The sequence below is a fragment of the Aquarana catesbeiana genome, linkage group LG09 (assembly GCF_042186555.1).
Source record: "Aquarana catesbeiana isolate 2022-GZ linkage group LG09, ASM4218655v1, whole genome shotgun sequence".
NCBI lineage: Eukaryota > Metazoa > Chordata > Amphibia > Anura > Ranidae > Aquarana > Aquarana catesbeiana.
In genome coordinates, this window is record NC_133332.1 from 59,992,717 (window position 1) to 60,216,192 (window position 223,476).

General features: G+C 43.6%; 3 protein-coding genes across 4 annotated transcripts; all 3 read right to left on the reverse strand.

Moving 5' to 3' along the window:
• Positions 1–12,706: 12,706 nt before the first annotated feature.
• Positions 12,707–56,949, reverse strand: LOC141107706 (cytochrome P450 2H2-like). Of its 2 annotated transcripts, XM_073598624.1 has the most exons (10): positions 56,697–56,762; positions 52,520–52,567; positions 52,271–52,433; positions 50,437–50,586; positions 33,432–33,592; positions 24,047–24,223; positions 22,214–22,355; positions 19,488–19,675; positions 16,417–16,558; positions 12,707–13,205 (listed from the first exon to the last, which is right to left on the reverse strand). In XM_073598624.1, the coding sequence occupies exons 3-10, from the start codon at positions 52,374–52,376 to the stop codon at positions 13,024–13,026; spliced, it is 1,248 nt and encodes a 415-aa protein (XP_073454725.1). In that variant the 5' UTR covers positions 52,377–52,433; positions 52,520–52,567; positions 56,697–56,762; the 3' UTR covers positions 12,707–13,023. The 2 variants fall into 2 exon arrangements, with proteins under 2 accessions (XP_073454725.1, XP_073454724.1); XM_073598623.1 differs by lacking the exon at positions 52,520–52,567 and having other exon boundaries at positions 56,697–56,949.
• A 44,025-nt stretch (positions 56,950–100,974) lies between these two features.
• Positions 100,975–190,247, reverse strand: LOC141107707 (cytochrome P450 2H2-like). Its single transcript, XM_073598626.1, has 9 exons — positions 190,003–190,247; positions 184,590–184,752; positions 168,799–168,948; positions 158,217–158,377; positions 135,448–135,624; positions 134,828–134,969; positions 118,943–119,130; positions 116,834–116,975; positions 100,975–101,712 (listed from the first exon to the last, which is right to left on the reverse strand). The coding sequence occupies exons 1-9, from the start codon at positions 190,180–190,182 to the stop codon at positions 101,531–101,533; spliced, it is 1,485 nt and encodes a 494-aa protein (XP_073454727.1). The 5' UTR covers positions 190,183–190,247; the 3' UTR covers positions 100,975–101,530.
• A 30,384-nt stretch (positions 190,248–220,631) lies between these two features.
• On the reverse strand, positions 220,632–222,093 carry LOC141107709 (cytochrome P450 2H2-like). Its single transcript, XM_073598628.1, has 3 exons — positions 221,754–222,093; positions 221,412–221,553; positions 220,632–221,234 (listed from the first exon to the last, which is right to left on the reverse strand). Exons 1-3 carry the CDS (start codon positions 221,877–221,879, stop codon positions 221,050–221,052), a joined length of 453 nt encoding a protein of 150 aa, XP_073454729.1. The 5' UTR covers positions 221,880–222,093; the 3' UTR covers positions 220,632–221,049.
• Between the last annotated feature and the right edge of the window lie 1,383 nt (positions 222,094–223,476).

A 223,476-nucleotide genomic window follows, 5' to 3' on the forward strand; every position in this document is an offset into this window, starting at 1 on the left:
ACCAGGCAAATTTCCCTGCCCCAGCTGCTGCACCGCCGAAAGAAGTTTGCTCCCAGCCATCCACATGCCCAGCGGTTGAATGCTAGCTTGGCAAAATTGCTAGCACTTCAACTGCTGCCTTTTCAGTTGGTAGACTCTGCCCCTTCCGTGAGTTTGTGGAATGTGCGGTTCCTCAGTGGCAGGTACCCAAACGCCATTTTTTCTCACGGAAGGCGATTCCGGCTCTCTACCGGCATGTGGAAGGCAATGTCCATGCCTCGCTGGACAGGGCGGTCAGCGGTAAGGTGCATATTACCGCTGACTCATGGTCCAGCAGGCATGGACAGGGACGTTACCTAAGTTTCACGGCGCATTGGGTGACTCTGCTGGCAGCTGGGAAGGATGCAGGACAAGGTGCAGTAGTGTTGGAGGTTGTTCCGCCACCACGCCTCCAAAATGCTGATTGTGACACACCTCTCTCCTCCACCCCCCTCCTCTTCTTCTTCCTCCATGGCCTCTTCCTCGGAACCAGCGGTGCTCCGTAGGCGTTCAAGGGGCTACGCAAGTACGCAGGCCAAAAGATGCCATGCGGTGCTTGAGCTGGTGTGCTTGGGGGACAGGAGCCACACTGGGGCAGAGGTTCTGTCAGCTCTGCAGGGGCAGGTTCAGAGGTGGTTGACGCCACGCCAACTTAGGCAGGAATGGTGGTTTGCGACAATGGCACCAACCTCCTCTCTGCCCTCCGACAGGGACAAATGACCCATGTGCCCTGTTTAGGCTCACGTCCTTAACTTGGTGGTGCAGCGGTTCTTGGGCAGGTACCCGGGCTTACAGGATGTCCTGAGGCAGGCCAGGAAAGTCTGTGTGCATTTCCGCCGGTCATATAATGCCAGTGCTCGGCTGACGGACCTCCAAAAGGAGTTTAACCTGCCCAAGAACCGCCTAATCTGTGACATGCCCACCAGGTGGAACTCAACGTTGGCCATGCTGCAGCGGCTGCACACGCAGCAGAGGGCCATCAATGAGTACCTGTGCGACTATGGCACCAGGACAGGGTCAGGGGAGCTTGGTTTTTTTTCCCCACGCCAGTGGGCCATGATCAGGGATGCATGCACTGTCCTGTCACCATTCGAGGAGGCCACGAGGATGGTGAGCAGTGACAGTGCATGCATCAGTGACACTGTCCCCCTTGTCCACCTGTTGGAGCACATGCTGCGTGGAATAATGGACAGGGCACTTGAGGCAGAACAGAGGCAGGAAGAGGAGGACTTCCTTAGCTCTCAAGGCCCCCTTTATCCAGACAGTGTTCCTGCGTGCCCGCCGATCACACAGGAAGGAGGACGAGGAGGAAGAGGAGGAGGAGGAAGATTGTGTCAGTATGGAGGTGGAGCCTGGCACTCAGCATCAGCAGCAGTCTTTAAGGGATCAGTCCCAAGAAACACATGGACTTGTACGTGGCTGGGAGGAGGTGGCTGCGGACCATGTCGTTCTTAGTGACCCAGAGGACTCCGGACCGAATGCCTCAGCAAACCTACACTGCATGGCCTCCCTGATCCTGCAAAGCCTGCGGTAAGGATCCTCGTATTCGTGGTATCAAGGAGAAGGACCAATACTGGCTGGCAACCCTCCTTGATCCACGTTACAAGGGTAAGGTTGCGGACCTTATCTTGCCATCGCAGAGGGAGCAGAGGATGAAACATCTTCGGGAGGCCTTGCAGAAAGGTCTGTGCAACGCGTTCCCAGAGACTGGGAGGTTACAAACTCCTGTTTCTGGACAACGTGTTGCTGAGGCTTCGGTCAGTCAAAGAAGGAGCGGTGGAGAAGGTGGCCATCTGACTGATGCGTTCAGACAATTTTTTGGTCCGCAGCCCCAAGGTATGATCGGTTCCAGCAACCATCGCCAGCGTCTGTTTTACATGGTGCAGGAATACCTAGGGGCAAGATCAGACTTGGACACCTTTCCCACCGAAAATCCTCTGGGTTACTGGGTCTTGAGGATGGATCACTGGCCAGAGCTTGCACAGTATGCAATTGAGCTACTGGCCTGTCCTGCATCCAGCGTTCTTTCGGAACGCACATTCAGTGCTGCTGGAGGCGTGGTAACCGATCACAGGGTGCGTCTGTCCACCGACTCGGTCGATCGGCTGACCTTCATAAAAATGAATGAGTCTTGGATCACCACCAGCTACCAAGCACCTGATGCTGATGTAACCGAATAATTTTTTTTGAAATCTCAGATCCCTTCAAAGACTGCCTATGCTGATGCTGAGTGACTATCCCTGAGTAATTATCCTCTTCCTCCTCAATCATCACGCTGATAGCTTGTAAGAACATTTTTGGTTCTGGGCGCCACCACCAGTGCCTAAGGCACAATTTTTCAGCCCCTGTTTAACAGGGGCGTGTAATTACAATTTTTTGATGTAATACTTTGCAGCAGGGCTCGTTCCTGCATTCCAACTAGAGTGTCTGTGAGGGGTTGCAGTGTTGTGGCACCAGGCACCAGTGCCTAGGGCCCAATTTTTCTGCCCCTGTCTAACAGGGGCGTGTAATTACAATTTTTGATGCAATACTTTGCAGCAGGGCTCGTTCCTGCGTTCCAACTAGAGTGTCTGTGAGGGGTTGCAGTGTTGTGGCACCAGCACCAGTGCCTAAGGCCCAATTTTTCTGCCCCTGTCTAACAGGGGCGTGTAATTACAATTTTTGATGCAATACTTTGCAGCAGGGCTCGTTCCTGCGTTCCAACTAGAGTGTCTGTGAGGGGTTGCAGTGTTGTGGCACCAGCACCAGTGCCTAAGGCCCAATTTTTCTGCCCCTGTCTAACAGGGGCGTGTAATTACAATTTTTGAAGCAATAATTTGCAGCAGGGCTCGTTCCTGCGTTCCAACTAGAGTGTCCTGTGAGGGGTTGCAGTGTTGTGGCACCAGCACCAGTGCCTAAGGCCTAATTTTCAGCTCCTGTTCAACAGGGGCATGTAATTACAATTCTTGATCTAATATTTCACAGCAGGGCCCTGTGAGGGCTTACAGTGTTGTGGCCACAGCAACACCTAAGGCCCAAATTTCTGCTGAGTATATAGGGCAGGACCCTACTTTCAAACATCTAACTTACAAACGACTCTACTTGCAAACGGAAGGAGACAACAGGAAGTGAGATGAAATCTACCCCTAGGAAGGGAAATTCTCTCCTGTAAGAGTTAATATGGGAAAACAAGTTCTCCTTTCCATTGATGCTTTCCAATCCTTGTTCCACAAAAAAACCCAAATTTTCAAAAAACATTTTTCATTGGGACAAAAAAGTGAGGTGAAATCTTCTGAAGAGGAGGAAAGACAGCAAAACAAATGTCACAGGGGTGATAACCCTTCCCTATGTTTTCCAAAAAGCTTAGAAAAGATTTTTTGGCTGGAACTAAACACGTTAAAAATGTTCAAAATTACAAACAGATTCTACTTAAACAACAAACCTACAGTCCCTGTCTTGTTTGCACCGCCTGTATACTGCTGTTCAGAGTATATAGGGCCCTGGTGGCCCAACACCCTTTCCTTATTTTAATTTGGGTGCGGGGTTCCCCTTAATATCCATACAAGACCCAAAGGACTGGTAATGGACTGGGGGGTACCCATGCCGTTTGTCTCACTGATTTTCATCCATATTGCCATGACCCGACATGACATTAAACCCGCAAGCAGTTTTAAATGAGATTTTTTCCTTTAAAAATGACATTTGGTGCAGGGACTGTTCTAAACATGGGAAACACGCGTCACTTTACAGGCATACTATAGACACCCCCCAGGTACGATATTTAAAGAATATTTCACTTTTTTTTTTTTTACTTTAAGCATCATTAAAATCACTGCTCCGAAAAAACGGCCGTTTTTAAAAGTTTTTTTTGCATTGATACATGTCCCCTGGGGTAGGACCCGGGTCCCCAAACCCTTTTTAGGACAATACCATGCAAATTAGCCTTTAAAATGAGCACTTTTGATTTCGAACGTTCGAGTCCCATAGACGTCAATGGGGTTCTAACGTTCGTGCGAACTTTCGGTCCCGTTCGCGGGTTCTGGTGCGAACCGAACCGGGGGGTGTTCGCTCATCCCTACTTCCCATCATAGTCGTCTTTGTGAAGAATGGCCACCATCTCCACCATCTCTTTAAAACTCATATTAGAGGCCTTAAATCTAGGCCTCACAGATTTGGTTGACGTTCCAGCCTCCGGGCTGTCTCCACTACCTGAGGTCGTCAACATGTCAGGTGTCTCCCGCCATTATTTACCCCACTACGCGCCGTAACAAAAAATGGGCGGAGAACATGAGTTAAAATCGAACGTCAGGGGCGGGCGACGCAGGCGGAGTTTCACACATGCGTAGTGTATAAAGAGGGCCCTTGCGCACGTGTCGTACGTACGTTCTGTGCGTCGAATTAGGGGGCGGAGAACATGAGTTAAAATCGAACGTCAGGGGCGGGCGACGCAGGCGGAGTTTCACACATGCGTAGTGTATAAAGAGGGCCCTTGCGCACGTGTCGTACGTACGTTCTGTGCGTCGAATAGGGGGCGGAGAACATGAGTTAATTTCGAACGTCAGGGGGCGGGCGACGCAGGCGGAGTTTCACACATGCGTAGTGTATAAAGAGGGCCCTTGCGCACGTGTCGTACGTACGTTCTGTGCGTCGAATTAGGGGGCGGAGAACATGAGTTAATTTCGAACGTCAGGGGCGGGCGACGCAGGCGGAGTTTCACACATGCGTAGTGTATAAAGAGGGCCCTTGCGCACGTGTCGTACGTACGTTCTGTGCGTCGAATTAGGGTGCGGAGAACATGAGTTAATTTCGAACGTCAGGGGCGGGTGACGCAGGCGGAGTTTCACACATGCGTAGTGTATAAAGAGGGCCCTTGCGCACGTGTCGTACGTACGTTCTGTGCGTAGGTGATAGTGGACCAGGACGTTACAAAACGAAGGTAATTTTAAATATTTTTTTTGGGTTTTATGGTCATGACTTTGTAGCAAGCGGCCTATATGGCTTGATAGATTGATGAGGCCTACATAGGGAGAAGATGATGAGGGGTTAGCAGAAACCTATAATAAGTGTTTTTTGTCTTGTGACTTTATCTTTTCCAGATATAATGAATCCCCTATTTAAGGATCCAGAGTTCCTTACAGCTTTTATTTCTAAATATCGAGAGATGAGGAATTTGTGGGAGGTGAAACACCCTCAGTATTATGCAAAGCATGTGAGGAAGTCAACGCTGGAGAGACTTCTGTCCTTTGTCCAGGCGACCATCCCGGAAGCAACAATGGAGACATTGATCAAGAAAATTGGGGTCTTGAGGAACATGTATAAGAGGGAGCATAAGAAATCCAGGAATCAAGGAGATCAGGAGCATCAGCAGATGATGTTTATGTACCCAGGCTGTGGTACTACAATCAACTCCGTTTTCTTGATGACCAGAATGAAGCCAGGGCATCACTTTCAACCCTTCCCTCCACCCTTCCCTCCACCCTTCCCTCCACCCCAGCAGAGGCTGATGAGGAGCAAGCTGGGTCTTCCATCCTGGATGAACCGGATATGACCATCTGGAGTCAGGTAAATTATTTTAACAAATATTTACTGTACTAATATTAATGATGTTAACTGGATGTTATAATTGTCTAAAATAATTTTGCACTCAAAATTGTGTATACATATCAATTGACAGTAGTGGCTAAATATGTTTGGCACCTGCTTGAAATAATTAGGGTGTCTGATTAGACTCTTTTATTAAAGAGATGTATTCACATTGAATTTGCTATTCATGAGAAGCAAACTGTGTGTCATTGATGAACCCAAAAAAATATACTAAAACTATTGTCCTTTTTTTATACACAGGATGAGTCCATCCAGGAGGAATGTGGGGAAAGTGGCAGGCAGGAGGAGACCGGGCCCATGGACAGCCTGGAGGAGGCCGGATTCACCATCATCCTGGAGGAGGCTGGGCCCAGTGTCAGGCAGGAGGTGGCTGCTCCCAGTGAGGTGGCTGCTCCCAGTGAGGTGGCTGGGCCAAGTGAGGTGGCTGGGCCCAGTAGGAGCCTGACCGAATCCCAAGTGCCTCCCCTCCACCTTCCCAAAAAAAGGGCCAGGAAGGGGATGGTCACACAGGACGCATCCCTGCGCCTCATGCAAGAGGCCACCCGTTTTTTAAGGAGCCCCCCCGAAGTGGAAGAATCCTATGGCTGCTACTTAGCCAGCAGGCTTCTTCAGATGGATTGGGAGCAGCGCCTCATTTGTGAGCGCCTATTTGGGGAAACAATCCATAAGGGGCTGCAGGGCACGCTAACACGAAACACCCAACTACATGAGGCAGCCCCCCCTCCTCCTCCTCCTCCTCCTCCTGCCACAACTGAAACACCAGAGCCACAGCCTCAAAAGAAGGCTACAGGGAAGGCTGCAGGGCAGCGTGGAGGAAAGGCTGCAGGGAAGAGAAGAAAGTGATGACCTGGGTTCAGTCTGGTCTGACAGAAGACGCAGGCTGTTGTAGGACCACAGTCTGGGGACATCTAGATCATCTGCTGGTGCTGTTGATCTCTGGGATTCTTGGACCAGATTGTGCTCCCTCTTATATGGACTCCGCAAGATCCCAATTTTCTTGTACACCGACTTTTGCCAGCGTTGACTTCCTCTTTATTTTATTTTGACCATGAATAAATGGATCTTTTTTGAGTTTAGCAAAAGACTTTATGTGTTTTCTTTTAAATCATTGATTTTACACACAATGTTAAATTAACAAGGGACAACAATCTCATTGAGTTTGAAAAAAACACACCAAAAATACATTACTAATGTTAATAATGTTCAAGTGGTAAGTCTTGAAAATAAAAAAATCTACATAACCAAAAACGGTGCTTTGGGTTAACTTTATCTAAAAACTAAAAAATAATCACTAGAAAAAAAAAATAGAATAATGGGTTCTTTGTGGTAACTTTACAAACCTAAAAAAAAAAAAAAAAAAAAGGGAAAAAGTATTATTAGTATGGAAACATTGTTTTTAAAAAGCATACTATATCATTCATGAGATCAAAGAGAAAAAGAATCCAGAAATCAGTTTGGGAGAACTCTGATTATGAACAGCAAAACACCTTCGTTCTTTAGAGCATTCGTAAAGAAGAAATAAAATGCGCTGCATTCAACGATCACAGATTTTGCAGCGTGATGAATGTGCTACCTACAATACGAACACTAGTTTTACTAGACCGAGTGCTTCCGTTTAGTTTTTGCTTATGAGCATGCGTCGTTTTTTTGTCCGTCGGACTAGCATACAGACGAGCGGACTTCGGGGTCCGTTGTAGTTACGACGTAAAGATTTGAAGCATGTTTCAAATCTAAAGTACGTCGGATTTGAGGCTAAAAAAGTACGTTGAAAGTCCGGAGAAGCCCACACACGATCGGATTACCAGCCAGCTTTAGTCCGTCAGCGTCCGTTGGACTTTTGTAGACGAAAAGTCCGACCGTGTGTATGCGGCATTAGTCTACGAAAGGTTCCTGTGCCAAAGATACCACATTCTTGTGGCTCCAAGGATTACTGATCAGTGGCTTTGACTTCCCATATTATGAAGACCTTGGAGAGACTTGTTTTACATATGTTACATGGTTAGGAATTATTTAGACCCTTTGCAGTTTACCTACAAGCCGAGACTTGGAGTTGAGGATGCTATAATCATCATGTTAAATTACATGTATGGACACCTGGATAAGCCAGGAAGCACTGTGAGGGTCATGGTTTTTTTTACTTTTCCAGTGCTTTTGATACTATCAGGCTGGATCTCTTGAGTGAGAAGCTAGCAGCAATACAGGTTGATGTTTCCCTTGTGTCATGAATTGTAGACTACCTGACAGGAAGACTGCAGTATGTGCGTTTGCAAGACTGTGTGTCAAATAGGGTGATCAGCAATATTGGGGTTCCACAGGGGACAGTTCTCTCTCCCTTTCTTTTTACTGTCTATACCACTGATTTCAGTTACCCGACAACCAGACTTGCCATCTTCACAAGTTTCCTGATGACTCTTCAGTAGTGGGATGTATCAGGGATGGGGAAGAGACTGAGTATAGGACTGTGGGGGAGAACACTTCCACATGGTGTGAGGATAATCATCTGTATCTAAATGTGACAAAAACAAAGGCACTGGTTGTGGATTTGAGTAGCAGGAAGGCACCGGTGACCCCTGTCTCCATCCAAGGAGTGGATGTGGTAGGGAGGTACAAGTATTTGGGGGTGCACATAAAAAGCTGCACTGAAGCAAGAACACTGCCTCTATCTGCCTCTAATCTGCCTCTATTTTTTGAAGAGGCTGAGGACTTTTAACATCTGCTGGATGATGCTGAAGATTAGTGATGGGCCGAATAAGCCCCAGTTCGTTTTGCACCAGAACTTTCGAACATCGCGAAAATACTGAATAATGAACCCCATTGAAGTTTATGGGACCCGAACGTGAAAAATCAAAAGTGTCCAATTTGAAGGGTTATATGCGAGTAATTTGACATACAATGGTTATAGGGGTCCAGGTACTACTCTGGAGGACATCTATCAATGAAAAAAAAGTTTGTAAAAATGTAATTTTCGAAATGAGCAGTGATTTATGGATGCCTAACGTGAAAGCATAAAAATGAAAAATTCCTTTCAATATAGTGCCTGGAGGGGGGGGGGGGTGTCTCCTTAGCCTACCTGTAAAGTGGCACATCCTTACTATATATAGAAGCTGCTGCAGAAATAATTGCTTTTATAAGGCCAAAACAATGACATTTTCCCTGCAAGCTTTTTTTTTTTTGTCAGCATTGGCTTTTGTGTGGCTTTCAGGTGCTCTTGCCAACGGGCTGATTGGTGGGAGGTTAAATGCCTTATCAAGCATGTGGCACCCAAATGGCTGGTGTTTTTGCCATGCTTAATGTGCTTGAGACAAAGTTTACAAATTGCAACAGTGCGATCAGCTGCACATGTGCTAAAAAAAGGCCCAGGCAGCTGAGCTGTGGGAAGTGGGCCGGGAGATAACAGCTCTACAATGTGATGGAATAGGGTGGCTGCTCTCTACTCTTCCATGATGGCTGCCTTATTGGGGTTGTGCCTCACCCTCACTTTCATCCTCTTCTCTATCTGGCACCCAAGTCGAGTCAGTGACCTCATCATTATCATTTCCTCCAACCCCATTACCACTGGAGACAACTTGGCAATATGCTGTGGCTGGGGAAACATGAATACCAATTTGTGTACCAGCATTCTCCCCTCTCTGTAGGCTCATGTTCCTGCCTTCCTCAACCTCAGAACCAACATCTGAATCTAGTAATCGCTGTGTATTATCAAGGCGCAAGTGGCTGATGCTTTGTTCAAAGAACTCTGCTGACTCCTCCATGCCTGATGCTGGGGCTATGGCAGGAAAAGCTGTGGACAAGGAGGCAGATTGCAGGGGACTGTGCACTAGTCTCTGCTTGGGTGACGGAGGATGAGGAGGATGAGGACGGTTTAGTAAGCCAGTCCACCACCTCCTCTGCATGCTGTGGCTGGATAGCATGGGCAACATCCTGATACCCTGCCTGAGGACTGAACACATCCACCTTTGCCTGTGGACACATACGCTGCTGGCCCCCTTACAGTACCATGGGAACGTCTGCCTCTCCTTGTTGTCCTCCCAGACATGATGGGGGGGTGCTTATTAACAAAATATAATAAAGATGTGTAAATGTGTACGTGGATGCACTTTAATCAATGGAAAGTGGTGTTTGGTGCACTTTAATTAGAGTATTCACTACACAGATACACTGCACAGATACACTATAATATACTGCAATATACTGCATCAAACGTGCAGTAACACGCAGAAATATATGGCATTAAACTTGCAGTAACGCACAGTAGGCATGTGCACTCCGTTTCGTTCTGAATCGAAATTCGGACAAATTTTTCATTATTCGGAAATTCGGATGCATCCAAATTTCCAAATTACAAAAGTAAAGAATTTAAACGAATCCGAAAAAAAACAAACGAATTCGAAAACATATTCGAATAGAATTCGAAGACAAATTTGAATCGAATTAGAAAACAAATTCGAATAGAATTCGAAAAAAATAGAAAACGTTTTTTTTTTAAAAAAAACAATCAGATAGAATATAAAATAATAAAGCAATAGAATATATATATATATATATATATATATATATATATATATATATATATATATATATATATATATATATATATATATATATAATTTTTTTTATTATTCTCTTCTATTGTTTTTTATGCTTTTCTTTTCTATTATTTTATATTCTATAATAGTCTTTTCAATTCAAATTCATTCTATACGAAATTCGAATTTCGAAACGTGGCTTCTGAAGTTTGAATTTCATATAGAATGAATTCGAATTTGAATAGAAAAGATTAGAACAGAAAAGAATAGACTAGAAAAACAATAGAAGAAAATATAATATATATATATTATATTTTCTTCTATTCTGTTCTATTGTTTTTCTAGTCTATTCTTTTCTATTATTTTCTATTCTATTCTAATCTTTTATATTCAAATTTGATTTCGGTCTATATGAAATTCGAATTTTTGAAGATGTTTTATATATATATATATATATATATATATATATATATATATATATATATATATATATATATAATTTTCTATTCTGTTTCATTGTTTTTCTATACTATTCTTTTCTATTCTATTCTAAACTTTTCTATTCGAATTTGAATTCATTCTATACGAAATTTGAATTTCGGAAGATGGCTTCTGAAAGTGGAATTTCGTATAGAATGAATTCAAATTTGAATAGAAAAGATTAGAATAGAAAATACTAGACTAGACAAACAATAGAACAGAACAGAATAAAATATAATATATATATTTTATTCTATTCTGTTCTATTGTTTTTCTAGTCTTTTCTTTTATACTCTGTTCTAATCTTTTCTATTCAAATTCAAATTCATTCTATACGAAATTCTAATTTTAGAAGCCATCTTCCGAAATTCGAATTTCGCATAGAATTAATTGAAATTTGAGTAGAAAAGTTTAGAATAGAATAGAAAAGAATAGCATAGAAAAACAATGGAACAGAATAGAAAAAAAATATATAATATATATATATATATATATATATATATATATATATATATATATATATATATATATATATATATAAATATATATATATATATATATATAAATATATATATATATATATATATAAAACCATCTTCCAAAATTGGAATTTGGTACAGAATGAATTTGAATTTGAATAGAAAAGATTAGAATACAATATATTATATTTTTTTCTATTCTGTTCTATTGTTTTTCTATGCTATTCCTTTATACTTTCTATTCTATCCTAATCTTTTCTATTGGAATTCGATTTCATTCTATACGAATTTCAAATTTCGCAAAATGGTTATATATAGTTTACTTTTTCAAATTCAGTTATTGTTTTTTTCGAATGCGATAGAATTCTTTTGAATTTTATAGTTTTTTTCGAATGTGGTAGAAATTTTTCGAATTTGACAGTTTTTTTCGAATGTGGTAGAATTTTTTCGAATTTGATAGTTTTTTTCAAATGTGGTAGAATATTTTCGAATTTGATAGTTTTTTTGGAATGTGGTAAATTTTTTTCGAATTTGACAGTTTTTTTGGAATGTGGTAGAATTTTTTGGAATTTGACAGTTTTTTTCGAACGTGGTAGAATTTTTTTTGGAATGTGGTAGAATTTTTTCGAATTTGACAGTTTTTTTTCTAATGTTTTAGAATTTTTTCGAATTTGACAGTTTTTTTCGAATGTGGTAGAATTTTTTCGAATTTGATAGTTTTTTTCGAATGTGGTAGAATTTTTTCGAATTTGACAGTTTTTTTTCGAATACGGTCAAATTTTTTCAAATGCGGTCGAATTTTTTCGAATTCGAATACGAAACGAATTCCAAAAATGAATGTAACGAATGCAACCAATTTAACTAAATGAATTTAGTTAAATAACGAATCGAAACTAAACTAAAGTAAACACATTTTTTCATCCTGCACACGTCTACTCGGGAGCCAGGTGAAGGAAAGAGGTGGAAGGTGCGTGATCTGGCGCTTTGATCAAATTGATACAGTCTCTTTTATGTTGGTCTACCAAATAGTACAGATTTCTTCTGTTGTTCTACAAGGCTCTGATGAAGAGGGAACCCCTCGAAATGCGTCAGCCACCTTTTAGCACTTGCCCTTGCATGGGCATGTCTAATTTCTAAAATTTTAATGTGTATATTTTGTAACCCTGTTTTTATGAATAAGTAGCTACTTTTTGTATGCATTTATTTGTTTCTGTATATAAATAAACTGTATCAATTTGATCAAAGCGCCAGATCACACTCCTTCCACCTCTTTCCTTCACCTGGCTCTCTTCGGACCACCCCTGGTCAGCTTAGGCAGCGGGACATGCATGATCATCTTTTAATTCCCTCCCTTTGAAAGTACTACCACTCTATACTAGCAACGCCTTCACAAGCGCAGGAGAAATTCTTTCTTCGTTTATATTTTTGTAGCCACTGGGGAGCCATAGTCCGGGTTTTTGGGGCGGGTGGGGCCCCCCGCAGTGGCGTAACTCCAGGGCCCGGTCGCAAGTGCAACCTTTGCAACCCTGGTAGTTCCACCACTGCACGTGTTTATGTCCTAGTTGAGAAATCCTACATCAGTTCCACTGCATCTCTGACATTTTAAAACAAAAAAATTGGTCCATTTTAACAGGTATTTTATTACATATTTTGAAGTGTTTTAAATATAGCAAACCATTCCTTGGCCTAACAGTTCCTACAATAATGTTACCTGAGAGCTATCCCACACAATCATGGTGTGCAGAGACAGATTCCAGCCAAATAATGTTCCTGGTTAGAAATAAATTTAGAAACCGAGCAGGTGGTGTGACGCAGGCAATTTGTGTTTATAGAACTTTATAGAGGGAACCCTGAAAGTCCATATTACATTATTTTTAAAAATTGTAAAGTGATAGATGCCTTTGAACATAAACACCATATCCAATAACAATGGTCCCTCAGCGAGGCACAGCCAACATCTCATAGTCGTGAGGTCTGGAAGCATTGCTGTTGGGCTCGGGTGTAATTTCTATGTGCTTTCTGTCCATGGTGGGTTTCAGAGTAAACCTTTGAAGAATGGTTGTAAAAAAAAGGAAGAGTTCCATGCGAGCCAGACCCTCCCCCAAACACACACGTTTTCCTAGAAAAGGGGAGAGAAAATACATCAAAAACTACTACTAACAGCGTGCAATTGTTAAAGTCTTAGGTATTTGGATTAAGGGCATTGGATACCCTATACGCAGCCCAACAATGGTGCCCCCATTGACCCTTCTATTAATTTACTGACCTGATATTAAGGGGTTATTTACTCAAACCAGAGGGTGCAAAATTTCGTGCAGCTCTGCAAAAAAGCCAATTAGCTTCTAGGTTTTATTGTCAACGCTTAATTGAACAAGCTTAGGTTAAAAGCTGATTGGCTGCCACGCACAGCTTCACCAGATTTTGCACTCTCCCGTTTTAGTAAATCAACCCCTAAGTCTCAATGAGTGTTGAAAGTGAAATGAAAAGTGTTCAAATGTATAAGCCTTCTTAGAAACCTCCAACCAATAGACAAAGGTAGACAAGCCCTATAGAAGTCTACAGGACTGTAATGTGCTCATGTGGAATAAATTTGAGCGGCACCCACACTTGAGACGTGAAGAGATGCTTTATTCAGTACAAAATAAAGGTTATTTTTCGACCTCCATGCTCACGCATTTCAGCCCTGTGTGGTGCTTAATCATAGCAATCAGAGCATACTACACAGATCCTTTTTAAAAGCTTCCCTGTCAATCAGTGACTGAATAAACAGGTGTAAGCTATTCCAGACACAGAGAGGCAGGTAAAATACAAACATTATACAAAGTTGCAGTAATATCATTACAAACATATCAAATAAAGATACATAACAGAAATAATTCAAGAGCCCCAGGCATGGTGTTCAAACTCACAAGACAACAAGTTTAGGGAGTTTATATGAGTTTATGGATCCGTCATGCCTCACACTCTTCTTGAGGAAGACATGAGACTTGTGACGAAACGTGTTGGGGGAAGAGTCTGTGACGTCATCACCCCAGACAAGAAGTGAACTGATAACTTGGTATAGTGTGATGCTGATGTTTGAATGATCTTAAGGGGGCAACGCACCTTTATCTCTGTGAAACTGCATATCTATGTGCACAGATTGCAGTGCATTTGTGCAATGTGAGTGCATTTTAATATATTTTAATACATTTTAAGATTTTAATACAGTAAAGCACTATGATGGCTTGCTTTTAATCCTCTCTGAGCACACATCTGAAAGTTGAAGACCACTTACCTGATAGTGAGGTTTTTCATATGAGGAGGAGTGTTGGTGAATTTGGAAATTTTATAAGCCACTGGATATTATCCCCAGAGGGGGAAGGCGTATATTGACCTGTGGACAGGTCTGAAGGTGAACATATATGTGGACTGGTGGTGATTCACAAGGTGTTTGAGGTGAAGTACACAGGAGGATACAAGTGTTTGGATTTCTACTGGCCACACGGACATTTGTGGATCTCCCAATAATATTGATGCACAAAATACTGTAATATTGTTTTTCACTATCATTTTGTATGTTATATGTAAATGTATTTGTGTGCATATTTTGTGTTATTGTGAACTTGTCTTTATTTAGGGATCCTCGCCATTATTCATAAGGGTTTTACCTTTATTTCACTACAAGTTTACACATTCTTTTTATTTAATTCATTTTGTAATTTTAGTAGTAACTTTACACCATTCCACAGAGTTTATTGATCATTGGATATGTTAATACTGGAGATCCCATGGGGGGGGTTACACCATTGTTGTTATAGTGTAAGAAAGGTAGCGCTTCACAACTTTGCATATGCCTCACACTCTATCAACTTCCTGTAGCAATAGCGGTCTCTCACACGTTTTTTGTCATCTCTAAATTTTGAAACCACTTGCTTCCCAAGCACTTCTCTCCTACATGTAAAAATCATATTTTTTTGCTAGAAAATTACTTAGAACCCCAAAACTTTATATATTTTTTTAGAGCTAAAAAACGAAAAAACTGAGTTACAAAAGGAGGTCTAGCACTAAAATTACTGCTCTTGCTATAATGTTTGTGGTGATAACTCACATGTGTGGTGCAATCACCATTTACATATGCGTGCGGGACAGACATGTGTGTTTCCCTTTGTGTGCAAGCACGAGGGTGGGGGCGCTAAAAAAAAAGTTTATTATTACTTACAGTATTTTATTTTATTTATTTTATTCTACACTGTCTCTTTCATTTTTTATTTTTTTTTATCGCTTTTATTGCTGTCACAAGGAATGTAAACATCCCTTGTGACAACAATCAGCAGTGACCCCAAATGTCTCCTCTGATCTTAAAGTGGTTGTCAGGGCAGAAGGTTTTTTATACCTTAAAAGAGAAGTATGGGTTTCTTTTTTTTTTCCCTATTCATACTTACCTAGGTGGATGCAGGATCTGTCCCCCGACGCCTCTGCACTGAAAACCGAGCAATCGAACATCGCTGATCACTCGCTTTTCAGAGCTTCATGAGCAGAGAGCCGTAGACTGTTAGTCACAGCTCTCTGCTTATTTCCCCCCACGCTCAATGGAGCGCTGAGCTGTGGAGGGGGCGGAGCGGGCCATCTCAGCCTCTCAGCAGCTCGCTGAGAGGCTGACATGGGTGTCAGTCCAGGCACCTGGCAGATCTAGACTTCCATTGTCAGGATGACGCAGTGCCTGGACTGATATCTGTGATGTCAGCTCTGCTGAAAATGGGTCACAGGAGTGCAAAACGAATTGCACTTGTGTGATCCATGGGAGAGGTACAGCCAAACATGCTTTGCTGGACTTCTCCTTTAATACATTCTATGACTTAAGATAAAAAGCCTTCTGTGTGCAGCAGCCCGTCTAATACTTACCTGAGGTCCATCTAGATCTGTGATGTTGCAGGAATGTCTCGGCTGCCCTGGACTCTCCTCATTATTGGCTGAGACAGCAGAGCCACTGATGTCAATCAAAGTCAGTCAGCCAATGAGGAGAGAAATGGGGCAGGGCCAGGTTACAGCTCCATGTCTGAATGGGCACAAGGAGCTGTGGCTCGGCTCGGGTGCCCCCATAAGAAGCTGCTTGCATGTTGGGGCATGCAACAGGAGGGAGGGGCCAGGAGCACCATAGAGGGACATGAGAAGAGGAGGATATGGGCTTCTCTGTGCAAAACCACTGCACAGAACAGGTAAGTTTAACATGTTTGTTATTTTTAGCTTAAAAAACCCAAGACTTTAGTATCACTTTAACAACACCAAGTGGAATCGACTGGATATTGGAAAATTATTAGCTAAACTTGTAAGTAACTAAAACATAGTACCTGCAGAAAACGCCATGAAGGCGTCACTCTTCTTAAAAGTGCCATTCTCATTAAGAAAATGTCCAGGGTCAAATGTATCAGGGTTTTTGAACTGTTTGGGATCCTTCAAGACAGAAGTTAAGACTGGAAAAACCAAAGTTCCCTAAAATTGTTAAAAAAAATTAAATTTGTTAACTGGAAACAAACATTAAGGAAGCCTTAAAATGAAGGGAGTATTATAAGGCCTGGAAGGAATGAAGACTATAGTTTAGGATATTACATTTTTTTAGTTATTCCAACTCTAGGTTCAACATGAAAATAATTTGTAGAGGGGCCCCAAGGGTTAAAAGCTTGTTAAGTCTGGGGGGTTACAGAATAGGCAATGTTACTTACATGATGGCCAGTTCCAGTGCTTTCTTCCTCTCGCCAAAAGCTCTGATATGTGTACAGAACCTCTGCAATATTATATACAATGCAAAGCTTTTAACTCTGTGTTGTACGTGGTGGGGGGCGAGCATGGAGGTAGCAGCTTACAGAAGAGGATGTGGTGGACTAGTTGAAAGGAATGAAGGAATTTGCTAAAACAGGAAGTGGGTAAGTAATATAGCCTCTTCTGCAACCCCAAGACTTAATGAGCATTTTACCCTTGCAGTGTGGGGGAACCCACTGCAAGATGACAGAATACAAAGCTCCCTATGAATGGCTGGTGTTCTGGGTGTGAGACAGGAAGTCTCTGCCTCACAGCCAGAATCCAGCACTGTGTACTGTATGTAGCTAAAGCTATATACAGTACATAGAGTGCTTAGAGCCAGTGCAGCACTTAGTGAAGGAAATAGTTTGTTTGGACCAGCTTGGTCCAAACTAACTATTTAAAGTCACAGGAAACCCGGAGGTCAGCTTTAAAGGCTAAGATCACCCTTTCCAGAAAATAGCATATGAAGTCAGGGGGCCCCAGCAGAAAAACTGTGCAGCTTTGTAGAACATTCATTACGTTTATTGTCATACCTGTAGGCCCATTAGGCTCCCCTGGAATCCTGGTCAAAATCACCCAGTTAACAATCCCCAACCAAGGGTTTTTGTGTCCTAACAACAAGGCAGGACATGGGGATTGCTTACTGGGAGTTTTTGGCCAGGCCTCCAGGGGACACAAATGGGCTACAGGTATGACAATACAATTAATGAACATATTACAAAGCTGCACAGTTTTATATTACCTACTGGGGCCCCTTTACTGTATAGACTATATTCTGGAAAAGGGGAACTTTGCCTTTAACCTACAAAACAAATTTTCTTCTGTTTAGATATGCCAGTGAGCTACATTGTGAATGTTTGGTATTCCCAATTAGGTTCCGGTTAACTGGTGAGATCCAGCGAGGATCCTACATTTAAAGTTTATCTGAAACCAAAACCTTTTTTGGAGCAAGGAATGGTTAATAACCCTGTCAAATGTTTGTCTGGATCCCATTGGCAGATTTCCCCCTAAAATTCTGCCTTGAGACACAACAAAAAGTAAGACAAGATCTTTCCAAATTAAGAGAAGTCCTCTCTTAGACAGTTTTCGTGAGAACAAGTGTTCTCATTGGAAGACTTCCCTCTATTCCTAACCAGTGACAACCAAACTCTGGAAGATAGAAGTTCTAGCCTCGCATGATGTAAAGGTTCCTAATGAAGATGAAGTACATTCCCTTTACTTATAAGGTGCTAGCTTCATAAGAAATATTACTACAACCAATTTACCTTTAAATACTATTGTCCCCCCCCCCCCCAGATAAACAATGTCAGTAGAGTTTGGCACCTTTGCTTATCTCCTCCATGTCCCATCTTCGTTCATGATCTACTTGGTTGCAGGAGCTCACATTGCAGGACTATGGTGCCTGTGCATCATTCATTAAGATTTCTTGCCCCTGAAGGCAGTTGAACCCTGCTTGTCCTACTGCCCTATAATGACTATGCTTACAGTGGTCGATTGGTGGTGCTGAAACCTTGAGGTAATGTTCTGTGACAATTTATTACTCAGATTCTTTTGTAAATATTATAGGTATGCTGTCCCTCTAGGACATGTGGATTTTGGTACGCAGCTTCCAGGCACTCAAGGAATTAACATGATCTGCTTGGATAGTAGAAGGATAGAAGGCTATATTTGAATCTGGGAATTAAAATGCCACACCAAAATGTATGAGTACCCAAAAAAGTTTTATTCCAAACATAAATAGGATTCTATTCATGTTTGGAATAAAACTTTATGACTTTAATGATGATGGACATCCTTAGGGTGACTAAAGGCAGCTCAATATTTTCAAGTGAACATAAGAATTTTAAAAAAAACTTGCAAAAACTGGCTAGCTTCTTAATAGCAACGAGGCGATAACAAGTGCCTCTTGTGTGCAGACGCACATACTATTGCAAATACAGCTGATCCTTCACTTTAGTGTGCAACAAAGAAAAGGATAACAGTTTTATATGCACTATTGTTAGTGCTGGCTAAGTGGCACAGTAGGTCCTGGCATTGGAATGACTTGTGTGAAGGTAGTAAGATATTTTACCTCCAAACCTATAATCCTAATACCATGTACACATGACCGGACTTTTCGACCGAACTGACCTGACGGAACAAATCCGTCGGACAATCCGACCGTGTGTGGGCTTCATCGGACCTTTTCGTTCGAAAATCAGACGGACTTTAGATTTAAAACATGTTTCAAATCTTTCCGACGGATTCGAGTCCGGTCGAAAAATCAGTTCGTCTGTATGCTAGTCCGACGGATGAAAACCAACGCTAGGGCAGCTATTGGCTACTGGCTCTGAACTTCCTTATTTTAGTCCGGTCGTACGTCATCATGGTCGAATCTGTCGGACTTTGGTGTGATTGTGTGTGGACAAGTCCGATTCGACGAAAGTCCGTCGGAAGTCCGTCGAAAGTCCGTCGAAAAGTCAGATAGGATTCAGTCCGTCGAAAGTCCAGTCGTGTGTACACAGCATAAGAGAGATACTTTACATTCACTATCAGACTTAGGTCTGATGGAATCACATACTAGATAGACAGACAAAACACAGAGACATCTCAAACCATCTTAAAACTCTGAGAAGAGCACCTTTGGAATGTGATATCCTCTAAAGGTGGTGTCCCTGCTGGCTGCATGGGGTACTCCTGCTGGTACAATATCGGCAAATCTCTGGATCTCATGAATGACGGCATCTGTATATGGCATCTTACTCTTGTCCTCCACTGATGGACAGCGATCACTGCCTATTACATTGTCAATCTCTTTATGGATCCTCTCTGAAGAACACAAAAAGAGAACAGAGTGAAAAATGTAAGTTGTTGTCACATCTGTATTTATTCCTTTATATGATATTAGTGATATTCATACATTGGAAATCATTTGTGTGTAATTTGACACATGCAGCAAAGCCTACCAACATGAATGAGCCCCCAAAGGTGATGTCGCACAATACATTTTCATATTTTAAATTTGTAGAGTTTTCCCCAAGTTAAGCTATTCTGCTACATTTCAGAGCAGGCTCAATAGGAGTCACTCTCCCCTGTCACACAATCATAGGCATTGTTTTTAAACAACTCTATAAGCACAATTTTCTACAAAAATATTAATTGCAGCCATGCATTTGTTGAAAGATAAAGGATGAATTTCTAAGCAGTTCCAGGTAAAAAGTGAAAATGTTCAGTGGACTCAGTAAACAGAGCAACAATGCTAAAGCTAGAAAATTCACTAATTTTCACCCTGATCTGACTATTATGTAATCTTCTGCAGCATATACATACACAGATCCTTAGAGGGTCAGTTTAGAGCATTTTACTAGGGGCCAGTGCTGTGTAACTTCCTCTCTCCAATTCAGTCATCACCAATCATTGTTGGCATAATTATCATTCATGGGACCCCATCTAAAAATTTGATGACCCCCTAGTGACATCCGGCTATGAAAATTAGTACAGTGGTGTAATCGATCCATAAATAATGTAAAAATCAAGGACAGGTAGCAGGAAATCTGTTAATATAGTCAGTAAACTACTAAAGACTAGTACTATGAATAGAAGTTGCCAAAGAAGAGCAGCAGTGTAGGTAGTTCACTTTTAACCTAGTATACCCCTGTATACTGCTGCTCTGGTACACCACACTGCTCTCACAGGCAGCAGGGGCTGGGCTACTAACGCTGCTGCTGGGCTGTTTGTGTGTAGCCCAAGTACACTTACCCACCACCCAGGATCACAGACAGGTGGAGGAAACTGGGCTGCTATAGAACAGATTTAACATCCAAATTGTTTTATTAATTCCATTAGCCTCACCAAGGATCGAACCGTGTCACCCAGAAATAATAGGGCATTGTCAGCATATAATGCTATCTTTTCCTCCCTTTGCCCCCCCCTGGAACCCCACTATATCAGGTGATTGGGCTCAATTTCCAAAGCAAAAAGGAGGGGGCAGCCCTATATGGTCCCCCTATATAAGTTAAATGAGTCTGAAAGGACGTTGTTGATTCTAAGTCTAGCTGTAGGCTAATGATATAGAACGCAAATCCAGGAACAAAACCTAGGACCCATGCCAAAGGCTAAAAGTGTCTCTCACAGGTTATCCCATTTAACACTATCAAACACCTTATGGGCATCTAGTGAAAGTATTGCTCTATGTCCTGAGTTGTCTACAGGGAGCTGCAAATTCAAAAATAAGTTGAATTTGCAGTCTGATATTAGTGGCCATAGCCCATAAGGGTATAAAGCCTGACTGTTCCGTGTGGACCAAGTCCAGTACACATTTGGACAATCAATTTGCCAGAACTCTTGCAAGTACTTTAACATCAGACTTTAAAAGAAATATCGGCCAATACGACTCAGCAGTGGATCTCCCCCAGGTTTTGGTAGGACCACTATGGTGGCATCACACATTGAGGTTGGGAGTTGGTTTTGGCGGTATACGCCTACTCAAATACTCTGAAAAGCTCAGGCAAAAGAACCCTACCATAGCATTTATAGACTTCACATGGTAAGTCATCTGGCTCCGGGGCTTTGTTGATTTGCATTTGGGATATCACAAGTTCCAATTCCTCCAGGGTCAGCGGTGCATCCAGCCAAAGCTTATGTTTGGGGAGCTGTAGGCTAGACAAGAATTCTCCAATTCTCCAGGCTGAGTGTCAGTGTCTCCATGTGAGCCGGTGGTGACTGGGGGTGTGCTCCACTATCTAAATGTTGTGCAGGCATATCTCTCCAGCTTGCTTGCAATGTCGCATGAGCAGTCTCTGGATGGGCTGATCCCACCTGCTGATCTGGGATGTTCATCCTTCTTTCCCAACCTCGTAATAGCAGAGCCATTATAGTCAGAGCTAGCAGGTGTCTTGCTGTACCTGCTGCATGTTTCTCAGCCTGATAGTGTGTGTGTGGGAGTCCCGACGCCCCAGGATACCCGCTGTATAGGAGGTAAGTGGCGAGAGTTCTCAAAAGACATGTCTGGCTACATCTGAGTCTTAGCCACACCCCCCCCTTCATGTTTTAATCAGAGAGAGAAATATGTAAGAGATTTTCCTGGACCCATACGACCAAAGAAAATTGATAAACTCTGCTTTGACTAAACCGAAGAAGGTCTTAAGAATATAAACCAGGAAAATCTGTAATAGCTACAAAAGTCTTTTTGAGAATATTCATTTTTAATGTTAGGTAGGCACACTTGACCTCCTTCCAACCTGCTTCCTGTGAGTTTTGCACACCCAAAAGGATGAAAAAAAACATTTGAAGTAAAAAGAAGCCCATCAACACAGGCCCTCCTTCATCAGGCATCCTTACGGTTGTGTTAGGAACAGATGGTGTTACCTTGAATCTCAGGGTATTTGAGTAGAATCAGGAAGCCATATCTCAGGGTCATACTTGTTGTCTCAGTCCCAGCAAAGAACAGGTCATTTACTGTTCCTCGTAAGTTTTCATTATGGAATTCTGTTTTTGGGTTGTTCTTTTCCTAAAAAAAATATTTTCATAAAAAAAAATGTTAGCAGCCAAACACAACATATGGCTACCGCAATCAACACAAATTTAGTAAATATCTTTTTACTATCCAGTGCCCACTAATAATAAATGGTTCTCCCACTCTGAAACATACTATTTTTTGATTTTCGTCTGCATATTGGTGGAGAATCAGAGTTGAAAGAAGCTTCTCCTCCTCTTTCCCTTTTCACAGGAGTTTGGACAGCTGCCATTTGGCAGAGGCACTGGACTAATCAGGCAGCTTTTACTATAATGCTCACATATTAATAAGCAGGAGTATCATTTACAGCTTCAAATGTTCTTAAAATGTGCAACAGAGCCACTGTATGTATAAATTATATATAAAGCTGATGGTCAGCAAGTTATGTACGTCCACACATGAAGTCCCACCACTGGGCCCCTAGAATAAATACACCTTAGCAGTAAAGCTGCCACTTTAAGTAATATAAACAATGTGAGCAGTACTTTAACCCCTATCGGAACTAGATAGTGGAAAATAGTGGCGCTTAAATCACAATATGACAGTGACAAAAAGTAACTTCATATACATTAATTACTATTCAAAAGTTAATGTACTGCAATATAAACACCCTGTGACAAGTAAAAAAATTACTATTAAAAAAAGTCTGTACAATAAATCCAGTGTTTTGAATTTCTGCAGTGTCTTCTTATTCATCCACCACACCAATATGTGCAAGTAATTCCACTCTCTTTAGAAAACGCACTCACCAACTTTAAATGCCTTACACTCTCGTGCTTGGCTTAAACACTTTCAACCACACAAGAAGGGTTAAATGAGCTCCAATATCCGATTGCAAATGATTGCAGTACAGCCACGCCCTGACATGTTTTGTCATTCCGACTTTAATCATGGGATTGGCTGTATAGCACGACAATCACTCCTCTTATACCCTCCACATAAATGAGGGACGGGTGAGAGCGAGATTTTGTCTGCACACCTCGGGTCCGCCGTGACCACTAAACACCGCTGCTATTTTAGAAGATTTGCTGTGTTTTTATCTGCTTACGTTGAAATATATTTGATGTGAGTGTAATCATTGAAGATTGCACATTATTTTAATTAAACTGGTTTTACGTTATCACACTATTTGGAGCACTTTATTATCATTTACATGTGGCGAGATCCTGATTGATGTTCACGGCTGGATATTGGAGCTCATTTAACCCTTCTTGTGTGGTTGAAAGCGTTTAAGCCAAGCACGAGACTGTAAGGCATTTTAAAGTTGGTGGGTGCGTTTTCTAAAGGGAGCGGAATCACTTGCACATATTGGTGTGGTGGATGAATAAGAAGACACTGCAGAAATTAAAAATACTGGATTTATTATATGGACTTTTTTTAATAGTAATTTTTTCACTTGTCACAGGGTGTTTATATTGCAGTACATTAACTTTTGTATAGTAATTAATGTATATGAAGTTATTTTTTGTCACTGTCATATTGTGATTTAAGCGCCACTATTTTTCACTATCTAGTTCCGATAGGGGTTAAAATACTGCTCACAATGTATACGTTATAGTTTATAGAATTTGGCACTTTTGTATTTTTCTTACAAACCATGCAGTAACAGATGAATTATCCTGTAAAACATAAATTGCATTAGAAAAGAGGTCAGACTCTAGACCAAGAAATGAAAACAAACTCACCTCTTCCATTTTAATGAGAAAGCAATCTATTAAGTCACGAGGGCAGTTCACATCCAATGTCTCCTTGTGAGGTTCCACCCTATCCTGTAGAAACTTCTCAATCTTTTCAAAATAATAGAAAATTTTCTGGTGGGGGCCAGGGAGACGGCTCATTAAGGTTGGGAACATATTAAGAAGCTGAAACAAATGTTTAATTTAGGCATTAAATAATGATTAATACATGTCATACAATTTTTCGTAATACAGTACATTTTATAATAAAATACTGAACTTTATCACAACAGGTCTCCAATATTCTGAGTTTTCCTATCATTTACTAACCTACAATTATTCTTTGAAAAAGTTCTCAGGCTGGAACTCAAACTCATTTGTATACACAGACATATTTTTCTTTAAAAGTCCTTTTTTAACAGAGCAAGAAAATGCTTTCCCCAGGGCATCATAGTGCTTTTTGCACTCTGTGTCTAAAGTTGACACTTAATTTATAGAATGCAGATTATGTGTGAATCCTGCAGTTTAATATGGAGTGTTCTCTCCATAATGATATAGAGAACACTGAGGTTAGGAGGAGAGACCTTTCACATGACCTATCAAAGTCATAGGACAGGATTCCTCCTTGCACTTTTTAGACTCAGTAGAGCTATGATTGCTTCTCAGTCCTGAAGCAACCTTTTCTGTTGATCATGGTGGCCCAGGAGCATATCTATCACAAGGCAAATAAGGCGCTTGTCTTGAGCGGCATTTTTCAGGAGGGGAGGGTAGCCCCCAGGCAGAAGGGACACCACGAGCATGGGCGTAGCATCAGGGGTTGCAATAGCGACCCCACACATGCTCAAGGGGTCCGTGCAGCCTCCCTGTCACTTGGGTTTCCATCTACTCAGCAGGAGTTGCCAACCCCAGAAAGCGTGCAGGACATTAACAAAACAATCTGGAAGTGTGGCTGGCTACACAGGAGTGTCCCGCCTGCCTCCATTCCTGCCCTCCTCCCTCTGCAAGCAGTGTTGAGGATGCCTGGATCTAGGGGGCGGTGCATCGCTCCCCCCTCCCTTGAAGGCTGTTCCCGGGTCAGTAAGCTCCTCAGCCATCCTCGGACTGCACTCAGTCTAACACAGGACATGCAGCAGGGCTACTCCTACCTACGCTGGACACAGCTGAGATTTTTGTACAGACATTCTGCAGAGTGTGTAGCTGGGTGTTTGTAGTTCTGACCCATGAAATCCTCAGATCAGAAAGGCAACAGAGCTGCAGTAGCCAGTTACACACTGTGCAGATTGAGGCTGTGTCTGTAAAATAATCCAAACTTGGCTGTGTGCAGTTAGGGAGGAGCGGCCTTGCTGAGAGCCCTGCCAGCAATGACCCCATTCTCTGCCCTGCTGATCCCATTTTCTGCCCTACTGACCCTTGACTCTGCTACCCTATCCTCTGCCCAACTGACCATGTCCTCAGCCCTGCTCACCCCTGTCCTCAGCCCCGCTCACCCCTGCCCTCTGCCCTGCATAGCCACCAGAGACCCCACACAATCACCAGAGACCGTACACAACCACCAGAGACCCTGCATAGCCACCAGAGACCCCGAATAGTAACCAGAGACTCCACATAGCCACCAGAGACCCCAAATAGCCACTTGAGAAGAAAGGGGTGGAAACAATTTATATGGGGGTGCCTGATTTTAGTCTTGCCTAGGGCAGCACAAAACCAAAATACACCACTGTGGTGGCTATTGTCTCCAGTACAGAAGATGATGGCAAAGCCAAAATATTTCACTTGTCACAGAGGTGAGGTGAATTCTTTTAAAGGGGAAATCTGTTTTGGTGACAACTAACGAGAAGGTATATTCCTTCTCTTAAAGTAAAAAAATTACTTCCTTAATTCCTTGCCATATTTCTGGAACAGGAAGTGGATGGGAATCTCCCTAAGACACCTTTCACACTGAGGCATGGGCTGCCTTAGCGGTAAAGATTTAGCGGTGCTTTACCGCTGTTAGCGGCACTTTGTGGCCGATAGCAGGGCGCGTTTATACCCCGATATCGGCTGAGGAAAGGGTTAAAAGCGCCCAAAATGTGTCGCTGCCGAAGCACTTTGCAGGCGCTTTGGCAGCGCTGCCCATTGATTTCAATGGCAGGGGCAGTGTAGGAGTGGTGTATACACCGCTCCCGCACCGCCCCAAAGACGCTGCTTGCAGGACTTTTTTTCCCGTCCTGCAAGCGCACTACCCTGGTATGAAAGTACTTGCACACTGGGGTGGCTTGAGAGACACTTTTCAGGCACTTTACAGGCGCTATTTTTAGAGCTAAAACACCTGAAAAGCGCCTCAGTGTGAAAGTAGCCTTAAGCCAAACAAAAAGCAAAAAAAAAATTACTGTCAGGGATGCTAACTATTCCCTACTCTATCCAAAACTAAAAAAGGGTTTTCTACTGTATCCATAGAAGTAGTTGTAGCTGAGGGCAGAATTATTTTTTCTGTTGTTTCTTTGGAATCCAGTGTGTAAAGGAGTCAGTTTGTCTACTTAAAGCGGTAGTAAACTCCCCTCCTCAAATGCTCCTTCTTGAAACCGCCAGTATGAGAAAGCTTCCCTTAACATTCTACATAATTATTTCCCCCTTTGGATGTTTCCTACTTTTATTCCATGTTGTTTCTAAATTCTTCCTTCCCAGCCGAAGCTGGTGCCACGTTAACTATCGTCTTCCGCGTTTGCCGTGCGGTGTGCTTCTGTTCTTTATATTTGTCAGAGTCCTAACTTCACGCATGTGCAGTAAATGGACCTGTAGTCTCGTGGGAGTGCGATTCCGCAGAGAGGAGATCATGGAGTTACGATATATTAATGAATAGACTGATGGCACCAACAGCGTGCCGGGAACAGAGGACGATGGGCGCATGACGTCATGAAATGGAACAGCAACCGATTACTACAAAACAGAGAAGATTAGAATCCATCCACATCAGCAATTTCATACCTCCCAACTTTTTGAGATGGAAACAAGGAAACACCTATTAGCAAAAGTATGTAGGCATAGGACACACCCCCTGTCACACCTTCTTAAAGGAGAATTATACCAAAAAAAGATTAGTAAAACCTGCAAGTCTTTTTTTTAACCACTACTATTCCTTTATGTTGGCTTTCCAAATTAACAAATGCAGCAATTTAGAAATTGGATGAAAGGTTTGGCACTGTGAAACACTTTTTGAAGAATATTGCATTTTATATACAGCAATATACAGTAGATCTGACCAAAATGAGGGACAAATGAGGAGGACAGAGGGACATTGTTTCAGATCAGGGACAGTCCCTCGAAATCAGGGACAGTTGGGAGCTATGCAATTTGTATAGCTTTTAGTAGTTATTTAAATGGGGAAAACGTATTAGAGAGAGTTTACTTCCACTTTAATTAATGTATGAGTTCCTGCGCCCCACAGGGGGTGGGAGATAAGGTTGATCTTGGCTGGAAGTGCAGACAGCACGGTGTCTTGTGGCTGGACAGGGCCAGATGTGCCAGCCCCGGGCGTTGTGCGATAGTCTTGGCAGAGTTCAAAGCACAATACAATTTCCCTATGCTGTGAAAAAGTGGCAGTCTTTTTCTGAGCTTTCCCCAGTGATGGACACAGGGGAACTGTTGTCTAGGTGTCCCACTGGAAGGAGACTGGAGGGTGCTTAGAGCTCCTGAGTCTGATGGTTTGATATGGATGGTGAAATGATATAACAAGATAACAGCGCCACGGGTAGGTGTGTATGTACAATAATCGAAATGGACTGCAGCTGTCTTAATTATTGAAGGTATCAATAAGCAATTAGGTAGGTAATAAAGAGATTAGCGCAAGTCCTCTCACCATACAAAATATTCAGTGCTGTGCTTTGAATATGTCTATAAAGTAAATCTAAACACTTCAAAATCTATATTACTACATATATAGAATGCGGAAAACTACGGTACCTAAAATTCTCCATAGGCGGGGGGGGGGGAGGCATGGCTGGCTGCTGTTCTACATGGCCGCTCACTGAAACACTGAAACAGCTCTGGCTCTCAGCGGCACCACAGTGCTCACAGCAAGGGTAGAGATCGCTCTAACTTAGTGATTCTACCCCCCACACATCCAGCAACACCAGGAGAATGTCCAAGAGGAGGAAGGAGAAGGGGGCTCTTCGCAAAATGACCGAATTCTTCCCCCCACCGGCCCGTGCTTCCAGACAAGATGGCGCCGGCCGCAATTTCACTGCATACCACAGCGTGACAGGGGAGGAAGGAGAACGCTATATTATTTTTTCATTATTTGCTATTTTTTTCCCTATGAAAGTGGAGTTACCCTTTGAGAATTCCCTTCATGGGAACTAAGGGGCCCAAGCCCAACCCCTGAAAAACAACCCCACACCATAATCCCCCATCCACCAAATGGTTTGGACCAGTGCACAAAGCAAGGTACATAAAGACATGGAGGTCTTGATAAAATCACGTGGAGTGTGGCAAAACTAGTCGGGGCAAGGCCTGGTGATGTCAGTGCACTCTCAGAGGAAGATTGCACCCATTTAGTGGTTTCAAGTACTACATCCAAGCGATCCTTAAGGGGGCTGCACCTGCATATGCTTATTGTGCTATGCATGCTATCTGAGTGCACTGAAAAAAATGTGAGTTGTCACCTCTTATGGTTTTTATTGAAATGATTTTAAATGGTTCAGGACTATGTCAGTTTTCTGATTTCTTTATGAGTACTACCGATAAGGATTGTCACAGGAGGTAGAGGATTTACTTATCACTAAGGATCCAACCACCCACCAGAAGTTTCTTTAGCCCCTTAAAGGGGAAAGCGCATATTGAGCTGTGGAAGGTCAGTAATGGAGGAGAATGCATAGTTTGGAAGGTGGCGGGCACTGGAAATTGCTGTGAACCTTTTATGGGACCCATGGACTAACCACTTCACTACATTGGACTTTTTGTGTTTCAAGCTTACTTTATTTCACTGGAAATGCCTATCACTGATTATCACTGGTTATCACTGGTTTAGGTAACACAGTGGTGGTTTATTTAAAGTGCCTTTTGTTGCTTATTTTTTATATTTTCCATACAATGTATTTGGTAATAATGATGTATAGGACCTCACATTTAGTGTGCTCTAAATGTGTTGTATTATACAGTATCAGTGTGTTTTACTATGCAGTACTTGTGGGGAGTGCTGTACCACAAATCTAATTTTTATAATAATAATGAATTTTATTTTATATAGCGCCTTTAAAGGTGGCTTCTCAAATCGCTTTACAAGGAAAACACAAGAAATACACAGGATAACATAACATAAAGGGAAAAAAGGGACAATTAAATGAAAGCTTGTCTAAAGAAAAACATTTTTAGATTTGATTTGAATGAGTTTAGAGAAGATGACTGTGACGGGAGTCACTTTGGGTGGGGGGGGCTTGTGGAACCCAGCTTACCTTAGAGAGCTCTGGAAACTCTTTGTCTAACTTCCCGGCCATCTTATGTGTCTTGTCTTGAAAGAATGAAGGGGCTCTTTCACTTGGGACGGTAATATTTCTAAAACACTATCCCTCAAGAAATAAATGAAGATAAATTCCACCTTTCGTCTAAGACCTTTGCTAGATAGTTTAAGGTGGGGTGGGGGTTGTTATGTGTTAAGTGACTGTATCCCATTGTTCTATTGTTTCTGTCTGCCTTGGGAGAAAAGTATTATGGGATGTATATGTGGATGTGGATTAGAGGCTAGAGGGGAGGTGGGTTTTCTCCAGCAACCCCTCCCAATGTCGGTCTACTGTTGGAGAGTTGAATACACCTGTGTGGTATGTTACTAGAGGAGGTAAAGTTTACCCCACCCTGTGTCATTATGCAAAGAGGGGGGGTCGTCCCTGAGTGTATATCTCTTTGTGCCTGTGTTTGAATCAACAGTCTTATGCTACTTCACCCTACACCAATGTCTCGACAAGTGACTGGGTGAGCTGAGGGATCTTGGATCATGCTGATACTGGGCAAGGAAGCTTATATGGCGGACGTACTCCTCTTGAATATGGGGATTTATCACAAAGACTCTCTGATGTTCTTAAGAAGTGAATTCTGGAGTTTTGGAGCATAGCAGGAGAAGGCTCTGTCCCCATTGATTGAAGGTGAATAGGAGGGACACACGGTAAACCAGAATTTGAGGAGTGGAGGTCGCGAAGGGGGGAGTAAGTTGAAAAAGTTCAGAGAGATAATCGGGTGCCAAGCCATGAAGAGCCTTATAGATGAGCAAGAGGATCATAAAGTCTACGTAAAACCTGATGGGTAGCCAAGTGCAAGGACTCCAGGATAAGGGTAATATGATCACTTGTACCAGACCTAGTCAGAATTCTGGCTGCAGAATTTTGAACATATTGAAGTTGATTTATAGTGGATTTAGGTACACCAGCGAGTAGAGCATTGCAGTAGTGAAGCCAGGAGGAACACAAATGTATGGATCAGCTTTTCAGCTACAGTGTATGATAGCATAGGACGCAGCCGAGCAATTTTTCTCAAGTGGAAAAAAAGATGTTCTGACAACATTTTGTACATGTGGCTTAAAGGTTAAACTAGCATCAAATATCACCCCTAGATTTTTGAATTTAGACTGAACTTCATTTACAGTGCCATCTACAGATAAGCTATTATGACTGGCCTTACATAATTGATTGGCCAATAAGCATGCCTTCAGTCTTATCACAATTTAATTGAGGGAAATTATGGACCATCCAAGTTTTTAAATCACAAATACAGTTAGATAGGAGAGAAGCAGCCAAAATAGAATCCGGTTTAGTGTGGGTGTATATCTGAGCTTCATCAGCATAGAAGTGATAATTGAGCCCGTGTGATCTAAGCAGTTGACCAAGTGGAAATATGTAAATGCTAAAAAGTAAGGGGCCCACGATTGAGCCCTGAGGAATACCGTACTTGACTGGACCAACTTCAGACTGGAATCCACCAAGAGAAACAAAGTGACAGTGATTAGTGAGATAGGACTACTGTAATGCTGCATACACACAACCGTTTTTCTCGTCGGAAAAAGATATGGCAGCTTTTCCGACGGGATTCCGCTCAAGTTTGCCTTGCATACACACGGTCACAAAAAAGTTCGCTGAAATTATGATCGTCAAGAACGCGGTGAGGTACAACACTACGACGAGCCGAGAAAATGAAGTTCAATGCTTCTGAGCATGCGACAAATTGTTTCCCAGCATGCGCAGGAATTTTGGAATTGCCACAGACGATCGCATTTTCGGATAGGAACTTTTTCCGACCGAAAAATTAAGAATATGCTCTCAATGTTTTGCTGGCTGGAATTCGGCCAGCAAAAGTCCGATGGAGCATACACATTTTCCGACAAAAAAATCTCATCGGTCTTTTGCGGGCCGAAAATCCACTCCTGTGTACGCGGCATAAGAGTGGTAAGTATGTGGAATTCCCTTCTCCAGGCAGTGGTTTCAGCAGGGAGCATCGATAATTTCAAAAAAACTATTAGATAAGCACCTGAATGGCCACAACATATAGGGATATATAATGTAATACTGACATAAAATCACACACATAGGTTGGACTAGATGGACTTGTGACTTTTTTCAACCTTGCCTACTATGTAACCACTAGGGATGAGCAGAACACCCCCCCCTTCGAACACGCGAACACCATTAAAGTCTATGGGACACGAAAGTGAAAAATCAAAAGTGATATGCAGTTGTTGACATAAAAAGTGTTTGGGGACCTGAATCCTGCCCCAGGGGACATGTATCAATGCAAAAAAAGTTTTAAAAACAGTTGTTTTTTTGGGAGCAGTGATTTTAATAATGGTTAAAGTGAAACAATAAAAGTAAAATATTCCTTTAAATTTCGTACCTGGGGGGTGTCTATAGTATGCCTGTAAAGTGGCACATTTTTCCCGTGTTTACAACAGTCCCTGCACAAAATGACATTTCTAAAGGAAAAAAAGTCATTTAAAACTACTCGCGGCTATAATGAATTGTCAGGTCCCGGCAATACAGATAAAAGTCATTGAAAAAAATAGCATGGGTTCCCCCCCAGTCCATTTGGTATGAATATTAAGGGGAACCCCGAACCAAAATGTAAAAAAAAATTGCGTGGGGGTCCCCCCAAATTTCATACCAAGCCCTTCAGGTCTGGTATGGATATTAAGGGGAACCCCGTGCCAAATTAAAAAAAAAAAAAATGGCGTAGTGGTTCCCCTCAAAATCCATACCAGACCCCTCAGGTCTGGTATGGATTTTAAGTGGAACCCTGCGCCAAAATTAAAAAAAATGGCATGGGGTCCCCCCAAAAATCCATGCCAGACCCTTATCCGAGCACGCAACCCGGCAGGCCGCAGGAAAAAAGAGGGGGGGATGAGAGAGCGCCCCCCTGAACTGTACCAGGCCACATGCCCTCAACATGGGGAGGATGATCCCAAGTTGATGGGGACAAGGGCCTCATCCCTACAACCCTTGCCCGGTGGTTGTGGGGGTATGCTGGAGGGGGGCTTATCGGAATCTGGAACAAAGGGGACCTCCAGATCCCACCCCCCATGTGAATTGGTAACGGGGTACATTGTACCCCTACCATTTCACAAAATAAAGTGACAAAAATGGTAAAAAACACAGGAGACAGCTTAGGACAAGCTTGGGACAAGTCCTTAAAAAAAAAAATTTAAGAAAATTCAGCGATATACATCCATTCTCGAGCGGAGGATACGGAGAAAAAAACGCTGACACGATCCGCCTCCATGGGTGGTTCCCGTCGAATAACACTACACCTGCCATGACAGCTCTTAAATAGCTGAGGGCGGGGCCACCCGTCATGTGCGCGGGTGACCCCGCCGACTCTGACGCAATGGGGAAACGCCAGGGGGTTACCCAGTGACATGTACGGGTGACCCCGTCCCACTCTGACGCCACGGGAAATCTCCTTTACAATTAGCACTTTTGATTTCTCCCGTAGTCTTTTAAAGGGTGTTCCGTGGCCTTAGAATTTGCCGCGAACACCCCAAATTGTTCAAACTTATGTTTTGACTCGAACATCGGGCTCATCCCTAGTAACTATGACTTAATCCATTTCAGAGCCAATTCTGAGACTTCAAGTATGGTTTCAAGGTGAGAGAGTAAAATATTGTGGTCTACAGTATCAAAGGCAGAACTAAGATCAAGTAGAATAAGAATAGTTAGTGACCCGGAATCAGAAGCTAACACAAGGTCGTATTTTATCACTGTTTACAATCAATTAGAACACTAGCAGGTATTCAGCAGCAGACACATATATATTTACTTTAGTTTTCTCTTTATCTTATATCTCTTTTTGGTTCAATTTACACATTTTTTTTTACACAATCCATTTGTGTGCACATAGTAACGCAGGGGATCAGGCACTTCTTCAATAGATATAAATTTACCTGTCCTAATCGGGAGGTCCTCAGGATCCCAATTTCTTGAATGTTTGTCAGAAGGGCCATGAACCTTTTGTCTTCGTAGTCAAATCTCTCACCGAATACAATGGAGCAGATGACATTTGAGACAGCCAGTTTTAGCAGATGAGTCGGGTTTATTGGTTTATCTGTTATTACACAAACAGAACCAATTAGCATTTTCATCCCAGACATCAGTATCCAAAATTTAACAAACTATTTCAGATGCATTAGGACCTTGAGTAAACAATAAATGATAACATATTAGCTGGCATGAACAAGGTGGGGTTGATTTACTAAGAGTACAATATATTTACATTGCAAAGCACATTTTAATAGCTTAATAAATTAGGTGAAGCTAGATGTAAATTAATTTTGCTAAGTGAACAACCTTTACTAACTTAGGAAATTAACCTTATTGTTTTTCTTTGTCATTTTGTTTTTAAATGCCAAACTGTAACCATTTAGCACTTCAAAAAGTGGAATATCTCCCATGGGACTTTAATGCAGCCAGATATCCACAGTATATATGTAGAAATAGAAATGTATTATACAAATATGATAAAACCAATCAAATAAAAACAAAATTCCATAGCATTCTAATTGTTCACAAAACAGTTTCATATACAATGTACCCCTAAAAAGGAAGCATTTACAATACATATACATCATTCTAAAAATATGCTGTGTCACAGTCTTCTAACGCATTTCGATTGCTATACAATCTTCATCAGGAGAAGATAGAGGTACTTGCATGAAGGAATAATGAAAAGCATACTAACAAAGTTGTGTGTGATCCTCATAAATGATAAATTCCTGAATCATATATTTCTTACATAACCAAGAAGAAATAGACCATATGGGTCATTCAATATTTGCCTTGGTAAAATCCTGCGTACCAAATAGACCCAAACATCAAACAGGGTGCTGGGAAGGCTTCCCACAGAAACTGGGGTGGAGACTGCCAAAAAATTGCGTGTATATGAGAGAGTGTAAAAGATTTTTCATTAAGTGAGTATCAGGGGTTTCTCGGCTTAAATAACAACTATCTTTGATCATAGAAAAAATACTTGTTAGTCTACCCTTAATGCAATGTTCTTGATGATGGGGATGGGTGAGGTGGACATCTATGAGCTTCCGACTTAGAGATGAAAAAAGTCCTACAAAGTGTACAAATATCTATGGGTCAGTTTTTAAAAAATGCCCACTTGTATGGTTAACATTGACCTCCAAGTAGAAGACTTCCAGCAATGTCTTTCTTAAAAGAAGTCAATGAGTCAACGAATATTCCAAACAGAAAACAAAAGGCCTTCTAAAAGTATACAATGAACAGTCTCCGGACCAATTGCTCTTCAAAAAGAAGAGCACTATTCTCACAAATGAAGCTCCCATGAGTGCCATTACGTGATATACGAGTCGACATGTTGAAATTTTAAAAAATCCTGAAACAATATTGGCCTATTCTAATGGAGGATTCCACTATAAAAGAAGTCATCTGTGCCACACCAGGGATCACATTTACATAGTTGCCAACATTTAAATAAAATGATTAGGGGCACTTTTTTGCAGAAAGCCAGTGTAGGCAAAGGAGTATGTTAATTAGGGGCAGGGCATCAATTATTGTGGGCGTGTATGGCATTTAAAGAAATTGCTTCATGCAAAATGAAACCAGACTAGGTTTAAATTACGCTAAATATTGGGTGTGGCTTAACCACTTGATGACCAGCCGCTGCAGTTATACAGCGGCAAGAATAAAATATAGGAACTAGTGCGCAAAACCACAACTTACATAAATCAAGATTAAAATTTAAGTGGTAACAGATGAGAAGCTACCAACATAGATGAGTGTACTCACACATGATGACAGACGCGAGTAGAGGAGAGCCGATCGGTGGCTCTCCTGATGGGGGGGTCTGCGCTGATTGTTTATCAGCGCAGCCCCCCCTCAGATGAACACACTGGACCACCAGGGATCGCCACTAGGACCACCAGGGAAGGGGAAACATGTGGATGGCCAGGTATGTACCCCATGGCCATCCACATGTGCCCAATGTGCCCAATCTGTGCCAATCAGTGCCCACAAATGGGCACTGATTGGCACCATTATGTTTCAGTTCTGCCCAGCAATGCCACCAGTTTTATCAGTGCCACCAATCAGTGTCATCAGTGCCACCTGTCAGTGCCCATCTGTGCCCATCAGTGCCCACCTATCAGTGCCAATCAGCGCCACCTATCAGTGCCACCCATAAGTACCCATCAGTGCCACCCTTAAGTACCAATCAATGCCACCTACAAGTGCCCATCGGTGCCACCTATGAGTGCCCATCAGTGCCGCATACCAATGCCACCTATCAGTGCCCATCTGTGCCGCCTAGCAGTGCCCATCATCAGTGCCCTTCAGTGCCACCTCATCAGTACCACCTCATTGGTGCCACCTCATCGGTGACCATCAGTGCCCGTCAGTGCAGCCATATCAGTGCCCGTCATTGAAGAAGAAAACATACTTATTTACAAAAAATTTTAACAGAAACAAAGAAAAACTTGTTTTTTTTCAAAATTTTCGGTCTTTTTTTATTTGTTGCGCAAAAAATAAAAACCGCAGAGGTGATCAAATACCACTCAAATAAAGCTTTATTTGTGGGAACAAAATGATAAAAAAATTTGTTTGGGTACAGTGTTGTATGACTGCGCAATTGTCATTCAAATTGCGACAGCACTGCAAGCTGAAAATTGGCCTGGGCGGGAAGGTGTCTAAGTGCCTGGTATTGAAGTGGTTAAATAAAAATACCCTATAATACACAAGCTTAATGTATTCTAGTAAAGTTAGTCTGTAAACTAAGGTCTGTTTTGTTAGTTTATAGCAGTAGTTTGTTATTTTATAAACTTACAGCAGGCCGTGGCCATCTTAAGTGTGGGCATCTGAAGTCAGACTGTATTTCTTCCTGGATCTCATCCTTGCAGATCTTGCACATGCTCAGTGCAGCACAAGCAGTGTAATAGGTTTCAGGTCAGTTTTCCATAGCAACGGCAGTGTCAGAGGAAGTTGCCGCCCCTTCCCAGAAGGCATTGCAAACAGGAAATGATGCGATGGGCCACGGCCAGGGAGGAGGAAGTGAAAAATGAATACAGCAGATATACAGTAGGTGCTGAGAATTAAAAAAAAAAAATATCCAATTCGTTTACAGTGCGCAGTTTAGTGAGGGATGCTGAAGAGTTGTAAAAGTGGATGGAACTCCACTTTAAGTAACACAGTGCCGTATCGCAAAACATGGCCTGGTCATTAGGGGGTGAAACCTTCCGGGGCTGAAGTGGTTAAAGAGGGTGTAGTGAAATACAGTCTGTTTACATTCGTCTGTCCATAGGGATGCATGGACCTTTCCATCAGGTCTGCCTGAAAAACTGGCAGACAGACTGGATTGGACCTGCTGTGTGAAAGGAACCTTAGTGATGGTGTCAGCAAGGAGTGACTGTGAGAAATTGGGTTTAAAACTGCACTGCCCAATTTCTCACAGTCAGGTCAGTGCTACATGAAAAAAGGAAATACCATCTTTGTCAGCTAACAGCATATTTTTTACTTCTATCTAAAAGTCTAAAAGATAGAACTAAAAGAGTGCTATTTGTTGACATGTAGTACTCGTCTGACTGTGAGAAATTTGGCAGTGCAGTTTTAAATCCAATTTCTCACAGTCCGGTGACTGCTGGATGGAAAAACCTTTACCTTTAAAGTCCCCCTTTACCATCAGAGCCCTCCTTTACCATCAGTGCAGTCTCATCACTGCAGCCTCATCACTGCAGCCTATCAGTGCAGTCTCATCAGTGCAGTCTCATGAGTGCCCATCTGAGCAGTCTCATGAGTAACCATCAGTGCAATCTCATTACTGCAGTCTCACCAGTACCCATCATTGCAGCCTATCAGTGCCCATCAGAGCAGTCCCATCAGTGCCCATCAGTGCAGCCCATCAGTGCAGTCTCATCAGTGCCAATCAGTGCAGCCTCATCAGTGCCCATCGATGCATCCTCGTCAGTGCCCATTAGTGCAGTCTTATCAGAGCAGTCTCATTGGTGCAATCTTATTAGAGCAGTCTCGTCCATGCAGTATCATCAGTGCAATCTCATCAGAGCAGTCTCATCAGTGCAATCTCATCAGAGCAGTCTCATCAGTGCAATCTCATTATATTTACATCATTATTTTTGTACATTATTTATTTCATAATTTATATTTGTTTTTTTTTTTACTATTTACTGTATTTGTGCATATCTCACAATTTTTGAGTTGCAGCTTCCCCTTTTTTACATAGTTTTTTTAGGTAGCGCGGTAATTCTTTTTGGTTTAAAATCTCATTAGAGCACCCTCGTCAGTGCAGCCTCAAAGCAGCCTCGTCAGTGCAGCCTCATTAGAGCAGCCTCATCAGAGCAGTCTCGTAAGTGCAGTCTCATTAGTGCAATCTCATCAAAGCAGTCCCATCAGTGCAAATTCATCAGAGCAGTCTTGTTAGTGCAGCCTCATCAGAGCAGTCTCATCAGTGCAATTTCATTAGAGCAGTCTCAGTAGTGCAGCCTCATCAGTGCAGTCTCATCAGTGCAATTTCATTAGAGCAGTCTCATTAGTGCAGCCTCATCAGAGCAGTCTCATTAGTGCAGCCTCACCAAAGCAAGTGCCTCTCAAAGTGCTCCTGCATCCACCACATTCCTGCCATGCCCACGCCACCCCCCCCCCCCCCCCCCCCACACACACACACACACACACACATTCTGTCACATTCCGGTGTGTGAGACAGAGCCAGATTTTCTGAATTTTGCCTGGAATATTCTCAGACTGGGACATTGGTCTGATTTCCAGGAATGTCCCAGGCAAATCAAGACTGTCGGCAACTATGCATTTAGGAGAGCTCCATCTATAAAAGACAAGCTGGTTAGAAGTGAATTCAGGGGGAATAATCAACACAATCCATGTCACTACCCAGGCACATACCCCTGTGATGAATGCTCATATTGCCCATTTATTCTGGGTAGAGGAAATGTTACACTATCCAATGAGGGAAAACTTTAAATGACAACATTATGGTAAAATGTCAGACAAGGGGAGTGGTATACATGCAATCATTCGACTGTGGAGCTTTTCTATATAGCAAAGAGTTTTGGCATTGTATGTACAAACTCATTCATAGAATGAGAATAGGGAATCTCTATCTTCCTGTTGGATGACAATTATGTAGCTTATACCCACAACTTTAAATTCTATACATAACTAAGATTAAAGTGACGGTAAATAATGAACAACCCATTCAATTTAAAATAGAAATAAAAGGCAAAGCATTTTTATATAGATATTAACCACTAACCGCCCAACCTATAGCAAAATGATGGCCAGGTGGTGGCTCTCCTATCCCGACTGGGCATCATATGATGTCCTGTCATGGTGCACCCACGGCCGATGACTGATCCAAGCTCACTGCCGGTACCATGTAACCGCTGTGACGTATCACAGCAAGTCACATAACAGTTGTACACAATGCATGGCTTCCTTTCAAGCCATCAATATGTACAAATATGTGGCTAACTGTGATTGGTCAATTCGATCACATGGTGCAGACAAAGCCAATCACAGCCCATCTGTACCATGTGATTAGCTTTGACCAATCACAGTTAATCACAACAAAACATTTCATTCAGTAAAATGCTGGCTTATAGCAATGTAATACATTAGCAAATATAAGGTGTAAAAAAAAAAAACTGATCGCTTCCCCAGAGCAATACAATGTGGTAACAAAATATGGTAACAATATATTGCTCTGGTCACAGTTTGTTAAAAAAACAAACAAACTATATATTTATTTTTTTTGGACTGTCCCCATTCAGTGTCCCAGATCACCACCACACCAGTTATATGATGATACTGTATTGCACTGGTGACAGTAGGTAAAAAAACAAAAAAAAAAAAACAGAACAAAACTGTGAAATATTTAATTTCTTTATTTTTTCATTTTCCAAAAAATTCTGACAAAAAAAAAAACTAATTAAAAAAAAAACACCATGCCTCTTATTAAATACCCTGGACTGTATACTTTCCAAAAGGGGGTCATTTGGGGGATATTTGCACTGTCCTGACATTTTAGGGCCTCAAGAAATGAGATGGTTCGTCACTACATCAGGACTGATCAATTTTCAGATATACCATAGTTTGTGGACTCTATATATTAAATAATATACACTGATTTCGGTTATTTTCACAGAAGAAATGTAGCAGAATACATTTTGGCCTAAATTTATGAAGAAAGATTATTTATTCGCAAAATGTTAGATCAGAAACAAAGAAAAATGAATTATTTCAATATTTTCAGTCTTTTTTTGTATATTTAGCAAAAAAAAATAAAAAACCCAGTGATGATTTAAATACCACCAAAAGAAAGCTCTATTTGTATGAACAAAATTATAAAAACTTTGTTTGGGTACAGTGTTGCATGACCTCACAATTGTTCAGTGCGACAGTGCTGAAAGCTGAAAATTTACCTGGACAGGAAGGGGGTAAAAGTTGCCGCGTATGTGCAATGACGTAATCACGCTTGTGTCTTGCAACAGCTGGATGTCCCATGGACGGGTGGGTTCTTCTACCAGAATGAGGATGCCAAGAGAGCTGGAAATTGGCACCAGAGATGAAGATCAACACACATTGAACGTTTCCTTTAACTGATTAGCATTAGTGGAATGCGGCATTATTATTTGCCCTGTCTGGATTGGGAGCGTTATACCCATTTACACAGATAAAATGTGAGTATCTGCTTTGGCCTTTTTTTTTTTTCTGTTTGGAATATCTGTTGACACATTGACTACTTTTAAGAAGGACATTGCTGGAACTCTGCTAATTGGAGGTCAATGTTAACCATACAAGTGGGCATTTTTGATAACACTGACCCATAGATATTTGTATACTGTGTAGGACCTTTTCCATCCATCGGAAGCTCATAGCAGTCCACCTCGCCCATCCCGGTTATCAAGAGCATTAAGGGTAGACTAACAAGTATTTTTTGTATTTTTTTCTATAATCAAAGATAATTGTTATTTATCCACTTTAACAATGGGTAATTGTATCCCCTTCCTGCCCAGGCCAATGTTCAGCTTTCAGTGCTTGTCACACTTTAAATGAAAATTGCACGGTTATTGAACACTGTAACCATAAGATATTTTTATCATTTTTTTTACACAAATACTAGCTTTTTATTTTTTGCTAAATAAACAAAAAAATAAGGAAAATTTTGAAAAATAAAACATGTTTTTCTTTGTTTCTTTGTTTCTGTTATACAATTTTGCAAATAAATAATCTTTCTTCATAAATTAAGGTCAAAATGTATTCTGCTGCATTTCTTTGGCAAAAATAACCCAAATCAGTGTTTATTATTTAGTCCGTAGGAAAGTTAGTCCACAAACTATGGTATATACTGTACATCTAAAAATTGATTAGCCCGGATGTACTGACTCCCTATCTAATTTCTTGAGGCCCAAAAATACCAGGTCAGTATAAATGCCCCCCAAATAACCCCTTTTTGAAAAAATAGACAGTCCAAGGTAATTAGTAAGATGCATGGTGAGTTTTTTGAAGTTGTAGTTTTTTGTCATAATTATTTGGAATATACAGAAATTTGAAAAAAAAAAAATCACATTTTGTATTTTTTCTTATACACTGTCACCAATGCAGTATAGCTTCATCATATAACTAGTGTGGTGGTGATCAGGGACACTGACTGGTGACAGTATGTAAAGCACACTGTGACTAGAGCAATACAGTGTTACCATAGTAACACTACTACTCTGGGGAAGTGATCAGGTTTTTTATTTATTTTTTACACATGATTGCATATACCAATTTATTTCATAGGTATAAGCAACCATTTTCCTGAATGAAACTGGTTCATTCAATGTCTTTTGCTGTGATTGGCCTGTGTGTACCATGTGATCACTGTGACCAATCACAGATAGCAACACAATTGTATACAATGGATGGCATGAAAGGAAGCCATTCATTGTTTACACTTGTCATGTGATCTGCTATGATTGGTCACAATGATCACATGACACGGTGTCCGGTGAACATAGCCAGTGACAGATCACACTGCTATGCGGCCCCGCAAGAGGCGCGTTCTGGGAGGACGTCATATGACCTCCTCCCAGAACAACAGTGCCTGAGCCTGGCTGTCATTTTACTATAGGCCAGGTGGGAAGGTGTTAAGTCGTGCAACCCAATACTCACTTAATGAAAAATCTTTTACACTTTTTCATAAAGACTCAAATTTTGTCGGTCTCTTCCCCAGTTTCTGTGGAAAGCCCTCCCAGAACACTGTGGGTTTGATGTTTGGGTCTATTTGGGACCCAGGATATCACTTAGGCGAATATTGAATGACTCATATGGTCTATTTATGGTTGGTTGTGTAAGTAATATATGACTCAGGAATGTATTATTTATGAAGATCACATACACCTTTGTTAGTATGCGTTTCAATATTCCTTCATGCAGGTACCCCTATCTTCCTCTGATGAAGATTGTATAGCGTTGGAAAACTGAGGCACAACTTGTTTTTAGAATGATATAGAGTATCTCACAAAAGTGAGTACACCCCTCACATTTTTTGTAAATATTTTATTATATCTTTTCATGTGACAACACTGAAGAAATGACACTTTGCTACAATGTAAAGTAGTGAGTGTACAGCTTGTATAACAGTGTAAATGTGCTGTCCCCTCAAAATAACTCAACACACAGTCATTAATGTCTAAACCACTGGCAACAAACGTTAATACACCCCTAAGTGAAGATGTCCAAATTGGGCCCAATTAGCCATTTAACCTCCCCGGTGTCATGTGACTCATTAGTGTTACAAGTCTCTCAGGTGTGAATGGGGAGCAGGTGTGTTAAATTTGGTGTTATCGCTCTCACTCTCTCATACTGGTCACTGGAAGTTCAGCATGGCACCTCATGGCAAAGAACTCTCTGACGATCTGAAAAAAAGAATTGTTGCTCTACATAAAGAAGGCCTAGGCCAGGGGTAGGCAACCTTGGCACTCCAGCTGTGGTGAAACTACAAATCCCATCATGCCTCTGACTCTAGGAATCATGCCTGTGATTGGGTCTTGCAATGTCTCATGAGACTTGTATTTTTAAAACAGTTGGAGGGCCAAGGTTGCCTACCCCTGACCTAGGCTATAAGAAGATTGCCAAGACCCTGAAACTGAGCTGCAGCACAGTGGCCAAGACCATACAGCAGTTTAACAGGACAGGTTCCACTCAGAACAGACCTCGCCATGGTCAACCAAAGAAGTCGAGTGCATGTGCTTAGCGTCATGTCTTTGGGAAATAGACGTATGAGTGCTGCCAGCATTTTTTTTTTGGTTGAAGGGGTGGGGGGGTTGGTCTGTCAGTGCTCAGACCATATGCCGCACACTGCATCAAATTGGTCTGCATGGCTGTTGTCCCAGAAGGAAGCCTCTTCTAAAGATGATGCACAATAAAGCCCACAAACAGTTTGCTGAAGACAAGCAGACTAAGGACATGGACTACTGAAACCATGTCTTGTGGTCTGATGAGACCAAGATAAACTTATTTGGTTCAGATGGTGTCAAGCATGTGTGGCGGCAGCCAGGTGAGGAGTACAAAGACAAGTGTGTCTTGCCTACAGTCAAGAATGGTGGTGGGGGGTCATGGTCTGGGGATGCATGAGTGCTGCCGGCACTGGGGAGCTACAGTTCATTGAGGGAACCATGAATGCCAAAATCTACTGTGACATACTGAAGCAGAGCATGATCCCCTCCCTTCGGAGACTGGGCCACAGGGCAGTATTCTAACATTATATTGACCCCAAACACACCTCCAAGACAACCACTGCGTTGCTAAAAAAGCTGAGGGTAAAGGTGATGGACTGACCAAGCATGTCTCCAGACCTAAACCCTATTGAGCATCTGTGGGGCAGCCTCAAACAGAAGGTGGAGGAGTGCAAGGTTAATAATATCCACCAGCTCCTTGATGTCGTCATGGAGGAGTGGAAAAGGACTCCAGTGGCAACCTGTGAAGCTCTGGTGAACTCCATGCCCAAGAGGGTTAAGGCAGTGCTGGAAAATAATAGTGACCACACAAAATATTGACACTTTGGGTCCAATTTGAACATTTTATCTTAGGGCTGTACTCACTTTTTTTGCCAGCGGTTTAGACATTAATGGCTGTGTGTTGAGTTGTTTTGAGGGGACAGCAAATTTACACTGTTATACGAGCTGTACACTCACTACTTTACATTGTAGCAAAGTGTAATTTCTTCACTGCTGTCACATGAAAAGATATATTAAAATATTTACAAAAATGTGAGGGGTGTACTCACTTTTGTGAGATACTGTATATGTATTACTTAACCACTTCAGCCCCGGAAGATTTTACCCCCTTCCTGACCAGAGCACTTTTTGCGATTCGGCACTGTGTCGCTTTAACTGACAATTGCGCGGTCCTGCAACGTGGTACCCAAACAAAATTTACGTCCATTTTTCCCACAAATAGAGCTTTCTTTTGGTGGTATTTGATCACCTCTGCGTTTTTTTTTTTTTTTTTTTTGCGCTATAAACAAGAAAAGAGCGACAATTTTGAAAAAAAAGCAATATTTTTTACTTTTTGCTATAATAAATATCCCTAAAATATATAAAAAAACATTTTTTTTCTCAGTTTAGGCCGATATGTATTCTTCGACATATTTTTGGTAAAAAAAAAAAATCGCAATAAGCGTATATTGATTGGTTTGCGCAAAAAGTTATAGCGTCTACAAAATAGGGGATAGTTTTATGGCATTTTATTATAAATTTTTTTTTTATCAGTAATGGCGGTGATCAGCGATTTTTATCATGACTGTGACATTATGGCGGACACATCGGACACTTTTAACACTAGTTTGGGACATTTATACAGCGATCAGTGTTATAAAAATGCACTGATTACTGTGTAAATGACAGGCAGGGAAGGGGTTAACCACTAGGGGGCGAGGAAGGGGTTAAGTGTGTCTTAAGGAGTGATTCTAACTGTGTGTGGGCTGGGCTACAAGTGACACGACAGTGATCACTGCTCCCGATCACAGGGAGCAGTAGATCACTGTCCTGTCACTAGGCAGAAGAGGGAAATGCCTTGTGTACAATGGCATCTCCCCGTTCTGCCTCTCTGTGACACGATCGCGGGACACCTGCGGACATCGAGTCCACGGGTCCCGCGGACATGGTCACAGAGCACACGGCAGGAGCACGCGCACACAGCGGCAAATTCAAAGCAACGTACAGGTACGTTGCTTTGTGGAGCCGTGCCATTCTGCCGACGTATATCTACAAGAGGCGGTAGGCAAGCAGTTAAAGGAGTTGTAAAGGCAAAAGGTTTTTTATCTAAATGCATGCTATGCATTTAGATAAAAAACCTTCTGTGTGTAGCAGGTCCCCCAGCACCCCCCAAAACTTTCCCTGAGTCCCTTCTCTATCCAGCGATGTTCACGATTCCCTTGGCCATTTGGGACTCTCCTCCTGATTGGCTGGGACACAGCCAGGGCACCATTGGCTCCTGTCAAAGTCAGTCAGTTAGCCAATCAGGAGAGAGAGGGGGCGGGGCCTCGGGTGCCCCCATAGCAAGCTGCTGGTCTATGGAGGCACTCATCAGGAGGGAGGGGCCAGGAGAAAACAACTGCACGGAGGAGTTAAGTATAACATGTTTGTTACTTTTTTTTATTTTAAAGCAAGACTTTACCATAACTTTAAGGCCTCCTATTTAGGGGTACATTGTATATGAAACTGTTTTGTGAACAACCAAAATGCTATGAAATGTTTTTATTTTATTGGTTTTAACATATTTGTAGAATAAAATTTCTATTTTTACGTATCTGCCATAGATATCTGGCTGTATTAAAGTCCCATGGTAGATCTTCCACTTTTTGTATTGACTTAAGGGACGTGGAAGGCTTTTCTTTAACTCATGAGACCTTTACCATTTAACACTTTTACTTGATCTCCTTAAAGGTAAAATGCTAACTAGTTGTCAAAGAACAGCGGCAAAGCTTCAACTCTTAAACTCTCTGTAGTTCTATCACCATGAAATCTCCCTCATCTTGTACTGCAGCTTGCTCTGATCCACAGCACTAGGAGGTGTGGGTGTAGCTATAGGCAATAGGTGCAATTTTATAGTCTCTCCAGTCTGTGTTAGCTCCAGTTCTCCTACTCAGGCCATGGATCCTGCTGACCTGTCTTTCTGCATTATCTGCAGGGCAGAGCTACACTTCCATCTTTCTAGCAGTTCATCTGTTCTAATTTCCCTCACACTTGTTCCCAAGGTGAATTTGCCAGACCACTTTACAGGTGACCAGAACACATTTTCTAGTTTCAAAAATAGCTGCAAGCGTTACTTTTGTCTTTATTTGCGTTCTTCATGCCCCAAAGAACTGTGAGTTGCAATTGTGAGGTCCATGCTTCAAGACATTGTTTTCTTGAGCTTTTAGTCTTCAAACAGGTGGCTCAGCTCTCAGCCATGTAGAAGCTTTCTTTCAAACTCTTGGTCATCTTTTTGACTGTCTGAATCGGGCAAAATCTGCCAAATCAGCTTTTCTTTCATTGCAACATGGATACAAAACTGCTTAAGAATATTGTTCTGAGTTTTACCCATGGTCTGATGACCCGCTATGGAATGACCCTGCACTCAGTTTCATCTAGGCCTGTCTGAGCTGATTAAATATTCACTTGTACATTATCCTCTGCATGAGAACCTGGATACCACCACGTAGATTGCAATCGAATTAGAGTGTTGCCTCCATGCTTGTAAACGGAATGTCACATGTTTTATGATTCAAACTTGTGAATTGTTTTTAAGTTAATATATGTCGGTTAACTTGTGTAGTATTAATTAAGTGTATTTTACTGTGTTACTCTGCCGATGTGGTACTTCCTAAAAGCTAAGGGTAACACTTTTGGCAGGTTTTCTTGGGCTTTTTGGGGAAGTACTGCCCTCTGCTGGGGAAAACACATAAAAAAGGAGGTAACCACCTCTTGGGAGTGCTGCTGCTAGGAAGTCAGCCAGAGGTTCGGTCCCAGGTTACTCCATCTAAGGAACAAGCATGCTGCTATGGATATGATTCACTACTTGCATTTAACCAGCCCTCTTGGGAACCCAGTCGGGATTCCAGGGGTATGGACTTAAAGTGACTGTAAACCCTTATATAAACCCAGTGAAGTGACTGGCCTCAGGTGATACACAGAGATGAAACAAATCCTCCTACATAAGTTGAACCTGTTTTTCAACAGCCATTCAAAGTCCAGAATTTATAAAGCTTGTCTGAACGTTCAGAAAAAAAGGGGTGGAGAGCTGAAGTTACACTCTTCAGAGCTCAGTGAGGAAAGCCCTGAGAGCTGATTGGTGAGAAGTGACACACACGCCTTCACACAGCTTACAGGAACAGAGCTAAGACTGTCAATCAACTGGAGGTCCCTTCCTGTCACCATTTTTCTCTTGGTGTCAGGAAAACATGTCAGGAAAACTTGTCAGAAGCAATTCATGCTGATAGTAGAGGAATGAAGCCGCAGACAGAAATTACACTTAGTGCTCTTAATTGAGAAAACTACACACTATAGAGGGATATGCTTTGTTCATGTCTGAGGTTTACAACCAATTTAAGCTTTGGACTTGAAAACTTTATTTAAGGTATGATCATTTTGTGGGTCAGGGGTACCAGGAAAATAACTAAGAGGTACTGGAAAGATCTTGTACAGGAATGTGTGTTGGAGATATCCATATTGAATTCTTAATTTGTATTTCCACTACTTCAGTAAAGAAACGTATTTGTTAAATAACTTTGCCCTTCTTTCTCTGATTTCGAAGGGCATCTATTTCAATAACAGGCTACACTCCTTATGGCCAGACATCCCCTTTATTGAAACTATGAAGATTCTGTTCACACTTAAGTTGATCATTTAGCTTCTGCTTGTTATAACACGGCTCCACCAACACTCTCCAGTTCATAATTGGCTTTCTGGTGACATTCTCTCTTGGGATCCAACATATCATCGGAATAGCTTTATGAAGGTAAAACCAGCCTGTTCCATCTGTATGGTTAAAACTGCTCCTTTATTTTGGACTTCCTATACCCTATTGGAATGTTGATGATGTCTTTTGTAAACAAATAATTGAGACTCTTCTGCCTCATCATCCATATGACTTTGCCATTGAGTCTCCACCTGAAACCATGCCCCCCATGGCCATGTATAACTCAAGTCTGGACCAGAGACTCAGGCCATACTGTATCTGTGTCCCTCAGAGAATACCTTAAACAGGGTGTCATTCACAAGTCTAATGGCTTGCCGTAGCTTGACCAACTGTGCAGTAACCATCTGGCGTCCAGACGATTGTCTCACATGTTATGTGTCATTAGTATGTTTTTTGTTTTTTGTGTGCATTTATGTCTTTTTTCTGAGTTGCCATATCCATTGTCCATGTTGCCAGTGGCTATTGGTATGCACTATGCTTGTTGCTACATGATTTCCCTCCATTTGAAGGTTATTTAATATGAACTTTTAATTTAATAAATAAACATTATGCCGTAATAACCCCAGCACTGTACGTTGTGACACTCATATGGTCATCTTTTTCTCCACAACTCTAGTAAGGATCATTTTTGTTTATATGCAGTTTTGAGTCTAGAGTGTCACTACCTTAAAGGGTAAGTGGTGTCTGTTCGGGGTATTACCCTCTACTTGACTAATGGTCAATTGCCCTCAACTCATGTTTTTGGTGCCATTCACAAGTCTATCTCACCTGCTGGTGCTGGTCTTTTCTTTGTGGGCAAGAAAAATGGTTCTTTATGCCCCTGTATAAATTACTCATGCTACCATTTTCTCAAAGTTAGATATTTAAGAAGCCTGCAATCTCATCAATGAGGGTGATGAGTGGAAATTGATGGTCACTATGAATAAATTATCATGCAATTTGTCATAGAATTTGGAACACATCCAAGCTTGTTGGGAATCAAGGATTATGCAAGACTTTAGACCTCATCTCACATCAGTACTGGTGGCCCACATTATGCCATGTTGTCAGAGCCTTTATTGCTGCTTGTCGTATGTGTGCCCAAAACAAGGTCTCTAAAAAACTCCCTGCTGGTCCACTTCTTATTCTACCTGCCAATTTTTGGCTTACTTTTACACAGATTTTATCAGATTTTGTCACGGACCAGCTGACCTCCTAAGGCTGCACAGTTATCCTTGTTGGTGTGGATAATTTGCTGCTATAATTTGGAAAAAATCTGGCTTCACTGTCTTCTCTCCCTCTTTGACCAGGAAGTTCAATTCACCTCAGCTCTATTGGCCAGACTGAACACAACAATCAGTGCCTTGAACAGCTACACAGCCTATCCTCTCCCATCCTGTCAAGTAACATTATTCCTGCTTCTCTGGTTACTGACTTTGTCTTGTATTGATTATGCTAAGTTTTGGCCTGTCCCTGTTTCTGTATCTGCCTGTTGAGTTTACCTTACTCTGGATCTAATCTCAGGTTTGCCGACACCTGCAAAGGTGTGCCCAAGGGCTGCAATCTGGTACACCCTCCACTAAAATGCATTACTCTTTTCAAAGTGCTCTCCTATAGATATGGTGGAATGTTCTCAGACTCTGTCTCAACCCTTATTAGGGTTCAAACTCTCTAACATGCAGATAGCAGAGAGGGTCCACTATCCATTTTTTCTTGTGACACTTGTAGCCTATCACTGGCACTCTTAAAAAGGTTTGAGTCCGTGTCCATCCACTGCCCTACATAACACTTGACTGACAGCACAGTTTACATAACATTGAAATCTTACATTGTATATAACATACATTACATTACATAATATTGTACAGCACATGATATCTCTTGGGGGGTCAGATTCCCCCATGCGTGGGAAAACTCTGGGCCCTTTCTAATCTACTGGGGAATCTGGCGGCTTCTCCAGTAAATTGTTAAAAATGGTTTGTAAAGCCTGTGGTATCTGATCCGGCTCAACTGATTCAGGTATGCCATGGATCCATGGATTCCTCTGACATCCCCTATTATCTAGTTCATTCACATGTTGTAAGTTGTGGTGGGTAGAAATGTGTTGGAGCTCCAATATGGCATCCTCATGGCGAAACATGGTTTGTTCAACAATGGCAGGCCTCGCCGCCACCAAGTGGAGATCCTACTTGAGGTCCACTATGGCCTAATAGAGAGTGGTTTTGATGTCTGTGGCAATGCTTTGTAAGTCTAACGTTTTGGATATTTTTGCATCAGATCTAGGAAGGATAGGTTATCAGTGGCCTTGTGAGTGCTCGAGGCTGTATCCTGTGAGTAGTGCATGTGAGCTCTGGAAAGAAACTTCCCCTTGCCGAGATCAGAACATTGGCGGTAAGTTGTGCTTCAACTGTGAGTGTATTTTCACCATCTGGAAGCTCTAGAACATTCACTGTGGTTTTCTTCCCTCATGGTACTAGAGCTCTCTCAGAAAGCATTCCACTTGGTTGCATGTCAAGCCACACAAACGCTAGTTCAAAATGTTTACATTCAGCTGAAAGTTAAATTGAAGTTCCACTTTAAGGCTGAAGAAATTTATAATATTCTTAATATTTTAGTTGTAGACTTGGTTAGCTAATAAAGCTTTCCCTGATGTTTGCTTATGTTTTCCAGAAAAGCTGAAATATTGACTGTCACCCTGTATTTCTTTTTTTCTTTTTCTTTATCATATTTTTCTTTCAAAATGATAGCTGTGAGTTAGGGTATGTGTTTTATTCCAAAAGGACTATTACGACTATGCAACCTGATCATTTACATATTACAGCTGCCATCAATCTTCAGATTTTTTTACATTACATGCCAGTTGATAAAATCCTGGGAGTCAGCCCCATAAGAATTTTAGAAGTTTAGATCAATAGGTTAGGTCATTTCATGTAAAGGTAGGTTTAGGGTTACTATTAATTCAGCATTAGCTTCACCTACCTTTGATCTTCATAAATCTGTCCCGGAGACACTGAGCTTCCTCCTGGATTCTCTCCTCTAAACTCCTCTTCCCCATCCCAAAATTTTTCAGTGTTGTTAGGGAAAATCGACGCATTGTCTTCCATCTCTCTCCATTGCTCATGATGACCCCTAAAATTGAAAGGTTTTATACATATTGTTCCTGAAGACTCTTAATAATTTAAATATTTTAAATGACTTTTTGACTTCCTCTGTATTTTATTATATAGTGTGGAAAATATTTACCTGTTACTGCACCACAGTGCTTAGGGCTCTCACCATGCTTTTACATGTCCTCGGTATGAATCCCACCAGAGACATTATCAACATGGAGTTTAAGTGTTCTCACTGTTTTGTATGGGTTTCCTACCTCAATCTGAAAACACTGATAATTTAATTGAGAAGCTCCCAGTAAAGGGGACATATTTTCAATTCCAAGTGCGAACAAACACAGCCAGCAGATTCACCTTCTGTGGTGGGATCCTCTTTGTGGATGTGGCCAGGATCCAGAATGTAATGCTTTGGGTTAACTGGCTCTCTCATGAACTGGTCTTTGAGTGCAATAGAAACATTTCTTTGGAGAGAAAACCTTACGTGCATGGCTTTATGTACTCTATAAAATGCTGAGTAATACGCCCATGCTATGTAAATATGCAGCTAGCAGAATTGACACCAGTCAATGTGAGTCCAGTAGCTCACCCCAATTCAGTTTATCATAATGGGTACTCTCTTGATCTAATTATGAGACTCCATCTGCTACTGGAGCAGGAAGTTACTACCGCCACTAAATGACAACTTCTCACTTTGCTACTTGCATCCTGGCAACCAAGAATGCTGTGTGAGCTGGCTTCCTGTGTCCTATCAAACTCATTGCATCATTGGTTGCTAGGATACCAGGGGTCATAAGTTACTGGTTGCTATGACGAAAAAAAATGGGGAGTTCCCCCAAAAGCCATACCAGGCCTATCCTAGATCCTGGTTCCAAATCTGGTTCATAGGCAAGCCCTGCACCATGTCTGAGGACTGCATAATGGTAGCCAAGACATTGTAGCTAGTGCCTCCGTAGAACCTGCCCAACCACTCCACTGCTAGAGCTGCTGTCACTAAATCACCTCGCAGTCCTGACTGAGCTGTCTGCTCTTCCACTCCTAGGTATAGACTGTGCTCACTTTCTCTTTGAGGCCCAGTCCAGTACCTTGCTTGTGTGACACAATAATTATGTGATTATTATTCTTTCAAATTCTTTCACTGAAAATTATCCCATTCATTGGTAAAGTACAAGTCTATGTCACTGGAATCTGCATCAATGACTTACATGTAAATGAATCAGGCTGTACAAACCCTTTTTTCAGCAGAGGTGTCTGATCTCCTGTAGATGTTTCGGAAACAACTCCAAAGACCTTCAAAAGAAGAAGGGTACCACATGGGCACCAGTTTCTACTGTACGATCTCCATATTGATAAATCTTGATCACACACCCTTTTCGCTCTACTCATCCAGGAAGATATTTGTTTTATAATAGGCCCATAAACATTTTTAAGGCCCACCAGCGTCAGTGTTTTGGTGTCTGTAACCCCCCCAACTTCTACAATAACAACATTGTAAGCATGCTGTCCTACAAAAACAAAAGATTCTGATACTGCCTGTGTGTGCTACCATGTTACATTTTTAAGTCTGGCTAGATTTTTCCTTTAATATGATCTTGGTATTATAATATTTTTGAGTGTTTTTATAGCGCAAGCATATCAACTGGGCATATATAAAAAGCTAGAAATTACACTAATTCAGGATTATTATTTTGTTTTTAGCATCTTACCGAAATCCTTAAACAACATTTCTATTAGACCCATATTCCCTCTGTCACTGAACACATCACTGCGATCAACCAGGGCCTCCTTCACAGCATCGTAGCCAATCAGCATGACAGCTCGATTTGTGGCCAGATAAATTGTATACACCGGTCCGTACTTTTCACCTAGCTGTTGAAAGAGATTTTCCTTTTAAAACAAAGTTTTACAGGTTCAGAAATAGCTGAAGCTGTAAGTATAAGACCTAATGTGCTTACCTTGATGCGTTATTAATGGAGCCAAAAAAGGCACATACCATTGCTCAACTGAAATGTATAAAAACCAAGAAAAAAACTCAATGTGACAGATAAACACAAAAACAAAAATAAGAAAAAAACAAACAAAATAAGTTCCTGTGGATCCTGATTCGGCTGCAGCTGAAAGGAAGGAACACTGGAGAAGAGGCTGTAAAAACAGCAGAGCAAGCGCAGGTGGAGTTGACAGCTGAGTACAATGAAAGCAAAGTTTGCATGGCAGAGGTAGTTGGAAAGGAGGGGTAAGGGAAGCAGAAACAGGCAAAAAGAAACAACAGATTCTGCTGGGAATAGTAGAAATAAAGTATTTGTCACAATCCCAGCTGGAAGAGGAAGGAGAGTGGGACTAGAACAGGAGATACAAGGGCCCATTCACATTATGCGTGGTGACAGACGTTTTACCACACGGTAAAACATCTGTCACCGTAGGACACATAGGAAACAATTGTTTCCTATGTGTCTCATTCACACTGCAACACAGCCTAGCGCTGCAATAAAATGCAGACATGCTGCATTTTATTGCAGCGCACCAGCCCAAATCGCACTGCAATGTCAGGCAGCGCACCACAGTGCTATGATGGACATTGCAATGCATGAAGTGTACATTTTGTACACTTTAAATAAAGCTAATACAAAAAATAAAAGGGATCAGTGCTGTGCAACAAATTGTGCACCACACTGGTCACTGGTCCTTAGCACATACCTTCCAAATGTCCCTAATTCACTGGGACCGTCCCGGTATTTAATGTATGTCCCGGAGTCCCGGCGAATCAAGGCTGAGCTCCAGTGACTCACCCAGCAGGGGCGCACTAGCGCCAGCACCAGTTACAACCCACATGTGGCTTGTGCAGGGTGTCTGGGGTCCCACATGCATCCAGCAAAGCTTTGTATGACAGCTGGCATCTCTCCCCGCCGGCTGCCTCTGATACAGTGCAGAGCTGAGTGCACTGAACCCCCCCTCCTCCTCCTGTTGTGACATTTTTGTATACACAGACAGGAGGAGGAGGAGGCAGGGAGGAGGCACACCGCTCTGTGTGAGCAGCTGATCTGAGGTCTGTAATGAATACATGAGACTTGCAGAGGAGGGGGACATGGGGAAGGGGGCAAGTTTACTAAGTTCACATGGAGTGATTTGGGTGAAGGAGTAGGATTTGTTCTTTTTTTTTTTTTTTCCCATCAGCTCATCCCCCACAGTTATTACCTTTTGTCTCCACTTGACCCTCCCTTCTAGATTGTAAACTCTAACGAGCAGGGCCCTCTGATCCCTCCTGTATTGATTTGTATTGTAAGTGTACTGTCTGCCCCATGTTGTAAAGCGCTGCGCAAACTGTTGGCGCTATATAAATCCTGTATAATAATAATAATAATAATAATAGGGGCACTTTTGGAATGGAGAGGAATTGTGCTAGAAAGGAGATTGAATAAGAAATCCAACCCCCACAGCACAAGTCTTCTCCCCTCCCAAAACGCCTCCTAGCACATATCCTCCCCCCCAAATCAAAGAGATTCTGGCTGCCACAGAAGGGACAACCCCAGGCACCCCACAAGAGATGTGGTGCAACTGCCCCAGGTGCCAAAACTAGTGCCCCCCTGCAAGGACACAGGGCTAGTTCACACCATGAATCGCACAGGAAAGTGATGTACATTCTGTGCGATTCACATGTGGTCCAGGTGCAGTGCGACTTCAGCCCAAATGAATGAGCTGAAATTACGCCAGACGGCACCAAAAATACTGCATGCGCTACTTCAAAAGAACACACAGCAACTGGATCGCATGTTATTACTGTACAATTTGATCCGGTGTAGGCAAACAGACTGCATTTGTTACAGGTGTTTGGGGTGTCGTTAAGTTAACATTGACACCAGCTGCAGATCACAACTGCAGTGCATTTTCAACGTGGTGCTGGAAATGAGCATGGAATGCTAAAGGATGGGAGATTTGGGGGCAGAAGAAAATTTGTGCTGGGAAGAGGAATAAGGATTTATGCTGGGAGAAGAAGGATCTGGATAGAATAGGGATTTGGATGGGGGGGGGGGATTTGTGTTTGACGGGGCGAGAATGTTTCCTGGGAGGAGACATTTGGGGGGATTTGTTGTTCTGGGAAGGGGGATTAGGGGGAAAGAGGATTTGTACTGGAATGGGGTTCTGCTGGGATGGAGAACTTGGGGGGTTGAAGAGGATTTATTCTGAGAGGGGTACTGGGGGGGAGGAGGATTTGTGCCATGAGGGGGAACTGAGGGGCGTGGGGATAAGTGCTAGGATAGGGAAAAATGGGGAATTGTGCTGGAACCGGGGATTTGGGAAGGGTGGAGGAGGACTTGTGCTGAGCAAGGGGGAATAAGATTTGTGTTGGGAGGGGGGATTTGCGTGGGAGGATTTGTTCTGTGAGAGGGAGAGAGCATTTGTACGGGGGGGGTGATTTTTTTTGGCGTGGAGGGAGTGGGATTTTTTTCTGAAAGGCTAAAGTGGGGGAGAGTATTGCTTGGGGGGGGGGATTTTGCTCTCTCCTTACCCCTACACACCCCTGACTCCTGCACTCTTTTGTTTTATACTCCTGACTCTTACTATGCATTACACACGCCTGTTCCCTGCATTTTGTGGATAACACTCCTGTCCTCTGCATTTTGTGCGTTATGTCAAATCTAACCTGTGATGTTGGGGATGGGTGGGACTGATACTGCTGAATCCTGCACTCTGTACAAAACGCACTCCTGAATCCTGCACTCTGTACAAAACGCACTCCTTAATCCTGCACTCTGTATGAAATGCACTCCTAAACCTTGCACTCTGTACGAAACTCACACCTGAATCCTGCACTCTGTACGAAATGCACTCCTGAATCCTGCACTCTGTACATAGCACATTCCTGAACCTTGTATTCTGTACGTAATGCATTCCTAAACCTTGCACTCTGTCAGTAACACGCTCCTGAACTTTGCACTCTGTATGAAACACACTACTAAATCCTGCACTCTGTATGAAACGCACTTTTGAATCCTGCACTCTGTATGAAACACACTTTTGAATCCTGCACTCTGTATGAAACGCACTCCTGAATCCTGCACTCTGTATGAAATGCATTCCTGAATCCTGCACTCTGTACGAAACGCACTCCTGAGTCCTGCACTCTGTACATAGCACATTCCTGAACGGACTGGCCCCCGAACCCCCCTCCCCTTCCTGCTCCCCACTGTGACAGCTAGCGGGGAACCGCCCCGCTAGCTGCCAAAAGGTTTTGAGCAACGCCCAGTCATGTCACTCATTCCACGGCACTGTGGTAGTTCATTGATACTTCCTCTCAGAATCTATCGGCTTGCTTGTACAAGGTACAAGCAAGTAAATACACTGACAGATCTGCAGGAGATCTGCATGGAATGAGCGATCTGCTTATCGCTGGTGCAATGTTTTACAGGCGCCTAAAACAAAAAATAATAAATGCACATTTTTTTACTTGCAAAAAAATATGCATTTACTAGTTTTTGTCAAAAGGTGAACTTATCCTTTAAACTAGGGGAACTTTGCTTATTATTAAACTTATTGCTTATTTTTTCTTATTTCACCATCATTATGGTATTTTGAAATAAATGTGATGTCATTTGATGTGAAATTTGATATAAACTGAGTTGTACTTGACATTGTAATGCCCTGTACACATGATCGGACATTGATCGGACATTCCGACAACAAAATCCATGGATTTTTTCCGAGGGATGTTGGCTCAAACTTGTTTTGCATACACATGGTCGCACAAAGTTGTCGGAAAATCCGATCGTTCGGAGTGCCGTGACGTAAAACAAGTACGTCAGGACTATAAACAGGGCAGTAGCCAATAGCTTTCGTCTCTTTATTTATTCTGAGCATGCATGGCACTTTGTACGTCGGATTTGTGTACACACGATCAGAATTTAACCGATCGGATTTTGTTGTTGGAAAATTTTATAGCCTGCTCTCAAACTTTGAGTGTCGGAAATTCCGACGGAAAAAGTCCGATGGAGCCCACACACGAACGGAATTTCCGACAACACAATCCAGTTGCACTTTTTCCGTCGGAAAATCCGACCGTATGTACGGGGCATAAGAGATTTCTTCCTAGAATACAAGAAGAGTGCATTGTTATAGAACATTAGGCAGAATTCTTACCTTCACCAGAGACTGTGGCATTTCAGTGGTACTAATCTGCAGAATATTCCCCAGAAGTGGCAGAGGGGTCGGTCCTGGTGGCAAGTCTTTCTTCTTTACATTCATCCACCATTTAATGAGGTAAATCAGGAGAGTGACCGCAGAAGCGATGAGAAGTGTTGCTGAGACATTCACTGCCATCCTGACAACAATCTCCGTACAACCTGTACTGCCTCCAAACCAGGAACTGCTGTATTTATTTGTGGGCTGACGTTTGGCAGCATTCTAACTATCATTTGAGGACAAGTTGGGTGTGTTGGAGCCTGGTTCAGTTACAGACATATTGCATAACAGATTGTAAAGCTATGCTAATCCTTACTAACCTTGCAGGTTTTTAAATAGCATGTATGAGAAATACCCTTGCAATGACCAGTGTAGTCCAGATGTACCCAACCTTCCTTTTACTGCTCAACCACTTGTACTCCAACACCCCCAAATCTTACCCTTCTAGAATGATGAGACCACACCTTAATTTGGAGTATAAATGGCCTTAGCGTCTATTTTATTAACACAATATAAATAACTTCAATATCAAAATATAACAAAATATAACATCCGTAACAACTTGTTTAACCCCAGTCTGTTGGTCTTTGACGGCACCCCCCGAACTCCAACACATATTCCACCAATACACTGCGGGACCTTTTTCAGCATGATAGGCCTCCAGCCGTATAACCAACTTGGAGACAACCCCCTTCCGACAGTGCAACCATTACAGTATTCCAGCTAACCTTTCTGCTGGAATACACCGGAGGGGCACATACTACTGATGAGCCCCCCACCCCTTTCCATCACATATGTTTACTGCCACCATCAAAGACCAACAAAACACCGCCAATCCACAGCTGCCATGACGACCATATTCCAACGCTCCTGAAAGAAAGAAAACAAACAAACAAACAAACAACATATAGGGAGGGCGGGTGGGAAAACTGCCTTCTCCTTTCTCTCTCCCCAACTTTCTGTTCCCCAGCCCAATACCGCCTCCTCCTTAAATGAAACCACTCCCCCTCAGACTTTCCTCACTGTCACCTCCCCTCTTAGCACTTCTCATATTAACCCCTACGTTGTCTCCCCTTAACACACTGTCAAGCCCAGCCCTGCACTACTTTTCTTTCTTTCTTTTCCGTTCCGGGCTTCACTTGACCAGTGTAGTCCAGATGTACCCAACCTTCCTTTTACTGCTCAATCACTTGTACTCCAACACCCCCATTTCTTACCCTTCTAAAAGGATGAGACCACACCTTAATTTGGAGTATAAATGGCCATAGCAGCCTGTTTTATTAACACAATATAAATAACTCCAATATCAAAATATAACAAAATATAACATCCGTAACATCTTGTTTAACCCCAGTCTGTTGGTCTATGACGGCACCCCCAAACTCCAACACATATTCCACCAACACACTGCGGGACCTTTTTCAGCATGATAGGCCTCCAGGCGTATAACCTGCTCAGAGACAACCCCCTTCCCGCAGTGCAACCATTACAGTATTCCAGCTAACCTTTCTGCTGGAATACACCGGATGGGCACAAACTACCGATGGGCCCCCCACCCCTTTCCATAATACACCGGAGAGGCACATACTACCGATGGGCCCCCACCCCTTTCCATCACATATGTTTACTGCCACCATCAAAGACCAACAAAACACCGCCACAGCCCGCAAGCATAACACCTTAACCTTAAGGGCCACTCCACACCTGCAGGGCCCGCTGGATCCCATCTTGCAGCCACAGCACCCAGAGATCAATCCCCACTGCTGAGAGGTGTACTGAGGGTAAAGGTGACGGACTGGCCAAGCATGTCTTCAGACCTAAACCCTATTGAGCATCTGTGGGGCATCCTCAAATGGAAGGTGGAGGAGAGAAAGGCCTCTAACATCCACCAGTTCCATCATGCCGTCATGGAGGAGTGGAAGAGGACTCCAGTGGCAACCTGTGAAGCTCTGGTGAACTCCATGCTCAAGAAGGTTAAGGCAGTGCTGGAAAATAATGGTGGCCACACAAAATATTAATGTTTTGGGCCCAATTTGGACATTTTCACTTAAGTGTGTACTCACCTTTGTTGCCAGCGGTTTAGACATTAATGGCTGGGTGCTGAGATATTTTGAGGGGACAGCAAATTTACACTGTTATACAAGCTGTACATCCGCTACTTTACATTGTAGGAAAGTGTCATTTCTTCAATGTTGTCACATGAAAAGATATAATAAAATATTTACAAAAATGTGAGGGGTATATATAGAAAAGTCACTGGGTGAGGTGCACAGAACGGTCTATTGGAAGTATTGTGCAAGAAATCTAGTCCTTCTCAGGGACTAAAATATGAGAAAATAGAGGAGGATTGCTGCACAAAAAGTGAAAATGTATGTATAAAAAGTTACATTACAGCAAGCATTTTCAGGTGACGTTTCGGGCTAGTAATGATATCGCCCTTCTTCACGACCACATAACTACATCTAGTGGCATACGACACTCTATATATAAGTAGCTTGTCAATGCTACCAATTAATGAATTAAAGCCAGCTGGAATTAATTACATCTATACAAAAGGTATTCCTTATCATTAATTATATAAACTGTTACAAGGTTTGAAGCAACTTCTGAGAACAGGTGGATTAAATTCCTCATTACATGATAACATACTTGATAGAATGGAAATGGTTCATCTACAAATAAAAAAAAATATGATATGATCAATAATAATCAAACAATTATCCATCACTCGACAATGTTTGATATTGAAAAACAACTGCATAAGATCCTGCATTATGATGTTAAATCGGTCAATATAAAGCCGATCGATACCTGAATCGTTCGACTGTACAGTGGCTGGTTTCTTATATTAATAAAAAAGGAGCACAACAGCAAATACACATTTTAAAGGAACAAATACAGATCAAAGTCCGTATTTTACCCCTTAGGTTGTAAAGTATCTAATCAATTTATCCAATATACCTCTTTCTTCTTTAGTTCCAGCTCCCTATTGCCTCCTCATCTGTTGTTTGGGATACCATCTATCACCATACATCTCAGTTGTGAGACTGTATGGTTCATTTCCACAAAATGCCTAGACAGCGGTAATTTGTCAATTTTATCGCAAATGGAATATTTATGTCTAGCAATTCTGTCCTTTGCTTTCTGTGTAGTTTCACCTACATAAAACAGTCCACACGGACATTTAATGATATATATCACATAAGCTGTTTGACATGTGAAGTGATCTTTAATAATGATATTGTATCCTTTGTGTGGGTGGCTGAAGCTTTTACCTTTTATCATACTGGTACATTGAATGCATGAAAGGCATGGAAATGAACCAAAATTTGGTGGGTACTAAAAGGGGTAGGGGTACTAAATTGGTCCGATTTGACCAATCTACTGTGTATGGTCCTACCCTTGAGATATGATGGTAGTGGTGGGTGTTGGAATTCAGAGACTGTAGGATAATTTTTATTCAATATAGACCAATGTTTTCTAATTATATTATTAACGTTATTAGAAAAGGGATGATACTGGGAAATGAATGGTGGCCTCCGTGAAATTAACTTTTCTTTTTCCTTATGTAGATTAATACGTTCCTGGTGTATCATACCACCAGGATAACCCCGTTGCCAGAGTCTAACTTCCATTTCATCCAGTCTATCCTCTTTATAAATGGACCTATCGGTAATTCTCCATACTCGTTTTAACTGACTCCTCTGTATTGATTTAAATACTCCCAGGGGATGAAAACAGGAAAAGAGTAACAATTGATTACAATCTGTTGGCTTTCGGCAGAGGTCACTAACGATCCTGTATATACAATAATGTATCCAGGAACGGGATACATCTATCCATAACTACTATGGAACCACCTTTATCCGCCGGCTTAATTGTAATCTCTTTTCTATGAGAAACAGAAGACAATGTGGAAATCTCCTCTTGGCTCAAGTTATGTTGTATATGGTCTCTTTTTGATTGGTCACTCAAAAATAGCTTAACATCTGTCTCGACTCTATTGATGAACAGTTCTGCGGCAGCACTTGAAGTAGGGGGTACAAAAGTACTTTTATTCCTTAATTCTAAATTAGAAATAGATAATGCTAATGCACCGCCACTGTTCATCAAGGGTCAAGATGAATAAAAAGCTTTCAACCGTATATTTCTATAAAAGCGGTACAAATCTTGTTTTAATTTTAACACATCCTTTTTTCTTTAGGACAGAAGTTCAGGCCTTTATTTAGGATGCGAACTTCTGCAGCATTCAAAGATACAGTAGAAATATTATGTACCATATTCGAGTTTAAGTCCTCTGTCGGTTCCTGGTCCTGGTGGCGATTGCTTTGGATGTTGTGGCGCCTTCGACATTTCTTACCTCCTCTCCTCCTGCTTTTGATTTTGGGGGGGCCGCGATCCAAAAAAGATCCCCGGGGAGCGTTAGTTGATGATCCCATAAAGGTCATGGAGGAATTGGACGTAGACATCTGTTGGTTACGTCTTGTATTTTTAAATCGGGCACGGAAGCGATTTGGTTCAGTCCATTTATAAACCCGATTGTTGATATAATCGTCCCGATCTCTGTCCATTTTGGTGCGCTTCCTAATTTCAATGGATTTTCTATGTTTTATCAATTTCTCCTCCATTTCCATTTTTATTTTCAAAAAGTCCTGCTGTCCCAATGATTCGGATAGTTGATTCTCCAAATCAATGATTTCTTGAGAGATGATGGTACGCTCCTGCTGGAGGAATTCCACCATAAGAGTGATTAAGTCAAAAGAGCATTTGTTAATAATTTGTGTAAAACGTTTCTTATATTCTTCATTTTGAGCAAAAAGGGTGGGTACTATCCGTACCCTCATGCCCCTTACACACGGTTGGACATGGATCTGACATTCCGACAACAAAATCAATGGATTTTTTTCCGACGGATGTTGGCTCAAACTTGTCTTGCATGCACACGGTCACACAAAGTTGTTGGAAAATCCGATCGTTCTGAACGCGGTGACATAAAACACGTACGTTGGGACTATAAATGGGGCAATAGCCAATAGCTTTCATCTCTTAATTTAATCTGAGCATGCATGGCACTTTGTCCGTTGGATTTGTCTACACACGATCGTAATTTAAAGGATTGGATTTTGTTGTTGGAAAATTTTATAGCATGCTCTCAAACTGTGTGTCGGAAATTCCGATGGAAAAAGTCCGATGGAGCCCACACTGAATTTCCGACAACAAGCTCCGATCGCACATATTCCGTCGGAAAGTCCGACCATGTGTACAGGGCATAAGTCCTCATGGAATTAACTGTGATCTATAGTATTCCGCCAATGTCACTTTGTGTAATTCCATAGATATAGATTTCTGCAGGATTTTTTCTAATTTTCATGTCAGTTGTAAAGATGAACTTTCCACTAGGAAATTCCGCGATCCTGTGGTGCCCGTATAGATCGGGGCTGCATCTTCATTTGTGTCAGCATGGAGGTAGAGGATAACACTCAGCATCAGCAGCAGACTTCAAGGGATTGTTTGCAGTCCCCAGAAACCCATGGAGTTGTACGTGGCTGGGAGGAGGTGGTTGAGGATCATGTGATCCTTAGTGACCCAGAGGACTCAGGATCAAATGCCTCTGCAAACCTACACTGCATGGCCTCCCTGATCCTGCAAAGCCTGCAAAGGACCCTAGGATTCGTGGTATCAAAGAGAGGGATCATTACTGGCTGGCAACCCTTCTTGATCCACGTTACAAGGGTAAGGTTGCAGAACTTATCCAGCCTTCGCAGAGGGAGAAGAGGATGAAATATCTTCGGGAGGCCTTGCAGAAAGGTTTGTGCAATGCGTTTCCAGAGCCTGGGAGGTTACAATTTCCTGGTGCTGGACAACATGTTGCTGAGGCTTCGTTCAGTCACAGAAAGAGTGGTGGAGAAGGTGGCCGGCTGACCGATGCCTTCAGGCAATTCTTCAGTCCTCAGCGCCCAGGTCTGATCTGTTCCAGCAACCATCGCCAGCATCTGAATTCCATGGTGCAGGAATATCTAGGGGCATGATCAGACTTGGAGACCTTTCCACCAGAACATCCACTGGGTTACTGGGTTACCAATTGAGGATGGACCACTGGCCAGAGCTTGCTCAATATGCAATTGAGCTACTGGCCTGTCCTGCATCCAGCGTTCTTTCTGAACGCACATTCAGTGCTGCTGGAGGCTTTGAAACCGATCACAGAGTGCGCCTGTCCACAGACTCTGTTGATCGGCTCACATTCATAAAAATGAATCAGTCTTGGATCACTAGCTACCAAGGTCCTGATGCTGATGTAACTGATTTTTCTATGGATGTGGGATCCCTTGAAGACTGCATATGCTAGGAGTGACTATCCTATTATGCTGAGTGACTATCCTATTCCTCCTCAATCTTCATGATGATAGCTTCTAGGAATATTTTCGGTTCAGGGCACCACCACCACTGCCTAAGGCCCAATTTTTCTGCCCCTGTCTAACAGGGGCGTGTAATTACAATTTTTAATATAATATTTCACAATAGAGCCTGTTTCTGCGCTCAACAAAAGTATCTGTGAGGCTTTACAGTGTTGTGCCACCACCACCGCCTAAGGCCCAATTTTTCTGCCCCTGTTTAACAGGGGTGTGTAGTTACAATTCTTGATATAATATTTCACAGCAGGGCCTGTTCCTGCGCTCAACAAGAGTATCTGTGAGGCTTTACAGTGTTGTGCCACCACCACCACCACCACCACCGCCTAAGGCCCAATTTTTGTGCCCCTGTTTAACCACTTGACGACCGCCGCACGACGATATACGTCGGCAGAGTGGCACGGGCAGGCAAAAGGACATACATATATGTCCTTGCCTTCCCGCGGGTGAGGGGTCCGATCGGACCCCCCCCGGTGCCAGCGGCGGTCGCCTTTGGTCTGGCAGTGATCAGAGATGAGGGGGAGGCCATCCGATCGTGGCCCCCCTCACGATCGCTCCCAGCCAATGGGAATCGTCCCCTACCTCTGTGTAGTACACAGAGGCAGAGGATGTGATGTCATCTCTCCTCGGCTCGGCAGTTTCCGTTCCGGCGCCGAGGAGAGAAGACTTCAATGTGAGTGCACCAAACACACACAGTAGAACATGCCAGGCACACATTACACCCCCTTTACCCCCTGATCCCCCCCGATCACCCCCTGATCACCCCTCCCCCCCTGTCACACTGACACCAAGCAGTTTTTTTTTTTCTGATTACTGCATGGTGTCAGTTTGTGACAGTTACTGTGTTAGGGCAGTTAGGGTTAGCCCCCTTTAGGTCTAGGGTACCCCCTGTAGGTCTAGGGTACCCCCCTAACCCCCCTAATAAAGTTTTAACCCCTTGATCACCCCCTGTCGCCAGTGTCACTAAGCGATCATTTTTCTGATCACTGTATTAGTGTCGCTGGTGACGCTAGTTAGGGAGGTAAATATTTAGGTTCGCCGTCAGCGTTTTATAGCGACAGGGACCCCCATATACTATCTAATAAATATTTTAACCCCTTGATTGCCCCCTAGTTCACCCTTTCACCACTGATCACCGTATAACTGTTACGGGTGACGCTGGTTAGTTTGTTTATTTTTTATAGTGTCGTGTGTACCCGTCGTTTATTACCGAATAAAGGTTTAGCCCCCTGATCGCCCGGCGGTGATATGCATCGCCCCAGGCAGCGTCAGATTAGCGCCAGTATCGCTAACACCCACGCACGCAGCATACGCCTCCCTTAGTGGTATAGTTTCTGAACGGATCAATATCTGATCCGATCAGATCTATACTAGCGTCCCCAGCAGTTTAGGGTTCCCAAAAATGCAGTGTTAGCGGGATCAGCCCAGATACTTGCTAGAACCTGCGTTTTGCCCCTCCGCCCGGCCCAGCCCAGCCAAGTGCAGTATTGATCGATCACTGTCACTTACAAAACACTAAACGCATAACTGCAGCGTTAGCAGAGTCAGGCCTGATCCCTGCGATCGCTAACAGTTTTTTTGGTAGCATTTTGGTGAACTGGCAAGCACCAGCCCCAGGCAGCGTCAGGTTAGCGCCAGTACCGCTAACACCCATGCACGCAGCATACCCCTCCCTTAGTGGTATAGTATCTGAACGGATCAATATCTGATCCGATCAGATCTATACTAGCGTCCCCAGCAGTTTAGGGTTCCCAAAAATGCAGTGTTAGCGGGATCAGCCCAGATACTTGCTAGAACCTGCGTTTTGCCCCTCCGCCCAGCCCAGCCCATCCAAGTGCAGTATCGATTGATCACTGTCACTTACAAAACACTAAACGCATAACTGCAGCGTTCGCAGAGTCAGCCCTGATCTCTGCGATCGCTAACAGTTTTTTTGGTAGCGTTTTGGTGAACTGGCAAGCACCAGTGGCCTAGTACACCCCAGTCGTAGTCAAACCAGCACTGCAGTAACACTTGGTGACGTGGCGAGTCCCATAAGTGCAGTTCAAGCTGGTGAGGTGGCAAGCACAAGTAGTGTCCCGCTGCCACCAAGAAGAAGACAAACAGGCCCGTCGTGCCCATAATGCCCTTCCTGCTGCATTCGCCAATCCTAATTGGGAACCCACCACTTCTGCAGCGCCCGTACTTCCCCCATTCACATCCCCAACCAAATGCAGTCAGGTGCATGAGAGGCATTTTTATGTCCTCCCGAGTACCCCTACCCAGCGAACCCCCCCAAAAAAGATGTCGTGTCTGCAGCAAGCGCGGATATAGGCGTGACACCCGCTATTATTGTCCCTCCTGTCCTGACAATCCTGGTCTTTGCATTGGTGAATGTTTTGAACACTACCATACACTAGTTGAGTATGAGCGTAGGGTACAGCATTGCACAGACTAGGCACACTTTCACAGGGTCTCCCAAGATGCCATTGCATTTTGAGAGACCCAAACTTGGAACCGGTTACAGTTATAAAAGTTAGTTACAAAAAAAGTGTAAAAAAAAAAAATATATATATATAAAATAAAAAAAAATAGTTGTCGTTTTATTGTTCTCTCTCTCTCTATTCTCTCTCTATTGTTCTGCTCTTTTTTACTGTATTCTATTCTGAAATGTTTTATTGTTATTATGTTTTATCATGTTTGCTTTTCAGGTATGCAATTTTTTATACTTTACCGTTTACTGTGTTTTATTGTTAACCATTTTTTTGTCTTCAGGTACGCCATTCACGACTTTGACTGGTTATACCAGAATGATGCCTGCAGGTTTAGGTATCATCTTGGTATCATTCTTTTCAGCCAGCGGTCGGCTTTCATGTAAAAGCAATCCTAGTGGCTAATTAGCCTCTAGACTACTTTTACAAGCAGTGGGAGGGAATGACCCCCCCCCCCACCGTCTTCCGTGTTTTTCTCTGGCTCTCCTGTCTCAACAGGGAACCTGAGAATACAGCTGGTGATTCAGCCAGCTGACCATAGAGCTGATCAGAGACCAGAGTGGCTCCAAACATCTCTATGGCCTAAGAAACCGGAAGCTATGAGCATTTCATGACTTAGATTTCGCCGGATGTAAACAGCGCCATTGGGAAATTGGGAAAGCATTTTATCACACCAATCTTGGTGTGGTCAGATGCTTTGAGGGCAGAGGAGAGATCTAGGGTCTAATAGACCCCAATTTTTTCAAAAAAGAGTACCTGTCACTACCTATTGCTATCATAGGGGATATTTACATTCCCTGAGATAACAATAAAAATGATTAAAAAAAAAAAAAAAAAATGAAAGGAACAGTTTAAAAATAAGATAAAAAAGCAAAAAAAAATAAAGAAAAAAAAAAAAAAAGCACCCCTGTCCCCCCCTGCTCTCGCGCAAAGGCGAATGCAAGCGTCGGTCTGGCGTCAAATGTAAACAGCAATTGCACCATGCATGTGAGGTGTCTCCGCGAACGTCAGATTGAGGGCAGTAATGTTAGCAGTAGACCTCCTCTGTAAATCTAAAGTGGTAACCTGTAAAGGCTTTTAAAGGCTTTTAAAGGCTTTTAAAAATGTATTTAGTTTGTCGCCACTGCACGTTTGTGCGCAATTTTAAAGCATGTCATGTTTGGTATCCATGTACTCGGCCTAAGATCATCTTTTTTATTTCATCAAACATTTGGGCAATATAGTGTGTTTTAGTGCATTAAAATTTAAAAAAGTGTGTTTTTTCCCCAAAAAATGCGTTTGAAAAATCGCTGCGCAAATACTGTGTGAAAAAAAAATGAAACACCCACCATTTTAATCTGTAGGGCATTTGCTTTAAAAAAATATAATGTTTGGGGGTTCAAAGTAATTTTCTTGCAAAAAAAAATAATTTTTTCATGTAAACAAAAAGTGTCAGAAAGGGCTTTGTCTTCAAGTGGTTAGAAGAGTGGGTGATGTGTGACATAAGCTTCTAAATGTTGTGCATAAAATGCCAGGACAGTTCAACCCCCCCCCAAATGACCCCATTTTGGAAAGTAGACACCCCAAGCTATTTGCTGAGAGGCATGTCCATTGAATATTTTATATTGTGACACAAGTTGCGGGAAAGAGACAATTTTTTTTTTTGCACAAAGTTGTCATTAAATGATATATTGCTCAAACATGCCATGGGAATATGTGAAATTACACCCCAAAATACATTCTGTTGCTTCTCCTGAGTACGGGGATACCACATGTGTGAGACTTTTTGGGAGCCTAGCCGCGTACGGGACCCCGAAAACCAAGCACTGCCTTCAGGCTTTCTAAGGGCATAAATTTTTTATTTCACTCTTCACTGCCTGTCACAGTTTCGGAGGCCATGGAATGCCCAAGTGGCACAAAACCCCCCCAAATGACCCCATTTTGGAAAGTAGACACCCCAAGCTATTTGCTGAGAGGTATAGTGAGTATTTTGCAGACCTCACTTTTTGTCACAAAGTTTTGAAAATTGAAAAAAAAAAAAAAAAAAAGTTTTTTCTTGTCTTTCTTCACTTTCAAAAACAAATGAGAGCTGCAAAATACTCACCATGCCTCTCAGCAAATAGCTTGGGGTGTCTACTTTCCAAAATGTGGTCATTTGGGGGGTTTTGTGCCACCTGGGCATTCCATGGCCTTCGAAACTGTGATACGCAGTGAAGAGTGAAATCAAAAATGTACACCCTTAGAAATGCTGAAGGCGGTGATTGGTTTTCGGGGCCCCGTACGCAGCTAGGCTCCCAAAAAGTCCCACGCATGTGGTATCCCCGTACTCAGGAGAAGCAGCTAAATGTATTTTGTGGTGCAATTCCACATATGCCCATGGCCTGTGTGAGCAATATATCATTTAGTGACAACTTTGTGCAAAAAAAAAAAATGTGTCACTTTCCCGCAACTTGTGTCAAAATATAAAATATTCCATGGACTCAACATGCCTCTCAGCAAATAGCTTGGGGTGTCTACTTTCCAAAATGGGGTCATTTGGGGGGGGGTTGTGCCATCTGGGCATTTTATGGCCTTCAAAACTGTGATAGGTAGTGAGGAGTGAAATCAAAAATTTACGCCCTTAGAAATCCTGAAGGCGGTGATTGGTTTTCGGGGCCCCGTACGCTGCTAGGCTCCCAAAAAGTCCCACACATGTGGTATCCCGGTACTCAGGAGAAGCAGCTGAATGTATTTTGGGGTGCAATTCCACATATGCCCATGGCCTGTGTGAGCAATATATCATTTAGTGACAACTTTTTGTAAATTTTTTTTTTTTTTTTGTCATTATTCAATCACTTGGGACAAAAAAAATAAATATTCAATGGGCTCAACATGCCTCTCAGCAATTTCCTTGGGGTGTCTACTTTCCAAAATGGGGTCATTTGGGGGGTTTTGTACTGCCCTGCCATTTTAGCACCTCAAGAAATGACATAGGCAGTCATAAACTAAAAGCTGTGTAAATTCCAGAAAATGTACCCTAGTTTGTAGACGCTATAACTTTTGCGCAAACCAATAAATATACGCTTATTGACATTTTTTTTACCAAAGACATGTGGCCGAATACATTTTGGCCTAAATGTATGACTAAAATTGAGTTTATTGGATTTTTTTTATAACAAAAAGTAGAAAATATCATTTTTTTTCAAAATTTTCGGTCTTTTTCCGTTTATAGCGCAAAAAATAAAAACGGCAGAGGTGATCAAATACCATCAAAAGAAAGCTCTATTTGTGGGAAGAAAAGGATGCAAATTTCGTTTGGGTACAACATTGCATGACCGTGCAATTAGCAGTTAAAGCGACGCAGTGCCAAATTGGAAAAAGTCCTCTGGTCCTTATGCAGCATAATGGTTCGGGGCTAAAGTGGTTAACAGGGGCGCGTAATTACAATTGTTGATATAATACTTCACAGCAGGGCCCGTTCCAGCACCCACCAAGAGTAACTGTGAGGGCTTACAGTATTCTGGTACCACCAACACCTAAGGCCCAATTTTCCACAGAGTGTATAGGGCAGGCCGTATGGTATATACAGGCGGTCCCCTATTTTCAAACATCCGACTTACAAACAACTCCTACTTAGAAACGGAGGGAGACAACAGGAAGTGAGAGGAAATCTACCCCTAGGAAGGGAAATTCTCTCCTGTAAGAGTTAATATGGGAAAAATGTGTCTCCACTGATGCTTTATCACCAATCCTTGTTTCCCTATATAACCCAAAATTTTCTAAATCCAATATTCATTGGGACAGAAAGTGAGGTGAAATCTTCTGAACAGGGGCACAGACAGCAAAACAAATGTTACGAGGGTGATGATAACCCTTCCCTATGTTATCCAAAAAGCTTAAAAATAGATTTTTTGGCTGGAGCTACACTTACAAAATGTACAAGTTCCAAATTACAAACAGATTCAACTTAACAACAAACCTACAGTCCCTATCTTGTTTGTAACCTGGGGACTGCCTGTATACTGCTGCTGTTCAGAGTATATAGGGCCTGGGGACCCAATGCCTTTTTTTTTTAATTTGGGGTTCACCTTAATATCCATACCAGACCCAAAGGGCCTGGTAATGGGCTGGGGGGGGGGGGCAACATTACATTACAGCCGCAAGCAGTTTTAAATGACTTTTATTCCTTTAGAAATGTAATTTTGTGCAGGGACTGTTCTAAATACGGGAAAAATGGGCCACTTTACAGACATACTATAGACACCCCCCCAGGCAAGATATTTAAAGGAATATTACACTTTTATTGTTTCACCCTTAAGCATTATTAAAATCACTGCTACCGAAAAAATGGCCTGGGGCAGGACCCGGGTCCCCAAACACTTTTTATGACAATAACTTGCATATTAGCCTTTAAAATTAGCACTTTTGATTTTTCACGTTCGAGTCCCATAGACTTTAATGGGGTTTGCGTGTTCGCACAAATTTTTGATCTGTTCGCATGTTCTGGCCGCGAACCGAACCGGGGGGTGTTCGGCTCATCCCTACTGATGACCATGCCCCCATTCTGAGAAACAAACCTTCCCACCACCTTGTTTACACTTATGCGGGGATTGTTAATCCTCGCCACGGACCTTGCCATGCGCCACGTCGTCCGCGCAACAATGTCGGACCACAGCAGCATCGTGTTAGGAAAAGCCGTGCAAAGCTTCAAAAAATCTAACTTGATGTCCCTGATCGTTCGGACCCCCAAATCATTATCTCCTGCATGCAGAACCAAAACGTCCAGCGGTCTGTCCAGCGACGCATAACGTTCCACTTCCGGTACTACCCTGCTCCACATCATCCCGGGTACCCCTAGCCAGCAAGTAAATGCTGGCTAGGGGTACCCGACTGTCTGCCATCCGGTCTCACGTCTGCTCTCCTGGCCCCCCAACAGACATACGAGTGACCAAGAATCCAGACGAGGCGTATAGGCACTCCATTTGAAACAAAAAGAGGGACAAAACAAAGGTAGCACCAATGCTAAAAAACACCAATGTACCCCCTCTCAACAAACCGCACAGCCTACCCACCCTTGCAGTTCTTTTTTTTTAATTTTTATTATCAATCCACCACCAAATGAGGGCGTATGTAAGTGCGGAATCTCCTCGATTCCCACCTACCAATCCTCCTCACCGCTGCCTCATCCAACCCACATCTGGCAACTTCAGTAGCCGCCCCGATGCGGAAAGAGTGTGAAGCGTATTCGGCGCAATCCAACCCTGCCTACCTGAGGCATTTCCGGAACACCAACACAAACTGGAACTTTGACAAATAAGACCTATCCTCGTGCAGTAGGAACAGGCCCTCCTCAGCTGGTCTAACCCCTAGAAACTCCCTTACCGCTTCCACAGGGCATACTCTGGAGCCCGGCAGTGCAAACAGCAGCACATTCACCCCTCTACCCCTTTGGTCAGTTTTCGACCTGCGCAGCCGCAAACACACCCTGTTGTCCCCCACCCGTACATCCTGTTCCAGAGACCCACCCCCCAGCTGCCGAGATGGACTCACCAATTCCTCAATGCGAAATGCCCCATAAAACGCCAAGGAAAAGGCCGCTTTAAAGAGTGAGCCCTCATAACGCGAACCACACAAACCCCAAGGTCTCACAAATGGCCAGCAGATTGGAAAAGGTGACTGGCCACCATGCATCCTTTTTCTTGTGGACCTTACGGTATCCTTTTACTGACTGTCTAACCCAGAAATCCTTCCTTCAATCCTCCCAGCCCAGTAGCTTAAAGAAAAATGACAAACCCTCCAGCTTACGCTCAATGGCAGACACCGACCCCCCCCCCCGTGTTCCATGTTCCTGGAAACACAAAAGTACAAAACCAACAACCTTACCTCAGACCCTTCCATGCTGACTCCAGACTCATGCACCAAACCCAACCATTCCCTCCATACTTTTGCGTAAGCTGCCCATGTGGACTCACTGACTGCCGGATCCATCCCGCGGGGACTCCAAGGCCAGCTCCCATATCCAACCCAGGCAATGAACTCCTTCTTCCTCGGCAGCCGGAGCCAGCTCTCTGAATCTGTCCCAGTGAAATTGAGACAAGGAGTCAGCCAGCGTGTTGTCAACAAACCTGATTTCTTTTTCTGAGGAGGTAAGTAAACCTTGGACAGAGGGGTGGCTGTGGACTTGGTATACTTGGATTTTGCAAAAGCGTTTGACACAATTCCCCGCACGCGGCTAATGTACAGTATAAGGTAAAGTCTACAGACTTGAAAAATATCAGTTTGTAAATGGATAGGAAACTGGCTAAAAGACTACATTTAGAGAGTAGTGGTTAATGATTCTTACTCTGAATGGTCTAAGGTTATTAGTGGTGTACCCCAAGGTTCAGTGCTGGGACCCTTACTTTTTGATATCTTTATAAATTATATATAGTCTGGGATTAACAGTACCATTTCAGTCTTTGCAGATGACACCGAGTTATGCAGTGGAATAACGTCCTTACAGGATGTCTCCAACTTACAAGCCGACCTCAATGCACTGTTTAACCACTTCGGCCCCAGAAGAATTTACCCCCTTCCTGACCAGGCCATTTTTTAGCAATACGACACTACATCGGTTTACCTGACAATTGCGTGGTCGTGCGACGCTGTACCCAAACCTATTTGTGGGAAAATAGAAAGTGGCACGTAATTGTGAAGTGAAAGGAAAATGATAATAGGATTTTTTATAACAACTTACCTGTAAAATCCTTTTCTTTGAGTACATCATGGGACACAGAGCCTCATAGTAATTACTAAGTGGGTTATAGTCCACCTTCAGGTGATGGACACTGGTGTATTCAATTAGACAGGAAGTTTTCTCAATATATAACCCCTCCCATATCGGGAGCGCCTCAGTTTTTGTAGCAAAGCAATAAGTGTCCCACAAGCAATATATATATTATAGATATATATATATATATATATATATATATATATATATATATATATATATATATATATATATATATATATATCCCAATAAGAGGGGCGGGAGATCTGCGTCCCATGATGTACTCAAAGAAAAGGGTTTTACAGGTAAGTTGTTATAAAAAATCCTATTTCTTTATCGTACATCACGGGACACAGAGCCTCATAGTGATTACTAAGTGGGATGTTCCAGAGCAATGCCTACTGAGGTGAGGGAGACACAAATAATGCAGACCACCACCAGACGTGAGGACCTATACTGCTGCCTGCAGCACACTGCGCCAAAAAGCGGCATCCTCTTGCCATCTTACATTCACCTGATAGAAATTAGTGAACGTATGCACCGATGATCAAGTTGTAGCCTTGCAAATCTGAGTCATAAAGGCTTGGTGATGCACCGCTCAAGAAGCGCTTACTGTCCTGGTAGAGTGCACTTTAAAAGAAAACAGGGGAAACCCTACAAACCACAAGCCTGAATAATAACCTGACGAATCAACATTGAAACAGTTGATTTAGACGCTGCCTGCCCTCTCCTAGGGCCTCCTGGTAGCGCAACAAACATCCGTTTTCCATATCTGAGCAGCCGCTCCAGACAGGCTTTGACTGCTCTCCTTACAACGAGAGAGTGTAACCATTTTAATAGCTGATCTGAACGCTGCCTGCCCATTTCTAGGGTCTTCTGGCAGCACAACAAAACGCCAGTTTCCTGTATCTGAAACCTTCAGATAGACTTTTAACTGCTCTCATCTATATTGAGAAGAAAGTAATAAATTTCCTTCTATAGAACAAGGTTCAGGAAAAAAGGAAGGCAAGAAACATTTTGGTTCAAATGAAAACTAGATCCTTTAGGAAAAAAAGGTTGGGTGAGGATTCAACATCATCCTATCCTTAAGAATAATTAAGTATGGCTCTTATACAAAAGAAAGCTGCCAACACTGAAACTCTCTTGCGGACACTACCGCAACCAAGAACACCAATTCCCTTGTTAGAAGGATGAAGGGAATATGATGCATCGGCCCAAGGTGCTGTCATTGTAAGCCAACAAAACTAGACTCAATCCCCCGGGCACAAGGGCGACCTAACTGGCAGACTTATACGCGTTACCCCTTGTATAAAAACCCGGATCAAAGAGTGCGAAGCAAGCGGCCTTTGAAAACACTGACAAGGATGAGATCTGACCCTTGATGGAACTTAAGGCTAGCTCCATCTCCATTCCTAATGTAGGAGGAAGGTAAGAATTCTACCTATGACACACTTCCGAGGATGCCATCCCTTGGTTTCACACCAGGAACATAGGCCTTCCAGATCCTATAATACATGGTCCTGGAGGCCAGCTCTCCTGTATGGATCAGGGTAATTACCACTGATCCTGAAAGCCCCGATCCTCAAGAATGCGGGCTAAAACAACAAACCATTAATTTCCGTGTTTACAAGACAGGATGGAATACTGACCCTTGCGAATTAGGTCATGGCGAGATGTAAGGGACCCTGGGTCCTCTACTACCACCCTTACGATCCCTGCACAGTAAGATCATCTGGGCCATGCCGGACCTATTAGGCCGGCTTCCATTCCCCTCTGATGTTGCATAGAAGCCGCGGTAGTCGCGGCACTGGGGGGAGAGAACGTATAAACCAGTGACAACTGGTCCCACTAGCCACTAACGCATCTGCCCCGTATGCGAGTGGATCCTTTGTCCTTGACACAAAGCTGTCCAACTGCTTGTTGAACCTGGACGCCAATAAATCTTATGTCTGGGGTACCCTTTTTCTGGCACCTGGCCAGAAGAAAATCAGGGCGTAGAGGCCATTCTCCTGGGAACAATTGTTGACGGCTCCAGAGAACTGCTAATTCTCCATTTCATGAAATGAAGACTGTCGATAGGCAAGGCACAAACTTCTCTGCCCAACCCAGAACATGGCTCACTTCCCTCTGGCTGTGTGACTTCTAGTGCCTCCTTGGTAAATGAAGTAAACCACTGGTGTGGCATTGTCGGATTGTACTCTGGTAGAACAATCCTGCAACCTAAATGCCCAGGCCATTAAGCCAGATGTGCCATCCGAAGCCCTAGAATGTTGACGGACAAGGCTCTCTTGGAGTTTGACCACTTCCCCTGGGCAGTGGTCTCTTCCAGGACTGGTCTCCATCCCTAGAGGCCAGCCTTCATATTCACCACCTCCCAGGTAATGAAGGATCTTCCTTTCTGCCCATCTTTTGGTTAAGAACCATCAACTGAGATTCAGGCGTATCCCTGGGACCAGATCCTTTGGATAATGCCAGGTTAGGATCTTGTTGTTCCAGGCAGACAAAATAATGTTTATAGCAGCCTTGAATGAAACTGAGCATAGGGAACTGCTTTGAATGAAGCTACAATATTCCCTAGCACCTTAAGCAAAAAAGGTGAATGGAAGGAACTCTTACTTGCCTTAACCACATAGACCAGCTTTCTTATAGCGCTGACCTTGTCTGACGCAAAAAACTCTCTTTTTTGGACTCGTGTCCCAAACAGTCCAAGCTTCTTACTGAACGTAAGAATGTACCTTTAGACTGGGATCCTAACCCAGGTGTTCCAGATACTTGACCATGCTGGACACTCTTAGGTCCAGCCGTGCTACCGATTGGTCTATCAGCAGCAGATTGCCTCAGTATGCCATTACTGCTATACCCTGGGCCTTTAGTCCTGCTAGAGGTGGGCCCTAGGACTTTGTAAACCCGGGGCACGGTGGCTAACCCGAAGGGCAAGACCACCAACTGGAAGAGGTGCTGTTCTGCTGCGAAACGCAGACAGCCTCTGTAGTCCCAAATAAATACATATGCAAATATCTCCCCATATGTGTATGTGGCAAAAAAGCCATATGTCGTTATGGAAGCGTGCTTTCATGGAAGTATGAATTAATACAAATATGTTTTAGGCAAAACATAAAAAGTGTGTGCTGTATACACGCATAAATGTACCACGTATGCTATGGAACAGACATCTTGCAAGCAAGCATGTGTTTATGAACGTGTTGCAGACACGTATTCCTATGCGAACGTAAGGAATCCTGTATATTTAAGGAAACCTTTATTAACATGCCTTATCATGCAACCATGCCAATCTAGGCGATCATGCAACTTTTAGGCGATCATGCATCTTATGTAATTCAGCATTTTTTTTATGCAATCAAGCATTTTATGCATTTTAAGCACCACTGAGCGAACAAGTACACTTGTGTGACCAAGGACTCTTGTGTGATCAAGCACCCTTGTGCGATCCAGCATCTTTATGCAATCAAGCATTTTTATGCGATTTTAGGCATTTCTGTGCAAGCAAGCCTCTCTGTGTGATCAAGTATCCTTGAGTATACAAGGACTCTAGTGTGATCAAGCATGTTTATGCGATCAAGCATCCTTATGCGACTAAGCACTTTAATGTGACCAAGCATCCTCATGCGGCTATGTAAAAACCATGTATATCTATACAAACAAAAATATGTATCTACGTGATCAACAATAAACATGTTTTGTTACTTGCTTTTACCCCACATGCATTTTGTACATTCATACTCATGTATTCTATGCAAACCTGTGGACTAGTAAAGAGGAAGTTATCCTCCGCAAATGTGCGTTTCCGCAATCATGCGATTTAGCTGTTGTTAGCAACAATGTTCCCCAGCAACTGTGCATCCCAGCAGTTGTGCGTTTGGCTAGCTTGTAAGCAAGCACCTGCATGAGCATACTGTGGAGGTTTTCTAGCAACCAATTATCCTCGGATAAGGTAAGGAAACTCTTAAGAAGAGAAAAAAACAGCTTATGTGGGTGCCCAATCAGCATAAACCAACTGTTCCAGTAATGGAGGGACTGGGAAGGTACATCTGGGACTGGGAAGGCCATCTGGCCTAAGGGTAAGTTATATGCAGCATGAATTTCTGTAAAAGATTGCAGCTGCAACTTCAGACCTTGTGAGGCTTCTGATACCTCCTCCTCGTCAGATTGCACCTGTTCCCTGTCCCCTGATGGTGATCCTTCATCATCAGAATGTTGATCCTCTGATTGAGGATTAGAGCAGGGGAAGGGGACCTACCCCGCTTTCTGCTCTCTTCTGAGGTTGCTGCGATTAAAGCAGCTAACCTCTCCTGTAAACCAACCAATGCAAATGCAAAAAGCGTCCTCAATGACATATGCAGGGCTGCAATGTTAGGAGAGGCTGTAATGCCTGACAGGGGCAATGGCTCATCTTGTGCTGCTGCCTCAGGTCTCTCAGGGGAGGCTGGTATGATGCAGGCATGTCTAGAACTCCTAGATCCAGATGGTGACACCTTAGTGCCCCTTTTTCCTGCCCCTGAACCCCTTTTACAGGGAGGCATAGTCCTAAGCCCAAAAGCAGAGGTACTAACACAAGTGCATCAACTGCTGAGCCTAGTCTGGCAAAAAACAAATGCCTGCTAATCTGCACAGCCTGATGCTGAGTAGGTGTCATTAGTATGCCTGAATCCAATCCACACAGGTGTTTACGTGCCCCATACAAGCTGCTGTGTCCTTTCGCTTTACAGGTCCCCTGGCGTCTGGGGTTTATAAACAATACCCGCCCTGCGCCTGCACCGTAGATCGCTGTGCACGCCGCATGTGCACGCTCACGGCAACCACGAAAGAAAATATATACAGCATAGTGAAAAGCGTGCTCCCCGTGTGCACGCGCACGCATAGGGGACGGCGGTGAGGGGGGAAGAGATGACCTCATGCGGGGGGTCGCTGTGGGACCCTAGACTACGTGGGATCCCCCCCTTACAACTTTTGTGGCAGAGCCTGAAGCGAAAGAGGTGAGCAGATCCACAGACCGGCTGCATTGAGCTTTCATCCTGGAGAGCATGTAAGTAAAAACACCAGGTATGTCTCTTTACTCCCTCTAGTGGCGGAAAACAGGTAAGACATGCAACTACTCACAGAAGAGAACCCCAGGAATTTCTCAGGGTTGCCTTCACTAACCTTATCCCCGCGGCAGGATACTGCTGAAGACCAGACAGATCCAACCTTAACCCATCACAGCGGGTTATGTTGTGCCAACCTTCAGGGTTCTAGGTCCCTACTTAAAGGAGGCCTCTTCCCTGGACCTGTAAGGCACTCAAAAAATGCCCAAAGGTTTCCAGCGGTTTCAATACGTGCCACAAAGTGCTGGATTCCAGAGTCCAGTCCTACAAGAGAGACATTACAGGCAAAACCTCACTCTTCCGCGAGGTCCGGGTACCATCCATCTTGGCCTTTTTTTCTGGCCTTCTTGGATGGATCCGGATGTGTAGCTTCTTAACTCCCGCAGGGATCCTCAGCAGAGTTTTTTCTTAGCACATTTTTTAACCGTGACCAACACCTTAGACACTGGTGAAAAAACTGGGTTGCTCCTGGTATGGGAGGGGTTATATAGGGAGGAAACTTCCTGTCTTACTACACCAGTGTCCAGCACCTGAAGGTGAAATATAACCCGCTTAGTAATTACTATGAGGCTCTGTGTTCCGTGATGTACGATAAAGAAAAAAGAAAATACCAGAACTGTATTAGAGACAAAATCTTCTAATGGCAACACTTGTTCTGGTGACACCCTGGGATTCCCTCACCTGGCAGGGATTTCATCTTACTTTCTCTTTTGGCTATCAGAGAGGAAGTGAAATCTCCCCAATGGGACAAGATGGCAAAAAAACCTGAGAGGGGTTATATACCTCTTCCCTTCCCTGTACTCTATCCAAGATGAAATTAAAATAGCTTTTTTGTTCTAGTTTAGTTCTATGGTCACAAAATGTACACTTTAATTTTTATGACATCAGCATTGTAATAACAATACAAACAATAGTTATTTTTGACAATCCAAAATGAGCTTACTAGAAAAACATGAGTTATTACTTGTTAGCTCACTTTCCAGGAATCTTCCAGGACAGCTTACAAGAGAGAGGTTCCTCACACCTAGCACAGGAAACACATGATCCACATTATAAAAATCATATACAGAAACCCAGTCCCCAGTCATAACAAATAACTATAGACATGGTAACGCATACAGAGTAAGATATAAAATAATCCTACCCAAAAAATAGGGTGGGAAATGGCGCCGTCCTGAATTATTCCTGGAAAGTGAGTTAACAGGTAAAAACTCTATTTTCCCAAGTCATCTACCAGGACAGTTTATGAGAGAGGACAGAATAGAACTACAGTGGAACCTTGGATTACGAGCATAATCCGTTCCAGGAGAATGCTTGTAATCCAAAGCACTCGCATATCAAAGCGAGTTTCCCCATAGAAGTCAATGCAAACAAAGATAATTTGTTCCACATTGACTTCTATGGCATGCAGTACCGCATGTGGCCAGAGGTGAGGGGCACCGGAGAACCTCAGAAATACCCAGGGACAGCTCGTCTGATCTCGAAAATCAGCGGAAGGGTTCGGAAACACTCCGGAATGGAGTATTTCTGAGTGATTCCAGGTGATTCCGAGTATTTCCGAATGGCTCGGAGCGGCTCTGAATCGTTCCGAGTGTCACTGGCGCCCCCGCACCTCTGGCCAAATGCGGTACTGCACACCCCATTAGCTTGAATTCTGCTCGTTTTGCGAGACAACACTCGCAAACCAAGTCAGAATTTTTTTTTAAAAAGTTGCTCGTTATTCAAAACACTCGTTAACTGTGTTACTCATAAACCAAGGTTCCACTGTACCTGATTAGGGTGGAACCACAGCTTACAGCACCCTCCTCCTGAAGGCCTGTTCTTGAATGGAGAGCAGGTCCAACCGGCAGTTACATATAGCTACATCGTTATTCTGGTTAAAAAAAGACGCAAGTCCATCTAGTTCAACCAATAAAATAGAAAGAAATATACAATCATTTATACTCCTATACCCATAGTTACTCTAGACTCTAGAGGAAGGCAAAAAGCCCAGCAAAACATGATCCAATTTGCTCCAGCAAGGGGAAAAAGATCCTTCCTGATCCCCCCAAGAGGCAATTGGATATTCCCTGGATCAACTTTACCTATACATTTTATTATCCAGTTAAACTATGTACATCTAGAAAAGAATCTACTGAGCTGGACAGAACCCGCTCTCAAGGGAGTCTATTCCATATGTTCACAGCTCTTATGCCCTGTTCACATGATCGGACATTCAGACAATAAAATCCATGGATTTCCAATGGATGTTGGCTCAAACTTGTCTTGCATACACACTGTCACACAACTCTTGTCGGAAATTCCATATGTCAAGAACGCGGTGATGGACAACATGTACAATGAGCCGAGAAAATGAAGTTCAATAGCCAGTGCGGCTCTTCTGCTTGATTCCGAGCATGCGTGGAACTTTGTGCGTCGGAATTGTCTACACACGATCGGAATTTCCGACAACAAGCTCCCATCGAACATTTTCCATCTGAAAATTGGACCGTGTGTACGGGGCATAACTGTGAAAAAAACTTTTTGTATTTGGAGATTAAATCTCTTTTCCTCTAGTCTAGACCCAAAGAGTGCCCCCTTGATGAGCATGCGTGGAACTTTGTGCGTCTGAATTTTCTACACACAATTGGAATTTACGATAACAGATTTTGTTGTTGGAAAATTTGAGATCCAGATCTCAAATTTTGTGTGACGGAAATTCCGATGGAAAATGTCCGATGGAGCCTACACACGGTCAGAATTTCCGACAACAAGCTCCCATCGAACATTTTCCGTCGGAAAATCCGATCGCGTGTACGGGGCATATCTGTGAAGAAAACTTTCTGTATTTGGAGATTAAATCTCTTTTCCTCTAGTCTAGACCTAAAGAGTGCCCCCTTGATGACCTTAAAGTGAATAACTCAACACCAAGTTCATTAAATGGACCACGTATGTATTGATATATGTTGATCATATCCCTCCTTAATCTCCTCTTCTCAAGATAGAATAAGTTCAGTTCCTATATTCTTTCCTCATAGCTGAGCTCCTCCATGCCTCTTATCCGTTTGGTTGCCCTTCTCTGCACTTTCTCCAGTTCCCTTATATTCTTTTTGTGAACTGGTGCCCAAAACTGAACTGCATATTCCAGATGAGGTCTCGCTAATGATTTGTACAGTTGTAAAATTATTTCTCTTCCTCTGAAGTCCATATCTCTCTTAATACAAGAAATGATTTTGCTCACTTTGGAAACTGCTGCTAGGCATTGCATGCCATTATTAAGCGTATGATCTGTCAGAACACCCAGATCCCTCTCCACCATTAATTCCCCCAGTTGTACTCCCCCTAGTATGTACAGTATGGTAAACTTCATTTGCCATATAGTTGCCCAACTAAACATTGAGGCTAGCTTGTAAGTTGGAGACATCCTGTAAGGATGTTATTCCACTGAATATCTTGGTGTCATCTACAAAGACCCAAGGGTGCCAACACTGAACCTTAGGGTACACTACTAACAACCCTAGACCATTCAGAGTATGAATCATTAACCACTACTCTCTGAATTTGGTCTTTTAGCCAGTTTTCTATTTACAAACTGATTTTTCCTAGCCTGTAGACTTTACCTTACACATTAGCTGTGTGTGGGGAACTGTGTCAAACGCTTTTGCAAAATCCAATTATACTACATCCACAGCCACTCCTTTGTCTAAAGTTTTACTTACCTCCTCATAAATAGAAATCAGATTTGTCTGACAACTTCTGACTTTCATAAATTCATGTTGTCTGTTGCTTAAAATATTTTTTTCCAACAAGAACTCATCTATGTGGTCTTTTATTAAACTCTCCAGTATCTTCCCAACTATAGAAGTTAAACTAACAGGTCTATAGTTACTTGGTAAAGACTTTGATTCCTTTTTAAATATAGGCACCATGTTTGTACTATTCCATTCATTAAAGATTCCCTAAAAATTAGAAACAATGGCTTTGAAATTACAAAGCTCAATTATTTTAGAATCCGTGGGTGTATGCCATATGATACAGGCGCTTTATTCACCTTTATTCTGTCTAAATATTTCTGGACCGTATCAATTTTGAGCCATAGTGGATCATTTAGGGCTGTGTCAATACCATCCCCATTATGGACTCTATTGCGCGGATCGCTGTAGGTGTACGTCGCTTTGTGCAATAGATATAGTGGGCGCGTGCGCGCACCCATGGCACGTGGCCGGAGCCGCGATGTCTGCCAGCCACCCGCGATCGCTCCACAGAAAGCCGGAATGGAGATCTGTCAATGTAAACAAACAGATCACCGTTCTGTCAGGGAAGTACTGAGTGATTGTCTGTTCCTAGTGATTAGAAACAGTGATCTCTCTATACTCCCAGTCAGTCCCCTTCCCCCACAGTTAGAAACACCTCCCAGGGAACACATTTAACCCCTTGACCGCCCCCAAGTGTTAACCCCTTCCCTGACAGTGTTTTTATACAGTAATCAGTGCATTTTTATAGCACTGATCGCTGTATAAATGTTACTGGTCCCAAAAAAATGTCAAAAGTGTCTGATCTGTCCGCCGCAATGTCGCAGTCCTACTAAAAATCGCTGATCACTGCCATTACTTGTAAAAAAAAAAAAATTTTTAAAAAGCCATCAATCTATCCCCTATTTTGTAGACGCTATAACTTTTGCGCAAACCAATCAATATACGCTTATTACGATTTTTTTACTAAAAATATGTAGTAGAATACATATTGGTCTAAATTTGTTTTTTCACATTTTTTGGGGGATATTTATTATAGCAAAAAGTTAAAAAAAAAAATTTTCAAGATTGTCGGTCTTTTTTTTGGTTAAAGTGCAAAAAATAAAAACTGCAAATACCTATAAAAGAAAGCTATATTTGTGGGGAAAAAAAATGACATAAATTTTGTTTGGGTACAATGTTGCATGACCGCGCAATTGTCAGTTAAAGCAATGTAGTGCCGTATCACAAAAAATGGCCTGGTCATTAAGGGGGCAAATCCTTCCGGACCTTAAGTGGTTAAATTCTGCTCCAGCCTTCCCATAATCCCCTCACCCAGCACAGCAGACCCCCTTCCATTTAGGTGCAAACCATCTTTAGCATATAGGTTGTACCTCAATGAAAAGTCAGTCCAATGCTCTAAAAATCCAAATCCTTCTCTCTTACACCAGGTCTTAAGGCATGCATTAATTTCTCTAATATCCATGTCTTTCTTGTGTTGCGTATGGCACAGGCAATATTTCAGAGCATATAACTTTGGAGATCCTTTCCTTCAACTTGCAGCCTAGTTCTTTAAATTGATTCTTAAGGAGCCTACACCTTCTATGTATTCTGTCATTGGTTCTAACATGGACTAAAACAGCTGACACATGCCCGGCCCCTCCCAGTAATCAACCAGGTCCACCACATGCCAAACCCTGGCACCAGGGAGACAGCAAACAATTTGGTTGAGGCGATTCTTTCAGTCTTTCTGATTATAGAATCCCCTATTACCACCAACTGTCTAGGCCTTCCTGCACTACCCTCACCACCCCTACTATATGGGCTACTCTCCTGGCTGTTAGGGGTAGCAGTGACATCTAAGGCTGCCACCTCCGAGCTTGCCACCCCATGTCTTCACCCAACTTGGCAAATCTGTTTGGGTGCTCAAACCCAGAGCTGGCCTTCGTTTTCTGTGAGACCCTACCACTCCCTTGGACTATAGTAACCCATCTTCCTACTGTGACAAAGAGCCCATGTCAGTTGTTGATGGGGTGTATGCTCCACGTAGAGTTTTGAGCTTTTTTAAGGTAAATGGGTGACAGTGAGAGGTCTGTAGCAGGAGGCAAGGGGTTAAGCACTGGCCACACCTTTCTCCCCACCTGGGGTATAATTTGTGTTCCCTAGGTCAATTTGTGTTTGTGCTGAGAAAGGGAACATGTCTGCAGGACTGGAGCAGACCCAGTGAGGTCTATTTATTAGCCAGGATGCTTAAAACTGTTTGCTGGACTTTTGTTTTTGGACTGTGTTTCCAAATCTTGCATGGGAATCCTTTATTATTTGTGTAAAAGAAATCAATAATAAATAAATTTCAACTGCGTTCTATAAATGTGTGCTAAGTGCTATATCATACCATAATTGTGCTGTATCAGCAAACAACACTTGGTGTCACTGATGAGTGACAATGGACATTCATCAACAGAATGATATTTTCATATAATAAATTAAAAATACATATATCTGTGATAAATAAAAATTAAAATTAAAAATGTTATAAAAAGGTGAAGTATCCAAAAAATCACTTGTGATTAATAGTGCAATGTACAAAAAAGAATACGGTGATGCATATAAAGTGAAGATCTTCATGATCCTGGTGACAACAAAATTAGAAGTGACTGTGTACCTTCCTCCACCAACACCTATTACACATCCTACTCACCAGATTGCCATGACACCCATTACAGGTAGTCATATATGCAGAAGATATAGATAATCCAGAGGAATCAACCAGAGGGGATCCTAACGTACTTGGATCGTGCCGTCAGATCTCCAGACATCCGTGGGTAGAAGAAAGGAAAAAGCGGGCTCCCATAGTGAAGTTTGTCACGAATATTTATTTAAAAATTTTTAAAAGATCCATCGCAAACATGTGGTACAACACATACAATGCAGGAAGTATGGGATGCCATTTGTGCTCCACCAAAGTTCCAATGAGGGCGGAAGTGACTTATCGCGGGTTGCTTGAGAGTGTACTGGGAAGAGGGGGTCATTTTGGTTGGACACTATAAAATTGCCTGTGCGTTACGCAGTCCTGGACGCTGTACTAGAGACACTGAGGGAAATTTATCAAAACTGAAGCATCCAGGATCTGGAGCAGCTGTGCATGACAACCAATCATCTTTTATTTTCAAAGCTTAACCTGAACAAGCTAAAGATAGAAACTGATTGGTTGCCATGCATGGTTGCTCCAGATTCTGCCTGGTCCAGTTTTGCCCTACCGTATTGTACATTTCATACTCCTGAGTCCTGAATATTGCACTCTGTGCCTTGAGCTGTTTGACATACTCCTGACCACTGCACTAAGTAAATTAGTCATGATGTTGTTCTGTGAGCAAATGGATTGTGGCATATGTGTGTTGAGTATAAGGGGAGCAGGCTCAGGTTTTATTTACCCCCCCCATGCCTTCCCCTCTGCTAGCCATATTTAACCACACTCACAAGTCAGTGCTGCAGGCTGGGTGCTCCGTTTCATTGTTTCAGGTCATTTCTTTTTGGAAGGGGTGTAAAAAATCATTCCCAGTTGCCAAATATGCTAGGTACACTAATGTTTGTACATATATGGAATGTATAGCAAAAACTGCAGTAAGCATATATTCACATTCATAAGGCTGCTGGATACATATCCTAGGGTCAAGCAACCTATTTTAGCACACATAGAGAATATGTCCACTCAGAGTGTGGGTGGCTGCACTCAATCCTCGTCAGGGTTTATCCAGAGATTCCTTCACTGTTCTAGGGCTCTAGGCTGTGGTTAGGTCTAATGAACAATGGTAAAGGGGATGAGAACTGAGAACCCAAAATAGAACCAATGTGTGGTCAGTAGAGGCACACATTAAATGAAAAGATGTTTCCAAGTGAATTCTTCAGGGCGGGCTGTATTTATTGGTCATAAGGATAGTTTAAAACACCATCAATGCATTTTGTGGCTCTTCCATGGCCATAATGTCAGGGAAAGGTATACATTACAATGGATAAAATACTAAAACATATGGAATTTTTGATGTATTTTATCCAGTGTGCTGTAGATGACTAATATCATTTGGTTCTCCTTGAAGTCCTAAATCTGTACGAGAATCCAAGAAACCAGTTTTAAGATCCTTATTCGGTGGTATCATACTCTGTGTCTTTTACATAAATATTTCCCAAACACCACAGATTAATGCTGGCAGTGTCGGGAGGAAAGGGGAACGTTGTTACATATCTTTTGGTCCTGTCCCAAACTCACAGGGTACTGGAGTAAGGTCTGAAAGATCACTCAAAATCTACCGATTATGCTGTTGCGGAAGACCCGGCCTTTCTTCCTCTTGCATGCTTCCAATATACCTGCCAAAATTTATAAGAGGTTGGTGCTTTGCCATCTTCTCACTGCAGCTAAATCTTGTATTCCCCTTACTTGGAAAAGAACACAGCCACTGTCCATTGGACTCTGGCTCAACAAAGTTGAAGAATTGAACATGATGGAAGACCCAGTGCTTACCACATAACATATATGAGAAGTGTACTCGAACATATGAACTTTGCGGAATAGGTTTGTTTATTCTAAGGAGGATAAAGCTCTATTGATGTGAGTTCTCCTGGATGAAATGGTACTTAGTACCCTCCTCTGGATCATGATGGCGATACTCCCTTTACTCAACATCCCCCCTTTTTTTCTTCTTCTCCCTCTCTCCAATTCTCTCCCCTTCTTTCTCTTTCCTTTACCTGTCTTTACGCCTTCTCCTTGTATAAAAATGAGGCGTTACCCTTTTTTCTACCACTGGACTATGTGAAATGTGTTTTCTTTTTAATGTGACATGATAATGCATGGGTGGATGGTACGTGGTCACGCATGGTTGTTTAAGGATCTGATTTTCAATTTTTTTGTACTTTCCGTTATTTCTATTATGTGACCTGGTCAGGTCAGTAGTTCAACTATGCCAGCTTTTGTGCATCATCAGTAGGGATGAGCCGAACAACTCCGGTTCGGTTCGCATCCAGAACATGCGAACAAGTTAAAAAATTTGTCCGAAAGTCGAAAACCATTAAAGTCTATGGGACACGAACATGAATAATCAAAAGGCTTATTTTTTTTTTTAAATTCTTTATTTATATTTTATAAATACACAGCTAAAAACCATACAAAAGAAAAACACAATCAGACTAACAAAAACGCTGCCCAGAAATTCCCTCTTAAACTAATACCCCCTACCCCCCCCAACCCCGTCCTGCAGATGGTTACAATTGTGGGTGCTAAAGTCCCTAAACCTTCCATGCTTTCCCAGGTTCCGGACCCCTTGGGCTTAACTTGTAATCTCCTCAAGATAGTTCCACGTACTCTTAAAACTCCGCCACCCTGCCCATTTGTCTAGGCATGCATTCCCCTCGTCTAGTTCGACTCCCGAACTATCCAGATACTCTATATTATATATTTCATTTACACAGAAGAGCCAGTCCCGAGTTTTAGGGCTCTCAGGATCCAACCATTTCTCTGAGATCTGTTTCTTTGCAGCGTCCAATAACACAGGAACGATAGATGTTTGATATTGCTTAATTGGCTTCACAGTTCCATGGAATAAACATATCCATGGGTCTTCCAATAAAGTTTTATTAGTAATTTCCTTAATTAGTTGTATGATTTTTTTCCAGTAAAGTTTAATAATGGGGCATTCCCACCATATGTGGGCCATCGTTCCTGTGTTAGTGCACCCCTCCAACATTTCTGCGATTTATCCAGTTGAAATTTGCTTATTTTGTCTGGTGTGGCATACCACCTTGCTAAACATTTAAAGTTTATTTCTGTCCTCTTAATATCAACTGAAGAACCGTGTATCATTTTCAATATTTTTCCTAATGTGAGTTTCCCACACTGTGTCCCTAACTCCCTTTCCCATTTCTTGATGTATGGAGGCACGTCCAGCTCTTCCATCGAGCTCAAAATTTTGTAAAGCTGGGAGATTATATTTCCCAATTTTTCGCTCTTGCAAAGCTGCTAAAGCGGTCTATACTCTTCCTCACCTCTAATTGGTTTCGGGAGTTTCTCGATAAAGAGTGATAACTGGGTGTAGCTCCATGGATCAATCACCATGAAATCAGCCTCGGCTTTCAAGTCAAGGTACGTGCATATTTTCCCCTCTCTAATTAAATCTTTTAGTTGAGTGCTTCCATTCTTTATCCAATTCCCTCCCACCTCCCTCATCCCCGGTTCAAAAAGTTTATTGTCCTTCAAGTAAATCAAAGGAGAATTGTGACTCCATTTGTATTGTGCGTGAATTTGATCCCATATTTTAAGAGTGTTTCGCGTTAATACCGCTGTATTAGTGCTTAGTGTTCTATATTTTGGGGGATTCCATATAATGTGACCTAAATGTGTGTTACTCATGCTATATTCAGTTTTGACCCACCTCTTATCAGAAACCTCCCTTGACCATTCCATAACTCGTGACAGTATTACTGAAGTGTAGTATTTATTAAAATCCGGAAGAGCGAGCCCTCCTTGTTTTTTCCCCCTAGTCAGGACTGAATAAGCAATTTGTGACTTTTTGCCACACCAGACAAACCTTGCAGTCAGGCCTTGAAGGGCTCTTAGATATGAGGGTGGAAGTGGGATCGGGATCATCTGGAATTTATATAGTGTTTTAGGGGCTAACACCATTTTTGCTGAGTTAATGCGGCCAAACCAGGAGAGGGGACGCGTTGACATTCTTTTCGCTTCCTGCCTAATTTCGTCCAAAAAGGGAATGTAATTGGCCAGGTACATTTTTTTCAATGTGTTAGCCAGTTTAATTCCCAAGTATTTTATTTCCTTTCTCCAAGGGAAGGGAAAAGTCCCTGAGAGTCTCTCTTCTTCCTGTTTATCTACATTGATATTCAAAACTTAGGATTTGCTAAGATTAATCTTGAAGTTTGAGATGTCTCCATAACTTTTTAAAATCTGCAGCAAATTCGGGATTTTAATCCTAGGGTTTGTGATATAGAACAGAACATTGTCGGCGAAGGTGCGAGTTTATGTTCTTCTAATCCTATCTTCACCCCTCTGCAATCTGGGTTTTTATGGATAGACGCCAGCAGTGGTTCTAAAGTTAAAACAAATAAGAAGGGGGACAATGGACACCCCTGTCTGGTACCATTCTCCATCCTAAAAGGTCTGGAAAGAACCCAGTTTACCTTAACGGATGCCGAAGGGTCGTTATATAGTATTTTCACCCATGCTATAAATCTTGGGCCGAACCCCATCACTTCCAAGGTTTTTATCATAAGCCCCCAGTCTACCCTGTCAAACGCTTTTTCTGCGTCCATTGACAGGAATAGAGCTGGGGCCCCCCCGCTGTAACTGACTCCAAAAGGAGCAATGATCGAACTCCATTGTCCCTGCCCTGTCTTCCTGGTACAAAACCTACCTGGTCTGGGTGCACCAAGGTAGCCATTTTGTCCTTCAGCCTGCCAGCCAACACCTTGGCATACAGTTTAACGTCCGCATTTAATAGGGCGATGGGTCTGTAACTAGAGCACAACATATTGTTTTTTCCTTCTTTTAGTATCAGCGTAATAGTCGCCGACAGGGCATCTCCCCCCATAGTGCACTTGGTGCCTAGTTCGTTCCAATAATGACAGAGCCTCGGCACCAGTGTATTCTTATATTGTTTCAGGTATAGGGTAGTGAACCCGTCAGGGCCCGGGCTTTTCCCCTTTGGCAATTCCTTCAGTGCGTCATAAATTTCTTCCTCGGTTATAGGTCTATCCAAGGCTGCTCTGTCCTCTTCAGACAACCCGGCCACCCCTGCCCCCTTCAAGAAATCGTCAACCTTCCTATTCTCTGTCTGGACCACCTCTCTCTTTTGTCCAATATTGTACAAAGCTTCATAGTACTTTTTAAACTCTTCCGCTATCCCTTTGGTTGTTACTACTACCTCGCCTTTTTTATTTTGTACTTTCTCGATGAAGTTCAAGTCTCTTTTTTTTTTAGTAACCTTGCAAGGAGCTTACTTGGTTTATTTCCCCAAAAATACCTATCTCTTGTTATTTTATTTAAGGCCCTTCTCGAGTCCTGCTCCATGCTGTCCCTTAGCTCCTCCCTTTTGAATGCTAACTGGCGGAAACATTCCTGATTCTGCCCCTTGTGTTTTTTGTGATTCTGTTCTAATAAGTAAATATCCTCGATAAGTTTTCCCCTTTCTTCCTTTCTCTTTTTTTTTTTCCCAAGCCCCAATGGAAATAAGCACCCCCCTAATGTATGCTTTGTGCGCTTCCCAAATAATAGGAGAAGGGGTTTCCCCTGTGTCGTTAACCTTGAAAAAAAAATCAATTTCTTTCTGAACCTTCTCTGAAACTTTGTTGTCTTTTAGTAAGTTTTCATTTAACTTCCAGGAGTATGGTTGTCTTTGGAGCTCCGGGAAGCTAATCTTCATTGAGACTGGGGAGTGATCTGATAGCGATGTAATTTCTATTCTAGTTTCCTCCACGTAGTCCAATAAACTATGATCCGTCATTATATAATCCAGTCTAGTGTACGTCCCGTGCACATGGGAGAAGAAGGTATAATCATTTACTTTTGCGTGCTGTACCCTCCATACATCCATCAAGTGGCATTGGTGCAGCTGATGCCTAATCATTCTTAATTGGACCTTACTTGTCCCATGAGCCCGGGACGTACTATCTAAGGTGGGATCGAGGCAAAAATTAAAGTCCCCCGCCAGAACCACCTCCCCCTCCTTGAATTCCGCCAATTTAGCCAACACCTGCTTTAAGAATACGGTCGGGTTTTTGTTTGGACAATAGACGTTTGCCAGAGTAAGCATTTTATTCCCCAGATTGCCCCTAAGAAAGAGATATCAGCCCTCAGGATCCGTCAATCTTTTGAGCACAGAGAACTTCGATGTTTTTGAGAATCCAATTGCTACTCCCTTGGATCTCCTTATTGGAGTATCACTATAGAACCAAAAGGGCAATGCTGGGGAATACAGCTTAATATTAGAGTCCAGGGTCAGGTGAGTCTCCTGGAGTAATACTACGCCAGCTTGGTACTGTTGGAGTTCTTTCAGTATTTTATGTCTTTTAGCCGGCGAGTTCAGTCCCTTCACATTATAGGATACGAAGTTCAAGTCTAGCATTTATTTCAACCTCGACTACCTGCTCTTATCTGTCAACCACTGCCCATTTGTAACATCCCTTGCAGGATATAACCCCCTCCACCCCCCCAGCTCTCCCTCGGTCCCCTCCCACCCTCCCTCCCTCCCCGGTCCCCCCCCTCCTCTCTCCTCTCCCCCCGGCCGAAAACCGGCCCTGAGCCCACAGATGGGAAACAAAACTGATCCCATACCGCGTGCTTCTTCACCCAGGGTGGAAACTCCGGCAGCGCCCACCAATGCCCCCGCCCACCCCCCTGCAGAAAAGCGGAGGGGTGGGCAGGGGGGGGATTGGAGACAGGAGGACCGACCCAGGCCATGCCCTCCCCTGAAGCCCCCCCACACAGCATCTCATTATATCATTTATTATTTTATCTATATTTCTTTAACCCCCCTTCCTCCACCCCACCGCCCCCAGTCCATGCAGTCTTAGTTTGAGTCACTGTTCCCCCTGTAGAAGTCCACACCTAGAGGGGAAGAGGGAAGAAGAAGAAAAAAAAAAGAAGCAAACTTCTCACCTTCCCCTTTCCCTCCCTCCCCCTCAGTGACCCCAATATCCTCTCGATATCCCAAAAAAAAAAGAAAAAACTTACAGCACTTATCAAGAAATGTCTGGGACAGGGATGCCCAAATTTCCACAAAAGTCTTGGAGATCTTCCGGGAACCTCATCCTATACGATCTTCCCTCTTTAAATACTACTAGTGATGTTGGAAACCCCCAGCTGTATTTTATGTTGGAATTTCTCAGTTGATCGAGTAGGGGTCTGAGTTGTCTTCTCCTAGCCAGAGTTCCAGCTGATAAATCAGAGAAAATCTGTAATTCCTTACTCTCAAAGCGAATTGGTGGGGCTCCCCGAAGTTGTTTCCAGATCTTTTCTTTAATTTCATATGAGTGGAATTTGATGATTACATCTCTGGGTATATCTTGTTTCAGGTTTGGGGGTTTTCTAATCCTATGTACCCTATCTATCTTTAGGGCCTCCTCCTCTCGTCTCCCCAGGATAGGGTTGAAGATTTTTTGCATTTTAATTGCCAAATTCTCGTTTTGTTGCTCAGGTAGAGATCTAATACGCAAGTTTTGGCGGCGACTTTGATTTTCTTGCTCTTCCAATTTATATGTAATAATTTGATAATCACTCTGGATTTTCCTTATTTGCGTTTTTAACTCTAGGATTTCTTTAGCCTGATTTCCTGATGCTTCCTCGGCCTCCTCTACTCTGCGTAATAAGTAACCCATGTCTGTCCGCACATTCAGTATCTCTGATTTTATAGAGTTTTCTAGCTTGGAGAAAATTTCCAGCATTTCTGCTTTAGTTGGAATTAACGCTATGTTTCTTTGTTCCTCCATATCGCTGCGGGCAAGCTCCCCTTCCTTCTCCCAATCTTTCCTGGGCCTCTCCCCCCTGTCCCCCTTTTTGTTTCAGCAGGTCTTTCTTTTTTTCTTTTGTTCCCGTTTGTTTCTTTTCTAATCCGGGACTCTTTAGACTCGCTTCTTTGAGATATTTCTGGATAGTGCTTGTATTGAAGCTCTCTCTTGGGGTCTTAGGCTCTGCTGTTTTTTGTGAGCGACCTCTCATATTACCACCTTGATTGCACCCCTTCCGCTTAATTTTGGTACGTACTGTGCTATGTGGTCAACCAATGAGGTGCAAAACCTTCCCCCGTGGCCTTTAGTATACCAACCACTGCATTAATACTGTGATCTTGCGTCAGGGGCCAACTAGCTCCATACTATGCATACTATGCATGTACTATAAAACATATAGCCTACTAGTCCATTTTTCAAGTATGTTTTACCAAGAGTCACTCAGTGCAGGAAGATGGAACCATAATAGGCATATAAAGGCGTGTAGGCAAAAAAGAGCTGCACAAAAAAAAAAAAAACGCATAGGGTAGCACTGAATAGCATACAGTCCATAAGCCAAATAGTTTAAGCCAGTCTCTTTATACCGCCCTATATTTCCTTTAGAATGCTAGGTAATGCAGTTCTTCAGTGAAGATGAAGCTTACCTACCTGGGGAAGGTTCCTTCTCATACCTCCGTATCATCCCGTGCTGGACTGTGTCAGGTACTTGTCATCTGTAGAGGGCCGAGCCGGGGTGATGTTCTTCCTAGCGCCGGAAGCGTCCTGGTCCGCTGCTGCCCCCCGCTATCAAGGTCCGTGCTCGTGTCCACCTCCAGGCCAACCTTCAGGCTCAGAGCCACACAGGATCTCCTGCCGGGTCTGCGGAGCGCCCGGGGGGGACACCACAGGGGGGAGGCCACTCGCGTTTAGGCTATACAGCTGCCGATCTCTATCTCCACATGGAACTGATATGGATTCACTGCATCCCGGGCTAGGTACAGAGTATTAGCGTCCTCGCACCTAGCTGCCGAGCTTTGGGCTCCTCTTGACGGCTCCCGACTGCTCGCACCCCTGCACCCGGGAATACCAGCTGCTTTCCCTCGAAATAGCGATGCCGCAGTGGGGCGTCCTGGGGTTTCTTTTACCAAGATTGCAGCGGGCTCTCACCCCGCTCTCCGTTCAAATTGCCCGGTCCATCCAGCCCGTCTCCACCCCCTCACACCAGCGCCGCCATCGGGCCCCTCCCCTCAGTCTGACACGTCACGTCTGCATCCCGCCTCGTTCTGATCTTCTATTGACCCTGACCCCATTTTAAAGGCTTATATGCAAGTTATTGTCATAAAAAGTGTTTGGGGACCTGGGTCCGGCCCCAGGGAACATGTATCAGTGCAAAAAAAAGTTTTCAAAACGGCAGTTTTTTCGAGAGCAGTGATTTTAATAATAGACACCACCCAGGTACAAAATTTAAAGGAATATTACACTTTTATTGTTTCACTTTAAGCATTATTAAAATCACTGCTCCTGAAAAAACAGCCGTTTTTAAAACTTTTTTTTGCATTGATACATGTCCCCTGGGGCAGGACCCGAGTCCCCAAACACTTTTTATGACAATAACTTGCATATTAACCCTTAAAATTAGCACTTTTGATTTCTCCCATAGACAATTCACTGTAGCCAACACCACTATTACTTCATGACTTTTTTTTCCCTTTAGAAATGTCATTTTGCTCCCGAAAAAACGGCCATTTTTAAAACTTTTTTTTTACATTGATACATGTCCCCTGGGGCAGGACCTGGGTCCCCAAACACTTTTTATGACAATAACTAGCATATTAATCCATAAAATTATCACTTTTGATTTCTTCCATAGACAATTCACTATAGCCGACACCGCTATTACTTCATTACTTTTTTTCCCTTTAAAAATATCATTTTGCTGTCAGACTATTCTAAACACGTGGAAAAAGCGCCACTTTACAGGCACACTATAAACACCCCCCAGGTATGAAATTTAAAGGAATATTTCACTTTTATTGTTTCACTTTAAGCTTTATTAAAATCACTGCTCCTGAAAAAACGTCCATTTTTAAAACTTTTTTTTGCATTGATCCATGTCCCCTGGGGCAGGACCCGGATCCCCAAACACTTTTTATGACAATACCATGCATATAAGCCTTTAAAAATTAGCACTTTTGATTTCTCCCATAGACTTTTAAAGGGTGTTCCGCGGCTTTCAAATTTGCCCTCGAACACCCCAAATTGTTCGCTGTTCGGCGAACTGGTGAACAGCCAATTTTCGAGTCAAACTCATGTTCGACCTGAACATAAAGCCCATCCCTAATCATCAGTTATTATGACTGTCTTGGTTGCTTAGTGATGGTATTTGTAATTTGTCTTCATGGGTACATAGTTACATAGTAGGTGAGGTTGAAAAAAGACACAAGTCCATCAAGTCCAACCTATGTGTGTGATTATATGTCAGTATTACATTGTATATCCCTGTATGTTGTGGTCATTCAGGTGCTTATCTAATAGTTTCTTGAAACTATCAATGCCCCCCGCTGAGACCACCGCCTGTGGAAGGGAATTCCACATCCTTGCCTTACAGTAAATAACCCTCTATGTAGTTTAAGGTTAAACCTCTTTTCTTCTAATTTTAATGAGTGGTCATGAGTCTTGTTAAACTCCCTTCTGGGACAAAGTTTTATCCCTATTGTGGGGTCACCAGTACGGTATTTGTATATTGAAATCATATCCCCTCTTAAGCGTCTCTTCTCCAGCGAGAATAGGTTCAGTGCTCGCAACCTTTCCTCATAACTAATATCCTCCAGACCCTTTATTAGCTTTGTTGCCCTTTTTTGTACTCGCTCCATTTCCAGTACATCCTTCCTGACGACTGGTGCCCAGAACTGGACAGCATACTCTAGGTGCGGCCAGACCAGAGTCTTGTAGAGTGGGAGAATTATCGTTTTATCTCTGGAGTTAATGCATGCCAATATTCTGTTTGCTTTGTTAGCAGCAGCTTGGCATTGCATGTCATTGCTGAGCCTATAACTAGGACCCCCAGGTCTTTTTCCATCCTAGATTCCCCCAGAGGTTCTCCCCCCAGTGTATAGATTGCATTCATATTTTTGCCAACCAAATGCATTATTTTACATTTTTCTACATTGAACCTCATTTGCCATTTAGTTGCCCACCCCATTAATTTGTTCAGATCTTTTTGCAAGGTTTCCATATCCTATGGAGAAGTTATTGCCCTGCTTAGCTTAGTATCATTCGCAAATACAGAGATTGAACTGTTTACCCCACCCTCCAGGTCATTTATGAACAAATTAAATAGGATTGATCCCAGCACAGAACCCTGGGAGACCCCACTACCCACCCCTGACCATTCCGAGTGCTCCCCATTTATCACCACCCTCTGAACTCGCCCTTGTAGCCAATTTTCAATCCATGTACTCACCCTATGGTCCATGCCAACGGACCTTATTTTGTACAGTAAACATTTATGGGGAACTGTGTCAAATGCTTTTGCAAAATCCAGATACACCACGTCTACGGGCCTTCCTTTATCTAGATGGCAACTCGCCTCCTCATAGAAGGTTAGTAGATTGGTTTGGCAAGAACAATTCTTCATGAATCCATGCTGATTACTGCTAATGATACAGCTCCCATTACTAAAATCTTGTATATAGTCCCTTATCATCCCCTCCAAGAGTTTACATACTATTGATGTTAGGCTATCTGGTCTGTAATTCCCAGGGATGTATTTTGGGCCCTTTTTAAATATTGGTGCTACATTGGCTTTTCTCCAATCAGCTGGTACCATTCCAGTCAGTAGACTGTCAGTAAAAATTAGGAACAATGGTCTGGCAATTACTTGACTGAGTTCCCTAAGTACCCTCGGGTACAAGCCATCTGGTCCCGGTGATTTATTAATGTTAAGTTTCCCAAGGCTAATTTTAATTCTGTCCTCTGTTAACCATGGAGATGCTTCCTGTGATGTGTCATGATGATAAACACTGCAGTTTTGGTTACTGAAGCCCCCGATTCCCTCGTGAAGACTGAGTAGAAGAATAAATTCAATACCTTCGCCATATTCCAGTCCTTTGTAACCAAATGTCCTTCCTCATTCTTTATGGGCCAACATGGTCTGTCCTCCCTACTGTTTACATACTTAAAGAATTTCTTGGTATTTTTTTTGCTCTCCTCCGCTATGTGTCTTTCATGTTCTATCTTAGCCGTTCTTATTGCACCCTTACATTTCTTGTTGCATTCTTTATAAAGTCTGAATGCTGATGATGATCCCTCAACCTAGTATTTTTTGAAGGCCTTCTCCTTTGCTTTTATATGCATTTTTAAATTGGAGTTAAGCCATCCAGGACTTTTGTTTGCTCTTTTAAATTTATCACCCAATGGGATGCATTGGCTAATGTCCTTATTTAATATGCTCTTAAAGCAAACCCATCTCTCCTCCATGTTCTTTGTTCCTAAAATTTTATCTAAATTCATGCCTTCTAACAAGGTACGTAGTTTAGGGAAGTTGGCTCTCTTGAAATTCAGTGTCATTGTATTCCCCTTATGTTTCCTATTTGTGTGATTTATACTGAAGCCAATTGACCTGTGATCACTGTTTCCTAAATTGCCCTGTATTACCACATCGGTGATAAGGTCTGTATTGTTGGTAATCAGTAGATCCAGTAACGCTTTATTTCTAGTTAGTACAATCTGACCCATAAAATTGTCCTGCAAGACATTTAGGAACTGGTGAGCCTTAGATGAATGCGCAGTTCCCTCCGCCCAGTCTATGTCTGGATAGTTAAGATCCCCCATTATGATAACACTTCCCATCCTTACTGCTAATCCAACTTGTGATAGGAGATCTGTCTCCCCTTCCTCCCTCAGGTTAGGGGGTCTATAGCATACTCCCAGTATTATTTTCCCCTTTGCTTCATCCCTTTGAAGCTCTACCCATAAGGATTCCACCTCCTCCCTAGCTCCCTTAGTGATGTCATCTCTCACATTCACTTGTACATTATTCTTGATATACAGGTATACCCCTCCCCCTTTTTTACCCTTTTACCCTTGAATGTTTGCCAGCCAATCATGAGAGCTGTTGAACCAGGTCTCTGAAATTCCCACAAAATTCAAATCCTCCTTGTACAACAGTATCTCTAGTTCACCCATCTTGTCCGCCAGGCTCCTGGCATTGGTGAACATGCCACGTAGTTTGGACCTGTCGCATATTATGCTCTTATTGGGTGTTCCGAGATTGCAAGGTTGTACCTTCTTTTATGTCTTATGTCTTTTGGCTTGATCTTTTTGGATACTGCCGTTTCTTTAATAAATAAATATTAATGAAAAAAAAATGGAAGAACCTTTTTCAGTAAATCCACTGGGTGGAAAATTATACTTATTATGCAAGAATATCACTCCAACATATACTGGGAAAGCCTGATATTAGATTATACTCAAACAACCATTACCACAAAATATTACGGTATAAATAATTGCTTATGCATAGTTTACTGCAACACCCAATAAACACACATCTCTTACACTTTTTAGCCTTCATTCTTATGAATTTTCCCTATAATCACAACTAAAGGACCTTCCTACCACTATATTAATTATACATATTTTTTATATACAGTATCTCACAAAAGTGAGTACACTCCTCATATTTTTGTAAATATTTTCTTCTATCTTTTCATGTGACAACACTGAAGAAATGACACTTTGTTACAATGCAAAGAAGTGAGCGTACAGCTTGTATAATAGTGTAAATTTGCTGCCCCTCAAAATAACTCAACACACAGTCATTAATGTCTAAACACCTGGCAACCAAAGTGAGTACACCCCTAAGTAAAAATGTCCAAATTGGGTCCAAAGTGTCAATATTTTGTGTGGCCACCATTATTTTCAAGCACTGCCGTAACCCTTTTAGGCATGGAGTTCACCAGAGCTTCACAGGTTGCCACTGGAGTCCTCTTCCACTCCTCCATGAAGACATCACGGAGCTGGTGGATGTTAGAGACCTTGCACTCCTTCACTTTCCTTTTGAGGATGCCCCAGAGATGCTCACTAGGGTTAAGGTCTGGAGACATGCTTGGCCAGTCCGTCACCTTTACCCTCAGCGTCTTTAGCAAGGCAGTGGTCGTCTTGGAGGTGTGTTTGGGGTTGTTATTATGTTGGAATACTGCCCTGTGGCCCAGTTTCCAAAGGGAGGGGATCATGCTCTGCTTCAGTATGTCACAGTACATGTTGGCATTCATGGTTCCCTCAATGAACTGTAGCTCCCCAGTGCTGACAGCACTCATGCAGCCCCAGACCATGACACTCCCACCAACATGCTTGACTGTAGGCAAGACACACTTGTCTTTGTACTCCTCACCTGGTTGCCGCCACACACGCTTGACACCATCTGAACCAAATAAGTTTATCTTGGTCTCATCAGACCACAGGACATGGTTCTAGTAATCCATGCCCTTAGTCTGCTTGTCTTCAGAAAACTGTTTGCGGGCTTTCTTGTGCATCATCTTTAGAAGAGGCTTCCTTCTTGGACGACAGCCATGCATACCAATTTGATGCAGTGTGCGGCGTATGGTCTGAGCACTGACAGACTGACTCCCCACCCCTTCAACCTCTGCAGTAATGCTGGAAGCACTCATACGTCTATTTCCCAAAGACCACCTCTGGATATGAAGCTGAGCATGTGCTCTCAACTTCTTTGGTCGACCATGGCGAGGCCTGTTCTGAGTGGAACCTGTCTTGTTAAACCGATGTACAGTATGGTCTTGGCCACCGTGCTGCAGCTCAGTTTCAGGGTCTTGGCAATCTTCTTATAGCCTAGACCATCTTTATGTAGAGCAACAATTCTTTTTTTCAGATCCTTAGAGGGTTCTTTGCCATGAGGTGCCATGTTGAACTTCCAGTGACCAGTACGAGAGAGTGAGAGCGATAACACCAAATTTAACACACCTGAGCCCTTGTAACACTAATGAGTCACATGACACCGGGGAGTAAAAATGGCTAATTGGGCCCAATTTGGACATTTTCACTTAGCGATGTACTGACTTTTGTTGCCAGCGGTTTAGACATTAATGGCTGTGTGTTAAGTTATTTTGAGGGAACAGCAAATTTACACTATTATACAAGCTTTACACTCACTACTTTACATTGTAGCAAAGTGTCATTTCTTCAGTGTTGTTACATGAAAAGAATAAAATATTTACAAAAATGTGAGGGATGTACTCATTTTTGTGAGATACTGTATGTCTTCTAACCATTGGATTCACCCTAAAAAAGTTTTTTTTTCAGATTTGTATGTATTTCATCCAGTGTACTGTATACCCTTTCCTGAAAAAATTGGCTACTAAAGAGCCACAAAGTGCATTGATAGTTAGTTTTATCCTGTCCATATGGAACCCTAAAGAAAAGGTTTAAATCAAATTCATGTTGCAGACATAAGGGTGTTATAAGGCACTGTGTTTTCTGACTCAGTTTTGTGGTGTCCAGACCTCATTACTGTTACATCTGCCACTAAAGTACCACTGGTGTAATACAATATGGGGAAGACCATGTGTGATTAGTTTATTTATAACACTGTATTATAATGCTATAATGCTACACCGGTTTTAGCAAAGTGCATTCATATAAACAAGTGCAATGTGTTCCCCTTATAAAAAAACTGCCCCACGTTAACAAACAATTCTCACCCAACCGTGTGTTCAGAGGCGTAACTAGAACCTTCGGGGCCCCCCTGACCCCCTCCGAACCCAGGGCCTTTCACATTGATCCTTGGGCCCTTTACTCCCATTGTGAGGCCCTTTATTACGGTCCCACAGTGGACACCCTTCCTGCCATCTTGAATAGTATTGCGACCTTTTCTAATCTGCAGAGCCCCCTTACATCAGAGTGTGCAGGAACAAACAATTCTCACCCAACCGTGTGTTCAGAGACGTAACTAGAACCTTCGGGGCCCCCCTGACCCCCTCCAAACCCAGGGCCTTTCACATTGATCCTTGGGCCCTTTACTCCCATTGTGAGGCCCTTTATTACGGTCCCACAGTGGACACCCTTCCTGCCATCTTGAGTAGTATTGCGACCTTTTCTTCAAGCCAAACTCAAACACTTTAGTGGTGCACATCTTTTTTTTGTAGTATACACTATACATATATTTTGTGATTAAAAACATTTCTAATTATATGGATTTAATCACAAGAGTCCCCCTTTACATCTTATTCTGCAGAGTTCCCCTTTATGTCTGAATCCAAAGACTTCCCCTTTACATCTGAATCCAAAGAGTTCACCTTACATCTGAACTCCCAGAGGTCTCTTTACACTATAAGGGGTGATTCTGCAGACTCTGATGTAAGGGAGAATTCTGGGGACTCTAATTTAGGGGGAACACTGAGAACTCTTATCTAAGAAGGAACACAGCAGACTCTGGTGTAAAGGGGAACTCTGATATAAGGGGATATAAAAACAAGAGCCCCTACTTATATCAGAGTTCCCAGCATTCCCCTTAAATCAGGGTTCTCAGAGCCCCCATTACATCAGAGTTTGCAGAGTACTTCTTTACATCAAATTTCCCAGCATTCCCCTTAAATCAGGGGTCCCAGAGCATCAATTACTTCAGAGTGTGCAGAGCCCCCCTTAAATCAGCTTCTGCAGAGCCCCCCTTACATCAGCTTCTGCAGAGCCCCCCTTACATCAGAGTCTGCAGAGTGCCCCTTACATCAGCATCTGCAGAGCCTCCCTTACATCAGAATCTGCAGAGCCCCCTTACATCAGAGTGTGCAGGAGGTCTTTACCTCAGAGTGCACAGAGTACCCCTTAGATCAGAGTTCCTCTTACATTAGTGTACTCACTGGGAGGCAGGTGACAGAAGGAAGGGAGGGGGGACACTTCACTCATAGATTGATGGATCGGCAGGCTGCACCTTTCCTCATCTGGCAATTGGACTTCGAATTTCTGTCCCTACTTCCCCTTCTCTGAGGCACAACACTGCCAGGAAGTGTGGGTGGGGCAGACACAGAAGGAGAGCAGAGGAGAAGCTGATCAGCTCTCTCTCTTCTCCCATCAATCCGGGGAGGGGGTAACTGTCAGCGTTGGCTTTGGGCTGTGAGAGAGACATTCTCAGCTCAGAGCCCTGCAGCCGCTGGGGAACCTCAGTCCGGGCTTTTGGGGCAGGCGGAACTCCAGGGCCCAGTCACAAGTGCAAACTTTGCGACCCTGATAGTTCCTGCACTACATGTGTTTATGTCTTAGTTGAGAAAACCTACATCAGTTTCACTGCATCTGTGACTTTTTAAACAAAAAAAATTGGTCCATTTTAACAGGTACTTTATTACATATTCTGGTGTTTTACATATAACAAACCATTCCTGGACCTAACAGTTCCTCCAGTAATGTTTCCTGAGAGCTATACCACACAATCATGGATTGACCAAACAGATTCTAGCCATATAATGTCCCTGGTTAGAAATAAATTTATGACCCAAGCAGGTGCTGTCACTCAGGCACTTTTTGTTTATAGAACTTTAAAGAGGGAACCCTAAGGCTGGGTTCACACTGGAACATGCATCGGCTCACAACAGGAGTACGGTGCGTCTCAATTCAGTTTCAGGTCCGATTTCAGGCCGAATTTTGAAATGGACCACAAGACGCACAAGGCTCCTGTGCAATTCGCACTGGTGCCCCTGCAGAGATGTGTGAACCGGCTCCATAGAGAGCTGGTCACAATATCCTGCTAAGCGAATTGAATGTGGAGAAACCTGCATAGGTGTGAACCCAGCCTACAAGTCACTATTACATTATTTTTAAGAATTGTAAAGTAATTGATGCTTTTGAACACGAACTCCATATCCAATAACAATGGTCCCTCAGCGAGGTACAGCCACCATCTCATATTCACGAGATCTGGAAGCATTGCTGTTGGGCTCAGGTGTAATTTCTATGTACTTTCTGTCCATGGTGGGTTTCAGAGTAAATCTTTGCAGAATGGTTGTAATAAAGAGGAACAGTTCCATGCGAGCCAGACCCTCTCCCAAACACACACGTTTTCCTAGGAAAGGGGAGAGAAAATACATCAAAAACTACTACTAACAGCATGCAATTTGGTAGAGATAAGGGCTGGATTAAGGGCAGCTTATACCCTATGCACAGCCTAACAATGGTGCCTCCATTGACCCTTCCATCGCTTTACTGACCTAATATTAAGGGGTTGATTTACTAAAACCTGAGGGTGCAAAATCTGGTACACCTCTGCATAGAAACCTTTCAGCTTCCATTTTTTTTTTTGACAAAGCTTAATTGAACAAGCTTAATGCTGGCCATACACTATATGAAAAATCGGCCGAAAAATCGTTCGTATAGACACTTCGTTCATTTTTCGGCAAGTTAATGGGCACAAATCGATAATCGTTTGTGACGTTTTTGTGGAAAAAAAACGAACGGGAAGTTTGGAAATTTTCTGTTGAACGTACGATAAATTGCAAGGTTAATGTGTTTCCCGTCCGAACTGTCTGCACTAGGTATATGTAAATAAACAAACAAAAAATTATTTATTCATGTCCACTGAACAATTTATCGGTCATTACATGATGGCACGATCGTTTGCGGTCACGGTCGAACGTTCGTTTTTCGAAAATGGGTTCGGCCGATTTTCTGTATAGTGTATGGCCAGCATTAGTGAGAAGCTGATTGGCTACCATACACAGCTGCACCAGATTTTGCACTCTCCAGTTTTAGTAAATCAACCCCTGAGTCTCAATGAGTCTTGAAAGTGAAATGAAAGTGTTAAAATGTATAAACCTTCTTATAAACTTCCAGCCAGTAGACAAAGGTAGACCAGCCCTATAGAAGTCTATGTGCTGTAATGTGCCTGTGCGGAATAAATTAGAGCAGGGATATGCAATTAGTGGACATCCAGCATCCAAGTCCCATGGGGCATAGCAAGACTCTGACAGCCACAAGCATGATACCCAGAGGCAGAGGCATGATGGGACTTGTAGTTTTGCAACAGCTGGAGGTCTGCTAATTGCATATCTCTGAAGTAGAGTGACACCCACACTTGAGACATGAAGAGATGCTTTATTCAGTACAAAATAAAAGTTACATGTCCACCGCCATGCTCACGTACTTAAAGAGGAGGGCCAGTCAAAAAAAAAAAAAAAAATTAAAAGTCAGCAGCTACAAATACTGCAGCTGCTGACTTTTAATTAGACACTTACCTGTCCCAGGGTCCAGCGATGCGGGGGATCGAAGCTCCGCTCGTCTCCCCCTCCGTTCAGCGGCGCATTGCAACTGTGGGCGCCGGGCTGTGGCTTCACAGCCTGGCAATCACTGCGCATGCGCGAGCGGCACCGTGCGCCGTGATTGGCCGCTCAGTCACCTGGGACCTGTAATGGGTCCCAGATGATTGACAGGAGGGAGGGAGCAGAGCTGAGCCCTTCCTGTGCCGAGGGGGAAGTGATGTCACCAGCCCAGGCACTGGAAGAGGCAGACTACAAGGTACCCCCTAGCAACAGGCATTTAGAGGTAAGTAAAAAAGTTTTTTTGTATTTTTTTTTAGGATTTTTCATGTAGTTTTTTTTTTGGGTGGAACCCCACTTTAAGCCCTGTGTGAGGCTTGATCAGAGCAGTCAGAGGATGCTACACAGATCCTTTTTAAAAGCTTCCCTGCCAATCAGTAGCTGAATCAACAGGTGTAAGCGAAACAGCTTTATTCCGGACACAGACACAGAGAGGCAGGTAAATTACAAACATTATACAAAGTGGCAGTGCTATCATTACAAACATATCAAATAAGGATACATAAAGGAAACAATTCAAGAGCCTGAGGCATGGTGTCCAAACTCACAAGACAATTACCACTTGCTGACCATCCCATAGTAAAAATACATCATTATTTTAACGTTAAAGTTACCAGTGTTATGGAAGCAGCTAGTTGAGCAGGAAGTTGAGTAAGGGCAAGATGGCCCCCACTCATCTATATGCTCTTGGAGGACCTCTGACGTCACTCCCGGTTCTCGGGCCAAAACAAAAAGTCAAAATGTAAAAATTATTCTTTCTTTTGCATCTAAAGGTAAGTAAGAGATCTAGAGGAGTAAGAGGTCTTTTTGACCCCAGATCTCTCAATAAAGAGGACCTGTCATGCTTATTTCTATTACAAGGGATGTTTACATTCCTTGTATTAGGAATAAAAATGATAAAAAAAAATAATAATAAAGAGACAGTGTAAAAATAAAAAATAAAATAAATAATAAAAAAAAAGTTTAAAGTGCCCTATCCCTCTGTGCTCGCGTGCAGAAGCAAACACATACCTAACTCGCGCCCGCTTATGTAAACGGTGTTCAAACCACACATGTGCGCTATCTCCGCGATCGTTGGAGTGAGGGCAATAATTCTAGTGCAAGACCTCCTCTGTAACTCTAAACAGTTAACCTGTAAAAAAAATTTAAAGCATCACCTATGAAGATCTTTAGTACCATATTTTGTTGCCATTCCTCGAGCATGCGCAATTTTAAAGCATGACATGTTAGGTATCAATTTACTTTTAATCCTCTCTGAGCACACTTCTGAAAGTTGAAGACCACTTACCTGATAGCAAGGTTTTTTATATGAGAAGGAATGTTGGTGAGTTTGAAACTTTTGCAAGCCACTGGATATTTTTCCCAGAGGGGGAAGGCGTATATTGACCTGTGGACAGGTCTGAAGCTAAGGTGAGCATATATGTGGACTGGTGGTGGTTCACAAGGTGTTGGAGGTGAAGTACACAGGAGGATACAAGTGTTTGGATTTCTACTGGTAACACGGACATTTGTAGAACTCCTAATGATATTGATGCACAAAAGACTACAATATATATATATTGTATATATTGTATATATATTGTTGTGTTCACTGAGATGCACATCCAAGAGTCTTTATCAATACTCCCTGCTGACAAAACCAGTTGTGGAAGAGATTTCCACATCCTTATCGCCCTTACAATAAAAAATCCCCCTGTGCAGCCCAACCACTTCAGCTCCAGAAGATTTTCCCTCTTTCATGACCAGGCCATTTTTTGCTATACAGCACTGCATTATTTTAACTGACAATTGCGCGGTCATGCAACGCTGTACCCAAATTGTATGTCCTTTTTTTCCCACAAATAGAGCTTTCTTTTGGTGGCATTTGCTCACCTCTGCATTTTTTATTTTTTGCTCTATAAACAAAAAAAAGCAGACAATTTTGAAAAAAGCCCAACATTTTTTACTTTCTGCTAAACAAAACATCCAATAAATAAATGTAAAAAATATAATATCTTCATCCATTCAGGCCAATATGTATTCTGCTACATATTTTTGGTAGAAAGATCTTAATAAGCGTATATTGATTGGTTTGCATAAGAGTTATAGCGTCTACAAACTATGGGATATTTTTATTTATTTATTTTTTACTAGTAATGGCGGAGATCAGCAACTTATAGCGGGACTGCAATATTGTGGTGGACGATTTGACACTTCACTTTTTTTGGGAACCAGTGACACTAATACAGTGATAAAAATATGCACTGTCACTATACTAATGACACTAGAAGGAAAGGGGTTAACATCTAGGGCGATCAAGGGGTTAATTGTGTGCCCAACATGTGTGTGCTGTGTGCTGTTTTTTACTTCCTGCTTTGCAGGGAGAAAAAACAGCACATTGCTGCTGTCAGAAGAGAGCCCTGTGTATGTTTACATACACAGGGCTATCTTTAGTAATTACCAAAGCCGATCGTCGGGTACTGGTGACCAATCAGCGGCTGGCACCCTCTGATTGGTTCGTGCTGCAGCCAATCGCTGCACAGCCAGTACGTGATCTGGCACAGAGCGGCCGCCCTGGCACAGTATATTTGCAGCAAGCAGTCATAACTTGGTTAAGGTTAAACTGCTTCTCTTCCAGTCTCACTGTGTGGCCCTGTGGCTTCTTACACTCCCTGAGACTGAATAGTTTTCTTCCTAAGCTGGGATCACTAATGAGGTATTTGTTTACCCCATCGTGTCTCCTCTCAAGCATCTCTTCTCCAGGAAGAATAAGTTTAGTGCTTGTAGCCATTCCTCATAATTGAGGTCCTCCAGTCCCCTTAATAATGTTGTTGTCCTTCTCTGCACTTTTTCTAGTTCCAGCACATCCTTCCTGAGGATTGGTGATCAGAACTGGACAGAATACTTCAGATGTGACCGAACCAAAGTTTTATAAAGTTGCAGGATTATAGGTTTATCTCAGGAGTAAATTCCCTTTTTATGCATGTCAATATTCTGCTGGCTTTGCTTGCTGCCGCTTGACATTGCATGCTATTGCTCTGTCTTCTACTAGGACCTTCTACTAGGATCTTTCTCCATCCTGGATTCCCCCAGAGGTCCTCCCCCTAGTGAGTAATTTGCATTTATATTTTAAGGCCCCAAGCGCATTACATTTTATTTACATTAAACCTCATTTGCCATGTAGTTGTCCACCCCATTATTTTATTCAGGTCTTCTTGTAAAGTTTTTATATCCTCATGTGAAGGTATTGCCCTACCTTTTTTTGTCTCATCAGCAAAAACTGAGATCCAGCTATTTAAGCTGACCCCTATACCATTTATGAATAAATTGAACAGAATTGGTCTCAGGACAGAGCCTTGGGGTACACCAATTACCACTCCAGACCAGTCTGAGTGCATGTTATTTATCACCACCCTTTGGACACAACCCCGTAACCAGTTTTCTTCTTGCTTTTGCAAAATCCAGGTACACCACATCCACAGGCCTTCTGTTATCTAGATGGCAGCTTACATCCTCAAAAGAATGTTAACGCATTAGTCTGGCAGGAACGACTCTTCATAAAACCATGCCAATAACTGCTAATGGTACCGTTTCCATCAGCAAATTATTGAATATAGTACCTTATCATCCCCTCCAATTGTTTACATACTATCAATGTTAGACTGACTTAGGGGCGTACCAAGCAGGGGGCGGGGGGGGGGCGTTCCGCCCCGGGTGCCACACATTGGGGGGGAGGGTGTCAGTGGCTGGGTGGCATTGCTATGGGGGTTCACTCTGCACCCAGGTCAGATGACACTGTCTGACAGAATCCTCAGGGCATCCCTGGCTCTGGCTGCTCTGTTTAGTAGTTTTTTGTCAGCTGGAACACCCTCAGCCTTGCGACCGAAATAGTATGGTCTGGTTTCTGTTTTCCCCTGCTAGCTCCACCTACCACTGCTGAGCAGCCGAGCTGTGTGTCATCATTCAGCGCGGGGGTGGCTGCTGTTACACACTGTGTCCACACCATCTTCCGGAGTCTAAACCTCCCCAGCTGAATCTGAGAGCACGAGGTGAGCTGGTGATAGGGGGTGTGTGGGTTGTGAGAAGAGGCTGAAGGAGTGTGTCTGCCCTGCCATCCTCACTGTGCTGGTCTATCAGATATAGTGTAGCTGACCTGATTGGGGGGGGGGGGGTTGCAGAATGCAGGCATGTGCTATGTACAGGTTGCAGAATCCAGGCGTGTGCTATGTACAGGTTGCAGAATCCAGGCGTGTGCTATGTACAGGTTGCAGAATACAGGCGTGTACTATGTACAGAAAAGGGAGGCAGGCGTGCTGACGTCATCGTGGTGTACAGTGTGTGTGTGGACGGGTGTCTGCGAGCCGGCCGGCATTCCCATACGAGTTTTCCAATCTTCTACTTTGCTGTGAATGTACTTGTTTTACAATAAATTGCTACTTATGGTTTTACACTATGGAGAGTTTCCTTTCATGTTCTTGGTATCTGGATTGCTGGTCCTTCCATTGAGCTATGATCCTCCTGTATCTCCCTCTGGTATTTCCACCTTATCAAGTATTTCATTACTGGTGATGATCTGATGTCTGGATATCTATTTCAGTTTACAGGCTTGATATCGCTTGCCTTCTGGTAAGCGTGCATTTTGAACGGTGGAGGTTCACTTTATTTGGCGTTTCTTATTTTCTCACGGAAGGATTATTTCAACAACTCTTAATTTTTACTGGACGTTATCATACACTGGATTGTGTTTATTATAATCTCCTTTTCATTGGGGAGTTGTCACTTTACTTCACATTTTTTGCTTTACTGTTATATTGTGCCCATCCAGGCATATACATCAATCTTTCAGCGCAGCTTCTTACTTTTTCCTTACTTATGATGTTTGTATATATTATACAAATTGAACTGCAGCTTGTTGCCTTCTATTTTGTGCTATTTTAGCGCGGTATGAGATTACTTTTTCCTTGTGTGCTATATACAGGTTGCAGAATCCAGACGTGTGCTATGTACAGGTTGCAGAATCCAGGCGTGTGCTGTATACAGGTTGCAGAATGCAGGTGTGTGCTGTATATTGCTGTGTGACCACCACCCACCTATAGTAGCTGAGTTGTGAGCTTACCTGGTAGGGGGGGGGGGGGGGGTGTTGCTGTTTTTACCAACCAGGTATAGAGTAGATGAGCTGGTCTGATAAAGGGGGGGTGTCTGAAGACCAGGTGACATACATTGACTTACACCCACATCTTGCAGCCATCAGATGCATCCAGCAAGCAGCAGGTCACAGCAGCATCTTGCCATCTTCCCTGTGGCCATCAGATCCCATCCACGGTCCAGCAAGCAACACGCTTGTCAGCAGGTCAGTTCCCAAATCCGAATCAAAATCATCAATGCCAATGATGCCATTGTCTGCTGTCCCGAGGGACAGATCCGATCCAGAGACCGCCATACAATGGGATCTCTGGATCAGATCTGTCCCTGAGGACAGTAGATAATGCAAAGTATGGGCCATACTTTGTATTGTCAGCTGTTTCCCCGTCTCACTCTGATGTCTCCCTCATAGCACCTCCAGTCCAGCTCTCCACTTCCCTGACTGTGGTACGATCTGTCCAAAAATGTGGCATCTGCTCACACCTGAGTGACTGACACCTCTGTCCTGTCTATTGTCACTGGCTGTCATGGATGAACAGCAGCAGCTGTTATTACAAGGAGCGGGAGGGGACATCCCCATCCCCCCACAGCTCCGCCCAGGTCTCCCATCCCACCCGCAGACCTGAGCCACCAGCCGTCTGGCCAGAGACCCAACCAAAGCCGGATTTGCCTTTGATTGGGTCTCCGATGTAGAAACCTGGAAGCTACAGCACAGTGTCCCTTCCGGTTTACTCGGCAGCCAACAGTGCCATTTAAACAAAAAACAAGCAGAATTAAAAAACGCTGATCTTGGCAGAGGAGGGTGTTTTTTTGTGGGTGTTTTTACAGTTGGGGGGGGGGTGCCAGATATAAGATGGGCCCTGGGTGCCCCTGGACTGAGTGACCTGTAGTTTCCTAGTATATGTCTCTACTCTTTTCTGTATTTCGGTATCATGTGGACTTTTCTCCAATCAGCAGGTATTATTCCTATCAGTATGCTGTCTATAAAGATTAGGAATAGCGTTCTGGCTATGACTTGACTGAGTTCTTTGAGGACTCTCGGGTGTAAGCCACCCGGTCCTGGTGATTTATTTATGTTAAGCTTTTCTAGTCTTTTCTGGACCCTGGCTTCTGTAAGCCACAAGAGCACATCCCGTGATGTGTTCCTAACAATACAGTTGTGGTTGTTATATTTTCCCATGTAAAAACTGAGAAGAAAGCGTTTAGTACAGGCGCCTTCTCCTTGTCATTTGTAATAATCTTCCCTTCATCGTCCTTTATGTGGCCTATATGAGCTGATGTTGCTTTTTTACTGTTAATGTATTTAAACAGTAATATGCTTTATTCCATATGCCTCACACTCTAACAACTTTCTGTAACAATCACCTCCCCTCACAGGTTTTGCAGTCTTCTCTAAATAAAACTTAACAACTTGCTTCCCAAGCCTATTCTGACACTTCTCTGTAAAAATCATACATTTTTTTTTGCTAGAAAAGTACTTACAACCCCAAAATATTATATATGTTTTTAAGCAGAGGCCCTAGAGAATAAAATTGTGAGTGTTGCAATTTTTTATGTCACATGAGATTTGCGCAGCGTTTTTTTAAATGCAAATTTGAAACATTTTTTTGGTACAATAAAAATGTTGATATTATGTTGGGTAAATAGGTACCTAACATGAAACACATTAAAATTGCACACACTCGTGAAATGGCGACAAACTACGTTACTTAAAAATCCCATAGGAGCCACTATAAAAAAAATTACAGGTTACCAGTTACAAAGGAAGTCAAGCGCTAGAAATTATTACTCTTGCTTTAAAAAAAAAAAATGTATTATTTATTTGATTTTTTTATTTTTACACTGTGTCTCTTTATTTATTTTTTTACACTTTTATTGCTGTCACAAGAAATGTAAACATCCGTTGTGACAACAATCAGCGGTGACAGGTCCCCTTTACTGAGACATCTGGGGTCCATTAGGGTCCAGATGTCTTGGTCTGATCCGATGCTTGTACAAGCTATCAATAGCTTGTAAACACAACACTGAAACCGGTTTCTAATACCATAGAGGTGATCAGAGCCGATATGATAAGCTGGCGCAACAGCTGGCTGAACACTTGGGTCTCCCAGTGAGACGGAACAGCCCGAGAGAGACCTGCGGAATGTGAAGGGGAGAACGACCCCTCCCGCCACCTGTAAAAGCAATCCAGCGGCTAATAGCATAAAAGCGGTTAGGATGGCTTTTATATTTTAGGGAATCGCCAACTGAAAAGAAAAATACCTGGATGATGCCAGTAGCTGCAGGCATCATCCCAGAATAACCCCTTCATCTAGCAGATGTACGGGTATGTCTTTTTTGGGGAAGGTACAGTATTAAACCCGCCTTATTTCTCATGAATATCTTTAAAATGACAAGATACCATGGACAATTGTCTCACATTGTAATTAGTAGTTGCAGTGTAATGTTCCCCTGTTCTAGGCCTCAGGGGGCAACCGGTGCAACCCACATATTGTAAAGACCATACAGTACAAAAAATGGTGTAAACAACATTCGATGTGCCACAATTCATATAATCTTTAATGGGGTAATTCCCCCCCCCCATCACCAAAGACTGAATTTGCAGGTATTTTTGCCACATCTGTAAAAGCCCTTAGAAGACAGCAAATGTACCTGTGCGACCATGAGAAAAGGACGTTTGGCATGGGAAGTAATTAAACAATGAAGCCCATGCCAATCAGATCCCAGTAAGTGTAGTCACCCTGCTATAAACAGGGGCTGTCGGCTAAATTTAGTTTTTGGCTGGGTGACAATCGGCCCAATCTGATTTGTATGATACTTCACCTGGTCTTTCCCTAAGCCCAGTAGGGTTGTGAGTTCTAGACATGTGCTGTTTGTTTAGTTCCGAATTAAAATTCGGACAAATTTGAATTTTTCCGAGATTTAGGTGTATGCGAATTTCCCAATTAAAATAGTACCGATTTGAAACTAATCCGAAATAACGAAAAAAAAATGTGGACGAAATTTTAATTTTAATAGTTTTCAAATTTGAATAGATTTGAAAACGAATAAACAAAATGAATTCTGAACACGAATTAAACGAATAAAACAAATTTAACTAAACAAATGTATGTAAATAACGAATCAAAACGAAACAAAACAAAACAAATGTTTTCATTCTGCACATTTCTAGTGATTTCTCACTGCTGCCAGTAAGTGGCAATGGTACCACTGGAAATATTATGAGATTTCATAACAAGGATGTTATGAAACAAAGAACCAGTAGGTTCAGGCCACTGGTATTTACTGGGGGGAACATATAAATATTTGGGGCAGGCCTTGTGATCTCTCTCTTCCCCACAGGCTGAGGCCTGGGGAGGTGCTGCTGAACTGAACTATCTATTAAGCCCAATAGCCTGAGTGGGACCTGCCATGTACTCTAGAAGTGAAATAGGCCCAAATCGGTCTTGGAGCTGTCATGCCTGTTAATGGCGGAAGCCGAGAAGGAGACCCAGGAGAGGACCCTTGTAATCGCAGAGGCTTGGTGACTTACTTGCAAAAAGGAAACACTGAAGCCTAAGTAACAGAGTAGGGGGCATTGAAACCAGCAGGAAAGCCTGCGGACCAGCTAGGATTCTATTTACAGTGTTGCCAGGTCGGCTTAAAGGTTTTGACTCTGTGGAGCTGGACAGGCTCCCTCTCTCTGCCACTTCACCCCGCTGCACTCCCCCCCCCTCGCAAACCCGATCTCCTGCAGCTGTCGGCTTCCCTCCTCTGCCCTCCCACCAACTTTGGGAGCTGAGCAGAGCAGCCACAGAGGGATCTGTTTGGCCAAACAGACCCCCCCCCATACTGATCTGGTCCCCCCTTCACCCCCCCAGTGAGTGCTGGGCACCCCCTTACTTGAAGCTGCTGGCTGGCTCTCCCTCCTCCCCTCTTGCCAGCTGCAGCCACTGCTAGTGTGAGAGATCGCTGGATGGATGGAGAGCGGGGGGGGGCAGGTGAACATGTGTTTACCAGCCCCCTTCCTTTCCAGAAAGAATACAGACAGTATTCATTAATCATTGACACATGTCAGTTTGTAAAAGAAATATAGTAAACACTATTTACTATATTTCATATTATGAATGAATAGGAGTCTAATAGGAGTCTAAAAAAAAAAAAAAAAAAAAAAGACATTAGAGTCTGTTTAGACCCCTGGTGTCTTTCCAAATTGTAAAAAAAAAAAATAAATAAATAATATAAAATTAAAAAAATAAAATTGTACATAAAAATAACATAAAATAAAAACCATAGTAAGGGCCCTTTCACACGGGCAGATCCACCTGCTCAGTGGGGGGGGATCCGTCCTCTATGGGCCAGTCGGATGGAAACAAACAGCCTACCCATTTCCATTCAAAAGATCCCCCATCCATCTGTTTTTGGCTGACAGGATTGGATCAGATGGTGGCGGGTGTCAATGAACAGGAAGGGGTGAGACAAATTTAGATGGGGGGTTCCCGATTTTACTCTTGTCTAGGACAGCACAAAACCAAAATACACCACTGGTTGTACCTGTTTAGGGCTAACTTGAACTTTACTATATGCATACCTCCATGTATGTACTGTTGTATAGTTTGTAACATGTTAAAATGGTCAAGCTGGGTATAATGTTTATACAGTATCTCACAAAAGTGAGTACACCCCTCACATTTTTGTAAATACTTTATTATATCTTTTCATGAGACAACATTGAAAAAACGACACTTTGCTACAATGTAAAGTAGTGAGAGTACAGCTTGTATAACAGTGTAAATTTGCTGCCCCCTCAAAATAACTCAACACACAGCCATTAATGTCTAAACCGCTGGCAACAAAAGTGAGCACACTCCTAAGTGAAAATGTTCAAATTTGGCCCAAGTAGCCATTTTCTGTCCCCGGTGTCATGTAACTCATTAGTGTTACAAGGTCTCGGGTGTGAATGGGGAGGAGGTGTGTTAAATTTGGTGTTATCGCTCTCACTCTCTCATACTGGTCACTGGAAGTTCAACATGGCACCTCATGGTAAAGAACTCTATTATGTAGAGAACTGCTCTACATAAAAAAGGCCTAGGCTATAAGAAGTTTGCCAAGATCCTGAAACTGAGTTGCAGCACAGTGGCCAAGACCATACAGCAGTTTAACAGGACAGGTTCCACTCAGACCTGGCCTCGCCATGGTCGACCAAAGAAGTTGAGTGCACATGCTCAGCGTCATATCCAGAGGTTGTCTTTGGGAAATGGACGTATGAGTGCTGCCAGCATTGCTGCAGAGGTTGAAGGGGTGGGGGGGTAAGCCTGTTAGTGTTCAGATGGTGACAAGCATGTGTGGAGGCAACCAGGTCAGGAGTACAAAGACAAGTGTGTCTTGCCTACAGTCAAGCATGGTGGTGGGGGGTATCATGGTCTGGGGCTGCATAAGTGCTGCAGGCACTGGGGAGCTACAGTTCATTGAGGGAACCATGAATGCCAACATGTACTGTGACATATTGAAGCAGAGCATGATCCCCTCCCTTCGGAGACTGGGCCATAGGGCAGTATTCCAACATGATAACGACCCCAAACACACCTCCAAGATGACCACTACCTTGCTAAAGATGCCAAGGGTAAAGGTGATGGACTGGCCAAGCATGTCTCCAGATTTAAACCCTATTGAGCATCTGTGGGACATCCTCAAAACGAAAGGTGGAGAAGCTTGAGGTCTCTAACATCCACCACCTCCGTGATGTCGTCATGGAGGAGTGGAAGAGGACTCCATTGGCAACCTGTGAAGCTCTGATGAACTCCACGCCCAAGAGGGTTAAGGCAGTGCTGGAAAATAATGGTGGCCACACAAAATATTGTCACTTTGGGCCCAATTTGGACATTTTCACTTAGGGGTGTGCTCACTTTTGTTGCCAGCGGTTTAGACATTAATGGTTGTGTGTTGAGTTATTTTGAGGGGACAGCAAATTTACACTGTTATACAAGCTGTACACTCACTACTTTATATTGTAGCAAAGTGTCATTTCTTCAGTGTTCTCACATGAAAAGATATAATAAAATACTTACAAAAATGTGAGGGGTGTACTCACATTTGTAAGATACTGTATATGCCTTGAAGTCATTTTGTATACAATATGTGATATATATCCAACCATTTGACATCCGGAAGGTTTTACCTCTTTTATGACCAGGGCATGTTTTATTATTCAGCTCTGTGCTACTTTAACTTTCAATTGCTTGGTCAGGCAACACTGCATCCAAATTAAATTTCTTTCACACAAATAGAGCTTTCTTTTGGTGGTATTTAATAACCACTGGATTTTTTTTATTTTTTGCTATATAAACAAAAAAAATACTGAAAAATGTTGAAACAAAAAAATGTTTTTCTTAGTTTCTGTTATAACATTTTGTAAACAAATGATCTTGCTTCATAAATTTGGGCCAAAATGTAGTCTGCTACAATTCTTTGGTAAAAAAACAAAAAAAAAAAAAAACAAATCAGTATATGCTATTTAGTCTGTGTTATAGAGACTCTACATACTATGGTATATATATTTGAAAATGTATCAATCCTGATATACTGAAGGCCAAATCACCCCCTTTTGGGTTGTTGTGGAAACAAGGATTAGTGATAAAGCTTCAGTGGAGACATCTTTTTCCCATGATAACTCGTACACACGATCGGACATTCCAACAACAAAATCCATAGATTTTTTTCCGATGGATGTTGGCTCAAACTTGTCTTGCATACACACGGTCACACAAATCTTGTCGGAAATCCAAACGCCTACACACGGTCGGAATCTCCGACAACAAGCTCCCATCGAACATTTTCCGTTGGAAAATCCGACCGTGTGTACGGGACATTACAGGAGTGAATTTCCCTTCCTAGGGGTAGATTTCCTCTCACTTCCTGTTGTCTCCCTCCGTTTGTAAGCAGGAGCCATTTTGTAAGTCAGATGTTTGTAACTAGGGGACCGCCTGTATTTAGTAAGAAGCATGGAGAGTTTTCTGAAGTTGTAATTTTTTGTCAAAATTTTTGGGAAAACTAAGAAAATAAATAAAATATATATTTTTTTTTTTTGTCACAAATTCTTTTACTGTACCATACTGTCCTCAGTGAGATGTAAATCATTTTTGTATTCATACATCAATTTCATGGTTTCCCCAAACAGTAACATTCAAGGCATTCCTTGATTGATACAGTTGTGCTCTCAATTGAACTGTCAAGCCATCAAATGGCTGGTGTCATAACAAATCAAATGTGAAGCACCCTTGCAACTGAGGATTAAACTGAGGTTAAAATTGCAGCTTTGTTTAGTTATAAGCTCAATGTTACTTACGTTTGGACCAAACCTTGGCTGTTTGAGCATTTTGGGTGTTCAGCATGGACAAATTTGACAGCTACTGACTGTCAATGGTTGCTAAAGAAGCAGTGGGTGTTTGAACCTGCTGCGTTCTTACAAATCATTGACATCACCCTGCTCATTCGCTTACATGGATGTGAATCCCCAACCACGGAAGCAAATAGGTGGGGGTTGGAGTGGTTACCTTATTGCCTAAAAATAGATACTTGACCATATTTGGACAGTGATGTCATCACTTTTCCTGCCCCTTCCATTTTATAGCTGTCATTCAGCAATGTCTAGCATCAGGATCGGCTGTGGCTACCTGGGTGCCAGGTAGTCATTTTTTTTTTGTGAGCCAAAGAGTGGCGAGCATTGGGATTGATGATAGATTTACAAGTTGCAGTTTTTGGGGGATTTTCTAAATAAATGACTTGTTAAATGTTTGGGTGTCTTTATTTTCAGGAAACATATTTTTTTTTTGTGCAGGAGTACTATGTAACCCATACTCATTCCTGTGGTTGGAGAGATATCTGGGGGTCCCTAAATTGTTAAAGGGGGCTTCCAGATTCCAATAAGCCTCTTGCCCACAGACCCCCCCACTCCCACCTGCCAGGGTTGTGGGGAAGAGGTTGTTGTCCTCATCAGCATGGGGCCAAAGCACTTTGCTGGGGGGGGCTAGTAGGGTTCAGGAGTGGGGGGCTGCATGCTCCCCTCTTTCCTGGCCAGCCAGAGAGCGCATGGATTAAGGGCCTGGCATTGATTTTTAGAGGGATTTCATACTTTTTTTTAATGGAGACCCACCCCCCTTAAAATCTACACCAGACCACCCCCCCCCCCCATGCTATTTTTGATACCCTATGCCTATTAGCACAGATAAACATTTTTAATTTGTCAGATTCTCAGAGCCCTGCTCAAACCAAACCCAGGGCAGTTCAGCTCGTTACTTATTTAGTTCCACTTGAACTTTTTGGTTGAAGTTTCATTTTCACTGGACTCTAAAAAATACAGTCACTTTTTGAAAATAAAAACCTTATTCTGATTAGTAATGAGCTTGACATCAGTCATAACTAGAAGTTAGCAGTTATTTATGGGTCAATAATCTGTGGGCAGCTGCACATCGGATATACAAAAATGGACGGGGACGTGACATCTTTAACTTAAATTTGGCACATGGCCATATTAGGTCAATGATGTCATAAACATCTATTCCCTTTTGTATACATGCAGCTGAAGGGTAGGGAATCTCCCGCCCACAGCTCATTGGCACAGAACAGCTAATTACGAATACAAGCTCATCCCTAATCCTGATGTGTTAGATTTGTGTAATAAGCTAATGTTCTGAAACACCATAGTTTAAATTAAAAATTGACTGCATATTTGAAAATTATTAGCTATACTTGTAAGTAACTAAAACACAGTACCTGCAGAAAAGGGCATGAAGGCATCACTCTTCTTAAAAGTGCCATCCTTATTTAGGAAATGTCCAGGGTCAAATTTATCAGGGTTTTTGAAGTGTTTGGGATCCTTCAAGACAGAAGTTAAGACTGGAAAAACCAAAGTTCCCTAAAATGTTTTAAAAAGTAAATTAGTTAACTGGAAACAGATATAGGCAAGCATTAAGGAAGCCTTAAAATGAAGGGAGTGTATAAGGTTTGGAAGGAAAGCTGACTATAGTTTGGATATGACCTTAGCAGAAGAAAATAAATGACCTTAAAGTCTAACTCTGGGTTCAACAGGAAAAATAACTTGCAGTGGGGCCCCTCCACACTCCAAGGGTTAAATGCTTGCAAGGTCTGGGGGGGTTGCAGAATAGGCAGTGTTACTTACATGGTGGCCAGTTCCAGTGCTGTCTTCCTCTCCCCTAAAGCTCTAGTATGTGGATGGAACCTCTGCTTTATTACTTACAATGCAAGGTTAATTCTGCGTTGTTTATGGTGGGGTGCAAGCATGCAACTGTGGCAGCTACAGAGGAGACTGTGATGGACTGGTTGCAAGGAATGTGGGAATTTACTAAAGCAGAAAATTGGTAAGTAAGTAATACAGTCTCTTCTTCAACCCCTAGACTTAATGAGCATTTTACCCTTACAGTAAGGGAGAACCCACTAAAAGAATACAGAGTACAAAGCTCCCTATGAGTGGCTGGTGTTTTCCGGATATGCGACAGGAAGTCCCTGTCTCACAGCCAAAACCCAGCACTGTGTACTGTATGTGGATGAAGCTATATACAATGCATACAGTGCTCAGAGCCAGTGCAGCACTTAGTGAAGGAAATAGTTCATTTGGACCAGCTTGGTCCAAACAAACTATTTAAATTCATAGGAAACCTGGAGAACAGCTTTAAAGGCTAAATTCATCTTTTCCAGAAAATAGCATATATAGTCAAAGGGCCCCAGTAGAAAAACTGCAACTTTGTAGAACCTTCATGAAGTTTATTGTCATAACTGTAGGCCCATTAGGTACCCCTGGGAGCCTGGTCAAAATCAAGAAGGTCAGATGGGGCTTTTTTAAATGTGGAAGGGGACGCTTCCTGATTACGCTGTGAAGACGAAACATACGTTGAGACGCATCCCGGTCACGTTACTTCCAGCCAGTTCCGGTTTCTGTTTCACCACGGTGGTGGAACACACCCCGATCAATACAGCGTGAGTGGGACAGCTATTCCTTCCATCTACCTGGTGACAGATGCTTTATACCTCCAGTGCCGAGGAAAGGCACCTACCAATGTAAGCGGCCATTTGGCTCATGTTTTCAAAATATTTTTTAATTAAACTGTATCACGCTATGGTCCTGTTTTTGTATTTTTCTAATTGCTACTGCGGTGTAGTATTAGCAAGATTCCAGCCACATCTCCTCTGATATATCAGCAAGATCACAGATCCACATTTAAAAAAGCCCCATCTGATCTTCTTTTTAGTTAAAGAGGTCATGGTGGTCTGGTGAGTAGGAATTACACTCACATCCACCGGGTTGATCTCTCGTGAAGTTTGCCATTGGTGATGGTGTAAAGATTGAAGTTGCATCACAAAAGAATTATGGGCTTTTGTTTTTTGATGAAATATTGGTTTTAATTAAATATTTAAAATCACTATTTTAGCACTAAATCAGTAATTAATCATTAATTATTATTTAGCTAAGCACCATGCACTTAATCTGTATATGCACAAAATTTAGTGCAATCTACTAAGTTCACAGCTCCCCTATTATTATATACCCCATAGTTTCTTAATAGCAAGGAGGCAATAACTAGTGCCTTTGGTGTGCAGAGGCATTACTATTACAAATACAGCTGATCCTTCACTTTAGTATGCAACAAAGAAAAGGAAAAACAGTTTTGTATGCACTATTGTTAGTGCTGGCACCGAAATGACCCATGTGAAGGTAGGAAGATAATGTACCTCCTGGCCTATCGTTCTAAAGGAGACACTTCACATACATTCACTATCAGACTTAGGTCTGATGGAATGACATACTAGATAGACAGACAAAACACAGACACATCTCAAACCATTTTGAAACTCTGAGAAGAGCACCTTTGGAATGTGATATCCTCTAAAAGTGGTGTCCTTGCTGGCTGCATGGGGTACTCCTGCTGGTACAATATCGGCAAATCTCTGCATCTCATGAATAACGGCATCTGTATATGGCATCTTACTCTTGTCCTCCACTGATGGACAGCGATCACTGCCTATTACATTGTCAATCTCTTTATGGATCCTCTCTGAAGAACACAAGAGAAGAGAGTAAAAAATGTAAGCTTTTGTTACATCTGTATTTATTCCTTTATATGATATCAGTGATATTCATACATTGGAAATCATTTGTGTGTGTTTTGTCACATGTAGCAAAGCCTACTAACATGAATGAACCCCCAAAGGTGATGTCACACAATATATTTTTATATTTTAAATGTATAATGTTTTTCCCAAGTTAAGTTATTCTGCTTCATTTTAAAGCAGGCTCAATAGGAATCACTCTCCCCTGTCACACAAGCATAGGAATTGTTTTTAGACAACGCTATAGGCGGAATTTTCTTTTTGTCATGGTTATGCAATAGAGTTTTGTCTGTCAGCTTACCTGTCTTCATGTGTTCATCTCTAAAGACCAGCTGACTCTCACCTGACTGATTTTATAACCTCTCCTCTAAGCATGGCCCCACCCCAGGCCCTATCAGGGAACCCTATATTAACCTGTGCACTGCAAGCCAGCAGTGCTGATCAACCATTGTGTGTTAGCTTTCGTGTGTACTTGCTGTGTTTCCTGCATCTGATTCCAGTTACCGACTTTGGCCTGTTCTATTCCTGTCTGCTTGTGACCCTGACCTTTGGCGTGTCCCCGACTATCCCTGTTTGCCTGTGACCCTGAACCTTGGCGTGAACTCTGTTGTCCTTGTCTGTTTGTGGCCCCGACCTTGGCTTATTCACTTACCATCCCTATCCTCCTGTTTCCTACTGTGGGTGTGAGCTGGGGGACCCTGGGGGTCGTGACCTGGAGCCAGTTGCAGCCCAGTCCATCCTCACCACTAGAGGCTCTGGTGAACACCTGCTGGCTCTTAGACTCCACGACCCAGGGAATCTTACGCTCTAACCCCGGTGGGATCCATGCTGGTGTTCCAGCGGCCCTGCCTTCCTTACCACCCTGACTCCCATCCGCAGCAGTCAGCCGTAGGGTCCACTACCTTGTGGTGCACTCCTGATCCCTACAGTGTGCATCTGTCACCTAGTCTCAAGGTGACCTGACAGCCATGCATTTGTTGAAAGATAAGGGATGAATTTCTAAGCAGTTCCAGGTAAAAAGTAAAAATGTTCAGTGGGTTTAGTAAACAAAACAACAATGCTGAAGCTAGGAAGTCCCCTCATTTTCACCCTAATCGGACTACTATGTAATCTTCTGCAGCATTCTGTATACATACACAGATCCATAGAGGGTCATTTTAGAGCTTTTTACTAGGAGCCTTTGCTGTGTAACTTCCTCACACCACTTCAGTTATCAGGAATTATTGTTGGCATAATTATCATTCATGGGACTCCATCTAAATTTGACCCCCTAGTGAGTGACACCCGGCTATGTCAATTAGTACAATGGTGTAATTGATCAATAAATAGGAAATCTGGCAAGAATTCTGTTAATATAGTCAGTAAACTACTAAAGACTAGTACTATGAATAGAAGTTGCCAAAGGAGAGCAGCAGTGTATGGAGTTCACTTTGAACCCCTGTATACTGCTGCTCTGGTCCACAGCACTGCTCTGTCAGACAGAGTCCAAGTACACCTACCCACCACCCAGGATCACAGAGGGGTTGAGGAAACTGAGCTGCTATGGATTGTGGGAAAGACAGAGCCTGCTGGGAGGAAAAAAGGGGGGGGGGTATGGGAAAAGAGGTAAGGTAAGTACGAGGTTAAATGTGGTCACTCCTTCACTCCCGCATGAAAGATTACTGGGAAGGAAAATCGCCAGGTCACCGTTTGTTGCGAAGAGAAATAGTTCTGGGTGAATTGCAAAGCATTCCAATAAAAACATATTTTCAGATGCTGCTCCTTTTTTATAGCAGCTGTAAGTTCCTCCATCAGTTGGATTCAATTGGTCACAGAGAACCATTGTCCCATTGAGGTGTGCATTTCCACTTTTGAGGTATACATACCTTGGCCACATTTTTTAAATGAACTAAGAGTGACTTCTAGGTATTGGAGTTACCTGTAAATGTAACAGAAGCGCCTCAAGTCCATTCTCAATATGTACATCAGTAACTTCAGACACTACTTTCTGGACATTTTCCCAAAACGGGCATATTAATCGGCAATTCCAAAAAACATGGAGCAAAGTCCCAAGTGTTGTTGAAGTGGAAGGAATATGATGAATGGTTTTCAAAATGTTTTACAAATAGATACTGTATGTTAAAAGTGAGTCAATACTTTGTAGAATCACCTTTCGCTGCAATTACAGCTGCAAGTCTTTTTGGGTATGTCTTTACCAGCTTTACACATCTAGGAGAGTGACATTTTTGCCCATTCTTCTTTGCAAAATAGCTCAAGCTCTGTCAGATTGGATGGATAGTGTCTGTGAACAGCAATTTTCAACTCTCGACACAGATTCAATTGGATTTAGGGCTGGATTTTGACTGGGCCATTCTAACACATGAATATGCTTTTATCTAAACCAGGGATATGCAATTAGTGGACCTCCAGATGTTGCAAAACTACAAGTCCCATCATTCCTCTGCCTTTGGGTGTCATGCTTGTGGCTGTCAGAGTCTTGCTATGCCTCATGGGACTTGTAGCTCTGCAACAGCTGGAGGTCCGCTAATTGCATATCCCTGATCTAAACCATTCCATTGTAGCTGTGGATGTATGTTTAGGGTCGTGTCCTGCTGGAAGGGGAACCTGCATCCCAGTCTCAAGTAATTTGCAGTCTAACAGGTTTTCTTCTAAGATTGCCCTGTATTTGGCTCCATCCATCTTCCCATTAACTCTGACTAGCTTCCTTGTCCCTGCTGAAGAAAAGCATCCCACAACATGATGCTGCCACCATCATGTTTTCACGATGAAACGCGTAGCATCTTATTTATACATTTTTGCTGTGTCCCCCACATGGCTTCTTGCAAATTGACTTCTTTTGGCTTTTCTTCAACAATGGCATGCCACTCTTCCATAAAGGCCAGATTTGTGGAGTGCCCAACAAATAGTTGTTGTGACAGACCCCGGTCCTCAACAGGACTATGTCCGCCGTAAATGCTTTCTTTGTCCAGAACCAGCACTATCCAAGACCCCTTAGCCCACAACTCAATGTAGGGTGAAAAACATCAAACTCAGGTACACAGGTATACACTCAGGGAACAACTCCCCCCTCCCTTTGATTCAGGGCAGGGTAACCTGTCCAATCAGCAGGGAGAGTTGCTGGGGGAATTTGCCCCTCACCTCTCCACCCTGCCCCCAGTCCACATGCCAGGAACACAAATACAAAACATCCATCCCATAATACATTTCTTCTAAGGCAGACAGACACAACAGAACAATGGAACACTGCCACACCCCAAATAATCCCAGCAAACAGTCCACAACAGCATGAGCCAATATACAATATATACATATGCACAACATTCCAGTGTGGCTATACAGCCAGTCTGACTAGCACAGATAAGACTGGGGTTCTCGGTCACCCTGTGCCCCTAATGGACACAGGATAATTTACACATAGGAGGGGCTGAGGGAGCTGGACACGGAGTTTCCAGAGCTCTCCAAGGTAAGCTGGATTCCACAAGCCCCCCACCCAAAGTGACTCCCATTACACATCTCCCCTTTCGGCAGGGGACTAACACAGGAGGAGACCCCAGATGGGTTGACTCCAAAGTTAGTCAGTAGTTCCAGTCCCCCAATGCCGGTATCCACACAGTACCCCAAATAATTTGTCCCACACATAGCATTACTCACTCTGCCTCTCACATAGAACATATCCACCACTGGGGAGAAGTGTGGACTGGCCCTTCTCCCTGGAGTCCTTTCAGCCACTGGAGAGAAGACAGGGTGACTGGGCTCACTCCGTCATGCTGTTGGGGATCTGGGCTGACTGCCCAGCATCCCTGGGGTATACAAGTGTAGACTGTAGTCCCATCCACTTTTACTAGATGAAAATCCCCCAGTGCTTGCAAAGAAAGGCTGACATCCTCCTGTCTCAGTGCCGGACCGTTTTCTGGGGTTGTGTTAGTGGAGACCGAAGTCCCATCCACTACCACAGGAACTCCATCTTCTGTTATGTCATCTGCTCTGGCTAAATGTTGGGGAGGGAGGCCGACTGCCCCGGCTCCCTGGAACTCCACAGTTGTTGCTAGTGCTGGGCAGAGGTTGGTAGCACTCTGCTCTGTTGCCAACACTTTTGCTGGGTTTCTGTTAGTGGAGACCACAGGCCCATCCACCAACACCAGATCAAGCTGCAGTTGTGAGGTGCCGATTGCATCCTCTCCTTGGATCCTGATCTGCTGCTTGGAAGTGACCGCCACCTCCTCTCCCTGGGCCTCCAGAACTGCCACAGGTGTGGGACAGAGGTCTTGGACCCTCTGTCCGGTTGCCAGCGCTTCAGCTGGGTTGGTGTCATCATTCTGGGGCGCCATTAGCTGCTGGAATTCCCTTTCTCTGGTATTGTCTCCCAGGTGCACAAACCCTTGTTGGGGAGGGGGGGGGATGGCTGATTCCCCTCCCTGCATTTCTGAAATCCACTGGGGAAGAGGAACCATCACCTTCTCACCTTGGGCCTCAGAAACTGCCACGGGTGTAGAGCCGGGGTCTGCAGTACTCTGTCCTGCTGCCAGTACTTCTGCTGGGGGTTCGCTAGGTGGTTCCTCCTCTACAGAAAAGTCAACTAAATCCCTAGTCTCTGAAATTGCTGAAAATCCAGAGCACGTGCTGGCGACACTTGGGCCCAGTGACAGCACTTGAGCAGGTGACGTATAATCTATAACATCCTCTTATGAAAAGTCCATTAAGTCCATACATTCTGTAATCTGTGGCTGGAGAGATGAGCCGACTACTCCATCTCCCGTATCCTCATCCGGGTGCTGAACAGACGCATTCCCCCATCCAAGAGCGTCCCGTGCAGAAACAGGATCGTCAAGGTCAGTTAGCACTTGCTGCATCCGCCATAAGAGCTCTGCTTCCATATCTGGAGGTGGAGGTGAGCAATGCACTCTGTTACTCTACCTCATTGCCAACACTGCAGCTGTGATTTTAGGACTGTCAGCTGGTACTTCTGCATAGTCCCAGGCAAAGAAAGCCCCACTGAGTAGAATCTAGCAGCTGTCTGTAGGTGATCTCAAGCTCCCATTCCTGAATGGCAAGAAACTCCAAATCATTCTGTGCCTAAAGCACTTCTGAGACATTCAATCTTCGCTCTCTGAAATCCATGATTTCCTCTAAACGCCACTCCAGATCACTCCTGAAGTCAGGGTCCTTGGACAGCCTCCAGTACAATAGTCCCAGGCCACCATAGTCAAAGCCTTCCGTGGAGCTGTCATCCGCTGTCCATGGGCACATTAGGGCTATATACCACTGGAGGGCTCTGTAGCTCTCGTCCAACCGCATCTCTGCCCGGATCAGCCTGCTTAACTCAGCTGTCCACTCCTGGTTTGGTTGTTCCCCCGATAGCAGAATTCGCACTTCATACTGTGACCAGTACCTTACATGGACGGAGGGGAGACTTTCCCTGGTGGTTCTGCTCGTGAGATAGCGCTTTCTTCCAGAGTTGTAGGCGGACAGAATCATACCATCTCAGCAGGACCTGCACTGATACTGGTCCTCTGTGCTATATCGGCATCTCTCGCAACCTCTTTTGGAATTCCTCTTCCATGATGGCTGGAATCTGTGCCTCTCCTTTCCTGCTATCCGGACCTTGGATCCAGGTGGTGGTTTGGATGTATTCGCAGCAAGGAAGCATGATCCCACTGCTGCCAACCAATTGAGATGGACCCCATCCTCAACAGGACTATGTCCGCCGTAAATGCTTCTTTTGTCCAGAACCAGCACTGTCCAAGACCCCTTAGCTCACCCAATCATTAGCTGTAACTCAATGTAGGGTGAAAAACATCAAACTCTTTATTCAAACACAGGTACACAGGTATACACTCAGGGAAAAACTCCCCCCTTCCTTTTGATTCAGGGCAGGGTAAACTATCCAATCAGTAGGGAGAGTTGTTGGTGGAATTCACCCCTCCCCTCTCACCCTGCCCCCAGTCCACATGCCCCCAGTCCACATGCCAGTAACACAAATACAAAACATCCATCCTATAATACATTTTTCCTAAGGCAGACAGACACAGACAGAATAATGGGACACTGCCACACCCCAAACGATCCCAGCAAACAGTCCACAACAGACAATATATACCTATATACAACATTCCAGTTGGCTGTACAGCGAGTCCGACTAGCTCAGATCAGACTGGGGTTCTCGGTCACCTTGTGCCCCTAATGGACACAGGGTGATTTACACATAGGGGGGGCTGGGGGAGCTGGACATAGAGTTTCCAGAGCTCTCCAAGGTAAGTTAGGTTCCACAAGCCCCCCACCCAAAGTAACTCCCATCACAGTTGTCCTGCGGACAAATTCTCCTACCTGAGCTGTGGATCTCTGCAGCTCCTCTAGAGTTACCATTTAGTTAGGGATATCAGAGTAAAGGGGCTGAATACAAATGCACGCTACACTTTTCAAATATTGATTTGTAAAAAAAATGAAAATAATTTATAATTTTCATTCCACTTCACAATTATGTGCCACTTTGTGTTAGTCTATCACATAAAATCCCAATAAAATACATTTACTTTTTGATTGTAACATGACAAAATGTGGAAAAATTCAAGGGGTATGAATAGTTTTTCAAGGCATTGTATGTCTGTTGCCAAAGTTACCTGAAACACAAGGCTAGCAGCAAGCTCCCTCTCCTGAACCATACCAGGCCACATGTCCTTAACATGCGGGGGTGTGTGCTTTGCTCTGCCCCCCCACCCTATAGCACTTTGTGCTCATGTCCCCATGTTGATGGGGACAAGGGTCTCATCCCCACAACCGTGACCAGTGGTTGGGGGGGTCTGAAAGAGGGGGCTTATCAGAATCTGCAAACCCCCTTTAACAAAGGGGGCCCCCAGATCCTGGCCCCCTCCTATGTGAATGAGTATTGGGTACATAATATCGGGTACAAAGTACCCCTACCCATTCACCAAAAAAGTGTCAAACAGTAATAAAAACAAGAGACAAGTTTTTGACAATTCCTTTTTAAAAAAATAAAAAATAGTGTCCCTCGATGTAAATCCATCATCAATCACGATGCCCGTCGACCCGAAAAAAAAATCTGCTCCCGCCTTTGACATTTCTTATAGGATGTAAGGGGCGAGGCCACCTAGCCACGTCACTCTGGGGCACCGCCCCCTTCTGATGTCACATGCTCAGCATGCACCTGTCTGGGACATCAAAAGGGGCGGTACCACCGTTTGATGAGGCCAGTCGGCCCCGCCACTTACCAATAAAAGAAATGTCAAAGCAGAGGAGGAGCGTTTTTTATTTTTTTTTTATTTTGCAGATTGGTCATGGATTTACATCGAGGGACACTATTTTTTTATTAAAGGAATGTGTTTGTTATGTTTGTCACTTTTTGATACTTTTTTGGTGAATGGGTACTCATTCACATAGGGAGGTGAGCGGGATATGGGGGATTCCGGATTCTGAAAAGTCCCCTGCCCGCAGACCCCGACAACCACAGCCCAGGGTTGTCAGGAAGAAATCCTTGTCCCCATTAACATGGGGACAAGGTGCTTTGGGGGGCAGAGTTCCCCCCTTTCTTGACCTGCCAGGCTGCATGCTCATATAAGATTCTGGTATGGATTTTGGGGGGGACCCCACGTAATTTTTTTCTTTATTTTTTCAATAGCCGTGTGTCGGCAATTGCAACTGCGAGTCATTTTAAAAAGGGATTTGACTTGGTTTTTTTTTTTTAGAAATTAAATTTTTGCTGCAGCATGTTTTATGCATGCTACAGATGCGCCACTTTACAAGCACATTAATAGGACCCTCCAGGCACTATATTTAAAGGATCTTTTCATTTTTATTGTTGCACTTTAAGCATTAAGTTAAATTTAATTAAAATCACTGCTCCTGAAAAAATTATTTTGAAAAACATTTTTTATTGATACATGTCCCCCAGGGCAGTACCCAGACCCCCATACCCCTTTTTTTGGCTAATCACTTGCATATAGGCCTTCAAAATGGGCACTTTTGATTTTCCCTGTTCAGCTCTCATAGACTTCAATGGGGTTCGCCATACGGGTTAGAACATTTCCCCTGTTTGGGAGTTCTGCTGCGTACTGACCCTTGTCAATTGTGAAGTGAATTGTGAATTGTGAATTTCCACAAAAGCAGCCCATCGTCTCAGAGACCATGGTGTCATGACATCGTCTGACCCCTGCCGAGCAGAGGGTCGAGGGATGGAGTTTCCCAGAGTCAGTAAGTGGGGCGGCTCTGTTGGAACCAAAGTTTATAAAGGTGTCAGTTACAGTAGAAGTATTGTGAGACAACTAGGCATCTATTATCAGAAGAACTCTGCTGGAGGTAGAAAGAGGCAAAACAAAAAACATTCAAACAACAAACTTCTGTTCCTATAGGACATACACCTGGGGGGCCTGCCAGTGGCCAAGGTGTAGGTAACACCATATGAAAACACAGAGCTGAGCAACTGCTATTCCCCTGTTGGTTGGACATGCATTCTGCAAGTCGCCTTAGTAGGTGTCAGGGTTGGGCTCAGCCCTTCCTTCTCTGAGCTGGCTGCTCAGCTGTCGGCTAATTGCCAGCTCCTATCTCTCCACAGTGATTCACCTGTTGATGATATCCTGCTCGTCAGTCCTGCCTACATAACCACTTGACCACTGGGCACATAAACCCCCTTCTTAACCAGACCAATTTTCAGCTTTCGGTGCTCTCACACTTTGAATGCCAATTACTCAGTCATGCAACACTGTACCCATATGAAATTTTTTTCCTTTTTTTATACAAATAGAGCTTTCTTTTGGTGGTATTTAATCACCACTGGGTTTTTCATTTTTTTGTGCTATAAATGAAAAAAGACCAAAAATTCTGTAAAAAGATACATTTTTCTTTGCCTCTGTTATAAAATGTTGCAAATTAGTAATTTTCCATAATAAATTTTGGCCAAATTTTATACTGCTACATATCTTTGTAAAAATAATCCAAATTGGTGTACATTATTTGGTCTTTGTAAAAGTTATAGAGTCTATAAGCTATGGTGCCAATCACTGAAAATTGATCACACCTGAAGTACTGATGGCCTAGCTCATTTCTTGAGACCCTAATAAGCCAGGACAGTACAAATACCCCCCAAATGACCCTTTTTTGGAAAGTAGACATTAAAAGGTATTTAGAAAGAGGCATGGTGAGTTTTTTGAAGTTGTAATTTTTTCCCACAATGCTTTGCAAAATCAAGATTTTTTTTCTTTTTTCACAAAAGTGTCATATTATCAGGTTATTTCTCACACACAGCATATGCATACCACAAATTACACCCCTAAAGACATTCTACTACCCCTCCTGGGTACAGCGATACAACATGTGTGAGACTTTTACACAGCGTGGCCACATACAGAGGCCAAACATGTAGGGAGCGCCATCAGGTGTTCTAGGAGCATAAATGACACATTTTTGAACATGTCATTTTTTTCTACAAATTTTTTGAAAATGTGGAAAGAAAATGAAAACGCATTTTTTTTTTTTACACAAAGTTGTCCATTTCTAACACATAGCGTGTACATACCAAAAATTACACCCCAAAATAGATTTTCCTACTCCTCCTGAGTATAACGATACCACATCTGTGAAACTTTTACACAGCCTGGCCACATACAGAGGTCCAACATGCAGGGAGCACCATCAGGCATTGTAGGGGCATAAATTTCAAATCTAATTTGACTACCTATTACACTTTGAGGCACTGTAGTGGTATGGATGAGCCGTGGATGGGGATGGCTAAGTGTCAGGGCTGGCTCAGCCCTTCCTTCTCTGAGTTGGCCGCTCAGCTGTCGGCTAATTGCCAGCTCTCATCTCTCTCCAGAGTTACCCAGGGGGAATGCTCCTGGGTCTCATCCTCAGACGTACATGCCCCTGCCCTCCTCCGTAATTTCCATAGATGTTTTCCCCTCAAGCCCGGTGGTCCTCCGAGGGGGAGGAGTCATTGAGGAGGGGGTACTGTCAGGGCTGGCTCAGCCCTTCCTTCTCTGAGCTGGCCGCTCAGCTGTCGGCTAATTTCCAGCTCTCATCTCTCTCCACAGTTACCCTGCTGTTCCTGATCCTGCTCGTCTGACCTGCCTACTTAAAGGCTTAAAGCTGTCCAGCTCACTTTATCTCTGCCTTCGCCTTGGTCACATCACAAGAAACCATCGCCTGCGTTCCTGTTTAAGACTGGCTTTGCTGACATCCCTTCTGGCTCCTTATCCTGCTTGATGTTCCTCTACTTGGATCCCTGACTTCTGGCCTGGCTGATTACCCGATCTGGTTACTGAACTCTGGCTTGGCTGATTACCCGATCCGGTTACTGGACTCTGGCTTGGCTGACTACCCGATCCGGTTACTGGACTCTGGCTATGCTTTGACTATGCTTACTCACTTTTACCTTTTTATTTTTATTAATAAACAAGTGTTATTTTACTGTACTTCTGTCTCTGTATAGTTCATGGTTTCTGACAGTAGGCGAAGGCCATGAATTCAGAAGATACAGTCAATCCACTTGGTAATATTTTTTCCAGATTGGATGAGCAAGATCACTGCATGGATCAGTTTGCCATGGCGTTACAAATGCTCCTGAATCGCACGGTTCACCTGGAATCCCCCACTGTGGCTGCTACAGGTACAACCTGAGTTGCAGGCTGTCCATGTTGCTGTGCCAGTCTCTGTGCAGGCATCTGCCTTGAGTATTACCTCTATAAGAGGTATGTCTGGTTCCACCCCGCTTCCCCAGCGATTTGGGGGAGATCCAGTTCAATGCAGAGGGTTTCTCAACCAAGTTGAAATATACTTTGAGATGCTGCCCCAGGTGTTTCCCACAGACAGAAGCAAAGTAGGGTTTGTGATATCTTTGCTTTCTGAGAGAGCCTTGGCCTGGGCTAACCCTCTATGGGAAAAACCTGTTGTCTTGAGTTACCCTGTGTTTGTGGCCTCCTTGAAAAGGGTAGTTGACGTTCCTGCACGCTCCGCTTCTGCTGCCAAGTGCCTCATGTCCATCGAACAGGGTACGAGAATTGTTGCCGACTACGTGATTGAGTTCCATACTCTGGCAGCAAAGGTTGCTTGGAACAATGAAGCCCTCGTGGCTGCTTTTTCTCATTTTCTCATAATCTCTCGGATTCCATCAAGGATGAGATAGCAGCCCGAGATATACCCACTGAGCTGGAGAGCTTGATCTTGTTTGCCATCCTCATTGACTCCAGCCTCAGAGAAAAACTTTCTTTTCTGGAGCGCTTGCGGAAGCCTCCTGTACGTTTGCCTCTGAGCTTTGCAGTCCAACCCGTGCCTCCCTCACCTCCCATGCCTCCTGGTACCGAGTCGGTACTTGGGCTTCACGCGTCTCTCGGCGGATGAGAGAGCCTTTAGGAGGAGGGAGAGATTGTGCCTTTATTGTGGCCAGGCAGGTCACTTTTTGAAGTCTTGTCCTACCCGTCCTGGGAACACCCGAACCTTGAGGTCCTGTCATGGACAGACCTTAGGTGGCGTTGTGTTGTCCCCAGTTATCCAGAAATAAAAGCCCCTGGTTTCGGTCACCCTTTCTTGGGCTAAGTCGTCTACCGTGATACAGGCTCTAATTGACTCTGGGGCTGCAGGCCTGTTCATTGATGCTGCCTTTGTGTCAAAACACTTGATTCCACTGCAGCTGCGTGACACTCAACTTGCCATTCATGCTCTTGATGGGAGACCTCTACAGCCTGACCATGTGACTCATGAGACGGTTTTGTTGTCCATGGCCGTAGGGGAGCTTCGCCATGAGATAATCCAATTCTAAGTTATTTCCTCGCCTAAGTTTCCGCTGGTTATTGGTTATCCTTGGTTACAGAGGCACAACCCCTCTTTTGATTGGCTCCATGCTGAGGTTCTGTCCTGGTCACCACAATGCAGTGAGACATGCTTACAGAAGGTAGCCAAGGTCCTGTGCACCTCTTCACTCTCCTCCCTGCCAGAGGAGTACCGTGATTTTAGCGATGTCTTTGACAAAGGTCAAGCCGGTAGTTTGCCTCCACACTGGCCATATGATTGTGCAATTGACCTTCAACCTGGTGCCCTACCCCCTCGTGACCGGGTTTACCCTTTGTCGGTCTTGGAGTATAAAGCCATGGAGGAGTATGTTGCAGACGCACTTTCTCGAGGTTTCATCCGCAAATCCTCGTCTCCTGCTGGTGCCGGTTTCTTCTTTGTAAAGAAGAGCAGCGGTGAACTGAGACCTTGTATTGATTATAGGGGTCTCAATCGTTTCACGATTAAGAATGCCTACCCAATTCCATTGATTACTGAGTTATTTGACCGCCTCAAGGGAGCAACTGTTTTCACAAAGCTTGATATGAGAGGGGCTTACACTCTCATGAGGATTAAGGAGGGCGACGAGTGGAAAACTGCGTTTAATACCAGAACAGGCCATTATGAGTACCTTGTAATGCCTTTTGACCTTTGTAACGCCCTAGAAGTTTTCCAGGAATTTATTAACGATATCCTCCAAGATTTGTTGCAGTTATGTGTGGTGGTTTATCTTGATGATATCCTCATATTTTCCAAGTCCCTGGAGAGCCACCACACAGATGTCTGTCATGTGCTTCAGAAACAAAGAGAGAACCATCTCTATTGTAAACTGGAGAAGTGCGAGCTCCATCGCGAACAGGTTAAATTCCTGGGCTATGTCATTTCCACTGCTGGTTTTTAGATGGACACAGAGAAACTTTCGGCAGTCCTACAGTGGCCTCAACTCAGGGGTTTATGTCCTCTGTAGCGTTTCCTGGGTTTTGCCAACTATTATCAGAAGTTTAGTCCTAACTTCACATCTCTGGTCAAGCCCCTGACTGATTTGACCAGAAAGGACGATAACCCACAGAGTTGGTCTCCGGAGTCCATTAAGGTCTTTGAGAGTCTCAATGCTGCTTTTGTTTCTGCTCCTGTGTTGGCACATCCTGATCCTACGTTACCTTTTATCCTTGAGGCTGATGCTTCTGAGACTGGTGTTGGCGCCCTTCTGTCTCAACGTCCCACCTCTGAGAGTGCTATGCATCCTTGTGGCTACTTTTCCAAGAAATTGTCACCTACCGAGTGCAATTATGAGATTGGTGACAGAGAGCTGTTGGCGATCATTTTAGCCCTGAAAGAATGGAGACATCTCCTCGAAGGTACCACTGTGCCGGTTCCCATTCTTACTGACCATAAGAATCTCACATTCTTGTCTGAGGCTAAATGCCTCTCTCCCAGAAGGGCGCGATGGGCTCTTTTCTTGTCAAGTTTCAATTACATTGTCTCATTCTTACTCGGTACTCCGAGTATCGATGCTCCTCCTGAGAAACCTTATGACCGTTGCTTTGTCCCAGAGTGTCTCCGTACTGCCGTGCTCCAGACTTACCATTCTACCAAGGCAGCTGGCCACCCTGGGAAGAATCAACTTGTTTGGGCCATTTCCCAACAATTCTGGTGGCCTAGTCTACGTGCTGATGTAACTGCCTTTGCAGCTGCCTGTTCCGTGTGTGCTCAGAGTAGTACTCCACGACACCTTCCAGTGGGCCTCCTACAACCCATACCCAATGGAGAGAGGCCCTGGACCCACCTGTCTATGGATTTCATTGTGGAGTTGCCCAACTCCCAAGGCAACACTGTTATCCTTATGGTGGTTGACCGGTTCTCAAAGATGTGTCATTGTATTCCACTTAAAAAGTTGCCTACTTCTAAGGAACTGGGTCCCATTTTTGCTCGGGAGATCTTTCGCTTACATGGGCTACCCAAGGTGATTGTCTCGGACAGGGGCAGTCAGTTTGTCTCCCAGTTCTGGCGAGCCTTTTGTGCACAGTTGGGAAATCAGCTTGCTTTCTCCTCTACGTATCACCCGCAGTCTAATGGGGCCACAGAGTGAGCCAATCAGTCCTTGGAGCAATTCCTACGTTGCTATATTTCTGACCATCTTAACAACTGGTCAGACCTATTACCATGAGCAGAGTTTGCTCACAACAGTGCCTTGAATTCTGCTTCCTCTTGTCTCCGTTTATGAATTATGGTTTCCAACCTTCCATGGATCCCTGACTTCTGGCCTGGCTGATTACCCGATCTGGTTACTGAACTCTGGCTTGGCTGATTACCCGATCCGGTTACTGGACTCTGGCTTGGCTGACTGCCCGATCCGGTTACTGGACGCTGGTTATGCTTTGACTACGCTTACTCTATTTACCTTTTTATTTTTATTAATAAACAAGTGCGATTTTACTGTACTTCTGTCTCTGGTTCATGGTTTCTGACACTAAGCATGGTTGAGCTATGATTGTGTATGGCTAAGTATGGATGGGATGGCTGAGTGGGTACAGATGGGATGGCTGGGTATAGCGGAGTATGGCTGGGTATGGCTGAGTGTGGATGGGATGGCTGAGTATGGCTGGGTATGGATGGGATGGCTGGGTTGGGTATTGCTGAGGCTGGGTATTGCTGAGTATGGATAGATGAGTATTGCTGAGTATGGATGGATGGATGAGTATTGCAGAGGATGGATGAGTATGGATTTATGGATAAGTATTCCTGAGCATGGATGAGTATGGATGGCTGAGCATGGATGGATGGATGAGTATTGCTGAGCATGGATGGATGGATTAGTATTGCTGAGTATGGATGGATGAGTATTGCTGAGCATGGATGAGTATGGATGAATGGATGAGTATGGATGAATGGATGAGTATTGCTGGGATGGATGAGTATTGATGGGATGGATGAGTATTGCTGAGGATGGATGGATAGATGAGTATTGATGAGTATTGCTGGGATGGATGAGTATTGATAGGATGGATGAGTATTGCTGGGATGGATGAGTATTGCTGGGATGGATGAGTATTGCTGGGATGGATGGGTATTGCTGGGATGGATGGGTATTGCTGGGATGGACGGGTATTGCTGGGATGGACGAGTATTGCTGGTATGGATGGATTAGTGCTGGAGTGGGCAGATATCAATGCTGTGGGCACTGCACATCCAGCCCACAGCGCTGCAGCACTTGATCTCTCCCCTCTCTGTACTGATCGGTACGAGGAGGGGAGAGAGGAACCGGACGTGATGCTGGTTTGTTTACATGTGATCGCTGTCATTTGATGGCCATTTACCGTGATCCGGAGGACCCGGCGGTCACGGATGTTCCCGGGTGCGCGCCTTGTCATGGCAGGCTTATAGTCAGAGCAGCAGGTGTCTCACTGTATCTGCTGCTTGTTCCTCAGCCTAATAGTGTGTGTGGGAGTCCCAACGCCCCAGTATTCCTGCTGTATTGGAGGTAAGCAGTGAGAGCTCTCGAAGAGTCTTAGCCACCCAACCCTCATATTTTAGTGAGAGATAGGAGTCTGTAAGAGATCTTCCTGGACCCATACAACCAAAAAAATGTTTAAATTCTGCTTTGACTGAACAGAGGAAGGTCTTAATAGCTACAAAAGTCTTGGGAGAATGTTCATTTTTAATGCTAGGTAGGTACACTTAACCGCCTTCCGACCTGCTTCCAGTGAGTTTGCACACCCATAGGAATGAAAAAAACATTTGAAGCAAAGAAAAGCCCATCAACACAGGCCCTTGTTCATCAGGCAGGTTGGATGGAATGGGAGTGTACCTTTAAAATGAGCACAGAGTGGCAGTCATCCTTACGGTTGTGCTAGGAACAGATGGTGTTACCTTGTATCTCAGGGTATTTGAGTAGAATCAGGAAGCCATATCTCAGGGTCATACTTGTTGTCTCAGTCCCAGCAAAGAACAGGTCATTTACTGTTCCTCGTAAGTTTTCATTATGGAATTCTGTTTTTGGGTTGTTCTGTTCCTGAAAAATATTTTCATAAAAATGTTAGCAGCCAAACACAACATACAGCTACTGCAATCCACATAAATTTAGTAAATAACTCTTTTTACTATCCAGTCCCCACTAATAATAAATTATTCTCCCACTTTGAAACATACTATTTTTTGATTTTCGTCTGCATATTTGTGGAGCATCAGAGTTGAAAGAAGCTTCTCCCCCTATTTCACCTCTTCCCAGGAGTTTGGACAGCTGCCATTTGGCAGAGGCACTGGACTAATCATGCAGCTTTTACTATAATGCTAACATAATAAGCAGGAATATATTTTACAGCTTCAAATGTCCTTAAAATGTGCAACAGAGCCACTGTATGTATACATTACAGTTTATATAATTTGGCACTTTAGTATTTCTTATAAACCATGCAGTAAAAACTAAATTATCCTTCAATTACATTCAAAAAGAGGTCAGACTCTAGACCAAGAAATGAAAACAAACTCACCTCTTCCATTTTAATGAGAAAGCAATCTATGAAGTCACGAGGGCAGTTTACATCCAGTGTTTCCTTATGACGTTCCACCCTATCCTGTAGAAACTCTTCAATCTTCTCAAAATAATAGAAAATTTTCTGGTGGGGGCCAGGGACATGGCTCATTAACTTTGGGAACATATTAAGAAGCTGAAACAAATTTGTAATTAAGGCATTAAATAATGATTAATAAATGACATACAATTTTTCATAATGCATTTAAAAAAAATACTGAACTTTATCACAACAGGTCTCCAATATTCTGAGTTTCCCTATCCCTTACTAACCTACAACTATCCTTTGAAAAAGTTCTCCAACAGATGCTGGGCTGGAACTCAAACTCTTTTGTATACATACAAGACATACTAGTCTTTAAAAGTCCTATTTTTAAACAGAGCAAGGGACTACTTTCCCCAGGGCATAATAGTGATTATTCCACTCTGTGTCTAAAGTTGACATTTAATTTATAGAATGCAGAGCATGTGTGAATTCTGTGGTGTACTATGGAGTGTTCTCTGCATAATGATATATAGAGAACACTAAGGTGTCGCATGACCTATCAAAATCATAGGACAGGATTCCGCCTTGCATTTTTTAATCTCAGTAGAGCTATGATTGCTTCACAATCCTGAAGCAACCTTTTTTGTTGGTCATGGTGGCCCAGGGGCATATCTACCGCAAGGCAAATAAGGTGTTTGCCTAAAATGGCATTTTTCAGGAGGGGAGGGTAGCCCCCAGGCAGAAGGGGCACTATGAGCATGGCCGTAGTGTCAGGGGTCACAATGGCGATCCTGCCCATGCTCAAGGGGACCCATGTGGCCTCCCTGTCACTTGGGTTTCCATTGACTCAGCAGGAGTTGCCAACCCCCAGCAAGCGTGCCGGACATCAACAAAGCCGACTGGAAGTGTGGCTGGCTACACAGGAGTGTCCCGTCTGCCAGCAGGCTGTGTCTGTAAAATATTCCAAACTCGGCTGTGTGCAGTTGGGGAGGAGCAGCACTGCTAAGAATCCTGCCAGCAATGACCCCTTCCTCTGCTCTGCTGAACCTTGTCCTCTGCTCACCTGACCATGTCTTCAGACCCACTCACCCCTGTCTTCTAACCTGCATAGCAAACAGAGACCCCACACAGCTACTAGAGACTCCACACAGCCACCAGAGACCCAGCATAGCCATCAGAGACCCCACATAACCATCAGAGACCCCAAATAGCCACTTGAGAAGAAAGGGGTGGGAAACATTTAGATGGGGGGGTGCCGATTTTAGTCTTGCCCAGGGCAGCACAAAACCAAAATACACCACTGTGGAGGCCATTGTCTCCCGTACAGAAGATGATGGCAAAGCCAAAATATTTGACTTGTCAAAGAGGTGAGGTGAACTCTTTCAAAGGGGAAATCTGTTTTGGTGACAACTAACAAGAAGGAATATTCCCTCTCTTTGTAGAAATGTTCTCTTAAACCTATACTTCCTGCCAGATTTCTGGAACGGGAAGTGGATTGGAATCTCCCTAATGGCAAACAAAAAGCAAAAAAAAAAAAAGTACTGTCAGGGATCCTAACTATTGCCTACTGTATCCAAAACTAAAAAGTTTGGCTTTACATACAATTAAGTAAGCCACAGCAGACTCCCTGCAATACCATGTTGCCATGTTAATGTTTTTAAATATACAAGTTAGTATGGGAATTATCTTATTCACCATTTTGCTGCCATTTTTTTGCATTTTTCTACACATAGTAAAATGCATATTTTAGGCCTGAGGATTACGTAAAAAACCCATAAAATATTATATATTTCTAAAAGCATAGACCCTATAGAGCCAAATAGTAGCAGTCAGTTTTTTTTTGTGCCACACGATATTAGCACAACTGTTTATCATCCTATCTTTTCAATGCAAAATACATTCAAATGAATTTAGTGTGCACAAGCACAATATAATGCCCAGACTTTTTTTTTTTGTGTTTTGTTGAAATCCAGTGTTTAAAGCAGTCAGTTTGCTTAATTAATCTATCAGTTCCTGTGCCCCGCAGGGGGTGGGAGATAAGGTTGATCTCGGCTGGAAGTGCAGATAGCACGGTGTCCTGTGGCTGGACAGGGCCAGATGTTGCCGCCCCGGGTGTTGTGTGCTAGTCTTGGCAGAGTTCAAAGTACAATATAATTTTCCTATGCTGTGATAAAGTGGAAGTCTTTTTCTGAGCTTTCCCCAGTGATGGACACAGGGGAACTGGTGTCTGGATGTCCCATGGGAAGGTGACTGGAGGGTGCTTAGAACTGCTGAGTCTGATGGATTGGTATGGACAGTGTGCAACTTTCTGGACCCTGGGACTACTGGGACATATAGTTCCATATCGTCTCTGTCTGCCCGGATCTCTGCCCTGTTCTTACTTACCCCTATCTGCCTGGATCTCTGCTCTGTTCTGGATTTAGATTTGTCTGCCCGGATCGCTGTCCTGTTCTGCACTTGCTCCTGTTTGCCTGGATCTCTGCCCTGTTCTGGACATAGCCCTGTTTACCCAGATCCCTGCCCTGTTCTGGACAAGCCCTTGCCTGCCTGGAACGCCACCCTGTTCTGGACTTAACCCTGTCTGCCCGGATCTCCGTCCCTGAGTGCGGGTTCCTCATTTCTGCTGGGCCACCCTATGTGGATTATCTGTGTGGTGTTACATTGCTACCAGTGGCAGCCCGTTCATTAGGGACACACGGGCGCTGCCCCCCTATCCATGCATTCGGCTCCCTGATCTACATGCAGGGCGCCGAATGCATGGATTCCAATCAGGGTTTTTCTTTTTTGAAGCACGTGATTAGAGCCAGAGGCTCTAATAGGCTTCAAAAAAGGGTGGGCTCAGGGCGTAGAGCACTGCGCTCGAAGCCCACATAGTTGTGTGACAATGGCGAATGAATATTTGCTATTGTATAACTGATTCTCCCCCCAGCCACCTGATTGGCCAAAAGGAGATCCGATCGGATTGGCCGCCAAGAGGAGGAGGGAGGAGACACTGGGGAAGTGAGGAAGCAGCCGCCCGCAGCACGGAGAAAAGCCACCGCCTGAAGCACTGGGGTAAGTGCGGGTCCCCGACTACTGACTGACCGACCCGGGGGGGAGGGGGTGCTGCCCGTGACCCCTGTGACTCGGAGGGGGGTGGCAGCAGGTGGATTGTTTGCCGCACCCCCCCAAAACAAACACCAGCCGCCACTGATTGCTACCCAGTGGACTATTTTGTTGTACTGTGTCTACACCGTTTTGCCCGTGTGCCAAGGACTTTAACTACTGATGTGCTAAACACTGCTCTGCCTGTGTGCCAAGGACTTTAACCTCGCTGTACAAAACACTGCTGTGCCCTGTGGACTATCACCCTTTTGTGGTCCCATATTGCTTTCCTGAGGAGCACTCTTCATTGGTGTGCCTTCTGTTTGCCCTGTGGACTACCTCCACTTTACTGTCCCATATTGCCGCCTTGAGGATCATTCTTCATTGCTGTTTCTATTGTGTGTTCTGTGGACTAATTCTCCTACTGTCTGTATCCGGATACCCGGAGTCCCCCAATAAACACCTGCACATCCAGTTTCTTGTGATTTGCCTCTGTGTACTCTCTCTCTGCACTCCTAGTTCGCCAAAGTAGCCATAGTTGTAATACAGGATGTAATTTAACTATGCCTGCCTTTGTTCATCTTTATTACATGGTGGATTGATGGAATTAGTAGTTTTCATATAAACAATATAGATATTTGGTCTTTCAGCTCACAAGAAGTGATTGATTATATATATATATATATATATATGCTCAAAATGTTTGGGGAGCGCAAACAAACTGAAAAAAAAAATCAATTGAAGCCTCACTGTGCCCATCAAAAGCAGCCACTGTACCATCAAACACAGCCACTGTACCATCAAACACAGCCACTGTACCATCAAACACAGCCACTGTGCCCATCAAATGCTCCCACTCTCATCAAATGCTCCCACTGTGCCCATCAAATGCTCCCACTGTGCCATCAAATGCTCCCACTGTGCCATCAAATGCTCCCACTGTGCCCATCGAATTCCGCCACTGTGCCCCCCTGCCCGCCACTTACCCTGTCTCGGTGGGGCAGCGGGTGATGGCGGCGAGCGGTTTCTTCCATGTCTTCAATGTCTTCTCCCGTCCCCTCCTCCCGTCCTCTATGATTGGATGCCTTATAGGCTATGGCTCTAATCAGGTGCTTCAAAAAAAAAAAAAATACCCTGCCACTGTAATTCAGGCGCCTAGCGCCCGAAAAGGGGCCGGGCACCTGAATAGGGGGTGGCAGCAGCGGCCAGGGATAGATGAATGAATCTATTGGTGATAGAAGGGTGGCTGGAGCGAGGGGGTGGCGGTGCCCGTGCTCCCTTATGGATGCACCGCCACTGCTGCAGTGATGGTTGTTCTTCTGGAAGGTTCTCCTCTCTCCACACAGAAATGCTGGAGCTCTGTCAGAGGGACCATCGGGTTCTTGGTCACCTCACTGACTAAGCCTCTTCTCCCCCAATCACTCAGTTTGGCCAGACAGCCCACTCTAGGAAGAGTCCTGATGGTTCCAAACTTCTTCCATTTACAGATGATGGAGGCCACTGTGCTCTTAGGAACCTTAAGTGCAGCAGAAATTTTTGCTGTAGCAATTTTTCTGTACCCTTACCCAGATCTGTGCCTCAATACAATCCTATCTCTGAGGTCTACAGGCAATTCCTTGGACTTCATGCCTTGGCTTTTGCTCTGATATGCACTGTTAACTGTGGGACCTTATATAGACAGGTGTGTGTCTTTCCAAATCATGTCCAATCAACTTAATTTACCACAGGTGGACTCCGATCAAGTTGTAGAAACATCTCAAGGATAATAAGTGGAAACAGGATGCACCTGAACCCACGTTTTTTTGAGTGGCATGGCAAAGGCTGTGAATACTTACGGTATGTACATGTGATTTTTTTTTTTTGTTTTTTATTTTATAATAAATTTGCAAAGATTTCAAACAAACTTTTTTCACTTTGTCATTATGGTGTATTGTCTGTAGAATTTTGAGGAAAATAATGAATTTAATCCATTTTGGAATAAGGTTGTGATATAACACAATGTGGAAAAAGTGAAGTGATGTGAATACTCTCCGGATGCACGGTGTATATATATATATATATATATATATATATATATATATATATATATATATATATATAAATATATATACAGTGGGGATAGAAAGTATTCAGACCCCCTTAAATTTTTCACTCTTTGTTATATTGCAGCCATTTGCTAAAATCATTCAAGTTCATTTTTTTCCTCATTAATGTACACACAGCACCCCATATTGACAGAAAAACACAGAATTGTTGACATTTTTGCAGATTCATTGAAAAACTGAAATATCACATGGTCCTAAGTATTCAGACCCTTTGCTGTGACACTCATATTTAACTCAGGTGCTGTCGATTTCTTCTGATCATCCTTGAGATGGTTCTACACCTTCATTTGAGTCCAGCTGTGTTTGATTATACTGATTGGACTTGATTAGGAAAGCCACACACCTGTCCATATAAGACCTTACAGCTCACAGTGCATGTCAGAGCAAATGGGAATCATGAGGTCAAAGGAACTGCCTGAAGAGCTCAGAGACATGATTGTGGCCAGGCACAGATCTGGCCAAGGTTACAAAAAATTTCTGCTGCACTTAAGGTTCCTAATAGCACAGTGGCCTCCATAATCCTTAAATGGAAGATGTTTGGGATGACCAGAACCCTTCCTAGAGCTGGCCGTCCGGCCAAACTGAGCTATCGGGGGAGAAGAGCCTTGGTGAGAGAGGTAAAGAAGAACCCAAAGATCACTGTGGCTGAGCTACAGAGATGCAGTTGGGAGATGGGAGAAAGTTGTAGAAAGTCAACCATCACTGCAGCCCTCCACCAGTCGGGGCTTTATGACAGAGTGGCCCAAAGGAAGCCTCTTCTCAGTGCAAGACACATGAAAGCCTGCATGAAGTTTGCTAAAAAACACCTGAAGGACTCCAAGATGGTGAGAAATAAGATTCTTTGGTCTGATGAGACCAAGATAGAACTTTTTGGCCTTAATTCTAAGTGGTATGTGTGGAGAAAACCAGGCACTGCAAATCACCTGTCCAATACAGTCCTAACAGTGAAGCATGGTGGTGGCAGCATCATGCTGTGAGGGTGCTTTTCAGCTGTAGGGACAGGACGACAATCAAGGGAAAGATGAATGCGGCCAAGTACAGGAATATCCTGGACGAAAACCTTCTCCAGAGTGCTCAGGACCTCAGATTGGGCCAAAAGTTTACCTTCCAACAAGACAATGACTCTAAGCACACAGCTAAAATAACGAAGGAGTGGCTTCACAATAACTCTTTGACTGTTCTTGAATGGCCCAGCCAGAGCCCTGACTTAAACCCAATTGAGCATCTCCGGAGAGACCTAAAAATGGCTGTCCACCAATGTTTACCATCCAACCTGACAGAACTGGAGAGGATCTGCAAGGAGGAATGGCAGAGGATCCCCAAATTGAGGTGTGAAAAACTTGGTGCATCTTTCCCAAAAAGACTCATGGCTGTATTAGATCAAAAGGGTGCTTCTACTAAATACTGAGCAAAGGGTCTGAATACTTAGGACCATGTGATATTTCAGTTTTTCTTTTTTAATAAAGCTGCAAAAATGTCAACAATTCTGTTTTCTATCAATATGAGGGAAAAAAAATGAACTTAAATGATTTTAGCAAATGGCTGCATCATAACAAAGAGTGAAAAATGTAAGGGGGTCTGAATACTTTCCGTCCCCACTGTATACAGTATGTCACAAAGTTAGTACACCCCTTACATGTTTGTAAATATTTTATTATATCTTTTCATGTGACAACACTGAAGAAATTACACTTTGCTACAATGTAAAGTAGTGAGTGTACAGCTTGTATAATAGTGTAAATTTGCTGTCCCCTCAAAATAACTCAACACACAGCCATTAATGTCTAAACCGCTGGCAACAAAAGTGAGTACACCCCTAAGTGAAAATGTCCAAACTGGGCCCAAAGTGTCAATATTTTGTGTGGTCACCATTATTTTCCAGCACTGCCTTAACCCTCTTGGGCATGGAGTTCACCAGAGCTTCACAGGTTGCCACTGGGGTCATCTTCCACTCCTCCATGACGACATCACGGAGCTGGTGGATGTCGAAGACTTTCCACCTTCCGTTTGAGGATGCCCCACAGATGCTCAATAGGGTTTAGGTCTGGAGACATGCTTGGCCAGTCCATCACCTTTACCCTCAGCTTCTTTAGCAAGGCAATGGTCATCTTGGAGGTGTGTTTGGTGTCGTTATGTTGGAATACTGCCCTGCAGCCCAGTCTCTGAAGGGAGGGGATCATGCTCTGCTTCAGTATTTCACAGTACAGTTTGGCATTCATGGTTCCCTCAATGAACTGTAGCTCCCCAGTGCTGGCAGCACTCATGCAGCCCCAGACTATGACACTCCCACCACTATGCTTGACTGTAGGCAAGACACACTTGCCTTTGTACTCCTCACCTGGTTGCCGCCACACACACTTGACTCCATCTGAACCAAATAAGTTTATCTTGGTCTCATCAGACCACAGGACATGGTTCCAGTAATCCAAGTCCTTCTGCTTGTCTTCGGCAAACTGTTTGCGGGCTTTCTTGTGCATCATCCTTCTAGGACGACGGCCATGTAGACCAGTTTGATGCAGTGTGCGGCGTATGGTCTGAGCACAGACAGGCTGACCCCCCACCCCTTCAACCTCTGCAGCACTCATACATCTCCTACTCACTCAAGCTGGCAGCACTCATACATCTATTTCCCAAAGACAACCACTGGATATGACGCTGAGCACATGCACTCAACTTCTTTGGTTGACCATGGCAAGGCCAGTTTTGAGTGGAACCTGTCCTGTTAAATGGCTGTATGCTCTTGACCACCATGCTGTAGCTCAGTTTCAGGGTCTTAGCAATCTTCTTATGGACTAGGCCATCTTTATGTAGAGCAGCTATTTTTTTTTCATATCCTCAGAGAGTTCTTTGCCATGAGGTGCCATGTTAAACTTCCAGTGACCAGTAAGAGAGAGTGAAAGCGATAACACCAAATTTAAAACACCTGCTCCCCATTCACACTTGAGACCTTGTAAGACTAACGAGTCACATGACACCGGGGAGGGAAAATGGCTAATTGGGCCCAATTTGAACATTTTCACTTAGGGGTGTACTCACTTTTGTTGCCAGCGGTTTTGTTGGACATTTACAAAATGTGAGGGGTGTACTCACTTTTGTGAGATACTGTATATATAAAGTATATACAGTACTGTGCAGAAGTTTTAGGCAGGTGTGAAGAAATTCTGTAAAATAAGAATGCTTTCAAATAGATATACAAGACACAAGGTAGTTATGATATATGTAAATAGTGCAGGGCAACAAAAAAGATCAATTCTCCAATCTAGAAGTATAATAACAATATGCCAAATGGGTTGTTTCTTACATAGAATGTAAATTAAAGTGCAAAAAAACAAAACAACCCCCCCCCCAAATGCCCTGACGGATGCGGTTTCTGAGCTAAAGGAAGAGCTGCGTGCTGTCTCTGACCGTCTGGGGGAAGTCGAGCGGGTGCCATGATTCAGACATACAAGAAATTCAACAACACGGTGCTCAATATTAATACCACCTCACTGCCATGCAATGCAAACTGGAGGACCTGGATAACAGGGGGCTTCATAGAACCATGAGAATCCGGGGTATTCCGGAGTCCGTGGAACACGACCAGATCCCACTAGTCTTGCAATCAATTACTGGAAAGGCCCCAGGACTCCCTGGAGGATTTTGAGCGAACACACAGAACTCTACATCCACGAGGCAGAGAAGGAGACCTCCCCAGGGATATCATCTATTGCTTTACGGACTATAAGCTCAAGGAGGAAGTCACTATATTGCATGTGCTCGGGATCAAGAAAAAGTTTCTTTCAATGGTGCGGAGGTGAAAATTTTTCAAGATCTCTCACAAATTACTCTTAACCACAGAGGAGCCCCGCAACCCATCTTGTCAGCCCTTTAAGTGGTGCTTCCCCTTTGGGCTATGCGTGACTGTGCAGGCCCAGCTGACCTGCCACAGTTCTTTGATCACATTGACATACCATCGATTCCAGTTCCTGAGTGGTACCAAGAGTATAGCATCCCGGACATCTGGAGAGAGATGCTTTCTGCTAACGGACACCACGCCACAGACTGAACACCACCCCTTATCACCGAAGACGACCAGAAGCTGCTATCGAGGACCCCCCCTGGTCCACCTGAAGACGATTGAACAAACCATTCTATCACAGTCTGAGTGACTTATTTGCCTTTCTCCCTTTCAGTCAGCAGCTTGGAACCTTTATCCTTGCCCCTTATACTGAGACACAGTCTCCAAGATGGATATCATCTATTGCTTTATGGACTATAAGCTCAAGAAGGAAGTCACTATACTGTATGTGCTCGGTATCAAGAAGAAAATTCTTTCATCAGTGCGGAGGTGAAAATCTTTCTAGAACTCTCGCAAATTACTCTAAACCACAGAAGAGCCCTGCAACCCATCTTGTCAGCCCTTCAAGACAGGAACATATCCTACAAGTGGTGCTTCCCCTTTGGGCTATGCATGACTGTGTAGAGATGCTCTTTTACACTATAAACCCCAGTTGACCAGCCACAGTTCTTTGATCACATCAACATACTGATAGGGTTGAAATAATGACTTAGAGTTCCACTTTAATTGTTTCTGCTTTTTCTTACCTGTGTACGTATCAATTGTTCTATTTAAATTGTTTGTGCTCCTTTCTTACCTGTGTACGTATCAATTGTTCTATTTAAATTGTTTGTGCTCTTTTCTCTTCTGTGTACGTATCAATCTGTATCTAGATGGAATTTGGAACTGCTGAATAATCATTACATGTTCGCTGATAAGAAACTCTTTGTACCTTAACCTCATTTGGTAATGCCGATAAGATTACTGCTTGTAGAACTGCCTATAAAAGAAGTAAAGGGAGCAGTCCTTTATGCTGAGAACTGTGATACAGACATACCTGACTCCGTGTCATCTTTCTTATAGAAGCAATAATTTGGCAAAGCAATATAAACTTAAAGCAACTTATTTAAGAGTTGCCCCTAACATTTTGGCGCCCGAACAACAGGGACCCACCAAGTTGCTACAAGAGGTGGCTGAGCTACGCTGACGGAACGAAAGGACAGGCATTCCGGGAACCACAGATCAAAAAAACCTGGCCAGGTAAGAAAAAGCTTTATTTTTCTTATATTCTGTGCTCCCCTGATTTGTGCCTATCCGTTCTGTCAGTTACGGTTCTCCTGGTTTTAAAACACCAGCCTCTGTAGTGGTGAGTCTAGAATTACTGCATATTTTAGTTTATATTGCTGGAATTATTTGTTTGTTTTGTTGTCTGTGTCTGTCTTGTCTGTCTTGTTGAGAAAGTGAATGAGCCTTGTCAAGGATGGTATGAGTTAGAAGGGGATTGCCGAACTAAGCAACGGAATACGCCTTACCTCACATGATTGGGAACTTGAGGGCTTGTGAGCTTGGGGGTCTGACGCTTATGCTTAACCTCATATCTAACTCATAAACCATAGACGGGTTGAGAGTATAAGCCCTGTCTGCAGGGATAAGAGTGTATGAGAGGGATTCCCAGATACGGGGAGGGAATAAGATCTCCAAAAGTCCGGAGATCTAGTCGGATACCTGGCCACTTAAAGGAATGCTTGTATATGTTGTAGCCGCATTTTTGTATATGTTGTAGCCGCATTCTGGTTTGTTATTGGGCTAGCATATAAAGTAATTATTTGTTATTGGGCTAGCATATAAAGTAATTCGATTTCAGAAATCTCATTCCGGAAGAGGTTTCTAGTATTCTAGCACCCTAGGAGGAAGGCAACGAGGAACTAGTGTAACTTAGCTGGTTTGTTATTGGGCTAGCATATAAAGTAATTATTCATTCTTGTATATGTTGTAGTCGCATTATATTGTACACTAAGTGTCCCACACGCTACCTAGGCAGGACTGTTAGAATGGGCCAGAGGAACACAAAACCCCGTCAGGAAATTGTGGCGCACTATACGGTGCCACAGATAATTAAGAACATTTATGGGAAAATCGAAGCACAGGACTTAAAGGATGTCCTTCGTAAATTTAAGGTGAAAGGAGCAGCGGGCTTAGATCCGGATGTATGGAGTGAAATAAAAAGGGACAGACAAGGAGAGGTGTTAGAGAAGCAATGGATGCGTCAGGTTCAATGCTTAATTAAGGTCTCAAATAGAGCGAAAGAAGAGGGGTGGAAATATAATCCAGACTGTGATGGTTGGGATATGAAAGATAGAAGAACAAAAAATGTTGACATTTTAAATAATCTTAGTTCAACCATCCCACCCCCATACACTGACATAGAACGTAAACCACACAAGATATATCCTGTACTTAAGGGTAGAGAATGTTTTTTTTCAGGTTTGTGGAGTATAAGAATTTCATTCAGAAACTGTAGCCCCCATACGCACTGATACATGCATTATAGTAAAGCCAGCTGTTTTTTGTAGATTTGTGACACAGTTAATGAATACACATGAAGCGACCTGGCAGGATGGGGAGGATCTATGCAGACACAAAATGACTCTGACCCTGTTTAACCAGTTTATGACAGAAATAGGTCCACACAGACCTGCAGGACATGTTGATGGGGATGGCAACCTGGAGGCAGGACATGTCAGACATATAGACTCAAGGGCCCCTTTTATTGCTAGATTAGAAGCTTTTTGTCAGGCAAAACAACAGGAGAGGGGGTCCATATCACCCATGAAGCAAATGCCAGGACAGACTGTATCGGAATTTTACTTATCTATGGAAAGTATGATGGCAGATGAGGGATTGGACTTGGCCCTGCCAATCACAATCCGAGCCTTCAATAGACAATTTATGGAAGGATTAATTCCACAGATAAGTGAAAGACTGAAAGCTTGCACACCACCCTTAATTTGTTGCGATTTTTGGCAGAAAAAGGTTGCAAGGTTAATAAGAAAAAGTTACAAGTGTGTCAGGAAAAAGTTATATTTTTGGGACATTGTATATCACAGGGTACGAGACATCTCACTGAGGAGAGGGTTCAAGTGATAAAGGGAATGTTACCCCCACGGAATTTCAAACAATTGCGTATGTTTTTAGGTATCGTGTCATATTGTAGACAGTGGATACCACATGCTAGCGCTTTGATGCAGCCATTATACGATTGTTTGAAAATTGTACCGTATATGCTTACAGAAGTAGCTTATGAGTCGTTTATCACTTTGAAAAAGTTGTTGATTTCTGCCCCGGCTATTGGTATACCAGATTACACCAAGATATTTAATCTGTACATTGCTGAGATCACTGGACATGCCACAGGTGTTCTGACACAGGCACATGTAAAACAAAGACCAGTCGCTTACTTTTCAGCAGCATTAGATCCAGTATCTAGAGGTTCACCGTCTTGTGTACGGGCGGTAGCTGCAGTGTCAATTATCATAGATAAGTCATCAGAGATTGTTCTAGACAATCCAGTTGTAGTGCATACCACACATGACATACATGCAATCTTGTCTCAGGTACAGCCCAAACACATTTCAATGGCTAGGCAATTAAGGTTACAGTGTACTTTACTCTTACCTCCAAATGTTACTTTTCAGCACTGTACAACCTTAAATTTGGCCACCTTTTTGCCTCTTCAGTCACCAGATTTGGCAAGGGGGAATGATAGTGCTAATAGTACTAGTGAGAAAGGAAATGAGGACACTGACACTCTTTTGTTTAAAGAAGTAGATCAGCACGATTGTTTTCAGCTCATGGAACAGGAGACAATGGGATTCCCACATGTTACAGATACACCGATTTTAAATGCTGAGCACACTTTGTACATAGATGGCAGTAGGTTTGCTGATGACAAGGGTAAATATCACACAGGGTATGCTGTAGTGACTGATACGCAGGTAATTGAAGCACAGGCCTTACCAGCCCACATGTCAGCACGGGAAGCAGAATTAAAAGCTTTAGAACAAGCCCTAGAATACTTAAAAGAACGAGAAGGGAATATTTACACTGACTCTGCCTACGCTTATGGTGTAGCGCACGATTATGGCCACATATGGAGGGCTAGAGGTTATCTGACAGCAGCAGGTACACCTGTAAAACATGGAGAAGGGATTAAGAGAGTCCTGAACAATCTTCAAAAGGTTAAACGAGTGGCCATCATGAAGATAGCGGCACACACGAGTGCAAAAACAATTGAGGCAAAAGGAAATGCATTTGCAGATTTGACTGCAAAACAGGCAGCTCTAAGGGAAGGAAGCCCTGAGACCTTAGCAGCGGTAGAGGTGAGTATCCCAGAACCAACATGGCAGCAGCTGAGTAAATTACAGGAGCAAGCAGGGGAGAGCGAGAAAGATAAGTGGGTCAGATTGGGAGCAGCACCAGACCTTGACAATGTATGGAGGGAAGGGGGCAAAATATGCCTACCTGCCTCTCTGTACCCAGCAATGGCAGCGGCAGTTCACCTACCCACACACGTCAGTTCCAATTCCATGTATAGGATTGTGAACCAAGGATGGCTCGCCCCTGGATTCAGTAGCACTGCAAGAAACTACTGTGCAGCCTGCCAAATCTGTCTCCTGAATAACCCAGGACAGAAAGTGAAAACCCCACGAAAACACCAGGTCCGGGCCCAATACCCCTTCCAGAGACTGCAAATTGATTACATACAAATGCCTAAGAGCGGCCCCTTTGAATTTGTCCTCGTGTGTATCGATTTATTCTCAGGTTGGCCCGAAAGTTATCCAGTAAAATCGGCTACAGCTAAAGCCACAGCTAAGAAACTGATCACTGAGTTAATACCTAGGTTTGGTCTTCCTGAAACCATAGAATCAGATAGGGGGACACACTTTACAGGAGAAATCATGCAGAATGTGATGACCATGTTAGGGGTTCAACAAAGTTTTCACACCCCTTACCACCCACAGAGTTCAGGATCAGTGGAGAGAGTAAATGGGAAAATAAAGCTAAAAATACAAAAAGCCATGCAAGAGTTAAACAAGCCTTGGCCAGAATGCCTGCCTCTGGCTTTATTCTCTATAAGGTACACTCCAACAGGAAAAACAGGATTATCCCCATACGAAATACTTTTTGGGAATGCACCTAGATTAGGTTTATACTTTCCACAGAGTATGCAATTGCAATGTGATAGTTTGACTGCATATGTGATACAATTACAACAACGTCTAACTAAGATCCACAAAAGTGTGTATTCTTCTCTTCCAGACCCTAATTCAATAACAGGTACACATACGCTGCTACCAGGGGATTATGTATATGTAAAGAAACACACCAGAAAGACATTGGAACCCAGGTTTGAAGGTCCTTACCAAGTACTCTTGACCACAGCCACCTCAGTAAAGCTGGAAGGAAAACCTACCTGGATACACGCATCACATTGCAAGAAACAACCCGAGAAAACAACATGATGAAATATCTACTTACATATTTTTTGTTGAAGATTGTTGTATTACAAATATATGCATGGACTCCTGGTATTAATGTACTTGAAGTAGAGGAAACAATGACTTTCGAATGGAGCATAGATGACCCTAAAGTGGCAAATGTATCAGGATATGAGATAAATAAGGATTACACTGTGGGTAATTATACTGTTGAAGGACATAGGCGACCGTTTCATGTAGATGTAGGTATAGCATGGATACAGGCAGACCCCCTCTCAGAAGTAACTGTAACTTTCCAGTGGAACGATAATATGGGTTTCCCCTTTAACAATAGTAAGAACCATAGGTGTCATAAAATATCCCTTTCACAGACATGGAAACAAGCCCGGGAACGGGTAGTGGGACAAATGTACCAAATATTAACAGTCATGGCAGAAGGAGGGAATATAACTGAAGGGATGTTCAATCTAAAAGATATTACCGTTAATCAATCCAGTACTTTCCTCTGTGCCTCTTGGTGGAGGGAAGAGAGAGTTGATGGGTGGTACTGGTATGCACAGACCTATGGGTTTCACATACAAATGGAGGAAGAAGTAACGCCAACAATTGAATCTTCCATATTAACACCCGTACCAAACACTTGCATAAATGTATCAACATCACAACAGAAAACAAAAATAAAATTCAACATCACCTTTCCCCCGATACCGGAGTGTAGGTATAAACGAGAATGGTACGACACACTATTGGGACTGACAGGTACAGGGATGGGAATTTTAAACTCGGTAGAGATAGAAGAAATGAACAACAGATGGAAGCATGCAGGGGGACACATAGCTGACAGCTTGACTATCACAAGCAAATGGTTACCCACCACTTTTGAAACCCAACTGCAAGAAATACCCCTATTACAATTTTTGGGAGGGTTAATAAATCACACGATAGGAGCAGAGCTCCAGCTGTGGAATCAAAGTCAACAGTTTGTAAATTTCACACAGTGCTCTTTTAACCTCTTATCCTATCATATACAAATAAATAGGGCCAGGACTGAACTACAGTTGGGAAATTATCATACCTGGATGAAATATTTTAAGGGTTTAACTGACGATGGTGTATGGTTCCAAGTAAAAGGGGATAAGATAGAATGTGAGGAGAAATGGTGTGTAGGAAGGTTTGAAGCATACCGGGTAGCAGATGTAATGGAAATGTGTAAAATAGTGGTCATGCCACTAGTAATTAATGACGAGTTTTGGTATCCAGAAATATATGGGAAATATGTAGATAAAGGAAACAGAACCCATGATTTAACTCTATGTGAAGGAACCAATAAGGGAATGGTATGTGGCAGAAGTTCCCCAGTGTATGAACCTTGCTTGTTAAAATACCAAACTAGCATATGCAAAATGCAAAGAACACCGATAAATGTGAACAATAGATTCATAGAAATAGGACCCCAGCATATTTGTATCATTACTAATGAAAACCGCACCATGTCAGCATTAAATAAATCGGCGCCGTTTGCGGGATGTATAAAAAAGATTAAAATATTACAATGGGGTAATGACACCTATCTTTTTGAACCAGACGCCGATAAGATATTCTCTTCAGTCTATGAGGTACATAATCTCACTGACACTACACCCTTTATAATTTCTTTAGACCCACTAAAACAGGTTTTGGAACAATCAGAGTTGTTAAGACAACACATAGAAACACTAGAACATACCCTACAGAATAACCTTGTATCTGCAATTATTGACAAAGGTAGACTAGTACATCTTTCCTCACAGATACAACAGGATACTGCACCACATTGGTGGGATATATTTAGTGGAATGTCTTCTACAGCGACTAGTACCTTTCACTGGTTGTTAAGTCCAATGGTAATTATTATTCTAATATTAATATCACTTACAATCACAAATATATGTGTATACAGGGAAATAAATAGGAAAATTAGGAGAATAGACAGGGTATACTGATAAATGTGTATTGACATCACCCTACTCCTATAAAACTCCTCTTCTTGAATTTTAAGATGTTGGTAATACCTAGGGGGATGGGTTCTACCCCTCTGACAACTCGCGGTCAGGGAAAGGACTCTGAGGAAAAACTGACTAGAACTTATTCATGAGGACCCAGGGGGAAGGAGAGGATGATGTCAAAGGGGGGAATTGATAGGGTTGAAATAATGACTTAGAGTTCCACTTTAATTGTTTCTGCTTTTTCTTACCTGTGTACGTATCAATTGTTCTATTTAAATTGTTTGTGCTCTTTTCTCTTCTGTGTACGTATCAATCTGTATCTAGATGGAATTTGGAACTGCTGAATAATCATTACATGTTCGCTGATAAGAAACTCTTTGTACCTTAACCTCATTTGGTAATGCCGATAAGATTACTGCTTGTAGAACTGCCTATAAAAGAAGTAAAGGAAGCAGTCCTTTATGCTGAGAACTGTGATACAGACATACCTGACTCCGTGTCATCTTTCTTATAGAAGCAATAATTTGGCAAAGCAATATAAACTTAAAGCACTTATTTAAGAGTTGCCCCTAACAATACCATTGATTCCATTGGTTCCTGAGTGGTAGCAAGAGTTTTGCATCCCAGACCTCTGGAGAGAGATGCTTCCTGCCAACTCTGTGCAATGGACACCACGCCACAGACTGAACACTACCCCATTTCATCAAAGACGACCAGAAGCTGCTATCAAGGACCCCCCTGGTCCACCTAAAGATGATTGAACAAACCATCCTATCAAAATCTGAGTGATTTATTTGCCTTTCTCCCTTTCAGTCAGCATCTTGGAGCCTTTATCCTTGCCCCTTATACTGGGACGCAGTCGCCTGGATGGATCCTCTACTTGAAAACAGGGTGGGTAAGCTTTACTCCTCAATGACAAGGCTCTATACCCTTCCTCATGGTACTATGACACTGCTTACACCCCCTGATATTCATGGATTTGTACCCTCATTCTTATTAGATTCCTCCGGCTATACCGATGTAAACTCATATCCCGACCACAGCTAACCAGCTCAGGGCGTATATGTGCTGGCTCCAACCACCACTCAAAACTGCAAACATAAAGACCTCACTGTTCCCAACCATGGCGTCTTTGCTGTGTGGCTGCCAGCAATTGCTTATTCCAGGGTGGCTACTGTGGGACCCAAGTAATAATTCTAATTCTGAGTCACTATATTTAGCCCTGGTATCCCTTACATACAGTAGTGGATGCAGGGTCCTGGGTTTAGTAACACTTTAAATAATCACATGGACAATAATACATTTTTGAAATGTGAATGTAATTTATTGAAGAGCATTAGTATCAAATAACAATTGTTTGGTGGATTATTTATTGCACCGATTTTCTTTGGTTTTATGTTTTGTTTTTTACGTAAGAAACAACCCATCTGGCATGTTGTTCTTCATACTTATATATTGGAGAATTGATCTTTTTTGTTGCATTGTACTATTTACATACAGTATCTCGCAAAAGTGAGTACACCCCTCACATTTTTGTAAATATTTAATTATACCTTTTAATGTGACAACACCGAAGAAATGACACTTTGTTACAATGTAAAGTAGTGAGTGCACAGCTTGTATAACAGTGGAAATTTGCTGTCCCCTCAAAATAACTCAAACACACAGCCATTAATGTCTAAACCACTAGCAAAAAAAAGTGAGTACACCCCTAAGTGAAAATGTCCAAATTGGGCCCAATTAGCTATTTTCCCTCCCCGGTGTCATGTGACTCGTTAGTCTTACAAGGTCTCAGGTGTGAATGAGGAGCATTGTGTTAAATTTGGTGTTATCGCTATTACTCTCTCATACTGGTCACTGGAAGTTCAACATGGCACCTCATGGCAAAGAACTCTCTGAGGATCTGAAAAAAGAGCAGAACAGGCCTCGCCAAAAAAGTTGAGTGTACATGCTCAGCGTCATATCCAGAGGTTGTCTTTGGGGTACCAAGTACCAAGTTGAGTTCACATGCTCAGCGTCATATCCAGAGGTTGTCCTTGGGAAATAGGCGTATGAGTGCTGCCAGCATTGCTGCAGAGGTTGAAGGGGTGGGGGGTTAGCCTGTCAGTGCTCAGACCATACGCTGCACACTGCATCAAATTGGTCTGCATGGCTGTGAAGGAAGCCTCTTCTAAAGATGATGCACAAGAAAGCCTGCAAACAGTTTGCTGAAGACAAGCAGACTAAGGACATGAATTACTGAAACCATGTCCTGTGGTCTAATGAGACCAAGATAAACTTATTTGGTTCAGATGGTGTCAAACATGTGTGGCTGCAACCAGGTGAGGAGTACAAAGACAAGTGTGTCTTGCCTATATTCAAGCATGGTGGTGGGAGTGTCATGGTCTGGGGCTGCATGAGTGCTGCCAGTACTAGAAAGCTACAGTTCATTGAGGGAACCATGAATGCCAACATGTACTGTTACATACTGAAGCAGAGCCATGATCCACTCCCAAGGGCAAGCCCGTGCCACTGTTTAATGTGGTGGTTTACATCAGATTTTGTAAGAAGCAAACACACTAATGGCACAGGTGTGTGCTGGCTTCATATGGGAGTCAGAGCTCAGAGCCCAACCCTTCCAAGGGGGGTCAGTGTGTGAAGGAAGACATGAGAGGTGCTTGCATGTACCGTACTGTCCAGGTCACAACAGACCAAGGCCCAAGCCTGAGAGAGAGACCATGAGGGACAGAAGCTGGGAAGCTTCAGTGAAAGATGCAGAGTTGAGGTACACTGTCTGTGCACAAACACTGGGAGACTTGTTTGATGGTCAGGAGGACCAAAAGGTACTAATGGTCAGGAAGACCAAGAGGTACTAGTTGGAGCAGTAAAGCTGCCAAGAGAGCCAGGAGGCTGAATGTTGTCAAAGCATCTGTGAATTAAAAATACGACACAGGATTTCTGAATTTAATTCTGACTGATCTAATTTGTGTATAGGTTGAAATATTCGTGCCCCAGGAGGACGTCCAGTGTAACGAAATGCGTGCTGACGTCACCACGTTCACACAGGTCCCGTAGTGAGGGGCTGCAATCGAGAGCCAGTCGGCTTGTTTACACTGCAATCTTTTATTGTTTAAACTGTAAGTGCAATACTTTGTTATTTAATAAAGTCACCTAAGATTTTACACTATGGAAGCTTTTATGTTTTTATGGGGACCAATGGGCAATACGTGCCTTTGAAGGATCACACTCTGGGAAGATGCTGGGATTATCGCTCCATCTCTTAAATGTCCGGGCTGGGAATTAAGCCACAAGCGAGTGTGATCTCCTGTAATAGGAGATCATTTGGAGTCGGTAAGCGGCAGTGTGTGTAGAGGTGTGTTTCTCAACCATGACTCTTGGGTGCATCGTGTGCCAGTTTCACGTTTGAAAATCATCTCAACACAGTGGACTATTCAAAACATGATACAATGTGATAATTAACCAATCAATTTTCTCATTTATGCACGGAGTCACTTTACATAGAAAATATAGCATTATTAATGTTCATTGCTAGAATTCACCTATATGAGAGCATAGCGCAACTTAATATAGAAAGTGAAATATTAAAAGGTTACTTTTAGGTCTTAGTTCACATAGGAAACAATGTCTTTTTTATACTCTATATTTTTTCCTTATTTGCAATTTTTTTCCATACAGTGGAGCTAAGAATTCCCTTCGTTGGAACTAAGGGGCCAAGCCCAGCCCCGAAAAACAACCCCACACCATAATCCCCCCTCCACCAAATGATCTGGACAAGTGCACAAAGCAAGGACCATAAAGACATGGATGAGTGAGTTTGGGTAGGAAAAACTTGACTGGCCTCCTTGATAAAGTCACATGGAGTGTGACGAAACTAGTCGGGGCAGGGCCTGGTGATATCATTGCTCTCTCAGAAGAAGATTGCCAGTACTACATCCATGCGATCCTTAAGGGGGCTGCACCTGCACATAATTTTTGTGCTACGTATGCTATCTGAGTGCACTGAAAAATGTGAGTTGTAATCACTTATGGTTTATATTGAAATGGTTTTAAACAGTTCAGTACTACGTCAGTTTTCTGATTTCTTTATGGGTACTACCTATAAGGATTGTCACAGGAGGTAGAGGATTTACTTATCACTAAGGATCCAACCACCCACCAGAGGTTTCTTTAGCCCCTTAAAGGGGAAGGCGCATATTGTAACAAACAAATGGCTCCTGCCCCCACCTATAACTGGCCTTCACAGCAAGGAGCACATGGAAGGGCAAACGCATGAACATTCCATAGCTCAACTCACCAACCAGTCTTCCAACTGACCAAATTAACCTGTTCAACAGTCAGCGTTAAAAACAGGGGTTTAGTTAGCACGCATTTGCAAATGCATGCGTAAGCTGCAAGGCCTCTTCATGGAGCATATTGACCTGTGGAAGGTCAGTAATGGAGGTGAGTGCATAGTTTGGAAGGTGGCGGGCACTGGAAATTGCTGTGAACTTTTATGGGACCCATGGACTGGCCTCTTCACTATATTGGACTTTTTGTGTTTCAAGCTTACTTTATATCACTGGAAACGCCTATCGCTGATTATTACTGGTTTAGGCATCATAGTGGTGTTTTATTTAACGTGCCTTTTGTTTCTTATTATTTATATATTCCACACATTTTATTTGGTTCTAATGATGTATAGGACCTCACATGTAATGTGCTCTTAATGTGTCATATTATGCAGTATGAGCGTGTTTTACTATGCAGTACTAGTGGGGAGCTCTGTATCACACATCTAATTTTTATAATAATAATAAAAAACATTATTTAAATAGCACCTTTAAAGGTGGCTTTTCAAAGCTCTTTACAAGGAAAACACAAGAAATACACAGGATAACATAACATAAAGGAAAAAGGGACAATTAAATGAAAGCTTGTCTAAAGAAAAACAGTTTTAGATTTGATTGGAATGAGTTTAGAGAAGATGACTCTGATGTTCTTAGGAAGTGAATTCCGGAGTTGGAGCATAGCAGGAGAAGGCTCTGTTCACCATTGAGTGTAGGTGAGTTGGGGGGACACACAGTAAACCAGAATTTGGGGAGGTTACGGGGGGGGGGGGGGGGAGTAAGTTGAAAAAAGTTCAGAGAGATAATGAGGTGCCAGACCATGAAGAGCCTTATAGGTGAGCAAGTGGATCTTAAAGTCTATGTGAAACCTGATGGGTAGCCAGTGCAGGGACTCCAGGATAGGGGTAATATGATCACTTGCACCAGACCTAGTCAGGATTCTAACTGCAGAATTTTGAACATATTGAAGTTGATTTATAGTGGATTTAGGTATACCAGCGAGTAGAGCATTGCAGTAGTCAAGTCAGGAGAACACAAATGTATGGATAAGCTTTTCAGCTACAGTGTATGATAGCATAGGACGCAGACAAGCAATGTTTCTCAAGTTGAAAAAAGATGTCCTGGAAATGTTTTGTATATGTGGATCAAAGGTTAAACTAGCATCAAATATCACCCCTAAATTTTTCAATTTAGACTGAACCTCAATTACAGTGCCATCTACAGATAAGCTATTAGGACTGGCCTTACGTAATTGATGGGGAGTGCCAATAAGCATGACTTCAGTCCTGTCACAATTTAATTGAAGGAAATTATGGGCCATCCAAGTTTTGACATCACAAATACAGTTAGATAGGAGAGAAGCAGCCAAAGTAGAATATGGTTTAGTGTGGGTGTATATCTGAGTGTTATCAGCATAGACGTGATGATTGAGCCTGTGTGATCTAAGCAGTTGGCCAAGTGGAAACATGTAAATGCTAAAAAGTAAGGGACTCAAGATTGAGTTCTGAGGAATACAGTACTTGACTGGACTAACTTCAGAATGGAATCCACCAATAGAAACAAAGTGACAGTAATCAGTGAGATATGACAATCCATTTCAGAGCCAATTCTGAGACTCCAAATATGGTTTCAAGGTGAGAGAGTAAAATATTGTGGTCTACAGTATCAAAGGCAGAACTAAGATTCAGTAGAATAAGAATAGTTAGTGACCTGGAATCAGAAGCTAACAGAAGGTTGTATTTTATCACTGTTTACAATCAATTAGAACACTAGCAGGTATTCAGCAACAGACACATATATTCACTTTAGGTTTTCTCTTTATCTTATACCTTTTTTTGGTTCAATTCATAAAAAACAATTACACAATCCATTTGTGTGCACATAGTAGCGCAGGGGATCTGGCACGTCTTCAATAGATATAGACTTACCTGTCCTAATCGGGAGCTTATCAGGATCCCAACTTCTTGAATATATGTCAGAAGGGCCATGAACCTTTTGTCTTCGTAGTCGAATCTCTCACCGAATACAATGGAGCAGATGACATTCGAGACAGCCAGTTTTAGAAGATGAGTCGGGTTTTCTGGTTTATCTGTTATTACATAAACAGAACCAATCAGCATTTTCATCCCAGACATCAGTATCCAAAATTTAATAAACCATTTCAAATGCATTAGGACCTTGAGTAAACAATAAATGATAACATATTAGCTGACATGAACAAGGTGGGGTTGATTTGCTAAAAAAGTACAATGTGTTCACATTGGAAAGCACATTTTAATAGCTTAATAAATGAGGTGACGCTAGATGTAAATTCATTTTGAACAACCTTTACTACCTTAGGAAATTAACCTTATTGTTTTTCTTTGGCATATTGATTTTAAAATGCCAAACTGTAACCATTTAGCACTTCAAAAAGTGGAATATCTCCCATGGGACTTTAATGCAGCCAGATATCCACAGTATATATGTAAAAAATAGAAAAGTATTATACAAATATGATAAAACCAATCAAATAAAAACATTTCATAGCATTTTGATTGTTCACAAAACAGTTTCATATACAATGTAAGCATTAAGCAATACATATACATCATTCTGAAAATATGTTGTGCCACAGTTTCCCAACACATTTCGATTGCTATACAATCTTCATCAGGGGAAGATAGAGGTACCTGCATGAAGGAATGTTGAAAAGCATACTAACAAAGTTGTATGTGATCTTCATAAATAACACTTTCCTGAGTCATATATTACTAACACAACCAACCATAAATAGACCATATGAGCCATTCAATATTCGCCTTAGTGAAATCCTGAGGCCCAAATAGACCCAAACATCAAACCCACAGTGGTCTGGGAAGGCTTTCCACAGAAACTGGGACAGAAACGGACAAAAATTGAGTCTTTATGAAAGAGTGTAAAAGAGTTTTCATTGAGTGGGTATAGGGTTGCTCGGCTTAACACCTTCCCACCCGGCCTATAGTAAAATGACAGCCAGGCACGGGCACTGTTGTTCTGGGAGAAGGTCATATGATGTCCTCCAAGAACTCACCTCTTGCGGGGCCGCATAGCGGCGCGATCTGTTACTGGCTGGGTTCATTGGACACAGTGTCATGCGATCGTTGTGACCAATCACAGCAGATCACATGACAATTGTATACAATGGCTTCCTTTCATGTCATCCATTATATACAAGTGTGTTGCTATCTGTGATTGGTCACAGTGATCACATGGTACACACAGGCCAATCACAGCAAAAGACATTGAATGAACCAGTTTAATTCAAGAAAATGGTTGCTTATACCTGTTGTGAATTCATGAAGAAATATATTTTATATTTCCTGGCAGAAACATGAGAGATGCTTAGGCCTCAAAAAGCAGATGAACTGTTGCCCTTTCGTCGACCTTTAAGGACAAATTAGACGCTCTCATGTTTTCCAAGTTTTACTACTTCTTTAAATATTGAAGACTTTTACAAGCATGTATTGTAAAGGAAGCTGTTGGAACAAAGACTGTTCTTGTCACAAAACAAGGAGATATTTACATGGTATTGTGAATAAACAAAAGCTGCCACAGGACACAAGGGTATATAAACTTTTCTCGCATAGAGATAACCTCACTTATTGTGTTCGAGTGAAGAACTGTTTAAATAGCTAACACCTTGGCTAACAGAACCCATTGTATGAACTTTTAGGATGGTTTAGACAAACCAGTCAGTTCTAAACACCCAGTGAGAATGTTCAAGGTCCCTCTCAACACATTAGAGAAAGTTGAATATTGTGCTAGTCAAAAATATTTTAAGATATCAATAAGGTTATTATAAGTCATTTTAAACTATCTCTGACATTGTAGGTCACAGAGACATTATAATGTTGGCGTCTGCGGACCCAACAACTTTGCTATGAAGAAAATGTATATGAAAGTGTGATTTTATAAGTAGAAGTGTTTTAGGTAACGAATTAGTATTAGGAAAAACATGTAATCATGATTATAATCATATAAGATTGTAGCCTACACTTAAGATAAACAAATATTCAGTGGAGATACCAGAAGTTATACAGGTATCCATATAGATAATCATTTTTATGTAGTATTGATGAAATATATAACAATGTGTGTATTTCCTAGATAGACCAGTTTACAGATATACATTTATAGAGATACAGTTATATAACCAAGTTATATAATGATGATTAATCAAACTTATACTGAGTGTATTTTACATTAGACCGAGTACCAGAATATTTAAAGGTATATACTTATCCTTACCATTATACACCTTATGAAAATAGAACGCATTAATTTAAAAGGATGGACTCAAAACACGTGTGAGACACCTGGTGGTTGAAGGTGGTATTATTTGAACTCACTAAATTTCCAGAGGAAGTTAATCATTACGTCTCCTAACCCAATGGGAAGTGAGCCACCTCCTTTTGGGCAGAGCCATTATAATTTTTATGGTCTTATTATCTGAAATGGTATTTAGAGGCAAGGAAGATGAGAACGAGAGGACGGAAGGAGGAGAGAGCTCAGGGGGAGAGCTCAGGGATCCACCCTGAAGGGGGGACACTGGGGGACACACACACTCCCAGACTGACACTCATGCACCATGCATGAATACATATCTTTACATTCATGAAAATTCCTCAACACCTAATACTTAGAACTTGGAGGTCACAAGAAGTAAATCCTCTTTAGGAGTATCCATTTTGAAACTACGGCAGCCATTTTAACTCTGGTAACCAGCCCATAGGAACTGCAGCCATCCTGGAATGGGTAATTATATCATGTTGATTTTATCTTGCATGTTCTCTCAAATATTGATATGTTCTCACAAATATCGATGTATTGAATATTATACAGTTGATAATCATTCTCCCGAATCAATAACCGCCTTGTAGATTTTTCTCTAAAGATTTAGATTTTTTCATTATATTTTTCTTTTTGCATAGTTGCCACATTTATTGACAAAGCAAACGTCTAATTTATTTCACAATTTTAACCACTTACTTACCTGCAGTATAGTAACGGTTGCATGTGTGAAATACAGATGTTCTGTTTAAGTGTCAAGTTCACAAGGTTATTGATTCTACCGAGAAGTTATCATGGTGGTATTAGCTCAAAGGGACGGTACGCCCATTTTTACAAGTGTTTTTATTGATTTTCAAGACGTTCATGTAACGCAATCTGTATCTTAATTTCATGTGATTATTTGTGTTTGTTTACCAATAAATAACTTTTTCGTATGACCACACGTCTCCGTGAATAAGTTTCACAAGCATAGACTGTGTCATATAGATTGATTTTGTATCTTAAAAATATCTTCGTTAAAAATTACTCAAGGATAATTATTGTGCGGGAAACCTGTCCTTAAAAAGGCACATACTTATTCTGACTGAATATTCACGACATACCAATGAAATTCATTGGTAAATGCGTTCATGTGTAAAAAAAATCCTGATCACATCCCCATAGTACAGTGTTACTATGGTAACACTGTATTGCTCTGGTCACAGCGTGTTAGAAAAAAATGTAATAAAAACAAAATTGAAAAAAAAATTAATTTTTATTTTTTTACATACTGTTACCAGCCACAACACCAGTTATATGATGATGCCATACTGCACTGGTGACAGTGTGTAAAAAAAAAAAAATTATCGTTTTTTTCACATTTCTTTATTTTCCAAATAATTGTGACAAAAAACTACAACTTCAAAAAACTTCCGCTTAGCCCCTTCTCTATCCAGCAATGTCCACGATTCACTTGGCCATTCAGAACTCTCCTCCATATTGGTTAGGGCACAGCCGCGGCGCCATTGGCTCCCGTGGCTGTCAATCAAAGTCAGTTGGCCAACCAGAGGAGAGAGGGGGTGGGGCCAAATGGCAAAATGGGGCCAAATGGAAGCTGTGTGTCTCAATGGACACACAGGGCTGCAGCTTGGCTCAGGTGCCCCCATAGCAAGCTGCTGGTTTATGGGGGCACTCGTCAGGAGGGAGGGGCCAGGAGCAGCAAAGAGGGACCCGAGAAGAGGAGAATCCAGGCTTCTCTGTGCAATACCAACTGCACAGAGGAGGTAAGATGTTTGTTTTTTATGTTTTTTTAAAAAGCGAGACTTTAAAATCACTTTAAGGCCTCCTATTTAGGGGGACGTTGTATATGAAACTGTTTTGTGAACAACTAGAACGCTATGGAATTTTGTTTTTATTTTATTGGTTTTAACATATTTGTATGATAAAATTTCTATTTTTACATATATGCCATTGATATCTGGCTGCATTAAAGTCCCATGGGAGATCTTCCACTTTTTGTATTGACTTAAAGGACGTGGCAGCCTTTAACTCATGAGACCTCACCCACCCCTTTACCATTTAGCACTTTTACGACCTCCTCAAAGGTAAAATGCTAACTAGTTGTCAAAGAACAGCAGCAAAGCTGATCTTCAACTATCTGTAGTTCTATCAACATGAAATCTCCCTCATCTTGTACTGCAGCTTGCTCTGATCCACAGGACTAGGAGGTGTGGGTGTAGCTATAGGCAATAGGTGTAATTTTATAGTCTTTTCAGTCTGTGTTAGCTCCTGTTCTCTTACTCAGGCCATGGATCCTGCTGACCTGTCTTTCTGCATTATCTGCAGGGCAGAGCTACAACTCCATATTTCTAGCAGTTCATCTGTTGCAATTGTGAGGTTCATGCTTCAACACATTTTTTTCTTGAGCTTTTAGTCCTTAAACAGGTGACTCTGCTCTCAGCTCTGTAGAAGCTTTCTTTCAAACTCTTGGTTGTCTTTTTGATTGTCTGAATTGGGCAGCATCTTCCAAATCAGCTTTTCTTTCATTGCAACATGGATACGGAACTGCTTAGGAATATTGTTCTGAGTTTTACCCATGGTCTAATGACTTACTATGGAATGACCTTGCCCTCAGTTTCATCTAGGTCTGACTAAACTGATTAAATATTCCACTTGTACACTATCCTCTGCATGAGAGCCTGGATGCCACCATGCAGCTTGCAATCAGATTAGAGTGTTGCCTCCAGAGCATCAGCTGAAGCATGCTTGTAAACAGGGGGATGTAACGTGTTTTATGGTTCATCATACTTGTGAATTGTTTTTAAGTTAATACATGTGGGTTAAATTTGTGTAGTATTATTTAATTGTATTTTACTGTGTTACTGTGTTGCTCTGCCGAGGTGGAACTTCCTAAAAGCTAAGGGTAACACTTTTGGAAGGTTTTCCTGGGCTTTTTGGGGAAGTACTGCCCTCTGCTGGGGAAAACACATAAAAAAAGAGGTAACCGCCTCTTGGGGGTGCTGCTGCTAGTAAGTCAGCTAGTCACTGCTAAGGATGAGTTCCACTACTTGCATTTAACCAGCCCTCATGTGAATCCAGTCGGGGTTCCAGGGGTATGGACTTAAAGTGACTGTAAACCCTTATATAAACCCAGTGAAGTGACTGGACTCAGGTGATACACAGAGATGAAATTCTCCTACATATGTTTTACTTCAAAAAGTTTTTCTTTTGTACTCAAACATATACATACATGTTTAACATCAGGTTGACAGAGTATAAATTTCAATAACCAATACGTGTAGTTAGTCTTCGAGATATAGCTAAACCTAGCTGTAATACAAAGAAAGGAAAACTGAGTCGGTCGGGACAGTGTCCCGTCTATGCTTAGAATTGTAAAAGGAACCTAGAACAGTTAAAACTTGCAAACTGAAACTCCTACATATGTTTAACCTGTTTTTCAGCAGCCAAAGTCCAGAATTTGTTAAGCTTGTCTGAATGTTCAGAAAAAAAAGAGGTGGAAAGCTGAAGTTACACTCTTCAGAGCTCAGTGAGGAGAGACCTGAGAGCTGATTGGTGGGAAGTGACACACACCTTCCCACAGCTTACAGGAACATAGCTGAGACTGTCAATCAACTGGAGGTCCCTCCCTGTCACAATTTTTCTCTTGGTGTGAGGAAAACTTGTCAGAAGCGATTAATGCTGATAGTAGAGGAATGAAGCAGGAGACAGAAATTACACTTAGTGCTCTTAATTGAGACAAGTACACATTATAGAGGGATATGCTTTGTCTGAAGTTTACAACCAATTTAAGCTTTGGACTTCAGGACTCTGAAGAACTTTTCACACCTATTTAAGGTATGGCCATTTCATGGGGCAGGGGTACCTTAGAACATCTTGTACAGGAATGTGTGTTGGAGATATCCATGTTGAATTCTTAATTTGTATTTCCACTACTTCAGTAAAGAAAAGTATTTGTTAAATAACTTTGTCCTTCTTTCTCTGATTTCGTAGGCCATCTATTTAATTAACAGGCTACACGCCTTATGGGTAGGCATCCCCAATTATGAAACTATGAAGATTCTGCTCACACTTAAAGCGGGGGTTCACCCACACCGCCAAAAAAAAAAATATTAAAAGCCAGCAGCTACAAATACTGCAGCTGCTGACTTTTAATACATGGCCACTTACCTGTCCCAGGGTCCAGCGATGTCGGCAGGGGACGTCGAGAACCCCCTCGGTTCTCGGCAGCTGCCGCCGCCATCCTAGGTGAGGGAATCAGGAAGTGAAGCGTTGCGGCTTCACTTCCCGGTTCCCTACTGCGCATGCGCGAGTCGCGCTGCACGTCCCTAGTGGTCCCCGCTCTCTCCTGTGAGCTGTGTGTTCCCAGCAGACAGCGCGGTCGGGATGGGAAGAGGCATAGACTCCCATGGGAGTCTATGCTGGAAGTGGGTGCAAATACCAGTCTTAGACAGGTATCTGCACCCCCCTCCCCCCTGAAAGGTGCCAAATGTGACACCGGAGGGGGGGAGGGTTCCGAAAAGCGGAAGTTCCATTTTTGCGTGGAACTCCGCTTTAAGTTGGTCAGTTAGTATCTGCTTGTTATAACAAGGCTCCACTAACACTCTCCAGTTCATAATTGGCTTTCTGGTGACATTCTGCCTTGGGATCCAACAGGTCATCGGAATAGCCTTGTGAAGGTCAAACCAGCATGTTCAATCTGCTCCTTTTTTTTCTGGACTTCCTATACCCTATTGGAATGTTGATGATGTATTTTGTAAACAACTAATTGAAACTCTTCTGCCTCATCATCCATATGACTTCTCTATTGAGTTCCCACCTGAAACCATGCCCCCCATGGCCATGTATAACTCAGGTCTAGACCCGAGACTCAGGCCATATCTGAGTACCTCAGAGAATACCTTAAACAGGGTGTCATTCACAAGTCTATCTCACCTGCTGGTGCTGGCCTTTTTGTGGGCAAGAAAAATGGTTCTTTATGTCCCTGTGTAAATTACTCATGCTACCATTTTCTCAAAGTTAGATATTTAAGAAGCCTGCAATCTCATCGACGAGGGTGATGAGTGGAAAACAATGGTCACTATGAATAAATCATCATGTAATTTGTCCTAGAATGGGGAACACATCCAAGCTTATTGGGAATCAAGGACTATGCAAGACCTTGGACCTTATCTCACATCGGTACTGATGGCCCACATTATGCCATGTTGCCAGAGCCTTTATTGCTGCTTGTCGTATGTGTGCCCAAAACAAGGTCTCTAAAAAACTCCCTGCTGGTCCACTTCTTTTTCTATCTGGACCCATTTTTACACAATTTTTGGCTTACTTTTACACAGATTTTATCAGATTTTGTCACAGGCCAGCCGACCTCCAAAGGCTGCACAGTTATCCTCGTTGGTGTGGATAATTTGCTGCTCCAATTTGGAAAAAAAGTTCTTCCAGAAAGTGTTCTGGCTTCATTGTCTTCCCTCCAACATACTCTCTGACCAGGAAGTTCAATTCACCTTAGCTCAGACTGAACACATCAATCAGTGCCTTGAACAACTAAACAGCCTATCCTCCCCCAGCCTGTCAATCAAACTTATTCCTGCTTCTCTGGTTACTGACTTTGTCTTGTATTGACTATGCTGGTTTTGGCCTGTCCCTCTTTCTGTATCTGCCTGTTGACTTTATCTTACTCTGGTTCTAATCTCATGTCTGCTGCAAATGTGTGCCTGAGGGCTGCAATCTGGTATACCCTCCACTAAAGTGAATTACTCTTTTCAAAGTGCTCTCCTGAAGATCTGGTGGCATGTTCTTAGACTCTGCCTCAGCCCTTATTAGGGTTCACACTCTCCAACATGCAGATAGCAGAGAGGGTCCGCTATCCATTATTGCCTGTGACATTTGTAGCCTATCACAGACACTCTAAAAAAGGTTTGTGTCTGTGTCCATCCACTGCCCTACATAACACTTGACCGACAGCACAGTTTACATAACATTGACATCTTACATTTTACATAACATACATTATACTACATAATATTTTACAGCTCAGATTCCCCCTTGTTTGGGAAAACTGTGGGCCAGTTCAAATCTACTTTGGAATCTGGTTGCTAAAAAGAATTTGTAAAGCCTTTACTATCTGGTCTGGCTCAACTGATTCAGGTATGCCCTGGATCCATGGATTCCTCTGACATCCCCTATTATCTACGTCATCCACATGTCTTTGCATTTCAATGAGTTTTACTGTAAGTTGTGGTGGGTAGAAATGTGTTGGATCTCCAATTTGGAATCCTCATGGCGAAACATGATTTGTTCAACAATGGCAGGCCTTGCTGCCACCAAACGGAGATCCTGCTTGAGGTCCACTATGTCCTAAAAGAGAGTGGTTTTGAAGTCTGTGGCAATGCTTTGTAAGTCTAATATTTTGGACATTTTTTGCATCAGATCTAGGAAGGATGGGTTATCAGTGCTCTTGTGTGTGTTCAAGGCTGGATCCTGTGAGGAGTGCATGCGAGCTCTGGGAAGAAACCTCCCCTTGCTGAGATCAGAACATTGGCGGTAAGTTGTGCTTCAACTGTGAGTGTATTTTCACCATCTGGAAGCTCTAGAAGGCCTCTCGTGGTTGTTTTCTTCCCCCATGGCACTAGAGCTCTCTCAGAAAGTGTCAAGCCATGCAACTTCTAGCTCAAAATGTTTACATTTAGCTGAAAGTTAAGTTGAAGTTCCACTTTAAAGCTGAAGAAATTCATGTAGCACTAACTCTCATGGAGCTGCTGGTTTAAAGCGGGCTGTTACCTTCACTCTTGATACCTCTGTTTCACCGGCCCCGGGTCCCGTTGAGTTTACCTCTGGACGATGTAGACACTAACGCTTGAGTAGATTTTTCAATGCTTTAATGAACAAATAACAAAGGAAGTAGCAGGAAAGAGGCAGAAGGAAAGTTGCAGGGAAGCTCAAATACCTTTCCTTAGTATTCTTTAGAACCTTCTCTGGAATTGAACACTTGCGGTTGAATGCGCTCCCCCTTGTGGGACCCAATCTTTGCCCGCCTGGATAGGCCTCTCTCACTTGCCTAGCAGCCAGTATGCAGCACGAACAAAAGTCTCTGCCACAGACTTGTTTGGAATAAAACCCGTACGATCCTCTGCCACAGGATGTATTGGTTTGCAATGAATGTCAGACACAGTACTTGAACCTTTAAGCCAACCCGGCATTACTATGCAGTAAGATTACTTCAGGATACGTCCTCCAACCGAGTCACCAGGCCCCTCTCCAGACCAGCACTCTACATGATCCTTCCATGATGGGTCCTCCCCTGGAATCTCCTCGGTTGTCCAGCTTCTTCTCTCAGCATATACAGCTCAGGACCGTTCCTCTGCTGCTGTGGTAGGCCCCAGACAGGCTTCTGGGCCCACCCACACGCCGCATCGACGTGGGCCCCTGGAACGGAGGACCACGAGGTGGTACTCTTAACGCATACCTGTCAGCCAGGAGGGCCAACAGGTGGCTGAAAACGAACCCCTAAACATGGCGTCTGTCCCATAAATACCCTCTCCCAGAATGCAACTCGGAGGACCACCTCCACCGAGTTGTCTCCGGGACAGAGGAGCACTCATACGCTTCAACACGTTGCTTTTCCAACACCAGCCGATGGTGACAAGGACACCCACTGGCACAGTGTGGAACTACATGCAACTCAACCAAGCTGGAACAGAGGCAAATCTAACTTCCTCTAACAAGTAACCCACAAGATTAACCTATCAGCGGTAGATTAAAAAATTTACCAGCGCTACATTCATAATATTCTTAACATTTTAGTTGCAGACTTTGTTAGCTAATAAATCTTTCCCTGATGTTAACTTATGTTTTCCAGAAAAGATGAAATATTGACTGTCACCCTACATTTTTCTTTCAAGACGATAGCTGTGAGTTGCGGGATGTTTTATTACAAAAGGTTTGTTAAGACTATGCAGCCTGGTCACTCTACTCATTTACATATGACAGCCGCCATCAATCTTCAGATTTTTTTTTTAATAACAGATTACACCCCAGTTGATAAAATCGCCATATCAGATTATACTGTCACACCAGCCTAGCAGTAGGGATCCCTGGAAATGGTGTTAGTAAATAAATAGTTTAGATGAATAGGTTAGGTAATTTCATCTAAAAGTATGTTTAGGGTTACCATTGTACTAATTCAGCATTATCTTCACCTACCTTTGATCTTCATAAATCTGTCCCTGAGACACAGAGCTTCCTCCTGGATTCTCTCCTCCACACTCCTCTTCCCCATACCAAAATTTCTCAGTGTTGTTAGGGAAAATCGACGCATTGTTTTCCATCTCTCTCCATCGCTCATGATGACCCCTAAAATTTAAAGGTTTTATACATATTGTTTCTGAAGACTCTTAAAATTTCAAATATTTTAAACGGCTTTTTGACTTCCCCTGTATTTTATTATATAGTGTGCAAGATTTTTACCTGTTACATGCACCACAGTGTTTCAAGCTCTCGTCATGCTTTTACATGTCCTCAGTAGGGATGTGCCGAACACTCCCCCCGGTTTGGTTCACAATAGAACATGCCAACAGGCAAAAAGTTCTAGCAAACTTGTGAACCCTATTAAAGTCTAAGGGACACGAACTTGAAAAATCAAAAGTGCTAATTTTAAAGGCTTATATGCAAGTTATTGCCATGAAATGTGTATGGGGACCCGGCTACTGCCCCAGGGGACATGTATCAATGCAAACAAAAGTTTTTAAAACAACAATTTTTTCAGGAGCAGTGATTTTAATAATGCTTAAAGTGAAACAATAAAAAAGAAATATTCCTTTAAACATCGTGCCTGGGAGGTCCCCTTAGTCTGCCTGTAAAGTTGCGCATCTGTGCAATGTGCAGAACAGTGTCACAGCAAAATGACATTTCTAAAAGAAAAAATGTAATTTAACCACTTCCCGCCCGCCATATAGCAATATGACATGTGCAAAGTGGTTCTGTTATCCTGACCAGACGTCATATGATGTGATCAGGATAACCCACGATCGCGCGGGGGCGAGCAACGTGGCGATTATTGATGTGGTGTGTCAGTCTGACACACCGTATGTTCGATCTGGGTAAAGAGCCTCTGACGGAGGCTCTTTACCACATGATCAGCTCTGTCCAATCACAGCTGATCACGGTGTAAACAGGAAAAGCTGTATATCAGTTTTCCTCTATTGCATCTGACAGACGTGAGTAGAGGAGAGCCGACCAACTGCTCTCCTGACGGGGGGGGTCTGCGCTGATTGATTACAGTGCAGCCCCCCAAGGATGCCCACCCAGGACCACCAGGGATGCCACCCATGGCCACCAGGGATGCTGACCATGGATGCCTACTCAGGGCCACCAGGGATGCCACCCAGGACCACCAGGGATGGACTTTAGGAGGTGCCAATTAGTGCCTATTGTAGATGATAATCAGTGCCCAGCAGTAAAGCCTGCCAGTGCCTCCTCATTAGTGCTGCCTATCAGAGCCATTTATCAGTGCCACCTATCAGTGCCCATCAGTGTCCATCAGAGCTGTCTATCAGTCACCATCAGTGCTGCCTATCAGTACCACCTATCAGTGCCCATCAGTGCCACCTATGAGTGCCCATCAGTGCCGCCCGCCTATTAATGCCCATCAGTGCTGCATATCAGTGCAACCTATTAGTGCCCATCAGTGCTGCCCATCAGTGCCTCATCATCAGTGCCACCTCACCAGTGCCCGTCAATGCAGCCTCATCAGCGCCCATCAGTGAAAGGGAAAAATTACTTATTTACAAAATTTTATAACAAAAACAAAGGAAAAAAATTTTTTTTCAAAATTTTCGGCCTTTTTGTATTTATTTATCAAAAAAAAAAGGAAAACCCCAGTGGTGATCAAATACCACCACAAGAAAGCTTTATTTGTGGGAACAAAATTATAAAAATTTTGTTTGGGTGCAGTATTACATGACAGCGCAATTGTCACTCAAAGTGAGAGACAGTGCTGAAAGCTGAAAATTGGTCTGGGCACGAAGGGGGGAAAGTGTTGAAATGGTTAAACTTGCTCGCGGCTCCCCCCAAAACACCTTGTCCCCATGTTGATGGGGACAAGGGCCTCTTCCCAACAACCCTGGCCATTGGTTGTCGGGGCTGCAGGTTGGGGGCTTATTGGAATGCCCCCTTTCACAAGTGGGCCCCCAGATCCCAATCCCCCCCTATGTGAATGGGTAGGGTGTACATTGTACCCCTACTCATTCACCAAAAAAAAGTGTCAAAAAAGTAAATACCACAATAGACATATTGAAAACGTAAATAGTTTTTGAAAATTCCTTTATTAAAAAAGAAAAATGTGGGCATGGCTTGGTGCTTGATGGCGATGGACGCACACTAGCAGAGCTCCATGAAGGAAACCAGCTTGCAGCCAGAAACCCTGCTCCCAGTGACCCAGCTATGGCCAAAAAGCTGTGCCAGACCCCACAGACTCGCCCCAAACGCAGCACAGTGACCACTTGAGCCAGAACCATCACCAATCTGTTCAAAAATCAGGCAGTCTCCCGTGGAAGCATAGTGGGGAACAAAACGGAGCGGATGCAGCGAGAGGGGTTAGACTCCAGCGAGGTTTCACTATCCACAGCAGGAGACCCAGGAAGGGGGCTATACCATGACAAAATAAACCCCTGACCTACGCAGACATGTCAGGCTTTACAGCAGACATAACGTCCACAGTCTGCAATTACAGACCTAAAATCCAATCTATTAGTTCCCATAGAAAAGCTAGCTGCAGTAGAGACAAGTGGGAAACACAGGGACAAGAGATTAAATAGACTAGAAAATGTGGCACTGTCTCAATCCTCTCACATCATAGAGATGAACAGACACCTTGAGGACTTGGGCAACAGGGGCAAAAGGAGCAATATCAGGGTGAGGGGGATCCCTGAATCGGTGGACACAGCACAAATAACCTCAGCTTTGCAAAGAGTTTTTAATAGCCTCTTAGAGAGACAGGTAGACACTACAATTGACTTTGTGGGGACTCACGGAGCTCTCAGGCCTAAAGGCTCTGACACAGCACCCCCGAGGGATATTATCTGCTGCTTGCAAAGCTTCCCACCTAAAGAAGCCATTATGAACAAAGCCAGGAGAAATGACAGCATGGTGTTCAATGGTGAGACCATTATGTTGTTTCATGACTTATCACAAATAACATTGAGGAATCGCAGGGCCCTGTGGCCATTACTCTATAAGCTGAGAGTGAATGATTTGAAGTACACGTGTCGCTTTCCCTTCGCCCTCACTGTAATACATGCAGGCAAACAGCATGTACTGCGCACTCCAACTGATCTGCCCGACTTCTTTGAGTCTCTGAACATGGAGCCTTTTGCACTCCTGGACTGGTACCAGGAATTTATCCTTCCCAGAGCCGAGGGAGGCCCACATAGATCCCCACTCTCATCTTCGGATAAAAGATTGTCTAAAAAAATTCAACATAACTGGGGACGAAGCTCCCACAGCGGTACCCCCAACCCGAGACAGGCCACCTCCAAAGGTCCAGGGGAGGACCAAAGTGACCTACACGCCTGGTAAATATACAATCCACATTTTACCTGATCTCCTCAGGCATGGAATAGGGGGTTACAATACTAGCACTGCATCTAAACTTCAGTGACAGACTCCTATTGCCCATAATGAAGAACTCTCAATCCAAGGAGGAACTTTTAACCCCCCCCCCCCCCCCCCCCGCTTACCGTTTGGGGGTTGTAATGAGAGTCATTTTCTCCTATGTAGTTGGCAAAGACTAGAGGATCAGATCCGGAATTACACATAAAGGTGCTGGATATAGACTTCCATCTTTTCCTTTTTTTTTTTTTTTTTGGACTCCAAGGAACTGCATACACAGACCACCATGATTAACAGTGTCTATTCATAAGAATGGCAGATGCAAACAAACAACTAGTTGCCCCAACAAACAACTAACTAGTTGGGGCAACAAGTCACTACCCTTAAAAATGCTCTTCTATATCCTAATTACCAGAATCCCCCACATGCCAAGGAATTGCTCTTAAAAATACTGAAGTTATAGTTTATTGCTTTTTTGCAGGGTTTCTATTTCCACACTCTGACTATTATGCTTGGCGTGCATAATGGTTGGAAATTTCGAAAATGCATAGGCCGGATTTCTTTCCTTTTTTGGCTGTGCTATTTATCATCTGACACTTGGTTATTTTGGTTATTTTTTTTTTATATACTTTTCAGTAGTTTTATACTGATCATTAGAAGTGTATAGGTGAGAACTCCTGCCTCCGTTGCTGTACTGCAGCCCTATCACGTTTCCACAGAGTGGATCTGGAGGCAAGATTTTTGGTCCCAGATCCACTAATTAAATTCTTTAGAACAGTAAACACATTCTGAAGTGCTCAGACAACTCTCCCTCCTCTTCATGTTTCTTTTACTACCTTTTCAAACCTTCCCTAGCTCTTCCTCCCACCCCCACCCCTCCATTCCTATCTCTTATGTGATTATATTGTACCACACCGATTTCTGACCAGCTTAAAGTTTTGATTACAGGTTTAGCACAGCAAAGTGCGCTCGTGGGTCCTCCAGATGGCATACTCATCCTCTCACATAATGTAAAGGGGCTGAATATACCAGAAAAAAGGTCCACGCTACTAAGAGAACTTAAGAAAGGTAGGCCACATTTTGCTTTCTTGCAAGAGACGCATTTTCAGACCAACCAGATACCGAAACTGACTAGTCCATACTTCATAAAACCATTGCATGCCACCAATGACTCAGCCAAATCAAAGGGGGTATCGATCCTAGTTAGCAGGGACACCCCCTTCAACTTAACGGACAGACTGGTAGATCCAGAAGGACGATACCTCTTCCTAAAAGGCACATACGCAGGTTCCCCAATTACCCTTGAAAATGTCTATTTCCCCAATTCAGCACATGTAAATTTTTGTCAGCGCATGATACGTGCGCTTGCTGGCTTTACATTTGGCTGCCTAATTCTAGGAGGGGATTTTAACATCCCACTCAACCCCTTGATGGACACCTCAACAGGAAAAACTTGCATCACCTACAAGATACTCAAAAAAATTAAACTGCTACTACGCTCCTTACATATAATTGACACATGGCGATTCCTCCATCCAACTGATAAAGACTATACTTTTTCCACTCCATCCCACACAACCGCTATTCCCGTATTGATCACCTGTTTATATCCCAAAGGGATCTAACCAGGGTAACAGAGGCTAAGATAGGAATTCAGTCCATATAAGACCATGCACTCATATCCTTGACAATAGTGGGGATCACTCCTAAAGCCAACACAGCCTCCTGGAGACTGAACGCGTCACTCCTGACGGACCTAGAGTTGCTACCCAAAATCACAGCCAAGCTCAAGGATTTTTTCATTCAAATGAGACCCCAGGAGCAGACCCCCTAATGGTTTGGGTGGCCCATAAATACGTAATCAGAGGCGATTTGATACGCATCGCAAAAGACTACAGGAGGCTGAAACTAACAGACGGACAAAGTTAATCTCCCACCTAGAGACAAAGCACAAGCAATCTCTGTCAGAGTCCTCAGCCGCAGATCTCCTAGAGGTAAGGAAAAAATTACAACTAAACCTAGACATCAAAACAAAATGCCTCCTGTTTTTTAGAAAAAAGATATATTATGAGGCTGGAGATAAATAAGGCAAGTTGTTAGCCAGGGCCTTACGAGATCCTAATACCTCCAAAAACATAATGGGAATCAGAGGTGCAGATGGGTCGCTAGATGTTAAAACGGCAGTTACTCTTGTTGGGCGCAGGAATGGGCCCTGCTGTTAAAAATTTTTCAATAATTGAAATTACATGCCCTAGTTAAACAGGTGCAGAAAAATTGGGCCTTGGGTGTTGGTGGTGCCCTAAACCAAAAATATTGTTGGAAGCTAGCATCATCAAGATTCAGGAATAGGATAGACAGCATAGGCAGTCTTCAAGGGATCCCAGATCCCTAGCAAATTCAATCAGTTACATCAGCATCAGGGGCTTGATAGCTGCTGATCCAGGACTGATTCATTTTTATAAATGTGAGCCTATCAACGGAGTCTGTGGACAGGCGCACTCTTTGATCCATTACAAACCCTCCAGCAGCACTGAATGTCCATTCAGAAAGCATGCTGGATGCAGGACAGGCCAGTAGCTCAATTGCATATTGAGCAAGTTCTAGCCAGTGGTCCATCCTCAAGACACAGTAACCCAGTGGATGGTCTGTTGGACAGGTCTCCAAGTTTGCTCTTGACCCTAGATATTCCTGCACCATACAATGCAGATGCTGCCGATGGTTGCTTGAACTTATCAGCCCTGGGAGCTGAGGACTAAAATTAGTTTAAAGGCATCGGTCAGCTGGCCACGTTCTCCACCGCTCTTCTTCTGATCGAACGAAGACTCAGAAACACGTTGTCCAGCACCAGGAAATGGTAACCTCCCAGGCAGTGTCGGAACTACCACCATAGCGAGCCACGCGGTCGCTATGGGGGCCGCAGCCGAGAGGGGCCCGTGGGGAGGATGAGGAATGCATACTGCCGGGGGTCCCCCAGCCAGGGGAAGTGAGAAGAGGAAGAGGCAAGCTGTCCATACGAGCAGAGAGCTCAGCTGTAAGAGCGTTCATTAGAATTTCCTGTGTTTCCAGGGCTCACCGTCACATAGCCCCACCTCTTGGCCCGGTGCCTTTGATAGACAGAACGCCGGTCCAATGCGGTACATGTGACGTCATCAAAGGCACCGGGCCAAGAGGTGGGGTTATGTGACGGGGAGCTCCGGGAACACAGGAAATTCAAATGAAAGCTCTTACAGCTCTCTGCTCGTACGGACAGCTCACCTCTTCCTCTCTTCACTTCCCCTGGCTGGGGGACCGTGTGGGCGGTGCTCGCCCCCCACTCTGAGGCAGCCCCACACTCACCAACAGCCATTTGAGGGCTGCAATATGCATTTCTCATCCTCCCCGGTAGTTCTGCCACTGGCTCACCTCTTTCTCTGCACAGGTGAGGCTGCATTGTGCACGGATCACGCTATATTGGGCACAGGTGAGGCTGCATTGGGCACAGGTGGGCACAGGTGAGGCTGCATTGAGCACAGGTGAGGCAGCATTGGGCACAGGTGAGGCTGCATTGGGCACAGGTGGGCACAGGTGAGGCTGTATTTGGCACGGCAGGCCATGCTGCATTGGGAACAGGCAGGCCACATTGAGCACAAGTGAGGCTGCATTGGGCACTGGACACGCTGCATTGGGCACAGGCAGGTCACGCTGCATTGGGCACAGGCAGGTCATGCTGCATTGGGCACAGGCAGGTCACGCTGCATTGGGCACAGGTCATGCTGCATTGGGCATAGGTGGGCAAGGTGAGGCAGTATTGGGCACAGGTGAGGCTGTTTTGGGCACAGCAGGTCCTGTACAAGTTTAGTCCGAATGCGATGTGATTTCAGCCATACTATCTGTATGGCTGAATTTGCATTGTATGGACATCGCATGTGATTTGCAGTGCAGTGCGAATCACATGCGATCTCGCACAGCGCACCAGTGTGAACTGGCCCTTAAACCATCAATGAGCAGACTGAATGTACCAAGTTGATCGATCAAATTGGGTACAACCAGTCTACCGGATTCTCTTATGATTATCGCTAGTGGTTGCTAGTGATAATCACTGTTTGTGGTAGAATACAATTGTTCAGTGGAAGGGATTCCCCTGTCAGCACTGACTGTGCTGATGGGGGGAATTATGCAAATTTCTTTCCTGCAATCTGTGGCTGCAGGAAAGAAATCCGTACTATCTAACTTTGTGAAGGTCTTGCAAGAACAGGAGGGGGGAGGGAGACAGATGGGGGAGAGAAGGAAGGGAGATCGAGATAAGGACAGTTTGTTTATTACAGTGTACTGCAGTGTGCACTCACCCACAGGTCCATGGAGAAGTCAGTCTGCTTTTTTACTGTCACTGAAATACAGAAATGGGAGGCTTGCCCGCCCCTGTGCTGGTGGAGTCCGTCCTTCCTGAAGTCGCCCTCCTCCCTGCCAATGAGGATGCAGGGGGAGGGAGTAGATCGCTGTCTGTGGTTGTGCGAGCGGCTCTTGCATATTGCAGAGTGTCAGTGAGCAGAGGGAGGGGGAGAAATCCCCCGCAGGAGCTGACAGGATGCTCTGCCTCTCAGGAGAGCTTGTGTCCACTTGCGGCGACCCAAGCAAGATGCGGGACACCCGATACATTAAAGAAACAAAACGGTGTTTCAATTGGGGGGCACATGGTGGGGCACAATGTTGGGGGCATCAGAGCCCCCTCTGGCCCCCCTTAGTGACACCATTGTGGGTGGAGCAGACAGATGTGGCAGAATCATCACCAGCTTTTGGAGGTGTGGTGGCAGAACAAGCTCCAACACAGAACATCCCTGACCATGCCTGCTGGACCATGAGTCAGAGGTAATAAGAACCTTGCTGCTGACCGCTCTGTCCAACGAGGCCAAAACATTGCCTTCCACATGATGGTAGAGAGCTGGAATAGTCTTACATGAAAAAAAATGTACATTTGGAACCTGCCACTGTGGTACAGCACATTCCACAAATTCACAAAAGGAGGCAGAGTCTACCAGCTGAAAAGGCAGCAGTTGTAATGCTAGCAATTTGGTCAAGCTAGCATTTAGACGCTGAGCATGTGGATGGCTGGGACACTATTTTTTTGCAGTTCAGCAACTGGGGTAGCGAAATTTGCCTGCTCATATTAACTGGTGGTGTACTGCTAGCAGATTGGCTGCAAGTACTTGTAGCACCTATTGCTATACCTTCATTCCTCTCAGTGCAGGCTTTTGAGAGGACTTGAGGTATAGTAAAGGTTTAGATCCCAGATGAGGAGCAAGGAGAAGTCTGCCTTTTTTATGATATGGGTCTTTCAGGTGCTGTTGCCAACGGACTGCATGGCAGGTCGTCATATGTCTTGTCAAGCATGTGGCACCCAAGCGGGTGCTGTTCTGGCCACGCTTGATCCGCTTCAGACATAGATTGCAAACAGCAACGGTGCGATCTACTGCACGTGTCGAAAAAAGCCCACACCAATGAACTTTTGGAAGTCACTGGGGAATCAGCAGCGCCCTGCACCTGTGGAGCTCTGTGGTTTGATGCAATAGGGTGGCTGCCCTTAAGCTGGCTCCTGGAGGACATCCTGCCTCATTGGAGCTGTGCTTTCTTCTCCTTCTCACTTTCCTCCCCTCTCTCTCAGGCACCCAAGTATAGTCAGTGACCTCATCATCCCCTCCCTCCTTGTCACTGGTGCAAATTTGGCAGTATACTGCAGCTGGGGGAACATGACTGCTAGTTTCTTGTTCTTCTGTGGCACCCCCTCTCTCTGGGCTCACGTTATTCCCTTCCTCATCCTGGGAACCAACATCGGAGCCTTCAAATTGCTGCGCATCCTCCAGCAGCATGTACCCGACACTATGGTGGAATAATTCTGGTGACTCTTCTGTGCATGATGGTGGTGCTTACGAAAGGAGTACAAAAATGATAATATTCCAGGGAGAATCATAAGAAAAAAATGACCTCCCTGGAACAAAGACAGCTACTGTGGATGTAGAGGGCAATAATGCTAATGATAAAATACAAAATTTATTGAAAAATCAAATATTAAAATTACACAACAGTATGCTCCTATAAAAGGGATTTAAATGGAGCCGGTCCTACATAAAAGGGCATAACAGATGCATGGTAACATGTGGATTGCCCATAAACCAGACACATAGACAATAGACATACAATGACATACAAATAACACATACGGTGCAGGCGCCTAAGTAACCACGGATGTACAGGATCCCTCATGGCAAAAATACCAGTAAAAAAAATTGAAAAAACAAAATGAACCAATTACAGAGGGATACTGTGCATGCGTGGCCCCCGGGGTGACGGAGGACTAATAGGTAAGGTTACCAAGAGATAAACTGCTTCACTTGAAGCTACGTGACATGATGTTGCAAAACGCGTCGACGTAATCACGGCTTGCAGGCTCCGCTACAGTGATCTCCCAATCCAAATGGGAGGCGGGGACTTTTGAAAAGGAAAATTGAATTTTCTTAGATGGAACTGCTACCGGTGAGGTTGTGACCTGCCAGGGTGTGACCTGCAGGGGTGAATTCTTCCGGTGAGTGAGGGCACATAGGGGGGTCCTTTGGAAGGCTGGAAGAGTTTTATCTCATCAAGAGTACTGTTAGATGTCTGAAGAAACTTATTATTGCACTTTAAGAAGAATGTTCTATGGACTTTCTTCCCTTTTTTTCTTTTTGGGACATTTTTATGGACTGATGATCTAAAATCAATTTTCAAACACTTTTATGTGCACGTATGAACATATGGTTCTCATTTATATGTTTTAGCACTTTTTGATGTACACATTTATGCCCCGTACACACGATCGGATTTTCCGATGGAAAATGTCCGATCGGAGCGTGTTGTCGGAAATTCCGACCGTGTGTGGCCTCCATTGGACATTTTCCATCGGATTTTCCGACACACAAAGTTGGAGAGCAGGAGATAAAATTTTCCGACAACAAAATCCGTTGTCGGAAATTCCGATCGTGTGTACACAAATCCGACGGACAAAGTGCCACGCATGCTCAGAATAAATAAAGAGATGAAAGCTATTGGCCACTGCCCCGTTTATAGTCCCAACATACGTGTTTTACGTCACCGCGTTCAGAACGATTGGATTTTCCGACAACTTTGTGTGACCGTGTGTATGCAAGACAAGTTTGAGCCAACATCCGTCGGAAAAAATCCTAGGATTTTGTTGTCGGAATGTCTGAACAAAGTCCGACCGTGTGTACGCCCTATTACACTGGTTTTTTATTTAGGAATTTTTTAAGATTTTTGGTAATCTTACCACTATCTTTATACTCATTTATCTTATTTTGTCTGGATCACCTCTATTTTAGTAAGGTGATAACACACATTGCACTTTATATATTTGTGGGCTTTTTCTACATACACACTAATAATGTTTCTCCCACACGTTTGAAATTTTACTTTTCCTATATATTTAATAATTTATTTCAGTTCTCACTATTTATTTATTTGTTCATTTATTTATTTTATACACCTTACTAGTTTCTGCACATCAGACGGGGTTTAGTGGAACAGCGCCGATCGCCCCAAATTGGGACTCTACATTATTTAGAATTTCACTTAGGTGTTATTCTGTGCTGGGGGGGGGCTGCAGTTCCTTTATTACCTAAGCGCGGAGCTATTTGTTTCTTATATCTTGTGACCTGCCATATGTTATTGCTACAGCCTGATTAAATAAATTAGCTGTGTGCCAGCCAACACGCAAGTACATCATGTTGCACGATCCAAAGAGCGCTTGTGGCTGAATCTCCCTATGACGGTCGGAGATGCTATGGAGCCGGCTTGCCGTTGCGGAAGTGCAGGAGATTGTGACCAACAGTCCAGTACAACAGTCCTGTATTAGTAAAGAGGACAGTAACGTAACCAAAACCAGCATCTGTTTAAACTTGCATATTTGCATTGGTCTCTTGCAACATATGATCTGCACAGCCTGGGTATGAATGTACCGTAAATTCTGGGTTAGCCCACAGCAATGGACATTGAGCCATTGGTAGCTGATACTCATTTTCAGCTAAAGGCAGATTTAAATTACCACTACCTACCTCATCCCGGCTAAGGCTTTTATCATTTGGCAGCAGTCATCAAAGCAGTGTGTGACCATTGATTCACTTTTATCTGAATATATTCTGTTAGAGATCTCTGGACTCTATTTTATTTATTTATCTATCTTCTGAAATGGACCTTTTTGAATGAAATGCTTTGAGCATGCGCATGCAAGTACACGTTTTGATTTTTCTTCATTCCATTCAGTAAGAACTACTAGTACTCTGTGGAGACTCTACAGAATAATAACTTCTTGTGAAGCAGTTTATCCCTTGGTAACCTTACCTATTAGTCCTCCGTCACCCCGGGGGCCACGCATGCACAGTATCCCTCTGTAATTGGTTCATTTTGTTTTTTCAATTTTTTTTACTGGTGTTTTTGCCATGAGGGATCCTGTACATCTGTGGTAACTTAGGCGCCTGCACCGTATGTGTTATTTGTATGTCATTGTATGTCTATTGTCTATGTGTCTGGTTTATGGGCGTACCACATGTTACCATGCATCTGTTATGCCCTTTATTGATGTATGTAGGACCGGCTCCATTTAAATCCCTTTTACAGGAGCATACTGTTGTGTAATTTTAATATTTGATATTTTAATAAATTTTGTATTTTACCTACTCTCCCATTATTGCCCTCTATATCCACAGTAGCTGTCTTTGTTCCAGGGAGGTCATTTTTTTCTTATGATTCTCCCTGGAATATTATCTTTTTTGTATGCCTTGATCTGGCTACGGATGTAGCCTCTTTATGTGAGGAGTGGCACTGGGTGAGTGAGTATTACCTACCAGGGGCGGATCCAGAGTCTAGTCTCGGGAGGGGCACTGCCAGAAAATATATTTTTTTGGGGTACATCTATCGGGTAAATGGCTGGTGTTGGCGCTTCAATCATCACGGCACCATGGTTGTTATGGTGTCAGGATGATTGAAGCGCATTATTACTATTATTACATTGTTATAAAAAATTAAATAGTTTAACTCACCATAATGCAGAATCAGTGGGAGCCCCGAGTGTGTAACTTGCCACGTCACCTGTCACCAGATGCATATTGTCACTTGCCACGTCGCCTGCCACATGTTGCGGATTGTCACTTGCCACGTCACCTGTCACCAGATGCAGATTGTCACTTGCCACGTCGCCTGCCACATGTTGCGGATTGTCACTTGCCACGTCACCTGTCACCAGATGCAGATTGTCACTTGCCACGTCACCTGCCACATGTTGCGGATTGTCACTTGCCACGTCGCCTGTCACCAGATGCAGATTGTCACTTGCCACGTCGCCTGCCACATGTTGCGGATTGTCACTTGCCACGTCGCCTGTCACCAGATGCAGATTGTCACTTGCCACGTCGCCTGCCACATGTTGCGGATTGTCACTTGCCACGTCGCTTGTCACCAGATGCGGATTGTCACTTGCCACGTCGCCTGCCACGTTTGCGGATTGTCACTTGCATGTCACTTGCCACGTCGCCTGCCACATGTTGCAGATTGTCACGTGCCATATCGCCTGTCACCAGATGCAGATTGTCACTTGCCACCTGCTAAGGTGGTCTCTTGTGTCCCAGAGACAGGCAGCAGAGAGATGATGTAATCTCTCTGCTGCCGCAGCTGCCTGCATGGTGGGGGGGGAACTGCAGGGATGCAGGGCGGGCGGTGAGAGATGATGTCATCTCTCTGCTCCCCCGCCCGCCTGCTCCCTGATTGGCCAGCAGCCGCTCACAAACACGTCAGCGGTGGCTCTGTCACCTATGGAGCCGCCCGGCGGCTCTTTTACTCACAGAGCCGCCCAGCGGCTCTTTTACTCACAGAGCCGCCCAGCGGCTCTCTCTCTCACGGAGCCGCCCGGCGGCTCTTTTACTCACGGAGCCGCTCAGCGGCTCTTTTACTCACAGAGCCGCCCAGCGGCTCTTTTACTCACGGAGCCGCCCAGCGGCTCTCCCTCTCACGGAGCCGCCCGGCGGCTCTTTTACTCACGGAGCCGCCCAGCGGCTCTCTCTCTCTCACGGAGCCGCCCGGCGACTCTTTTACTCACAGAGCCGCCCAGCGGCTCTCTCTCTCACAGAGCTGCCCAGCGGCTCTCTCTCTCTCACGGAGCCGCCCGGCGGCTCTTTTACTCACAGAGCCACCCGGCGGCTCTCTCACAGTGACAGTGACACTCACCTGCATTTTTTTCGGAGGGGGCAATTGCCCCGTTGCCCCCCCCCTGGATCCGCCCCTGTTACCTACTAAGTGGCATGAGGTGTAAGGGTGTCCCCCTTTTTGTTTTTCTTACGAAAGGAGTAACTGTGGACAAGGAGTCAGTGGAATAGTCTACGTTTGCAGCTGCATTGGAAGGCAAACTAGTATGAGCCTGGGTGACAGAGAATGAGGAGGATGAGGACGGCTTAGTTATCCACTCCACCAACTCTTCTGCATGTTGTGGCTCAATAGCATGGCCAGCAGCAGAAAAAAAGGACAAGTGTACCCCGCCTGCAGAGTATGCTTCATGTCTGCGACCACCACTTTTCACTGTAGACACAGAGGCTGCTTGCCCTCTTTTAGTGGCCTGTGAGCATCTGCCTCTCCTTCATGGTCTTCCGGACATGATGGGGATTTTGTTTTTCACACCGTACTACACTGCATTATATACTGTACACTGCCTGCACTATACTATATACTGTACACCGATTGCACTGTATTATATACTGTACACCACCTGAAGTGTATTATATACTGTACACATTGTATTATATACTGTGTACACTGCCTGCACTGTATTATATACTGTACACTGACTGCACTGCATTATATACTGTACACCGTATGAATTGTATTATATACTGTATACACTGTGTACACCGCCTGAACTGTATTATATACTGTACACTGCCTGCACTGTATTATATACTGTACACCAACTGCCCTGTATTATATACCGTACACCGCCTGAAGTGTATTATATACTGTACACACTGTATTATATTCCATTTACACTACCTGCACTGTATTATATACTGTACACTGACTGCAATGTATTATATATTGTACACTGCCTGCACTGTAATGTATACTGTACACTGACTGCACTGTAGTACAGTAGTACACCGCCTGAAGTGTATTATATACTGTACACATTGTATTACATACTGTGTACACCGCCCACACTGTATTATATACTGCACACCGCCTGCACTGTATTATATACTTTACACTGCCTACACTGTAATGTATACTGTACACTGACTGCGCTGCATATATACTGTACACTATATATATATATATATATATATATATATATATATATATATATATATATATATATATATACACATACACACACACACATATACACACTACATGGTATATGCATATATAATAATACACTGAGTGCACTGTATAATTATATATATATATATATATATATATATATATATATATATATATATATATATATATATATATATATATACATACAGACATACACATATACTAAACTGCCTGCACGCCACTAACTAACCTGCCTAATCTAGCTCCAGTTCTCTCAATCTACTCCACGTATCACACTACATACGCCCATAAAGTACACAGCCTTATATAGTATGGGGCGTGGACTTAGCCCCCTGAGCCATGATTGGCCAAAGGCACTTCACCTTTGACCAATTATGGCTCTCACAGCAGATAGTACTGTGAAAGGCCAAAGCATGCGGATCAGGTGCACTGCGATCTCGAACAAACGAACACTGCAGTGCACTATGATCTGGGAACAAACGAACACCCGATGTTCGAGTCAAACTCACGTTCGACTCGAACATTGGGTCCATCCCTAGTCCTCAGCATGAATCCCACTAGAGACATTATCAACGGAATTCTTGATCACACACCCTTTTTGCTCAACTCATCCACTAAAGAGCCTTTATTCACCAAAATACCAAACATAGCAAATGCTTATACAAAAGAAACTAGCAAGGAGGCCTAATCCCTCCTTTCGGAAAGATGACTGTCATTTTCAGGGAGATATTTGTTTCATTTGTTTCAAATAGGCCCATAAACATTTTTAGGGCCCACCAGCTTCAGTTTTTTGGTGTCTGTAACCTCCCCCAACTTCCACAATAACAAGATTGTATTGTCCTACAAAAACAAGATTCCGATACTGCCTGTATGTGCTACCATGTTACATTTTTAAGTTTGGCTAGAATTTGCCTTTAATATGATCTTGGTATTATAATTTTTTTAGTGTTTTTATAGTGCAAGCATATCAAATAGGCATATATAAAAAGCTAAAATGACAGTAATTAAGGATTATTATTTTGTTTTTAGCATCTTACCGAAATTCTTAAACAAGATTTCAAATAGACCAATATTCCCTCGGTCACTGAACACATCACTGTGATCAACCAGGGCCTCCTTCACAGCATCGTAGCCAATCAGCATGACCGCTCGATTTGTGGCCAGATAAATTGTATACACCGGTCCGTACTTTTCACGTAGCTGTTGAAAGAGATTTTCATTTTCAAACAGAGTTGTGCAGGTTCTAAAATAGCTGAAGCTGTAAGTATGTGACCTAATGTGCTTACCTTGATGCGTTATTAATGGAGCCAAAAAAGGCACATACCATTGCTCAACTGAAATGTATAAAAACCAAGAAAAAAAACCAAATATGCTCTTGTGACAGATCAACACAAAAATAAGAAAAAACAAAAACAAAATAAGTTCCTGTTGAGCCTGATGGGGCTGCAGCTGAAAGGAAGGAACACTGGAGAAGAGGCTGTAAAAACTGCAGACCAAGCGCAGGTGGAGTTGACAGCTGAGTACAATGAAAACAAAGTTTGTATGGCAGAGACAGTTGGAAAGGGGGGATAAGGGAGGCAGAAACAGGCAAAAAGAAACTACAGATTCTGCTGGGAATAGTAGAAATAAAGTATTTGTTACAATCCCAGGTGGAAGAGGGAGGAGAGTGGGACTAGAACAGGAGATACAAGGGCCCATTTACATTATGCGTGGTGACAGACGTTTTACCACACAGTAAAACGTCTGTCACCGTAGGACACATAGGAAACAATTGTTTCCTATGTGCCCCATTCACACTGCAACACAGCCTAGTGCTGCGATAAAATGCAGACATGCTGCATTTTATCGCAGCGCATCAGCCCAAATCGCACTGCAATGTCAGGCAGATAGACAATAGCGGTTGCAGTTCTCTGCTGGACATTGCAATGATTGAAGTGTACATTTTGTACACTTTAAATAAAGTAAATACAAAAAAAGGGAGCAGTGCCATGCAACAAATTGTGCACCACACTGGTCCCTAGCACATATCTTCCAAATGTCCCTAAATTCATCTGGACCGTCCCGGTATTTTATGTATGTCCCCGAATCAAGGCTGAGCTCCAGTGACTCATCCAGCAGGGGCGCACTAGAGCCAGCACCAGTTACAAGCCATCCGTGGCTTGTGCAGGGTGTCTGGAGTCCCACATGCATCAAGGAAAGCTTTTTATGACAACCGGCATCTCTACCCGCCGGCTGCCTCTGACACAGTGCAGAGCTGAGCGCACTGAACCTGCCCTCTCCTCCTCCTGTTGTGATATTTTTGTATACACAGGCAGGAGGAGGAGGAGGCACACCGCTCTGTGTGAGCAGTTGATCTGAGGTCTGTAATGAATACATGAGACTTGTAGAGGAAGGGGACATGGGGAAGGGGGCAATCTTACAAATGTAGCAATAACTCTTGGTGGAGCTTCTGGTTTAAGCGGGCTGTTGCCGTCACCTTCGTTACCTCTATTTCACCGGATACGGGTCTAGGGTCTCGTTGAGTTTACCATATACACTGTAGGCACCGGACACTTGAGTATCTTTTCCAATGCTTTAATAAACATAAATTGAAGGAAGTAGCAGGAAAGAGGTAGAAGGAAAGTTGCAGGGAAGCTCAAATACCTTTTCTTAGTGTTCTTTATGTAGCATTAGGAATTGAAACTTGTAGCTGAATATACTCTTTCTCTGTATAGTTGAATCTTTGCCCGCCTGGATAGGTTTCTCTCACTAACCTAAGCAGCCAGTACGTAGCACGAACAAAAGTCTCTGCCACAGACTTGATTGAAATAAAACCCGTACGATCCTCTGCCACGGGATGTATTGGTTCTTGGTCAACCACGAACACAGCACCAGGACCTTTAAACTAACCCGGCAGTGCTATGCGGTAGGATTACTTTAGGATACGTCCTCCAACTGAGTCACCAGGCCCCTCTCCAGACCAGCACTCTGCATGATCCTCCCCTGGGATCTTCTCAGTTGTCCAGCTTCTTCACACAGGATAGACAGCTCAGGACCATTCCTCTGCCGCTGTGGTAGGCCCCAGACAAGCCTCTGGGCCCACCCACACGCCGCAGCGCCGTGGGCCTCCCGATCGGAGAACCATGAGGTAGTACTCTTAGCGCATACCTGTCAGCCAGGAGGGCCAGCAGGTGGACGGAAAAGGACCCTGAAACATGGCGTCACTCCCATAAATACCCTCTCCCAGAATGCAACTCGGAGGACCACCTCCACCGAGTTATCTCCGGGACAGAGGAGCACTTATACACTTCAATGTGTTGCCTTTCCAACACTGGCCCATAGTAACAATGACACCCACAGGCACAGTGTGAAATTACATACAACTCAGCCGAGCTGGAACAGCGGCAAATCTGACAATGTATGAACAGATAACCCACTAAATTTACCTATCAGCAGTAGATTAAAAATCTACCAGCGCTACACAAAGTTCACATGGACTGATTTGGGTGAGGGAGAAGGATTTGTCTAGGGGCACTTTTGGAATGGAGAGAAATTGTACTAGAAAGGAGGTTGAATATGAAATACTTCCCACCCAGCACAAGTCTTCTCCCCTCCCAAAATGCCCCCCTAGCACATATCCTCCCCCCCAAATCAAAGAGATTCTGGTTGCCACGGAAGGGACAACCCCAGGCACCCCGCAAGAGATGTAGTGCAATTGCCCCAGGTGCCAAATCTAGTGCCCCCCTGCAATGGCACAGGGCTGGTTCACGCCATGAATCACACAGGAACGAGCTGTACATTCTTTGATCACATGTGATCCAGGTGCAGTGCGATTTCAGCCCATTCATTTGAATGGGCTGAAATCACGCCAGACCACACCAAAAGTACTGCATGCACTATTTTAAAAGAACACACAGCAACTGGATCACATGGTGTTAGTTACTGTACAATTCGATCAGGTGTAGGCAAACAGACTGCATTTGTTACAGGTGTTTGGGGTGTCATTAAGTTAACATTGACACCCGCTGCAGATCACAACTGCAGTGCATTTTTAACGTGGTGCTGGAAATGAGCATGGAACGCAGAAGGAGGGGAGATTTGGGGGGGAGGAAGAAGATTTGTGCTGGGGAGAGAGATAAGGATTTATGCTGGGAGGAGAAGGATCTGTGAAAGAAGAGGGATTTGGATGGGGTCGGTTGTTTGAGGGGGAAGAGAATTTTTGCTGGGAGAATACATTTGGGGGATTTGTTGTTCTGGGAAGGGGGATTAGGGGGAAAGAGGATTTGTACTGAAATGGGGTTCTGCTGGGACAGAGGATTAGGGGGGTTGAAGAGGATTTATTCTGAGAGGGGTACTGGGGGGAGGGGGATTTGTGCCGTGGGGGGAACTGAGGGGCGTGGGGATAAGTGCTAGGATAGGGAAAAGGGGGGAATAGTGCTGGAACTGGGGATTTGGGGAGGGTGGAGGAGGACTTGTGCTGAAGAAGGGGGAATAAGATTTGTGTTGGGAGGGGGGATTTGCGTGGGAGGATTTGTTCTGGGAGGTGGAGAGAGCATTTGTACAGGAGAGGGGGGGTTGGGGGGGTGAGCGTGAAAAGAGGGAGTGGTATTTTTTGCTGAAAGGGTAAAGTGGGGGAGAGTATTGCTTGTGGGGGGGAGATTTTGCACTCTCCTTACACTGTGCGTTACACACCCCTGACTCCTGCACTCTGTTTGTTTTATACTCATGACTCTTACTATGCATTACACATGCCTGTTCCCTGCATTTTGTGGATAACACTCCTGCCCTCTGCATTCTGTGCGTTATGTTAAATCTAACCTGTTGTGTCGGAGATGGGTGGGGCTGATATGCGTTTCAGGGGCTTTGTCAAGCATCTAGTCAATAGACAAACAGCTTATACATTGCTGACTGGGTAAGAAGGTGGCAAGGGGCAGGACCAATTGGAACTACTGCATGTGCATTTACAGCGGTGTATAATAAACCTGAATTATACACCACTGCGGGTGCACATACAGTAGTTCCAATTGTCCTGCCCCTTGCCATTTTTTCCCGGCTAGCACTGTATAAATGCCAGCTGTTTCCCTATGAACGGATTGGTTGACAAAGGGGGCAGAGCCCCTGAAATGAATATCGGCCCCACCCATCCCTGACATCACAGGTTGGATTTGACAGCTGCACTCGCTCTCATTGCGGACATACCCCCACCGGCTTGCCCACCAATGCCTGACTGCCCTAAATGTACACACTGCTGCATGTCCTGCTCTGCTGCACTCATTTGTTATCCATCTGATGCCTGCATTCTTGCCTCGGCTTTGAGTCCTGTATGCTGTTATTCAAGATTTTAGAACATGTGCTTTGTTTCATTAATTGGTGTATTTGCAGTTTAACTCCTCAACCTTGCACCCTGTACATAACACATTCCTGAACCTTGCAGTCTGTACAAAACACCCTCCTCAATCCTGCACCCTGTACAAAATGCACTCCTGAATTCTGCACTCTGTACAAAATGCAATCCTGAATTCTGTACTCTGTACAAAACGCACTCCTGAATCCTGCACTTTGTACAAAACACACTCCTGAATCCTGCACTTTGTACAAAATGCACTCCTGAATCCTGCACTCTGTACAAAAAGCACCCCTGAATCCTGCACTCTGTACGAAATGCACTCCTGTACCTTGCACTCTGTACAAAATGCACTCCTGAACCTTGCACTCTGTACGAAACTCACACCTGAATCCTGCACTCTACGAAATACACCTCTGAATCCTGCACTCTGTACATAGCACATTCCTGAACCTTGTATTCTGTACGTAATGCATTCCTGAACTTTGCTCTCTTTCAGTAATGCACTCCTAAACCTTGCACTGTATGAAACACACTCCTAAATCCTGCACCCTGTATGTAACGCACTCCTGAATCCTGTACATAGCACATTCCTGAATGGACTGGCCCCCGAACCCCCCCTTCCTGTTCCCCACCGTGACAACTAGCAGGGATATCCCCCCCCAGCTGTCAAAAGTTTTTGAACAATGCCCTGGCTGTGTCACTCATTCCACGTCGCTGTGGTAGTTCATTGATACTCCCTGTCAGAATGTATTGTCTTGCTTGTACAAGGTCCGAGCAAGTCAATACACTGACAGATCTGCAGGAGACCTGCATGGAACCAGCGATCTGCTGATCACTGGTGCAATGTTTTACAGGCACCCAAAACAAAAAATAATAAATGCACAATTTACTAGTTTTTGTCAAAAGGTGAACTTATCTTTTACGCTAGGAGAACTTTGCTTATTTTTAAACTTTGCTTATTTTTTCCTATTACACCATCATTTTGGTATTTTGATATAAATGTGATATAACTTGATATGAAATTTGATATAAACTGAGCTGTACTTTGTCCTGACAGTATGGGAGATTTCTTCCTAGAATACAAGAAGAGCGCATTGTTATAGAACATTCAGCACAATTCTTACCTTCACCAGAGACTGCGGCATTTCAGTGGTACTAATCTGCAGAATATTCCCCAGAAGTGGCAGAGGGGTGGGCCCTGGTGGCAAGTCTTTCTTCTTTACATTCATCCACCATTTAATGAGGTAAATCAGGAGAGTGACCGCAGAAGCGATGAGAAGTGTTGCTGAGACATTCACTGCCATCCTGACAACAATCTCCGTACAACCTGTACTGCCTCCAAACCAGGAACTGCTGTATTTATTTGTGGGCTGACGTTTGGCAGCATTCCAACTATCATTTGAGGACAGGTAGGGTGTGTTGGAGTTTAGTCCAGTTACAGACGTATTGCAACAGATTGTAAAGCTATGCTAATCATTACTAACCCTGCAGGTTTTAAAAAAGCATGTAAGAGAAATACTCTTGCAATAGGCAGATCCATTTTTTTAAATTGTATTTTTCAGAAGTTGACCTGCATGGAAGAGGCAACATAAATAAAGAATTTATTTCAAATCACAGACATTTTAAGTGACAATTCTGTCTCTATCTTCAACTAATGTCTACCTGGAGCCCTGATATTCTCTTCAGCTGAAGCCTTCTCAATAGTTTTTTGACTAAATACAAATAATATCACTCAGACGGGAGGTACAGTGCCTTTAAAAAAGTACTCATACCCCTTGAAATTGTCCACATTTTGTCATGTTACAACCAAAAATGTAAATGTATTTTATTGGGATTTTATGTGATAGACCAACACAAAGTGGCACATAATTGTGAAGTGGAAGGAAAATGATAAATGGTCTTCAACACTTTTTACAAATAAATATCTGAAAAGTGTGGTGTGCATTTGTATTCAGCCCCCTTTACTCTGATACCCCTAACTAAAATCTAATAGAACCAATTGCCTTCAGAAGTCACCTAATTAGTAAACAGAGTCCACCTGTGTGTAATTTAATCTCAGTATAAATACAGCTGTTCTGTGAAGCCCTCAGTGGTTTGTTAGAGAACATTAGTGAACAAACAGAATCCTGAAGGCCAAGGAACACACCAGACAGATCAGGGATAAAGTTGTGGAGAAGTTTAAAGCAGGATTAGGTTTTAAAAATATCCCAAGCTTTGAACAGATCACAGAGAACTGTTCAATCCATCAACCAAAAATGGAAAGAGGATATGTCCTGGATATGAGCGGAATAGCGGATTAAAATGAAACGAGCGAAGGAGTGACAGTAAAACTTTTCTCTACACTATTTATTGATTTACATTTTGTTACATTGAAACCGCCACTGAATGAACTCATTATATGCACAAAACACTAGATGGATTTTGAGCACTATATGCTGATGATTTTTTTAACCTATTCAGTCACTTATTTATTTATTTATATATTGATCCAAGTTTATGATAGATTTTTTTCAGCAAAATTGGCACTAAATATATTCATAATTTTATGTAACTCAGCAGATGCAATTTTGAGCACTTTATGGTAACAGTCCCAATTCATTTATCTATTTATTTATTCACGTTTATGATGGTGGGGAAATTTTAGTTTTGATAACTGTATTCATTCCCAGTGTTTTTTAAGATTTCTCAGATCACTTTGAGGTGTTTATATATGGTATATTATTAATTAGGAGGATTGCTTTAGCCAATCACTGATTTAAGTATTCACTTTGATGTAGTAACAAGAGGATAATATCAGCGCAATTAACCACTTAAACTAATCATTCAAAAATAGCCTTCATCATACAAAAAATTGTGCAATGGTGTTATACTAGTGGCATCTTAGAGTGAAGGTGGAAGTGATGTATAGTGTAGTAACATCAATAGGTCATGAGAAATAGGAAAAAAGAAGGGGGTGTAATTGCAGCAAAAGTGCAAAAAAGCCAAAAATTGCAAAAAACGCCGTAAATCGCATAAAGCCGCAAATAGCTAAAATTCCTGAGAAATGTATGTCAGATGTATCACATGCATACAGAAATGCTTTAAAAACATATGATGAAGACCATAGTTGATGGGGGAACCCTTTATAGTAAAAACTTCGACAAAAGGAGATAAACCTAGAAATTGGTGAGGAAGCAGTTTAAATCTATGTCAATCTTCAGGCCTTTAGGCTGAAGGGTGTCTAAAGTAAAGATCCACCTGGTCTCTTTTTGGGAGCTTTTTATTCTTTTATTATCTCCTCTCCAATGTCCCTTTATCTTGTCTATACCATAAAAAATGAGACCAGATGGGTCCTCATTGTGGCACTCTTTAAAGTGTCTGGAAACACCATGCTTTGTAAAGCCCGTTTTGATATTGTTTATGTGTTTCCTAATTCTAACGAATAAGGGTCTGGTAGTTCTGCCCACATATTGCTTGTGGCAAGGGCATATGTGACATGTGTGTTGGTGCACGTTATTAACTCCTTTATTTTGTATTCTTTCCCTGTAGTAAGAGATCTAAAAGCCACCTTCTTTCGTTCTGTTTTCTTGTTTTTTCTGCAGGGAAGACACTTTCCACATTTAAAAAATCCATTTAGATCTTTGTAAATCTTGATTTGTTTAGGGGGATCTAGTGCATTGTGCACCAACCTATTTCTTAGAGCAGGAGCTCTTCTGTAAATGAAAGAGGGTTTATTTGGAAGTAAGTTTCTTAAAATGTTGTCCGACTGTAGAACAGGCCAGTGTTTTTTAAGAACCTTTTCTACTAATTTATGCTGTCGGCTGAAACCTGTGAGGAAGGCCATCTCGTTGTACCGATTATTTTTTCATTCTTCTTCTGCTCTATCATGTTATTTCTGTCCATTGCTCTGATTTGATTCTTTAGGGATTCCAGGTTCTTCTTTTTATATCCCTTTTCCAAGAACCTCTCAATGAGTATATTGGCCTGGTAATCATAGTCTTTGAGGATACTGCAATTGCGTCGGATGCGCATAAGTTGGCCTTTTGGTACATTTCCTACCCATTTGGGGTGATGACAGCTATTAGTGGGAATGTATCCGTTGCGATCGGTCTTCTTGAAAAAAGTTCTGGTGTGTAATTCCCTTCCTGCCTTAAAAATTTGGAGGTCCAGATAATCAATGCTTTGTTTGTCCCATACTCCTGTGAACGTAATGCCATAAATATTGTGATTTATTTCTGCAAGGAAACTCTTCAAATCATTTTCTGTGCCTCTCCATATAATAATGATGTCATCAATGTACCGTTTGTACAATTTTAGATTTTCTCTTCTCACACCATAAATTTGTTCCTCCTCCCATCTATTAAGAAACAGGTTTGCGACGCTGGGGGCATATTTGGCCCCCATAGCTACTCCCTTAGTTTGCGTGTAATATTCTCCCTTGCACCAAAAGAAGTTTTGGCTCATTGCCATCCTTAAGCCTTCTAAAATATAGTTGATCTGGGCTTGTTTTAGCTGTGTTTGGGTCTGCAGAGCCCATTCTACACTGCTAATACCATCCTCTTGTATAATGTTGATATAGAGTGAGTTGACATTGATTGTTACTAAAAAATCCTCATCTGTTATCTCCATGTTTTTCAACTCCAGGACTGGTTGTTTGCTATCCTTCAGATAGGATTTACCCCCTGGTACAAGTGGCTGTAGAAAAGTGTCTAAGTATTCCCCTAGCCTGGAGAATAGGGAGTCTATGCCACTTATTATGGGTCTGCCCGGTGTTTTTTCTTGGTTTTTATGAATCTTAAGGACATAATAAATAATTGGGGTTTTAGCCGCTTCTGGAACTAGAAATTTTGCTTCTTTCTTAGATAGAATCCCCTTATGTTTTCCTTTTTGTACAAATGCTTTCAGTTTCTTCTCTTCTTTCTTCTTCCCCTTTCGGGTTGCCCTTGAGTTTTTTGTATGTATCAGCGGCACTTAGCAACTATTTTATCTCTTCTTCATAGTCTGTTTTTCTAATGATAACCAACCCCCCTCCTTTATCCGCCAAGCGGATGATCACTTCCTTCTTTTTCTCTATTTCCTTTAGCCCGGGTTCACACCTATGCGAATTAGATGCAACTTACACTGCATCTAATTCGCAGGACATTTTAAAATACATTCATATGAATGCATCTGGTTCACATATGTGCGTTGCATTCGCACTGCGCATTGCAAAAAAAATTATCTTCTATGGGAACGCATCTGCTTTGCAGATGCATTGCGTTCTGAACAAGGATTTTCACCTTCTCCTCACTACACCCCCCCCCCCCCTCCCTCCCCCTCTCCCTGCTCACTGATCCTGAGCTAAAACGCAGATGAACCTTTGAACAGGAGATTTTTATCTCCCCAGTGAAACCTGAGCTTCAATTCGCACCGCACATGTGTGAAACTGGGCTTATTGTTTTCCATATTTTCTCTTTTCTGAATTTCTTCACCTTTAAATTCTTTACATCTTCCACCACCATTTTTTTTTTTAAACTTCTAAACTTTCATTATTTTTAGATTTGGGATTAAAAATGGAATTATTCCTTAATTGGGTATGTTTAAACTCTGTATTAACTATTTGTCAGGAAAGGGTCCATTCGCTGGTAAGTTATATTATTTGGCATGCAGTACTGGGGTCCACCAGCAGGTGTCTCCTGGCAGTGTTGAACTGTCAGGAGAATATTTCCCTGCTGGTGTCCTGTCATCTTTTGGCTGCAGTACTGATGTCCACCAGCGGATGGATCCTGGCAGTAGGGGGCAGACAACACTCCCTGCGCTCAGGTGTAACTTGAAGCCAATTAGTCAGCCCTATAAATACCCGGCGAGCCCTCACTTGCTCGCCTTGGTATCTTTCTCTCTCCCTGCGTTCTGACCTTGCTGCCTGTTTAACCTTGAGCCTGCTATCTGCCTTGTCCTGATCTGACCCAATCCCTATCCTGAGGCCTTCCCAGTCCTGTCCCTTCTGTTCCTGGCTCCCTTGGATCCCTGCCCTGAACCCCATCCATCCATCCTCTCCTTGTCCTGTTCAGGTTCCCGTCCTTACCCTTCTGCTGACTTCCCTGTGTATGACCTTGGCTTGGCTTGTTTACGATTACGGTATCTCCCTTTACTTATATATATATATTGTTGTTTGTAGTGGGTTGTTGTGTGGGTTTTTGCACTGTTTGTTCCTGTCACTTATCACTTGTTAATAAACACCATTTCACTTACATGTGTTTCTGGTCTCCTCTGTGCAGTCCACACAGTCTGGTCTACTAGTCTCCTGACAGTATACCAAGGCCATCCCTGACCAGACGTGGCTGCACTGAGAAACCGTCCTGTTACGGTGGGCGCGCAAAATGGACTTTGATGAAATTGTCTATTATTCTCTGCTGGCGGCAGAGGATAATGAATATTGTTGTCAGACTCTTAAAGATTGGACCCGTGACCAACTGCTGGAAACGATACAAACAGCCCATTTATTTGTAGATCAAGGTCATGCGTTATTTGAGGATGTTCAGCCTTTGATTCAATTATGTATAAAGTCAGCCTTGTCATGCATTCCCGAAGGTAGTGACGATTACTCCCCTCCTTTCAGTTGTGACCAGGTGGAATCCCTGGTATGGTTGTTAGAGGATGATCCGGCTTACTTTGATGAACATTATTCCGCTTGTTCCCAGCAGGTGTTGTCCGATTGCATTTATTCAGTACAATCTCTGGTTAGTCAGGCTGTATGTAAATCAGCGTTTGTTCAACCTTTGCTGCAGGCATGGTCAGATCTCCTGTCTTTAGCTAAGCCACAACATTCCAGCCCTGCCATTAATCATCTGCCTTCCAAAAGATCTATCTCCCCGTCACCTATGGCAACCTCAGCTACAACCCAGTTTAATCAGTTCCCTACCAAATACTACCACCCAGTCTCCAAGTGTCACACCTATCCTGCTTTCAATTCACCTGTCTCTCCTCCTCCACCTGTAACAGTCCCACAAAACCCCTCTCTAGCTACAGTTCCTTGGTCTTCCTTCGATCCAGCTACTTTCTTTGCTTACAGCCCTGCACCTACATACAAAACTGCACGGGCTAAACCAAAGAAGAAGCAAAAATTCTTCCCGACCCACACCATCTTGCCAGTAACCCAACCTGTTCCAGCTTTGCAGTCTGACGTTCCAGCTCGCCAGTCTGATGTTCCAGCCTTCCAGTCTGATGTTCCAGCCTTCCAGTCTGATGTTCCAGCTTTGCAGTCTGATGTTCCAGCTTTGCAGTCTGATGTTCCAGCTTTGCAGTCTGACGTTCCAGCTTGCCAGTCTGACGTTCCAGCTTGCCAGTCTGACGTTCCAGCTTGCCAGTCTGATGTTCCAGCCTTCCAGTCTGATGTTCCAGCCTTCCAGTCTGATGTTCCAGCCTTCCAGACTGATGTTCCAGCTTTGCAGTCTGATGTTCCAGCTTTGCAGTCTGATGTTCCGGCTTTGCAGTCTGATGTTCCGGCTTTGCAGTCTGATGTTCCGGCTTTGCAGTCTGATGTTCCGGCTTTGCAGTCTGATGTTCCGGCTTTGCAGTCTGATGTTCCGGCTTTGCAGTCTGAAGTTCAAGCTTTGCAGTCTGAAGTTCAGGCTTTGCAGTCTGAAGTTCAAGCTTTGCAGTCTGCTGTTCCAGCCTTCCAGTCTGCTGTTCCAGCCTTCCAGTCTGCTGTTCCAGCCTTGCAGTCTGCTGTTCCAGCTTTGCAGTCTGCTGTTCCAGCCTTCCAGTCTGCTGTTCCAGCTTTGCAGTCTGCTGTTCCAGCCTTCCAGTCTGCTGTTCCAGCCTTCCAGCCTGATGTTCCAGCTTTGCAGTCTGATGTTCCAGCCTTGCAGTCTGATGTTCCAGCCTTGCAGTCTGATGTTCCAGCCTTGCAGTCTGAAGTTCAAGCTTTGCAGTCTGAAGTTCAAGCTTTGCAGTCTGAAGTTCAAGCTTTGCAGTCTGATGTTCCAGCTTTGCAGTCTGATGTTCTAGCCTTGCAGTCTGATGTTCCAGCTTTGCAGTCTGATGTTCCAGCCGTCCAGTCTGATGTTCCAGCCGTCCAGTCTGATGTTCCAGCCGTCCAGTCTGATGTTCCAGCCGTCCAGTCTGATGTCCCAGCCTTCCAGTCTGCTGTTCCAGCCTTCCAGCCTGATGTTCAAGCTTTGCAGTCTGATGTTCAAGCTTTGCAGTCTGACGTTCCAGCTTTCCAGTCTGACGTTCCAGCTTTGCAGTCTGACGTTCCAGCTTTCCAGTCTGACGTTCCAGCTTTCCAGTCTGACGTTCCAGCTTTCCAGTCTGACGTTCCAGCTTTCCAGTCTGACGTTCCAGCTTTCCAGTCTGACGTTCCAGCTTTCCAGTCTGATGTTCCAGCTTTCCAGCCTGATGTCCGGGTGTCTGCCCTCCAGCCTGATGTCCGGGTGTCTGCCCTCCAGCCTGATGTCCGGGTGTCTGCCCTCCAGCCTGATGTCCGGTTGTCTGCCCTCCAGCCTGATGTTCGGGTGTCTGCCCTCCAGCCTGATGTCCGGGTGTCTGCCCTCCAGCCTGATGTCCGGGTGTCTGCCCTCCAGCCTGATGTCCGGGTGTCTGCCCTCCAGCCTGATGTCCGGGTGTCTGCCCTCCAGCCTGATGTCCGGGTGTCTGCCCTCCAGCCTGATGTCCGGGTGTCTGCCCTCCAGCCTGATGTCCGGGTGTCTGCCCTCCAGCCTGATGTCCGGGTGTCTGCCCTCCAGCCTGATGTCCGGGTGTCTGCCCTCCAGCCTGATGTCCGGGTGTCTGCCCTCCAGCCTGATGTCCGGGTGTCTGCCCTCCAGCCTGATGTCCGGGTGTCTGCCCTCCAGCCTGATGTCCGGGTGTCGGCCCTCCAGCCTGATGTCCGGGTGTCGGCCCTCCAGCCTGATGTCCGGGTGTCTGCCCTCCAGCCTGATGTCCGGGTGTCTGCTGCCCAGCTCCAGTGGTTCCTGTCTGCTGCCCAGCTCCAGTGGTTCCCGTCTGCTGCCCAGCTCCAGTGGTTCCCGTCTGCTGCCCAGCTCCAGTGGTTCCCGTCTGCTGCCCAGCTCCAGTGGTTCCCGTCTGCTGCCCAGCTCCAGTGGTTCCCGTCTGCTGCCCAGCTCCAGTGGTTCCCGTCTGCTGCCCAGCTCAAGTGGTTCCTGTCTGCTGCCCAGCTCAAGTGGTTCCTGTCTGCTGCCCAGCTCAAGTGGTTCCTGTCTGCTGCCCAGCTCAAGTGGTTCCTGTCTGCTGCCCAGCTCCAGTGGTTCCTGTCTGCTGCCCAGCTCCAGTGGTTCCTGTCTGCTGCCCAGCTCCAGTGGTTCCTGTCTGCTGCCCAGCTCCAGTGGTTCCTGTCTGCTGCCCAGCTCCAGTGGTTCCTGTCTGCTGCCCAGCTCCAGTGGTTCCTGTCTGCTGCCCAGCTCCAGTGGTTCCTGTCTGCTGCCCAGCTCCAGTGGTTCCTGTCTGCTGCCCAGCTCCAGTGGTTCCTGTCTGCTGCCCAGCTCCAGTGGTTCCTGTCTGCTGCCCAGCTCAAGTGGTTCCTGTCTGCTGCCCAGCTCAAGTGGTTCCTGTCGTCTGCTGCCCAGCTCAAGTGGTTCCTGTCGTCTGCTGCCCAGCTCAAGTGGTTCCTGTCGTCTGCTGCCCAGCTCAAGTGGTTCCTGTCGTCTGCTGCCCAGCTTGAGTGGTTCCTGTCGTCTGCTGCCCAGCTTAATGACTCTGACATGCCAGCCGTCTGCCCAGATGTGCCTGATGACCAGCCTGACATACCTTCCTCCACCATTCTGCCTGATGCCATAGACCATGGACAATTAAGACCAGTTGGAGCGTCCGGAGGCCGCTCCTTTAGGGAGGGGTACTGTCAGGAAAGGGTCCATTCGCTGGTAAGTTATATTATTTGGCATGCAGTACTGGGGTCCACCAGCAGGTGTCTCCTGGCAGTGTTGAACTGTCAGGAGAATATTTCCCTGCTGGTGTCCTGTCATCTTTTGGCTGCAGTACTGATGTCCACCAGCGGATGGATCCTGGCAGTAGGGGGCAGACAACACTCCCTGCGCTCAGGTGTAACTTGAAGCCAATTAGTCAGCCCCAGGCCTGTGCTGGCCATCGGGACTACCGGGAGATTCCCGGTGGGCCGATTGGCAGCGGGCCACTACACCAATGACTCTCTCTCTGACTGTGTCACTGTCTCTCTCTGTCCGAGCGTCGCCGAGCGGCTCCGCTCCAGCACTCGGCGGGCGGGCGGGCTGGCCGCCGGCGTCACAAAAGAACAGGCATTGACACTCCCCCAGGCACTCCCCCTAACAGCTATCAATATAGCCATTTGGGCGGCCTCTTTGTCCCGGCACCGTGACGTCACTCACGGACGGAGGGCGGAGGCGGCCCGGGGACATAGGAGGAGGCGGAGCCAGGGCGATGTCACAAGCAAATGGAGATGGACAAGAAAAGAGGAGGAGGAGGGGCCGCCGGGGGGAGCAGCAGCAGCGTGACATGAGAAAGAACTTACTACAGAGGCTGCCTGTGCTACTCTGCATGTGAAGAAAACAACAAGTAAACGCTGTGCCCTGATGTGCCCTGATTGTACCCCATGTGCCCTGAATGTACCCCATGTGCCCTGAATGTGCCCTGATGTTCCCTGAATGTGCCCTGATGTTCCCTGAATGTGCCCTGATTGTACCCCATGTGCCCTGAATGTACCCCATGTGCCCTGAATGTGCCCTCATGTGCCCTGTTGTTCCCTGATGTTCCCTGAATGTGCCCTGATGTACCCCATGTGCCTGATGTGCCCCATGTGTAGGGATGAGCTTCGTGTTCGAGTCGAACCCATGTTCGACTCGAACATCGGCTGTTCGATCGTTCGCCGAATTGCGAACGTTATGGGCCGTTCGCGCTAAATTCGTGTGGCGCGTCACGGCCCATAATTCACTGCGGCATCGCAGTGCATTGCTGGCTGATGATTGGCCAAGCATGCACTATGACCCGCATGCTTGGCCAATCACAGCGCTGTCAGTAGAGAGAGCTGTAATTGGCCAAAGCCAGGGTGGCTTTGGCCAATTACGGCTCAGGGCATTTAGTACACACCCCACACTATATAAGGCCGCCTGCACGGCGGCCCTGTGTAGTGTGTGTTCCGGTGTGCGGTGTGCTGAGAGATAGAGAGAGAGAGAGACAGTGTCATTTGATTTGAGTTAGATAGATTAGGCAGAACAGTCAGTCAGTTAGCTGCACTTACAGTGTATTGTGTATATATATGCATCCCAGGTGTTGCATATATATATATACACTGTATTCAGTTTAGCTAGATCCGTTCCTGTTATCTTCTATCTAGACTATTTACATTTAATGCAGTGCGTCCTGCTCACAGTGTTCAGCTAGATCCGTTCCTGTTATCTTCTAGACTATTTACATTTAGTGCAGTGCGTCCTGCTCACAGTGTACAGCTAGATCCGTTCCTGCTATTTACATTTAGTGCAGTGCGTCCTGCTCACAGTGTTCAGCTAGATCCGTTCCTGTTAAATTCCTACTGACCGGCAGGCTTGTCTGGTTACAGTATATAAAGCTACCTGAAGAAAATTACAGGTGTTCTATTTGATCCTATTAGTACCACGGTCAGGCAGCTAGACTATTTACATTTAGTACAGTGTGTCCTGCTCACAGTGTTCAGCTAGATCCGTTCCTGTTATCTTCCTACTGACAGGCAGGCTTGTCTGGTTACAGTATATAAAGCTACCTGAAGAAAATTACAGGTGTTCTATTTGATCCTATTAGTACCACGGTCAGGCAGCTAGACTATTTACATTTAGTACAGTGCGTCCTGCTCACAGTGTACAGCTAGATCCGTTCCTGTTATCTTCCTACTGACAGGCAGGCTTGTCTGGTTACAGTATATAAAGCTACCTGAAGAAAATTACAGGTGTTCTATTTGATCCTATTAGTACCACGGTCAGGCAGCTAGACTATTTACATTTAGTACAGTGCGTCCTGCTCACAGTGTTCAGCTAGATCCGTTCCTGTTATCTTCCTACTGACAGGCAGGCTTGTCTGGTTACAGTATATAAAGCTACCTGAAGAAAATTACAGGTGTTCTATTTGATCCTATTAGTACCACGGTCAGGCAGCTAGACTATTTACATTTAGTACAGTGCGTCCTGCTCACAGTGTTCAGCTAGATCCGTTCCTGTTATCTTCCTACTGACAGGCAGGCTTGTCTGGTTACAGTATATAAAGCTACTTGAAGAAAATTACAGGTGTTCTATCCCAGCTTAGTGCAGCTACAGGCCATTAGTATGTCTGGAAGGCCAAGAAGGAGAGGCAGACAGTCACAAGCCAATAAGAGAGGGCAAGCAGGCTCTGTGTCTAGTGCTGGTCGTGGAGACGGTGCATCCTCATCAGCACGTGGCCATGGGACACGCTTGGCCTTTTTTTCGGCAGCTGGCCATGTTGAGCCGCAACATGCGGAAGACTTGGTCGAGTGGATGACCAAGCCGTCCTCATCCTCCTCATCCTCTCTCACCCATGCCCAGGGTGCTTTGTCTGGCAAAGCAGCGGCCTCTTCCCTCAGCTCAATGTCATCAGTGACTCCTTCCCTAGCTCCACCATGTCCTCATGAGGATTCCCTCGAACTGTTTGACCACAGTGTTGGGTACATGCTCCAGGAGGATGCCCAGCGTTTGGAAGGCTCTGATGACGATACTGAGCTCGATGAAGGCAGTAACATGAGCGCGGACAGAGGGGGTGCCCAAGAAGGACAGCAATCTGGCAGTCATGCTCCCCCTGCTGCAGCATACTGCCAGGTTTGCTCCAGTGATGAGGAGGGAGGGGATGATGAGGTCACTGACTCAACGTGGGTGCCTGATAGGAGAGAGGAGGAGGAGGAGGAGGAGGAGGAGGAGGAGGCGGCAGCACATCACCAACGAGGCAGGATGCCCTCCAGGGGCCAGCCTAAGGGCAGCACATTGACTGCATCACACCCCAAAGCTCCACATGTGCAGGGCGCTGCAGTCTCTGCGCGTTATTCAAAAAGTTCTTTGGTGTGGGCCTTTTTTGAGACGAGTGCATCAGATCGCACCGCTGCTATTTGCAACATATGTCTCAAGCGTATCTCGCGTGGCCAAAATATCTCCCGCTTGGGTACCACATGCTTGACCAGACATATGTTGACCTGCCATGCAGTTCGTTGGCAAGCGTATCTAAAAGACCCACACCAAAGAACAAAGAGGATCTCTCCTTGCTCCTCATCAGCTGAGATTTCCAACCCCACTAGACCTTCAGTCCTCTCTGAGACCTGCAGTGAGAGGAATGAAGGTGTAGAATTAGGTGTGTCACAGCCAAGTACTTGTGGGCAATCTGCTTTTGGTACACCGACGTCAGATTGTACCAGGCAAATTTCCCTGCCCCAGCTGCTGCACCGCCGAAAGAAGTTTGCTCCCAGCCATCCACATGCCCAGCGGTTGAATGCTAGCTTGGCAAAATTGCTAGCACTTCAACTGCTGCCTTTTCAGTTGGTAGACTCTGCCCCCTTCCGTGAGTTTGTGGAATGTGCGGTTCCTCAGTGGCAGGTACCCAAACGCCACTTTTTCTCACGGAAGGCGATTCCGGCTCTCTACCAGCATGTGGAAGGCAATGTCCATGCCTCGCTGGACAGGGCGGTCAGCGGTAAGGTGCATATTACCGCTGACTCATGGTCCAGCAGGCATGGACAGGGACGTTACCTAAGTTTCACGGCGCATTGGGTGACTCTGCTGGCAGCTGGGAAGGATGCAGGACAAGGTGCAGTAGTGTTGGAGGTTGTTCCGCCACCACGCCTCCAAAATGCTGATTGTGACACACCTCTCTCCTCCACCCCCTCCTCTTCTTCTTCCTCCATGGCCTCTTCCTCGGAACCAGCGGTGCTCCGTAGGCGTTCAAGGGGCTACGCAAGTACGCAGGCCAAAAGATGCCATGCGGTGCTTGAGCTGGTGTGCTTGGGGGACAGGAGCCACACTGGGGCAGAGGTTCTGTCAGCTCTGCAGGGGCAGGTTCAGAGGTGGTTGACGCCACGCCAACTTAAGGCAGGAATGGTGGTTTGCGACAATGGCACCAACCTCCTCTCTGCCCTCCGACAGGGACAAATGACCCATGTGCCCTGTTTGGCTCACGTCCTTAACTTGGTGGTGCAGCGGTTCTTGGGCAGGTACCCGGGCTTACAGGATGTCCTGAGGCAGGCCAGGAAAGTCTGTGTGCATTTCCGCCGGTCATATAATGCCAGTGCTCGGCTGACGGACCTCCAAAAGGAGTTTAACCTGCCCAAGAACCGCCTAATCTGTGACATGCCCACCAGGTGGAACTCAACGTTGGCCATGCTGCAGCGGCTGCACACGCAGCAGAGGGCCATCAATGAGTACCTGTGCGACTATGGCACCAGGACAGGGTCAGGGGAGCTTGGTTTTTTTTCCCCACGCCAGTGGGCCATGATCAGGGATGCATGCACTGTCCTGTCACCATTCGAGGAGGCCACGAGGATGGTGAGCAGTGACAGTGCATGCATCAGTGACACTGTCCCCCTTGTCCACCTGTTGGAGCACACGCTGCGTGGAATAATGGACAGGGCACTTGAGGCAGAACAGAGGCAGGAAGAGGAGGACTTCCTTAGCTCTCAAGGCCCCCTTTATCCAGACAGTGTTCCTGCGTGCCCGCCGATCACACAGGAAGAGGACGAGGAGGAAGAGGAGGAGGAGGAAGATTGTGTCAGTATGGAGGTGGAGCCTGGCACTCAGCATCAGCAGCAGTCTTTAAGGGATCAGTCCCAAGAAACACATGGACTTGTACGTGGCTGGGAGGAGGTGGCTGCGGACCATGTCGTTCTTAGTGACCCAGAGGACTCCGGACCGAATGCCTCAGCAAACCTACGCTGCATGGCCTCCCTGATCCTGCAAAGCCTGCGTAAGGATCCTCGTATTCGTGGTATCAAGGAGAAGGACCAATACTGGCTGGCAACCCTCCTTGATCCACGTTACAAGGGTAAGGTTGCGGACCTTATCTTGCCATCGCAGAGGGAGCAGAGGATGAAACATCTTCGGGAGGCCTTGCAGAAAGGTCTGTGCAACGCGTTCCCAGAGACTGGGAGGTTACAAACTCCTGTTTCTGGACAACGTGTTGCTGAGGCTTCGGTCAGTCAAAGAAGGAGCGGTGGAGAAGGTGGCCGTCTGACCGATGCGTTCAGACAATTTTTTGGTCCGCAGCCCCAAGGTATGATCGGTTCCAGCAACCATCGCCAGCGTCTGTTTTACATGGTGCAGGAATACCTAGGGGCAAGATCAGACTTGGACACCTTTCCCACCGAAAATCCTCTGGGTTACTGGGTCTTGAGGATGGATCACTGGCCAGAGCTTGCACAGTATGCAATTGAGCTACTGGCCTGTCCTGCATCCAGCGTTCTTTCGGAACGCACATTCAGTGCTGCTGGAGGCGTGGTAACCGATCACAGGGTGCGTCTGTCCACCGACTCGGTCGATCGGCTGACCTTCATAAAAATGAATGAGTCTTGGATCACCACCAGCTACCAAGCACCTGATGCTGATGTAACCGAATAATTTTTTTTGAAATCTCAGATCCCTTCAAAGACTGCCTATGCTGATGCTGAGTGACTATCCCTGAGTAATTATCCTCTTCCTCCTCAATCATCACGCTGATAGCTTGTAAGAACATTTTTGGTTCTGGGCGCCACCACCAGTGCCTAAGGCACAATTTTTCAGCCCCTGTTTAACAGGGGCGTGTAATTACAATTTTTGATGTAATACTTTGCAGCAGGGCTCGTTCCTGCATTCCAACTAGAGTGTCTGTGAGGGGTTGCAGTGTTGTGGCACCAGCACCAGTGCCTAAGGCCCAATTTTTCTGCCCCTGTCTAACAGGGGCGTGTAATTACAATTTTTGAAGCAATAATTTGCAGCAGGGCTCGTTCCTGCGTTCCAACTAGAGTGTCTGTGAGGGGTTGCAGTGTTGTGGCACCAGCACCAGTGCCTAAGGCCTAATTTTTCAGCTCCTGTTCAACAGGGGCATGTAATTACAATTCTTGATCTAATATTTCACAGCAGGGCCCTGTGAGGGCTTACAGTGTTGTGGCCACAGCAACACCTAAGGCCCAAATTTCTGCTGAGTATATAGGGCAGGACCCTACTTTCAAACATCTAACTTACAAACGACTCCTACTTGCAAACGGAAGGAGACAACAGGAAGTGAGATGAAATCTACCCCTAGGAAGGGAAATTCTCTCCTGTAAGAGTTAATATGGGAAAACAAGTTCTCCTTTCCACTGATGCTTTCCAATCCTTGTTCCACAAAAAAACCCAAATTTTCAAAAAACATTTTTCATTGGGACAAAAAAGTGAGGTGAAATCTTCTGAAGAGGAGGAAAGACAGCAAAACAAATGTCACAGGGGTGATAACCCTTCCCTATGTTTTCCAAAAAGCTTAGAAAAGATTTTTTGGCTGGAGCTAAACACGTTAAAAATGTTCAAAATTACAAACAGATTCTACTTAACAACAAACCTACAGTCCCTGTCTTGTTTGCACCGCCTGTATACTGCTGTTCAGAGTATATAGGGCCTGGTGGCCCCACACCTTTCCTTATTTTAATTTGGGTGCGGGGTTCCCCTTAATATCCATACAAGACCCAAAGGGACTGGTAATGGACTGGGGGGTACCCATGCCGTTTGTCTCACTGATTTTCATCCATATTGCCATGACCCGACATGACATTAAACCCGCAAGCAGTTTTAAATGAGATTTTTTCCTTTAAAAATGACATTTGGTGCAGGGACTGTTCTAAACATGGGAAACACGCGTCACTTTACAGGCATACTATAGACACCCCCCAGGTACGATATTTAAAGGAATATTTCACTTTTTTTTTTTTACTTTAAGCATCATTAAAATCACTGCTCCCGAAAAAACGGCCGTTTTTAAAAGTTTTTTTTGCATTGATACATGTCCCCTGGGGTAGGACCCGGGTCCCCAAACCCTTTTTAGGACAATACCATGCAAATTAGCCTTTAAAATGAGCACTTTTGATTTCGAACGTTCGAGTCCCATAGACGTCAATGGGGTTCTAACGTTCGTGCGAACTTTCGGTCCGTTCGCGGGTTCTGGTGCGAACCGAACCGGGGGGTGTTCGGCTCATCCCTACCCATGTGCCCTGATGTTCCCTGAATGTGCCCTGATGTGCCCTGAATATACCCTGATGTACCCTATGTGCCTGATGTTCCCTGATGTACCCCATGTGCCTGATGTGCCCTGAATGTACCCTGATGTTCCCTGAATGTGCCCTGATGTGCCCCATGTGCCCCATGTGCCCTGATGTTCCCTGAATGTGCCCCATGTGCCCTGATGTTCTCTGAATGTGCCTGATGTGCCCTGATGTGCCCTGAATGTGCCCTGATGTGCCCCATGTGCCCGAATATGCCCTGAATCTGCTCTGATGTGCCCTGCATGTGCCCTGATGTGCCCCATGTGCCCTATGTACCCTCATGTGCCCCATGTACCCTCATGTGCCCCATGTACCCTGATGTGCTGTACCCTGATCTTGCTGTGTTGTGTTGCCCCGATGTGTGCTGTTCCCCGATGTGCAATGTACCCTGATGTGCTGTGCCCTGATGTGCTGTGTTGTGTTGCCCCGAAGTGCGCTGTGCCCCGATGTGCGATGTACCCTGATGTGCTGTGCCCTCATGTGCTTTTACCCTGATGTGCACTGTGCCCTGATGTGCTGTGCCCTGGGCCATTCTGGATAAAGTCCAGGGCCACATTTTTGTCCCAGTCCAGCCCTGGTCAGCCCTATAAATACCCGGCGAGCCCTCACTTGCTCGCCTTGGTATCTTTCTCTCTCCCTGCGTTCTGACCTTGCTGCCTGTTTAACCTTGAGCCTGCTATCTGCCTTGTCCTGATCTGACCCAATCCCTATCCTGAGGCCTTCCCAGTCCTGTCCCTTCTGTTCCTGGCTCCCTTGGATCCCTGCCCTGAACCCCATCCATCCATCCTCTCCTTGTCCTGTTCAGGTTCCCGTCCTTACCCTTCTGCTGACTTCCCTGTGTATGACCTTGGCTTGGCTTGTTTACGATTACGGTATCTCCCTTTACTTATATATATATATTGTTGTTTGTAGTGGGTTGTTGTGTGGGTTTTTGCACTGTTTGTTCCTGTCACTTATCACTTGTTAATAAACACCATTTCACTTACATGTGTTTCTGGTCTCCTCTGTGCAGTCCACACAGTCTGGTCTACTAGTCTCCTGACACTATTTTTCTTTGAGAGATTTGTTTTGATGCAAAAAACGTTATGTTTAGTTACCTAATAAATTTCTGTAGGTCAATGTACACTTCGAACTTGTCTAGATCTTTATCTGGAGCGAATTTCAGACCCAATAACTGCATTTCTTTCTCATTAAAATTGATATCAGTTAGATTAAAAATACCGTTCCCTAGTATTCTCGCCTTCTTTTTCTTTGTCCCCCCTCGTTTACCTCTAGTCCGCTTTCTCTTTCCCATCTTTGGGGTCTCTGGGGGGCTTCTTGTCTGTCTCCCTGATGGGGTCTTCCGTAATCCCAGTTGACTTCTCTCTGTTCTGGGTAGTCTGTCCTCTGATGTCCCTGTGTGTTGTATCCTCCATGGTTCCTTCGTGGTACCCAATTTTGATAATAATTTCTTTGGGGTCTTTCTTCCCATTGTGGTCTTTGTGGTCCGAAACCCCCTCTTGTTCTTGGGGGTCTCCCCCTGTTCCCTCTGGGAAAAAAATCCCTCCTTTGTTGTGGTTTGTTTTGAGGGTAACCTTGATTGATAGGTCTAGGGGGAGAGTACCTATTGGGATGCCTCTGAAACCTTGGTGTTCTCTGAGCATTCCCACAATGGTACTCATTCAGTAATCGCTCTTGATTTCTCTGATCTCTGTATGTGGGAGTTCTTTCACCTACTCCACATGTGGGGCTTTTTTCATTCCTTGTTGCAGGTCTGGGGGTTTCTGCTGTCTGTGGTCTGATTTCATTCCATCCTATTGTTTCTCTTTCTAATGAAAGGTCCCTAGAGTCTTCTGTCATAGAGATGTTATTATCCTCCTCCAGATAATTGTCATCTGCCTGCCATTTGTAAACCTGTTGATTCCTATAATCTAGTACATCTCTGCGGAATTTCTTTTGTTGTATTTCCTTATCATATTTTTTAATTACTTCTTGAAGGTTGGTTTCCTTCTCCTTAAATTCATTGGAATCAGCAAATGGGAGGAGTTGTTCTCTTAGGAGTTGTACTTCTGTTTCTATGTTTTTTAATTTGTATTGTCTCCTAATGATTATTTTCTGCAGAAGGTCTGTTTCACATTGGTTAAAAAACCTATACCATTCATCCATTAGACCTTTATCATTAACCCCATCATTTGGTGAGACATCCCACCTAAGCCTTCTGGGTGCAATTTTCTCTGTAACATACTGTGCATCTGGTGGCCCACCACACCCTTAATTGCTTCTCCATCCTATATTTTAATTGTTTAAACAAACTATCCATGTCCTGTTTGTTTACCACACTAGTAGGATTGAAGACTTCTATCAGATTTACAGTTCTGGTGTTCATATACTTAAAAATGTCCAGAGCTTGAGCTATTTTACAAAGAAGAATGGGCAAAAAGTTCACTCTCTAGATGTGCAAACCTGGTAGAGACATCCCCAAAAAGACTTGCAGCTGTAATTGCAGTAAAAGGTAGTTCTACAAAGTATTGACCTAGGCTGTCTTCACACTGAGGTGCTTTACAGGCGCTATAGAGCTAAAAATAGCACCTGCATAGCGCCTGTAAAGAGCCTCTTCTCTCACTCCAGTCACACTGGAGCGCCGAACCGAACCGCCAGCAAAGTGCCGCTTTGTGGGTGGTTTTAACCCTTTTTCGCCTGTTAGCCAGGGTTAAAAGTGCCCCGCTAGCGGCCAAAAACCTCAGCAAAAACGACGGTAAAACGCCGCTAAAAATAGTGATGATTTACCGCTGACGCCCTCAACACCCCAGTGTGAAAGCAGCCTAAGGGGGGCTGAATACAAATGCATGCCACACTTTTCACATATTTATTTGTAAAACATTTTTAAAACAATTTATCATTTTCCTTCCATTTCACAATTATGTGCCACTTTGTGTTGGTCTATCACATACAATCCCAACAAAATACGTTTTTTGTTGTAACATGACAAAATGTGGAACATTTCAAGGGGTATGAATATTTTTTCAAGGCACTGTATACTAGCACAGATTCCTGTGTGGCAGTCAACAATCAAAAAAATATTTTAAGCAACAGACAGCATGGATTCATGAAAGACAGAACCTGATTTCTTTTTCTGAGGAGGTAAGTAAACCTTGGACAGAGGGGTGGCTGTGGACGTGGTATATCTGGATTTTGCAAAAGTGTTTGACACAGTTCCCCACACACAGCTAATGTGTAAGGTAAAGTCTACAGGCTTGAAAAATATCAGTTTTTTAAATGGATAGAAAACTGGCTAAAAGACTGAATTAAGAGAGTAGTGGTTAATGATTCTTACTCTAAATGGTCTAGGGTTATCAGTGGTGTACCCCAAGGTTCAGTGTTGGGACCCTTACTTTTTAATACCATTATAAATGATAAAGGGTCTGGGATTAAAAGTACTATTTCAGTCTTTGCAGATGACACTAAGCTATGCAATGGAATAATGTCCTTACAGGATATCTCCAACTTACAGGCCCACCTCAATGCACTGTTTTACCACTTCAGCCCCGGAAGAATTTACCCCCTCCCTGACCAGGCCATTCTTTGCGATACGGCACTGCATTGATTTAACTGACAATTGTGCGGCCATGCGACGCTGTACCCAAATGAAATTGACATATTTTTTTCCCACAAATAGAGCTTTCTTTTGGTAGTATTTGATCACCTCTGCGTTTTTTTTATTTTTTGCGCTATAAACAAAAGAAGAGCGACAATTTTGAAAAAAAACACAATATTTTTTACTTTTTGCTATAATAAATATCCCAAATAAAAAAAAAAATTCTTCATCAGCTTAGCCCAATATGTATTCTTCTACATATTTTTGGTAAAAAAATTGCAATAAGCGTATAGTGATTGGTTTGCGCAAAAGTTATACAAAATAGGGAATAGATTTAATGCATTTTTATTATTTTTTTTTTTTTTTACCAGTATTAGCGGTGATCAGTGATTTTTATCGGAACTGTGACATTGCGGCGGACAGATTGGACACTTTTGATACTTTTTTGGACTATTGACTTTATACAGCGATCAGTGCTAAAAATAGCCACTGATTACTGTATAAATGTCACTGGCAGGGAATGGGTTAACACTAGGGGGCGATTAAGGGGTTAAATGTGTGTCCTAGGGAGTGATTCTAACTGTGGGGGGGATCAGAATGACGGGGGAGGAGACCGATCATTGTTACTAAGCATTAGGAACACCAGAGCTGCCTCCTCACCCCCTGGCAGAACGTGGATTTGTGTGTTTACACACACAAATTTCCGCTCTGGCTGTCAGGAGCGATCACTGGTGGTGAACATCGTGGCTGCCGGGCACATGCATTGGTTCCTGAGTGACGCGGCAGGCGCACTCCCCCTATTCCCCTTAAAGCAGGCGCCGTAGCTGATTCGCGCAGGGGAGAAATACTGCCGCCGTCAAACGACACCGGGAGGTCAGCAAGCAGTTATTTGGGCGACTATGTGGCAGATGAGGTTTAATGTAGATAAATGTAAAGTTATGCATTTGGGGGCTAAGAATGTGCATGCATCATACATACTAGGGGGGTACAACTGGGAGTATCCATAGTGGAGAAGGATCTGGAGGTTTTGGTAGATCTTAAGCTTAATAACAGCATGCAATGCCAAGCCACGGTTTCCAAAGCAAGCAAAGTCCTTTTTGTTGTATTACAAGAGGTATGGACTCCAGAGAGAGAGAGAGCTCATTTTGCCCCTGTATAAATTGTTAGTAAGGCCTCATCTGGAATATGCAGTTCAGTTTTGGGCACCGGTTCATAAAAAGGATATCGGGGAACTGGAGAAAGTGCAAGAAGGGCAACCAAACTGATAAGAGGCATGGAGGAACTCAGTTATGAGGAAAGATTAGAGGAACTGAATGTATTCTCTCTTGAGAAGAGAAGATTAAGGAGGGATATGATCAACATGTACAAATATATATGGGGTCCATATCGTGAACTTGGTGTTGAGTTATTCACTTTAAGGTCAACCCAGAGGACAAGGGGGCACTCTACACCTAGAGGAAAAAAGATTTAATCTCCAAATACGGAAAGGTTTCCTCACAGTAATGCCCTATACACGGTCGGACATTGATCGGACATTCCGACAACAAAATCCATGGATTTTTTCCGACGGATGTTGGCTCAAACTTGTCTTGCATACACACGGTCACACAAAGTTGACGGAAAATCCGATCATTCTGAACGCAGTGACGTAAAACAGTACGTCGGGACTATAAACGGGGCAGTAGCCAATAGCTTTTGTCTCTTAATTTATTCTGAGCATGCGTGGCACTTTGTGCATCGGATTTGTGTACACACGATCAGAATTTCCGACAACGGATTTTGTTGTCGGAAAATCTTATAGCAAGCTCTCAAACTTTGTGTGTCGGAAATTCCGATGGAAAATGTGTGATGGAGCCTACTGCGCTTGGTGTGGTTTTGTGCTGGGATGTGTTCGTCCTCAATGCGGGAGCTGCGATGCGCTCTGAGGATCCTCCCTCCCCTCCCCTTTGGGAGGTCTGGGCGGATGCCTCTCGGCGCATCAGCGCCACGTCCCCCACGTCATGCGCGGGACGTTGGATTCGACGTCACCGCGCCGACGTCTGGAGTACCATCTGCGTGATCGCCATGGGGGAGGGTTGTTCTGGCGCCAAACACCGAGCGACCATCCAGCTCGAGTGCGTACGCCGCTCCCCTCCCCCCGCAGGCCTCACGCACGTGGCGCTGGCGGCATGTACTTATAGGTCCCCCAGTGGTAGCGGGCTGCTCACACGGCCAGTCTCCTCTGTTGGTTTCTGCACACTAGCTGTTTCCATCTTGCTAGTTGCATGACATGTAGCATCAGGTAAGCACTCTCTGTCTACACCAACTCTCACTGTTATGGTTCTACTTTGTCACTATTTTTTGCACCAGCTCTTCAAAATCCTCCACCTAACAAAAACAACAACACCCCCCCCTCCTTCTTTTATTACTCGCTCACACATTTAGATTCTTCACTGGCTATCTCCTTCATTAGATTCCCCTTACCACACGATCCCCACTACATCACTCACCAACACCCTGCCTTATTCATACTTCATCTCACATAATCTGTTTATCTGTAATTAACATATATTCACACATTACTTCCCAGATATCCCTCCTCTTTTTTCTGACAAGTTATGTTACATTGTTGCTTCTATATATACTTTCTTATTCAGACTTTCTTCACTACAATTTCCATTATACTAGCTACCAGTACTCCCCATTTATGAGTCTCTCTGGGTATAATATCTACATATTACTCAACGTAATCTAATTTATTTAGTTAATTTCATAATTTATACTGATATATTATCCTTTAACATCCATTCCCAGATTTTCTCTATCTTTGACAATTCATGTATTACCTACGGAGATCATCTCACTACTCATAGCGTCACCCCACTATCTGATGCCATTCAGACACTACATGCTGCCTCAGCTCCCGCCGCGAGGCTTGCTGCCCCCGGCCTACTCCATGCCGTCCGCCATGCGCTGCGCTCAGTGTCAGGGTTGGATTATCATGCATCAGCTCCTGATGAGTGGAAAACATCACCCACGAAACGCGTCGAGCTACAATTGATGCCTACTCTATCCATTATACTTTGATGCTATTATTGTTCGTTATTATGATTACATTATCCCTGTATGTTACTATACTATTAGCTGCCGGGTATGCCACCATTGGCACCCATGCTATGGTCCACCAATACCACTTTGACTACCATCTACTTTGTGAAATTATGTATCCAACTGTGTGTACTTGTTCATCGATTATGTCTATATTTTTGTGCCAATTATCTGTACATGTGTATATATATGAAATTTCTTTATTTTATCTACTATGACTAATAAATGTACAATTTTAACCCTCCGCATTCCAACTGCTTCATTTTAAAGTCCCATGCCCTTTCTATATATACCTTCGGTATTACCGGGATGGAGGCGACTTGTGCGCCTCATATAAAGTCCCAATTCCCCCTCCATAGTACAATTTATTAACCGGGATGGAAGCATTTGGAAGAGTTGGATGAGCAGTGTTCCCCTGCCATCTACGCGAGAGGTTTAATACATGCCCTAAGTGGGGCTTAATTCCCGGAATGGCTATATATTCTGTACATATTATGTATATTTCCATCTGTTTTATACATTGGTGCTATTGATGGCATTTCCGGCACTGGTTGCGTTTTATATACAATTTTCTTCTTTGGTATTAATAACTTTTTCTTTGCCATCCATCCCATCCTTACCGCTCTGCCACTGACCCGCAGTTGCGTATGCGCTTGGTGTGGTTTTGTGCTGGGATGTGTTCGTCCTCAATGCGGGAGCTGCGATGCGCTCTGAGGATCCTCCCTCCCCTCCCCTTTGGGAGGTCTGGGCGGATGCCTCTCGGCGCATCGGCGCCACGTCCCCCACGTCATGCGCGGGACGTTGGATTCGACGTCACCGCGCCGACGTCTGGAGTACCATCTGCGTGATCGCCATGGGGGAGGGTTGTTCTGGCGCCAAACACCGAGCGACCATCCAACTCGAGTGCGTACGCCGCTCCCCTCCCCCCGCAGGCCTCACGCACGTGGCGCTGGCGGCATGTACTTATAGGTCCCCCAGTGGTAGCGGGCTGCTCACACGGCCAGTCTCCTCTGTTGGTTTCTGCACACTAGCTGTTTCCATCTTGCTAGTTGCATGACATGTAGCATCAGGTAAGCACTCTCTGTCTACACCAACTCTCACTGTTATGGTTCTACTTTGTCACTATTTTTTGCACCAGCTCTTCAAAATCCTCCACCTAACAAAAACAACAACACCCCCCCCTCCTTCTTTTATTACTCGCTCACACATTTAGATTCTTCACTGGCTATCTCCTTCATTAGATTCCCCTTACCACACGATCCCCACTACATCACTCACCAACACCCTGCCTTATTCATACTTCATCTCACATAATCTGTTTATCTGTAATTAACATATATTCACACATTACTTCCCAGATATCCCTCCTCTTTTTTCTGACAAGTTATGTTACATTGTTGCTTCTATATATACTTTCTTATTCAGACTTTCTTCACTACAATTTCCATTATACTAGCTACCAGTACTCCCCATTTATGAGTCTCTCTGGGTATAATATCTACATATTACTCAACGTAATCTAATTTATTTAGTTAATTTCATAATTTATACTGATATATTATCCTTTAACATCCATTCCCAGATTTTCTCTATCTTTGACAATTCATGTATTACCTACGGAGATCATCTCACTACTCATAGCGTCACCCCACTATCTGATGCCATTCAGACACTACATGCTGCCTCAGCTCCCGCCGCGAGGCTTGCTGCCCCCGGCCTACTCCATGCCGTCCGCCATGCGCTGCGCTCAGTGTCAGGGTTGGATTATCATGCATCAGCTCCTGATGAGTGGAAAACATCACCCACGAAACGCGTCGAGCTACAATTGATGCCTACTCTATCCATTATACTTTGATGCCATTATTGTTCGTTATTATGATTACATTATCCCTGTATGTTACTATACTATTAGCTGCCGGGTATGCCACCATTGGCACCCATGCTATGGTCCACCAATACCACTTTGACTACCATCTACTTTGTGAAATTATGTATCCAACTGTGTGTACTTGTTCATCGATTATGTCTATATTTTTGTGCCAATTATCTGTACATGTGTATATATATGAAATTTCTTTATTTTATCTACTATGACTAATAAATGTACAATTTTAACCCTCCGCATTCCAACTGCTTCATTTTAAAGTCCCATGCCCTTTCTATATATTCCTATAATCTAGTACATCTCTGCGGAATTTCTTTTGTTGTATTTCCTTATCATATTTTTTAATTACTTCTTGAAGGTTGATTTCCTTCTCCTTAAATTCATTGGAATCAGCAAATGGGAGGAGTTGTTCTCTTAGGAGTTGTACTTCTGTTTCTATGTTTTTTAATTTGTATTGTCTCCTAATGATTATTTTCTGCAGAAGGTCTGTTTCACATTGGTTAAAAAACCTATACCATTCATCCATTAGACCTTTATCATTAACCCCATCATTTGGTGAGACATCCCACCTAAGCCTTCTGGGTGCAATTTTCTCTGTAACATACTGTGCATCTGGTGGCCCACCACACCCTTAATTGCTTCTCCATCCTATATTTTAATTGTTTAAACAAACTATCCATGTCCTGTTTGTTTACCACACTAGTAGGATTGAAGACTTCTGTCAGATTTACAGTTCTGGTGTTCATATACTTAAAAATGTCCAGAGCTTGAGCTATTTTACAAAGAAGAATGGGCAAAAAGTTCACTCTCTAGATGTGCAAACCTGGTAGAGACATCCCCAAAAAGACTTGCAGCTGTAATTGCAGTAAAAGGTAGTTCTACAAAGTATTGACCTAGGCTGTCTTCACACTGAGGTGCTTTACAGGCGCTATAGAGCTAAAAATAGCACCTGCATAGCGCCTGTAAAGAGCCTCTTCTCTCACTCCAGTCACACTGGAGCGCCGAACCGAACCGCCAGCAAAGTGCCGCTTTGTGGGTGGTTTTAACCCTTTTTCGCCTGTTAGCCAGGGTTAAAAGTGCCCCGCTAGCGGCCAAAAACCTCAGCAAAAACGACGGTAAAACGCCGCTAAAAATAGTGATGATTTACCGCTGACGCCCTCAACACCCCAGTGTGAAAGCAGCCTAAGGGGGGCTGAATACAAATGCATGCCACACTTTTCACATATTTATTTGTAAAACATTTTTAAAACAATTTATCATTTTCCTTCCATTTCACAATTATGTGCCACTTTGTGTTGGTCTATCACATACAATCCCAACAAAATACGTTTTTTGTTGTAACATGACAAAATGTGGAACATTTCAAGGGGTATGAATATTTTTTCAAGGCACTGTATACTAGCACAGATTCCTGTGTGGCAGTCAACAATCAAAAAAATATTTTAAGCAACAGACAGCATGGATTCATGAAAGACAGAACCTGATTTCTTTTTCTGAGGAGGTAAGTAAACCTTGGACAGAGGGGTGGCTGTGGACGTGGTATATCTGGATTTTGCAAAAGTGTTTGACACAGTTCCCCACACACAGCTAATGTGTAAGGTAAAGTCTACAGGCTTGAAAAATATCAGTTTTTTAAATGGATAGAAAACTGGCTAAAAGACTGAATTAAGAGAGTAGTGGTTAATGATTCTTACTCTAAATGGTCTAAGGTTATCAGTGGTGTACCCCAAGGTTCAGTGTTGGGACCCTTACTTTTTAATACCATTATAAATGATAAAGGGTCTGGGATTAAAAGTACTATTTCAGTCTTTGCAGATGACACTAAGCTATGCAATGGAATAATGTCCTTACAGGATATCTCCAACTTACAGGCCCACCTCAATGCACTGTTTTACCACTTCAGCCCCGGAAGAATTTACCCCCTCCCTGACCAGGCCATTCTTTGCGATACGGCACTGCATTGATTTAACTGACAATTGTGCGGCCATGCGACGCTGTACCCAAATGAAATTGACATATTTTTTTCCCACAAATAGAGCTTTCTTTTGGTAGTATTTGATCACCTCTGCGTTTTTTTTATTTTTTGCGCTATAAACAAAAGAAGAGCGACAATTTTGAAAAAAAACACAATATTTTTTACTTTTTGCTATAATAAATATCCCAAATAAAAAAAAAAATTCTTCATCAGCTTAGCCCAATATGTATTCTTCTACATATTTTTGGTAAAAAATTGCAATAAGCGTATAGTGATTGGTTTGCGCAAAAGTTATACAAAATAGGGAATAGATTTAATGCATTTTTATTATTTTTTTTTTTTTTTTACCAGTATTAGCGGTGATCAGTGATTTTTATCGGAACTGTGACATTGCGGCGGACAGATTGGACACTTTTGATACTTTTTTGGACTATTGACTTTATACAGCGATCAGTGCTAAAAATAGCCACTGATTACTGTATAAATGTCACTGGCAGGGAATGGGTTAACACTAGGGGGCGATTAAGGGGTTAAATGTGTGTCCTAGGGAGTGATTCTAACTGTGGGGGGGATCAGAATGACGGGGGAGGAGACCGATCATTGTTACTAAGCATTAGGAACACCAGAGCTGCCTCCTCACCCCCTGGCAGAACGTGGATTTGTGTGTTTACACACACAAATTTCCGCTCTGGCTGTCAGGAGCGATCACGGGTGGTGAACATCGTGGCTGCCGGGCACATGCATTGGTTCCTGAGTGACGCGGCAGGCGCACTCCCCCTATTCCCCTTAAAGCAGGCGCCGTAGCTGATTCGCGCAGGGGAGAAATACTGCCGCCGTCAAACGACACCGGGAGGTCAGCAAGCAGTTATTTGGGCGACTATGTGGCAGATGAGGTTTAATGTAGATAAATGTAAAGTTATGCATTTGGGGGCTAAGAATGTGCATGCATCATACATACTAGGGGGGTACAACTGGGAGTATCCATAGTGGAGAAGGATCTGGAGGTTTTGGTAGATCTTAAGCTTAATAACAGCATGCAATGCCAAGCCACGGTTTCCAAAGCAAGCAAAGTCCTTTTTGTTGTATTACAAGAGGTATGGACTCCAGAGAGAGAGAGAGCTCATTTTGCCCCTGTATAAATTGTTAGTAAGGCCTCATCTGGAATATGCAGTTCAGTTTTGGGCACCGGTTCATAAAAAGGATATCGGGGAACTGGAGAAAGTGCAAGAAGGGCAACCAAACTGATAAGAGGCATGGAGGAACTCAGTTATGAGGAAAGATTAGAGGAACTGAATGTATTCTCTCTTGAGAAGAGAAGATTAAGGAGGGATATGATCAACATGTACAAATATATATGGGGTCCATATCGTGAACTTGGTGTTGAGTTATTCACTTTAAGGTCAACCCAGAGGACAAGGGGGCACTCTACACCTAGAGGAAAAAAGATTTAATCTCCAAATACGGAAAGGTTTCCTCACAGTAATGCCCTATACACGGTCGGACATTGATCGGACATTCCGACAACAAAATCCATGGATTTTTTCCGACGGATGTTGGCTCAAACTTGTCTTGCATACACACGGTCACACAAAGTTGACGGAAAATCCGATCATTCTGAACGCAGTGACGTAAAACAGTACGTCGGGACTATAAACGGGGCAGTAGCCAATAGCTTTTGTCTCTTAATTTATTCTGAGCATGCGTGGCACTTTGTGCATCGGATTTGTGTACACACGATCAGAATTTCCGACAACGGATTTTGTTGTCGGAAAATCTTATAGCAAGCTCTCAAACTTTGTGTGTCGGAAATTCCGATGGAAAATGTGTGATGGAGCCTACACAAATGGTCGGAATTTCCGACAACAAGGTCCTATCACACATTTTCCGTTCGGAAAATCTGACCGTGTGTACAGGGCATAAGAGCTGTGAAAATGTGGAATAGACTCCCTCCAGAGGTGGTTCTGTCCAGCTCAGTAGATTGCTTTAAGAAAAGCCTGAATTATTTCCTAAATGTACATAATATAACTGGGTACTGACATTTATAGGTAAAGTTGATCCAGGGAATATCTGATTGCCTCTCAAAGGATCAGGAAGAATTTTTTTCCCCTGCTGTAGCAAATTGGATCAAGCATTGCTGAGGTTTTGGCTTCCTCATGATTTTTTTTTTTTTATTGGTTGAACTAGAAGTAACAAATCACAGAGATTGATATAGGTATAAAACACCTTGTCCGCATGTTGATAAGGACAAGGGCCTCATCCCCACAACCCTGGCCGGTGGTTGTGGGGGTCTGCGGGCGGGGGGCTTATCGGAATCCGGAAGCCCCCTTTAACAAGGGAACCCCCAGATCCTGCCCCCCCTGTGTGAAATGGTAAGGGGGTACCTACCATTTCACTAAAAAACTGTCAACAATGTTAAAAATGACAAGAGACAGTTTTTGACAATTCCTTTATTTAAATGCTTCTTCTATCTTCCTTCATCTTCTTCTTCTTCTTCTGGTTCTTCCTCCAGTGTTCTTGTCCAGCATCTCCTCCGCGGCGTCTTCTTCCCTTCTTCTCCTCGGGCCGCTCCGCATCCATGGCATGGAGGGAGGCTCACGCTCTTCTCTTCATCTTCTTCTCTTCTTCATCTTCTCTTCTTCATCTTCATCTTCTTCTCCGGGCCGCTCCGCATCCATGCTGGCATGGAGGGAAGCTCCCGCTGTGTGACGCGTCTCCTCTTCTGACGGTTCTTAAATAACGGGGGCGGGGCCACCCGGTGATCCCGCCCCCCTCTGATGCACGGTGACTTGACGGGACTTCCCTGTGACGTCATGGGGAATGCCACAGGGAAGTCTCGTCATGTCCCGTGCGTCAGAGGAGAGTGGGGTCACCAGGTGGCCCCACCCCCATTATTTAAGAACCATCAGAAGAGGAGATGCGTCACACAGCGGGAGCCTCCCTCCATGCCAGCATGGATGCGGAGCGGCCCAGAGAAGAAGATGAAGAAGAGAAGAAGAAGAGAAGAAGATAAGAAGAAGAGAAGAGCGGGAGACTCCCTCCATTCCATGGATGTGGAGCGTCCCGTGGAGAAGAAGGGAAGAAGACGCCACGGAGGAGATGCTGGATGAGAACACCGGAGGAAGAACCAGAAGAAGAAGAAGATGAAGGAAGACAGAAGAAATAAGAAAGAAGAAGCATTTAAATAAAGGAATTGTCAAAAACTGTCTCTTGTCATTTTTAACATTTTTGACAGTTTTTTAGTAAAATGGTAGCCCTTACCATTTCACACAGGGGGGAGGGCTGGGATCTGGGGGTCCCCTTGTTAATGTTATTTTATTTCTTCTTCCCCTTTTGTTTCCCCTGTTTCTGCTATTTTTATGGCCTAACTGTTTACTTCTCTTGACAATATGTGAAACATTGAGTATGATGCAATGCACACCCTATTTTTGATTAATCTAATGGCTACGCAGTTATTGCAGATCATCCTATGACGTGCTGATTACATTTCCTGTTTACTATGGACTGTATGCCTATTCCTATGTAACCTGTACTGCCTTATGTTTCACTCAATAAACTTCTACTTTGTTGTTGATAATTATCACCATTATTAATATCTTTGGTGTTTGTTGCAATATTCTCTCTTCATACTTACCAATTGGTGCCCTTTGCTCATTGCTTCCTGATATAGGAACATTCTGCTGCTTCTTACTATTGGACATTACGGCATCATATACCAGGCTGCTCTCCGAAGACACATGACACACTACTCTCTGTTTTTATGATCTTTATTGGCTTATACTAGGGCACATGTAAGTGGGCCGTTACACATATGATTAATATGTTTCTTTCTTTGTGGGTATCCCAAAACCAGGTTGATATGTGAATTTTGCTGATATTTTGATACAGTATGATTTACAGCTATGCTTTTCTCTTTGGATAGGTCATCTCTATCTGTGGTCAAGATATAGAGGTCCTGCAGAAGCTATAATTGTGAAACGCGTCAACCTCTTGACATAGCAATAATAGTCACATAAGAGTAATAATTGAAATGTTTTATATGTACTGAGCTAATGGGTTTCTTTTAGAATAAGTATGTAAAGCAATTTTAACTTTTGTAATAAAGACAATATTTTATCTATTGGATTTCCATTGTCCTCCTCTGGTACCACTAAAGTTCAAGATTGTTCTTTTCCAATTTCGAAGTGTTTTACATATAACACTGAATTATTCACATACCATTCCTGGGCCCAGCAGAGCCTACAATAATGTATCCTGAGTGATATATCACACAAACATGGGGTGAACAGACAGATTGCAGACAAATGATATCCCTGGTTTGAAATAAAATGGACTTTTTGTTTAAAGGACATTACAGAGAGAAAAAAAACAAAAGTCCACAACATATTGCATTATTATTTACAAACTGTAAAGTGATAGGTGCTCTTAAAACATGAACAAGATATCCAATAACATCAGAGTATACAATAGTCTTTCAGCGGGGTACAGCCAACAGCTCATAGTCACAAGGTCTAGAAGCATTGCTCTTGGGCTCTGGTGTGATTTCTATGTACGTTCTATCCATGGTGGGTGTCAGAGAAAATCTTTGCAGAATGGTTGTAAAAAAAAAAAGGAAGAGTTCCATGCGAGCCAGATCCTCCCCCATACACATACATTTTCCTGGGAAATAAGAGAGAAAACACAACTGTCACTTTTTGAAAATAAAAAGTTCCTGACCCTGATGTGTTAGCTTTATAAATTGAGCCTATGTTCCAGAATACAACCATGGTTTAAATAAGAACCCACTGTCTATCCAAAAACGATTAGCTATATTTGTAATTAACTATAAGATGGTACCTGCTGAAAATGGCATAAAGGCATCACTCTTCTTAAAGGTGCCATTCTCATTAAGAAAATGTCCAGGGTCAAATTTGGAAGGGTTTTTGAACTGTTTGGGGTCCTTCAAGACTGAAGTTAAGACTGGAATAACCACCGTTCCCTAAAATTAAAGAATTAAATTGGTTAATTGGAGACAGATGCAGGCAAAAAAGAAGGTAGTGTTAAAGAATAAAGGTGAGAGGCAGGGCATGAAATGTCCCTTCCTCACCACCCGTGGGATCGTGGCAGACCTACTTTTAAATTTAAATTAAGTTATTTAAAAAAAAAAAAATAATAAATTATTATTATCAAATTACTTACCTCTGATTGGTGATCGAGATTGACAGTTGCCCCAAATGGTCCTCTGGCACGAGCATACAGCCTATAAAAGCAAGAGGATGCGTCATTACTGGGCAGAAGACGACAAGGATTAGAAGAGGAGCACATCCCACCCACCCCCCCTCCCTGTCGTGCCCTGATTTATGAGGTTTTTTTATATCCTTTTCTCGAAAAGGGATAATTGTTTTGTGGTTTTAAATTATATAGCTTGAGCTTAAATGGCTGAGCTATTTATATATTGATATACTATTTTATATTTGATTTTAACTCACGTTAAGTGTGTTGATTATTTCTGATTAAAAGTTGATATGTTTAATTATAATGTATACCTATAAATAAAAGGCCACGGCCAATTCAAACCACAGGTATTTTTGATGTATTATTCTTTTAAATATTATAACAGATTATTAAATATTAATTGTTATCGGTTATGACTACGATCCCATTACAAAAAAGTACTAAAGTAGTAAAAAGAAGAACGCATGTTTAAGGCCTAGAAGGAATGCAGACTGCAGTTCACGGTACAGCTTTGCAGGGTCAGTGAACTCTTCATACACACCCAGGTTCCACTTTACAATAGTCCTAGGCCTGATCAGGTGTCCCAAATAACCTTTGTCTCAGGACTTTTCTACTCAGTGGTTCCAGGGTTAGCCAATAGGAGGACCCTATCCAACACTTGAGGCCCATGAGACAAGGCATCACTGATGACAGACGTATGTGCCCGGGGAATCTTCCTGGCCAGTGCCCTTAGTGGATCCTCCATTATGAAAACACCACTCACCCCTGACCCAAGTTGTTTGCTAAATCCCACTTTCCCCAAGCTATTGTCTACACCTAACTTCTTAGAAAGAACTGAAGATCGATCCAGAATACTCACTTGAAGAAAAGAACATCTACCTTAGAAGTTGTTCAACAGGTATATTTTCAGATTCTTTCTCACAGTAAAGCATATTGTATAACGTCTCAACAGTACAGAGCACAAAGGTTCCCATAACAGTACAGAACAAGGGGCCTGGTCCCTAGCACCAGGAGGAGAGTTACAGCAACCACAATTTGCTCACAGTCTATTGACCATATCTATGGTGGAAATAGCAGTTCTATTCCTTCTGTTTTCCACTTGCTATTATCTCTTGACTCCTCCCTGCTAGCGTGATGGACAGAAAGGCTCCATACCAACCTGGGTTTGGGACTCCTACATAAAAAGGGATTTACAGGATTCCACAAGAGCACAGTGGCATCATACAGGAACTACAACAGACAACACCCTCAACAACATGCTAATTATATTTTTAACCACTTCAGGACCGCTCGCCGTCATTATATGACACAGCCCTTTGAAGAGGGATATCGTTGTTATGGCAGCAGCTAGCTACCATAACCCTGGTATCCTCTTATTCAGCAGGCGGTCCGCTTTCAGATAAAAGTGGTCTCTGCACCGGATTCACCACAAGATCACTTTTATTGGCAGCGGGAGAGCCCCCCCTCCGCTCTCCGTCGATTACCGGAGGCACCGGCGGGGGCGATCATGTTCTGTCCCATTAGGTTTGGAGATGATTTTTTTTATAAATTACATTTAATATTTATTTTTTTAATACAATTTAGTGTAAATATGGGATCGGAGGTCTTTTTGACCCCCAATCTCAGGAGGTCCTGTCATGCTTTTTTTCTATTACAAGAGATGTTTACATTCCTTGTAATAGGAATA

Bases quoted from the DNA above. Each gene is read 5' to 3' on its own strand.
- LOC141107706 (XM_073598623.1), bottom strand. From the start codon at position 56,876: ATGGCAGTGAATGTCTCAGCAACACTTCTCATCGCTTCTGCGGTCACT. The intron at 33,593-50,436 runs GTAGGTGAAGCT...GTGTAATAACAG, and splicing joins CAGATTTATGAAGATCAAAG to ATAAACCAATAAACCCGACT. The intron at 16,559-19,487 runs GTGCTCTTCTCA...TAACAATTTTAG, and splicing joins GAGGATATCACATTCCAAAG to GGAACTTTGGTTTTTCCAGT.
- LOC141107707 (XM_073598626.1), bottom strand. From the start codon at position 190,182: ATGGCAGTGAATGTCTCAGCAACACTTCTCATCGCTTCTGCGGTCACT. The intron at 135,625-158,216 runs GTAAGTCTATAT...AATTTGTTTCAG, and splicing joins TAAGCTCCCGATTAGGACAG to CTTCTTAATATGTTCCCAAA. The intron at 116,976-118,942 runs GTGCTCTTCTCA...AAAACATTTTAG, and splicing joins GAGGATATCACATTCCAAAG to GGAACTTTGGTTTTTCCAGT.
- LOC141107709 (XM_073598628.1), bottom strand. From the start codon at position 221,879: ATGTGCTCCTCTTCTAATCCTTGTCGTCTTCTGCCCAGTAATGACGCA. The intron at 221,554-221,753 runs GTAAGTAATTTG...CTTTAATTTTAG, and splicing joins ATCTCGATCACCAATCAGAG to GGAACGGTGGTTATTCCAGT. The intron at 221,235-221,411 runs GTACCATCTTAT...CTTATTTCCCAG, and splicing joins CTTTATGCCATTTTCAGCAG to GAAAATGTATGTGTATGGGG.